The following is a 240,550-nucleotide window of genomic DNA, read 5'->3' as shown; positions in this document are numbered from 1 at the left end:
TGCTAACCTTTTCTGTAAAGGTATAGCCAATTCTGCAACTATGTCGCCATGATGATGTAATGCCATCAAACCCTAAACAACTGTAAAAATTACAATTTAAACAACTTTACAGCTCAAATAATACATTGCGTTTTAACAGAAAAATTATTAGCTTCATGTTTCTGCCTTTAAACCCTCCAAAAATTAGCCCCATTAACTTCCATTGTAAGTGCATCACTGTAACCTTGATTTTTTGCTTTTTTCAAAGAAAAAGAGGGACGAGTCAAAATGATCTTAAGCTTAACTTGCATTGAACCCAGAAAATTCCTTTAAGATTCATGATTAAATGCTTCTAATTAGTTTATTAATCACAGATAAATTGTGTCTGTGTATGAATTTCTTTACAAAACTACTTTTTCAATGGAGGACTTGAACCAGATAGTGAAGGAAATGCAGCCAACACATGCTAAGCATATGGGAACTTCTTAAATACTGTTTGAGGGTACGTTTACATGACAATGATGTACTAAAAACAGTAAAGATTTTCCTTTGCATTTTTGAAAAGTTTTGCGTACAGACCACAGCATTGTCAAAACAATCCCTGTTCAAATGGATCCTCGAAAACAACAAAAATTGCTGTATTATGCATTCCAGGCCAGTAGATGGCGACGTCACTTTGTAATGAAACACTACGTGCCTGCGTTCTTCCACAGAGTGGTGAATACAACCAACGAAGATGGCGAAAGCATCGAGCAATTTTGTCTGGATGGACGATAATGTTATCCTCATGAAGTTAGTTGAGAGAATGCCCAGAGGTTACAGGTCACGCCGCAGGCAAGAGCCACGCATGAATCCCTCTGTCTGCCCGTCTATCGACTTGGCAGCAGCTGTAGGGCATTTTGGACTAGGTACTTCGAACAATACAGTATGGTTATGTAATTCAATTCAGATGGGCTCCGCCGGTGTTAAATGGGGTTGTTCCGACAGATGTTTCTGTTCGAGAAGCCCCGTTTTTGATTTAGGAAATTTAGTCTCTCTTAGAAAAAGGGGCAATAGAGGAGATCCCCCTTCTCAGTGAGAGTGTGGCTTTTACAGCTGTTATTTTCTGGTCCCGAAAAAAAGACAGCGGCTTGCGTCCTATTCTGGATTTGAGGCATTTGAATTCCAAACTAATGAATTCAGAATTCAGTGTGCTGACAAATAAGCAAATATAGTGCAGCCGGGGAACTGGTTTGTGACAGTAGATTTGAAGGATGCTTATTTCCATATTCAGATTGCACCGAAGCACAGGTGCTTTCTCAGATTTGCTTTCAGGGAAGAAGTAAATTTTTGTCCTTCCGTTCGGATTTCCACTGGCATCACGCACATTCACAAAATGCATGGATATGCTGTATTGAAGCTTCAGGGCATCCGTGTTTTGAATGATCTCGATGATTCGTTGGTGCAAGCCCACTCGGAGACTTTGGCTGCCCAACATCTAAAGGTCATTCTCAGCCATCTGAGCAATCTAGGGCTGCGTGTGAACCTAGACAATAGTGTCCTGTTGCCAAGGGAACAGACTCCGTTTCTAGGGGTGGAGCTAGATTCACAGGCGATGCAGGTGTGTCTGTCTCCAGCTCACATTCTGTCATTCTGCCAGTGTCAAGCAATGTTCAGAGTGGGACACGCTCTCCCTGCGAGAACATTTCACAGGCTTTTGGGGCTCATAATCATGGCCTCCACTGTCATTCCCTGGGCGTGTTGCATGTGAGACCTTTTCAGTACTGGATGATCTCCAAAAAGGGACTTCAATCACTGACGCATGTGTTTCTTCTCTTCAAAGTGACGTGTGGGTGCTACCAAACACTTGTTACCATGGAAACAGAACTGCCTTCTGTTTTCAGGTGTTCTGTTGGGACAGGTGTGTCACCGCAAAGTTATAACGACAGACATCTCCTCCACGAGTTGGGGCACTGTATACGAGGGTCATCCATCCTACGAGGTTTGAACGGGCCAGCGGCAATATTGGCATATAAACTGTCTGGAGATGTCAGAGCAGAAGGGGATCTGTTCACCTCGAGCGAGACGTCATACTTTTCCCTCTGGTTATCCCTCTTGCCCCCGGAACCACTGGGCATCGATGCATCATCGGCCGACATTGCATCTTCACATGTTTCCACCTATCAGTTTGCAGCACGCAGTTCTGCAGAGAGTTCAGGAGGATCGGGTTCGGCTTCTGTTTGTGGCCACATTTTGGCCATCTCAAGTATGGTTTTCGACTCCGGTCTCTTTCCTGGAAAAGTGCCTTGGGAGATTCCTGTCAGAACAGACATGTTGTCTCAGGCTCGGGGCAGCATTTGGCACCCCCATCCAGTTATGGTATGACCCCTCAACGGGGCACTCTTTTCAATGCTAGGTTATCTCCCACAGTGGCTGATACCATTCAAGTGCTCCATCAACTAGGAAGCTTATACGTTCAAGTGGCATATTTTTGCTAATTGGTGTACAGCGCGAGGTGAATATCCAGTTCACTGCCCTGTCGGTATAGTGCTGTAATTGTTTTGCAAGAGCGTTTTGGGGGCGCTAAAATTCTTTTTTGCCACTATAACGGCTGATCATGCACTAATCAATGGAGTCTCTATTGGTAGACATTCTCTTATTTCCTGTTTTATGCGTGGGGTCCGCATTCCTTTATGGGATTTATCTGTTCTTTTAGGGCTGCTCTCGGGTGCTCCGTTTGAGCCCTTGGCAACAGTTTTGACTCTTAAAACAGCCCTGCTGGTGACATTGGGATCATTTTAAAAAGGGTAGTTATTTGCATGCCCCTTCGGTCAATCCCTTATGTATGGATTTTGTGCCAGGGTGTTCAAGACTGGTGTTAAGACCTAGTTTGGGCTATTTGACCAAGGTCGTTTCTACATAATTTGGCTCGTAGACTATTAGATTTCAGGCTTTCTATCCTCCCCCATTTGAGTCGGAGGAGCATGAAAGATTGTATATGTTTTGCGCAGTTTGGGTGCTGGGATCGTATGTTGATCGTACAAGCCAGTGGCGTAAGTCAGAACAGTTTTTAAATTGCTTTGGTGGCCGCAACAGGGATGTTTCAGGAAAGCATATCTTATTGGATAACTGATGCAATTTCAAGTGCTTGCGAAGCATGTTGTTTACCTTCGCTTCAGGTATTCAAGCCAATTCTACGAGGAGCATGGCATCCTCATGAGCTTTGGCTAAAGGTGTGTCCTTGTAGGACATTTGTAAGGCAGCAGGGTGGTCCTCTCCACATGCATTTGTGAGGGTTTGACTCATGCTTCCTAGGTTCTCACTGTTGGAACAGGAGTACTTATCATTTTGTCTGTTTTATTCAGACGCTTTAGCTCACTTGTGCTTGCTATATGCTTGCCACATGTGCGTAGATGGTTGGCAGCTACTGTTCGCATGGCGTGAATGTATATATTTCCCAATGTGATTACGCAGCTTGAGATCCTACAAAAGAGCAAGTCTCAGTTCGTGAAACATAACCCTGGTTCCCTGAGTGGGAACGAGATGCTACATAAGCTGGCCATACTCTCTAGCAGCTATATAGGCTTGTGCCTTCCTGCAGAAAATCTGACCCGATGGCTCCAAAGCGAGCGCTTATATGGAGCCTATGACATCACTTAAGCACCACCAGCTAATACATTTCCATTATTGTACAAGTGCTTCAGACTACGTGACACTTAGGGCGTGTCCCAATGCAATTACGCAGCATCTCGTCCTCACTCAGGAGCCCCAAACACCTCAGAAAAGGCCAATAGGAATTGGCGAGTGGAATTTGCATGAAACTCCCCCAGACATACAGGTATTAAAGGAGCTGGCTCGCAACCACTCAGCGGGACATTTCAGCGGGTAGTTCAGTGTTGTAGCAAGAGGGACACTACATCTCATTCCCTCGTTCAGTGGAATATATGTGGAAATTGCAAATGCTCAAATATAGGAACTGTGTGTGTTTGTGTGCGTGCGTGCGTGCGAGCGAGCATGCGCGCGGGCGCTAAATGCTATTAGTTGTAATGTTATAACCTTGTCTTAAAGTGTAACCAATCACAAAATCATTATCCCCATAACAAAATTCCATCAAAATGAATTGAGTAATCTTTAGTAAAATAAATGAATCAAGTTTTGTTAATTTAATTTAGTTGAAAATTACACATTTCAATGTAATGGAATTTTTATAATAAATTGAAATGCGTACATTAAAGTAGGATAGGATATAGTTTGGGTGTAAGGAAAGTGGAGATGACACTTTAGAAGCCTAAAATTATGATTTGTGTGTCTTCCTACTTGATTGTCTTTTACATTTTAGCTTTGTTGCTATGAGAGTCTGGTAGATAGGCTTTACAATAATGTGCAAGTACAGTGATCCATCCACCAGGTGCTCAGAAGTGTGATGCTGCAGGTCCCCATCATCCAGGAAGTCGGCCACCTCCTCTTTGCTTTGGTGAAAGCTGCATGTCGCACCACGAGTTTGCCCTGCTGCTTTGTCGAGATGAGTACAGTCTTTTGGAAGCTCACGCCTGCAAAATCTACACTGGAAGTAGCAGGCGTTATGATAATACGAGGGTGGCCAACGCCACTTCCTCCGTCTGGTCGTGGTGGCTGCATGGCACCCTGCTCGGTGTACAAGGGCCGCAGGCTGAGTGGGAGCCAACAGGGTGAGAACAGGGCATTCCAAGTAGCCCGTTACCTTGAGTCAAAACCGCTGGGACCCAGCTGGGTCTAGGAAATGGTGCTGTGGTCATCCCTTGCTGGGTTGCTAATGATCCATTGAGACCCCCACATGGGCGAGAGGTAGTTGCTGGTACAAATAGGCTGCAGTTCACATCGAAGAACTTGGCCAGCTGAAGGGGCGAAGCCGAGCGGAACTGGTACGACATGTAGAGTAGATCACATTCATTGCAGGCGAAAGAGTTCGTGCGGAGGGATCATAGCGTAGCGTACCAGGCGAAGGGCGTTCTCGGCTGTCAGGCTTTCCGGGTTATTCTGGGTGAGCCAGATTTCAAGAGCCTCGAAAAGCTCCAGCTCACACTTCAGTACTAGGTCAGAGCGCTGCAACAGGGTCATTAGTAGTTCCACACTAGCAGATGGCCATTCAGCACTCTGAAGCACAGATGACAGATTCCATGACAAAAACTGAAGGCAGTTGTCTCTCAGCACCATGTCTTCAACCATTGTCGCATAATGGTACCAACCCACCATATGACCAGCACCCAGAGAAAAGCTGGCCAGGTTGTGGCTCATGTACTGGGTTAGTCCTTGTTGGAGGCTAGAAATGCCATACTTGGTGGCGATGTTTTGCAGTGGTGTTGCCTGGTCCAACTGCAGGGAGACCTCACCACAATACAGATATCTACGAAAGAGAAAAGCAATGCCTTTATACAATGCATCTTGTGTGCTATTCAGAATTGAATTAAGAATGCCTTAAAATTCTGGTTTAATTACTACATTTGAACTGCGGTAGCAAACGAGTTGCAGGATTGTGAGTAGAATTAAAATTACTGCAGTATCAAATTTATTTGATGTATTACTTAAACATGCTAACATACCAGTGTTGGGTAAATTACTTAAAATTGTAATCAGATTGCTTTACCTATCACTTCATTGAAAAACTGAATCACATTTCTAATTACTTTTACTATTAAGTTAACTTCCAAAACACTTTTAAGAGAAATATTTTTACTTTGCCGCTCAACAAATTCAAAATAATGTCATACACCCTCCAATCACAAAAACACAATGAATATGAATTCATATTTTAAACTTTGTCTGCTGTATTATACATATAATTTTAGAAATATGTCTAACCCAAGTAATGTCCTTAAAAGTAATTATCTTAGTTATTTAGTAACTTTAATTTGATTACTAGAATTTAAAATGTAATGCATTACTCTGCTTTTTGTAATTGGATTACATTAGCTAATTACTTTGTAATCAGATAACACCCAACAATTTTATCATACACACAACATATGGAGTATTTCCAGACTCACTAGATGATATTAATAATTAATGTTTAAAATGGCCCTTACATACAGTATATTTCAATAGACTATTAATAAATAGGCATACTTTGTCAAAAATGTATGTAATTTTGTATGTTTTATTGCAAAATTTCTGTTGGATTAATTAAATTTTTATGTTGTGTAACTTGAATTTTTATTTATTTAGTAAATTCCTCTTCCTGTTATTCCAAATCAAATTCCAACCCAACATCCTGTGTGGCGTGTCCCATTCAAATCAAATTTGTAATCATGACAATACATGAAGGTTTTTTCTCTCTTTTAAAATCTAAATCACTTCTATAATCTCTCTGAATTAAGGGAGCTTTTTGTGGTATAAATGTATCTTGTTTTCCATATTTAAAATCCTGATTGTATCTTTGTTGTCTTATCCTTTGGATCAATATAAAGGAAATAAAACCCTAAACAAAATGTTCGGCTCATTCTCAATAAGCGAGTAGGCGGTAGGCCTATGTGCTCTTGTATCCAAATCACCTTCTCACGCTAGCCACACGTCACCACTGAAACATTGCCCTGTTCAGTCCTTCTCATTACAAAGCTGGCTTACATAATAGCAGAGAGCTAATTTTTTTAAATCATTGCTTTTTTGTCTCATTGATCTTATCTCATGTTGAGGTGAAAGCAGGAAGGTTGCAGTTCCACCTGTGGCCTTTAGAGGAAGTCTTCTTAGCCACATGTGAGATGGGAATGTTCTCATAACTCATCATGTCCCAACATGTTTGAGGCTATCACATGTGGGGATGGTACATCACTGTAGGTTTTTCCTCATACAGTATGCACAATTAATAGAGATTAAAATGTTTTATAAACTGCATCAGCAACATCCCACCCATCTTGCAACTTACAACACTGGGTTTGACATAAATATTTAAAAATAAATCTACATAATTGTGGTTAGCAGATCACTAGTGGTCACATTGTGCTTACATGATTCTGGAGGACCCTTAGGTTTCACAGGTTTTAAATATTTTTACTTATGTTGTTCAAAACATAATAATTTTTTTCCTTCAGTAAAACACAAAGGGAGACATTTTGAATCTTTACATAGCTAATTTTCAGGGGTCAGTTAAAAGGAAATATGCACTATATTCAAAGTCTTTTGAAGCTTTTTGTTAGAAGCATAGCGAAAATTAAATCATTATTCACTGATAATCTTCCATTCTCTGAAATCTCATTCACATTTGCGTTCAAATTGTAAACTATTCTGAAAGAAGAATTAGAATAGAGAGCTACAGATGAGAGGGATATTTTCTGTCAATAACAACCTTAATTTCAGTCTGTTCCTCACAAAAAGATATGTAATGGCTTTAGAAGACTTGAAGTATATTGTACAATTCATATGGACTACTTTTATGAATCATTATTTTTTATTTATTATTTAGTCATTTTGGAGCTTGGAAGCTGTGTTCACTTTGAACTTTATATGGAAAAGAGCTGTGTGAGATTCTTCAAAAATTATCCATTTATGTTTCAAAGAAAATACAGTCGATTATGGATTTGGAATGATGTTGGGGACAGTAAATGATAGAATGTTTATTTTAGGTAGAACTATTTCTTTTACACTAAATATTGCCATTATGGATTTATGAAAACTCAAGCTGATGGTGCTACCATAAGGTCTACCATAAAATATGAAACAAACAAAATACTTTAAAATGAGAATTGTAAATCCAATGACCTTGCAAAAACACCACCATAGAGTTGTGCTTCTTTCATCTAGTAATCTAGTTCCCTCACCTAGTAGTCTTCTGATAAATGTATCAAACACAGCAGTGCATTCTGCCATCTCGCGCAGCACTAGCGTGCTGCCAATACGCTTTCTCAGCATCTCATCAAACACTGCTCTGCGGCGACAGAACCAGTGTGTGGGCCTGGATCATCTTGTCCTCATCTGCATCCACTGTTTCCACACATAGGGAAATGTCACTGTTATATCCCAGCATCAGAAGACCCATCTTGAATGGCCATCAGCCCATGTGAGTGACTTATCACTTCTGTGGTACACTCTGACAGTCCCTCTGCCCTCAAGCCTGCAGAGAGAGACATAAGAAGTCTAATAGATGCCATGCTTTATGTCTAGTGCTGGTAAGTCTCAGGGGATGTTCACACAGGTTGCATTTTTGCATCTATCTGCAATGTTTTTCAGTTCTTGTTTTTTTTTTTTTAAATGTAAATCGTGCTAGACAAACAACTTTGACCGTTGCATCACATCACTGTGTTTTCAACGTCTTGCACATGAGCACCACCTTTTTTAAGACACCATGTCAACTTAAAAATGAGTAGCATTCATAGAAATCCAACTTTTTTTCAAGTTTTGGATGCATAAATATTTTAAATTTGTGTGGCCACATCAAAGAAAGACTGCCCCATTCTCAAATCTCGTAGCAGTGCAGCAGTGATAATACACGTAAGAACCAATGATGTTTGTATGCAATTTCTTCTCCTTTGCCTTTTTCTTCAGGTGCCCTGTGCTTAACAAAGATGAGAACAAACTTGAAATATAGTGCATGCATGACATGGACAGATTTTATGTGCTTTTGGAACTGTCACAATTACAATCCTTTCATATAATAATTTGTTAACACAGACAGTATACAGAAAATAACAATCAATAATCAATTGTTTTTTTATTTTTCGATCATATTATGGGGAGTGTAAAATGTTTCCTATATTCCAATGGGGGTGTGACCAAAAAAATATTAAGTACGACAGTAATACACAGAGTTCAGTGTGCAATAAATATACTCAACAAAATGCTATTTGCAGCTACACTTCTGCTACGCAGCACAGGGCTGCTAACGCAGACAGTATGAATACTGTAATCTGTTAATATGGGTGCTGAAATAAATACGCAGTGCTTACACACTTTCGGTTTTGCTTATGATATGAAACTGGCCTGATACTCCGAATGGTATTGATATTTGTCTGTTAGGATTATAGACATTTTGCTATTGAAAACTTCTCAGTTCTATGTGGTACCAAGGCCTAACCTTGTTCCAGATATATCAGATACTCAGATAATCAAACTCGGCAAACTTTTTTCTTTCAAAGAGAGTTTCATTTAAAAGAGATATTAAGGAGCATTACTGTTATTGTACAACACTAAATGCAGGAGTAAACAATCACTTTTTTATGTTTGATTATATATATATTTAAAATTTGTAGTGTTTCCTATTTTCTATTGTTAAAATTACACCTAGAAATGTTTTGACCACAAAACCTTCCTGTTTACTGAGAAGGGAACAAGTCTGTTTAAACAAACTGTGTTTAAACAGACTCTGGGCAAGTGGATCTGCACCCTCAAAATGATCATCCAACTCATAAACATCTACTTGTGCATTTCCTTGAATGCTGGTATCATTCAGAGTTCTCGGAAATGCCATTATCCGTTTGTGTGCATGTATTTGTTTACATTGGTGTTGTGTGTGCGTGTGAACAACCTGCTTATAGCGCTCTAGTTTCTTATTAGTTTTCACCACAAAATGTATGACCCATTGTGAATCATAAAACAGGTCATTAGTAACATAATACATAAAAATATGAACCAAAGGAAAGGCTTGATTGTAGATAACTTTTTCATTCAGTTAGACATGTTAGCTGTGTTCCATTTAATTTCTTCATTTATGCAGATGAGGTTATCCAAAGAAACTTACAATGCATTTAAAGAAAAATTTGTCTCAGTATGTTTGTTTTCTCTGAGTATTTACATTTATGCATTTGGCAGACACTTTTATCCAAAGCGACTTACAGTGCACTTATTACAGCGACAATCCCCCCCGGAGCAACCAGGAGTTAAGTGCCTTACTCAAGGACACAATGGTGGTGGCTGTGGGGATCAAACCAGTGACCTTTTGATTACAAATTATGTGCGTTAGACCACTACACCACCACCACTCTCTCGATCACATCTATGATGAAACACATCACATCTGTTGAACACAAAAGGTGATGTAATGCAGCCAGTTAGTCTCAGTTACCAATTACTTCCATTTAGTATTTTTTCAAACAATGAAAGTGAATGTTGAGCCTTTAATTCTGCTTAACATGTAATTTTGTCTTTAATCTAAAACAGAAAGTCATACAGATTTGGAACTACAAGAATTTTGAACTCTGGGTGAACTATCCCTTCCCTTTAAATAAAGTTTTGATCATTAACAACTGGTGGTGGCGAAGTGGGCTAAAGCACAGGGCTGTTAATCAGAAGGTCGCTGGTTCGAACCCCACGGCCACCACCATTGTGTCCTTTAGCAAGGCACTTAACTCCAGGTTGCTCTGGGGGGATTGTCCCTGTAATAAGTGCACTGTAAGTCGCTTTGGATAAAAGTGTCTGCCGAATGCATAAATGTACATGCAACTTTACCCCACTCCAGGCTTGCTTTGAATCCACACTCCTTAATTCCTAATATAAGGGACTTTATGTACTGTTGCCTCTGTTAGAGTTTGAGCATCTCCATGCACCACCCCTCTACTTCTGACACTATGCCCAAACATTGTCTTAGTGTTTGGGCATAGAGGTCCACTTACCTCCATGGACAGGATACACATGGGAACAGCAATAACGGAAGGTAGACCTGAGCAAGCAGCCCATTCTCCAACAAATAAGCCATCTTTCCTTGTCTGATAGTCTGATAGTGGACTCTTCTCTGTATTTTCCTCTTTTGATCTCCTTCTACCCTCTAATCTTCCTTAACTGAATTGTCTTTCTTCTGTTTCCTGCTCCTCCTCCTCTTCAGAGGATGATGGATGCTCTGCTGGATCACTTTATGTGGCATATAGCCTATGGTACATGACTGGTATGTAGGTTAGTGGTTGTTTTGGGTTAGTTCCACCCTCACAATATCCTATCGATCAATGGAAGCTATGCGGGGTAGGGAATTTGTTTGTGTGGGCAGGAACATCAGTTGCCATGACAACGGATTTGATTTTGACTTTTCTCTTTTTCAATGTTGCATGGCATAGATACAGAGAAGGCCTCAGCTTTTGAGTGGAGTGAGCTATGGAATTCTAATCATGAACAGTAATTGTTCTGGAATGGAATTTTAACTGAGATCTGCAATTGTGTTTCGGCATGTGTGTTTATGCAAATGCATTTGCATGCATGAATGGACGCATGACTTCATGAATAGTTTATTAGTCTTAGTGGATTTAAAAATGTTCTAAAGAAAATGTGAGAGGAGCTTGCAAAATTAAAACAAAAGAAAACTCTGTGCCACGATGCTGGGATGTTGTGGATGGCTTTTGGGTGTTGTTATGCAGTTGCTTGGGTATTCTGCATGGCTGCTTTGTGGTTGTACTCTGCCACGTCTCTATGATATATGGCTTGGGTTCCTCTATCAATGCAAGTTTGAAGATGCACTCAGTTTAACTCCTTAAGACATGAATTGTAGTTTTGCAATACACCATATGTGGGAATCATGAGCACTCACTTTAAAATGAAGACTTCAGTCTTATCAGTAACCTTATAAAAGATGTTTTATTCTACATGGAGAGGGTCCGCACATGGGGGCTGCCATGTTAGAATCACATGACCAGCCTAACACTACTTGCTTAATCTCAGTAACCATCCTGTTAATTGACACTTTCATTCATTGATTAAAGTAATCATGGCTTACTGTGAATACTACATTTCTACAATGGCATTGTAAATTATGTTGCATCCAAACCGCTAGGTGTCAGTGTAAGTCCAAGATGACACAAAGACAAAAGTTACTGAGTGCACCTTTAAGGGATTTTTGTGCCAGTTTTCTTGTCCACCAGGTCTAATCACTTAGATAAGAAACAATAAACTTATTTTTAATAAGCCACACAATTTGAGATATCATTCAGATCATTAGCGCAACTTGTACCCTAAGTAAGCAATAGTCATGATGATGCTTACCTTAGTAACCATCACTAATTAGATGTAATGAGTTGAAATGAACTCATGAGTATCTGCTTATTGGCTCTCTGGATCATTTTATAGCATGTCACCATGCTGTAAATAATCAGTGTGTAATTCTACTAAAAGGAATGTCAAAACACGCCACCCAACAGTTTTTGGGACCCTCGTACATTGTATTTATTTGTTAAGTAGTCACTCAGCCAGACTGACAGCCTGCACATTTGGATCATATTACATGCAGTCCACACCAAGGATTGGAGAGTCTATTTCTCTCCTTGAATGTAAGGACATCCACTCCTGCTGGAGAGACATTAGTTAGGGGTTATGTCACTTGTTTACTGCCAAGGAGCGGCAAAAATGTGCTGAGAGAGACTGAACCTTGGCTGCATGACAAGGCAAGAGAGGGAAAATATATATATGTACTGTAAGTGTGTGAATGTCTATGAGTGTGTGTTGTGTGCATGCGTGAGAGGGAAAGAAACTTCTGAGTAATATTTGCGTAAATAATTTACTTTGAGAAACCCTAAGGCTCTTATCAGGCTAATTGTGAGATTGATCTAAACTGATAGCTGTGAATAGATTCCTCTTAGGTCTACATCCTAAAACATTTTTTGTGTATAAAAATTTATTGGATTTTTAATTGGGACAAAGCATGTTCAAAGTTTACCAGAACTGATGAAAAGGCTGAAGTCTATTCAGGGACAATCAAGATAGCATTTATCCATGTGCTTCTAAACTATTCCACAGTTAATGTTTAATAATAATAATTGTATTACTGTTGTTATTACTATTAATACTATATTATTATTATTACTACTACTATTATTATTTAATAAGTACTAAGTATTTACTTAAATACTTACTAAGCAATATTTACTTAGTATATAATAGTATATATTAATAAAAAACATTTTGATAAAAAATATTAATGTAGTCATTATTATTACAAGTAATTTTATTATTATTCAATTAATTTCTTTGTTTAGCACCTTTCTATAAAGCTATGAAGAAATATAACAGTAGTTAATTAATAGGTCAAATATAGAAAACTATTCAAAAAGTAATTAATTGTAAATGTTACCATTTCGACATTGGAATTTTTTTTATTTAAAATGCAATTAAATAAAACATAAAATTATTGTACAATACGATAATTAAATGAAATCAAATCTATATGTAAATTGAAATAAATGAAACAAAATCACATTTAATCTTAAAGAAAACAGATTATATAAAGAGTTTATCAACAACTTCTCCATTATTGGTAAATGTCAGTCTGTAGACATAGATACTACACTTAAAAATGTCTTTAAAACATGTTTGTATTGTTTCATTGGTGACTTGTTCTGGGAACGGTGAACATTACTGTAGGGTGTTAGCACAGTAATGAGTGATTAATGTAATTCATCTTCAGGCAAAGTAACAACAGCCATTGACAAGTATGATATTGTTAATGTCCACACTGTGGTTATATATATTTACCTTTAAAAATCAAACCTTTAATCTTTATCTTTTCTTTTTTAAATAAAGATATAATTCAGCTCATTTAAGAGGTAGCCAGTCTGGTTGACCTACAGTTTTATTTGATCATTGCTGATGAGGATGTCACAGTGAGTGAAATAGTGACCATGTAGGGCTCATTTGACCTCTCTCTCTCTCTCTCTCTCTCTCTCTCTCTCTCTCTCTCTCTCTCTCTCTCTCTCTCTCTCTCTCTCTCTCTCTCTCTCTCTCTCTCTCTCTCTCTCTCTCTCTCTCTCTCTCTCTAATTCAATTCAATTCAATGGGCTTTATTGGCAAGAAAGTTTCAAAAACAATGTTGCCAAAGCATCATATAGAATAAATAAAATAAAAACAAAATACATTTTGTCCAATAACTTGGACAGTATATAATATAATTATTAGTAATATATAAACAACAACAATATATAAATTATCATTATTATTTATTTTACCATATCACTTAACATTTTTGTGTGTGTGTGTGTGTGTGTGTGTGTGTGTGTTTGTCCAGATCTTTCACTGTCCCTCAGGTTGTGGCATGTTGCCACATATTGGGTAGCAAGATGTGCCCTGTCTCTTTCTCATAGGAGTATTTTTAATTTTGAGGTCTTTTAGGTCTTTAAAGTCTGAAGTTTTCATAGGTAAACATTCCTTATTTCACTAAAGGTCTCTCTCTCTCTCTCTCTCTCTCTCTCTCTCTCTCTCTCTCTCTCTCTCTCTCTCTCTCTCTCTCTCTCTCTCTGCATAGGACTATATATTTAACCCACTTGGCACCTCATAATGCAGTACCGTATGTATCTACTGCCTTTGAATTGGAGCACAGACTATATCTACAAGTCTTTTATAAGCATTTTAATTAATCACAATGACAGCATATTGGAAGGGTTTCCCAATACAAATTTATAGACAATGTCTTTTAATATGTGTATTAAGAGTCAGTTGATTTGATTTCTAACTTATTTTATGCTGGTATTGTATTAAAGTATATCTGTTTTACTTTATATTCTTGTGCACGTGTCTTTGAAAATTATCATCAAAACAAACAATATGAATAATGTGTACTTATATCAAGTAAAACTGAAACACAATTCTCACTAGAGGGCAGTCTTGTCATTAGTGCATCAATTAAATTGCAATTATAATGCAGAAAATTACATCGCAAACCCCATTTTCTGCTAAAACAAAGACAGCATTAAGAATCCATTATTCCTTAGAAAAGGGGACTTTTGTTCCTCTATCCATTACTCATTTGCATCAGATCTGTCTATTTTCCCTTTTATATTTCTTTCTCTGCCTTCATCTCCCACACATGCCTCAGAAATTGCAGATAATTAAATTTACATTAATAGTGTATTACTTAGTGTATCCTGCTGAAAGTAATCACATTATGTGATGTTATGAATGAATCTGTTTAGACGGAACAAAAGAACCCCTCATGTAAGAGCTTCAACTAAGAGTTTGTGATGCCAATTTTTCTTCCTCATTGTGTGATGTGTACAGATAAAAGCAAAGTGAAGCATGCAGAGTGGATGTAGTGGTAATAACCTGTTTTTAAATCACAAGAGTAGCTCTTGTGTAAAGTGGAACTACATTTTTTCTTTTTTTTCCAGGAACTAAAAAAATAGGCCTCTGTTGAATACTCCCCAAAACTCCCACATGGATGCTGAGTACACACATCTAAACATGGATTCCAAGTTAAGACCAAACAAAACTGCTTGACACCCTGCATTCATTTTTAAAAAATATGTGAAATTCATTAATGGAGTGTCTTTGGAATCTTAAATGTTAGGATAAGGCTAGTGTGACAACATTAGGCAGATAGTGGAGCTCTGCGGTCAGAACAAGCCCTTTGATGCATAAAGTATAATCATAAAATGCTCTTGCACTAGGGGACATTGTTTCAGGGTCAATTGAATAAAAAGGGAAATAAATAAATTAATATTTTAAAAAAATATTCTGTTCTATTCTATATTTTTCTATAAGAGAAATCCCCAAATCAAAATAGTCAATGAAATAGTCTGTGGTAATCAAACTGGTTAATATTGAGATGATATTGGTTATAAAGTAGGAAATAATTCTGTTAGTGAATCATCATGTCTACTCTAAATTTAATACATTTAAAATCGCACAACACCACTGCTGACACAACCAATGACAGAGAGTGTTTACACAGTTCATTTTCTGCTTGGCCAATCCTCTGCTGTGGTGCAAGGCCAGTTGAGAGATCATTCATCAGAAGGAACACTCAGTGATCACTCTTCAAGTACCTTGCTCACTTTCTTTCCTCCTGTGTCCAGATGGTGCGCATGTACTTTTTGTTCCATCCATCTGGAGATGTGATATTGTGCTCCATTGAAGAGATGCATGGTCAGAGGGGGATGAAGGTTCAGCCAGAATGTGCTGTATTTAGATCTATAAGTTTTGTACAATCACATTATTAATTATTTGGTAGTAAATTGTAAATATTGAGCCATAGAGAGTGCATTTTTACCATCAACCATTTACACACCTCAGGTCTTTAGAGACCCCAGACCTCATTTCACCCCTTGTACCTCATCCATGTTTTTGGAGTTTCTCTTTAGTATTCCTCAATCTATCTCTTATAAATAGTGTAACACAACAATAACAACAATAACAACAAAAGCCATAAAAAAATAAGTAAGTATATATATATATATATATATATATATAATGGTTAAAGTACCAAAAGTGTATAGGGTCATTAGAGTCCCTAAGTCAGTACTGTTTTTTATTTATTTATTTTTATTGTACTTCCATAAATTTGAATTTGTCTTATTATTTAATATCTATACAAGTTTACAATCACATTATATCTATTTCTTTGTTTATTACAAGATAAATTAGTACTATATTCATGCAAATAAATTCTAAATTATGTTATTCCTGATTTTCTATTTGATATATGAAAAATAAAGCATCAAATTAAATCAAGATATATTTTATTTTATTATTTTCAAATTGTCTTGAAAACATTTAGAACATTTTACACTATCTGGGCAGGGGCGAAAATTTCATAAAAATGTTGGGGGGGACAATAAACATAACAATTCTCAAGAGCAATTTTTGAAGGGGACACCAAGGGTTTTTTTTTTTGTTGTTGCCCCGTTTGCATTTGTATTATTTTATTTCTTAAACAATTATTTTAAGAATATATCATTATATTATTTACAATACACATATTTTAATGATATTTTAGGGGGGGACAACAGATAGTGGGGGTCCTGACCGTCCTGACCCCCCCGCGATTTCCGCCTATGTATCTGGGCATTTTGTAGACCCATTTTTGATAGATTTAAGTGCCGGGTCTCTGAAGGCCCGAATATCTAAGAGTGTTTGGTGAAATTCCTATGCAGTTAATGAAACCTGCCTTAATCATAACCATATTGCTCATACTTGAATAAACCCCTAAACACATTTTGCACACTAGTATTGCACACACTTGTATTACACATAGCTAACTAATATTGGCATTATGTTTAACTGGCTCCCCCAGCTGAGCATGGTTTCTCCCAAGGTTTTTTCTCCTCTAACTAAATTCTTATGGAGTTTTTGTTCCTTAAAGGCAAAAACATTAATGCATGATTCTTATTGAAGCTGTTTACTGGGGACTCTAAGACATTTAATACATTACAGACAATATAGTATGCATTTCTGTAAAGCTGCTTTAAAATGATATCGATTTATTGTGAAAAGCGCTATACAAATAAACATTATTGGCTTGACTAAATGCAACCTAGTCTCATAGAATCATCAACTGATGCAAAACTTGATAGCACATTAAAAATAAAAACATACATTTAGATCATTTAACTCACTTTTAGCTCTACTCACATTTTTACATTTGAATTGCTGCAATACGTGTAAACAGTCAAATAATTTTGTGAAAGTGTCATCGCAGTCACATTTATTTTTCCAAGAGATCTGGCATCCTTTACTTCAGTGCGTAACTCATCCTACACCATTTGTGCTGCAGAGAAAAATGATACCTACAGTTGTGCAATTTGCTGAGGAAAAGTGTAATATTTCTTATATTTCGAAGGGGTGCACAACACAACAAAATGAGCAAAGCAAATAAAAGCTGAAAAAACACAGATATCAAGCCACAACACAATGAAAAAGCCACAACATAACACAACATAAACACTATCAAAAAGAAAAAGGCTTAATTTCATTATGTTGTTGCTTATTGTGGGGTGGCTGTGGCTCAGGTGTTAGAGTGGGTCGGCCGCTAATCGCAGGGTTGGCGGTTTGATTTCCGGCCCACATGACTCCACATGCCGAAGTGTCATTGGGCAAGACACTGAACCCCAAGTTGCTCCCAATGGTAGGCTAGTGCCTTGCATGGCAGCTCTGCCGCCATTGGTGTGTGATTGGGTGAATGGGACACAGTGTAAAGCGCTTTGGTAACCTCTAAGGTTAAAAAAGGTGCTATATAAGTGCACACCATTTACCATTTCCATTGTGCTGTGGCCTTTCCATTGCGTTGTGGCTTAATTGTTTCTTTGTTGTTGTGTTGTGGATGTTTCATTGTGTTGAGGCTTAATTTTGTTGTATTGTGGTTTAATGTCATTGTGCTTTGGCTCTTCTTTTATGTTGTGGGTTAATTTTGTTGTGTTGTGGTTTACATTTGTAGTGCTTTGGGTTTTCCGTAATGTTGTGGCTCAATTTAGCTGTGCTGTGGTTTACCTCTGGGCCACCGTATTATGCAGATGCGTGAAAAACATGATTAAAAATCCCAGAAACAATTAACCTGTGGCATAGTTGGGTGGACTTTTTTTTTAACTAGGTAACCACCTATTACACTGAACCCCAGTGTAACCACCTAGCAATGACATAGCAATGCACTGAAGACCACTAAAAAGACCTTAACAACCACATAGCAACACTCTAGCAACCACCCACAACACAGGTTTTGCACAGAGAAGCACAACTCTTATTTTCTGCAGGAAATGTAAAAATAGTAATTGATCATAATGGTTTAAGCTTGAAAGGACCATAGAGGCTATATTTCAGTTTTAGATCACAGCCAGAATGAAGAGTTCTACAAAGGACACACACAGCAGATAAGAGGTCCCCTGGGTCTGAAGGTATCGCTGTGTGAAATTATACACCACCTTCCTCGTGTGTCTTTGCGCTATACTGACCTCCCAGTGAAAGAAACACCTCCATATCCCTCATTTCGACTTTCTCTCATGTGCTTCACTCATTTACTAAAATCCTCCTTATGAAATGGAAATAATTCTCACTCTTTGCTTTACCCCTCCCTTCCTCTCTCCCTTCTCCTCTCTCTCTCTCTCTCTCTCTCTCTCTCTCCTTCCATAACTTCCTCCAGAATCCACTCTGGTTGCAGTGATGTGTCTGATATTCAAAGACATCTACTCTTCCTCCCTGTCCTGCTCAAGGGCTCAGTGGCTGGCATCGGTGGTTTGGACTACCGAATCTGTGTTTAGAATCCACGGATGGGGACCTGCAGCGATCTGTGAGGGTAAGGAAACCTCTTTCAACTCAATCTATCAGTCTACCTGTGTCATTGTGACTGTTTGGCTATACCTTGATGGATAATTTGTATTTTTATAAGTGACCATCAATTGCAGTTATGAATATAACAAAAAGCTATAAATATTGTACTTTCATTTAAGTGCATTCAATACTTGTTTGACAAAAGATGCACTGAAACTTTTAGAATCACAAATAATATAACGTCTGTTACACCTTTTGATCTTGAATAAGTACAAATATTCCATTAAGTCTCACAATTACTGTAATGTGAGATCCTGTTTAAAATAGTTTTAGATGGAGTATAGCATGTCACACCACAGGACATTTAAACTTCCAAAAAGTGTTTTATGTCAGTCACCCTTAGAATGTAGGATGTAGCTCTCTCCATTTTTTATTTGACCAAACAGCTTTAAAAAAATGCAGTTAACCAGGGTAATTTGTTTTGAACACAAGCCAGTAACTTGAAGTTTTGGGTCTGTCCTCTGCATTATATCATCTGAACATTTGCTCAAAGAACTACAGGATATCCAGAGGTCAGATCTGGAAGTCAAGAAATCCAATATACTTGTGTTCTAAAAAGGCTGTACTAACGTTTTTGGAAATGCATAGTCTGTTCCTCCACTTCTCTCTCTCTCCATTGCATCTTATTTTTCTCTTTATAAACAACAACTAACTGTACACTATTTCCTCTGCGAGTCCTGATATGTATTACTATCCTGTTGTCCTTGAGCTCATAATATTGTCTCAGGTGTACCGGCCCAATATGAATAATTGAGAGTGTTCATTAGAGAACAGCATTTAGGGAGAAAGAGTTGAAACCCTACACACTGACACCAAACTGCAAAACAAAGGCCATTTTTGGTTTTAAAGACACCAATTGTTTGCGGTGCTTGTGAAGGCAAGCATCACTATTAGTAGGCTATTGCTCACTTGGGGTTAGAAAATTTAACAAACCTCTGACCTTAAGTATTATATTTGTACATGGACATGAATGATACCTCAAATCACGCATGTTGAGAAGAGGTGTGTGATTGGATTTTCGTCTGAGGGGCGATTAAATGGGTGAGAAACTCCCATTGATTTACATAGATGCATCAACCGCAGCCATTTCTATCATCTATCATTTCTAGAGGGGTTTTTCGGTTGTGCAATGGACTAGACGTGTGTTGTGGATGCCCCGCTGCCTGTTATAATTAAACTTTACCTTTACACTTAATTTTATAAACCCAGACATTTTTTATCTTAAAATCCATTAGTAATATGATGAAGACAGGGAAAGGAAAACTAAATGAAAAGGGCCCTGGAGTAGGTGACAAAATTGAATGTTCGACAAACACAATGGACACGGGAGAAGATAATGGCGGCCAAGCAAGTCAACATACAGCGAGTTCAGCAACTATAGATGACATTTTGGTGTCTATTAGCGCTCTGAATCACATGGTGGATTAAAGGTTTGCCGAACTTAATGTGTCCATATCAAGCTTGAAAGCTGAACTGTCTGACATTAACACCTGTGTAGTGACAACTGAGGAAGCCTCGAAATCACATGAAAGTCACATCAAGGAACTGGATAGATTGTGCCACAGTTTGGCAACTAATTAAAAAAATCAGCAAGCTAAAACCAATGATTTTGAGGCACGTTCTTGCAGGCAGAATTTGAGAATTGTTGACATCAAGGATAAAATGGAACGTGGTAGACCAATCGACTTCATTGCCAATCTACTTCCATAGATACTGGGAAAAGAGCACTTTGACAAACCCATACAGATTGATAGAGCTCACTGAAGTTCTAAACCGATTAAGGATGGTAAACCCAGGCCCATCATAGTTTGACTACATCACAGGAAAACAAAAGAACAAATACAATGGCTGGCAAGGGAGAAGTGGCCACGACATTATGATGGCTGCCGGGTTTTTATCTTCGCTGACTTAACGTCGGCAGTGATGAGGCAAAGGCAGCTCTTCAATGGCATGGAAAATTACAAAAAAAGGAACATAAGATACGGATTTCGGTACCCAGCCAGGTTTATTGTCACTGTTGGCGATCACACCATTACCTTCAACACACCAACCAAAGCAAATGACTTTCTCAACCAAAGAGGGAAGGATTGGGTATCGGATCGGATCACTGAGCAAGGTGAGGATTCGGTGTAGTTGTCGTGGAGTATGCCCTGGATTCATGTGTGTCAGATCTGATAGAACACTATGAAACTTAGTGGGACTTCAATAATTTTTTGGCGAGTACTGTTCTAATTATTTTGTCACTAATTCAAGCGGAGCATTGATGGATATTTCAGTTGGAGGAAAGCACACAAGCTTATGCAATGTTTTTTTGTTTCTAGCATTAACATTAGGTTCTTGGTTCTGTGGTGGATATGGGGTGTTAATAGTGGGACCAGGGGAGGGTTTTATATGTCTGTTTTTTGGGGTGTGGGGGGGGCTGATGGAATAGTAAGATTAGTCAGCTTGAATGTATATTTAAATAGCCCTTAAGATCACTAAAGGAGGATACAATTTTTCTTCAAGAGACAAATATTAAGAAAACCTTAGAAAACTGCAGTCAAACTGCTCCGCACACCTTGGGATTCGCAGGTGTATCAATCAAATTTCATTGTTAAAGCAAGCGGGATTGCCATTCTAATTCTTAATAATATGCCATTCGTAGAAACACATCCAGGCGATTTCTGATCAGACTAGAAGAAATGTAATGGTGCATGGGAAATTTGCAAAATGGTGATGCTTGTAAACTTATATGGCACAAACTTTCATGATCCTGTGTTTTTCCAAACAGTATATAAAGCCATTCCCGATCTGTCTGAATCTAAATTTATCATTGGTGGTGATTATCAGTGGGTGTCCCAGATTGAGTGTTAGACTCAAATTAATGTATTTAGAAGTACCTCAGTTATCAATAATCTTATGGAATTTTTCAATATAAAAGATATCTGGAGATTATTATCAAGACTAAAAAGATTTCTCGTTTTTCTCCCCAGTACAGAAGACCTACACTACGATTGACTACTTTTTACTGGATTCAAATTTATTGTCCTCACTTTTGGGATGCAATTATCACAATATTATTATATCAGATCATGCGCCTGTCTGGCTTGATCTTAAGGTGAATATAGAAAAAGGAGGCTACAACTGGCAGTTGAATACCTCCCTTCTAACGGATCCAAACTTTTGTGAGATCCGTAAGGACAAAGTAAAATCATTTTCTGACACTAATGATAAGGGAGATGTACAGGAATCTACACTCTGGGAAACCCTGAAATCTGTGCTCAGAGGACATATAATCTCATACGAAGTAGCAAGCCTTAAGCAGGCAGGGAGATGATTGGGCGAAATAGAAAATCAGCTAACAATTTTGGAAAATAAATACAATTAAAATCAAATGGTTGATTAAATGGTGGAATTGTTAAAGAAGAGTATCACTTTGAAATACAAATATAATTTCATAACTTTAAAAAATGTCATAAACAGTCTCACAGATTGGACAAAAACAATTTGAATTAGGTGAAAAACCCCACAAGTTATTGTCACGATCCTGTCACTCTGTCAGTCTGAGTTTTTGTATGACAGGACCGTGGTATTATCGTCCCATGTCTGTCTTGTGTCTGTGTCTTGTGTCTTTGTGCGAGAGCACGGTTTCAGATGTATTCCCTGCCATGCGCTTCAGTCTGTCATGTTTCATGTCGGGAGCATGGTGTCTGGATCCTGACTTCCTGTCTGGTTCGGTTTCGGTCTGTGTCAGGATCTGGACACTCGTGCTCCATGTCTGTCTGTTATTGACGTGGGTGCTTCGCACTTATGTCATCTTGGCAGCATGCACTCGCGTCAATAGTTTGTCTGTCCCTCGTGAAAATAGGTGTGCGTTGTGCGCCCGGGTCACGAGCTGTCTTGATGTTGTGCTGAGGTTTGGTCACTTTGGTCTAAGGTGTTGGGTGCGTCCTGTCTTGTTTTTGTCGCCTGTTTTTTGCATCACGTGGCGTTTGCTTCGCAGTGTATACTTAGGTTTCGTTTAGTGTGAGAATGCATGGCATCACTTTGTTTGACGTTGCTACGTATTCTCTCGTCTTGTTTGTCGGTTGGCAGGGTCTCTCTCTCCCGCACAATCCTCCGCAGTCGACATTTATCCCTCTTGGAGGCTTGATTAGCCTGATAAGGGCCCGGGTGTGTATGATCACGCCCCGCCCTCCGCCCTGCCACAGTATGCAAAAAATTTTACCACTGAAAGAAATTCATGAAATAAATAAGTGTCCTGAGATATCTCACTGGTGTCTGTGACAGCTCTAGACTCAGCAAACGGCAATCAAAAACGTGTCCGCAGGTCACGGACAATGACATTTTCTGCCTGTCAATCATTTTGCATGTTCTTTTAGTATTGTAATTGCAGCGAAAATATTGAGGTATAATGGCATATTTATGCCATGTTGCTCATAACAGTTGTCAGTTGAGGGAGCTCTGTTGCTGCTGATATTTTTGACAACACTCAAAAATATATTTGAGCCTATTTTCAAGATGTATCCATTTCAATTGAATTGCCTAATCTTTAACTAAATAAAATTTATAAATCTTACAAAATGCAAGTTTTATTTATTACATTTTCTTAAAGACTATTCAATTCAATTAGATTGAAATTTGTTATTCAATTAAAATGGGTCAATCTTAAAAATAGGCTAAAATATTTTTTAAGTGAACCGTATATGCTCGTGTCGGTGTCAAAAAAGCTAATTTGGTATCTGTTGAATGCAGGGTTTTGGAAAAAGGGGCCTGGCAAGTCCAACAGTTCAGTTTGTCGAAATTTTAGAACTGCTAAATTTGATTACAGCACATTTAAGTATTAGTAACTCAAGATGTCATATTAGAAATTTAGTATTCACAGTCAGCCTTCAATGAATGAAAGTGTCAAATAACAGGATGGTTACTTGAGAATAGTAGTATTCGGTTGGTCATGTGATTCTAACATGGCAGCCCCCATCTGCAGACCCTCTCCATGTAGAATAAAACAGCTTTTATAAGGTTACTGATATGACTCTTCATTTTAATGTGAGTGCTCCTTATTTCCTACATATATTGCAAAATTACAAATTGCAAAACTATCTTTAGGAGTTAAACTTTTTTAATGAGGTAAAAATGAATGAGTACACCTTTTAAGTTTATTTTACGATTCACCTACAATCAGTTATAATCTTCTTTGTTTGGTCTGTGTTAATGTATACAGTATGATCTAAATTTGAGCCAATTCAATTAAAATTCTTAAGTACAATCAACAATATTTAAATAAAAAATCTGAGTTTATACTACTTGCATCTTGTTGTCTTTACTCAAATAGGTAATTTCATTATATAAGAACACCGAGTTAAGTGAACTTACAGTTAAGCAAGTTTTGGAGTTGCCATTACTTAATCAATTGTATAAAGTCAACTTATTAGGTTTTTCCTTGGCAAGCACAAGCATCATTCACATTTTCTTGGGTGATTTAAAAATCTAGTTTTAAAATGTTCTTATTGCACGCAGAGCATGTATGGTGAGGCAGCAGGGCTATATAGACCAGACCACACAGTCAAACCAGCTGATATTTCTGTTTTCAGTGGTGACAGTATAGATGTTTTACTTCACTGTGAGTGCACAGTTGGGGATTAATGATACATGTGAATCACTAATACAGCACGGGGTAATTTCCCACTGGATTGTTTAAACAGAGCCATAGTGCATATACCAGCTGATATTTCTTATTCTAAGTGCATCATTCAGTGAAAACATCCTTTCTTACTGGCCATACTTGTGCTTTAATGCTCGAGGCGCTGATTCTCTGTTTAAACAGATGTAGGCCGCTTGCGTGGTTCACATGTGAACTAGGGCAGTAATGGAAAACATTGCTGTTTGGTATTCATATACTAATTTAAGCCATGCTATAAGCTAAAAAAAAAAAAAAGAAAGAAAGAACAAAAGTAATGCTTTGATCTTAAAGAGATTGTATGAGTTATTCCAAATCAATCCTTTTGAGACCCTGATTCTAGATGTTAGCCTATAGATGGGAACTCTTTAATTTCTTAGCCTTGGATTTAAGCTCTGATTGCATATGAGGACTATATAAGTGCATAGCCAGTTGTTTCACCCACTAATTAAAATTGCATTGTCTTGTATCCAACATATCCATGTAAAATGTTATTTTAGATGAAGAAAAAGTTGTTTGCCACTGAGAAAGAAGATTTCCCCAGGAAATGTGGATATATTAAAGGCTTTGCTACAACAGGCATGTCTAATGCATGGGAACAAGTTCTCTTTTGAAAGATCTACACCCCTGGAGAACATACTGTATACACATTGAAATCAGTCTCTTGGTATGGAGAGGAAATTGCAATATACAATGTTTACAAGGCAGCATTTTATTGATATCCCTCAAACGTTCTGCTCAAATTCAGAAAACAAGTGCCACATCAACACTCACAAGACCTTTATATACACATACAAGCTCCTCCCTATTGTAAATCTCCTAAATGAGCGATGGTTTGTTTGTCAACAGAAATGTTTTCAGAGGAAAAACAACATCAGAAGTGAAGTACTGAATAGCCTCTCTTCTGTAGCCTAGCACACATTCACCTGTGGTTAAATATTCATCTTTTATCAGCTATAAAGCGATACTATAAGTCACAAAGAGAAATAAAAGTTTTATTACAACCTTTATTACCATGGTAAATAAACAGTCTGTGTTAATGACATTATGCTTCGCTGGAAGTGCAAATTATCAAAGATGCTTCTTGTATCCTTGCAATGAGACAAACAGCTTGCAAAAAGAAGTCTAGACGCATTGTGAACAGATTTTTGTAATTTAGAGGATTTTACTTTTTGCCACTTTCCACAGTATTGTACTAATTGGTGTCCCATCATTTTATTTTGAAGCAATAAATGCACAAATCCAAAAAAAAAATAAATAAACTGTGTTGGATAATCTTTTTTCATATAATAGTCATAATTTGCTTATATAAGATTAAATATAATTGCATGGAAAACAAAGTTTAAAAAGCATAAGTGTATGTCATCATATTTTTTTTTTAATGCCAACAAATAAATTAAATCACTAAAATCAGATTATGAAACTGTTTTCAGACAGGTCTTCATACAAAAAGAGAAAATAAAACAAAGCATATGATAATTAATTTGACCTCCTGAGGGGGACAAACAACATTTTCTGAATCTTAAGCACCTCGCTTCACTGACTCTTTGCTGAAACTGTTTCAAACCCTATTTTGTACATGCACATTGGAAAGTGCCATTTATGCACAGTTGTTGTTATCCCTATTCTGCATTATTATAGGTGTTAAATTACATCAGAACCACAGCAGTACAAAAATGTATTTGTTTGTCATTTAATGAAATGAATGAATGAATGACAAACAAATGTGGTTTCATTTAATGAAACCACATTTTCTTTTATATATAAACAAAATTATGATAAAAACACACAAATAAAATGCAAATATGGGAAAAGAAGAGCTTCATAATTGATCTTAGCCTGTGTTCCCCACTGAACTCCCTAGTATGGCAAAGATGAAGTCATTATAATGTGACAGCAGACCAATCATTCCTGCCTTTTCCAGTTTTCAACCACAGAGTGACTTTGTCCACCTAAGCAAGATTCTTGATGATGCAGCCCATCATAGGAGGCAATCATGTTCCACAACATAAACCTTCTCATATTGTCTGTTTGCCAGGAGGAAAGAATGAATGGCTTTTAAACATACCAGTTCAATTTCAATGGCTCCAGAGCACACTGTTGAGGTCACAAACAACAAATGCAGACTGCATATTCAAAATGTACAATTAAACCTTTTGTATTCAGTATTAAAAATGTAACAACCTCCGATCAACTCCAAAACACATTAGCAAGAGAAGTTGTTCATAAAACCAGATGATGTCATGAGCTTAAAGGAAAAACACGGAGCAACTCTGGGTCAGGTGTTAAAAGCAAATAAACATGTTTGGCAGGGGTGTAAGCAGAGGTGACATCACGATTAAACAGAAAGTAAGCTAGAGAGAGGAAAGATAAGAGTAAACCAGGATGTTTTGATCTTGTTCCATCTGTTCAAACAATCTAACAATTGTTGTTAACCTGCCTCTGTCATTAACACAATGACCTCTTTAGAAGACCATAGCATAGTAAAAGTCAGTGCTGAAAACATTACAGCTTCCATGCTTCATGCTGTACTGCAGACTTGGGCTGAATTCACACATCAGCAGAATGCAGTTGCAGTCCTGTTTGGGCTTAATACGGCTCTGTTCTAGTGGTCGACGGATATGTTATTTTTGTTTGTTTCTTTTTTGTATCATTTTACAAGAAGGTCCTATTTGTTAACATTAGTTAACAAAATTAGACAATGACAATGAATAATACTTATTAAAGAAATATTCTGTGTTCAATTCAAGTTAAGCTCATTGTAAGTGCTTCACTGTAACCCAGATTTTGAAAAAGAATGCAAATCCAAATGATTTATTTTATTTATTTTTATATGTTTTTTTTTTTCTTCATAATTTCTTTATTAAAATTTTTTTTTAATATATAATTCATTATACCTATAGCATTAACTAATATTAATGAATGAAATCTTTTTGTAAAATGTTACTGTTTTTTTAATGGTTTATGCTGTTGCTGATTTTTGGAGAGAAAGGGGACCGATGGCCAATGCTCAAACATTTTTACAATTTATCTATTTCAATCATATGGAGTATTTCCATCAAACTAAATTGAGTAAAACATTTTCAATAATACATTATTATAAATTAAGAAAGTTTAATTTAATCAAATCAGTTTCATTGACATTTTTCATACAATTGAAATTTGCAAATCTTCAAAGTAGGCTGAAATATTTTGAGTGAATGTGAGTGTGTAAATGGAACAAACACAACATTTCTGAAATCAAACTAAAGCTTATTTTACATACTACATTTGAAAACATAAAAACAGAAAATGTTTATTATCCATTAACAATGATGAACCATGCCAGCATGATTTTTGACCAATGCCCGAATGCCGATAATCTAAACAATAATAATAATAATAAAAAGGCCAATTAATCGGGCTGGGTGACATTTCGCTCTATCATTTGTTCATGCGCAGTTCGGATATGTAAGACAATAAAAACTGCATCTATAAACTAAATTAATTCCAGACGGAATGTGTGGGCATACAAAAGGCTTATTTTACCTTGATTTCAGTTACTGTTCAGAGTGACATAAGTTTTATGTCATACTATTTGGACACAAGTGAGAAGTTTAAATATTTCCTTCCTGTTCTCTTTCTTGTAAAAAAAGAGGAACTCAGAGGCCATGATTGACTGGCACAATGGCACAGCGCCCGGCCACCAGGAAGATGAACGGAGCGCTGAGGAGAGGTCAGAGTGTGTGCTGGCTTACATCCCTGTCATCTACTACAGTGCTCTCTTGTGTGTAGGAGTGCCAGGTATGAGATGTGTACAAGATTCTAATTTTAATACCTATAAACATGGTTCAGTTAGGATATATTGAGGAGCTTTCATGGGTATTAAAAGCTGTGTAACACAAGATAAGAAAAAGTCCAGATGCAACTACAGTTTCACAGGAATGACTGCACTTTAACCCTCATATAGTGCTGGGGTCAAAAATGACCCCTTCTAAATTTTGCTTCTTTAATATACATGGTTTCCTTCATCTCAGTGGCATGAGGTATGGTGAATTTCCCCACATTTGATATCTACATACACAAAAAAATAAATAAAAAAAAATGTAAAAATTGGACTGGATTGTGGTGGTGTGACAAAAATACTCACACTCATCGTGTTCAGGGTCAAATTTGACCCCACATATTAAATTAATGGATGAGATGATAAAACCGAAGATTGCTAAACTTTCTAAAATCTAAATATATATGCAAAAACATAATTTTAATAATAATTAGTAATAATAATAAAAATAATCATCCAGTAAGATGGCTGCAGTTTGCCCCTAATTGCAGTAATCCTTGAAAAAAAAAAACGATTTTACTGTAAAATTGGCCATGGATCATAAATTATTCCATATTTGAAATGCAGATTCTTGGCACAAGGGAAATTAGGTCTTCCTTACCGTTTGTCCTTTGATGGAAGAAGGTGGTGTTACTGTAGAATTATTTAGTAAGACACATATCAGACCAGACTAGAAATCAATAAGTCAACAAACATTTAAAAACACTCATCTCAGGAGAGGCTGGCATGTAAGCTGCTCGAGGAGAAGAAAGTCAATCAATAAATCAATTCCTACATAAACTAACAATTAATTAGAGATTTGTTTGAAGGCCACCGTTGCACTGCTACTATAAACAAGTTCAGACTGACAGGCAGATGCTTGCCATTCACAACAGCCAATTTAAATAAATGTTCTAGCTTTCAAAGTGAATAATGAGATTAGCTAAATATATCACCATAGTAACAAATCTTAAGCTTCAAGGAATAACTGTCATTATTTACTTAACCCATGTCATTTTAAACCCATATGGTGTGTTTGCAGAATCTTCACTCAACTCTTTCAAGAGTCACCATGGTGACAAGCTCCAAAAACATGACGGGGAGTAAATTACAACAAAATTTTCATTTTTGGGTGAACTATTCATTTATATATTTTCTTCCCCCCAGTGTCATTCCACCATCCTCTCTGCAATGGAGATGTATGTCTAGGCCATATTTTCCCTAAATAGTTATACATCTTTTTTTTTTTTTTTTAACTCTTAATATATACAGTACTTATCTCCTCTCTTGTCAACAAGCAAAATAGTCATACATTTAGCTTGAGTTTATTATTTTCTTTATGGAAAATGAGGGCAAATGTCCCAGGACCTGGCATTTTATCTAAATTTGACCCATAATATTTCACTTCCCATCAATCCTGCTGTTTCTACTCCCTCCCTGCCCTCAATGTCTCTTTTCTTTTCTCTGTTCCTCCCTTCTCTGGCCTCACTCCAGCTCTGTTTATAACATCCCTTTTTATAACATCAGGATATGTTGTGTTTTGGATGCTGGCCACCAACATTGGATGCTGGTGTCCCCAACAGGTTTCCTTACAAGGTTAATCAGCAAGACTTTCTTGGTCAACCAGGTTCACACTCTCAAATATATATATATATTTATATATATATATATATATATATATATAGTCTACTAAAAATGTCCAACAGTGTATTAACATGCGTTACAGGAGATTTGAGTAATTTTTGTCATTTGCACCACAATGTAATTTCCACCACACCTCAGATTCTGTGTGATATTGTGTTTAATAGACAAATTAATGGAAAATTATGGTAACTGATATTATATATGTATATATATATATATATATATATATATATATATATATATATATATATACACAGTATGTACACACACACACACACACACACACACACACACACATATACATACTATTCTCCTATTCTATCTAATTCCAGTTCTCTCTTTTCCAGTGAACATCCTGACATTGGTTGCTCTTTCCCGGCTGGCTGCTCGTACTCAGAAGGCTCTGTATGTCTATCTTCTTGCTTTAACTGGCTCGGACATTCTCAGCCAGCTCTTTATCATATTTGTGGGCTTCCTGCTCGAAACAGCCGTGTTTCACCGAGATGTCCCTGTGCTACTGCTCCGCTCGGTCAGCATGCTAGAGTTTGCAGCTAACCACGCCTCTATCTGGGCCACGGTACCACTCACGGTCGACCGCTACGTTGCTTTGTGCCACCCACTCCTTCACAGACAAATCAGCTACCCAGCACGGGCCTGGCGAATCATTGCGATGGTAATCACATTAGCACTTGCATCTGGCGTGCCATTCTTCTGGTGGTCAGACATGTGGAGGGTCAGCCGTCCGCCAAACAACTTGGATACTGCTTTGATCTGGACACATGTGACTATTATCTACTTTCTTCCATGCAGCATCTTCTTGGTGCTAAACTCCTTGATCATCCTAAGGCTTCGGAAGAGACAGCAGAATCAAATGTGCCATGAAAAGAGAGGGCAGCATCTGGCAGTGCCAGGCAAGCTGGGCAAAACCACAGCTATGCTGTTGGCAGTGAGTTCGGTGTTTGCCATACTGTGGGCACCTCGTACCGGAGTGGTGCTCTACCATCTCTATGTTACATCAGTGTACCAAGATTGGCGTGTGCATCTAGCGTACGACCTAGCCAACATGCTAGCCTTGCTAAACACTGCTGTGAATTTCTTTCTGTACTGTTTTGTCAGTAAGCCCTTCAGAGCAGCAGTTAGTGACGTCTTGCTGTTTCGGGAGGGCCCGTTGCACCCCCGCCGGTCCCTACATCACCAGCGCACCCCCGCCAATGCCTCCACATCCTCTATTTCCAGTGGCAACAAACGTTCTCAGAGAGAGGTCACCCCTCTCTCATTCAAAAGTGCACACATCACCATGTAATCCTGCTCACCTCAGACCTCTGATTTAAAGGGAGAGTTTGCCCAAAATTGAAAATTCTGTCATTCTGTTGATCCAAACCTGTACAGTATGACTTTCTTTATTCCACTGAACACAAAAGGTGTTAGGCAGAATGTTAGCCTCAGTGAGTGACAGGCTTTTTAGTTTGAAAATGCATGTGGCGGCCAATGTTGTAGCTGCGTTGTTCTGCCAGCTTCAACCTTCACATTGCATTCCTTAAAAGGCGATGGGATGTTCATTTGGAATTGCTGTTCGGTGACGGAACACGAAGACAATTGCATTTCAGAACAATTTTGTGCAGCAATGTGCAGTAAAAGGGATTTAAGCATTTAAGAAACTTTTGGAGAATGCTTGAAAATGGCAATGTGGACGGAAAACGTTTCGAAAACGATAACGGCATTTTCAAATGTATCCGGATAAATGTAAATGTACCTTAGTCCCTAACATTCTGCCTTACATCTCCTTTTGTGTTCAACAGAAGAAAGAACTCATATGGTTTGGAACAATGTGAAGGTGAGTTAATAATGACATCATTTAAATTTTTAGGGTGAACTATCCCTTTTTAAAATGTGTCATTTCTGTACAACTAGTGGCATCAAACGGAATTACAAAAAAAAAAAAAAACAGTTTCAAAACTGCGATTGGTCAGACTTGCTCATAAGGCAAAAGTCATTTTTCAGTACATCATGGACATCTTCCAATTAACTGTTCCACCATCTCAAGGACATAACTATTCCATTCCAGTAAAACTGTGTTTTTATACGGGTGTGAATATCTGTGTTATTTATTGTCTGTCTTTTGCAGGGTAAAGAAAACAGAACGTATTCATGAAACAAAGATATTTGGCTCATCAAATTAGTACTGTTATTTTATTTTCCATAAATGGCTAACCTTTAAAGAAATAGTACACCCAAAATAAAAATTCTGTCATCATCAAATGATCTACTAACTCTCATGTTGTTCCAAACCTCCATGCCTTTCTTTATTCTGTGGAACACAAAAGGTGAAATTAAATATAAATCATATAGAGTGAATCTGGAAAAGTGCTGTCAGCCTCACAAATGACAAAAAAGTGGTCCATTTGACTTATGACTATATTCCAAGTCTTCTAAAGCCATTTGATAGCTTTGTGTGATAAATGGACTGAATTTTAAGTCAATATTAACTGAAAATTCATTCAAACATCAAACCTTTTGTGTTCCATAGAAGAAAGAAACTCACATTGGTTTAGAACAACCCAATCTAATTTGTACAAAATTTATGAGTTGGCTATTTCGTAGGGTCTTGCACGATGTTGTTCGCATAAACTAGTACGACTTCATCACGTACAAATTACGATGTGAGTTCTGTACACAAGGAGAATACTTATTAATATTATGCCCTTACCCACACCCCTTATCTAAACTTAATGAATCAGTAAAGTGTGTAAACATGATCGGAAGATGTTGTGTGTGACAGAAGCAAGAAATTGTCAATTATTAGATCTTAAATTGTCCAGCGATGTCATTGGCTCTAGTGAAAGTCCTAAGAATTCAAAAGAGTGCAGTCGCACAATATCATACGAATTAGCCAAATATAGAATAGTCTTACGAAACCTGACAATTACACCGTGAGAATGTTTTGGTTTGGAACGACGTGAGGGTGAGTAAATCATGACAGAATTTCCATTTCGGGAAGTATCCCTTTAAAATTTGATATTTTGATATTGTAAGAAAATGTGTCATGCATTTAGTGTTTTTATAAATGTTATTCATGCTGCAGGTAAATCTTTTACAGTGTACATTTACAGTGTTGTTAAATTAATGGTCTTTTATTCTGTTATCATTGATTAATTTACGATCTTAAATATTTCTGAATTATTCTTGCATCATTCCTCCCTTTTTTAGATGGCATATGTCTTCAGTAATATTCCATATGAGAAAACACATGTAATTACTCAAGAATTTCATGTTCTCATCAAACAAGAGAAAGGCATGGTTACATAATGTTCTGGTCAAGACCCTTCTCGCAGCTGTAGGTTATTTTGCATGACTAAATTAAACCTGTTCAAAGCCAGTTCAATGAAGCAGAGCGAGATGGTCAAGCTTTTTAACCCTGGTGAGCAAAGTGCAGTCGCTGGCTTAGCTGTCTACTGAATGGGGCTTTAAAAGGGGATTGGATGTGGGAACACATGGACTGAAGACACCACTGTACAAACAGACTGATCCCAAGAGCTCAAGGTCTGCTGTGCAAAGCACACTCACACTCACTCGTGCAAACAACAAAAATGTCCATGCGTTAAAATCTACCAGAATCACCAGAATTTTTCTGCCCCACTAAAGTCAATTGTATGACTCAGTTAAATGATCAGATATCACACAGAACTTGCCAGTATACACTTAAAGAGAATCAATAACATCTTTAACTACAAGAGCTCAATCTAAATGGAAAGGAACATTTTAGGGTTTTCACCAACACACTTGCCAACATATACGGTCTGTTCACTTTTAAAGTATGTGCATCCGTTTTCCATTAAATAATTAGTTTAATTTAAGTAAATCTGATGGGAAAGGGGAAATGAAGGGAATACGATTGCAAAAATCAATTAAATCAGTACTTGTCTTTTTCTATGATAACATTGCTTTAACTAAATGTGTTTTGATGGCATTTTTATGACTAATTATTTAATGAAGCATACTTTTAGCTAAAAGGTACATTAAAAGCAAGCTTTAATTTAATAATGCTGGTAAATTACAAACAAGAGTCAGAACAACTAACATGGTCTTGCTTTACTGCAGTTTGTTCTCCAAAAACACATGCACTCAGTTTGCTTGCGTTCAGAAGCAGCTTGAGCTTCGGTTATGAACTCTTCTCATCTCTTGTCCTTTTAGCGCACTTGTGTTTCTCAGCACCCAATTATGCATCCTCTCTCTCTATCCTTTTTTTCTTTCTAGTTCTCTTTCTCTTGCCCTCTCTCTCCCCCTTCTCTATGGTGAGAGGGAGTCTCTGGCCCTGTATGTGTTATCAGATGTAGTCGCTTTGAAAAAGTCCCCTGCTGCCTCACAAACACAGATGCCTGAGAAGAAAGCACATCTATCATTTAAACCTTTATGTGCATGGGCAAAAGACTGTAAGCATAAGAGAGAGAGTCTATATAATTAAGACAATAAAGAACCTGCTCTGTTTGAGGCCAGCTTTATCCGAAGAGCTGATAATTGCCTGCTAGTACAGAGGAGTCAGACATCCATTTTCCAACATTATCTGTTAAAGTCAGTGTGAAATGACACATGCAACCAAAGGTGAAATCATGCCCAAAATAATTATACATTTGATCTGGTTTTGAACATTTATATCTTTCCCATTGCATGCTAAATGAAGACTGTACCACCCAATTAATACATCTCACACTTAAATAAAGAACTAATATTTTTTTTACTTCCGTAAAGTTACATATTTCCTATGTGAATCAGGAGATTACTTGATTTTATCCATTTGGAATTGATTGGATCACTAAAACTGGGTGTTCCTATACTGAAACATCAGTGGCTCCCTTTGGTTGAAAGTTACGTTTTTTGGGTACCATCAGTCAAAAATTAATGTCATTTGACAGGCAGGATTTTTGATGGAAGATTATGAAGACAACTTTTTTTCTTTAGAATAATATGCACTAAGGATTCATGCACAGTAGGACCAGGAACATGTATTAAGTAAATATGGCAAGTTTTTATTTTTATGCTGACCAATGATTTTAAAGCTGTTTTAAATGTTCTATGGCAGATTAATGGATTAAATAAAAATGTTTTCCGAATGCAAAACAGTCGTAAATCAAAACTTGTGATGCTTCCCTAAAGAGTACAGAATTTGTCTGTGATACTTGTGATACATTTTGCCTTGTAGTCATACAGTATTTCACATGTATAATAAGGCATCCACTTCATCTCATTGCACTAGTTTAAAGTTGCATCTCTAATAATGTTTCTCTGCAATGTTGTGTAACAGTGTTAAACTTTACAAATATCCCAAAAACAAAATAGCATGTGGCACTTGCATGATGCTTCACCTTTAAGGAGTTGAGCTGTAATTCATGGTTATGCAGTGGTGCGACATGCAAGCTTTTCTTCATTTTGTGTAACTGAACATGCGCACTGATAACTGTTGTGGTATTTTGATCATACTGATCGGAAATTAAATGTCTATGAGAATCTATTTGTGTCTTGAGTTCTTTGGAAATAAAAGCACTTGAAACATTCAGAATGCATGCTTTTAGTTGCAGTTATCAGGTTTAAAGGTAATTCTAGGACACAATCACTTTCTCTCACTTTCTTTCTTTGTCTCTTGCTGTCATACACACACTCTGCAGCATCAAGACTTGCAGCTACAGTATCCTGTTATTTCAGGAGAATAAGTTCACACCCCAACAATGAACGGAATCAGCTAACTCTCTTCCTCGAGCATATGTTAATCAGACAGTTTGCCAAAAGGTATAAATTATACACAATAGCACCAGAGTAAGGCCTGTTTCAAATTGCACGCATTAGCAGCACATAAGCCAAGCAGCAGTAAAACCGCGACAGCAAGCTCACACTTTCACGCTGGATTTTGCAGCATAACACAATTGCAATGCACAGAACATTGAGTTTCTGCATGGGTAACCATGTTGAATATTTCTTATATTATAAAATAGTTATTAGGAGTGGGCCATAAAGAACTATTACATACATGATCATCACGAAATCTAATTTATATTAGGAGGGAGAACACATACTGTACATCCAAATGGTAATTAATTTACACAGAACCCAAACCCCAAAAAGTAGATGAGTTACCCACCAAAGTGTAATACTTAGGGTCAGAGGTTTGATAAAATCCCTAACCCTAAGTATGAGCAATAGAATGCTTGTCTAAAAGGAAGTTCAACCAAAAAGAAAATCCTTTCAAAATTGACTCACACTCATCCATATGTGTACGACTTTCTTCCTTCTGCAGAGCACAAACAAAGATTTTTAGAAGAAAATCTCAGCTCTGTAGGTGCATACAGTACAATGCTAGTGAATGGTGATCAGAACTTTAAAACTCTAAAAAGCACATAAAGGCAGCATAAAAGTAATCCATGAGACGCCAGTGGTTTAATCCATGTTTTTTTAAGGGATTCACTTGTTTTTGGGGTGAAAACAGACCAAAATGTAATTTTTATACTCGCCATTGCAGTCTCTTGCATGATTATGATTTAAAACTTGATTACACTTCCTAGTGATTTACGCTTGCGCAGAGCGCTAGATGGTGCTAGGAAGCGTAACTGAGTTTTAAATCATTATCACCAGGGAGACTGCAGATGTCAAGATTTATAGTGGAAATGTAGTAACTGTTCTCACCCAAAACCTATCGGATCACTTCAGAAGACATGGATTAAACAACTGGAGTCTTATGGATTACTTTTATGCTGCCTTTATGGTCTTTTTGGAGCTTAATTTTTTTTTTTCACCAGTCACTTGCATTGCAGCCTATGATCTGAGATGTTCTTTTAAAAAACTTTGTTTGTGTTCAGCAGAAGAAAGAAAGTCATACACATCAGGGATGGTAAGAGTGTGAGTAAATGATGAGAGAGTTTTTAGTAAATGATGAGAGAACTTTCATTTTTGGGTGAACAATACCTTTAACAAAGACTACTACTACTACTACTACAGGGTGGATAGCAGTCACTTTCAATAATGATTTGCCACTAGATGGCAATGTAGACACACAAAGTCATGTTTCTCACAAAGTGAGAAGTGTTTAACTTTTTCTTACTAAAATACTTGTTGTATACATGGAATGTTGATGACACTTTTACATCAAAACAATGAAGTGGTAAAGATATGTAAAATTATAGAAATGGAAACGTGTTTCAAGTATATTATATGAGAGGGAGCATACTTTAAAAGAGACCATCAAAGCATGGAAAGACTTGATTGCATTTGGTCAGCTATTCTGCCTGCTTTCTTTCAAAAGTCCAGATTGTCTTCTCATTTATATTCAGGCTGTGAACCATATAGAAGAACAAGAAACAAGGCAGTTGTCAGATTTACCTGTGTAGGCTGGAGTTATGCAGCCTTGTGGCCTCACATTACTACTTTGTAATATGGATGTATGGATGGATGGATGGATGGATGGATGGATGGATGGATGGATGGATGGATGGATGGATGGATGGATGGATGGATAGATAGATAGATAGATAGATAGATAGATAGATAGATAGATAGATAGATAGATACTATATTCATCCCTTGTGGCAAATTGTGTCTCTACTGATGTCTCTAACATGCTTACAATTTGCTTTAGTTAAATAGCTAGAAAATGGAAAGTGAAAACACGCACACACAATTTCAAGCCATGTTTTTAGAATGTTTATTCATGTTTTAGCCATGTCCGATTCACAATTCTGATGACAAAGCACTTACTCTCCACCATTAACACTGAGGTGCTACTCTGCTACTTTTTTCCTCCGTCTGTTTTTCCAGATAGGCCTATTGAAAGCAGGCGCGTTCGCGACAGTGACAGCAGGCGCGATCCAGAAGGACGTGCAGGCTGGCGTGTGAGCGTGCACGCGCGCAAGAAACTGAGAGTTTGAGTCACATCAGTGAAGGCTGAGAGCAATCAAAACTCGCAGAGTGTTTGTCCTCGACTATCCTTGAAGCTTTTCGAAGGTCTGTTTGGCTGGAAAACAAAGGGAACATTGTTATTTTTTCAGGGTTTAATACCTCACCTCTCTGGCACGTTTGGCGTCGCGATGTCTATCTAATATGTTATCATACACTTGTTGGAACGGGTAAATTGTGCTCATATACCAAAGATTGACATAGAAACGACACCATATCTTCACCGCATTGCAAAACGTGAGTATATTCTCTCTCTTTTTTTTATTTTTTTTATCGGGTTTCCACTTTAAATTAGCTTAAAATCAGAAATGGTTTGGTTTCGTGATTTATCTTACTGTACCTTTGGTTTACGGCTCACCGGGATACAAATTACATGTTAATTTGTATTCGGAACCAAAAGCAGAGTGCAAGCCTATCAAATATTCCATTGTGTTTTGTTGGTACATGTAAGTGGTGACAATGTCAGAACTGGTTAGTGACCTTTTTATTTTGAGGTTTGTGTTGACCAAGAGCAAACGTCTGTATGTAAAATAATATTATTATAGGTACATTTCTGCGTTATCTGTCAAATAATCCCGTTATTTTTATAGCCTAATGAAGGAAATCTTTGTTCACCTGCTCAGGTGAGTCGCCCTGTCTGTCACAGAGACACGAAGGTCCGCCTCTGCTGCGATCTGATTGGTGCGTCGTAACGGATTCGATTATGTGATTGGCTCAAACGACTGTATGTCAAAGTTTGTTTGTTAAACTTGTGGGTTTACATGAGAACTTAAATGTTTACGTTATTATAAAATGTCTTATTTAATACTTTTATTGTGTATAGTACATCTCCATCTTGATTGATTGATTGTATGTGTTTTGTATTTGTTTTCAAGTAAATATGCAGTGTAATCTAGATTGTCAATTTATTATTAAAGATTGTGTTTAAAGGAAATTTCCAAAGACAGATGGAGAATAATGTGGAGAATTAGGTGCAAGTTTAGACCTACACTTTACAGTGTAGAACTGGTTTCAACACAGACTCATTTGAATTTCAGGTGCCAAATTGTACAAATTGTTCAGTTTATCTTCTACATGCTAAATACTTCAACATAATTATTTTTTTCAATATTCATACATTTATTTTTGTTGTTAAGTCTGCAACACATTTATAGGCCTACCCAGAGAAGTGGAAATTTTTGGCCACTTTGCAATAGCTCCTTCCAAATTAACATGTTACTTTTTACATTTGTCTCTTTTTTACTTGTTTATTGATTTTATTTAGATTAGTCAAAAAAAAAAAAAAAAACACACACACATTGGTTGTATAGGCTATATTTAAACTTTCTCCCCAGCATAAATATAAATGCAACAAAATCCTTTTTCCATCACACTAAATATAATTATGTAATTATATTGCCACCAGTTGTGACTTTAAACAGATATTGATGTACCCTTGATAAGATAACATGCTGGGAAGCCCTGCCTTATCTGTTGCATTTGCTTATTTTCACCTTAGTCTTATTAAAAATGGCGCATCAATCATACTGGTTGATAATGCTTAGGTTTTAAATACTGTTTAACTGTATACATCTCTTTTATCTCTTGTAATTATGGATTATAAATGATGAATTTCCCGAACTAAGTGTTAAAAACAAATACAAACAGTCCTCACTGGCAGTATTGCAGAAAGTGCATTACTATCTTGGCTTGAAAACAATGAATGATGAATTGAAAGCGACGATTAACATTCAGCTGGATTTGCACAGATATTCAGTCTGCTCGTGAATGTTTTATTAATTCACATTTAATGATTAGAGACACTTTATAGTGTAAACTCACAGACTTCACAGAAATTCCCCCAAAACTATGCTGGACATTTGCCGAAGCAATATAACATTAAGAGAAACTCCTTGAGAGTGTTAGTTCCAACAATCCTTCAGGTACACAACACAGACCATGACATTGTTTATTTAAAGGCCTTGGTGCCCAGAAATCCAGCAAGCTTTTTCAGCTTCTGTGTGCCTCCTCTAATGTGTTGATATACAAAGAACGCCAATGTTCTTTCAGTGCAGGAAGTCTCATTAGATTAAAACATTCAAGTTCTGCTTTGTGAATATTATGTTGAAATCTCTTTAATTGCAGCCACCATTTGAGTGGAATTTATATATCTTTTATACCTCTGAAATGAAAACAACTAGCTTCAGTCAAGAGCAAACTGTCCTATAGTTTTTTCTGAAAGAGTATACTCTGATAAGTAAGGGAAAGTATTGATTAAGTAATGAAATCAGTGTAATGTGATCAAACAGGTATAACCAGTTAAAAAGGAACAGGGACATCACCAGGTAACGGTCTTATTTCCTGTTGCTATGAGAGTTGTATTTACATTCAGTCCTTTTAGTCAGTGGAATCAGATTCAGTGTGGTTATCTTTGAAGGCGTTGTTCATTTATATATATATATATATACACACACACACACACACCCCTTTCTTACTAACAGGGCTATCGGAAATGACATATTGGGCAATAAACCAGATACTGAGGAGAATGACGTGTGTTTATTTTAGGTAATCATACTTCTATACTGGATACAGAGATTTTCCAGATTGGACCAGATCCCTTAAAGAAAAGCAAGCTCTAACTATTGTAAATTGAAGTGTGTAATTGTTTCAGTGTTAAAGCACTTCTCCTGTCCCAGCTTCTAGGGTTCAATACAAGATCAGTCAACAGCATTTGTGGCATAACGTTGATTACCACAAACGAAAATTGTGGTTACAGGAAGGCCAGTCCATAAATGTTAAATTACAGAATTTTATATAATATAGCCACAAGCCGTAATCATTATACGTGTTAACATTATTTTATTGTGATAAAATCGCTTGCTTACCATATCAGTTTAAAGTTTTATCCAATATTACAATATTACGCTGCCATGACAATGCAATGCATGGAAACACTATAAGAGATTTTATAAAGAGAAAATCATGTAGAACATGGATTTTAACACACTAAAATCATTTTAACATATTTATGTTTACGTCGTGTGGCTATGCTTTTGAAACAGTGTGTATTTGAATGTTTATAGACTGGCCCCATTCACATCCATTGTGTACTCACTGCAAAGTTCTTGTTCTTCACTCAAAGCCAAAAAGAAGTTCAAAACAGCTGAGCAATGGTATACTGTTTGCGAACATTCAGCCACGCCGCTAGGGGAGGCGTTTAGAGGAGCATTTAAATATGAGGACGCTCCAGACTACATGTAAAACCTTAACCAATGTTACATTAAAATGTGTTATCAATTTTTTCATGCCTCATTTTCTGAGTAGAATTTACATGATATCAGTAGAAGCAGCTGTTTTAACCACTCTATGATGATTTAATGTAATATATGTAGTTTATAATGTGTAATTTGTCATGTTTACATTCATACATGTCACTAATGGGCTAACATGATATAGCGGCCATAAAGTGCACCATGGTAATACATAATGACATTGATACTACTGCAAAGGTGGGTGTATAAAAAGTGTTAATGAGCAGAATACAGACAAAAGTATGATGATTAGAGGCATTTGTAATGTAAATTTGTCAATAGCTTTCTGCTGCAGATGGCACATCAGTGAACCAACATATCAAAAAAACAGAGTAAATGGGCACTCAAGAGTATTTGAGTAGATTTGATTCCTTTTTTTGACTTAATTAAACAAAAAATAACATGAAATGTTCTTGGAAAATGTCTCTACTCAAATAATCGGACAGAAGTGTGCAAGTTCACCCCAGCTGACTAATAACCCTGCATGCTGGTGTGTTCATGTTGACTAATCTGAACAGGTCACACCTACCAATGACATGGACCAATGGCTGTATGATGGCATCTTTTGTTTAGCATCCAGTACAAAATTTTCACTGGCGAGCTGTTAAGAACCACCGAAACAAACTCGCACCTTTTTGTTCTTTGATTTCTTATAAAGTATACTAGGGGTTTTGCTGTTTTGATTTATTCATTTTTTCAATTAAATAAATGAAGAGCGAGTTGACAGTCTTGAATGCTTTCAACTGAGCTTCTATTGAACCCGGAAACTTCCTTTAATATGCAAAGACAACTATAAGTAATCCATTGGTTGGGTGATTCTCCCAAAACCTATCCCGGATGATATGTCACCCAAAAATTCGGTCATCATTTACTCCATTTCATGTGGTTTTTACTTTTTTTCTGTGGGACAAAAAAGGAGATTTTTAGCTAAATCTTAGCCTCAGTAACTAGTTATCTTTATTGCATGTTTTTGTCCATTCAGCTAACAGCTCCTTTTGTGTTCAACGGAAGAAAGTCTGGTTGGAACGACTTGAGCTTGATTAAATTACTCTTATTTTTTTTATTATTTATTTTTTTACTTTCCTGTCTGTCTGTCACTTTTAGAGTAAATTTGATTATTTGGTGTTAAAATTTAATTTGCCTCCAAGATGCTTCAAATTGTTCATCCACTCTAAAGAGATGTATTTTACATTTATTTTTACTACCTAATAACTCTAGTTATCTCAAGGTTTTGAAGCTGGAACTAGAAAATATCTATATTCTTTAAAAGTTTTGTTAATTATTAACAAACAGAATTGGATAAGCTTCCAAGTTTAGAAATTCCTTTTGAAAATGACTAATCTCTGCTCTCAGAGAGCAAACGTAACGGCCAGGGCTGGCCACCCTGGTATTGCCTGAACTACTGTGACGTTTTGACATTGCCACTCCCTCACTGGGTGTGTAAGGGGAGGATGTGGAGTCAGAGTCATGAAGAGCGGTAAAAAGTTTCTTGGTGTAACTCTTTATCGTGCTCATTCTTCCTTTTCTATCTTGATTCTTAGGAGCAGGAAACCATGGATGATCTCATCTCCAAATCCCATCTTTATCTTTCACTTTTAATTGCCATTTGCTTCTTGCCTGGATCACAGGCACAGACATCGATACCCAGGGGCTGTGGCACTAATGTTGACTCGCTGTATTTCAACCTCTGTGACCTGAGCGCAGTCTGGGGTGTTGTAGTAGAGGCGTTTGCAGCTGCTGGTTTGGTAGCCACTCTCATTCTTATGATTGTTCTGCTGGCCAGCCTTCCCTTCGTCACTGATAGGAAATGGCTCAGTTCAATGGGACTGCATGTAGGATTCCTGATCTTCACGTTTGGACTGTTTGCCCTCACGTTTGCCTTCATTGTGGGGAAGAACTTTGCCACATGTGCGACCCGACGCTTTCTGTTTGGCGTATTGTTTGCCGGATGCTTCTCCTGCCTCCTAATGCAAGCTGTGAGGTTGAACATACTGGCCAGGAGAAACTCGGGGCCCCGAGGTTGGGTGTGGTGCTTGGGGGCCCTGGGCCTCTGGCTGGTGGAAGTTATCATCAACACTGAATGGCTTATCATTACAATTGTACGGTACCCCACAAACACGGATGCTAATGGAAACCTGATTCCTACAAATACTATTTCTTGTAACATTGACAATCAGGATTTCGTTATGGCTCTCATATATGTGCTGAATCTACTCTTAGCTTTTGTGATCGCATCCATACCAATATTGACTGGTAAGCACAAGCGTTGGCACAAGGATGGAGCCTTCATCCTGGCCACAGGACTGTTTTCAGTGGGCATCTGGGTGGCGTGGATTGTCATGTATGTGTACGGGAACCCAAAGCATGGAGGGCCAACATGGGATGACCCCACCTTGGCAATTGCACTGGTGTCAAACGCGTGGGTTTTTGTACTGCTACAAACGATACCAGTGGTGTGCAGCCTGAGTGATGAAGATAAAGATTCAGCTCTTGAGGAAAATCTGTACCCCAGTAGAGGGTACGAGAACATTCTGAAGGAGCAAAGCATATACGTGGAAAATAAGGCCTTCTCTATGGATGAGCCAAATGCAGGTAACTACTTAAAAAAGCTTATGTGTTTTTTTTATTTTCCTCAAATGAGTAGCATATTTGATTTGAAGGTATCAAACTGCAAACTACTATTTATTTTTACTATTTGTTTTGTCTAAATTATCAGTATAAATCTAAGTTGGACAGTATTGAAGGCAGAAACTATAAGAGCTTATTTTAGTATGTGGGAAAAAAACACAAGTTGCATATACCATGAAAATCCTTTTTTTTTTTTTTTTAACTGTGGGAAAAATTTGAGTGCATTTACATGCACATCATTACTTTGATAACTACTGAAAATCAGCTTATAAAAAAAAAACGACAATGCAAGGAATTTGTATGGGATTTGAACGCATTGGATTGTGGTCTGCTTTTGACGTCAAAACAAAGGCTTGCGCACATTGGATAAGCCGGTAAGAACGCCAGTAAAGGTGTTTACATGCAGTGCGAAAACAGGGTAATAAAATATTTAAAGGAATATTCTGGGTTCAAAACAAGGCAGACTCAATTGATAGATTTTGTGGCATAATGTTGATTACCACATGAATGTATTTGGACTCACCCCTCTTTTTCTTAAAAAACAAAAAAAAGCACAGTTACAGTAAGGGGCTTACAGTGGAAGTGAATGGGGCCGATCTGTAAACATTACATGAATAAAAAACAATGTGTGTGTGTTGAAGGAGACCTATTATACCCATTTTACAAGATGTAATATAAGTCTCAGGTGTCCCCAGAATGTGTCTGTGAAGTTTCAGCTCAAAATACCCAACAAATCATTTATTATACCATGTTGTATATGCCTCTTTTTGGGTGGAATCAAAAACACACTGTTTTCGTGTGTGTCTCTTTAAATGCGAATGAGCTGCTGCTCCCCGCTCTTGACATAGCTCTGGTCTCCATGAATACAATCAGAGACAATGGTAACTTTAGCTCCATTAGCCATAGAATCAGTTAACAAGCACATTCGGAAAGGCTATTTGCAAACATTCACAAAATATAAAGTGCGACAACAAAGCAGTGCGGTGTAAAATGATTTGCACAAACATACACAAATTATTGTATGTTTTGGGGCACATTTCCTTCAAAAACTAAACTTGTCCATTGCGTCTTCAGTGGCTCTGATGCTGGGAGTACATGAAGACTCTTATGTTCAATTTTACAGCCAACAACAGAACACTTATGACGCTTGCGATGCTGAGACATTATTCTTCTCACTGTATCTGCTCCAGCATGGAAAAAATTTACAGACTATGTGTAGATCTCTCGGGAATATGTATGATAATAGGGTGGAGTCTGTCACCAGTCGTGGAAGTCACGCTAGAGCAGAAATGAAAACCATTCATTTGACACACTGTATTTGATTAATAGAAATAAAAGAAAAAGGATTAGGGTGGACTTTTAACATTGTTGGGTGGTTGTGTACACACACTGCTGACTCACATTTATGTACAAACACCATGTAAAAGTGAATCATGCATAATAGGTCCCCTTTAATGTGATTTTAGTTTGATAAAATCACTTCCTAACCTTTTCTGTGTAAAGTTATTTACAATTTTACAACTTTGTTGCCATGATGAGGTAATTCCATAAAACCTAAAAATGACCGTAAAAACAACAATTTAAACAACTTAACAGCTCAAGTAATACACAAGTTTTCACAGAAGAATAAATATTAGTGCTTTATAAAATAATAAGCTTCACATTTCTGCCTAATAAATCGTCTAAAAATTGTCCCCATTCACTTACCTTGTTAGTGACTCACTGTAACCCTGATTTTTGCTGCTGCTTTTTTTTTAAAGGAGGGGTGAGTCGAGTGCTGTTATGCAGTACAGTTACGTAACCTTGCATCTTTATTGTAGTTCATGCCATGACTTGCCTCTTCAGAAACAACTAAAACTAATAAAGTGCAATTAGTATACAATATATTAATACAAAGTGATAGAGGGAATAAAAAGTACAATATTTTTTTTTTTTTAAATATTGCCCCAGAATTTACAGATTGAAAATAAATGTGGGTAATAGATCTGAAACACAATATGTCTGCATGTATTAACATACTCTCAGAATAGAGGATCCGTGTGACTTTGAGAGAGGACAAAGCAACTGGACCATGCTGGAAATGGGGCCGAATTTCACCAATAACTGCTGCTTACACTCCTGAATTTGATATGCTGATGTTTGAATCCGCTCCAGTCATATATATCTGACTGTAACACATAGTGCACAATGTTCCTCTGTCCTCTCTTCCGCTTTTCATTGTTTCTCCTTTCTCTCACTCTATCTCTCCCTCCCGCCATCTTTTTAACTTTTTTTGTATCTATCCATCCCTGCTCTCTCTCTCTCTCTCTCTCTCTCTCTCTCTCTCTGCACCTGCTTGCTTATGTTTCCTCCACACAAACATGCAAATATCTTTGCTGCCTTTTGATTCCCATGAATTTAACCTGGGTATCCACTATTTTATATAACTGTATATACTCTGTAATATTGGTTCAAAACTTTTCCATTGTAAATCAACAATATCCAACCATATTTACTCAACCAATAGCTGACTCAAAGAGCTGTTACATGTATTGAATCGTCTTTCAATAGCATACCGTAGTGTCTGACATTTTACTCATGTCCATCAATATTTGCATAGCTATTGTGGTTTTGTTCAGTAAAAGGAATGTTTTGAAGACTTGGACTGTCTTCCTCATCTCAGCACTCATTGTATTAAAAAGGGTGTGTGTGAATTTACAGAACCCATACTTCATGAGTAAATACCCAGAGCGAAATTTAACTTTCCCAACCTGGCATGAATATGATTACATACTACACCTTTCTGGCTCTCAGTAGAGATCCTGGAGCATGTGTTAACATTAGCATGTATCCACGGAGACCGAGGTGTGGCAACAGTTTAAACAGTGTTTCTGGGCATTTCTATCTGACTGCATTAGTCCTACCTTATCAAATCTAAATGATGAAACAACAACTTGTCATATGGTTTATGGGCTTGCATATCTGGTGTTCAAGATAATTGGAGGTGATTTTTAAGACATTATGATAAACAAAGTGCATATCTTACATTATCATTATGACAGATGACACTATTATTGAGATCCATCTTGGCCTTAACAATATTTGGAATTTTATTGTTGCTCTTTGCCTTCAATATGTTATTAGCAGATTTTTGTAGGTCTGGAATTATCTGCTAGAATACATTTAAAAAAAAATGTCCTGGTCCCTTTGTTTGACTATAAATATCTCTACTACTAACAATCACACTATGTTTTTATGTAATTATCATATCTAGTTTTATAGTGTTTAAGAGAGTTATTTTAATTCCCAACCTGCCCTGTGTCATGTCCCGATCCCATTTGCCCCCTCTCTTTCTATAATTGTCTGTTCCTTCTATCGATCGTGAAGTTATAAGTGTCTCACCTCTAAAAAAAACTGAAGAAACATTCATATATATAAAACTTTAATACAATTATTTTATAACATGTTATGTTCTCAGGTAATAAGCCTGTGTCGCCATACAGTGGCTATAATGGCCAGTTCCGAAGTGGTGTGTACCAGCCAACAGAGCTAGCCATCATGACCAAAGGAGTGGGGAATGTGAGTGCACATACTGTATTTTACTACTGTTTTGACTATGCATACAACCACCAAGTTTTCTGGTCACTGGCCACAAACAAATATAAAGTAAAACTCACACATTTTCCAAGTTCCACAGAAACAAACCTACTGCATGTACATCTTGCTTTCAATGTTGTGAACATTGTTCATGCTTTTGTGTGTTCACCTGTGGACATTGCCACATTTATTTTGACTTGTGTTTTTGGCTTTAGCAACAGGCGGAATCACATGGCATTATAATTCCACGAGCGTCCACAGGCACTCCCCCCACAGCCCAGAGCGGTCGCACCAGCCCCTCATCACAACTTGATGATATGAGAGAAATATATTCAAATGTATGTGGAGAGCATTATAGTGTTTCTCTGCTTTGGGTCTCTCCGGTCTGTCTATGGTCTGCCTTTTCACTTTTATATGTGGTTAATCCTCTCTTTCAGTGTGCATGCAGGGCTTTGGTCTATTTCTTTGTGACCGCTGTTCATCATGATATATGTGGAACATGTTTTATTTCACCCCAAATAAATTTGGAAATAATATATAGCATAAAAATATGCATTTGCATTGTGACAATATTTCCATTTCAAGCATGAAAATAAAGATGCATTAAAATGAAGAGAATTTGAGTGTGGAATGTCAGTGTAAAATCTTCACAGTCCTAAATACACTGATCAGCCACAACAATAAAACCACCTGCCTAATATTGTGTAGGTCCCCCTCATGCCGCCAACCCTCATCTCAGAATATAATTCTTCTCACCACAATTGTTCAGAGTGGTTATCTGAGTTTCCATAGACTTTGCCAGTTTGAACCATTCTGGCCATTCTCTGTTGACCTCTCTCATCAACAAGGCCAAAAACAAAAAACATCCTGTGAGGGGCAGTTCTGCGAATGGAAATGCCTTATTGATGAGAGAGGTCAACAGAGAATGGCCAGACTGGATTGAACTGACAAAGTCTATGGTAACTCAGATAACCACTCTGGACAGTTGTGGTGAGAAGAATGCTATTCTGAGGCGGCACAAGGGGGATCTATACAATATTAGGCAGGTGGTTTCAATGTTGTGGGTGATTGGTGTATAATTATATATTATAATTATATTAATTATCATTATTATTTTGCATAACCTAACCATAGGACTGTGAAATATTACCTGCACAATGTTTGTAAGATTCACCCACAAGCACATTTGTCAAGCTGTTCATACAATTTACATTGACAATGAAAATTTGGCTTGTTGTATAATCCCACAAACAATATTTCCCTTTGTCATCATTCTGTTTCAAGAGTAAGTACCTGACCCTGAAATTTCTTCTCGAATGCCTCTGTCTTCTGGTGCCTCTCGCTTTATTGGCTCTCTCTATTACAAATTGCTGTGGGAAATTCTTTGCCTTGCCATTCACTCTCACAAGATTTGCTTTCATTTCTAGAATGCTCTTGGTGACACTGTATCCTTCTGTCTGGGATGGTGGAACTTAAAGGCCACACTAAGTGTTGTGTCTTTGTTTGATTTTGATTGATGTTCATTAATCATTATTGTGTACTTGATTTTTTTGGAAGGTGTGAGGGGTGGAAGAAGAAATCAGATCTAATAAATTGAACTGTATGTTTTCTGTCTTTTTCAAAAATTATTTAATTTTTGTTTTACCTTTCTGTCACAGAACACACATATGTCCTCTTATTCCCACTAATTTCCTCATGGCATGTTTTGATGTGTCACTGTTGGAAAAAATGCATTTTTAAAACATTAATTTTGTAAAGGAATAATCCACCCCAAAATGAATATTGTCATAATTTAATCCCCCTCAATTCATTTCAAACCCAAATGATTTTCTATCTTCCATCAGGAGATGTTAGGCAGAATGTTTGTGCTGCTCTTTTCCATATATTGAAAGGCTGTCAAACTCGAAAAAGTACAAAAAGCACCTTAAAAGTATCTTAGTAGTAGTCCATACAATTTATGCAGTATATTTCTAGACATCTGAAGCCAAACAATAGCTTTGTGAGAGAAACGGACTGAAATTGAAATTGGACTATATTAGCATTGTGATTTTTGTTATTTTTTTGGAGCTTGACAGACCCTCACCCTCATTCTTCAACACTGCTTTTGTGTTCTACTGTAGAAAGTAAGTCATAGAGGTTTGGAATGACATGAGAGTAAATGATGACAGAATTTAAATTTTTGGGTGAATTATTCCTTTAAAACATGGTTTGTCCTGATATTTGAGACAGATGTAAACTGATTTGTCTTCTTTTCTCACCATAGGGAAATTTCCACAGAAGACCCCAGTGATCAGCTGACGCCAGCTTTTTTTTCTTCTCGTGTTTCTAATTAAGATTTTGTGATTTATTTCCATTGCCGTGCTCGGCTGCGTGAGCCAACTGGCGCGAACTCAAGTAGCTGGCAAACGATTTGTCAGTTTGCTCCATTGACAGACAATGTGTCGAGTTATCTCACGATGACCGTGTTGAACAGTTAAAGCCATCACAATGTGTGGCTTCTTTATTCATGGGACACCATAAAAAATTGTTGTTCAGACACCAGTGATTGTATAGTCTACTACAGCAATGCTACCGCTGTGTTTACCAAGACAAAATAAAAAAAGCACAGATCATCAAAAAAACTGTACAATTAATTGGCTCTTATTTACTGTTTCTCAACGTGTAGAAGGAGAAATGCTGCTTCTATCACTTGTATAAACAATCAAGTTGGGTGTAGTGACACCATACATATAAATAAGCCTTAATTTAAATATATAAAATGTTAATAATGTTGTGCAATCACAATCAATTAGTGCAACATCAGTTTAAAAAAAAGAAACAATGATTATTCCATTGTTTTTTTGACCTTGTATTTATTTTCAATGTGAAATGTACTCTTGCACCATGAAATGCGCTTTGTTTCATTGCTACATTTTTTCAAACTGTTTGCAAATCGAATGTTCTGCCTATTAACGTACATGTTGAAATTTCAGCAAATTAATTAAACTCAAATTAATTACAATCAATATAAAAGGAAATGTATTCATTTTATATCTGACCTGGTCAAAGGGACATCATGAGGACAACTTCCCTAAGGGAAGTTTGTTGGATGGAAAATTCCTTCCTCCGTAACCAGTGATGAGATTTACATATACCACTGATAAGTTTTTCAATATGTAATACTGAGCTACAAAGTTCCTTGTGGAGCGTTATTGAAGGTGCCCATTACGTCAACAAATGACCAAAGCACAGGAGATACCTAACATAAAATTAGTTAAATAAACCTACACCCTACAAAGAAGACCATTGTGTTAGGGCTGTGAAAATGTATTGGGCTATTGTAAATTATTGGAACAGCACTGTTCAATTACTGGGCAAAAGCCAGTTTGTAGTACATGCAAGTGTGTTACATAATATTGGAATAGCTGTGACACCCTTAGAAAATAATACAGGCTTTTCAAGAAATTATGTTGCACAACATTTTTAATCATGTTTCACATGATATATGTAAGCCTTCTTCAGGGAAGTTTCTTGCATGACTGGCAGTTGTAACAAGATACAGAGCCGTGCATGCAGGCCTCAACACTTGGTGCACAAAACACAATGACGGTATTAACAGATATTTTTCTCTGATAAAGAATGGTTAGAGTAGAAAATAACACCAAAATCAACCATAAAAACTGTGTAAATATATTTACAAACAGTGAAACCATGAATGCTCATTAATTATTCAAGCCCGGTGCATGCAGGGAACATCAACTTAGAAAAAGTTTCTTAGTGAAATTTACTGAAATTAGCAAATAAATCTGACATGGTTTTCTACAGTGGTATTGGAACATGATAACCCATTGTAAAAATAACACACAATCATGAAAAATATTTACCCATAATCTAGAGCATTTGTTTTTACATGCTTGAATTGAAGACCAATGTAGAATTTATTTAACAATTTCAAGTTCACCTTTTAACTAATTCAGTGTAGAAAGTCCTTAAGATGTTCTGTTATATTTACTTCACCACAAAAAAACAAATTCAGTTCACTTTATATTAGCTGTCTTTAACTACTATGTTTTAACATTAAAATACAAACAATATCATGTATTTACTGTGTAACTCTCACAAGATTCACATTTGCGGTTGGGGTTAGGGTTAGGGGTTAGAGTTAGGTTTTAGGGTAAGGGTTAGGTTAGGGTTACCAATGGTTAGAGATAAGATTAACAGTGAAACTGCAAATGTAATTAATTGCATGTACTTTAAATGTAAATACAATGCAACATAATAACAAAAGTGAACATAATAAGTACATTGTATCAAATGCTTAATTGCATAGTAGTTAAAGACACCTAATGTAAAGTGGAACCAGAATTCAGTTCACTACTTACATTCACCTACCTGCTTTGTAGACATTTTACTCAAGGAAGCTTTGGAGACTATTTAAATGAACTTTAGCCTGTGAATCATAGTGTCATGTTAAGTGTCATCTTCTGAGACAACAGATTTTGTTTTTTAATAATTATAATTATTGATTTGATCAAAATAATTCTTCATTTAACCAGATTCCTATCTTCTATTCAACACTATGGACATACTAAGGCTATATTTCCATACTACGACCCAAACTGAATGATGTTATTAATTGAGGCATATCAAGAATGTTGATAATGATAAAAATAAACACCTTCTTCATCATGAAATTCCAGATGTACTTGCATTTTCTTGTGTCTTATTATAAGTTGTAATAATAGTTCATACAAAATGCTGATAGCATATGAGCTGGCTTTTACAAAAATGTTTAACCCCTTACTAAAACCTAAACCTAACCACAAAGTCCAATTCTTAACCAAGACCCAAACCTCAACTGAAGGTTTTGACCGAGGTTTTTACAGAGTTTCCCCCCAAACCCCAATAACCATTTAAACCATATCTTATGATATTATCTTTACAATGAGACTGGGGCTGTGTGTCACAGCATCATCGGACTGAGCTTGTTGTCATTGCAGGCAATCTCAACACTGTGTGCTATAGGGAAGACATCCTCCTCCCTCATGTGGTACCCTTCCTGCAGGCTTATCCTGACATGACCCTCTAGCATGAAAATGCCACCAGCCATACTGCTCGTTCTGAGCATGATTTCCTGCAAGACAGGAATGTCAGTGTTCTGCCAAGGCCAGCGAAGAGCCTGGATCTCAATCCCATTGAGCACGTCTGGGACCTGTTGAATCAGAGGCTGAGGGCTTGGGTCATTCCCCCCAGAAATGTCTGGGAACTTGCAAGTGCCTTGGTGGAAGAGTGGGGTAACATCTCACAGCAAGAACTGGCAAATCTGGTGCAGTCCATGAGGAGGAGATGCACCCCCCCCCCCCCCAACATTTATTATTCAATTTTTGTTAGTCACATGTCTGTGAAACTTGTTCAGTTTATGTCTTAGTTGTTTTGCACATCTTAAATTTGCTGAAAATAAAAGCAGTTGAAAATGAGAGGATGTTTCTTTTTTTGCTTAGTTTATTTAATAGCATTTTAAGTCAACAGCCCATCTTAAAAAAATCCCTTAAACTTCCTTTCCTTCCTTGCCATTAGTATTCTGGTCATTTCTCATATTCACACAACTCAAGAACATACATATACAGTATATCTTATACTTTACACTGCTGTAATTGCAAGAGCCCATCCTATGATAGTCACAATAAACTACCTCCTTCGAGTGCGTTACCGTGGAGACATAGTGCACGTGGAGGCTTCACGCTATTCTCCGCGGCATCTACGCACAACTCACCACGCACCCCACCGAGAGCGAGAACCACATTATAGCGACCATTATAGAGTCTCTGGGACAGAACATGATTTAGGATGCGTCTGCATTTTCTAGACTGTCTCTGATCACAGATACAAGTTCAACTATTGGCTGCCTGTCCCGACCATGTATCAAATTTTAAACTCTGCCGGTAAAATCTAGATGCTGAATCTATAGGTAATATGATCATATTGAGAACAAAGTGTCCTGGGTGTTTACAGTATAAGGGTAAAGCTTATTGACCCGTCCTTGGGACATGATATCTTTTCTACATCAAGATTTTAAATTATGTTTTGCACTGATTGGTATTCTGTTTTAAGAGGACATTTGGTGCATGAAACGAATGAGTAGGTGTAATGGACGTACTGTATTACTTTTCCTCATTTCCGCCCACTAAACAGAGCTGAATTATGTAACATATATTTCTTATGTAAATTACCACATTCTGGCAGCCTGCACTGATTGAAAGGAGATAAAAAATACTCACTATAACAACTTAAAACCAAGATTTCAATGCTCACCTGTCAGTGGTCAAAACACCTTCACTGTCAATGATGCATAATTTTTATATTAGGCTAATCCGCAGAGACCCAAGCACTGATATTGATGATATGTAAACTTTTTCCTCCTTGAAAGTGATTTATATAAAGCCAATGATTTTAAAAACCTTGATTTTTTTTTAAGCAGAATTTGTTTGGGTGACTTTAGCAAGCTGTGACATTCAATATGCAATTTTTCCCCCTCCAAAACTGTTTTTGTGATACAGTTCAGAGTGTCGGCTACTGATATGTGTCTTTTATTCTACCATTTTATGAAATAGGTGTCATTTTAAACAAACATTGCAATTCTGCTAAAGGGTCTCTGGGTCTCTGCTTGCTATATTCTGGTTAAGCCATTATTTTAAAAAGGTTTACGCAAGCCATACTCATTCTTTTCCTGCTATTCTTTTCTGGAAATGTTGGAGATGTGCTCTATTCATGGGCGTCATTTATGGGTGGGACGGGTGGGCCATGTCCCTACCACTTTTAGCCTTGGCCAAATTTGTCCCTACCAATTTTCTTTTTAAAATCTTTCATCAGGTAAGTGTCTACTACAGAAGAAACACTGGCAGTTCTTGATCAGGAGTTTTTATTTGGTTTGCGTGTGTTATAAGCAGAGGTGGGGGACTCAGTTACATGACAGAATAAATATCGTATTCCCAAAATAATTTATTTTGGGAACACGATATTTATCTGTCACCACCACAACCTCGAATTTCAAAAGGCAAGTAAATAATTTTGTTATTTCATTATCCAGAAAGATTAATATGTAAAATGAAATTGTTTGAGGTTTGTCAAAATGATTCACAATTAATCTCATGTTTTATAGCACGACAAGTTTGAAATGACCCGACAATTAACCTCTAAATGTGTGTGCCTTTTCTAAACCTTCTCTCAACAGTCAACAATATACCATAACCATTTGTTGGCAGTATAAAAACATAACAGGCATATTTGCAGTCACAACACTTTATTTAAAACATGACAAGTAGTATAAAATATACAGAATGACTCGTGACGAAATCCAAGTGCTCTCGAAGTGATTATGACTTCTGAAGACTTTAACTAAAGCCCTTGAATGCAATGCCTTTATGACTATTTTATATAAATGTATCTCTGAAGGGTACTGACTGTCTTCAGAAAAGTTTCGATGTCATTTTCTTTTCATCTTACCTCCGTATAATGCAGGTGTCGGGAACCTGTATTCACTTAGATGCACAACTTCAATCCTTCGCTATCATAGGTCATGAAGAGCTAACAAAACTTATCGAAACATCAAAAGCCACAACTTGTTTGTTAGATCCTATACCAACTAAGCTCTTCAAAGAGGTATCTCCTGTAATATCAGAACCTCTTCTTAATATCATTAACTATGCTTAGGACATGTCCCAAGAAACTTTAAAATGGCAATTATCAAACCGCTAATTAAGAAGCCACAACTTAATCCTGGAGAACTTGCTAATTATAGACCGATTTCAAATCTCCCGTTTATGTCAAAAATACTAGAAAAGGTAGTATCCTCCCAAATATGTTCATTTCTACAGAGAAATAGTATATATGAAGAATTTCAATCAGGATTTAGGCCTCATCACAGTACAGAGACTGCACTTATCAGAGTTACAAATGACTTGCTCTTATCATCTGATCGCGGCTGCATTTCTCTTCTAGTGCTTTTAGATCTTAGTGTTGCATTCGACACGATAGATCACGACATTCTCTTGAATAGGCTAGAGAATTATGTTGGAATTTGTGGAGTGGCATTAGCATGGTTTAGGTCATATTTAGCAGACCGCTACCACTTTGTCTATGTAAATGAGGAATTGTCAAACCAAACAAAAGTAAAATATGGAGTGCCACAGGGATCAGTTTTAGGGCCTCTGCTTTTCTCCATGTATATGCTTCCCCTGGGAGATATTATCAGGAATCATGGAATAAGTTTCCACTGCTATGCTGACGATACACAACTTTATATTTCTTCAAAACCTGATGAGATTTCACAATTCTCAAAATTAGCAGAGTGTATTAATGAAATAAAAGATTGGATGGCCAGAAATTTCCTTCTACTCAATTCTGACAAAACAGAGGTTCTAATTATTGGACCAAAAACCTCTAAAAATAAGCCGCTAAAATATAATTTGACTCTAGATGGATGTACTGTTACATCATCTTCAACAGCGAAGAACTTAGGTGTTATATTTGATACCAATCTGTCCTTTGAAAATCAAATTACAAATGTTTGTAGAACAGCATTCTTCCACCTAAGAAATATTGCTAAATTAAGGCATATGCTCTCGGTTGCTGATGCCGAAAAACTAATTCATGCGTTCATGACCTCAAGACTAGATTTTTGTAATGCATTACTGGGAGGATGTCCAGCAAGATCAATAAATAAACTTCAATTGGTTCAAAATGCAGCAGCCAGAGTGCTGACGAGAACCAAGAAATATGATCATATTAGCCCCATTTTATCATCGTTACATTGGCTACCTGTTAAATTCCGTATTGATTTTAAAATTCTGTTAACTACACTGTAAAACAATCCTGTAAAAATACAGGAAATTTTGAACAGTAATTTACCGTTATTCATAAATACAGTTGAATACTGTAAATGACGCTGAATTTTACAAGCAAAATAATAATGGCAAGCTACTGTTCAGTCTTACGGGATAATACAGTATTTTTTTCAGTCTAGTCACGTACTTGAGCCCGCTCACAGTCACAACTCGCAGGAAAATCACAACTCATCGATTTACATCACCATGTGCACAGTAAAAAATAATTAACATTAGGCTACATTAAAGGTTTAACTACATTACTTCAATATTTTATTACGTGAGAAGAACGAGTAAGAAGACGATTCAATTCAGAAAGACGATTTGAACTCCGACTGTGACCCTGCCAGCACAGATCGTGGACGGAGCTTTCACCTGCATTCATCTACTCTTCATCAATTTATCAAGGTAAGTCACAAACTGATAAAAGTGTTATCCTGTGATATTTACTTGATTACCAAATCTACGTCAGGGATTGTGCTTTATTTTACCATTTGTTGTAGGGTTTATTGAAATGTGCACTAAATCAATGAGGCTAACAGTTGCCTCAGTTTTACGCAACACTTTTACTATTCCTAGAGAGAGCTTAAAGATTGTCTGAGTTAAAATATAAGATTATTTTTCACTGGAGGTCTGTGGATTGTAGTGTAAAAATGATAACTTGCAACATTTGTGCTAAAACATGCAGCAACACATTTGCGTATGTCAGGCACATGCGAGCTCATAGTTTTTTTGCCGAATGCATCATTTAAGTGTGGTTTCCCTGAATGCGCACAAACATTTTCTAAGTTTTCAGCCTTCAAGTGTCACACTTATGGGCCATAAATATGGAAAGAATAGGACTAAACCAGATAGTCTAGGTGATTTAACATGCCATATTGACTTGTGCAGCTGTAAGTGTGAGGATATCCGTGGTCTTCTTTTACATCTGAAAAGTCATTTTACCGAAGGCAAGACAGTTACATGCCCTTTCAAACAATGTGACAAAAAATTTACTGTGAAGTATAGAACCTACTGTGTAATTGCTCTCTTTCTGTATTAATCTCATTAAATGGTTAGTTCACCCAAAAATTTTAATTATCCCATATAACTCACCCCTCAAGCCATCCTAGATCTATATTACTTTCTTCTCTCAGCCAAACACAATCAGAATAAAAAAAAAGATCTATATTTTTTTAACATAGATTGTGTTTGGCTGAAAGAAGAAAGTCATATAGATCTAGGATGGCTTGAGGGTGAGTTATATGGGATAATTTAAATTTGTGGGTGAACTAACCCTTTAACTTATGTTTTGTTATGCTCTTAAGTGTAACTTATTGTTGTTTTAGCCTTCAAAGGTCATTGGGAAAGTATTGATTTGCAGCAGTATAACTTATGATACTCAGTGTACATAGAGAAAAAATATACTGCTCAATTTAATTGTGTGTGTTTTAGCCAGTAATAGGGCACTCATACCCATATTTGATACTGATTCGGGACATTAACTATATTTGTTGTCTGAATCAGTTGCTGGGGATGAAGTCACTGTAGGAGGTTGGATGATCAGTGTGGAAAACAACGTAATCTGTGAAGGCATCCAACAGACCTTCATCACTGGCCTGGCTGCAGTTTTTGCCACCTACTATGTCTTTAATTTGCAGTACCAAGAAGAAGCTGCAAGGACATTGGAGTTTGTTCAAAGGTAAATCCTCTGCTAGACATTTAGTCCCTCTTATCATCTCTGTTCAGGAATGTTAAATTGGTGACTTTCTCTTGTTCCTATATTGACTTTATGATTACAGTAGTTTCTTTTGATAGTGACTTGAAGTTTATGTTTGCACGTGCATTCAAACGTAGCACTGGGTTCAGGCCAAATGTATTGTCATGCTGCATGTTTTGAATAGAGAGAGTAATTCTCTCTCATTTCTATGCCGACAAATGGTGGACAAAACAGCACAAGCGCATAAACACAGCACACAACTGAATTACATCAATTTGAGCACCCTGACACAGCTTGCACGTAAAATGTAAACATGCCACACTCAAATCCCACACTCGAGGACAAACCTTCCTGTTAACAAATGCTGTTGGCTGTTGGCCTCTTATTTTGATTCGCAGCGATTGGCTGTTGTTGGCCCTCAAATTAGAAAGCGGGATCCTGGATGACAGACTGTAAGAAGGTAAGTTTTCTTTCCAACTTCATACGTCTGTTTATCTATGGTGTTTATATGTAAAGGGTACAAAAATTGTACTGTTAAATTTATGTATAATTTGGGTAGAATTAACACAAAATTGATCTGATGTATTTTTTACAATTTCTTTTCCATCGATACAATGATATCTTTTGACCTGATTCTTCTAAAATGGCTGACCCAAGTTTGCATGTATTGATTTAAATATTTAGGACATTTTTACATAATTGACTTGTGTAACATAGATAAAGTAACACGACACCTCTTGATGTTAACTAAAAATAGCTAGTCAAAAGACATCATTGTATCGACGGAATTATATATATATTTTTAATACGTCAGGCATATGTAAATGAACAATTTTGTGTTAATTCTACCCAAATGATACATAAATTTAACAGTATAATTGTTATACCCGTTACATATAAACACCATAGATAAACACATGAAATTGGAAAGAAAACTTACCTTCTTACAGTCTGTCATCCCAGATCCCGCTTTCTGTTTTGAGGGCCAAAACAGCCAATCGCAACAGGAGGACCGCATTCACGGCATACAAGCAGCCAATCAAAATAAGAGGAGCTGCGATTTGGCCAGCAGCCAATAGCATTTGTTAACAGGAAGGTTTGGGCCCCGGCCCTGAGTGTCAAACCTGACTTGTGTGCAAAGATTTCAGCTGCATGTAAAATAAGAACTCGTGTGTGTGGAACCTGTCAGGACTCACGGCTTTGTTATTTGTTAATATGTGCGCACAATCATATTTTTTGTCCTTTGAGTGTTCTGCATGTTTACATTTTACATGCCAGCTTTGTCACGGTGCTCACACTGTTGTAATTCACTTGCGTGCTGTGTTTATGCACTTGCACTGTTGGTCCACCATTTGATGCCATACATTACCTATCGTTGCACCAGCCGTTTGTAGAAATCCATGACCAGTCTGAACAATCCAGTCGACTAACATAATTAGTTGCTTTAAGGGACTTGCGTGTTTAGGAGAAATAAAGAAATAATTTTATTTTACATTTAAAATACAGTTCTGAACTCATTTAGGGGTAGCATTGTAACATTTATTTTTATCTTAATATTTTCAGACCAAAGTCCTAAAAATCCATCTGCTTAAAGGGATTTCACCCAAAAATGACAATTGGGTAATTTACTCACCCTCATGTTGTTCCAAACCTGTATGAGGTTCTTTCTTCTGTTAAAGAATGTTGGTAACCAGACAGTTGACCCATTGACTTCCACAGTATTTTTTGATTCTACTATGGTCAACTGCCAACTGTCTGGTTACCAACATTCTTTAACATATCATCTTTGTGTTCAACAGAAGAAAGAAACTCTTTCTCTTTCTTTTTGATGACAACATTTTCATTTTGGGGTAAACTATCCCTTTAACACCACTGACAAAGATATATAGCCTAATGCTGTCTTCATTACTCTAAAATACTTAGGTCTCCAAATGCCTCAGATCAAACTTAAACTAAACATGATGCAAATACTGCCATAATGGCAACAACCTAGAATATTTATATTCTGAATGCATTGTGTTTTGTATGTCTAAAGTGCAATTAATCTTTACTTGCCTCACCTAATATATTATATTTCTCTGTAATTACATTGTAGACACTTTGTTGGTGTGAACCCCGAGAGAGGAACAAAAGCTTGCCAGGCAAAGGTGGTGTCCAAGAAGACGGGGAAGCTTGTCCAGAGAAAGGCAACCACTGTGAATTTGCATGTGGCCACCCTCTTAAAAAACCTCATAGACTTCGAGTGGGGCTTTATTTAATCAGGTGAAGTCGGAGCATTGTGCTGTCCAACTATGTTTACATGAAGTTCTATAACTAGATGTTTGTGACGGTATTGAGTTAAGTAACCAGATGTTTGTGACAGTACAGTATTGAGTTCTGTAACAAGATGTTTACATAGTGACAGCATTGAGTTCTGCAACCAAATGTTTGTGACATCACAGCATTCTGTTCTGGTCGCAGATGTTTATGTGAAATCAAAGTATTGAGTTACCCAGTTTCTCTGGTGAAGCAGAAATAATGTAATTCATTGAAGATGTTATTAGCTTTAATAAAAGCATGTTTTAAGGTCATCTTTTGTTTGAGCCATTTGTTTGCTAGCAATTTTCAGCGTGTTTTTTATTTTAGAATGCACATTTTAAATTGTCAGATTTTAGTAGTTGTAAATGTAAAGATCACATGTTAGAGTACTAAAATGTTTCATAGTTTGTGAAGATTACAGCAGGAACAGTAATATAACAATATAATGGCAGCCGAAAACCTGACAGTATTATACTGTGCAGCCTATATTTTCTACAGCACAGTACTGTAGTATTTTTTACAGTAATAAACTGTTGTTTCAGATTACAGCAATCTACAGGTAAATCTAGCTGCCAGTAGTTTACTGTAAATTAACGGGGAAATTTTTACAGTAATAAACTGTTGTTTCAGATTACAGCAGGTCCACTGTAAAATTACAGCATTCTACAGGTAAATCTAGCTGCCTGTAATTTACTGTAAATTAACGGGGAAATTTTTTACAGTGTACGTACAAAGCTTTGAATGGTCTAGCTCCAAAGTACTTAAGCGATCTTCTACCACGCTATATTCCAACACGTTCATTAAGATCGCAAAATTCTGGCCTATTAATAGTTCCTAGAATATCAAAATCCACTAAAGGAGGAAGATCCTTTTCATATTTGGCTCCTAAACTATGGAATAGTCTCCCAAACACTGTTCGAGATGCAGACACACTCTCTCAGTTTAAGTCTAGACTAAAGACTCATCTATTTAGCCAGGCATACACCTAATTTATCCTCCAACCCACAATTAGGCTGCTTTAGTTGGGTCTGCGGAACCAGAAACCAGAAACATTGAGCATGATCTCTTACTCTGCAATAAATTAAATGGCATCTACGCTTACATCTTTTTATTTGTTTCCCTGTCTCAACCTCAGGACTCCTATCCTGAGGTCACCAGAACCGGCTGGATCCAGCACCATTCCTGCTTCATGTTGGACTCCACTGCTACATGTCGCAGAATGATGATGACTAAATGCAGCCGGTGCCAGCCAAACATCACTTCAATCTATTATGACGGACTTCAGAGGATGAAATGATGCCAACTCCAACCTGCATCACCTCGGTCTATTTATGGACTACGATCCTGAAATGAAATGCTTAGACTAACTATTGCCAACAAAAGCCTTCATCAGCCAATTAACAAGGACAATTGCATCTATGTGAACTTCTGCAATTAATCAAGATGGACTTCAAAGACTTTGGTCATTAATCTTACAGTTCAAACACAATCGATGTTTAATCACTGACCCTTAACACTTAGTTTAATAATTTTAAACCATGATTTTACCTATACATAATTAATATTTACATTACATTCATAATGTTAGCCAGAGGGGAACTGGCCCCCACATTGAGTCTGGTTTCTCCCAAGGTTATTTTTATCCATTAATCAACATCTTATGGAGTTTTGTGTTCCTTGCCACAGTCGCCTACAGCTTGCTCACTGGGGTTATTAATACAATTATCATTTAATTATTTTTAAACACTATTAAAAATCGTATTTTATCGAAATTACACAATGATGATTAGTCGACTTTATAGACATTACAGTTTTATCGTCTGTTAATGCTGATATTCTGTAAAGCTGCTTTGAAACGATGTGTGTTGTGAAAGGCGCTATACAAATAAAATTGACTTGACTTGACTTAGAGCCTATTTAAAAATGTTTGGTTGATGCATTTTTTCGAAAAGGCCATACCACAAATTAATCATTTGCTATTTTTAAAAACAAAATTTTTCAATAAAATAAAATGTTTATATTGCCCATAGACTACTCAAAAACAAAACAACATGCAAACATTAATAGGTAACATGTTGCAATATGGAAGAAAAATTTAACTTCGCTTTTGGGCTGGGCGATATGTAGAAAATATTTTAATGATAATTGCATTCAGAATATCGTGAAATCTGATTATTTGGTGAATATTTTTGCATGATTGATTTTGCTTTAAAAATTAAATAAATTGATTTACACACGAAAAACTTAAATAAAAGACATTTCTAAATTGAAATTGCACTTTAAACTAAATGAAAAAAGCAATTAAAATAATGGCGTGATTAAAGAATCTTATATACAACCACCTCCCCAAATCCAAACAAATTATCAGTATGCGGTATCAGGTGCAAATTAAGAACTAAAGACAATTATAAATGTAAAGATAATTATAATAATCATCATAATAAATAAGTCAAATAAGTTCCCTTTCGTTAATAAAGTGTGTGTCTTACAGGTCACCCACCTGTTGTGGGTAGATGAGCAAAATTACTCACGCATGAAATACATTTGAACGAGGAGCTCGCAAACTGGAGTCTCGTTGCATTTTGCGGGTGGCGGGTGCTATATCACACCTTGTCCCTGGGTGCACATAAAAAATAAAGTACATTCATAAAATCGCTCTGAGAAAATGCTCTTAACAGCTAAGATAGTTATTGGGAAATGAGGCCCAGAACTCAATGAATGTGCATGTCTTGGAGAAGATCTTTTGTTGCGCACACATTAAATCAGACGCGCATCGGCAGCTTTTCTTTCCTCTTGTCTTCAAAATATAATCACGTTTTGTCAAATGCGCATCTTTGTGTCAAATTTCTTGTAATATATCAGTCTGAGAAGTCTTAGAGGTCACCTTCCACAGTGGCTGGTGCATCAGCAAAAAAATCTGCATTTGGTGGGTGTTCATTTCAAACCTTGTTCACTAGGAGTAGGCTGTATGACAAATTCGGAATAAAGGAAACCAAAACTGTCATTGACTTCAAGCTTTGCAATCGCACCCACACCCATCTGTATCTCTATAAAGTTTTAAATGTTCATCTGTTTGTGAATGGTGAGACAGCCAGCAAGCCACTTGATTTTTAACAAAGAGCTGCTTATGACTAATAGGTTCCTGACCCCTGGTATAATGCCTAATAAAGTATTGTTTATAAGCACAGGGATGCTTTGTGTACAGGCGTTACCAGGGTAACAGCTATATTTCTCCTGCATAAGCGCCACCTACTGTCAGAGAGCGAATTAGAATTTTCATTCAGCCCATCTGCCATTTTTGTCAGATCAATGTGAAAATCTGACTGCATTTTTTCACAGCATACACGTAGTGTTATACATTTTAAATGGTTAATTCTAAAAATTGAAACAATTTGGATAATAAGGTATTAGAAGTATTCAAGTACCCACGATAAATATAACATGCATGTTCATTAAAGCAATTTACAAATATATATAAATATATATATTCACATAAAAACAATTATGTAAAGATATGTATAAGTTCATCTTTTCAGATTTTTTATTTAAAAAATTAACCTCTGACTTGACTTGCTTGATTTTTCTGCACTTGAGACTTGACTCGAGACTTGATGGATAAGACTTGAGACTTGCTTGTGACTTGAGCATGTGTGACTTGCTCCCATCTCTGTTTATAAGGGGCAACTGGGGCATACTATCCCCACCACTTTTTTAAACAAAGTGATGCACATGGACCTCTTGCCATTTATTTCTATGCATTTGACTAATTCTTACATGCACAGTAATTTTATTAACTTATTCATACATAGTCAGCATGAGTTGAATATGTGTGTTGACTGCACAAACATGTTGCAAAAAGACTTCAATATTGTTAACTGTATTCAAGTATCGTGGTCGGAATTTATTCATTGCCCTTAAAAAAAATTACTTTAAACAGCATTGCAAGGAAGTTTAAGGATCACCAATATACTATTCGAGTAGGCTACTATATTCCAATAGTACAGCCAATCATATCTTAGGCAAATATAGGCAAATCATCCAGTGAAGGTCAAGCAATGTTGTTTGCACAGGGCACGGTCTATACAATCCCTCCTTTGTTGTAAATGACTTTCTAAATATTGTGCTAAACTTTTATTCTCACAATTGCAAATGCTCATAGGACACTGCACACATAAGGTACAGATTGGTATCAGATTGCTTTATTTTAAGCAATAAAGGCACATATTAGAATTATAAAATGTTATATAAACAACAACTATTATTTAAAGTAACACACACATTTTGTTGTAAATACATCAAATGTCTGCCATTAATGTTATTGTACATTAACATATAAATTGTGCTTCACATGGTCACAACTAAATTAACTGTTTTTTTGTTTTGTTTTTCAAATAAAAAATATTGAACTATACATAACTGCATTGAATATAACCTGAATACAATAGGTTACACCAGCAAAACTAATTTTAATAGATAAAGTAGATTAGATAACACATTTTAATAGATAAGGTCATTTTTAGATAAGGTAGAAATAGCTAACGATAAGCTACTAGAAATAAAAATATTGAACTATTATAATTCTATGTAATTATAATATGAATTATAACAAAATTATCATTATAATTATTATAGTTATAATTATAATAAATATAATTCAAATAAATATTGTGATGTTATAGTTATGTTTATAAAAATTTATAATTATATTTATTATATAGATGTTATCTATATATACTTATAATAAAGTATAGCCGATTATAACACAAATAATTAAAATGTTATTTTTAATATAAACATTTTAGGATTAATAAAAATATTTTAAATAACAAATATGCAAAAAATAAAATAAAACTACTTATCAAAAACTACTTAGTATTTATAATTATTGAATCATTATATACTGAATTATTGTTATTTGAGGGGCTTTCTCAGCAAATATTGACATATATGTTTAATTGCGATTAAGTTTATTAATATCATACCAAGTTATTAATTTTATTAAAACATTTTAATCAACAGCCATACTGTTAATCCTTAACCAACATTTGGAGCCAAACTACCTTGCCACTACTGAACTACTGAACAATTTTTGCAACCCTGTAAACCAAATAATGAACATCATAAAAAATCAATCTAAAAAAACAACAGTGCGCCGAACTTAGACTGCTCTTCTGAGGTGAACAAAGAACTAAAGACTGAGCACCTCTATTCACTGATTTGTCTTTGGCTTCCAGAATTTCAAGCCCTATTTTGCGTCATATTTGCATTAAGTGTCATAGATTTATCTTTCAATCTCTTAGAATCTAAAAGGAAGGCATCCCAAACTGTTTTAAGGGGAATATTGATATTCCTGCAAGGCCTGACTGGCTCTTCATTTGGTCTTAATTGGACCGTTCTCATGACTCCAAGGCCTTGTTTGCCTGGTTGCCTGTGCAGTAACCCTGCTGGGATTCAATTTGTTGTACCTTGTGACTTTTCATTACACACAACAGCCTCATGACACAGGAAGCTGTTGCGCAATTATTATTACTGGCTGTGACTTCATCTGAATATGATTCATGCACTAAACAGGCTATACAACAAATTAGATGCAATACATCCAATATTTTACAGTATGTTTAAAGGTGGCGTGTGTGATTTTGTGTTCAAATATATAAGAAAGCCATTTATAGGCACTTTTATGTACTGTGGCACTAGCAAAACATTACTATGTTTGATTGAGTATCCCAACCAGCCCGACACAGCAACTTTGGCTTAACCTGTGGTGTGTGTTTGAGGTGGTACTATATGTTTGTCCCACCAATGAAAGAAGAGGGGATTGTTCAGAAAACCTTTTTGAAAACAATTATTTTTGCAATTCTGTTTGGTGACACTATGGGTTCGTAATTACACACTTCACCTATAAAAAAAAACTTTCCAGAGTTGAAAGTCTGTAAAATTTGTATATGTTTGCATGAGAGATCAATCACATAATTTTTTTTCCATTAGACCCAATACATTCAACATTTCCAATTCATCATGAGCAGCTGTCCTCCACTCCTGGACAAGATAGAAGAGTAGCTCAACCTGTCACAAAGGTGTCATTCTGTGACTGTCTCAGCCAGCCTGATGGTGAGGGATGGGAACAGTGCTGTCTTTGTGTGAGCTGGACAAAGCTGGACCTGTGTGAAACCAGGTTAATGTTTCTCCACAGATTTGACAGGATGGAAGCCAAGGACATCTGAAGGACCCTCACACTTGCAAACACATCAAACTCACCTCTGGTTTCTGAGAGTGAGTGACAAAACATAATTAGAATGCTCAACAAAGCTGTTTACAATGCAAATGTTCACTTGTATAAAACAGTGGAGCCATTTGTTCATTATTTACTCACCCTCAGGTAAATAGTCAGATGAACCATTCCTTTGACATAAAGTCAATACAGAGAAATACAATTCATTAAGTTTTTTGCTATGAAGAACCCTTTCAAGAGTACATTTATGAGATCTATAAATAAAGCATTTACAGTGCAGACAATCTTCAACTTCTCAGAACTGCTGAACAACAGTTGACACATGGAGAAGTGTGTGTGTGTGTGTGTGTGTGTGTGTGTGTGTGTGTGTGTGTGTGTGTGTGTGTGTGTGTGTGTGTGTAGTGTGGCATCAAGTGTAATGACTAAGCATAGTAACAGGATGCTACTCCGCAGGAAGTGAACCCCAGAGAGTTCCAGGTGTTTGTCCAGTGTGTTGGCTCAATTCAGCAGGTGTTATAGAGTGAGTCACGCTGTATTAGTCCAGAAAAAGTAATCTGCTTCTCACTGGAAACTAGAACATTATTTACATAGATTACAGTACAAGAAACATTCTCTTAAAGGAATATTCTGGGTTCATTATACAAGTTAAGCCCAATTGACAGGATTTGTGACAATATTGATTGCCACAAATTTCACGAGTTCATTTGCCCATATAATCGTTAAGCTATTAAGATTCAACTTTTTTGGCTTGCTGTCCACGGTGGAGGGGCTCAAGGAAGCAGCTTCAACTCGAGCTCTGAAGTACCCCCCAAAAAATGCAGAAGGAGTTTAGGAAAGCAAGTTGAAAGTAAAGGGATTGAATGCTAAGAGGTTGAATTGATTATTTGGCTTGGTAGTATGGAAGAACCCCCCAAAAGGAGAGAATGGAAAGGGACGAAGATATATGGCAAGGGATGGTGGTTGGCTAGTTTCTGTGGGAGCTGTGAGTGGGGCACTGTTGCGCTTTGGTGTTGGAGATAGCTATTGTGGGAGCTGGAATTTGCAGGGGAGCTGGATGGAGTTTAATTCTGGGATGCACTACTCTGCGTTTTTCTTTTTGTATACAGGAGCAAGTACTGCAGTAGCAGTGTCAACTGGGGTTGCGTAAAACTCTAAAGTCTAATACATCTTGCTGCTGTGTTTATCGACCTGGAGTCGTGAGCAGGCGCTGCTGCTGATTAGGCTGGACCGACATCTCCCTACTATGTCCACCATGTGGAGCTATGAGTGGGGTACTGCTGCGGCAGTATAATTTTTTAAAGGGGCTCTGGCGGGAACTGCGTTTGGAAAGTGTGTCCCAATGATGCGTTTGCAACGAAGCTGTGATTAAGGTACTGCTGTGGCAGTGTGAAAGGCGGGAAGCTTGTGGGAGCTGCATTAGGATTTCAGCAGCTTAGCGCTGGGATGCATCTCAATGCTGCTTTTATCGACCAAGAGTCGTGAGTGAGCACTGCCGCAGCAGTGACACACTGAAATTGCTCCTACGGGAGCAGCATTTGAAATGGAGGGTTTAAGCTGGTGTACGTCCCCAGTGGAAAGGGCCGAACGATATCCGAAGCAAAACCTCCCAGCATCAGAAAGGTGGAGCCTATGGTATATTGATAAGACACAAATCTACGATCCTTCTGACATGAGGACCTGGATCACATAAGGAGAACGAGGGCCCGCTGCTCTCAGGGGACAAACAAATCCTGCTTCCTCCAATCTGCTGTTCAGATAGGAGGCTCCACACTGCGATCCGAGTGGGAGATCCTCCATGGTCAAGAACACGAAGGATCACACTGCAATTCGGAAGGGGAGAGCACCCATGGTGCCTGAACGAAGGGCACACACTGTGATTCGAATGGGAGAGCTCCAAATGTGCTTTGAAAGGGAGAGCAAATTATATATAAATTTGAAAGTGTCAAGTGTCAGCTCCATATAAAGGATTAGAATTAAATGGAGAAACAGAAGGAAGAAGAGTAGAATGTGTTGATAGTGCTGGTTCTTGCCTGGAAATTGGAGAGGTTGATGGGGGCTGGATTAGCAGCGGAACTATTTTGAACGGCCACTGTGAGGAAAAGCAGGGGACGAGGAAGTGCGTGCAGCTATGTCTGGATTAGCGCACGGTGAAAAAGAGCATCCTGAGTGCTGAGATGGGAGGGAGATAGTAGTGGATAAGAGCTGAGTTTTGCTCTTAGGAGGAATGTTTGAATGGTTATGAGAGCTCACAAGAATGAATTTTTGAAGATCTGCAGGAGAAATGGATTCCGGAACTGGAGAGGGCTTGACGTAGGCGATTGACAGACCATTTTTAAAATGGAGTAATGGCAAGAGAATGAGGAGATGAAGTCTGGAAAGATGGGGATTGAGATGCGATTAAAGATGGCTGCTTTGAATGACAAAGGGAGAGCAGTCTTTTAGAGCGTGGTTTGTAGGAATGCTGGAATTTGCGGCTTGAATATGTAGCTTCAGAAGTGCTATCCATGCTTGGAAAATTAGGATCCAATCTTGCATGAGAGGAGATTTCTGGCGTGTCGGGAACAAAAGAGAGTTTGTCGTCTGAAGGGAATATTCCGGGAGGTCGGACATGTTTCAGGGATGGAACGACTGGATGCTGGAAACAACTGAGGCCAATCAGAGGTAAACAGTTGCTTATATACTCAGGCTGTTAACTGAACGATTAGTCAACTTACTCCCAAACTTACATTTAGGAACTACATACTAATTTTGAATTTCCCCTACTTTTCTTTTTTTTTTGTTATTAAAATGTTTTATTGATTTCATTCGTAAGACAAACAAACACAACATAAAATACGGAATCAATTTTATACATTAAACCCCTCCTCCCGAACATACCCCTCGACACAAACACACACTACAGTGGTAACCAACAATTAGAAAAAATATTTAAAATAAATAAATAAATAAAAAATATATACACTTGAGTATATGGTTGAGTGACAATAAAGGGATTTGATTGAAAAGAAAAATGTGCGAATTAACCTTGTGCATGACAGCACCAACCGGTGTTCATCCCTCTAAACTCAAACAGTCCATGTATGCCTACGAGAGACCCCCTCCACACTACTTTGCCATTGGATTGCTCAAGTCCGGTGATTCTATAAAAATTTTGTAAGGTAGAATTACACAACTGAAGATAATCTGTAAAACAAACATCAGTCAATAGGTGGAATAAACACAAAGAACGTGTAGATTCATCCACATAACTCTCCTGAAGGTGTGTTCCTCCACAAAACAAACTCCAGCCTCTAGTGGAACCAGCACAAAAAAAAAAAAATAAAATAAAATAATTAATTAATAAACATTTTTAAAAAGGCCTTTCATTTTCCTCAGACAGTCAAATGAATGTTCAGTGAGCCAGCCCATTCAACTGCTACATGAGTGCAACAAATGATCCAATCACTCCAGTGTACTGCAAGAAATACTCCACAAAACAAACTCAAACCAATAGGAAGCATAAGCACAAAGAACATGCAAATTCTTCCACAACATTGTCCAGAAGGAGTGCTGCTACAAAAAAACACTCCAGCCACTAAGCAGAACCAGCACAAAAATAAACTAAAAAGGCACTCAGCTTCCTCAGACCATCAAGTGGATGTTCAGTGAGTCTGTTCACTTGGCTGCAACGTGAGAACCAAAAAAAACGTACTCAGTCCATTGACTTTATGAAGGACACTGCTTGATGGGGACATGTCAATACTTTACGGCCATCCTTAGTATCTATTCTCAATTTGGCTGGGAACATCAGTGCAAAAGAAACCTTATGTTGATGTAAGAGTTTCTAGCTTTCCTGGAATCAATCATGTTTCTCTCGTGTCGAATTCGCAACTCTGGAAACAAGAAAATTCTGTGGTTCTTCCAAGAAAGACTTCCTTTACTCCTCGCCTCGCGTAACACGAGATCTTTATCAGATGATCTCATAAATTTGGCTAGAATTGATCGGGGCCTTTCTCCCTCAGCGGATCGCCGAGCCGGGACCCTGTGAGCTTGCTTGATTTCCAGCTTATGGCCTGTTATGTCGAGCCAACATCCAGGAAAGAGCCCATCCAGGAATTTCACCATGTCCTGACCTTCTTTGTCCTTAGGAATTCCAAAAATTTGGATGTTCGGATGTTACGATTCTCCAAATCCTCCAACTTCTCCCAGATGTGCTCCAAATCCACCTTGGTCACTAGCGGATTAGCAGCTAATTCCCCCTTCGATGACTCAAGATAATCTATCCATTTCTCGACATCCCCCACTCTTGTAGCCAACTCAGTGAATTTCGTTTCCATGGCTGTGATCGATCAACATATTGCAGCAAGATCCTCCAAGTCTGCAACGACCTTATTCAGCATTGCTGACACGTTCAACAATTCTCGCCGAATTTCCTTCACTTCTTAAGCCAAATGGACTCCCTGGCTCGAGGCCTCTGGAGGGGCATCAACTTGATCACATAAGTGTCTTTTAATGCCTCGAGAGCCCGAGGATTTTAAGTTCTTTGTCTTCCTAGAACAGTTATGGTCAAGATGTATCAAATCTCACCGGTTTATGACATAAAATACCCCCTCCATTATTTATACCACAATCAGTGGAAACATCAATGTAACCCCCCAGTTTCAAGTCAAATCTACGCCCTTGAAAGGACCAAATCTGTAAATGTTAAAATACTCACTGATTCAAAAGTGAGTGTTTAGATGTGTTAAGATGATTTTAGTGTGATACAATTGCTTACTAAACTTTTCTGTGTAAAGAATTTCATTGCCATGATGATTTATAAAAACTAAAATACTAAAATGACTTTAGCTCTTTTGAGTATTATTGATGTTGTTTTATTGTAAGTTGTTTTGCGTGAGTCACCACTAGAGTGATCAGTGTTCCCTTTGGTTAAGTTGGACCCTGTACAGTACATCACTCATTCTTGAGATAAAACATGTCCTACATACTGTATAAAAGTCATCTTTTTGTTAAAAATCAAGAAATTCATAATAATAGAAATACTGAAAAAGTTCAATCTAAAGGAAATTTGTATACTCAGGGCATGTATAACAAATATTTTAAAATTATTTCATTAGAATGTTTTAAAATGCATGCTCTATATTTGGAAGCACATGTAACTTAACCTGTCCTCAGAGGTCACAATGTTAAACTGCCAAACAAAGTGTTTAAAAATGCAACAAATTCAAAAGGTATGGATCTGTAAGTTTTCAAACAAAAAATATATATATATATATATAAAAACTCAGATTTAAAAAATGTTTTGTCCCTTACCTCAAGAATCAGTGATAAGTAATTTCTCTTGACTGTAATTAGATTGGATGTGATTGTGCATATCAAGTGCAGTTTTATGCACGCTTCTGGGGCAATCAAATTTATTTACAGTAACTAATCATCTGGAATCAGTCTAAATTTCAGCCGTTCTGATATTTTAATAGCAAATCTGAGTTACATCTACTTGCACTTAGCTAGTTTTAATGGCTAAGTCCACTCTGTAAATATCACATTAGGTGAACTTGACAACACATGTTTTGAGAGATACCTTTATCGTATTATCATCATTACAGTTATATTGAGGGAACAAGTTTTCAAGTAAACCCAATTTATTAGGGTTTACAGGAGCTTTATTGGAATATGATTCTTTCACTGTCTGTGTAGTTGTTTATTTCCTAAAATGCTTTGAATTTATCTTTTTCCCTGCTCTTTCTGTTCAACCCTGTTATCTCGTGACATGTCCTTTCTGGCTTCTTTAAAGGGGTCATGACATGAGAAACCAAATTTGCCTTGATCTTTTGGTATATAAGAGGTCTTTGTATCATTAAAACGTCCTGCAAGTTTAATATTTTAAGACGTCCTCCCCATTCTAAATGAATCATTTATTTAATCAAGCTCAAAATACAGCTCGTTCTGGATTCATGGTTAGAAGTGACGTGACGGTTAGAAGTGACGTACCAGCGTTTGCATATGACCGCCTCCAGCACAAGATAACTACGCTTTAAGCGCAAGACAACTACGCTCATTTCAGTATCGCCGTGCGCCTCACAAGTGTTCAGTCGATGGACAGCGAGCTCTGACAGAGACTACTTGTGCACAGGAAAATTACGATGCCACACAGATGTGCTGTTCCTGGCTGTGGTCAAACAAAACCTCTGAATAAGCTGCCGAAAGATCCAGACGTCAGGGAAAAATGGATGCAGTTTATTTTTTGCGGACGTCCCAGTCACGCAGTGTTAACTTAAGCGTTTGTTCTGTACATTTTAAGGATGACTGTTTTGAGAACAAATCTCAATATGATGCTGGCTTTGCCAGAAAACTGTTGCTCAAAGATAAGTCCGTGCCGACTATTCTGGGAACAACGACGACGCAAACTGCAAGTAATCTATTTTAAACTTTAAACTACTTTTTAAAGCGCAATTTCATTCATTATGAATAATCACAGTGTTTTTACTTAGTTTACTTGCATATTGTTCTGGCTGGGGCGCCAATAATTGATACATAGGCACTGACGTTAGCCAATCATAACAGTGGGCGTTAACACTGAAGTCTTAAATGGAAAACGCCCCCAAAACAGACTGTTTGAATCAGAGGATGAGAAACAGGGTGGGAAAAGGTCATAAATCACTAGATTTTAAAAGATTTTCTTAAAAAAAAATATATTAATACTATAATTGCACCTAAGGGAACATAATAATACAATAAAAAACCCATGTCATGACCCCTTTAAGGAAGTGACATCAAGCATAAAACATTTTTGATCACATATTCTCTTACAGTCTTTGTTAGAATATCATTATGTTTACTTACACTTATATTGACCTTGTTAAGGTCAATACTTTAGCTCTGTTATGAGGAGCAATCATAGAGATTCTTTTTTTTTATTAAAAATATTAAAATTACAAGAATACATGTAAATGATGTGCTGTGGTGCAATGTTATTTCTCAGTTAAGGCAATTATTAGACGTTTGCGCAGCAATTTTAGACACCGTAACATTCAACCCCAATGCATTTTGAAAGTAATAATGTTAGCACAAAACATGTTCAAAAAGAGATATTTAATGGGTTATTCATATTTAATAAAAAGCACACTGACACAGTGATACTACCAGAATTTATTTACGAATCAAAAACATTGCTTTTATTTATTTATTTATTTTTAGGTCAAATTTTTTAGGTCTAATAGGCTGTTTCAATTACAGGCAGTTCAGTAGCAGAGCAGGGGGAAGCATTAAAGCATTTAGGGTCAGGAATGTGCAGACCTTGTCAGAAAGTATGCCAGAGCTTATTGTGATGTAAAGAGCATTTCAATCGATGGGATTAATGTATTTACAATGCCCCATTCCTCTTAGCCTGATTTGGGGCTGAATGAATGAGACGCTTATGTTTTTGTCCGCGTGACTCTCTGTTAACAAAACCTTCTAATGCCTTGTTTTTACATTAGTCATAGTTGGAAACATGCAACATATTTGTCCAAGGAAGACAGAGAATCCATGGCTGTCATGGCAACTCATTTGAAAGAAATCCAGCTGAATGTGTGTGTATGTGGGCATTTGCATGTGTCTATGCACTTGTGCATGTGGGTATGTGTATGTGGGTTTATGAAAGTGTGTTCAAGGACCTTTCCTCCTCTCAAACTGAGGACAGACTCACAAGCCATACATAGTTACTGATTCACACTCAAAAAGGTCTCTCAGTGGTATAGTCCAGGCAGAAACCAAGAGGGGTGGAAACCCATATTCACATTCAAAGCTCTCTGTTTATATACTTTATTGTGCACACTGATAACAAGGCATGAATAAATGTCATATGTAAACATACAGTAGTTCTGTTTAAAAACATTGTGTTCCTAACCATTAGGAAAAAACAGCTTACACCAGACTAAGGTCTCCCACCAGACCAAGCTGTTTAGGCTGGTCTATGATGCTGGTTTTACTGGGCAACTTTCAGGCTGGGAGACCAGTTACGTTAACCATCTGAAACCAGCTAAGATCAGCTCAGGCTGATTTTATTTGCTTGTTTTTTTTCCAGCATCGTGCCCATGAAAACATTTCCACAAGCTCAAACCACAAAGAATACACACAACCTTTCAAAGAACCAAGCCTCTAACAAATTCTTGCTCAAAATTGCATTTTACTCAAAATTGCATGTCATTCTGTTACTGTCTAAATGGAATGACTAAGCTCATACCGGGCAGATAGCTCTATCCACACCACACTAATCTCTAAACTGATAGTGTGTATCAGACACACCTGTGATTGACAAGACCCCAGACGTTTACATGACTGTCTCCATAATAATGATAAGGGTATCACTAAGGACAATGTAAACTTGGAAGCAGCATGTATTTTGATATGACATTTTTCAGGTTTGCTTGACAGGTTACAGTATAGCTGCCTTTTAACAATTACTTTTGATATCACATTGTGTTCACACCTTTTAAAACATGAGTAAACTTGTCCCAAGAATGTAAAAATACCTCCCTTTAACTAGGCCTACATTTAGTTATTCTTTGCTAATCATTTCAAAGGCATGCCTTGTTCCAGACTTAATCACTGGAAAACCAAGCCTTGTTTTCTCCCAGTAAAAATACAGGTTTGTTCATGGGAGCACTTGAAACTTCATCTGAGTCACCAGTATCGGTATCATGAATGATAATAAATATAACTTAAATTAACAAAGAAAAATACAGTATTCTGTTGCATTACCAAAATATATATATATATGAAAATTACTGTAAATAATTATAACCGTTATATATAAACTATAGATAGATAGATAGATAGATAGATAGATAGATAGATAGATAGATAGATAGATAGATAGATAGATAGATAGATAAGTTATTAAATTGATATAAAGTTTTATATTGAATATTATATCAATCATTATCAGTATAGGTATCATGAATGATAATATTTATAACTTAAATTAGCTGAGACAAAGTTTAAAATATTATGCTGCATTATAATAATACTAATCAAATATATACTGTATATTAAATAAATTAATAATAATTCATTCATTATAACTGTGATATATATATATTAAGCTAATATTATATTGAATATTATATATTCTAAAATATCACGTAGAGCATTATGAAGTTATACCTATAAGTTAAGTATATAGAATAAATAGGTGCATCAAAACTTTACTGGTAGTGTAAATACTAAAAATGAATGGTTTCCATGCCTACAGAATTTGTGTAGGTCTCAGTGTTGCTGTGTGTTTTGTTTCTATGGACGTGCCTCTAAAACACACAGTCTTGTGGGAATGATCTAATGATCAGATGCATCTGATATTTCACCTGGATGACCAACTGAGGCATCCTTGCTTAAAAAGTACAGCCACATCAAAAGAAACAGCAGTTTTTAAAAATTATAAACTTATATAATTTACTTCCTTGATGATAAAGAGTTTATGCTTAATGCTAATTTCCTATGAAAGCAATGTGGCTCATCATTAAATTAAGTATAATGTATTCACAACTGATCATCAAAAGATAAAAACAGCTAAATGAAACTTTAGAGTTGGGAATAGGGACAAAAGTATGGTAGACTTGTCACAATGTTGCCTGTTATTTAGGCTTCTGATTTCTACATTACAGTATTATTAATAGGCAGAATGATACAGAGTTTACAAGTCAAATTTCTAAATTTTGCATTAATACTATTCACATAATACATAACCTGTCTCGCTATAATATATACATTGTATTTATTTCATTATATGTTGTTTAAATCATTGCTGTTCATTTAAAACAGCCATTGATTTGTGAGTAAATGGACTATTTACATGGAAATGTCTTTTGTGAAGATATATCTTCAAATGTTGTGTGAGTTCATTCAGCAATGTTAAAACTACACTATGTAACTTTTGGCTCTCTAGTGGTTAAAAAATAAAACTGCATGCAGCTTGTGGAAGAACATTGTTTATGTTGTGGTTCGGCTCGGCTCCTCTGCGTGGATGAATGTGGTTTGAGTACACATGGATACAGGACATCTTATCAGAGCAAATGGACAAATAAAGAAAGAAAGAAAGAAAGAAAGAAAGAAAGAAAGAAAGAAAGAAAGAAAGAAAGAAAGGAAGGAAAAGTCGGATATCCAAAATCATCATCAGAGCAGATAAGTGCCATATATTTTGCTGTTGTTTTGACTTATTGGGAACATTGATGTTTTGAAATAAATGACTGTGGCAGGGCGGAGGACGGGGCCGGGTCGTGATTATACACACCCGGTCCCTTATCATGCTAATCAAGCCTCTGAGAGGGATAAAGGCTGACTGCGGAGGATTGTGCGTGAGAGAGAGATAGTTTACGGACATGTCCGTCATGTGTGTGTTTGTCTTTTGGTTTAAGTTATTCATTAAAATATTATTTATATTGAAAAGCCGGTTCTCGTCTCTCCTTTCCATTGAATCCTTTCCAATGACATTATAAAATGTAGGCAATGTTCATTAACATTAGACATAACGATTGCTAGTCTTATAAGGTCAAACACTGTAAAGTTTTTATAACTGCAGGATATTCTGGCCAAATAGACCACGGTAGTAACTAATTTATAGATTGTCATTGTTACCAACCTGTGGTCAACATCATTTCAAGACTCAAATGTCCTTGGCAAGCCTTAAAGATGTATTTATATAAATTATTGCCGTTATAAAGAAAAATACAAACGTTTGCTAGCAAGTGAAACTGATTACAGTACAATTATTGTATTTCACTACACACACTCAGACGTGTGTGTGTGTGTGTGTGTGATTACACAATTATACATAAACCATATCAATACAATTTCTTACATGTTGAGTAAGAAAAAAGCCAAAGCTGGATCTCTTTTAACTCCTTTCAGATTTCGGAGTTGTTTCCACCTCTGAAAATCCAAGCCGATGTTGATTCAGGTTTTATTACGGACTCTGTCGCTTTCCCTTTTTTCTTTTAAGGTTTTTTGTTTTTACAACTTGTGATTCCCTGGAGGTTAGCCATTTTGAATGATCCATGGTCAATTTTTCCCGTTCGTTGTGACTACAAACTTTCAGGTTCACGCTTCTCCCACACCATACATGTGCTACAGTAGCCAATTCTTATTTTCTCTGTGTACAGAGATGATGTCAACACACATGGACGAATGACATATGTATGAAATTTCCCGCAAAATCCGTCCCGACAGCTCTAAAATATAAATCATTATTATAGGTTTATCAAAGTGTATTTGGGTAAAGTTAAGACATTTACATTTATGCATTTGGCAGACGCTTTTATCCAAAGCGACTTACAGTGCAATTATTACAGGGACAATCCCCCTGGAACAACCTGGAGTTAATTGCCTTGCTCAAGGACACAATGGTGGTGGCCATGGGGTTAGAATCTGTGACCTTCTGATTAACAGCCCTGCGCTTTAGCCACTACACCACCACCACTCAATGGTTTGGAAGATGGATTTTTGTTGCACTCTATCATTGATAACATTCTGTTGTTTTTTAACAAAACAAAAAAGTTACATAGTGTAGCTTTAAATTAAGCTTTTTGCTATCAGATTTTCCATGACATGTGCAGCATTGAGGTCCATTACTGACATCTACTGGCGATATTCGGTAGTGCAGTCTGATTGCGCAATTCTTAATCCCTTCCCCCTGAGAGCTTTCAACTTCTAATTGGCTCACATTATTTTCTCTCTTTACTTTGATTGGTGGAATGGTCCGTCACTCACAAGAGAAGTCACACATGACTCAAATATGGACGCGCACAGTGTCGGTTATATATAAATAATAGATTTCTGTTGTTTTAGCAAATACGCTATTTAATATATGGAAAATATGCCGCTTGGCAAAGAATCCGTCTGAGCTGTGAGATACTCCGGTGATGCCTTCACGTTTGCAGAGGGTGGGTTTGTATTTTGTAAACGATAAATATAAACAGTAACCAAAATGCCAGCTTGTTATCTGAAGCAGAACATCGCTAAATATGGCGTGCTTACATATTAATATACGATATTAAAACGATGAAGTTATTTTAAGCGTAACTGGACAGTTCAGGTTACAAATTTAAATGGATTTATTAGATTTTAAAAGTGAAAGGATATTTAGGTGTTCAGCTAAAGTCATCTTTTCTTTGGCTAATTTGCCCGAATAGTTTAGTAAATTGTTCTTAATTTTCCTTCACTTGAAAGGGTTACTTTAAGCTTTAATGGTTTTTTTAAAAAAAAAAAAAAAAAAAAAAAAAACCTTTAAATAAAACAAACAAAAAAAAATAATGAAAATGTACATCTCTCACCTTTTTTTCTCGCATGAGTTTGCATGCCTTGTGTTGTGAAACCCGAGATACACTGGCAGGCAGAAGTGTGGAAAAATGTACAGATTTTGCTCTTATGATAAGAAATTGGTACTTTTAACCAAAGAGGCATTCAACTGTTCACAATGTATAGTCAGGGCATTAATAACATAAAAAATTACTTTTGCAATTACAAAAAAAAAAACACACAAACTACTTCAAAGAGTTCTCTTAAAAAAATCTTCCACATTCAGCAATGACAGCTTTGCTGATCTTGGCATTCTAGCTGCCAGTTTGTCCAGATACTCAGGTGACATTTCACCCCACACTTCCTGTAGCACTTGCCATAGATCTGGCAAGTCTTGTCGGGCACTTCTCACGCACCTTACAGTCTAGCTGATCCCACAAAAGGTCATTGGGGTGCAATTCTTCCCATTAGGCTTGCACCCCTGGGTCTTCTCTTTACTGTTGTACATGAAGCTGGTGTTGAGCTGGTAGAATTCAATGAAGCTGTCAGCTGAGGACATTTGAGGCATATATTTCTCAAACTAGAGACTCTGATGTACTTATCCTCTTGTTTAGTTGTACATGTGGCCTTCCACATCTCTTTCTGTCCTTGTTAGAGCCAGTTGTCCTTTGTCGTTGAAGACTGTAGTGTACATCTTTGTTTGAAATCTTCAGTGTTTTGGGTAATTTTAAGCACTGTATAGCATTCATTCCTCAAAACAATGATTGACTGACAAGTTTCTAGAGAAAGCTGTTTCTTTTTTTTCCATTTTTAAACTAATATTGACCTTAAGACATGCCAGTCTAGTGCATACTGTGGCAACTCAAAAACAAACACAAAGACAATGTTAAGCTTCATTTAACAAACCAAATATCTTTCAACTATGTTTGATATAATGGCAAGTGATTTTCTAGAACCAACTTAGCAATTTAGCTTGATTACTCAAGGATAAGGTGTTGGAGTGATACTTTTTCATATAGTGATGGTGCTGTTTTTTTACATCAGTGATCCTGACTATAATTTGTGATCAGTTGAATGACAATTTACTAAATTAAACTATCAATTTCCTTAATTTCCAGCTAAATCTATACATTATTCCAAACTTTTGGCTGCCAGTGTATATGTATATAGTATGATAATTGTGTCCACCAGAATGCCATTGTATATAAACCATATATTCATTGCACTTTCAAGCCAGTAGTCCACATTACATGTACACACATTAACTATAAATGTGTTTTTTACACAGCTTTGCACCTCCTACTTGGCCTTCATCAAGAGCAGACCCCATCATTTGACTGTACTTCCTCAGAGCAAGGCTTTGCACTACACTGCATATAGATTGCAATGTTCGACCCCAGAGTCTTCATCCCCATTCAGCTGTGTGGACCAGACACAGAATGTCTCAGAACCAGCAGAACAGGGTCCTCCATCTCCCCCCACCTGCTGTTGCATGAGCGGTTGTCATAACTGTGTGTGGATCGAATATGCTGAAAAGCTGTTGAAATATTACAGTGATGGTGGAGACAGAGCTCTGGCAGCCATTGAGGAGAATGTTCTCGATGACAACTTGAAGGCTTATCTTAAAATGGAGATCAAACTACTGAAGAAGTATTGATGATAGTGTACATAGTGAATTCTAAATGTAGCACATGGGTGAATTTTTTGGGTTGAAACTTGTGAAGCCTGTGAAAAAACAGGCTCATATTTTACCCCAAAATAAAAAAGAACAAAAAGAGAAAATAAATTATCTTTTGCCTAAAGACAATTCTGCCTATTTTTAGGATTTTTTTCATTGTGACGTTATTTTGGCAATTAAGCACACCGACTGCAAAATTCTAATTACCATAATGCTTTAGTACATTTCACTTTTTTAGTTTTTTCCTTATTATCAAATCTGAATACTAGAGTATACTTTTACTGTATTAAGGTAAAACTTTACTTAGATACAATTATTGTTCAATTAAAATCAGCATAAAGGCAGTACAACAATTACTACCATGATATATAAATACTGTATCATTTAAGATATTTTATTCATATTACAGTGAATTTGAGAACGCATCAGGTTTTTTTTTTTAGTTTGTCATTTCATTTTTAGTTTAGTTTTCATAATTTTTCACACTTTGTTAGTTTTAGTTCAGATTTTACTGGTTTAAGTGGTGGTGGCATAGTGGGCTAAAGCACTTAACTGTTAAGCAGAAGGTTGCTGGTTCGATGCCCAAAGCCACCACCATTGTGTCCTTGAGCAAGGCTCTTAACTCCAGGTTGCTCCGGGGGATTGTCCTGTAATAAGGCCTCTGTAAGTCGCTTTGGATAAAAGCGTTTGCCAAATGCATAAATTTAAAATGTCCAACGTCATTAAGTTTCTAGGAGCAGTCTTGTGTATCTAGTGGCATTTTCATTTTTAATTAAGTTAGACTGTAAATGTTTCAAATTTGATAATATATGCCTACTGTGTATGAAAAACTAAATTCAATGTCATATTTATTTTAGTTAGATTTGGAGTTGTGAAAATTTATTTAGTTTCCATTGAGTTTCTGAAATTAGTTGCCGTCATTTCATTTAAAAAAACATTTTTAAGTTAACAAAAAGAATTTCATTTTGTTTTAGTTTTATTTTCGTTAACAATAATAACACTGATCAAAATATGGGCTCAAGGTGACGGTCAGCAGACCTTGATTCATAAGATTGAATTTGATTTGCTGTTGCCTGAATGTAGAGTTTCATTTTATTTGTCTTTACAGAAAAGGTTATGAAAATAATAGTTTTATTATATGCTGTAAAAATGTAATTGTGCTGGCTATGTTTTAGCATGTTCACGTAATGTAACAGTTATTTTAATGGAAACAAATATGAAAGTTTGTTTAAACAGAATTGTACATTTTCAAGGACATGAATTGTTCTATATCACTTGACTACAGAAAAGACAAATGCCAGACTACTCCCATGATAAGACCTTGTTATATAGAGAATTATTATTATTTTTTAATTACTTAAAGAGTGAACCGAGATGTTACAATGATGCTAAAACATTGTTTTATTAAATGTTATAAGATGTAATGATAAATATGTTTGATACATTTGCAGATGAAGAGAAAGTGCTTATTTATTGTTGTATTTATAAAGACTGAGATGAGTTTTGGTGATGAAAATCATGGTTTGTATTAATTAAAATAAGGCTTAATGTAAAAGTTGTTCTTTTTGCATCTTTATAAATTTGGCTTTAAAAAAAGAGCAAACACCTTTCCAGATTTTAGTTACACAGTAATCACTAAAACAATATGTAAAACTGACATGGAAAGGCAACAATACCCATCCAGTTAATCTCCAATTCCTCTTAAATGCTTGTCACTTGTATAGAAGGATAAAATAAAAGTGTGGATCCATATGAGAGTGTTACTTTTACAAAAGTAAAAGTTTCAAAAGTCTGAGTCCACTAGTCAAAATCTTCCCTTTTCCAATTTAATGCAATGTTTTTTATTTGGACTACATCCAAAGATTTCCAACCCATAATGCCACAGTATGTACTGTAAGTCTTTTTGGCAATACCCAAATGCTGATTTGAATGGCATAGTAGTCGTCATCATTTTCCTGTTTGATCAGCTCTTGTGGCATTAGAGCCCACATTGGCTGGCTTTCTGAATAGCCACCAGGGTTGCCTAGCATAGATTGTTCATGGCATTGGCCAGCACTTGAATGGCTTCTTTGACGACAGTCATCCTGATCTGTGTACCCGTGAGTCAGCATATGAGGGCTTGATGCCGTGTACCGGGCTGAGGCCAGGGAGCAGGACTATGATCCAGCTGCTTGAAGGATTTGTGATGAATAATGTAACTCGTGGTTAGATATTATGTGGACAAGATGTACAGATGAGCCAGTATGTACAGATACATGGAGGTCATTGATGACAGTAAAGTTTGAGTTTTCTGTTTCTCTTTAAATAAATGTATGTGGGACACTTCCCATTCAATATTTAGATCAGTCGTCAATCAATATGGGCCTTTCAAGGGCCTTATCTTGAATGTTTCTTTGCATCCTTGTACTGTATATACATATACTTGTATATATAGATAGATAGATAGAAATATATTGCATATCCATATTACTCTCTTAAGTTTTATTTATACTATATATATATATATACACACACACAGTGCATCTGGAAAGTATTCACAGCGCTTCACTTTTTCCACATTTTGTTATGTTACAGCCTTATTCCAAAATTGATTAATTCATTATTTTCCTTAAGAATTCTACAAATTAAAAGAAGGTGAAAGAAGTTTGATTGAAATCTTTGCAAATTTATTTTCAGGTGATGAGTGGTTCCTGTTTACTCCAGACATGATGCTTGCCATTCAGGCCAAAGAGATCAATCTTTTTTTCATCAGACCAGAGAATTTTGTTTCTCGTGGTCTGAGAGTCCTTCAGGTGGGCTGTCATGTGGACAGCATGTGCATGTCAGAGCAAAACCCAAGCCATGAAGGCCAATTAATTGTCTGTAGACCTCCGAGACAGGATTGTATCGAGGCACAGATCTGGAGAAGGGTACAGAAAAGTTTCTGCAGCATTGAAGGTTCCAATGAGCACAGCAGCCTCCATTATCCATAAATGGAAGAAGTTTGGAACCATCAGGACTCTTCCTAGAGCTGGCAGCCCGGCCAAACTGAGCGATCAGGGGAGAAGGGCCTTAGTCAGGGAGGTGACCAAGAACCCAATGGTCACTCTGACAGAGCTTCAGCATTTCTCTGTGGAGAGAGGAGAACCTTCCAGAAGAACAACCATCTCTCCAGCACTCCACCAATCAGGCCTGTATGGTAGAGTGGCCAGACGGAAGCCACTCCTCAGTAAAAGGCACATGACAGCCCACCTGGAGTTTGCCAAAAGGCACCTGAAGGACTCTCAGACCATGAGAAACCATTCTCTGGTCTGATGAAACAAAGATTGAACTCTTTGGCCTGAATGGTAAGCGTCATGTCTGGAGGAAACCAGGCATCTCTCATCACCTGGCCAATACCATCCCTACAGTGAAGCATGGTGGTGGCAGCATCATGCTCTGGGGATGTTTTTCAGCGGCAGGAACTGGGAGACTAGTCAGGATTGAGGGAAAGATGAATGCAGCAATGTACAGAGACATCCTTGATGAAAACCTGCTCCAGAGCACTCTGGACCTCAGGCTGGGGCAAAGGTTCATCTTCCAACAGGACAACGACCCTAAGCACACCGCCAAGATAACAAAGGAGTGGCTACGGGACAACTCTGTGAATGTCCTTGAGTGGCCCAGCCAGAGACCAGACTTGAACCCGATTGAACATCTCTGGAGAGATCTGAAAATGGCTGTGCATCGATGCTCCCCATCCAACCTGATGGAGCTTGAGATGTCCTGCAAAGAAGAATGGGAGAAACTGCCCAAAAATAGGTGTGCCAAGCTTGTAGTATCATACACAAAAAGTCTTGAGGCTGTAATTGGTGCCAAAATGTCAAGAGTACATGTCTGCAAATTCTAGGCAAAGGGTGACTACTTATACTAAAATATAACACAGTTTTGATATATTTTGGATTTTGTTTAGTCACAACATAATTCCCATAGTTCCATTTATGTCATTCCATAGTTTTGATGACTTTACTATTATTCTAAAATGTGAAAAAAAAAAAATATATTATAATAAAGAATGAGTAAATGTTTCAAAACTTTTGACTGGTATGAGTGTGTATATATATATATATATATATATATATATATATATATATATATATATATATATATATGGATCCACGACCTTCTGATGTCAGGGGGGTAAATTCTGACCCACAGACAGCATTAGAATTATGAACCCCCAATGACCCCTAAATCAGATATTGACACTTTAATTCTTCCTGCTACAAAGATATTATACCATATATGATATAACAATTATGACAAACTGTCAATGTCAAATTATGCCAAATTGTATGATCTGTCGTCGAAAAAAAACTACTTCTACCCACCCACAATAATGCAAAACAAAGGAGTCATTAAACTCTTCTTAATCCTAATCAGATTATATCAGAATCATTTCATACATCACTGAACGCACAACAACATGTCAATAACAAAACATCTCATTACCAATAGAGCGATACAGATTGCCAGATACCCTAATGAAGCAAAGTAATCCTGACCACAGATCTAGACCTCTTAATCAGCTCATTTAAACCTCCAATCTTTAATCAAGGACCTTCAGAAGTAATACTTTTTGGGTTGATCTGAAGGCAGTCTCTGAAATATCCAAAGTGGAGCCTGAGCTGAAGTCGATCTCTAAGAATGCTAAAGTCTGAGGATGAGTCGATAATGAAGTCTACAGGGTAATGTAACAGACCCCCACAGATGTGGGTCTGTTGCATTACAATGATTGCAGAACAAACGAGCCCTAGAAGACTTCTCAACTCTCAAACATATGGTGCAATATAGGATTCTGGATATTTCCATTATGGTATTATGGTATAACATCAGCAAATCCTGTCAAGCATTATAAACAATTACAATATTATATCATTCTAGAAGCATTTCTTTGTTGTCTTTTGTTTACAGTAAATATATGATAACTGGTAAATACAAAGAAATTTCTTCAAGCGTTCTACATTATAAAGAGTAAAATTATAAACAACAATGATGATTTAAAAAAAAATATTAAATAGGAATATTTATGGCACTGTATGCATTAATGCTATGCATAATATGAGAGAAAGAAACATAAGATCTGATTGCATTATTAAGGCTACAGTTTTTTTAATTTATGAATAATTGTACAAATTACCCTTGAAAATATTCAAGTCCCATATATACAGTATATTTGCCTATTGCTGATAATTTTATGTTCCACAACAATAGGATATAAATATAGAACTAGGATATAATCAAAACAAGTTGTTACGTACACATGATGCTATAAAACACATGCCCCACTAAACATAGTCTGTAGTCAAGGGGATCAGGGGAGTGAGACGTCTTCCTTCTAATCTTCTGAGGGGGCCAGAATGTATAAAAGACCTATCATCCCAACATCACTCCTAAAGAAAGCCTAGCATTTATATCTACTCCTCCACAGGAGAGAGACTCATCGAACAGTTCAGAAACTGCACCCAGTCATCAGCCTGTCAATCAATAAATCGGTAAGTAAAAGAATGGAATCAAGCGATATGCAATGGGTTGCTCATATTTTTTGTAATAATTTAGTAATAATAATAAAAAGATAAAACATGTCATGTTTCTTAATGCTGTATAATGCTCAAATTCAACAGTGGGCTCTCAGTAGACAAGTTTCATTAAGTAAATGTGAAAGCAATAATGTGCAATGGGGTCTTGTAAAACCCTGAAGGGGTGTATGTTATTAATAACCAGCTGAATGTATATTATCTTGCTTATTACATGGCTCCTTACCAAATAAGTAAATGTAGAAGAAATTGTTATGAGTTGAATTTATTTAATTATGCGAGAAGAAAGAGACCAGAGTGATATGAGAGAAAAACTAGCATAAACATGTAGGAAATTGGTTTTCTGGGACAATGTTTAATTGTACAGTTTAGTGGTCATTAAACAAAGATATTTGACCACAGAATTCTGCTATTGACAAATCAGAATATAATTTCAGACAACTGTGCATAATTTCATATAATATTTCTCAAATTTTCATGATTTTTTACATTTATCATGTGTGTGTGTGTGTGAGACATTTTTAAGATTTCCATATACAGTATTATTATTAACTATTGTTATTAACATCCATTAATTAAAGGCTTTGAATATTCATTTTGAACTTCTATTATTACATACAACTGCATTATATGCATATGAAACATTTCAATTATTTTATTAATAAAATATAATAACATTTTGATAGAATTGTAACTCTCTTCCATATACCTGAAGGTCATATTTTATACCTTTTGTTGGTACAGCAAGTTTGGTGTTATCCTTGCTCTAATAAGATTAACCCATGCAGATTGCCACTATTATATCCAAGCCCAGGATTACACTAAATGGGTCACCCTACCCATTACCTGAGCTAATTTCTGGGAGCACAGCCATGTTAGACATTTAATTAGAACAGAAATGTATTTAGATTTGAGTATTACTCATCAGTAAGAGGATTATGGATACAGTTCTCTCAGTCTGAGGCGACTGGAAGATATGAAGCCCTGTGTTTCTTAGGGTGCAAGTTTAGCCCTGCAATTAACAACCTGGCCTCATGTGTAACTGAAAATGTATTAAATACATGTGCTTTTATGTGTTGTATATTAAATACCTGGTGGGAGACATTATTTCCAAAGGAAAAAGAATAAAACATTTACTGCAGTTCTCTTTAGCAGCACTCTATTGAGTGGTGCCAACTAATAATCAATATGTCATTGGTTGTGGGTCATAAACTCACTCCAGTCTTTCTTATTTACATCAGACTGAAGCACCAAATCACGGAGAGCAAATACAAAGAGAAGCGACTGATAGAAACGAACAGCCATGAATCTTGAGCCTCCCAAAACAGAGATCAAGTCAGCCACCCGTGTCACCGGTGGACCTGCAACACCACGCAAAGGACCGCCCAAGTTCAAGCAAAGGCAGACTCGTCAGTTCAAGAGCAAGCCACCAAAGAAGGGTGTGCAAGGGTAAGTTTCAAGTGCAGAAACGAAACACTGAACTGATCATAGATTGGTTAAGTGAAAGCTTGACATGTATAGTGCCGATACTTCAAGCTGACCGTTATGTATTGACAGTGTCTTTACCTGAGTGTGTAGACAACTTTGAGTTGTTATGACAGCCAACAATGGCACAAGTTGAGTCTGAAATTAATTTTACTAATTACACTTTATTTCAAAACAATTTAAATGGTGGTTATTCTCCGTCTAAATCGCTCGTTAAAGTAGTTTTTACATTGCGTCACGAGACCAGAAACAAAAAACAGGCAATTAGAATCATCATGGCGCCGCCCAGTGGTTGCTCAGGAATACTGTGTATAGAACCTTTTAAAGTTTTCTGTATACAGTAATACTGGTTACAATAGTGTTATAGAATTTGATTATACACTCTTAAAAGAAAAGGTTCTACATAGAACCTTTATAACGTTTTCTACAATAATACTGGTTACAATGATATTATAGAATTCTATCATACACTCTTAAAAGAAAATGTTCTATATAGAACATGTAAACATATTCTATGTACAATAATACTGGTTACAATAATATTCAATAGAATTATAGCATGCACACTTAAAAGCAAATGTTTTATATAGAACCCTTTTATGTTTTCTATATATAGCCTTTCTACAGAACCTCTCAATGTTTTCTACTTTTTAAAGGTTCTAAATAGAACCTTTTTGGGGGTTCCAAACATGGGATCATAGTTTTATTGCCACATAATTTCATAGTTATATGAATTAAAATATGCCATATCAATAGATACTTTATAATAGAAGAATTTGAAATAGCCATAATACATTAAAGTATTATTTAATAAAGCCTATAAAGTGTTATTCATTTAGTCACTTATTTAGTTTTGCCCCATAGAACTACTTTGTGCCAAAAAGGTTCTAAATTAGAACAAATATATATATATTTTCTTTTTTGGAACAAAAAGTAAAAAAATAAGTGAAGCATTCTTCTTAATTGAATAAAGAACTCCATAGTCTATATTTATTATTATTATTTTTATTATTATTATTTTACAGATTCGGAGATGATATCCCAGGCATGGAAGGTTTAGGCACTGGTAAGTTTTATCTGCATTTCTCCTACATGTTTTGCCATCCCAATTCTGCCAACGTGATCTATCACCTATTCTAGGCTGCCATTGTCTTAAACAATTAGACTGATCAGACAGTGTATGCCCCAAAAGCCTCTCACACTAGGCATCATCCAACATCTTATATGAGATGTATGACTTCACTAGGATTAGCCAGACATACTGTAACCTTCAAGCAGCTTGGGTTAACCCTTAGATTAATAGTTCATTTCATTTCACAGAACTCACATTGCGGTGCTTTTTCTTGCAGACATCACTGTCATCTGTCCCTGGGAGGCCTTCAACCATCTGGAGCTTCATGAGTTGGCTCAGTATGGTATCATCTGAGACCACCACTGTCCCATCATCCTCTGTGCAATTTAGACCTCTTCCTGTCATGTGCTACAAACCACCAGCCATTGGTTCCAAGAGGACCATTCCTACTTTTATAACAGAATAAACAAACAAACCAGCAACATTTATAAAAATGGAAAAAAAAAAAATTATTTGACTATACGTCCTTCCGATTTCTCTTTCTTGCAGTCAGAGTAAATTTTTCATGCCTGCTTTACACTATAAAAAAATCAACTGGGTTGATTGGGTTCAGTTTTCAGACACTCTGCAGCTCTATTCTTCTTTTTTCTACTCTTCCTCCCTCTTTTCTTTTGGAACACAAAACTTACCCAAGCAAGACTCAGAGTGAGTAAAAACAAGTGTCACACCCGTAAAATGCCTGGCTTCTCATTTCACGTGCCTCGGTGCCGCCTCCGTTCACCTACGCCGAGTTCATAAGAAAAGATTGAAGTCCTGTAGAGATGACACACCATGCTGGCTGACACTGAGAGTAATTTGGCAGAGAGCTACATTTAGAGCAATCCCCAAAACTGTAACTCAGGTGACTAAAAGATAACTGCAGATCCTTAAAGAAGTTTTAGCCTTTCTGCCATCTTCTACGTTTTTATTTCTGTGCATTTGGTGTAACTTTAATGATCTGTTTAGGGAAAAAAATGCTTGATTTACTGTAAAAAAATATATTGTCTTGTTAACACTATTTTTGGTCAAGCACGCTGTTGTTGTCCCTAATGCATGCAATTCAATATATGCAAACCCAACATCCAGGTTAGTGGATAGTTAACACTCACATACAGATAATAGGGTATAAATCACACCCTGAATTATGATTGTGACACTAGCATTCATTTTTGGTTTTAGTAATTCTCTAAGGTAAGAAGCAGTATTGGGCTGTCAATTTCTGCTATTTCATCCTTCATCATCATCGTCTTCATCATCATATCTTATTATCATTATGTCATCATCATGTCCCTGTTTTTCTAACTAATGCATTTCTTTCCATTTGTATATTTCATTGTTAATATTATTCATTATAATTTTATGTAATCTTATTTAGCTTCATTTAAATGTCCTGTATCTTATATAGATTAATTTTTTATTGAATTTAAAGCCAATAATTTGACTGTTTCTTCATTGTGTTGAGATTGTGAGTAATGTTTGTTGCATGCTCTTTCACCATGAATTTTGTGGCACTTGTGTTTGTTTAGTTGTGGTCAGTCATTCATTCATTCGTTTGTTCGTTCATTCATTCGTTCATCCATCCTTTAGTTACATTTCATGTTTTTAATCTAATTGAATGAATTGTAATTGAAAAAGCCACATTCCCAACACAGTCAAGAATGTATCCAAAATAAATAGATTAAATTAAATTCAACATTTTAAAAGAAACAGTCAAAGTACAGGTTTGCACAAGTATGAATATATATGTTCATTTTCGCTCAGATCCTTTACAAATATTACATTATATGCCCTAAAACCTCAAGCTCTGTGTGAAATTTTGCTGTGATGTTTGGACTGTATTTTGCAGTAAATGGTTTCAGGCTGCTCATGTATTGTGTCTCTGTGTTTGAGGGTTGACTCTTAAAAACATCAGTGACTGAAGAGATGTTTTCTCTCTAGGATGAGATCAAAATAAAGTTCGGAAAAAAAAAGAAAAAAGAAACTGTGTATTTACGTTAAAAATGATTATTGAAGATGTCAGGTAGGTTGATCCCAGTCACCATTTTCTTTTATTGTACAGGGAAAAGATACAATGAAAAGTGGATGGTGACTGAGGCTAACATTCTGCCGAACATACATTTGTGTTCCTCTGAAGAAATAAAGTTATAGACATAAGTTGTTTTGGAAAAACATAAGGGTGAGCAAACAAATGTAAATTTTAGGGTTAACAATCCCTTTAATGTGGTGTATAATTTTTGGGGGGGAGAAATTAGCGTTAGCATAACAGTGTGTCCATGTATGCAGTCCATTCAAAATATATATAAAATAGACAAGATTCATCATTGTTTTTTTATATTATTTTATAAATTAAAATAAATGATATTGATAAAATAAATTAAAATAAATTACATTGATTAATTTTAAATAAATAAACCACAAGAAAAAAAAATTGCTTAGTAACTACAAGAATCTAATTTAATGTCATGACATAAAATTAAAGGAATATTCCAGGTTCAATACAAGTTAAGCTCAATCGCATTTGTGGCATGATCATTACTACAAAAAGTAATTTATTTTTCTCATTTTCTTAAAATAAAATATATAAAAATATCGAGGTTACAGTGAGTCCCTTTCAATCGAAGTGAATGGGGCCAAGTTTTGGAGAGGCAGAAATGTGAAGCTTATAAATGTATAAAATCACTTGCATGAATTCTTCTGTTAAAACTCATGTACGTATCTCATATAATGTACGTATCCCAAGTTGTTTAAATAAGTTTTTTCCCCAGTCCTTTTAGGGTTTTATAGTTTGTTGACATTACATCGTCATGGCAACAAAGTTGTAAAATTAGCTATAACTTTACACAGACAAGGTTAGTAAGCGATTTCATCACACTAAAACCATGTTAACACGCATAATGTTTATGTCTTGTGGCTATACTTTTGAAACAGTGAGTATTTTAACGTTTACGGATTGGCCCATTCACTTCCATTGTAATTGCCTCACTGGAACCCAAATGTTTGCCTTTTTTAAAGAAAAAGAGTGGCAAGACAAAATTTATTTTTGTGGTAAACAATTTATCTCACAAATGCTGTCGATTGAACCCGGAATATTCCTTTAAGATATACAGGAACAGAACATGTAACTAACTTGTTTCTATCCGGTCACTTTAAACAGGATCCCGTCACAGCGCGGACTCATTTAGATGTAGCACCGGTTCTGTGAGTTTGGCTTCGCTGCACGGATCCGAACAGATCGCATAAACAGCGACATAAAAACACTTGAACTCTCATTTCAGCGACAACAGGAGGGACGGTTCACCCCATCAATATGGGAGAAAACATAGTAAGTGACTGTTTAGTGCGTTTATGAAGAGAGGTTTAGTTAAGTCTGTCATCCAGTGATGAGGCAGCAGAATTGTTAGCATGATGCTAATGACCAGACTCAGATAAAACCCTCCAGAAACACATTAAACACTCAAAACGACGTTTATATGTGCCTTTAACACTGATGTGGCTCATATATCTTGTGATTCACTGCTCTGCTTTATTAAGTTGGCTGAGATTGTCTTTATTTGGCATAGCACAGACAGTACTACATGAGTCAGTGTAAGTTAATGCCAGCTGCTGATTAAAGTAGATAGATGATGAATTTGACTTTCATTAATAGTTGGTATATGACGATTTTGCCTTATTTTTGAGATATGAAAATATACTGTGTTATATCTGGTAGGTGATTCTACAGCTTATAACAATACTCTTACTGTGTTAGTAACTGAATGGACCAGATTAATTGTTGTGCTCTCATATGTTGTTATCGGAAGTGTCAGAACTGGTTTGAAATTTTATTCTAGGTCAATATTTGTGTTACATCTGTAATCGGATTGTCAAGTAATTAAGTGCTGCACTAGATCTGTTTCAAGAAACAACATTCTTGTTGCATTAACCTTAAATGTCTCTTCCCTTATGTTTATTCATTGACAGATCATCCGTGTCCAGTCTCCAGATGGAATGAAAAAAATACCATCAACAAAGCGTGAGACAGCTGCAGCTTTCCTCAAGAAGGTAAAAAGAATAAACACGCACCAACCCTGCCCTTAGTGACTCTTTTGCACTACATTAACTTTTAGCTGCTTCCCTACACTGTTCCCTTATTTTCCTGTTCGCATCTAACTGAATAATTAGTCTATTATCACCTTTTACTCTTAATATGTTTCAGCCATTTGATGATTTTTGATATCTGTCTATTTATGTAATTTATTTGAAATTGTTTTTGTTTTTTTAATCGGAGAGACTATTACTTTAACCGAACAGCCATTGTTGCCAAGATGGTTATTAATGCAAAAAGTAAAATACAGTTAAAGTTAGGGCTGTGACTATACAATCAAATATTGATATATCATGATACTTTTTCGCACAATATTGTATAGACACTTGAGAACCATGTATTGATATTTAAATTGCACTATTGTGTATTCATGTCATGTAAAAACAACAAAATTGCCACACTGTTACTTCCAAATCAATTTAATGCGCTCACCAAGAGACAAAAACGTGATGTTTCGAGCTACATGCTCTTCATCAAACGTCAGTTTATAACTGAAATATACACAAACTAATTGGAATTGAAATTGAAATTGATTCTCATCTAATTAAATTATAATTTTGTGATGTACCGCAGTATATTGAGTCATGACATGTGTATTGCAATACATATCGTATCGTAAGGTGCCAGGTGATGCCCAGCCCTAGTTAAAGTCTGGTTTAAAATAATCAATGTTTTCCACACAGCCTTTCATTAAATGCACACAAGAAGTAATCATATATTTATCATCTTCACTGATGTCTATATGCACCACTATAGCAATATATAGTAATAAACTGACAAATTTACATATATCTTTTAATAAACATATTACATGAAAATATTTGAATATTCAGTTTTGATTTAATGCTCAGCCCTTCTGCCAATTAATTTGCTCACCCTCTACTATGAGAGAGGAGATGTTACTATTTTCACCATAAATAGCATCCAATGCCATTCATCTGCACTTATGCAACTGTTACATTCATAGCCTGACTATGAACCTGAGAATAACACTACACAACAAATGTGCAACCACAGATCTATGAGTCATTACATAGCGGCTGCTCAGACTCCTGCTGAGTGCTGAATGTTAATTTATTAATGAGGCAGCTCTGAAAGCGGAGACATGTTTACATACGCTGCACAATCTTGCAGGTGTGGGCTGTAGTGACACACATCACTGCTTTGGTGCAGCATTCGATTGGAAAAGTACTTGCTGTCTCCCGACAGAAGCTATAAATTGTGCACCACTGCACATGACAATAATGATTCAGAACTCTATGGATGAACCCTTAGATTATGATCATTTAAAGGCACAGTTAAATTCTGTTGTCATTTAGCCATCTTTGTGTTGTTTCACACTTGTCGGACTTTTTGTGCGCTAAGAAAGTCAAAAGGGAGCTAGTTACGCATGATGTTATTGACTGACAGCCTCAGTCGCCATTCACTTTTATTGGATTGATAAAAGAGCAGCGCCAATGTTATTTATGAGGAGGGCGAGTAAATGATGACAGAATTTGTATTTTTGGGTTAACAAATCCTTTTACTGTACATTACAAGAAAGGTATTTATGCAAGTCAATCTAAATAAACTCTTTAAAATAGTTTGTTTGGGGCAATTTAATTATTTCTTTCGTGATCTCAATAACTTTTAATAGTAGGTATCATTATTCTATAAATGTAGGGTTAGAAAATTATCATTTATGATTCTCAATGTTTGTATTAGATATTTCAAGATGCTGCAGGCTTTTTAGAGACAGGCAGAGGTTTTGTGTTTTCCTGGTGTAGACACGCTGGGCCCATTAAAGATTAATGTCTCACTGTGGGAGGGCAGAGATTAAGCTGCAGATCAATGGAGACTGTCTCCCCATATGATTCCAGCATTATAAGGCAAACAGAAATCAGTCAGAAGTTGAAGCTATTACCTCCAAGCGATCGTGCATCTTTTGTGGCAAATTCCTGATTTGGTGCTTGGAGGTGAATTATAGCCTATGTGCATCCATCTCCAGGCTGGTACATTACACCTTAAGGTTACATTTAGGACATGGCACCATAAGCAACCAGTAAAAGCTTTTGTTGATTGGATTAGCATTGATATTGTACTTCTACTGGGTGTCTGATTGCCTGATGTTTGTGTCTAATGGACTCCTCTCAATCGGAGCTGGTTCTGAGACTGCACTCAAAACCTTAAGTACTTCCCTCTATTATCTTATTAGTGGATCCACCTGATTATGAAAGAGTGTTGCTGAATTCAGCAATAAGTTAAGTGAGGCCATGCTTTATTGTGAGTATAGTCACAATATTGCATGGCATGTTACTTTTGTAAAATGTTCCAGGAACAGAAAGAAAGAAATTGTGTACTGTCGGAGTAGTTCTGCATTTGATGAACAATGCACGTATCAGCCAGTAAAAAAAGTACATTCTTTTGTTATGCAGGTGATTAGTATGAATTCTGCACATACTTCATCCGGAAATGTGGACATTGTCCCGTGACCCGATTATATGGCACAACTGCGAAAATCTACTCTGGTTTTGTTAAACAAGCACAATTTAAGAACAAGGAACAACGTTCTTGGTATAAATAGTATTTACCATCAGACTTGCGGTTCTCCACCGTTTTTTATTTCCTCTAATCTAGCATTTAATTTGATTATTTGAAGCTCCCCCATGGGAGTTTGGGATAGTAAAGTGTGAAGTCGATGCACACTTCAGAATTTAGCTGGAAATAGTTGGTCATCCGGGTAATTCTCGCTTACACTTACAATAATGAGGATTTGGACGTACCACTACATCGACAATCTGTTTTTGGCATTCTATATAGTTGGGAAGTCTGCATTTTTGGATGCAGCTTTGGTGATTTCTTGAACATTTTGCTTACCTTACATTTGTTGCCCATGTTGTCCTACAAAATCGAATAAACTGGAACAATGTCATGTACCTTTATCTTTCAACCAGGTTGCCAAGGAGTTTGGCTTCAGTTCAAATGGCTTCTCTATCTACCTGAACCGGAACAAGACTGGAGAGATTCTGTCACAGAATAAGGCCCTCAGTATACTGAAAATCAAGTAAGCGTGCAGTTGAGAGAGATCGGGTTTGTTTTTGTTTAATTGTGCGTTAAGTAAATGTGACCATTCTCACTGAGTTGTTTGTATTTTGTCTTTTAGGCATGGCGACATGCTTTTCCTCTACCCATCCTCAGCTGGACTCTCCAGTGAGAATATGGACACTGCTCAGCCTCACACTTCTTCTTCCTTCCCCTCCTTCCCTTCTTCCTCATCCTCATCCTCATCATCTTCCTTATCCCGCTCACACTCTGCACCACAGATCCCAGAAGACGACATTGACCAGTATTTGTCCAAACAGGAGGGAAAGATCTACAGAAACAGAGACCCACAGCTGTGAGACTATTTCAACACCTTCACTTTTCACACAGGAATAGCCTGTATTTTTTTGTATTTATAGCCTAGTGCTCCCAGAGCTAGTGGATTTTCAAAGTCTACCATGCTTTACAGCAGAGCCATTGCATTATTCAGCCTATTGAATAATTAATCTCTAAGAGAACTGCAGAGTCCTTATTGGAGACTTTAAGTGAACAGTTTAAAGGGAATGTGTTAAGTATTTCTGATACAAGGCATTCATTATCATTGTTTCTCAGGTGCCGGCATGGTCCCATGGGGAAATGTGTGCACTGCGTACCTTTGGAAGTAAGAACTTCTGATCCTGCCCTCGTAACGCATGCATCATCACTGTTAGGAATATGGGTCAAACCTAGATGTGCACCTTAGGGATTCTTCACAACACTGGTTAAAGGAATATCTCTCCTAAAAATTAGTATTCTTATGTACTCGAGTTTAAAACATGTATGTTGTTATTTTTTCCATGGAACACGAAAGGAGAAACTTTCCATACAATGACAGCTCATAGTGACCACATCAATCAAGCGCCATTAAGTCTTTCATGTGACTTGTATTGTGTTAGATATGTTCTAGGGCTGGGCGATATGTTTTATATTGTGGCGATAGAGATTTTGCCATATCATGGCAAAAATGGCGAGACAGCCCAATTTTTTTTTTTTTTTAAACTCCTTACTAATTCAGTTCGAATTATTTTAGATAATAGGATACAAACCAGCCATGTTTACTTTGGTTATTATTGTCTTATTATTGTTTAGTTTTTTTATATTTTACTTCAACAATTTTTTAAGTTCCAAATAAAGAGAAAATAATAGAGGATTTCGTTTAATTTATAAAGTATTTAATTTACTGACTGGACATTCCAGAAATATATTATTATGGTTATTTAATGAATAAACAATTTTTTTCTGTATCTTCATCGTGACAAAATTATTCAAATCGGGTTATACGATTTTGGTCATATCGCCCACCCCAAGTGACTTGAAGCCATATGATTGCTTTTTGCAAGAAACTGATTAGACTGTCATTATTCATTGATTATCCTCCCCTCTGCCGAAGCTCTGAAATCTCATTATAATAAAATAAATAAAGGCATAGAGGTTTGGAACGACACAGGGATGAGGAAATAATCACTTTCGTTTGGGTGAATTATTCTATTAAAACACTGTAAATAAATCTGATAGTACACTTTTGCTGTTTTATCTCCCTGTTCTAAATATATTAATTGTTTTAATAGCCTTTTGATGAAGACTATTTGAACCACCTTGACCCGCCAGTAAAGCACATGTCCTTTCATGCCAACATACGGAAACTCACTGGCGGCGCAGACAAGTAAGTGTTTCTTGAAACTCTCTGCTTTATCCTAAATAAGACCATGTGGACAATACCATTAATCATATTATATTCTTTGTTAGAGGGAAATTTGTGGCTCTTGAGAATATCAGCTGTAAGATTAAATCTGGCTGTGAGGGTCATCCGCCCTGGCCAGAGGGCATCTGTACCAAGTGCCAACCCAGTGCCATCACCCTGAACAGACAGGTACTCTCAGTCTGCATCTTAAACATCTTCTCTTTCACCTTGCTCTTACATTACATGCAGACAAACAGTCATAAAATCAATTTCTTGCCCTAAAAAGAAGCCGCCCTATTCCATTCCAGCTCAAGCGAGTAAATGAGAACTCCCTGAAGGCAGTATTGTATTTCTGTCTCTGTCTTTTTGTCTGTTGGATCTACAAAAATATCTGTGTTGCAGAAATACCGACATGTGGACAACATCATGTTCGAAAACCACACCATTGCTGACCGTTTTCTTGACTTTTGGAGAAAGACGGGTAACCAGCGGATGGGTTACCTGTATGGACGCTACACTGAGCACAAAGACATCCCTCTTGGTATCCGTGCAGAGGTGGCCGCCATTTATGAACCACCTCAGGTGAGAGACTTGGGTCTGGCTGCTAGCGTCTCAACATCATTTACATTACATCAAATACTGCAGTAGCATGGAATCTGTTTTCATGCTCACTGAGTGACTCTGAGCTGCACTGGTAACAAACAAACACAAGAGGACAGTAGTTTGCTAACTTCTAAAAAGTGTTTTAAGAAAAATTACTTTGGCTTTCTGTGAAGAACAGTGTGCCTTAAACCAATGATGGATGAATTGATCAATGATAGAAAGAATATCAGAATCCCCTGTCCATGTTTTATCTAAAATGTCTCTCAGTGATTAGTAAAGTCGTACTGTATTATATTATTTTTTCACTAATTTATAACTAAAGAGTGTATGGGACTGGAATGCACTGGCCATATCTATATTTTCTCCTCTTCCCTCCTTTGTGCTGTGACTCAGATTGGAACCCAGAACAGTCTTGAGATGATTGAGGATCCCAAGGCAGAAGCAGTTGAGGAGATCGCTGCCAAGTTGGGCCTACGGAAGGTGAGAGACCCTTTCCATGCCTCGTACAAATGGGGGCTTGTCCGGGATAAGTTAAAAAAAAAAATGCATGAAAGAAATTGAACTTTACATACATCTTAACAGAAAAGAGGATTTGAATGGTCTGCATAGGGGAGAGCACATGAGCACAACTCATTCACAGGTGTGTCTCATTAGCACCAACATCCTAAATGACTCCAATCTGATGCTGTCAATTTGCAATACCCCCAAAAAAAGCAGCTTGAGGCCATTTGAACTTGATTTTACCCACTGCACCATTAAAAGAAAAAGCTCAAATGACAAGCATGGATATCAAATACTCTTGAGATTTATTTATCTATGCAGTTAAAGCTGAGAGAGACTATACACTTTAAGTGTAGCTCTTCTGTCAGGGAAAATTATTTTTAGCCATCCATCCATAAGGATCTCTGATAGAGTTTCCCTCCCTTTACACCTCTATAGCTTCCTTATGTTACTCTATGGTGATGGTGATGGAAGTGGACTGATCTTATGTGTCCTATATTTCTGTATGGAAGTGTATCAGCTTCCAAATGTAGATTTGTCCCAAAGAAACTCTAAAGCTGTTTTTGGTCAGTAGAATTGGCTGTTGTTTTTTTCAGGTGGGGTGGATATTTACAGATCTGCTGTCAGAGGACACCAGGATAGGCACTGTCCGCTACAGCAGAAACAAGGTAAATTTTACCAACATTACCAGGGAGTTGCCCCTTTGACTGACTACATAGTGGACCCTAAGATCATGATTGATGGAAGGACATGTCTCCCCTGTTCAGGACACACACTACCTGAGTGCAGAGGAGTGCATTACAGCTGGACACTTCCAGAATCTACATGCCAACCCATGTCGGCTTTCCCCAGATGGCCATTTTGGATCCAAGTTTGTCACAGTGGTTGCAACAGGTACACGGCTTCCTCTTTGCACAAGATTTACTGCTGATGTGTCTTAATCCGGTGTGGTTATAAACTACATTTGGCTGTCAACCGACGGAAGTGCGGCAGTTGATTTTGGCTATGTCCACATTAATACAGATAAATTTGAAAGAAAAATTCTAAACAAATTTTCAAAATGCTTTCGAAATTAACATTTTACAAAAGTTCCTCGTCCACACTGAAACATCTGAAAATGCTTAAATCCACTTACTGCGCATTGGAGAAAAACTTAAGAAGCATGGCTCTGTGTCATTTCCATGTACAGTCTGAAACATAATTGCCCTCATGTTCCACCACCGAACTGCAATTCCAACTAAACATCTCGTCACTTTTGAAGGACTGCAATGTGAAGGTTGTACAAAAATAACATTTATCTAGAACAACGTTATCAAAGTGGATTGCAGGCACAAAAACACTGCTAACACATGGGCCACCATCTTGATTGTTTTGTGTTGAATGAATCAAATGACAACAAATGTGTCATTTTCGAATATATCTGTTTTTCTATCCACACTACTACGTGCCACTTGGGAGAGTGTTTCCGCAAAGCTCCGTTTTCGTGGGACAAAAATGCAGTCTTTGTGTTGACGGAAGGCCAAATCGTAGCAAAATTAATGCTTTCTCAAACAAAAGTTTGCATTTTAGTGTGAATGTGGCCTAAGTATTCTGTGTGTGTTGACAGGTGGTCCTGATAACCAGGTGCACTTTGAAGGGTACCAGGTGTCCAATCAGTGCATGGCTCTGGTAAGGGATGAGTGTCTACTGCCCTGCAGAGATGCTCCTGAACTGGGTTATGCCAAAGAGTCCAGCACAGAGCAATATGTCCCTGATGTCTTTTATAAGGTACAGAACTGACACTTACAACTAATCACTCGCAGAGCATGTTGAGCAATGCACAGGCTGCATGATATGCATATCTCTGTAATATATAATGCAGTCACACAGTTCCAGATGGCTCGTGTCTTTGTTGCGCCAAATCTTCTATTGCTGTTTCTTTGGGTGTAAACCGTCTTAAATCAACTGCTGTCGAATGAAAGTTCGCAAAAAGGTATAATGTTTTCACTTTTCAAATCTCTTTCTTCCAGGATAAAGACAAATTCGGCAATGACATCACATATTTAGCTCGACCTCTACCAGTGGAGTACTTGATCATTGACGTGAGTAATTGACTCCTTGTTACACACTCACTTTAGTGTGTGTATTTGTAAATGACCAAACTAAAACATACAAAAAAGTAGATTACAGTACATTTAGTTCAGTCCGGCCTCATTTTTCTCATTGCTGTTTGACCCTCTGCATTTCAGATCACAACAACTTTCCCAAAAGATCCAGTTTTCACATTTTCCTCCACTCTCCGCTTCCCCATTGAAAACAGAGATGCTCTGGGAGAGACTCAGGTACACGCATCTCACTTTTTCAATCCATCTCATATCTGCAGTTGGCTCTTTGCTTCTGTTTGAAACCATGAATCAGCTTTTCTTTGTTTATGGTCTTTAATAACATTCTAATATTTATCATGGTCAAAGTTGTGTTGCACCTCCAGAAATACACTATTGTCACATAATGTTCACATAAAGAGTTTTTTTTTGTATGTGCAGGACTTCCACAGTTTAGCAACATATCTTTCCCAGTGTACTTCCTCCTCAACCTTCCTGGACATCGTCTCAGACTTCCACCTGCTTCTCTTTCTTGTCACCAATGAGGTCATGCCCTTACAGGTCAGTTTTTCATTGTATATATTGACACATATCACACACCCTTATGAACCAGTCCCCAACATTTATTTGGTTCCTGAAATTTGTTCCATGTGTAACCCCCTTCAAATGTATTATGAATAGTATCAATAATATTAATAGGAATTGCAATATTTAATTATTGAACGTGCGCTTCTATCTCAAATCTATAATAGATATTGCACATGCTGTGGTACACTAGAACGTACCTAGAACACCTCATTTAAATATATATATTTTTTTCTGTTGATGAATGCTGGTTAGATTTTATATATGAGCAGTCAGCAAAGGAGATTGAAAAGGAGATCGCAATGAGAAATGGGGAAAATACAAAGATTATTTTGATAAAAAGGAGAAATTAAAAACTTTTTTTTCTTTTATGTATTTGAAGACTCCTGTTATGTTTTTATAACTATTTTGATGCTTGATTGAATCCACTGATTGAAACTGGAAGTAACAAGAAACAAATTTCAGGTATGCAACAAATACAATTTTCAACCTAAAAGTGAAAAGGATCCTTAAAAAAAAAAAAATAAATAATAAAAAATAAATAAATATATATATATATATATATATATATATTAACCTTGAAAGGGAAAAAGGAAACCAGGAGAAAGTTTATTTTTTTTATTTATTTGTAAAACTTTTTTTTTTTTTTTATAAACCATTGTTATTAATTTGAATATGTATTTATTTTTATTAGCTATTTATTCTATTTATTAATTATTCATTTGCTTATTGCACAACTAACCTAATTTGTATTGTATTGAAAACATGTGTGAGTTACTTCTTCAAAGAGAAGTCTTTGAATTAAAGCTGGCTGTTCCTGTTATAGTTTAAATCACTGGTCTGTATTATTTCTTAACCCTCCTTATTCAAACTTAGATTTATTGTGTAAAAGTTTCCTCGTCCAGGAGATAACATTTTTATTGCTGGTTTGAAACTGATTTTATCTTCTCACTATTAACACATGCCCCACACCCACATGTGTTACGGGTTACACATGCTAGTTTTTATTTGCGTTCGACCAGATTGCCTCTTCTGTACAGTTGTAAAACATGGCTACTGAAACCTTATTGCTTAATTGTACCTCTTTCATGCTAAATGTGTGCCCTCCATTTGTACATAAACAAAGTTAAAACGTGATGAATGGCCGGGCGATACGACGATATATCTCTGGCAACGATATAAAGTGTTAATTGATAGAGATTTAGCTATATCGTGTATATCGCAATATGTAAATATCCATGTGCAAAATTGCCGGCAGCCCAAGCAGATTCAAACAAGTCAAGAAAATGAAGTGGAGCTTGTTATTAAAATGGATGCAACACCTGTGGTGTAGGTTCACAAAAAGCCAACACCACAGAATAAATGTGATCTGCAAACTGTGTCTCATGACGACAATCACTAGTAATACCAGCATCATTCAACAATCTATTTTACCCCCTCAAATGAAGCACAAAAAGAATACTAATGAAGCCAGAAGATGTGCTCCACCTTAATTCTGTGTTTATTTAATATTTATTTTCTGCAAGAAGGGTTCACATAATTTTTAATATTTTCTGGAAGTGTTTTTTGTTTTTTTTTACTTTTGCATTATTTACTTGCAATTCTTTGGGAAGATCTTGAGGAAAGTTTTTAATAATAATAAAATTGGTCAACAACAATATGTGCAATAAAGAGAAAAATATATTAATTTTAATTCAATCTTTATATTAACCAATTTTTATTGATTCAACTGATCACAATCAGAGGTGTAGTGGTAAAAAAAGAGGTGGGTAAACTATAAATTCTGGTGGACCACGACGTGGTCACCCGGTAAGGTGGGCCACTGCCTACCGGTGTATGTGTATCCTGATGACATCGCTATAGGCTATCATTTGATGGTACTACCAAGGGTATCACTGGTTGTTCCCTCATCATAGGTCACACAATCACTATTCAATTCATACATTAATCTAAATTCTTGTTAAAGAGACCCAAGAAGGAATAATATGGTTGAAATCTATAAAGTTTACTAAATGACAAAACAGAGAGAACAAAAATATTTAAGAGAGATAGAGAGGGAGGCTTATATCCAGGGCTTCCAATGCAATGCACTTGTACATAATGATTAGGGATTTGGGATTATTTTCATAGTCGATTAATCTGTTGAATATTTTCTCGATTAATCAATTAGTTGTTTGGTCTATAAAATGTCAGAACAATGTGGATCAGTGTTTCCCAAAAGCCCAGGAGGATGACGTCCTCAAATGTCTCGTTTTGTCCACAACTCAAAGATATTCAGTTTACTGTCACAGAGGAGAGAAGACACTAGAACATATTCACATTTAACAAGCTGGAATCAAAGAATTTTTGCCAGCCACAATATCAACGCTGACCGCCACACATTGATTTTCGATTTATTTTTAATTTTTTACTAAGCCTATTTAAAATCGTATTTGATTGCAGAGAGCCGTAGCGCATTCGCGCAGCACTAGGCTACCTCTCGCTCGTCCCTCTCTCTCTCTCTCTCACCCGTACCTCTCGCGCTCTCTTTCCGACATGGAACACCGCTGCATAAATCTGTCCAACACAGCACTGTCAGTTATTACTTATTAGCCAGCATGCAAGGAGCCTAGCTAATAAGGAGAGCTAAGTTATTGTTCGAATACAGCTGGATTTTTGAGGTCAGCACGCTGTATATAGCTGGTAGTAGTCAATATCGATGCACGCGCATGGGAAACACTGGCAGCAGCGCATTATGAAAGACTTCATCTTAGGTTTAACAACCTATGAAACTAATAATGAACAATATGAAACTAAAACGACATAAGCTTAATTTAAAATGGCTTAGGAACTATCTATTTAGAGGTGGATAAACGCAATTTAGAGGTGGATAAACCCACTTTGGAGGTGGGTAAACGCTATTTCCGAATTTTGGGAGGTGCGTAAACGGCGATTACGTGCGTTTAGCCTCCACTACATCCCTGATCACAATGTATAGTCAGGACATTAATAACATAAAAAATTACTTTTGCAATTACAAAAAAAAAAAAAACACAAACTACTTCAGAGAGTTCTCTTAAAAAAAATCTTCCACATACAGCAATGACAGCTTTGCTGATCTTGGCATTCTAGCTGCCAGTTTGTCCAGATACTCAGGTGACATTTCACCCCACACTTCCTGTAGCACTTGCCATAGATGTGGCTGTCTTGTCGGGCACTTCTTACGCGTCTTATAGTCTAGCTGATCCCACAAAAGCTCAATGGGTTTAAGATCCATAACACTCTTTTCCAATTATCTGTTGTCCAATGTCTGTGTTTCTTTGCACAATCTAATCTTTTCTTTTTGTTTTTCTGTTTCAAAAGTGTATTTTTCTTTGCAATTCTTCCCATAAGGCCTGCCCCCCTGAGTCTTCTCTTTACTGTAGTACATGAAACTGGTGTTGAGCAGGTAGAATTCAATGAAGCTGTCAGCGGAGGACATGTGAGGCATCTATTTCTCAAACTAGAGTCTCTGATGTACTTATCCTCTTGTTTAGTTGTACATCTGACCATCCACATCTCTTTCTGTCCTTGTTAGAGCCAGTTGTCCTTTGTCTTTGAAGACTGTATTGTACACCTTTGTTTGAAATCTTCAGATTTTTTTTTTGTGACAATTTTAAGCATTGTATAGCCTTCATTCTTCAAAACAATGATTGACTGATGAGTTTCTAGAGAAAGCTGTCTCTTTTATTAGACATTTTTGACCTAATATTGACCTTAAGACATGCCGGTCTTGCATTCTGTGGAAACTAAAACACAAAGACAATGTTAATCGAACCAAATAGCTTTCAGCTGTGTTTGATATAATGGTAATTGATTTTCTAGATCCAAATGAGCAATTTAGCATGATTACTCAAGTATAAGGTGTAGGAGTGATGCTGCTGGAAATGGGGCCTGTCTAAATTTGATTAAAAAAAAGTACTTTTTTCAAATAGTGATGGTGCTGTTTTTTACATCAGTAATGTTCTGACTAATTTGTGATCAGTTGAATGCCACTTTTGTGAATCAAAGTACCGATTTCCTCCGAAACAGCAAAATCTGTACATTATTCCAAACTTTTGGCCGCCAGGGTATATCGTTATCGTACTAAAACATGACTCATATAGTGATATAAGGGTTTGGTCATATCGCCCACCCCTAGCTTGATAGTAGACTGTGTTTATTATAAAATGAGAGGCCTCTAATTCCTGTGAGGGCAGGTGCACAGTCAAAAAAGTTCATAAATCATAATAAAAGAAGAGAATGGAACACTGCTACATGTGCTCCCATGCAATTTAATATTTTAACCAACCTGCTTTTTCCCTCTTCCAGGAAAAACTTTGGTCTTGTATGAAACTGATAGTTACCCTCTTCTCTCTCTTGTCTGCAGGACAGCATTGGGCTACTGCTGGATGCAGTAAAGACATCCAATGAGGAACTGGCTCAGACCTGGAAGAAATCCGAGCAGTGGGCCACCATCGAGCAGCTCTGCAGTGAGTAGTTTAGGGTTCAAGGATTCATGCCTAGACTGATAAATTGAAAGTTGAAAGTGTTTAAAAGAGTTTTAGAGCTTGCAGATTGAAGTGGAGGAGAAACCCAGAAAAACGCTTGGTGACCGTCACCATGGAATATCATCGGCATTTGGGATATGTGACTGTGTGAAATGTTTGGATCAGATTTCAGAGGTCTAGTTGACAGTTCTTCAGTGTAAGAAGGTTATTGGTCACTTGATGAGACGACAAGAGCCTGTCCCAGTGACCAAAATGTTTTTTTTTTTTTTTTTTCAAACACAATAGCTCTCATCCAGTTGCTATAGCCATTATCTTTTCAAGGCATTAATACCATTTAGTTCTCAGTCTTACAGATCCACCAGTTTCTTTTTTTCTTTTCTTTTTATGTCCCTTTGAAAATGCAAAATTTTCTCTATTTAAAGGATTTTGTGGAGAACTTCTCCATTTCAATGCACTATGATCAAAGACTGATTTTTTTTATTTTTTTTTTATTTATCTCAGGCACAGTGGGCGGGCAGCAGTCTGGATCTCTGGATTACGCCATGGGCGGCCCAACTCTCCCACAATCCTCTTCAGCCGTGTGGTCCTGCCTCCACTGCACCTTCATGAACCAGCCCGGCACTGAGCACTGCGAGATGTGTAGTTTGCCCCGCAGCTAAAAACCCCACAGATTAGGGCTGCACCACACATCCCACCAGGAACAGCAGTGAGAGTGGGCGTGCTTCCCTGTATTCCTGCCATTTTAGTATGCCTAATCCTTAACTCCCCTCCCTCACTGACTATGTCGGATCTAAATGCAGTTTCCGGCACGTGCTCGAATATGTGCCCAATCAAATGCCGTGAGCTGCATCATTTCGATGATTGGTGGCCGAAGACGATGGGGTGTACCCATGTAGCGCACTCTGTGTGAGACCAGTGCATTCTGGGACTTTTATTTAGGTAAAGCACTTGGGCAAAGCTCCTCCCACCCCACTCATCTCCCTTTGAGGTCCAATGTAACGTTTCGGCGCCATTGGTAAAATATTATCAATTTCTTTTTTCCCTCCCAACTCTCACTGAGGATGTCGTGTAAATAATAAACAGAGATCTAATAATGCTGTTATTTAATTTCAAATTAAGTTTTTTCTTTTTTTTTTTTATGCTAGTTATATGTTGAGAGAGAGCCAGTTCAATCCCATTTTCCGGAAATACGTTTAGCGTGTTTTTTCGCATACACCAAAATAAAACAAAAAACATAAAGATGGTCCATTGCACTCATCCATTCACATCTTCCTGATTTCTTTGATCCTCAACAGTAGTGTTGCAAGTTCAGAACACTTTCTTAATGTCCATGCTATTTTCTATTTTCACTTTTTGGGTGGTGAGTGTTTTAGAGTTTGTTCTTAATTGAAGTCTGAATGTTTGGTTTTGGCACAGATCCAGAGAGTATTTCCTTATCATCAAAACTGACCTCAGAAGGCTTAAGAAGCTATGCTTTGAAAGTGGTTCGGTTTACGTTTGCTTTGCGAAAACTGTAGCTAATCATCTTTAGTGCTGGGACACTTTTCTGCACCATTTCACTGTCATCCCCCTTTCATGATTAATTTCCCCTTCCATTCCCCCTGGTGCAAGTCCAGATTTGGACTTTTTCCCACTCTTCAGCCCCAGAGATTTTCATAGGGTTCTGTCAGGACCATCTCTTAAAATTCACTTGTCGACCCAGTGAATCTCACACCTTGCCAAGAAATAGGTTGATTGATGGGGAATGAACATAATTGATATAGAAGGACCATTCAAAACTTGAGTCCTCTTGATTTACATATTTGCCTTGGAGTTTGTTTATTTCTGAATAAGAGATGACTGTTTTGTAAACCAGCTTCATAGATCTTGCTTGGTGAAGATTTGTGGTTTGTGGAGTGTAACGGATGCATTCTTCTTAAGACAAGAACTGTCACCTTTTGACAGTTTCATTTGGTCCAGATTTGAAGTGTTTTAAAAACCAGCCCAAAGACACACACTCTAAGTATGTATTTTGGAGAATTTCAGCCTTCTGAAATAAAGTGATCTAGATGTTTACATTGCAGTGATTTATTTATTTATTATTCATTTTTTTTAGGGTTTCCCATTTCTCTGACAATGTTAGCTCACTTAAATGTGTTCACGTTGATCTAAATTGTTCTCTTAATCTGGGTTTTGTTTTGAGAAGTTAATGACTAGGATTTTGGTGTGAGATTATACGATGATAATTTTTCTCTGAGCTACAGATGGCTGTGCTTACATCTCATTGCCGCACAAGATGCCATGACTTCTATGCTGCCAACAGGTTTTGGAGTTTTAAATACAAAGAGAATACTTAAACAAAAAAACGGATTCCTTTGGAATCCTTTGATTTTGTTTTCTATTACAAAAGGTAATGTGTGGTAATGTTTATCATTCAACATAAAAGAAGTAACTGTCTGCATGATTTATATCCATATTGGGAAAGACCAGATTGGGGCTGCACTGTGCAGCTTGGCGTATTACTGTAGACACATTTCAAGGGTTTTACATATCCCATACATAATGCAGATAGCACACATGGTTGTATTCAGGTTTTTGGAAGCGCTCATAAAATAGAGGTTCTTCTTGGTGGAGATGTATGTCTGTTGTAATACCTACAGCTTGTACTATAGGTAATTTATGAACAGTGCTCATCTACCTTATCATCAAGAAACCACTATACCACAAATCACTTTTGGCACAATTGTGATCAAAGACAATAACAACAGAAAAACCTCTAGGGAAGTTTCTGTCCAGAATAACATGTTGGTCCCTTTGTTTGACAAAAACAAAAAACATTTATTACACTGCTGTATGAAATACTTTATTCTAATTGGTCAGATGTGGCATTTTTGTTCAATGACCACTAAACTGCATAATGGATTGTTGATTTTTTTTTTTTTTTTTTTTTACCTCAACTGGTTTTTTACATAGTTGATCTAGTAAATTTTTTTCAAACCTCATGTTACTCTGTGGTCTCTTCTCCCATAATGAAATATTATACATTCACATGAAATGCTAATTTGAATATGATCTTTTCAATTTGGTAACCATGTGATAAGGTGCACAATAGCCAGTAATTATTGGAAAATTAACCTGTTTAGGCTGATACAAAACCCTAAACACTCTTGTGAGTCAGCCAGTCTTTAACCTTAACTGAATTTGGGAGATTTTACAAGCAATTTCATTTCATTTATTCAGATTGTCATTTTCATTGAGCCAACATAATTTAGTTACATTAGGTCAAATCAATGAACCATAGTATTTTTTAACTCAACTTTATTAAGTTAGTCAAATTCAATTAAATAATATCCCCAGGTAAGGAACTGACAGTGAAACCTTTGCACTGTCAATTTTGATACCAACTGCTTGTAGAGCTAAGCAATGCTCAAATTAATTGTCCATCCTCAACCTGTGCATTAGTGCCATTCTTCACCACAATGGTAACCCCCAAAACTCCAGCCTAACAGACACTCTTTTTAAATGCCAATATAACAGAACATTAACAAACCTGCTATTCTCATTTTGCTCAAACATTTACAAAATTACTTAATTTACACTGTTTACATGACACTTTTACATTTACATTTAGTCCCATGCAAAGTATACTTGGAAATGGAAATCTCCTGCCCAGTTTCATCAATGTTAAAAGTATTTATGTAGTCCCAACTCAAATGGATTAAGTAAAATTGTTTTTTACTAATTTATTAGAATGCAATGAAATCAAATTGTGACAATGTTCTAGAATTGTGTTGTAGTACATTTTATTTAAGTAAACCTGCAGAAATCCTTTTTTTTTTTTTGAGCGCAGCAAACTACATTCGGATGTTTTGTAGTTGTCGTTTGAGTGTTTCTGTTCAACTTTAAAAGCTAGGGTTTTAGAAAAGGACCTGAAGTTTCCCCTCCAGCCCCCAAATGTGTGGCCTATGAGTCCCTGGAACGATGAGGTAAGAGTGAACTGTCAACATCAAACACATCTTACCAGAACCTCTTAGGACTTCTATACTGAAGCTCAGTCCCATCTTCACCTTTAAATTTTACTCTTTCTCTGTGCCTCTTAGCAATTTTCTCCATCAGAAAAGCATTTTTTGGCATGTTTTTTGTTTGGTTTGTTTTTTTACTTTTGATCTCTTAGTTTTTTAAAGAAGTGACTGGCATGTTGTTGTCACTGTCAATATGGCTTAAAATGTGAACGTGTGTGGACGCCTACATCAGTGAAAATGAGCTAAATGTGAACTGAGCACATATTAGGAACACCTGTACACCTACTTATACATGTGATTATCAAATCAGCCAATCATGTGGCAGCAGTGCAATGCATACAATCATGCAGATACGGGTCAGTAAGCAGCAGATCTGCAGACACAAATACCTTGTTGATTAGAGAGGTCAACGGAGAATGGCCAGACTGGTTCAAGCTGACAGAATGTCTATGGTAACTCAGATAACCACTCAGTACAATTATAGTGAGCAGAATAGTATCTCAAAATGATGTTGAATCTTGGGTCAGATGGGCTACAACAGCAGAAGACCACATCAGGCACTTTATTAGGACCTGATTGTTCCTAATAAAGTGCTCAGTGAGTGTATGTTTGTAAAAGAATATATATATATAATTTTTTTATGAATACAATAATTAATAAATCTGACTATTTATTTTACATGGTAGTTTTAATTAATAATATTGCTGTAGTATTTTAAAAGCAATAAGACACTCAAGGCTGTGCATTTTTGGGAAAATATTTCAAAAAGTGGCATTTGCGGTGTTGATACTTGAATTCACGGGACTCTGAACAAAACACCAATCATTATCTTGTATTCAAACATTGTGATGATGTCATCGCTGTCAGTTACATTTTGAATACTGAATATTCTGTCAAGGTAAGTAAACCGTAGACATTCAAACAAAAAACTTAAATATCTTTAAAAGGATAGTTTTTATTAAAATCGAATATATATCGTATAAATAAGGATGACATTATCTATAAAGTAAAGTTTAGCAGTTGGTGCTGAATACGGTGCTGCTTTCATAGCACTGTAATATACTATTACAAAAGTACGAGCTGTATTGCTGTAGGTTTGGTATCTGATACTCTTAGAGGACTGTTTTAGTGGTCACTATTAGTGCTCTCTAGTGGCTCTATTGTCGAACTGCAGTCAAATGGAGAGCGAAAACCAACTACCGTATCAATTTATTGATTCTCACTACTATGCGGTTGCACTTATTTTGGTTTAAAAAAAAAAAGAGAGAACGCCTATCAAATACATAGTTATATACTATTCAGTACCATCCCACTTCGCAAAGACAGAATTGTATCATACACTGAACTGATTACGCTACTATGAAATATATTTGTTTACATCTGAATCACTTAAACGTCCTTACAAACGACTTCTGTTTGGTTTATAGTGTACAGCATTTTTAGTCTAAACCGTTCAATCAAACAATTTCATGATCATTTTCTGTTTCAAATACCTAAATAATTTGGTTTACTGATGTTTACTTGGACATTTTATTGCTGCTAGCACAGGGTTAAATATTGCAGGTTAAATCTAGCAAAAGTATTTTTCTATACTATTTTCCACATTTTAAAATAAAAGTAAGACTATGTGTAACGGATGTACATATGCAATAACATAATTAAATATGGGAGTAATAAAGTCACTAAAAATATTAAACAAATCAAAACTATCTTAAATATTAGCTTCTTTGAAGTTGCCACCCTTTGCCTATTATGCTTGCTGTTATTGAAGAAATTCACATAAGTGCAGAGTAGAAAACGTATTTCAAGCATTATTATGTAAGCATAAACCTTTTGATCAAAGGTTAATTAAGACCACGTGGAGCATCATTTATTTGAAAGTATACAACCTTTTGACTGGTTATGATTGACACCTTCTTCTCCCTCTGTTTTCATCTTCAGCATTCAAAATGGAGATTATGTACGTGTACACAAAAAAGTGCTGTGAGTTTGGCCACCCTTGTAACTTTTCAGAAAGTGCTGTGCTTCATGTGGACATTCCGCCTAACCCCTCATTGGAGGCCAACTTTATTGAGGAGGATCTATGTATTGTTGGCACCCAGTGCTCACAGAAAATGTCTGAGCATGAGGTGAGACAAACAACAAATTATGTGATCAGCAGTGAGCCATACACTGGTGGCCAAAAGTTTGGAATAATGGACAGATTTTGCTCTACGGAAAGAAATGGGTACTTTTATTTACCAAAGTGGCATTTAACTGATCACAATGTATAGTCAGGACTTTAATAACATGAAAAATTGCTATAATAATAATTAAAAAAAAGTGAATTACTTCTTAAACTACTTTAAAATGTGCACATAAAAAAATCCTCCACTTGCAGCAATGACAGCTTTGCAGATCCTTGGTATTCTAGCTGTCAGTTTGTCCAGATACTCAGGTGACTTTTCACCCAACGCTTCCTGTAGCACTTGCCATAGATGTGGCTGTCTTGTCGGGCACTTCTCACACACCTTACAGTCTAGCTGATCCCACAAAAGCTCAGTGGGGTTAAGATCTATAACACTCTTTTTCAATTATCTGTTGTCCAATGTCTGTATTACTTTACCCACTCTAACATTTTTTTTGTTTGTTTTTCTGTTTCAAAAGTGGCTTTTTCGTTGCAATTTTTCCCATTTGGCCTGCACCCCTGAGTCTTCTCTTTACTCTTTACTCTTTATGGTAAAATTCAATGAAGTTGTCAGTTGAGGACATGTGAGGCATCTATTTCTCAAACTAGAGACTCTGATGTACTTATCCTCTTGTTTAGTTGTACATCTGGCCATCCACATCTCTTTCTGTCCTTGTTAGAGCCAGTTGTCCTTTTGTCTTTGAAGACTGTATTGTGTACACCTTTGTATGAAATCTTCATTTATTTATTTTTTGGACAATTTCAAGCTTTGTATAGCCTTCCTTCCTCAAAACGATGATTGACTAATGAGTTACTACAGAAAGCTGTTTCTTTTTTGCCATTTTAGATATAATATTGACCTTAAGACATGCCAGTCTATTGCATACTGTGGCAACACAAGAACAAAGACAATGTTAAGCTTCATTTAATGAAACAAATAGCTTTCAGCTATTTTTGATATAATGGCAAGTGATTTTCTAGTACTTTAATCAATTTAGCTATATTTACTTGAGGATAAAGTGTTGGAGTGATGGCTGCTGGAAATGGGGCCTGTCTAGATTTGATAAAAAAAATATTTTTGGTGCTGTTGGTGCTGTTTTTTACATCAGTAATGTCCTGACTATACATTGTGATCAGTTTCATTTACATTTATGTATTTGGCAGACGCTTTTATCCAAAGCGACTTACAGTGCACTTATTACAGGGACAATCCCCCCGGAGCAACCTGGGGTTAAGTGCCTTGCTCAAGGACACAAAGGTGGTGGCTGTGGGGATCAAACCCACTACGTCACCAGCACCACTCCAGTTGAATGCCACTTTGGTGAATTAAAGTATCAATTTTCTTCTAAAACAGCAAAATCTGTACATTATTCCAAAATTTTGGCCGCCAGTGTATATGACTGTTTTGGCTTACCCCATGGCAGGGCTGGACTGGGAAGAGAAATTGGCTTGGGCTTTTACTTAGCAACTGGCCTAAAATTTGTCCGTCACACCGACCCCTCGTGTTCTCCCAATGGCCCACCTGGAAAATGCCCGGTATGCAAGATTACCAGTCCTGCCCTGCCCCATGGGTAACACTTTGTAATTATTGTGGTCATTAAATGTCATTAACCATATTAATTAAGATTTATCAATTTTAACTAATGTACATTCAAGTAGAGGTATATTTTCCTATAAATATTACAATTTACAGTATTGATCTATTAAGTATTATATAATGCCTATTAATGACTTAATAAGTAAATATTAATGTACAAACAGCCGGTTATTATCACAAAATAAACCCTGACATGAAGCATATTACACAGCTAATGACCTAATAAATAAATAAACTGCCATTAAATATTGAGCTATGTAGGAAATTGATTGCCAAGGACAACAATATATTATACAGTTTAGTGGTCATTTTACAAAAATATTTGACCGCAGAATGCTTAGATTGACCAATTACATTCAAGTATTCCATAGAGCTGTGTAATAATGAAAGTTGTTATATGTAATGTGGAAATGTAAAGAAACTTGACAGAAGTTGTGTCAGTCATTCTGTCTACTATTAAATACTTGACCTTTTCAGGTTAACACAAACAGCATGGAATCTGTGTCACAAGGAATAAACCATGTTGAGGGGGGGTGGCCGAAAAGTGTCAACGCAGAGAACCTGGATGTGACAAACCGCTACAAAAAGAAGGTGGAGAAGGATGAGCATTATCAGAACAGTATCCAGCATCTTGCAAGCGTAAGTTTCTTACACTTACTGTGAAATTAAATTGCCTCATAATATTTTTTTGTGTATTGAGAGAACTTTTCCCCCTAAAAGTTTGTCTAGTCTCAGTCTTGTCTTTCTGCCCACCGCAGCTCATCGATCACTGTATTAAGCAGAACAATGCCACTGACATCTACCAGGAGTATTTTGAGGATGAAGAGGTTGTTGAGGAAACAGAAGAACAGCAAACAGCTAAGTTCATCAATGTTTTCAGGTGAGCACACTCATTAGAGCACATTAGGACTACCATAGACATGATTTGGCGCAGGTGTTCACTTTCAAACAGAGTTTTGAGAATAATCTCAATACTCTAATCAGTTGTGCTGCAATTGATTACTGTAAGTAGTACTAAAATATGACCTGGAAATTTCCAATCTAATCGATCAGTTATTTTGAAATATTGAGTTGATAACTGCAATTTTGCCCAGCATGGTGTGTTCCAGAAGCAACATCTTTTGTTTGTCCTTGAACCATTTTCCTGTCCCTAACCTAAACTACACCTGATATTGAATATTTATTAAAGAAGAGGGGAGACAGTAAAGAGAACAACTATTTAATAGTTGTCCAAATTAAGTGAACGCATTTTAAAACAATCCATCAATGTTCTTAACATTCGGAAAAAACGAAACAGAACATTTTAATGGAACCTCTGGTGTCTTCCCCAGATAAGAATTGGTTCCTCCCAAGGTTTAGTCCTCATCTATTTAACATCTTAGGGAATTCTTCCACATCATGGTTGCTTTTAGCTTGCTTACTGAAGGATATATAAGGCACTATTAAAAAAAAATCTATTCTGTAAAGTAAAGCTGCTTTGGGACAGTTGCTATGTCTGAAATCACTTACTGTCAGAGTACACTCACTGAGAACTTTATTAGAAACACTGTAGTATTGCAATTTACTGGGTAATACTAATACTAATACTGGGTTCAAAAACATTCTTCATGGCATGAATTCTTCAAGATGTTGGAAACATTCCATTGCGATTCTGGTCCACGTTGACATGATTGCATCATGCAATTTATGCAGATTTTTCAGTTCTACCACATCCCAAAGGTCTTCTATTGGATTCAGATTCAGTGACTTGGAAGGCCACGGAAGAGCAATGAACTCATTCTCATGTTCATGAAACCAGTTTGAGATGACTTTTGCTTTGTGACATGGTGCATTATCATGCTGGAAGTAGCCATTAGAAGATGGGAAAATTGTGGACATGAAGGCATGCACGTGGTCGGCAACAATTTTCAAATTGGCTGTGGCATTCAAGTGATGATTGATTAATATTAACAGACCAAAGTGTGCTAAGGAAACATTCCCCTCACCATTACACCACCGCCATCAGCCAGGACTGTTGGCAGGTTGGGTCAATTGATTCATACTGTTGGTGCCAAATTCTGACCCTACGATCTATGTGCCTCAGAAGAAATTGAAGTTAATCAGACAAGGCTATGTTTTCCCAGTCTTCAACTGTCCAGTTTTGGTGAGCTGTGCCCACTGCAGCCTCAGCTTTCTGTTATTAGCTTACAGAAGTGGAACCGGACGTGGTCTTCTGCTGTTGTAGCCCATCTACCTCAAGATTCTACATGTGCATTCTGAGATGCTATTCTGCTCGCTAAAATTATACAGAGTGGTTTCCTGAGTTACCGTAGCCTTTCTGTCAGCTCGAACCAGTCTGGCTGTTCTCCATTAACCTCTCTCTCATCAACAAGGCTCACTAGATGTTTTTTTTTTGTTTGTTTTTTTTTTGGCACCATTCTGAGTAAACTCTTGAGACATGCATGAAATTCCCAGAAGATCAGGAGTTACAGAAATATTCAAACCAGCCTGTCTGGCACCAACAATCTTACCACAGTCAAAATCACAGAGATCATATTTTTTCCACATTCTGATGGTTGATGTGAACATTTACTGAAGCTCCTGACTTGTATCTGCATGATTTTATGCACCACGCTGCTGCCACATGATTGTCTGATTAGATAATTGCATGAATAAGTAGGTACCGGTTTTCCTAATAAACTGCTCAGTCAGCGTTTGAAATGCGCTTGATGAAAAACAAACTTCTATGCTGGTAAATAAAAGTATGTTCTTTAGGTATGCAGGTGAGTAGTATGAATACATTCCCAGACATACTTTATCTGGGAATGTGTGCATTGTCCTGTAACCTGAATTTCCAACTTATCTGTTCTACTCTTTGCACTTTGGTTTTCTCTAGAGACCCAAATAAAGTGAAGCGCACAGCCACCTGTTTGTCCTGGCACCCAAATAGTAACCATAAGCTTGCTGTTGCCTACTCTTGCCTGGAGTTTCAGAGAGCACCCAAAGACATGAGCTTCGACTCCTACATTTGGGACATTGGTACCCAGTCTATTTTATGATATGGGACTTTTACAAATCAAATCACTTTTTAACCACATTGCACACATGCAGCATGTGCCACTATTGACAAGAACAAAATTATTATATACAGATTTTATTTGTCCCTTTAGAAAACCCCTGTAAACCAGAGATGACTCTGAAACCTGTTTCTCCGCTTGTTTGTCTGGAGTACAACCCCAAAGATTCTCACATCCTTGTTGGGGGAAGCTACAATGGTCAAATTGGTGGGTTTAATATCCTGATGACCTCTGTGGTTAATGGAAAAGTACTTTCTTCCATGTTTGAACTGCATTGTTATACAGTATAAGACTGTATAACAGTGCCTCTTTAAATTCCTTTTGTTAAGCTCAGACTTTAAGTCTATGGGTCTAATGGCCGGACTAATAGCATTTGGTATGGAATATGGTATAGAGACTTTTGAAATTATGATTAAGCAAGTGTTTGTAAACTTGTAAATTACCACTTTGTCTTTTGCCCAATTTCCAGTCTATTGGGACACTCGGAGCGGCAGCCATCCAGTAGAGATGTCCGCCATTGAGCACAGCCATAGAAACCCTGTGTACAAAGTCATCTGGCTGCATTCGACAGGGGACACTTTCTCAGCTTCTACAGATGGACAGGTTTGTATGCAGTTACACAACAGTCCAAAACTATCAAATAGACACAGCAAACTTTAAACTAGATTAGAGTTTTGCCTTGCACCCTATGCAAATGAACCATTATTAAACCTTTATAAAGTATAAAATATTGTAATTTTAAAGAAGCACTCATGCATTTGATACCAGGTACTGTGGTGGGACATTCGTAAGATGAGTGAGCCCATCGATAGACTCGTGCTGGATCCTAATAAGAAGGGGAATCTTGAAGATGCCCTTGGTGCAATCTCAATGGATTTTGAGACAACTATGGTAAGATTGATTCAAAGTCCATTTAAGACATGTCAGTTCACTGGGTAGACATATCGGAAACACCCCAGGGCAGCAATGTTCTACGTAGGCAAAAGTAATACAAGTACAGCTTCTATCTACTTGAATGGGGAAAGACCAAAATCTCCAGATCTGGTTGTCAATATTTATGTTTTAATAATATATTTCAAATCAGCAATACAATCTGACATAGCTAGCAGGCTACAAACACTGACTCACTTCCTGTTCCTGTTTATGCTGGCACCTAGCTTGAGTTTGTGTTTTTTAGCCTGCTAGCTTTTTTAGCATCCCTTATCTATGTTTTCAGCTTTTAATCTTTAATATCTGCCATTTTTCATCGCGCATCGGGTTTCCCCTCTGCCTTATTCTCTTATCGCGATTCACATGCGTGCATTTTCCGCTTGCATCTGCTTTCTATTTTTATCGTGATTAAACAGTTTGCATTTTACAGCGCTCACCCATTTTCTCCTCCGTTTTACACAAATTATTGCATCGATCTCAAAGCACCACTGGAACAGTTTTAATAACAAACAATTGCGTGAGGGATTCACATTGATCTCAAACCCTCGCCGCTCAGGAACAACCAACAACAAACAACAAACAATTGTGGTAAGTCATGGTACCCGCTCATGTTATTGCTTCCTGCATTGCATGTCACATGTTTACTATAGCTTCTTCCATCAGCAGTGAGGAATTCACATGTGATAAATGTAAGGAATTAGTTAGGCTGATGGAGAAGGTTAATGAGTTAGAGACACGCATCTGAACGCTAGTGGAGGTAATTGAGAAAGAGAAGCCAGTAGATACTGTTTTGGATGCGGGTATTACAGAAAGCAACACATACACTTTGGTTCCGGCTGAAGAGCTCCTGCAGCAGCGCATTTGGGTGACATCTCGGTGGCAGACTCGCTCAGCAAAGCGACACCACTCTCCTGTTCCTGGTAGGGTTTCTAATTGATTCTCCCCACTCAGTGATGCACCCACTGAGAATCCTGTTGAAAGAGACCTTGTTATTGGTGACTATTGTAAGGAACATGGAAATAGAGACTACAGCCACCATTGTTAAAGGGGGCTCGGGCGTCTGACATCAAATCAAATTTACAAGTTTTCACACACAAACAGGTGTGTGAAAAGAACAAAAGCAATGTCAGACACTGTAATATGCTCGGGCCCCCTCCCAGTTCATCGTGGTGATGAGGTTTATAGTAGATTATTGTCACTGAATGGCTAGATATCTGAGTGGTGTCTGGAGAATAGCATTGGATTCATAGACAATTGGAAGAGTTTTGGGGGTAAACCTGACCTGCTAAAGAGAGACGGACACATCCCTCCAGGGAAGGTGCCGCTCTTCTTTCTAGTAATTTGGCTCATAGCCTTAATAGTGATAGTATTTGACTAACTGGGGCCCAGGTCAGGAAGCAGACACACTCGCTAATCCAAACATCTGCTAGCTGCCTTGAGACGTTACACAGGTCACATAAACTACAACACATAGCGACTGTATCACCTAGATATCATATAGAGACTGCGTTTGTTCCCCGAACTACCAAACACATACCCCCAACAAAATATCTAGAAAACATTTGATTAAGGTTAAACTTGAAAAAATACAAATAATTTGAAGATAAACATCATATAAAGGTAGGGCTACAAAACATTAGATCTCTTTCAACCAAAACACTAATTGTAAATGAAATAATTACAGATCATATTTTGGATGTGGTCTGTTTGACTTAAACCTGGCTTAAACTGGATGAATATATTAGTTTAATTGCATCTACTCCTCCAGGTTATTGTTATAAACATGAGCCTCTATGAAAGGGCTGAGGAGGAGGGGTTGCTAGAATTTGCATTGAAGTTTTTGTTATTACTCAGAGGACAGGATATAAGTTTAAGTCTTTTGAACTAATAATGCTTAATGTGAAACTGTCAGATATAAATAAAAAAAAACTCTGTCATCTTTGGCCCTTGCTACATTATATACAGTGGGTACGGAAAGTATTCAGACCCCCTTAAATTTTTCACTCTTTGTTATATTGCAGCCATTTGCTAAAATCATTTAAGTTAATTTTTTTCCCTCATTATTGCACACAGCACCCCATATTGACAGAAATACACAGAATTGTTGACATTTTTGCACATTTATTAAAAAAGAAAAACTGAAATATCACATGGTCCTAAGTATTCAGACCCTTTGCTGTGACACTCATATATTTAACTCAGGTGTTGTCCATTTCTTCTGATCATCCTTGAGATGGTTCTACACCTTCAATTGAGTCCAGCTGTGTTTGATTATACTGATTGGACTTGATTAGGAAAGCCACACACCTGTCTATATAAGACCTTACACCTCACAGTGCATGTCAGAGCAAATGAGAATCATGAGGTCAAAGGAACTGCCTGAAGAGCTCAGAGACAGAATTGTGGCAAGGCACAGATCTGGCCAAGGTTAGAAAACAATTTCTGCTGCCCTTAAGGTTCATAAGAGCACAGTGGCCTCCATAATCCTTAAATGGAAGACGTTTGGGACGACCAGAACCCTTCCTAGAGCTGGCCGTCCGGCCAAACTGAGCTATCAAGGGAGAAGAGCCTTGGTGAGAGAGGTAAAGAAGAACCCAAATATCACTGTGGCTGAGCTCCAGAGATGCAGTCGGGAAATGGGAGAAAGTTGTAGTAAGTCAACCATCACTGCAGCCATCCACCAGTCGGGGCTTTATGGCAGAGTGGCCCGACGGAAGCCTCTCCTCAGTGCAAGACACATGAAAGCCCGCATGGAGTTTGCTAAAAAACACCTGAAGGACTCCAAGATGGTGATAAATAAGATTCTCTGGTCGGATGAGACCAAGATAGAACTTTTTGGCCTTAATTCTAAGCGGTATGTGTGGAGAAAACCAGGCACTGCTCATCACCTGTCCAATACAGTCTCAACAGTGAAGCATGGTGGTGGCAGCATCATGCTGTGGGGGTGTTTTTCAGCTGCAGGGACAGGACGACTGGTTGCAATCGAGGGAAAGATGAATGCGGCCAAGTACAGGGATATCCTGGACGAAAACCTTCTTCAGAGTGCTCTGGACCTCAGACTGGGCCGAAGGTTCACCTTCCAACAAGACAATGACCCTAAGTACACCGCTAAAATAACGAAGGAGTGGCTTCACAACAACTCCGTGACTGTTCTTGAATGGCCCAGCCAGAGCCCTGACTTAAACCCAATTGAGCATCTCTGGAGAGACCTGAAAATGGCTGTCCACCAACGTTTACCATCCAACCTGACAGAACTGGAGAGGATCTGCAAGGAGGAATGGCAGAGGATACCCAAATCCAGATGTGAAAAACTTGTTGCATCTTTCCCAAAAAGACTCATGGCTGTATTAGATCAAAAGGGTGCTTCTACTAAATACTGAACAAAGGGTCTGAATACTTAGGACCATGTGATATTTCAGTTTTTCTTTTTTAATAAAAGTGCAAAAATGTCAACAATTCTGTGTTTTTCTGTCAATATGGGTTGATGTGTGTACAATAATGAGGGAAAAAAATGAACTTAAATGATTTTAGCAAATGGCTGCAATATAACAAAGAGTGAAAACTTTAAGGGGGTCTGAATATTTTCCGTACCCACTGATCACCTGGGCCTTATTCTGATTTTCTTGGAGAATTTGCAGATTTTCTATCTGATCTAATAGTTACTGTAGATAGGGCTTTAATTGTTGGTGACTTCAACATTCAAATTGATAATGAAAATGACACATTGGGATTAGCATTTATCGATATTCTCAACTCTCTTGGAGTTAGACAAAATATGACAGGACCAATTCATCGTAATCATACTCTAGATTTAATTCTGTCATATGGAGTTGATGTTAATACTATAGAAATTCTACCGCAGAGCAATGACATCTCAGGGGCCGTTTACACAACAACGTTTTCAACAAAAAATTGAGAAATTTCTTTGGCTGTTCTTTTACATGACAACAGCGTTTTGGGGCCTGAAAACACAAACGTTTGAAAATGGGTTTCAAAGTGCAAGTTTTTGAAAACGATGCTGTTATCGTCTCTGTGTAAATATACAAAAACGTGAATTTGTGAAAACGATGACGTCATGCGCACGCGTATTACGTGTTCAGTCTATAGTCATGAATTTCGAGAACTTCGTCCTTACCTCCAGGGCGAACAGACCAACATGAGATCACCAGTTGGAGTCCTTAAAAAGGTGGCGTGCTTTATAGTCCAGGGTCACTTGTAGTAATAAAGCAACCTCCTCGTCCGTCCAGACAAAACTGCATGTAAAAAAACATGTATGTTAGATCCAATGCCAACTACGCTCTTAAAATAAGTGTTCCCTGTAATCTCAGAACCTCTTCTAAATATGATTAATTCCTCGCTATCCTTAAAACATGTCCCAAGAAACTTTAAAATGGCAGTTATCAAACCGCTTCTTAAGAACCCACAATTTGATTTCTGAGAATTTTCTCCTTTGTGTCGAAAATACTAGAAAAGGTAGTGTCCTCCCAGCTATGTTAATTTCTACAGAGAAATAGTATATATTAACAATTTAAATCAGGATTTATGCCCCACCACAGTACAGAGACTTCACTTATCAGAGTTACAAATTCCTCATTGACATGACATCATGAAATTCTCTTGAATAGGCTAGAAAAGGATGTTGGCATTTGTGAACTTGCATTAGCATAGCTTAGGTCCTATTTAGCAGACCGCTACCACTGTGTCTATGTACTGAGGAATTGTCAAATCAAACAAAAGTTAAGTATGAGTGCCACAGGCATCTGTTTTAGGGCCTCTGCTTTTCTCCTAATAGAAGCTTCCCCTGGGAGATATTATCAGGAATTGTGGAATAAGTTTCCACTGTTATGCCTACAATACCCAACTTTATATTTCATATAAACTTCAATTGGTTAAAAATGCAGAAGCCAGAGTGCTGACTAGAACCAAGAAATATGCCAATTTTATTGTTGTTACATTGGCTACCTGATAAATTTCGTATTCATTTTAAAATTCTGTTAACTACATAAAAGCTTTGAATGGTCTAGCTCCACAATACTTCAGTGACCTTCTACCACCCTATATTCCATCACATTCATTACGATCGCAAAATTCTGGACTGTTAATAGATCCTAGAATATCAAAATCCTCAAAAGGAAGTAGATCCTTTTCCTAGTTGGCTCCTAAACTATGGAATAGTCTCCCTAACACTGTCCAGGATGCAGACACACTCACTGAATTTAAGTCTAGACTGAAGACTCATCTATTTAGCCAGGCACACACCTAATTTTACCATCAACTCACAATTAGGCTGCTTTAGTTAGGTCTGCCAGAACCAGAAACATTGATCATGATCTATAACTCTGCAAAAAAAATTGAATGGCATCTATGCTAATATTATTGTATTTTTATCCATGTCTCAACCTCGGGACTCACCAGAGGTCACCAGAACTGGCCAGATACAGTGTCCTTCCTGCTTGGTGTCGGACACCACTGCTACATGTCTTTGAGTGATGATGACTAAATTAAGCCGGTGTCTTCCAACTTATGTCAAAATCTTTGTTTAACACTTACTTAGTTTAATCATTTTAAACAAAAACTTGCACTACACATAATTAAGTAATATTGGCATTATATTCATGCTGTTAGATAGAGGGGAACTGGCCCCACAGTGAGCCTTCGGCTTGCTCACTGAGATTCTAAATACAATTATTACTTAATTACTTATTTTTATACACAATTCACAATCATATTTAATCAAACTACACAATGATGACTTTATAGATATTACAGTTTAATTTTCTGTTAATGCAGGATTTTATTTAAAGCTGGCTAAGGTGCTATACAAATACAAATTACTTGACAACGGTATCATCATTGCCCAAATCAATCTAAAAACTGTATTTGTGGCTGGTCATCCTAACGTGCAAGCACATTTTAAACAAATAGTATTTCAGCCTCTATGAAAAAGGCGATTGGCTCTTTTAAGTCAGGACTTAAGGTAATCACAACAGTGCCTGCCCACTTTCTCTAGCTGCATTCACACCGGATTTTGATGTTGTAAATTGTCTGGAAAATTTGCAGAGGAGCTTTCTTTATAAATGCATGCCTGGGCCAGAATTCCAGATTCCCTGGATTACACTTTAGCAACATTGCCAGTATCAGATTTTCTCCCCTTAAATTCAAGTAAAGGAATTAATGTTTCCATCAGTTCAATTAAGAAACAATTGCCTACATTTACAACAAATAAATAAATTCCTCTTTCACTCTCAGAGCACTGCACAGTGATTGTCAGAGCTTGAACCTCTTATTTCCCCCACCTGAGAGATTATATTCGTAGTGTGGGAATTCTTTGGGTATTTAAAATGTTGGTGATGGTTACACAATTTGTAAGGTGTGTTGAAAACAAAATCATCTCACGCAGGGAGCATTTCAAACCTGATGTACCATCATCCCAGGGATTTTGTGGAGATGAATGTGAGTGAAATAATTGTTGGCTAATAAATGATAGACCCCTTTACATAAAAAACACAACCAGATGCAGTACACTTTTATACGTTTTTTGTAATGACTCATTAGGTTTATTGATAGAGTAATGTTATGTGTTTTCTGTCACACTCTCCACAAATGGATTTAAGTGCTTGTATGCAATGTTAAGACTGTTTGTTCATACATTTATTAACCCTTGAAAGGGCAAGAACATAACGATACCTCAGAAAATAACTTTACTCTTATTTTCCAACACATTATAGGTCCCAAATACTGTAATATATTTCTATGTTATTCTTGCAAAAAAAAAAAGTTATTTCCTCATGGTATGTCTGTCTTTTAAGATTTCTAAATTATTGTTAAAAATGAATTTGTCTATGGAAAAAAAAATCCATTGCATGAAAATGTTTGTGGTAACAATGAGAAGTAAAAATCTATTGTTTTTTATTTCACAAGCCCACAAAGTTCATGGTTGGCACAGAGCAGGGTCTTGTGGTCACATGCAATCTCAAGGCACAAACCCCAGCTGACAAGATTGCATGCACATACAGCAGCCACCATGGCCCCATTTACGCCCTGCAGAGGAACCCCTTCTATCCTAAGTGCTTCCTGACCGTGGCTGACTGGACTGCTCGCATCTGGTCAGAGGACATCAAGGGGTCATCCATCATGTCTACTAAGTAAGAACCTCTGAGTAGTTTTGGAATAATGATAGACCAACATTCACAGCACTCATATGGGTTTAACTTGACTATGTGCGTTTGCAATCTACATGATAAATTTAAATGGACACAGCCAAGATCTCTTTCAAGGCAAGTCAGTTTAATTGGCGACCAACTTTGGAGCACAAAGTTAAATTGGTAAAGTCTGAAATCTCCAAAATGGTTGGTCAAGGTTATTATCAAATAACATATTTAAAATCAGGAGTAAAATCTGACAACAATGGTATCGTAAATAGTTTATTTTTATTTTATTTTTTATCTTAGATCACACAAAAAAAACTCTAGTTTTAAGGCTGGTTCAGCTCATGTCCATGCACCTCCCTGAGTTGTCTGACAGGCGATGTCTATATCTAAAAGATGATTGGCTCTTTTAACTGTAAGGCGGGATATCCTTTTCCACACCCGTTGGGCATTCACATTTCTCCCATTCCTTTTAACAGAAGTGGTCTGTCTCAGACTAAATAGTCTCTGGCACAGCAAATTTTAAATCAGTAAATTAAAGCATGCAGACAAAGAAACACACAATTAAATTATGAATTTGGATAATCAGTTTTGGCTTTCTGCATTTGTGCCTTAAAGGTGATGTAATTTTTTCCATTTTAAAAACGTTCTCCTTCTTATTACGCAAAGTAATCCAACAAGTTGATTTAAAAAAATAAAAGTGCTTTTTGGCGCTATCAAAATATTGCTCTGTTTGTTTGAATATTCCTTACCAGCCTGACATGGCAACATTGGCTCAACCAATGGCACGAGTTTGGGGAGGGACAAGTATGAAGGTTAATCTGTTGCAAAACTCGAGAGCATGCTGATTTGAATTTGAGAACTTGGACAATAAATATTATACTTGTAAGATGAAATTTAAACTCACAGCCCTGATGGGAAAACTTGTAAAATCAAAATCTGAAGTTGATTGCTGCAATCTGCACTCAAAGACAATAATCCACAACCTGTGTTTTGAATTCGAAGTTGCAGACAAATAGTCACAAATGTGTAAAATTACGTTCATTATGTACAACAGACACAAACTTGTATTGCTTTTGTACATAATTTTTGCAGTACAACAACAAATCATCAGTTACAACCTCTCAAATCTGCCACTGCAACTTCAAATCTTCTCACCTTGACTTTTGCAACAACTTGTGAAAAATTCACTTGTGCAGTTGTAAATCAAGATTTGAGAACATACTACCAGTGCTGGGCGGGGTCAATGACGTAGTGACCAATCCAAAGAGCTGGAACGACTGATGCTGGACCAATCTAAATGGATCATCTCAGAATGCGATGATGTCACGCAACAGAACCAGTGCCGTTTGGTCCAGTGGTGGCAATGGCAGGCTGATGCAGTGGCAGTATATTTTAATTAATTGACAAATGATTAATAGTGAAGTGATCATGTAACAAATCAAATGAGGCTATTTGATCACATTGATCAATGCAGAACTTGGCACAGACAGACCGCACATGTATTGTCTAAGGGTGGCAATGAGAGAATTCTCTGAAGAAATGTTTCTGCCAGCTGTCATATACCACAAGTTCCATATTTCCATGCAAACATGAAATAGAGGTTAGGTATCAACAGGTTTAAGAGTGAAGTAAGACAATTTCAATTATCACTAGAGAACTGTTCCAACAGATAAAATACAGTGAATTATTGATAACACCAGAGACATGATAGCTGACAAATCCTTAAATTGTCAGAGTGCAGCGTTATGCTATTTTTCAGTCATTTATATCAGTCATATATCATACTGACATTTATCTTATGTATTATTTTATTTTTTTAAGTGTAAAATGCACTACAACTTGAGTGTTATTCTTTCCAAAAATTCTCCTCATTTTCACATGATTTTTTACTATATTAATCACGCTTGTTGACTATCTACAGAAGATTAAAAATCATGCCTTTATTATTTCAGTTAGTCATTTCCCTTATAGTTCTACTTTGATGTTGCAACTAATCTTGCACTGTTGCAAATTAGCAAGCTAAGGTTAAATCTAAAGAAGTCATAAAGTACTGAATTGCAATGCTACTGTAATTATTATAAGAAACCCACTTGTTAAATAAAGATAATATTGTCAATGGTGTGCATTCTTGTTTGAAATGAGACTGTTCGTATATTTATCCATTAAGACTCATGTTAAATATCTTTTACATGATAGTAATTAATTTCTTAGTTCTAGTTGAAGGTAAGTTTAAATCAAAAGAAAAATATATAACTGTAAATTCTTTTGTAAGTTTCTTTTTTATATACTTTTCAAATATAAACTTCTAAGAGAGTGTGCAGCTATATATTTTTCTTTTGAAAGTTTTTGTCCTAAATTGCACCTCCATACTTAAGGAGTACGTTTGCTCCAGTGTCTTTCCAAACTGTTTTATCAATCCGTCCATGCTGATCAATCCTTAAAATCAAGCACTAAGAAAGTACACCTTTACACCTTAAGAATAAGATATTTAATTTATAACTTAAGATATATAATTGCCTGACTGCGATGACTTGCTTTATTCAAGATTATTTGAGATTACCATGGTCCATGTGCACTTTCATTTAAATCATATATTGACATCTAAGTAAGGGAATTGAGAAAATACTAAAAACACCAGAAAATTAAAATTTCTATAAATCTAATTAACACAGGTTTTGGATTATTGTCTGTGAGTGCAGATCGCAGCAATCAACATCAGGGCTGTGAGTGTGAATTTCATTTTACAAGTCCAAATATTTATTGTAAAAGTACTCAATATCAAATCTGCAAGCTCTAAAGGAGGGGCAGTGTTTTGGGAAACCTGCTTGAAATCTTTGAAATTTTGTTTATATTTTATGTAGATGCTTGGTTTAACTGCTTGCACAAGTGTCAGAATTTCTAATATCTTACTACAGGTATCACAAGTCCTCTTTGTTAGATGGCTGTTGGAGCCCAGTCAGACCCTCAGTCTTCTTCACGGTGAAGATGGATGGCACACTGGATGCGTGGGACCTGCTGCTTAAACAGAAAAACCCCACACTCAGCCTCAAAGTTGGTCCTAAACACTGTCAATAGGTTTCTATTCGGAACCCAGTTCTCTGAAACATTGAGTGGACTTATCAACCTATGGGAAGAGCATCCGTACCTGAAGCATCCAATTGCACCAAATCTGGCTAGACAGACAGAAGCGCATGTCCTATGCCAGGTAGGGTCTGCCCCTTACCTGGGTGCATATAAGGACCTGCATGCGCTGCTGTTTCTCAGTAATTACATCCTCTTCTCGTGAAGCAAGTGGGGCAAGTTTGGAGGATCTCTCCACTCTATGTTTCAGAGAACCTGGGTTACTAATAGTAACCTATTGTTTTCTTTCATCATCTCATGTTCAAGATCCACCTATGGGAGATGTGGACAGCTCCCTGATTGCCCAATACACTCACAGTGAGGCACTGTAAGCCAGGGGGCATTCACCTCAGAGAGGTGGTGATTGACACATCCCATAATCATGTGCCTTATAACCCTGAAGCACAAAAGTGAGAATCAGAGCTTTCCATACAGTCATGAGCTCCAAATAATTTATGTGGGCTGAATGGAGTTTGCTCAGCCTCGAACCATTTACCATTCTACCCTCCTGAGTGAATCACATCCTGTTAAGGACGCATCTGTCATTACCACTTTTTGCAACATTGCATGTGATTAAAAATATGTGCTCCTTCAGTGGCACAGGGCTACTGTGCACAAGCACATCACCATAATGGAGTGACAGAAATGGGCTGAAATAGAGGGATGAAACTCACTTCATGAATGCCCTCATTCTCAGAAAGCCCAAAGGCAAAACCTGAATAGCTGCTGCCATAAGACCCTGTAATCTGAGACATGTGCGACATTGCACTTTTTCCCTCCTCCTTGAATTGTGAAAGGCTGGCCCCATCAAGAGAAGAAAAGCTGTTTTTTGAACAGGTAAACTTGGAGGACAGAACTGGAGTCCGGGGGCTGGCATCCCTAAAATGTGGACTCAAAGCCCCCTGTGGCCATGCATCAGGCCGGCCGTTTCCGCTTAGAGTCGGAGGGGGTAGGGTTGGGGGTTGCTTGGCCATGGCGAAAGACGTTCTCCAGCAGGGCATGGCAGAGGGTGGGTTACTCTGCTGAGGAGGCAGTTTGATGCAGGCTTTTCCCTTGCCTGAATGTTGGAAATGACGCCCCGTGGCAGGGGGGTTGGGTGGCTGCGTGGAGGGCACTTGGCGCGGCACCGCTGTCCCAGAAAGGCATAATTTGAAGACTTCGTCCTCCTTTTTCTCATCGTTGCAGGGTTGTTGCATCAAAGTGACAGCAGGGCCAAAAACCTTGTGTTTGTCAATCAAGGGCTCAATAGCGGGGAGGTCACCCATGTCGAGGGCTGCCATATCCTTAACTTCGAGGCCTGCAAGACCGTGTTTCGTGTCGAGCAGGTCTCCCCAACAATGCCTCATGTGCTTAGCACATGCAGGGAGGACAGGGAGGAGTTGCTTTCTCGGGCCAGGAGGGGGTCCCAGGAGTTTCCCATCATACACGTCCCTCTCTTGGTCAGAGGAGTTTTGTAGGGCTGAGCGGTCGTTCGCTCACAAAATGTGATGTGGACGGTTGGGGTGCTAGTCTGGGGTGTCAGGGAAGATGGGATGGCCTCCTCATCCTCCGAACCCTTGAGAAGGCCCGCTTCGTCCTAGTCACCAGAACCGGCCGGCTCCATGGCAAACGAGGGATTACCTGAGAAAATGTCCTCTGGGAACGCTGGTTCGCATTGTTCGGCCCATCTGAGAGAGGCCGCACCCCGGGAGTCATCATCAAAAATCTGTCGTCATCTTCACCAATTCCCCCGTCAGAGTAGGAAAGTTCGAGGTTGGTGCACTGGGTAGTGGCCACTTTGAGCCTCCAGCACCTGAGTTTTTTGGGGAGCGCCAGGCAGTGGCTACAATTTTCAGGGAATTCTAGAGCCTCCTCTGCATGTGAGTCCCATGCAAATGACACAGTAAGGAAGAGGGTCAATGGTACGGGGGTAGCTGTAGGTTTAGAAAGCACCATAGTATAGAAAAACTCAATAAAATCTGTGGCGGTACCACAGCACGTGTAGGTCCTTATATGCACCCAGATAAGTGACGGGCCCTACCTGGCTTAAGACATGTGCTTCTATCTGTCTAGCCAGACTTGGTGCAATGCGGATGCCCTTTCCATAGGTAGATCTCGAACACGAGATAATGAAAGAGAACTCTCCTCTCATCCTGAAACATCTCACATTCAAGCATCTAATTGTTATCTGTTTTAAGAAATATTCACATCTTCTATTTATGTTTGTGTGTTTTTCTAACAGGTTTGTTATGAAGCTCTGTACAGCATCCGGGTGCAAGATAAAGGGCGTTTTCTGGGCTGTGGCTCTCGGCTGGGAACCGTCACAATGCTGGAGATGACTCCAGGTCTGTGCACACTGCAGAGGAACGAGAAGGGCCTGGTCTCAGAGGTGAGACAAAAACACACATCACATGTGCAAAAACATTAAATTTTTTGTGTTCTCACATTCAAGTATACTGTAAAAAAAAAAAAATAATCAATGGCTGGAAAATTAAATGTTTCACTTTGATTGCAGCTGTTTGAACGTGAGACCAAGCGAGGGAAGATTCTGGAATCTAAGCAAAGGGAGATGTTTCTGAAGGAACGCAGCCTCTCTGAACAGAGCAAAGAAGTTGGGGGGAAATTGGGAGATGAGGAGGAGAGTGAAGAGGAACTGCTGGCCCTTGCAGAGAGGGAGTTCTTTGAGATTGTGGAATCCTGTAAAGGAAAAGATGAGGAGAACAAAAGAGAGAAGGTTGAGGATAGGGGATGTTAACTGTACACAAAGCTAAACAAATGTTTTGCTCAGTGTAAAAGGGATAGTTTCACTATCAGGCATGCCATGAGTGAGGTCTGGATCAATATGTCACTAGTAGTAAGTAGCATAGCTGGTCTCATAGTTATGTTTCTTTGTTTTAAAAGGTTATTAGTTTCTTGTCCCCTTTTAGGAGAATTGCGTGTGTGAAGGCCATATCCAAGTTGAAGGCTACTGGTGTCCCTGAAAAAAAAAAAAAGGTTCTGTACACAAAAGGAAAAACAGTTCATTTTGCTGGGGAGAGCAGGCTTTTTGAGGAGGGAGGGGCGGTGCCTTGGGAGGGGTTAATGTGTCTGTTGATCAAGAGCTCAATGGCAGGGGAGGTCACGATATCCTTAACTTCGAGGCCCACGAGACCGTGTTTCGGGTCGAGCAGGTCTCCCCAACAATGCCTCATGTGCTTAGGGAGGGAGGAGTTGCTTTCTCAGGCGGGAGGGGGTCCCAGGAGTTTCCCAGAGCCTTTTCTCTGTGCAAGTAAATATTTACAATTTTGTCTAAAGTAAATTGAAGCAAACATCCAGTCCAAGATGATAACCATTTCTGCCACTACCAATTTGTTAGGTAATGTCAGTCTTTATTTTTATTTTTTTTTTTTTTACTTAATGGAGAATTCTCTTTTTTTAAGCATCTTTAACATAAACAAATGTACACAAATTCTGTTGGTAACAGAGTAAGACCTTGAACATTAAATGTGAAATTTGAAAGCCTCCTTTAATGTCTCAGTATTTCTTTTTTAGGATACATTTTTAGCAATACATTTTTGTATTTTGAATGAATGTGCTTCCGTAAACGTATACATTATTGAAGAAAACATACTGTATGTTCTATTAACAAATAAAACCTTGCTCTAAAGTGTTAGCGACAACTTTATATTTAAGTGCTAAATAAATGCTTTTTTGAAATATTTTCTTACCCAGCTATCAAACGTCAGCATGGTATAATTAATATTAATGAACCAAGTCTGTTTTTGCACCACAAACACGTTAGTGAGGGAAGAGCCAGTCTTCAGAAACCAGCTGGTAAAACGAAACCGAAAGTAAACTGGCTAATGTTAATGAGCCAAAAGAGAGGTGGAACATATTTCCGTTTACGGAGAGCTGAGGATGACTGTCCAGCTGTCCAGAGAGTGATTCTCTTAAACAAATAGTCACCTTTTTGACAATGTGAAGAATCAATGCAGGTATGGCACGATACAGTATATATATTGATTGCAATATTTTAATAGTACCTGGTTTGTTGAACACCATTATGACTTAAGTTTATGATTCATTTAATATCCTTAAACATATAACGATGATGTATCTTGTAATTTTTTAGCAGTTTAATTTGCCATGCAAATATATTTGAGATACACTTTAAAATTCCCCCGAGTATCATTTCTGGAATAAGGAAACTTGCGAGAATCTACGAGGAAGTGAATTTGTTTACGGGTTGGTAAGAGATGGATAAGGAAGACGAATTGAGGTTTTGAGTTGTAATTTGGATTAAAAACGATTTCTATGAATATTGGTAGACTGTCATTTTTATTATTTAATCACATGACATTCTGATTTACCATAGTTATTGCTTGGAACCGAACTGTAGTATTTGCAGTAAAACCTTAACAGGTAAAATCATGGATGGCTCCTCATTACCATTGTTAGATCCACTATGCTTTGTATAAAACAAACTGTAATAGCTATTTCATCGTCAGGACAAATTGTATCCTTAAATGTGCAGCATGTAAGATTCATTAACCCTTGTTATGTACAAAACCTGTGGCCGTTAAGTGAAGTGCAGCCAGCTATATGTTGCTCGTGCTCGTGCACACACTCCATCTGAACCCGAGCATCAGCCAAATGACTTAAACATACAAAGAGACTGAACATGTTTCACCGGCATCATGCTGACAGATGATAAATATGTTGACACAATGTTTTATAATAATATAATGTATATATTTTCTGTATAACCAAGGTATGTTACACTACTAAATGGAGCTTTTTGCATTTCTTGAACATTGTCTAGCATTCATTTAATGTGTTATTGTGGTTTAACTTGCTGAATAATTACAAATTAACATTATTTATGACAGTTACTGTGCATGCAAGATCAAGTTAGCTAAAATTACACAGATCAATCCTTATGGCACTATATTTCACATGCTTTGCAGTTATGTAAGCTTACCTGTCCAATAAGAAGAATGGCAATTCAGGGTCCTTTTGATCCCCAAAAGTAAATGAAGGTTCCTCCAGGAATCAAATGTCCTACTGATGTTCACTGTAGTTTTCGCTCGACCATGATCACATTTCCACTTAGCCAGACTGGATTTAGTAGATAAATGGGGTTTTGTTTTGGCTTACTCTGAGTTTATGTAGGAGTCGGTGTTGTGCTGGGAGCCGGATGTTTGCTAGATTCCATCTCTAAGATTACCTAGTGTAATCTTACGTTCTATCTAATGTTACCTAGTGTTGCAGTTTGTTGTCGCTGTTGAATAGCAGAAGAGAAGTGCTGAGGCAAGGCTCTAGGTAGCGCACATAAACGTCACATCCTTTGGATTTTCCCAGCAAAAGCGACCCGCTCCCTTCGCACGAAAATCAGTCTACATGTTTAATAGGCAAACTAGGAATTCCAGGAAGTGTTACATTTTTAAGTTGCGTTACAAGCCGTTCACACATTGGCAAAAAAAAAGAAGGTAAATATTACATGAAAATTGTTACATATTGCACCTTTAACATATTTTGAGAATAAAGTCAAAATTACAAGAATAAAGTTGTATAATTATGAAATAATGTAATGAAATTTTTTTTTTTCTTACAAATGTGATATGGTGGTCAACAGCAAAATGGAGGGTCTGGGGCTTCACATACAGTAAACAACACTAACCAAGAAGATAAAATCAACTGTGCAACTTTGTTGTCAAGTTGTTGTCAGATTTTCTCTCTGGCTGGCTGTCTGGTTCTTTCTCCTGAATAAATTAAAATAAATTTACATTACCGCTGCAGGGCCCAAATACTATTAATAACTTTGCCAAAGAACCAAGGATATCTTTATTGCTAAATCCTATCCTAAAGTTGCTGTGATAACACGCTGACTAACATTGTATTTTTTCTCTCTCTAAATATTTATACTTTACACAATACTATGACTTTATTCTTGAAACTTTATGAGGATTAATTCGTTTTTATTCGTAATCTGTAATATCACACCACAATATTAATGAATAAACGTAATGATACAATAACACAATTGGCAACATTTTACAATAAGGTTATTTGTTAACGTTAGTTAACAACATTAGGTAACATGAATTAACAATGAACAGTACTTTTACAGCATTTATTAATCTAAGTTAATGTTAAATTCAACATACTAATTCAAAAGTTGTATATGTTAACACTTGTGTTGTCAGCATACTGGTACTTCGGTACTAAGTCAATACTAAAATAAAAAAAGATGTAACGATACCAGTGTTTCTGCAGTACCGGTAGTACCGTGCACCAACTCTATCCGGAACCAGTGCACAGTATGACACACACAACTGCTTTAAAATGCTCACTGGCTTATTTTGAATGCATACTCTGTTACTCATTGTACACTGAGATGGGGAATTAATCCAATTAAAATTGTGACATGTCCTAGTGTGATTTATTAAACCGCTAAAGGCTGCAATCTTACTGTGGAAGTGCTGCGTTCTTGAAATGAATGTATAAATCTGACTGCTTAAACACTGGAAACTCCACAGACATTGAGAATCATTCATGACATGTTGTATCAGATGACAGAGCTGAGCACTAATCTACTGTGAACCACGCAGCACATCTAAATATATTTATATAATGAAATCACAGCAATTGCCCTTTAATCTTTTATTATTAATTTTATACTCAACTTTATTTATATAGCATTTAAAACAACGAGTTGATCAAAGTGCTTCACAGTAATACAATTTAAAACATAACATATACAAATTATCACATACACAAACACCAGTTATCTAAAACACAAAATACAAACGCTCCAAAACTGTGTCCTACATTTTATTTGTCAGACTCAAAGGCCAGTGTAAAGAGATGAGATTTCAGACATGACTTATAAGTCTTTGTGTCACAAACTGTTTATCTGGAAAGTGAAGATTCAGGCAAAAAATACACATCATAATAAAAGCACATTGTGAATATTCACCCTCATTGTGATTGAAATATATTAGAATACACGTTGTTAAACCCCTTATTCATTTTACTGGATGGAGCAACAGCTCTGTGACTATATGTGCGATGGTTATTGTCCAATGTCATCCGTAGAAACTTGTGTAAATAACACGTGTGAAATTTAATTTTCCCCAGTCGTCTCGACAGCATTAATCAGCGTAGAAAGAAATTGTTTCGGAAGTAAGTGTGCTCGCTGAAGCAAAATGTGGAAGTGACCATGCATTGTTTTTTTTGTTTTATTTGCTAGCCATCTATTAGCATGTGGTTGCAACCTTGGCCACGAGGTGCCACTATCTGTAAGCATGAAATCTTATGCTTACAAGGTATAAGCTTAACACGTATGAAAAGTAATTTTCCCCAGTCGTCTCGACAGCATTAATCAGTGTAGAAAGAAATAGTTTCTGGCGCTGCGCCAGAACTGAGTGTGCCCCCTGAAGCAAAATGTGGAAGTGACCATGCATAGAGTCCATTGTTTTTCTTTTTCTTTTTTTTGCTAGCCATCTATTAGCATGTGGTTGCAACCTTGGCCACCAGGTGCCACTATCAGTAAGCATGAAATCTTATGCTTACAAGATGAATGAATGTCTGTGGTTTTTATCTATTGATTTATATTTATATTATATGGAAAACAATTGCAGATAAAAAAAATTCAGAGAGAGAAAAAAATGCAAAGAAAAATAATTTTGCCTTAAAAAAAAAAAGTTTCAGGAAGGCTCTAAGACACCAAAAAACTTTACACCAAGATAAAAATAAATTACATTTCTGTTCATAGCTTCCATAGTCCCTCACTTTTGTTAAGCGGTACTACCATGTTAACTTTTCATAAGAAGTCACATTAAATATTAGCATTTGTTGTAATTAAGAAATGGCTGTTTTATCATAAATGTTATTTTTGCTTTGTGAAACTCATTTGCGACTACCATGAAAGCCACAAGCTCCGAAAACATAGAAAATGACAAGAAAAAGAAAGCATGCAGAGAAAAGAAAGGCACAGAAGAAGGGAGATGGTAGCACATCTTCAGCCAAAGTGCCTTCGCAGAACCAACCGAAAGGCAAAAATGCTGGTGAAGAAGGCCCCGCCAGACCCAGAAGCCATGAGCAGCACAGCACTGACACAACAGAGTCTGAGCCTCTGAGCAATGAGGTTCAGACTCAAACAAGCTCAAGTAAAGTCAAAAACAAAGGGACTCAGACAGAACCTGTAAGTAAAGCAACACAGGAGACACAAACAGAGTTCAATGGCAACACAGAAACCACACAACTGTTACAACAAACAGAAAACAGTCCTGAAGAGGAAAAGAGGGAGGTGGAAACTGCATTGCCAAGAAATAGAGAAAATGAAAGTGATGGTGAAAAGGAGGAATGTACAGAGAAGAAGAAAAGAAAATGGAGTAAATCTAGGGAATTTACAAAGGAGACAAAAGAGGTGAGGACCAAATTGTCAGATGGTGATGGACAACAAGATAGAGATAAGCAGACAAAGCACAAACATTCACCAGGAGATTCACAGAAAGCCACTGATCTTAAGTCAGGAGCTGAAGGACCAAAATCATATGCAGCTGCAGCAGCAGGGAGTCAGAATAAAGACTCTAAGGAACAGAGGAATCAAACAGCAGCAAAGCAAGAAAGCCCAGTGGAAAGTAGAGAAACTCAAAGGTTAGCAACTTTTTATTTGTCAAATTGTTTAGCATAATTTTTGTTTCCATAATTTGTAATGCATCATGTTTAGCATAAATATATAATCTCTGATGCATCCTTTTAATATTTACAACCGTCTATGGACATGTTTATGGCTCAAGAAAGAACTGCCATTGGCTAAAGGCTAGTAAATATTATTTATATTTATTGTACAAGTTCTCAAATTCAAATCTACAGGCTTTTGAGTTTTGCAGCACTTTTACATTACAAAAGATTGATGTTATACTGTACAATATTTTGCTTACAGAAAACCTTCCCCAGTGAGAGGTCCAGCTAAACAGCAAATGTTCACTTTCTACATATATGCAGTTCTGGACAAAAGATTCAGATTTAACAAACAGTACAACTCCCTTTTGCTGCTTCATGAAAATGGGTTCATTGAACTAAAAACTACATGTTTTATGTAAGTTATTTTTTTTTTGGCTTTATATAGTAGATATTATTTTGACTGTTTTCTATAATGTAGAGCATTGCCTGTAAGTAGCTTTCTTGCATTGAAATTGACAACTGATGTGAAAGTTGTGAGATCCATTAAACAAACCTTATATGTTGTAATTTGCTTTCTTGCTGCTTAGAGCTCAAGATGTTGATTTGATTGAAGCAACATTTTCAGTGGAGGAAAGCAATATAAGGGGTTGTACATTACAATATATGTATGCAGTGAAGCAACGAAATGAGCAGATTGATGAAATAGCAGTGAGATATGTTCAGATCCCTACTGACAAAACCGTTAAAGGTATTGAAACATTTTATGTATATTCAGTCTTTGGTAATTTGTTATAGATTGCATGATAACCCATTACCTTTTTCTTGTATTTCCTGTTAAGAACTGCACCTTTATGAAGGCTATATTAGTTCAAGCTCAAGATCTTTTCAAGAAAAGTTGACAGACTTTTGGCTTCAGACAAGACAAAAAGAAATTTGCAAAGGCTGGGAGACCTCTGCCAATGTACTACTGGACAGACTGTTTCTGAAATGGGACCAAACCAACAATGAGGCCAAGAAGAGATTTATAGAACACCTAAACCATTACAAAACATGTTTTCTAGCGCAGCGGTTGCATTTCCCAGTATACTGGAATATTGCCCCTTTTCAGTTAAATGTAGGTGTGATCTTTTATGTAATTTAAATACATGTTAATAATGTTTATTTTATTTTTCAATATATTATTTGCCAGTATAAAAGTACTGTACTGTAGGTGGGTTCCTTTTTGTTTTAGGTGTCAGAGCTGATTTCTGCAAGACTAATTAACATTTTGAATGGAGAGTTAGAAAGGAAAACTTCACAGAGCTCTTCTGGCATCAAATCTCTGGATCTGGCACTTTCAGTGTTCCAGGTGTACTGTGGCTGTAACCTGGTTCTCGATGTAAAGGCCGGGGCCAAGCTATGCCGGGTTGCCTCAGAACGTTCTGCTCTTGAAGAAATATCAACATGTGAACCTATAATCAAAAAGTAAGCATTAATGGAATTGTTCCCCACAAAATTATTTTTATATATTTATTCGCCTTCATGCCATCCAGATGTGTATGACTTTCTTCTGTAGAACACAAACAAAGATTTTTAGAAGAATATCTCAGCTCTGTAGGTCCATACAATGCAGGTGAATGGTTACCAAAAGCCCCCAAAAGCACATAAAGGCAGCATAAAAGTAATCCATAAAACTTCAGTGGTTTAATCCATGTCTTCTGAAGCAATCCAATTGACTTTGGGTGAGAACAGATCAACTTTTGATACATGATGCATCTTGCCATTGCAGTCTCTTGGCACGATCATGACTTCAAGCTTGATTACACTTCCTAGTGCTTAACCCATGAGCAGAGCGCTAGATGGCGCTTGGAAGTGTAGGTGGTTTATTGAATAACCATGGTGAATCAAGGTGTTGCTTTAAAAATAATGTCTGAGTAAATTAAGCACACTTTAGAGAAAGCAAAAACTTTCCACCTGAACATTTGTTAAAGCAGTTTATAAAACAGTTGCATATAGATTGTATGGAATACCTATCTTGTTTCAATACACCATAGTAATAATTTGTATTTTTGTTTTCTCTGCAGCACTGTGTTGGGTTTGATGAACCTATGTGCAAAGAATTTGATTTCGGAAGTGGTGCTGCTGGTTCCTCTATTTCATGCATTAAGGAATCCAATGGCAAAGTCAGATAGTCTGTGCTCATCTATGGGTGAACAGGAATGGGCAGGACTTGAAAATGTGAGGTATTCATCGTTTAGAGAGCGTATTAGAGGACACCCTGACAAGAGGAGGTTTGCCACCATTTTAAATACTTTTAGAGGACCACTTCTAATTCTCAGATTATCAGATTGACTTGAAGCAAGATGGATTAGATTACCCACATTTTCCCTTAAATCTCTAGGATAATGCTTCAGCTGATCCAAGATCAATTATCATTGACGAAACTTAAGCCTACCTTGTTGACCAGCTGGCTTTCCATGATGGCTTTTGAGGACATCCCAAGGTTTGCCGAATTGTCAGGAACTGTTCCTGAATACCTGATCCAGAGCCTGATGTATAGATTGAAGGAGAAAGAACAAGTTACCGATCTTTTCCACACAAAGAACAACCTGGTGGTATAACGGCACATAACTTGTCATACAGGTTATGTATTTGTATTATATTTCATACCAACCAGTGTTTGTTTTTAAAATTGCAGATAACTGAAAAGACCCTGAACTTTTTGTTGAAGAGGGTTGATGAGGAAAGTGGAAGGTATCATGAATTTATTACACATGAGGTTCATTCTACTTAGCAGTCTTGTTGTTGTTGTTGTATAGGCCAGCCATTTATTAATGCACCGTTTTTTTTTATCACCAGAATCACAGAGTCTAAGTCGTTGGACTTAATTCTTGAGTGTTGCAGAAATGTTCACAAGAGCACTTGCAAGATTGTCCGACTTGTCCCACAATACAGAGTCACAGTGCTGTCATTCCAGCTTCTGCTTAAAATGATTGAAATCCAGCATGCTTTGCTTTCAAAGGTACTGTGTTCAGGTCTTCTTGTCATTCATTTTAAGGGATGCTATAGTGCTTTTGTAACCAAATCATTCCATCTTGCAGGGTGGAGAGGAAATAGAACAACAGCAAACTCAGCTTTTGTCCAAGCTTAATGACATGCAAAAGGATTTGAGTAAATGGAGAAATAGTCTGCTTTGCCTACCTCTGATGCAGAAGTCTGTGCTGTCTTTCCCTGCAGAAATAAAGGTTTAGTATATCAGCGCATTTACCCCTTGAGTGCATTTACAGGTCATTTTGACCCATTTACATTTTTAACACTGATTTACATATTCATCTTCATCTACAGCTGCAGCTTAACTTTTTGACGTGAAACTTCATGGCATCCACCACAGAGTTGATTTGGAGATGACAATGTTAAAAATATTAATTTAATGTATTTATAAAGGAGACTTTAACAAAAATAACAAATTACAATCACCTTGTTGTTTAGAGCATCCAGAGACCCCAGTTATTGAACTTATTTATATGCACCAAGAAAAATCTAAGAGCTTAAATGAATGGTTCACCCAAAAATCTAAATTCTCTGATTATTTACTCACCCTAATGCCATCCCAAATGTGTATAACATTCTATCTTCTGCAAACACAAATGAAGATGTCTAGAAGAATATCTCAGCTCTGTATGTCACAATAAGTGAATGTTGTTCAAAAACTTGAAGCTCCAAAAAGTACATAATGGCAGCATAAAAGTAATTAATACGACTCCAGTGGTTAAATCTATGTATTCTGAAGCGATCTAGTATGTTTTGGTGAGAAAAGACCAAAACATAACTGCTTTTTCACTGTACATCTTGACATCAGTCTCCTTGGCTATCAGGATTTCAAGCTCGATTACACTTCTTAGTGCCATCTTGCGCTCTGCACATACGTCAACCTCTAGGAAGTGTAATCGTGATTGTGCCTAGAGATTGCAATGGCAAGATGTTAATTGAAAAAGGAGTTAAGGAGTTAAGAATTTAAATGTCTTATTACGTTTTGCGATCAAATCCAATTCCATTTTTTTTCTCTTCCGAATACATATTTTGTAATGTTTATTGTGCATACCTCCTGCTTTCTTGCAAGTCTAACTCGTAAAATATCGCCCCTCCATACTATTTTCTTCAACACTTGTCACGTGGAGGGAAAAGCGGCGCCTAACTCTGGTGTTGAGCGGAGCGTTGGAGCCTCAACGCAAGTCACGTGAAAGCTGCTTTAAAATGACGAAAGAACATTATTGAAACTCATAAATATGATTATTAGGCTATTATTGTTGTCTTTTTTTATGAAAAGTAATGCTTAGCTGTTCACAAACTGAAGGAAAATTATAGATCTGCTTTGTTCACTCAGTATGTTTTTTGCTAATAAAAAAAGTTTTACACAAAGACATCAATAGTACTTTTGAGAAATACAGTATGTCTAAAATGATGTTATGATGTTATGAAGACGCCAGTCATCTCACTAACCCAATAAGAGCTGTTTAATTTTACACTGAGCATGTCGCCCCCTCGTGGGCGCTGCCATGTTGAAATCATATGACAACCTGTGTCATGCAGCTGACTTGAGAGTTACTACTACTACGGTACTTAAATATTAGCTTTCGGTCAATGCTTAAACATAAAAGTACAAACCAAACAATATACCAACAAACAAAAAATACATACTACAGACAACAACGGGTCCCAAGTCAATAGTATAGTCTAGAGGGGACCACCAGACTGCCCAAACAGAATGACTGCAACTGGAAAGATAAAATGTACAAACAACAGGTTGCTGCTAGAGTAAACAAACTGCAATGACCAGCAGCTCTCACACCGCAGATCACGGACATGCCACAACATCAAGCAATGAGCGGAGCGTGACTTCAAGGTGGTCATAGTCACCAGAGAGCTTGCGGTAGTCCGATCGCAGTGTGCAACAACAGGAAAACATTTCTTTGGATTGAATCCAAGAAGTTCTTTTATGCGTTGAAGTGGTCCGTTACAAGTGTAGTATGATATGGAGACAAACAAACAACTTCTGTGTGAAGCGGCAGCTTCTGTAAATCCATTGTAAACAACTCAAAATGATTCAATGACTCACTCATAGGACATAAGACACTCATTTGTCTCCACCTTGTGACTTTTCCAGAGATGATCTCCAAACTGATCAGTAAATGAAACTAAATTAATTTGTGAAACAGAAACAAGTAACCTTCTTTGAAAATACCTTTGATTTTTGCTGTTAATTCTGCACAATTGTGCAGTTAATTTTCTATACTTCAATCATTGAAATCGCTGGAGTTTGTGCTTTAGCTTGTTCTTAAAAATACAATAATAAATACCTGGAACACATGCTCATGGACTTATTATTGTCTCACCTATTTCTCCCCTCATGAGTTTGCGTCCCTGAAACATACAGAAGTTGTGATATTATTAGCTCTATTGCATTGTTGTATATATATTATATGTACAAACAATGCAAGTCTATGGAAACAAAAATGTGTGGATGTGTTTGGGCGGTTTACAAGGACATTTCTTTAGTTTACAAATTGGTAATTACAAGGGTATTATGCTATAAATGGGGTTATGAGGATATTTCTAGTTTAGAAATAAACTAGAAATAAACCCCATAATTCAAATCACTTAAAAAACATACTAAACAATGTTTTTTGACAATTTAGGTATAGGGGTAGGGTTAGGGGTAGAAGGTATAGTTCGTACAGTATACAAATAATTATGTCTATGGAGAGTCCTCATAAAGATAGCCGCAACAACACAAAACTTAGATAATCTTATGACAAAAAAGGAAATAATTTTTTTGGCAGTGTAGCTGGATGTGTATCTCCCCCCACTCGCCCCCTTTAACACTTTTTAACAAAGCAAGAAATGACATGCACCTAAGGACACATACACAAGCAATATATTAAGTAAAAAGTAATTTTTGGTTTTGTGTATTGCTCATTGTAGTTGTGGAATGATTTTTACCAAATTGAGAGCTCAATACCAGGCTTTTCTGTGGCCTGGAAGGCTTTATTAGACCAAGATCTGAGACATAGAGTGGCCCAGGTAGGTTATAAACCCTATTTTAAAAGCATGTACAGTATAGTGATATATGAATTGCACAAAACATGTGACCTGCCTCGTTTTGCTCCACAGATCACTGATTCTGAGAAGATCGTGGTGTGCTGTCTGGAGACGACAGCAAAGGCTATTTCAAGTAGTCATGCAAACATTCAGTCTTGTTTCTATGAGATGTGCCAGGATGCTATTATGAACAAATGTCAGGTAAGGAATAGACTTTAATGCTAAAAGCATGTTTAATTGTATTTATCACTCCCTCTCAACAGAATATTAGGTAGATTAGTAATGTTTTAATTTCTTATACATCTTGTCCTGGTACCCTTTTGTTATTTTTTGCCTTTTGCTTTCAGGCAAAGAAGGAAGGAGACCTTTTACGTTTACTCAAGCCCATTCCACCTCCTGTATTGTCCTCCATTATTGTGGGGTCAGCAACTCGCTTTGGAGAGGATTTTGAAGGTCGACTGCTAGACCCTCAATCAGCAATCAACTTCCTCTTGTCTCAAGGTACAGTGACTGGCTTTTAAAAAGTTTCATGATCCTAACTATTTATTCACACTTCACCCACAACAATATTTATTAACACTGTGAGTTACATTTCATTTCCACAGACAAATGGAATCAATGGGAGGTGAATGATGATGCTAGTCATTTAATAGCAGAAAATCAGTCATACTTGGGTTCTCTGATTCAGAATCTTTGCCAGGGAAGTTTACCCCTGGGCCACCTTAAGACCATCTTTAAAGATAAGAGTCGATTTGAGAAGCTGTACAACCAGTGTAAGTGTTATGCACTTATTATTTATAATTACTTAGTGTAACGTGATTATGTACCAACTATTAACTTTAATGTTTCTGTTTAAAAAAATTAGATAAGAAGAACAACAAAGAGAATATCTCCATCAATGTTGCAGAGTTACTCAGCCAAAGAGAAAATGACTTGAAAGTCTTTGAAGAACATAGGAAGTACATGACCAATCTCATTAACATGCTGGGAAAGATTTCCAATGTTATATATGGTAAGAAAGGTACCTTATGATTATGCAACATATGTCTTTTTTAAGCTTTCTAAATATTATTTAGGAGAGATGTTAAAGCAAGTTAATATTCATTAAGATAACTTGTATTGTTTTTTACTATGCTAATAGTAAAACACATATGGGTAATTCCTACTTTGATTGTGGACACAAATGTCTCAACAGTACCTGAGGTTTCTTCCCTGGAACAAATTTTCAAAACCGATCTGCAGGCAATAGCACTGGAAAAATTGGTTGAAGTGCAAACATATTTCACCAAAGAGGATCTCAACAAAACAAGCACAAGGCGGGTGTTATGTTACAGTGCTAATCAGCTGGTGCACGACATGGCAAGGGAGATGCATGAAGTGAATGCAAGTAACCTTCTTTTATATTCATGGATAGAAAAGGCAAAAGATCTTGAACATATGATGCCTGGTCCTCCACCATTTTCACTAGACTTTACAGAGGTCCATGACAGAATCTGGAGGCCTTGTCTCTCTGAATTTATCAACCTTGGTCAACGGATTGCCAGTGGAGTAGCTTGTTTTGAAGAGGTAGACCAGGCTTTGGCTTGGTGTGAAGACCAAGGTGAAGGAAATCGGATAAAGAAAGAGCTTACTTTAATGGCCACTATGTTAAAAAGCAATCAGTGTTTGGACGAGAACTGGCCAGAGTATCGCCTCAATCAGATTCAAGAATATAGACGCCTTCACCATGCTGCTAAATCTGCTGAGGTCATATTGAAAATAAAAGATAGGTTGGGATTGCAAGGAGACTTCAGCCATATACATAACCTGACTCAAGTGGTAAGAGATTAATCTTTATTGTAACACTAAATTAGTATGTAGATGTTTGTGTGTAGTTTGTGAAAGTTTTATTGTTCTATGTATAGAGAGATGAATCATTCAAACAAAACACTCTGGGATCACTGAGTGATGATCTCATCAATGCCAGGCAAAATCTGGCAGATATCAAACGCCAGCACACAGCCTGTTTGGAAGCATTTTTGGACAGTGATATTCTCATCAAATGGGTTCAAACCCAAATTCCAAGTAAGATTTTCAGTATTTGTCTGTTATAGTTTTGATGTGAAGACAAATATACTGTAAAGTCATCAAATTTAATGGTTTAATTTTTAATTTCATATTCATATACCTTTGATTTCCTCCAGGTTTAAAGGACCTGAAAGTCTTCATGGAACTAACAACAATTTCTGCTGGAGAAAATGATGCCGACATTGATAGGCTGGCCAGTTTTGAATCCGCTGTTGTGGGCTACAGCCCTTTGATTTACTCACTACTGAACAGTGCTGGATTTGAAGAGTTTATTGGCTGTGCAAAACAAGTATGGGTCACCGTTGACAAAGATGAGATACTCATGGATAAATTGGTTAGTTTGTGATGCTAAACTTTATAGTATTTATTGATGAAGACATTTTTTAAAAGAATCATTAATTGTTTTTTAGGAGTCTAATCTTCCAATGAAAAGTTGATCAATATCAATACATGTCTTGTTAATGCAAATGAAACCTTGTAAGTCACAATCATGAAACATTTCCATACATGCCTTGTATACAGAGGGACTCGAGTCGATGGCTGGACTGGCTAAAAGGTTTAAGAGAAACCCATGGATCTGTTGAGCAGTCCTCTCTTTCCCTGGCCTCAGCAATCAACGATGGAGGTGTATATCATGTAGGCTGGCCAGTGGATTGCACTGGTAAAGTGAGTAGACACTAGTTTAAAAATGTCAATGTTGAGAAGACAAATGCTTTGTGGCTCTGACTATTTCCACATTATTTATTTTAAAAACAATTAAAATATATTAAACAGACATTCTATAGAAAAGTGTGTTTGTGAGCATCCAATTAAAACTGTCTTGTGATATGTTTGTAGATAGGTTTGGACAATGTCTTTTGTGTGAAGGTGATGAAGGACAAACAAGAAAAGACATACAGTCTTAATGAACTCTTAGAGCTGCAGAATAAGCTCATGCTGATGTCATCTAAAGGGGAGCATGGAAGGGAGCAAGTTAACAGGTTCACTCAAGTGGGTCCATTGTCACAATTTTACACCAGCCTTAACATTACATATAATTATAAATATATAATTAATATATATATATATATATATATATATATATATATATGATGTCTTATAATATAAGTTCCCAATAAAAGACCATCACCATCTCACATGCATGTCTAGATTTACAACACTTTATTAAGGAAATGGAGGTGAGTTTTGTAGAAAGTTACCATGTTTTCATCCTGTAGGTTTTTGAAGGAGTCCAGAGGGTGGGTCAGATCCTCCTGCAGTTGCGCACAGCAGGTAATATGCTCTTCCGAGACTGGGAAGCAGAGATAACGTGCAGCCCTGAAGAGCAACCCTGCATTCTTGTTAGCTTTTCCCTGTTAAGGAAGTATGTTGTGTATAAGGGTGAAGTTGTAGAGGAGCTTCAAAAGATGTGTCGCTCCCTAGAGGACTTCCATAAAGACTGGTGTACCTTCTTGTCTAAGATGCGCTCACAGTATTATGCACTGAACTATTACACTTCTGAGCAAATGGTGTATCTTTGCGAATGGCTCAACAGTGTCAGTGTCAAAAGAAAACCTGTGCCACAACAAATGTGGCATCTTTTGGCCCTTGTTAAACCAGACTGCACCTTAATTGACATCATGGAGTCCTTTGAAAATTCAACCGAGACAATTGAAGATATGGTTGAAGGTGATGTGGCAGAGGAATTCGAACAGAACAGTGATATTGACATGGCTATGGGCTTCAGTTTACCAGATGTTGGCACAGAATGTTTGGAGGACCTCTGGATGCAATTTAAAGAGAAAATGTCCAGATTCCTCACCCACCATGTGGATGTTGAAACACTTGCTCGGTTCCTCTCCAGTCTGTCTGCGATGAATCAAACGTACGTCAAACGCAAGATTCCTGCTATTCTACAAGAGGGAAGGCCAAACCTCATCCAGTGTCCTGTATCGGAACTGATTATCGCTACACTGACATTATACACAGAGAGCCCAGAGCATCCTCTTCCTACAATTGATGAGGTATTGATGTGCCAAGAGGAGACAACTGAAGAAGAGGTGGAGATCTTCCTTCATAGATGTCTAGGATTCCAGGGTACTGCAAGCAATCATCAGAAGATTTATACACTGGTCAATCCAGGATCATTGAACTATGATGTGAGTGTGGCCCTGGTGGAATGCTTTGAGACACTAGAAAAGAGTGCTGGCCCTCATTACTGTCTAGTGATGGTCTGTCCTGTAAACCAGGATAGATATGCTCCTTCCTTCTTCAGCAACTATAAGGTGCAGACAGGTCTGTGTATATCTGCAGAAAGATGCAATGACTACCTTCGTCATCATTTCCATATCCCATCTGAGCTTGACAACCACTCACATGTCTATCCAAGCAAACTCTCAGTCTGGATGATTTCATCTGAACGTCCAGCCGTGGGTATGTGTTGGATTTTTATATCTTAAATAGAAGGTTTTAGTAACAGGCAAGATATTCACTTCTGATACTCTACTTTCTTCACAATTTCTTCCTATTCTTGATGCAGGGAAGTCACTGTATGTCAAGCGTCTTTTTGAGCAGTTCAAAAGTGAGTTTCCAACAGCAACCTGTCTAAGAATCAGACTCATAGAGCCCTGTGTCGACGTGGATGGATTTGTCCAAACTCTGTCCCAAAGACTGACTCCACTGAGAGAACAGGACCCTGTGCTGTTGCACATTGATACTGCAGCAGTATGTATCTATAATTTTTGTTATATTATAGAATGTATTCATATAAACTATAACATTGACTGAATGTTTGACATTTTAGATATTTTGAATCAATTAATTGTTTCTACAGGTACGTTGTGGTTTGGAGGATTTCCTCTTCAAATTGCTTGTTCTAGGATGTCTTAGTGACAGGATGGGAAATATATGGAGGAGAAATGCAGCTCACTTGGTGGCAGTTGAATCTCTTCAACGGGGTCCCAGTCTCAACAGTAAGACCAAAATTGAGGTACAATTCTTGTTTTGCCTTTTCCATTTTGTAAACTTATTTCATATTTAAATCTGTTTAATACTGGCACTAACCTGTATGTACATTGTTCTGTATACAGGCACACCATGGGCTTATGCATGCACTACCTACTATCTTCTGCAGACCCCCTAATGAAGTCAAAGCTTGGGAGATCAAGAGAAAAAGAGAGGAGTATTCATCCTTAGATCCCCTGATGGATATGGGAGAGTTTAAGAGTGAAGACATTCAGAGACCTTACCAATACTTGCAGAGATTCAACAGGAATTTTAACTTGGATCATTTCAAATATCAAGCTCAATCAGTTGAAGGTGATCCAGTTGACTGTCTCCATCATCTTTTGTCAAACTGTGGCTTAAAGGACCCATCATGGGCAGAATTGAAGCACTTTACTTGCTTTCTTAACCTTCAGCTGAAAGACTGTGAGGATTCCATGTTTTGTGATCCAGACTTCCTTGTTGACAATTTAAGTGGCTTCAAAGACTTCCTTGTAAAATTCATGATTCATATGGCTCGAGACTTTGCATCTCCTTCCGTTGACATCTCTGACCAAAGCCCCTCCTTATTCTCTGAGAATGAAGATGAGGCAGATATCCTAGCTAAACTAACTATTCGGAAGCGATGGGAAAATGAATCTCACCCATACATCTTTTTCAATGCAGACCATTTGACAATGTCTTTCTTAGGATTTCATGTGAAGAAATGTGGAAGTATTCTCAATGCAGTTGATCCACGAAGTGGAAAAGTTTTAATGGGAAATGTGATGTCACAAGAGCTCTATTCAGGCATTGAACGTCAAAGAATTGACCTTTCTGAGGACTTTGACAAACTAGAGAGAGAAGACAAAATACAAAGAATTTCCTTTGTTGTTGGAGCTCAAAAAGGCTGGAAAAAGGGGCAGTTTGATCCAGACCGTACGTATGAACTCACTGCCGACAATGTCATGAAGATGTTGGCAATTCATATGCGATTCAGATGTGAGATTCCAGTGATCATCATCGGAGAAACTGGCTGTGGGAAGACACGGCTTGTGCGCTTTCTCTGTGATCTGCAACGTGAAGGTAGAGATGTTGAAAACATGAAACTAGTCAAAGTTCATGGAGGTACTACTTCTGAGACTATCTATACAAAGGTGAGAGAGGCAGAAAAACTTGCTCTGGACAATCGGCAAAAATATGAACTTGACACAGTTCTGTTTTTTGATGAAGCCAACACATCTGAAGCAATCTTTGCAATCAAGGAGATTCTATGTGACAAAACTGTACAGGGTTACCCTTTGAAGGAAAATTCTGGTCTGAAAATAATTGCTGCCTGCAATCCCTACCGAAGACACAGCTCTGAAATGGTTGATCGCTTGGAGCGAGCTGGGCTTGGATACAGAGTTAAAGCTGAGGAAACTGAGGATCTCCTTGGTAAAGTTCCCATGAGACAGCTTGTGTATCGTGTGCACCCTTTACCCCCAAGCATGGTGCCTCTCGTATGGGATTTTGGACAGTTAAGTGATTCAACTGAACTGTCTTATATTCGACAGATTGTGCAAAAACAGGTTAGAGATCATGGATTGCCCCTTACATGTCAGAAAGTGATCACAGAAGTTCTGGCTGCCTCTCAAAGATACATGCGAAGCCAAAAAGTTGAATGCAGCTTTGTAAGTCTTAGGGATGTGGAGAGATCAATGTCTGTCCTGGTCTGGTTCTACAACCACAGAGATCATCTTTTTCCAAATAGATGCGTGATCGAAATGGAACAGATGGCCTTAAAATGCTTGGTGCTTGCCGTGGGTGTTTGCTATTATCCGTCACTTGAAAACAAAGGTCCATACCTCTCCGCTGTAAGTACATGCTTTCCTCATTCATTCAACACTAAAGAATCACTGGAGCAGGAAATATCTTCTTGCCAAGACTTTTTTCTTGAGAACATTATAACAAGAGAAACAATTGCGAAAAATCTGGCTTTAAAAGAGAATGTTTTCCTCATGGTGGTCTGTATCGAGTTGAGAATTCCCCTCTTTCTGGTTGGCAAGCCAGGGAGTTCAAAATCTCTTGCTAAGACTGTTGTAGCAGATGCCATGCAGCGTCAGGCCTCTCACTGTGATTTATTCAGGAAACTCAAAGAGGTTCACATGGTGTCTTTCCAATGCAGCCCTCACTCAAGTCCTGAAGGCATCATTGGAACCTTTCGGAACTGTGCACGTTTCCAAAAGGATAAGAACTTTGATGAGTATGTTTCGGTAGTTGTGCTTGATGAAATAGGACTTGCAGAGGACTCTCCTCAGATGCCACTGAAGACATTGCATCCTCTTCTAGAGGATGGATGCATAGACAGTGAGATGCCACAGCCACACATGAAGGTTGGATTCATTGGAATCTCAAACTGGGCTCTTGACCCAGCAAAAATGAACAGAGGCATTTTTGTGTCCCGTTGGGACCCAAGTGAGAAAGACTTAGTAGAGACAGCTGAAGGAATCTGCTCATCCTCCAGAGCTGTTCTTCTCAAAATCAAGCACCTCCTGCCAAAATTGGCTAAGGGCTTCCTAAACATCTGTAAAAGTGACAGTGAACAGTTCTTTGGACTCCGAGATTATTATAGCTTGGTAAAAATGATTTTTGCAACAGTCAAAAGATCTGGTTCAGATCAAGAACCATGTGACCGTGAGTTGGCAGAAGCCGTGTTGAGAAACTTCAGTGGACAAAGGGATGGTTTTGATCCACTTGATAACTTCAGCGACCTCTTCCAAAATGTTCAAGAAGTTCAAATTCCAAGTACATTGAAAATGATTGAACAAAACATAGACCGCCACAATGACGAAGAGTGCCGCTACCTTCTTTTGCTCACAACTAACAATGCTGCCTTATATATAATCCAACACCATATTTTCTCAAAGCAGAAATACACATGCCCTGAAATTGTGTTTGGTTCAGGATTTCCAAAAGACCAGGAATATGCCCAGATATGTCGCAATGTTAGTCGAATAAAGGCATGCATGGAAACCGGCCGAACTGTCATCCTATTGAATCTCCTCAATCTGTATGAGAGCCTGTATGATGCTTTGAATCAATATTATGTCTACTTCAGTGGACATCAGTATGTCGACTTGGGGCTTGGTTCACACAGAGTAAAGTGTCGAGTTCACAGAGACTTCAGACTGGTTGTGGTGGAGGACCAGGAAAAAGTCTACAAAAGGTTCCCTGTTCCTCTAAAAAACAGGCTTGAGAAACACAAAGTTGATAGGAGTACAGATTTGGCTCCTTGGCAGCACGGAGTTTTGGAAAAACTCAAAAAATGGACGCAAGAGTTCTCAAGACTTCAGCAATCTGAATCTACTGGAGCAAATTTTAGCACATCAGATGCCTTTGTTGGCTTTCATGGTGATGCTTGTGCCAGTGCACTCCTTCAGGCTTTAGAGAAAATTCGAAAACAGGGCCATAATAAAGCTATTAAAAACTTTGAACCCATGTATGAGAATGATATCGTCAGTGAACCAAGTGAAGAGGTCTCTAACACTTCCATGGAAAAGGACATAGACAGGAATAGAGAGGAAAGTGAAGCTTGTCACTCAGTAATTGGTAAAGATGAAGATTTGACTGGTACCGAGTCACATAAGGAAATGGGAAAATTCTCTGAAGTGGTGGAAGGAGACTGTGCTTCAATGGAGGTAGACAGCAAGGTAGACTATACAGAAGTTGAAAACACTGGCACTCTTGGAGATGGTTCTGAGCTTGTGAAAATGGATGAAAATCCTCATGACCAAGGGACAGGAGAGCACATGGAGTACATTGAAACCATGGATGAGGAAGAGGAAGCCTTTGAAACTGCCAAAAGCTTTCTCTTGAACTGTGCCACACCAGACTCTATACTGAGGTTGAAGTATTCAGAATTTGGAAATCAAGAAAAAGACAAACTTCAGAAAACATATTTTCATCAGCAAAGCCATAAATCTCTCAGAGACCTGATAGACAGCCATTTGAACAAGACCGATCATTACAAGAGCAGATTCTTAGAGGTAATGTTAACTTTTGTAGTCGGTGTATGTACTGTATGTATCCTTTTTCAAATGTTTGGTGATTGATGATTTTCACTTGTAATGAATTTGATTTAATGTCTTATCCTGAAAGTTTACTACCAATTTAATAAAAGGGAATACTTTTATTTATGTTAGATAACAACATTCTCCAGTCTTCTCACTGGAGCTGATGTGAGAAGGCTTGCCCCAGCCTTGGGTTTGTCCACTGAAAGGCTTCTTCTGCTCTCTTTACACCAATTTGACACGGAAGCCTCTTTTTGCAGCAAAATACGGTACAATTCAGACATCATTTATAAGCACAGCCAGCAAAGTTTATATTATTGATGTTATCTGTAGATTTCAATTAGTAATTTGTACCTTACACTTTAGCCATAAAATGGTCCACAATTTGAAATATGTTTTACCTCTTTTTTCGCCCCCAACAGATCCTTCCTGAGAGATTCTGGGCTCTCTCTACATATTCTCCTGGTTCAGATGGACATGGAAGAGTCCATGTGCAAAAATGAACTTATTGCTTCAGCAAAGTAAGTAATTTGATGCCGTAAGCTTGAAAACAATAAGCAATCTGTAAGAACTACTTTCAGAAAAAAAGTGTTGTTATATTGCAAAAAATTTTAAGAATAAACTTGCATTAAAATGTGTGGATTTCAATTGGTGTCAAGCCATATTAAAGTACTGTATGCATGTATGACCATTCATGTGTCACTCCTCTGCCCTCAGATACTGTACCATGAATGAAATGTTGTCCCTTAAGTCAGATGAGTACAACTTATATACTGTGTTCATCACAAAGCTTTCCAGAATTGGGGAGCATTGTACAACAAGTGGCAACAAGTACACTGGCTTTCAAGGAGGTAAGTGTATATATGTTGGCAGGTGAAATATTTGCAGGATATTGTCAAATAAACATTCTTAACAAATATTTATTTGCTTAAGGAGTTTGGCTGTCTGCACATATTGATGACCTCAGAGATTCCGATGACTTGAGCTTAGATCTACAGGCTATTTGTGCAATACCCATAAGTAAACTCATCTCACAGACTGTGAAATCAGGTATTACAATGCAATAATAAAAACAACCACTCAGAACACCCTTGATCAGTGAGACCACTCAGAACACCCATGATTGTTACAGCAAGTTTTGTTCAGGCAAGCATCCCACTTTCTTCAAAATATGAAAACATCTGCAATAAAAATATTTTGTTTTTACAGATGTCAAAGATTTTGAAGAAATGGATATGGAAAGACCAGAAAGTCAGAAGGTAAATGCCTTTGAAGCTTACAGATGCATGGAGAGGTTTAAACATGCAGAGATGGGCCATATTAGATACATACAACCTTTTGACAGAAACACTATGTGTATTTGGTTGGCAGGGAGATTCAGCATGTCTACACAGTTTGTCCCTCATTAGATCTTGCACCCAGAAAGCTGTGTCATTGCTGAGAGACACGGGTAAAAAAAACTCCAGGAGTATGGAGCGCATGAACATACTGTTTGGCCTTCTGGGAGATGACCCTGGGAAAACAGGAGGTTGGTTGGTTTTATTACCTTTTTTGATGCAATTGACCATATTAAATTTGTGTAATTGTAAAGTATTACTTAATCTAGAAATTGTGAAAATATATAATGTTTAAAAGCTACAAATGTGGTCTTAATTTGTGTGTTTTCAGTACGGTTCCAAAATGTGTTGCAAATGAGGCTAGTGATTGCAATGATACGAAGGGAGGAGCTGATTCCTAATGCAAAAGACTGGGCTTATAAACAGGCAAAGAACCGTGAAGCCTTACAAGAAGGCGGAACACTTCGGTACTGCAACACTGCAATGCCACTTCAAACTCCATAAAACATAAAAAACAACCCAACAAAAAGACAAACAATACAAAAAAATCTATCTATCAATCTGGCTTACTGGTTGTTATCTCTAATCTGTCTATCATTATCAAAAATAAAATGTGTATTTGTCTTTAGGCACACTTTGTGGCGTAGTCTACAAGGTGTTTTGAGCCCAGTGCTAGCCAGAGTGTTAGAGGTGTTGGACAGAGACCATAATTTGTACCTATTGTATGGGGAAGGGCTGAGCGAGGGTCTGGTCCAGTTCTGGCTGGATATCTTTGAAGATCGACAACTCCTTGATCTAACCCTCTCACAAAATGCAAGGTATTTTTAAATGCATTACAACCTTAGTAAACACTGTGCAATTATTTAGTGTTGAATACCAAATGAGAAACATGTTCTAACACTCACATTATTGAAATAAAGACACTTCCAGTTAATACTGTTGTGTGATAGCTGTAACTGCCATTTTAACAATTCTTTTGCACTATTCATTGATTTTTGTTAGAGGCAAAAGGGTAAAAAGCTTTCAAATGTCTTAACTGCAACTGATTAGGCTTTTTCTCCATTAGTGCTCCAGAGCAGGAGATTAACATGCAGTGTAACCTGTTTATTGGAGAAGAGGAACGCCCTTGTGCTGCTCCTTTTAGCTGGCTGATAAAACAAATCTGCCAAGGTTTGTGGGAGGAATCAGAGTTTATACGAGGTAAATTTTTATGGGATTAACTACAATTGGTCAGTTAGCTAAACAGAAACGACTCGTACACATTTCGGGTAAAACACCTGCAGCTTTAAGATGCAAAATCATGCAAAACAATATTCTCCATGGTTTCCCTTTTAAAAGCGTCTGAAATGTTTAAAGAGAGAGTTCACAAAAAAATGAAAATTCTGCCATCATTTTCTTACCCTCATGTTGTTTCAATCCCAAATTACTTTCTTCCTTTGAAGAAAAAGAAAATGTTAGGCAGAATGACAGACTCCGTACCATTCACTTTCATTGCATCTTCTAACCAAACAATTAATTTAGCAAAAAATTAAACATATCCTTTTGTGTTCCATGGAAGAAAGTAATACAGTACTGGAACAATAAGAGGGTGAGAAAATGATGATAGAATTTTAACTTTTTGGTGAAATGTCCCTGTTTTTCTCTAAGGCACTGAGCAAGGCAACAAAGTGAGGATTCAACAGTTTGTTAGTGCTGTTTCAAGCAGTGGACTGGGCAACTATATCAGAAAACTTTCAGAGGGAGAGAGACTTGAGTTGGGTCAGTGCTATCTTACTGACTATGTACTTCTGTCATTCAAAATCCAGTCTGAGGAAGAGCTAAGGGTGAGATACACAAACATTTTTTATCTGTTATGTTTGTTCAACAAATATAAAGTATTTGTTCTAATTTTCTAATGTGGGTGTGTGTGCATTTGCTCACAGGTCTTCTCTAGTGCAGTGTGGGGTTGTGTGTATGCTCTGCAGAAAGATATGTCCATTATCCCTGAGCTTTCCCCATCATGGATCCTTGCAGCAGCCCAAATCTATGCACCACGCTTGGACACATTATCACATGTCTTTCAGCTCAATCCCCAGCTGGTACACACCGTCCAGCAGGCGAGACAAAAGAAAGAAGCTCCTGATATGGTGAGAACTGGGAGATGGTAGTTTATTAGCCTTGCTGAGAAAACCAAATAAAACCAGCATGAGTTAGCTTGCTAAGAAGCCTTGTGGTGTGATGCCAGCATCCCATGCTGGGGACCAGCATACAAATCGTAACATACAATAGTGACTTAGATCCCATTTCAACTACTTTTATATTGTAATATAACAGACCAAATATAACTGTGAGTATAATAAAACAACTATATGTACTGTAAATGAAATCATGTTCTGCGGTATAAAGAGAGCTTTATTTTGTGTTGTTTTATTACAGTGTGAGGACATTCTAGCGGTTGGTATCTGTGTTGAGGAAACAAAGCTCCTACCTGTAACATCTAAATCTGAGTGCCGGACCTTCTTGAATAGAGTTGAGCAGCTGCAGCCATGTTTAGAGAGAGTGTTCAGTCCAAGCTATTGTGCCCTTTGCAGCCCTGGTTGTCTGAGCCAGCTGGACACTATAAAGTGAGTTATGAAGATTATGTTGCAGGAATTAGAAAATAGAAGATGTCATGATTACACATTCTATGCTAAATACACAGTAACATAATGGTGCATTAATATGTAATGAGAAATTTTGATACACTTTATTTTACTTGCTTAGGTCAGTGTGGCATGGGATGCTGCTAGTGGCTGCCTTCATTGAGCAGGTGATAGTTAAGATGAAAGTAGCAGATGAGAGGATAGAAACACTGACTCTGAAACACTGCAGCCAGTTACATGGGGTGAGTCCTAACCTTCTTGTCTTGTCAGTTTATTAGGTTTTCAATGTTTTTCAATGAGAATTCAATGTTTACATGCCATCCCATATGTGTATGACTTTCTTTATTCTGCTGAACACAAACAAAGATATTTAGAAGTATATTTCAGTTCTGTAGGTCCTCACAATGCAAGTGAATGGGTACCAAAATTTTGAATCTATGAAAGGCCATATAGTAAAGGCAGCATAAACGTTATCCTTACAACTCCAGTGGTTGAATCCATATCTTCAGAAGCGATATGATAGGTGTGGTTGAGAAACAGATCAATATTTAAGCCCTTTTTTACTATCAATCTTCACTTTCACTTTCACATTCTTCTTTTATTTTTGGTGATTCACGTTTTTCATACATATAGCCACCTACTGGGCAAGGAGGAGAATTTATAGTAAAAAGGACTGAAATATGAATCTGTTTCTCAACCACACCTGTCATATCATTTCTGAAGATATAGGTTTAACCACTGGAGTCTTACGGATTACTTTTATGCTGCCTTTATTTGCATTTTGGAGCTTCAAAATTGGACCTACAGAGCAGAAATATTCTCCTAAATGTCTTTGCTTATGCTTTTTCTTCTCTCACAGCTGATGGAAGGGTATCCTGATTTGAGAAGCAAAGGCAATCTTCAGCAAATCATCCGCATACTCAATGGTTTTCATGAGGAGTCCATCAGCAGAGAACTACGGTACACTTGAATTTCTTGAGCTGTACTACTGTTGATAATAGTATTATGCTTTATATTATTGAAAACTATTGCTATTCCAATTACTTATTTTATTTTAGAATTTGTATTACATTTGACTAGATACAACTAATGACTTTGTAAACTGCTTTTTGCAACTATTTTAATACACCATGTATTTATGTAATGTATTTCTTTTACACAGATTTCTGGGTTACTTGATTCTGATTGGTCAGTTGTGACACTCAGTAGTCAAAAAGTTTTGTATAATGATAGCTAAACTATATATTTCTCCATTGTCCATAGCAACGGTGCTCTCTTTGCATAATTTCGTGGTCTTGCAAATCAAACTGTTCTGAAATGGCCTCTTAGGACTTTAGTGTACATTTTAGGTTGAGCATAGCCCTTTTGATAGATGGACAGAAGTTTAGCAGGGCTCAGTTAAAGGAAGAAAATGAAAACATTGCTCAGAACAAATGTTGATAATAATAATGTCCGTCTGACTGTACATTAATGTATGCCATACATTTAATTCCTTTTCAGCACTAATAATTCCTTTTGATTATTGACTCTGTTTGCTTGTTATACACAGGTTTGGTGTGAAGTGTTCAGTGTGCCTATCAGAGCTGTCAAATCCCACTGCTCTTCCCTGTGATCATGTGTTCTGTCTGACCTGTTTGAAGAGATCCATAGAGAGAGAAGGATCTGAGTACTGTCCCGTGTGCAGAGCATCTCTGCCCAACAACTACCAGCCCACTGTCTCCAGAAACGTAGAGTGAGTTTAACTCCTGCTCTGTGTAATCTCTGGTACCCATTGAATGAAACAAGGAAATTGTTTCTTATAATTTTCGTAATTTAAATGGGACAATTCACGTCATTACTGTAGTTCATTTTAAGTTGAATGTTTGATTCTGTGTCTTTTACAGTTTAGCCCTGATACAGCATAATGAGATAAGGAAATGTTGTAACAGCTTTTTCCTGGAGGTGGTCTCTCGCTTTTGTCTGACTGATGAACAAGACCCCCCAGAGGACCTGGTTGAACTGCTTTTCTCTCTGCTCATCTCAGCACAAGGTGAGGGGATATCAGTGTGGTTATAAAAGGGACAGTTCACCCCAAATGAAATGTCAGTAGAACATAAAGGGGGATGTTTTGAAGAGTGTATTTGGTCGCTCTATTCCATGCAATTACAACGAATGGGAACTGCATTTTTCAAGCTTTCAACTCTTATTTTGTGTTCCAGTCATTTTGATCTGGATGACTTTTTCTTTCTAACTATTTTGTTTGCACAAACAAAGTCCTCATACATGTGTGCACACACACACACACACAATATGAGTTGAGCGCCCTTTTATGTATCGTCTTTCCATGTACAATCTTTAAGGAATATTTAAGATCTAATTATCATAATCAAATCAAAATCAAATCAAATCAAATCACTTTATTGTCACACTACCATGTACACAAGTGCAACAGTAGGTGAAATTCTTGTGTGCAGTTCCGAGCAACATAGCAGTCATGACAGTGATGAGACATATACCAATTACAATAAACAACATACTTACACAACACAATTTACATATCAAATGTACACATACTTACACAACACAATAATTATATACAATACACACAATATAGAATACACAATATACAATACAATAAGTAAGGAGTATATGAAATATATATATATATATATATATATATATATATATATATATATATATATATATATATATGAAGTAGTATATTGAGGAGAATATGTTGACAGTCCAGTGTGAGATTATAGATTAATAAAGTGCAGTGCTAATTATTGATCCTGATAGATCAAGTGTTCAACAGTCTGATTGCTTGGGGGAAAAAGCTGTCATGTAGTCGGCTGGTGCGTGTCCTGATGCTGCGATACCGCCTGCCTGATGGTAGCAGTGAGAACAGCCCATGACTCGGGAGGCTGGAGTCTCTCATGATCCTCCGAGCTTTTTTCACACACCGCCTGGTATATATGTCCTGGAGGGAGGGAAGCTCACCTCCGATGATGTTCCTGGCAGTTCGCACCACCCTTTGCAGGGCTTTGCAGTTGTGCGCGGTGCTATTGCCGTACCAGGCGGTGATACAGCCAGGCAGGATGCGCTCTACAGTGCTGGTGTAGAGCCGTGTGAGGATGTGGTGGTTCATTCCAAACTTCCTCAGCCGTCTCAGGAAGAAGAGGTGCTGGTGAGCCTTCTTCACAACGGCCTCAGTGTGGACGGACCATGTGAGTTCCTCAGTAATGTGGACACTTTCTTCCTGAAGTCCACAACAAGCTCCTTGGTTTTACTGACGTTGAGGGAGAGGTTGTGCTCTTGACTCCAGCGTGTCAGAGTGTGCACCTCCTCTCTGTAGGCTCTTTCATCATTGTCAGTGATCAGACCTACCACCGTCGTATCGTCAGCAAACTTAATGATGGCATTGGAGCTATGTGTTGCCACACAGTCATGTGTGTTTAGGGAATACAGGAGTGGGCTGAGAACACTGCCCTGCGGGGCTCCAGTGTTGAGGGTCAGTGATGAGGAGGTGTTGCTGCCCATTCTAACCACCTGATGTCTGCCTGACAGGAAATCCAGGATCCAGCTGCACAGCGAGCTGTTTAAGCCCAGAGCCCGGAGTTTCTCATCAAGCTTGGAGGGCACTATGGTGTTGAATGCTGAGCTGTAGTCTACAAACAGCATTCTCACATATGTGTTCCTTTTTTCCAGATGGGAGAGAGCAGTGTGTATTGTAGATGCAATGGCATCATCGGTGGAGCGGTTGTTGCGGTAGGCAAACTGCAATGGGTCCAAAGAGGGGGGCAGAACAGAGCAGATGTGTCATATTATGTTTGGGCTCGTTTGAATCGGGATAGTCTGCTGTAAGTTGCGATATGTCATTGTCTATGTTATACCGTATATATGTTTCAGGGCGTATTAAGGAAAACATCACAAAAATACACTCCTGTTTATTATATTTATGTGTGTATGTAGGAATTTCATAGACTAAAACTCACTCCAGTTTGGCCTCTGGTTCTCACTCTTTCTTAGTTTCAGTCTTCTGAACGTTTTTTGCTAGAATAGTATCAACTAGGAGAATGTTGCAGATGACCCTCTCCGCTCGGGAGTTGCTTTGAGTTCGTTTCGCTGTATTTCCACAGAGCAGTTCATTGTGGGTACAACTCTGCAGGGTCACTTTTTATACAGCTTATACATCTGTGATTAAATCATAAAATAATACAAAAACATATTCACCTCGAACCATGATTTATATTTCTGTGATTATTATCATCATTATAATTATTATTTTTACATTTATAATTGTTTTTATATCTTAATTTGTCTTAGTAATTTTCCACCTGTTGTCATAGACGGATACTTGCATGACTGTAAATGGAAAGGTGGTTATATATGTTGTTTTTTTTCACCACTTTTTTTAATTGCTTTTTTGTTTCATTTGAAGTGAAATTTGAATTTAGAAATTACTTTGGTTTAAGTTTTTTGTTTTTTAAATAAGTGAATTTAATTTTCAGTGCAAAATCATTAAAGTAAGAATATTCACCGACCCATCAGTTGGTGATATAATTGGATACTGTGATTTTCTTTTTTTTTATATATATCATGAACATATTTCTTGCATATCGCCCAGCTCTAGTTGGGAACAAAATATATTTATTCACACATATTCAAAGTAATTACCCTTCCGAAGCAGCTAAACTGGGTCCTGGGATGAACTGTAATAAAACATTAAACCCGCAACAACCTACAAAAAGACAATGAAATACCCGACCGGTAACCCATGATGGAGAGAATGCACCTATGAAGTAGGTTCATTGCCAAAGAAATGTTGCCTTTCACAACTGTTGAAAAGCGATCTTTCAAAAAGTTGAACAACACACATTTTAATTGCACTTCATTATTTTCAGTTTCATTTGAATTATAAAATAAAGTTCAAAGTTTTAAATCAATGAACATTACCCCATAGAACCACTTAGCATCCAACCAGTGGTAATACAGGTAGTCGGTTTGAACGTGAACACCGCACCAGTGTGAAAATTATGATATCGTGGCAAGTCTAGTAGGATTCCAGATTCTAAGCTTTAAAATTACAAATGATGTTCAGATCAAGCAATTGGTTATTAATTTATTATGTAATTATTATATATATATATATATATATATATATATATATATATATATATATATATATATATATATATATATATTGTTTTCCACAGAGATTGCATCCACTAGCCTGGTATGAGCTCAGTTAAATGAATCCTATCAATATATATATTTTTAAATATGTTCAAAAATGGAGTACAAATACAAAAAAAAAGGTTGATAAAAAGATCTAATACAATATCTTGTTATAATATATCAAATATGAGAGATTCATAAACAATTTAAGTGGGCTGAACACATAATGTGTAAGCACAAAACGAACACAGCACAAGGGCTAAAATGACCATACCAATATAATAAAGTGGTCCAAACAGCTTCTGGCTACATTCTAAGTCTTCTGAATAGCTTTGGGTGAGACATAGACTGAAATGTTATCATTATTCACTGATAATCCTCCCCTCCAGTGAGTAGTTTAACCATTGCGACTGGATCATTGAGTCTTTTATGTATTTCACTCGAGAACTGGATCAACCCATTTTATGAACAAATCATTCACACTGGTGTTGTAAACCAGATTGAATAATTCTTTGAAAAGATCAAACACAAACTAATTATGTACTCTTTATATGTGCATATGTTACAGGAGATGTTTATAAGACCAGAGATCTCACACCTTTCCTGGAGTGTGTTGACCAAAGCCCTGTAGTGCGCTCTGTGCTGCCCAAACTCCTTCTGCAATACAGGTACCTACTGTTATACTGCAATAACAATCACACATACTGTACATACACATGCATTCATATGTGTCTTCACTTACTGTATTTAACTTTAAAGATGCAGTATTGCCTTTGTGTACTGAACTTTCGACTTCACGACCTCACAGTCGTTTTGAGAGTTTTGCTTAACACTCATCAAGATTTGATACAGTTTGATATAAGGCGATCTCTCCAGCTTCAAACAGGCAAAGAAGCATATTCAAAGCTACTTAGAAAACTTGGAGAGCAAGCTTCTGCAACCGGAGGACAGAACTGAACTCTATCGGCTCTTTGTCAACTGTTTCCAGGTGTGTGATAATCCCAACCTTTTGTAGTTCTACCAGTCCCAGGTGTATTTGCAAGACATATTTACTCATTATTGAAGGCAGTCACCGCTGTTGCTTCCATTTACAGTTGCAGCCAGTTTAATTATTGTTAAAGCTCTGCATGTTTGTGTCTAAAAGCAGATGTGTGTTTATTCAGGATTCTTTGCTCTGTTCTGGATTAAATGGAGCTGTTGATGTGGAAGAGAATCATAGATGTCTGCAGGAGAATGTGAACTTCCTCAGCCGAATGGCTCGTAAACAGACAACTTCCAGACAGCATGACCCAGCTGAGTTTCTGCTGTCTATGGCTCGTCTCAGAATGTGTCTGGACTCAGCTGCCCATATCCTGCACAAAGCTGTTGACCAAAAAAATGGTGAGGGGTCCTCAGTTCCCTCTGCAAGTATGCTTGGATATTAGAAGTATTTTAAAATAAAAAATGACACCTTCACCTTCAAGGTAGATTAAAGGCAAAAGCATAACAAGAATTAAGACAGTTTATCACATTAAATTGCATCATTAATTTGTGAAAGGGTGTCCCTTAAACTTTTCTTCAAATGCATAAGCAAACTGAACACAGAAAGATGCAGTGCCTGTTCTAGTCCATTTTAACTGGGGGGGCCAGGCTGGGGCCAAGTGTTTTTGTAGGGGGGCAACTGCATTATACCTAAAATGTCCTCTGTAAAAGTAACAAAATTTGCCATTTTATATTTGCTAACATAGTAAAAAATTTTGATGACAACCAAGATTTACCAACCCAAATTTTTTAAACATTATGAATAAAAAGGCTCATGACACATGTTTGAGTCAATACACCATAACATTCTGGTTTTCCCCACAAACTCTACGGCATTTTGCTATGTTGTTGTAAAATGGTATTCCATGTAAAATAGTACTCCATGTAGAACCATCTGCCATGGGACCACCTGAAAATTCTCCACATAGCACTAAAACACTGGTGTCCAAGCATTCATTCAATTGACGTTATACATAAATATAACTCAGTGGTACAGATGCTGGTTACCACACCTGGAGTTCACTAGTTTGAATCCAAGGGTGTGCTGAGTGACTCCAGGCAGGTCTCCAGGCAGGTCTCCTAAGTGACCACAAGGATTTAAAAGCCCATTGGGAATTGGGCATTCCAAATTGGGAGAAAACAGGGGAAAATCCAAAAAAAAAAAAAAAAAGTAACTTCATCCCCTTCCCTCGTATCCAAATTTACAGGGGTCTCTGGGGGGGACCAGTCTTATTGACACAGGGGCATAGACACCCCCCCCCCCCCACCCCAAAGAACCGTCCCTGATTAGAAGAGATTGCAAATTGTCTTAAATGCAAAATGTTTGTTTTGACCTTATGTATGTTTCAGGTAATTGTGATATTGTGGAGCTAAAGCTTTTGGATCAGGTAAAGGCTGTGTGTGAGTACTGTGACCATGACTGGTACAGAGTTTATCTGCTCCGAGCGCTCAACAGGCATGCTGGGATGGACTGTCTACAAGTGCTGATCAACAGTGCTGATTATGAATGGATCTTCCCTGCTGAGATACTACGCCTTCAAGTACGACCAATACAAATGATCTTTGACAAGTTCTCATTGGTTCTAGTATTCTAAAGAAATACAGTAATGTTTGTTTGTAAATGTTGTATTTTGTAAAGATTTAGGGCTTTTTTGTTAGGTGTTAGTTATTTCATTTCTGCACAGTTATCACAGTGCTTTCTCCTTTCTACAGAGGTTGATTCCTGCAGAGGTGGATCGGTTTTTGTGTTGTGGTCAGTCATACCGGATTCTTAGAGATGGAGTCGGACAAGCACTGCAGGAAGGCAGGACAGATGGGCTGAAAGATGCCCTACAGGTCAGAGTCTATTGCTATAATAAACATACGACACATACAAAAACATATTGTGTGATCAAAAAAGCCTCCTTAGGGCTAAGACTTGACACTAAAATTTGAAATGTAAAGCATATGATACTGTACAAGTCTTAAAGATAATGGGTAATTATAGGTAGCAGCTAATGATAAGAGAGCTTCATAGCAGAGGTCTGATTAAGAACACGTTTGACAATGGCATGTGTTTTGACATGATGTTATATTTTCCTTGGAAATTGACTACAAGTATTTTTTTCAGGCAATGGGCGGTTCAGGCTCTTTGAAAAGCGTCTTGCTGACTCTAGCTGTGTTCAGACAGGTCACCTGTCGTCTCATGTCATCTGAAAGAGCAATAAATCCTCAAGCACAGGTAAAAGTGTGTTAGACAAAGAGAGAATTCATAGTGAAGTGTGTCATTTTTTCAAAAGGGACAGGAGGAGTGTTTGGGAGAAATGTTTGAAACAATCATTATTATTGCAATTCCATTTGGTGCCACAAGAGGCAGAAATTACTCACTGTAACTTTTAGGGGACAGTGTGCAAAACTCTCCGCATTGGCAGACCAAGACTTTGTGTTTTTAAAGTTCTGTCAGCCAGTGCAATTCATTAATGTATTAATTTCCTATCTCAACAGGAGATAAACTTGTTGAAGGACTTTATTAGAGGGAATGTATCAGGACATGTCAGAGAGCTCTGCACCGCTCTCTTAGCCAATCAGATTGGAGGACCAGGATCTCACCTGAGTCTCAAAGCAGGTGTACCTTCTCAACGTCGCCCTCTTCTGGAGCTCCTGTTACATGCCAGTGTAGTGTTTCACAGTGGCAACAGACTGCTCAGTCCACTCCAGTCGATTTCCTCTCAACCTCAGAACATGACAGTAAGGACTCAGTTACAGTAATGAATAAGCCACATTTAGGAGGTATAATTCAAGTGATTTGCATTTGATTGGCAATCTGCCAATTTTATATTCTGCTCTAAGTAATTACAAATATTTGTTTAGAATACAATAATATACAATAAATAAAATACAATTTGATGCAGTTTACTACTAATGACACACAGCTACTCTGTATGAAGTGTTTTAAGTTTTTTAATGCTACTAGCAATACCAAAGTCATGGTCTGATTCCCAGGGAACATACAAGCTGATAAAGTGTAAACCTTGAATGCACTGGAAGTCACTTTGGAAAAAAGCATCTTAAGTGTTAATGTAAAACGAGCCATCGGCCACCCTGTGTTCTATATTTTTTGGTATCGGCATCTGCCATTAAAACACCTATGTGGTCAACCACTAATAATCATGTTTTTTCACATTCACTCAGGGAGCCTTTTTACCCACTATGCCAGACGACCACACCAGTGAGGTCCAGAAGTGGCTCAAAGAGAAAACACTAAAGATGTATTGTGAGTGGATCTTGCCATGGCGAGATTAAATATCTTAAATCCTTTTTTTTCATCTTTTTTCTTTCTAAATATTGACCACAATAATTTTTCTTTGCTGCCTTACAGATTGTGCTAATGGTCATGCATGCTTTGTGGGAGAGGTAAGAATTCTTTATTGTTTTTCTGTCATTTTAATATATATATAAAATTATACAATGTTCAAGGAATAATTGAGTGTGCTCTTCTATTTATATCAATTTATTTAGTGTGGTAAACCAGTGGCTTTGTCAAATTGTGCCACATGTGGAGTGTGTATAGGAGGCCACAACCATAACCCAGTGGCAGGATTTACTGCAGTCCATGAAATCACAGACCAGACAAAACCAGGACATATATTGGGGGAAGCTGATAACCGGTCTGAAGCCCCACACAGGAACCTGTCTTTAGCACAGTCTTGTGTCCTCCGCCTATGTCTTCACCTGGCCATGTTGCAAGGGGCCATAAACCACCAGCAGGTAAAATGGTTTGAATGAGCCATCTCTGCTGAAAGTTAACTTCTTACTCGTGCAATTTGTGCATTACTTTTCAGTTCCTCAATTGCTAAGTAAGACCTAAGTATTACTAACTAAGGTCTTGACTCTTCACAGGGCATCAGATCTATGATCCACCCAACTGTTAAGGATGTCTATGAGTTCCTCTGGCAACATCTTGAAAAGGACATGAAGGTTCTTGGGAAGACTTTAAATCTTAATATGGATGACACTGCCATCATAGTGCATCTAATTCTCAACCTGGTTTTACAAACAACCACAGGTCTGAATATTTATTAATATTTGACTAATGTTAAACATTCTCCTATGTCACATACATTTCAGTTATAACATTTAAATAATATGGATGGAAGTAGTTGTCCACAAGTGTTAACAAATTATCTTAACAGAAAACCTAAGTTGATGTTAAAAACGTTCCGTTTTAAAAAAAAAAATTGTATAGATGATAAAGCCAGTTAAAAGTTGCAGCCTTTAAAAGGCAAGCCAAATGTGTAGTCATAAATTACTGCAACTGAAGAATAACCACAGAAAAAACTTCCCCTATAATGATTTCTATGGTGGCCTTCTATGCAATATAAAAACATTGACACCTTTTTCTATGTGCCAGGTGGTGTCCAGGATCTGTCATCACGCAGGTCCAGAGAGCAGTGGGAGAGTACAGTCTGTAATTCAGCCATCAGTCCTGTTTTACAGGTCAGTCTTGATACTGCATAATCCATACAGTGAACCATTTGAAAAAATGGGGGATATATTCAATCATGAGTCTTTGAAAAGGACTGATTCTCTTCTAAAAATTGGAGGAGGCAAATTTATAAATATAGATTGTATTGGTTGTTACACCTCTTGTGAATATAAAGTGGCTCAAAGTAATGCATAAAAATGTTGGAATGTCTTTGCATTAAATAAAGAGTTTTTACATGGACACTGAAGAGGTAGATTCCCAATGCGCTAACGTCCTCATGGTGGCATAGTGACTTGCCTTAATCCGGGTGGTGGAGGACGAATCTCATTTGCTTCCGTGTCTGAGACCGTCAATCCACGCATCTAATCACGTGGGTTGTTGAGTGCTTTACTGCGGAGACATAGTGCGTGTGGAGGCTTCACGCTATTCTCCACAGCATTCACGCACAACTCACCACACACCCCACTGAGAGCGAGAACCACATAGAGACCATGAGGAAGTTACCCCATGTGACTCTACCCTCCCTAGCAACCGGGCCAATTTGGTTGCTTAGGAGACCTGACTGAAGTCACTCAGCACGCCCTGGATTCGAACTCGCAACTCCAGGGGTCGTAGTCTGCGTCTTTACTCGCTGAGCTACACAGGCCCCCCACTTGTTTATAAATAAATGCTCCTTGGTAGGATATTGTGTGATCAAGGCAATGCCATTACTACATTTTTAAGTGTTTAACTTCTTTTTTTTCAGTTTGAATATTCAATTAAAGAACATAACTGTGAATGCGTGTACTTTGCTTGGGTTAAATTGAGCCTTTGCCTGTTTTCAGGATTTGAACAGGAAATTAGGTAGTGCACAGGATCTGATTGCAGCTGATAACAGACTCTCTGACAGCCCCTTGATGATGGTGCTCAGGGGAGACCCTAAAACAATCCTTCATCTCCCCACTAACTGCCCCACCATGCACTCTGCTTTCTGGAGCCCTTCACCTGTGCTAACGGTGGAAAGTTTCTCCCAGCAAATAGATCACAGTCAAACACCACTGCTAAGCCTTTTTCTCAATAAGGTAAGTTTTTAGTGGCATATTATTTATTATTAGCAGAAGTAACATTATTTTGAGCTGATATTGTCCATTTGCTTAACTGAAGTGTAATTTCTACGGCACTTAAATATTCCCCAAGTCTCGTCCAAGATTATTCGGACAAACAGGTAGTTGTGCCCTAAAACTCTCAACATTGAGTAATGTATTGAGTAGGCTGGGAAATTTAACATTAGCAAAGTTTCAGGAAATGGAAAAAAATGGATACTGCATTAATTGCTTCAACTGTTTTTAATGTGTTAAACAGTCAACTGTTAATCGAATAAATGAAAAAATGCGTTAAAAAATGTACGCAATTAATAAAGTATCCTTTTTTTTGATTTCCTGAAACTTTACTAATGTTTTTCCCCAATTTCCGTGAGGGAACACGGTCAACTCGACTGCACATCCTAGCACAGAAACTGATTGTTTTTGAGCAGTACACGCTTATTCGTTATGCGCTATTTACTGTGTGGACAATTTACACTTCAGCTGCAAGTGGTGAGCCAGGTGTGGGAGAAATACAGGCAAGCTGCCGTATCTCTTCGCATCTCCCGAAAATGCTCACTCACTGTCCGAGAGAGACCCAGTGTGTGCATGATAAAGACTGAACAACAGCCAAAGAAAATAATAGTTTTGAGATTTTAAACTTCCGCAAATTAAACTTCAGCTTTCAATTAGTTTTATATCTGTATGTATATTGTCTAATAATGCATTGACAATGTGCACTTAAGTTTGTCTTGCCAATAAAGCTTGATATGAGTTGAATCTGCCCATTTGATCCTATTATTAAACAAATCTGCTATATTCGCCAAATGATTTTGCTCAACTTTTAATTACAGAATGTCCAATGATTTTATGGCATTCATACATATACTTATATCAGAGATTTAAATCTGAAAAAATTTGTTTAACCTTATCCGTAAAAACTGAACATTTTAACAACTACATATTTAAAAAAATGTAAATAATGATGACTAACCAATTTCTTGCAAGTTCTTTGAAATGAAGTATAAAGTAAATATATTTATGATTATACTGTATTTTTATGTTTGTTCAAATCTACTGTATGTCATGAAAACTGTTCTATTAATTAGTTAAAAAATTGTAATCGATTAATAGACCTAGTTTTGAGTAATGCTTTGAGCAATGTTTTAATAATGCCACAGTGTTTACACTTTTTGAGGAGATCATCCTAGGAATAGTATACTCGTAGTTGTTTTATATTTTTCTAGATGAATGTCCTGATTCACTTGGTGATATGTCACCATATGGAATAAAATGTTTGTCAATGTTTCATGTTAACTAAAAATGTTCCTAAACTTGCATCTCCATGTGTTTGTTTATGATTATCAGGTGCACTGCATAAGACAGCTGGTCCATTTGCCTGCTCTTGCTGCCCTGTTGTCTGATCTAGTGAAAGTAGTGCCTCCAGTCTCTGAAACCCAGACTCAAACCATCACAACATTGCTTCATAGTATTCCTGCTGGTCTGTCATACTTTTTCATACAACATGACTGTCATTGCTTCTACTCACTGGTGGACATAACCAGTAGAATGTGTTATGCATTTTATGTATGGATGTGTGGAATGACTAATTTCACTGATGCTTAAACGAAACCTTTGGAGTAGACTAGTCTAAAACTAAACCAACCTTCAGAAAACAGTAAAAATATTGTGTTTATGCAACCCATTTCAAATACTTAATCTTTTCCAAATCCGACGCAAAATTCTGCTGAAAAGTGTCATTTATCTGCAACCTGCTTGCCTGCATTATCATCATTGTACATTAAATATAGAACAGGACATGCATTCACCTTTAACGAATGCAGGTTTATTTATTGAAAACAATTGAATGAATAGTGCAGGACCAATAGAGCAACCCAAATAGCCTATTCTAAATGGAATTCACCAAGTAAAAGTTACTTAATTTATTAAAACAGTCAGGACATTGTTGAATATAATATACATATAGGCTAAGCCAAATCTACGAGAGAGAAAAAATGTGCCGAAAAGTTGTTCGTATTTCATGACGTGCAGTCATGCATTAGCCACTGATCTAATATGATAGCTGTTTGGTACATGAACTAATAACACTTACGATGTAAAAACAAAAAAATGCCATAGGATACAAGAAATAGCCTACAATAAACCTAATGTATTCAAAACATGACATGCACACTGAAGAAAAGATCATTTATATCGTTAAGCAGTCGGCATCTCGCTGAAAAAAGCCTTCTTAATCAACCAGTGGCGGAGCTAGTGGGTGGCCGGGGTGGCCGTGGCCACCATGGACCGAAGCCTGGCCACCCCATTGGCCACCCCACTCGCGATTGCTGTTTTAGTCATTTTTTTTTGACATTTTTTGGCACAATTTAGGTCTTCAGAGGTGAAATCATCTCTGTACAAACTTAACATGTACGCACACCAAGGTCGCCAAACCTCTCCGTCCCGGGTGTCATTGTATCCCCCCATCGCTCATCGTTTACCCCTGCCTGGCCACCCTTTTGAAAAACTCCTGGCTCCGCCCCTGTCAACAGATTTAATCAGTTGTAATCAACAGATTAAAATTTTTTAATTCTTAGCCTAAAACAGTACTTTTCTGACTACCTAATCAAAGGCATACATTTTTTGATGAGCAAAGTTAACACGTCAACATGGTCCGGTGAAAGACAGGACTTGACTCACCTGAGGCGGCTATCCTGTGCTTGAGAAAGCCCGATTCAATGGGGAATTAACTTATAAGCACGCATAGATTTAAAGAAGACTCTAATGTGAATTCTTCTGACTTTCAAGCCATTGGTTTCCCACACCATCACCGAAGTGATTTCACAGCTTCTTAACTTTGCTGAGTTTGCTCATCTAGCGAGAGGGCATTTTCTTGCACGCACCGTAAGTGAGAGAGATAAGAAGCACGCGCAGCCCGAGATGAAATACAACTTTTTATCTGCTCCAGTTATCCTCTTTTTTTCAATAATAATTGTATTATTAATTATATTTAAAATGCGTAACATTAATATGACAGTAATATAAGTGCAACCTCTATAAAAATATAATGCCAAACGTAAATGTGTAAAAATGTTGAACAGTTTAATGTGGAAAAATATTAACTTACTAGTAATTCCAGTGTCGACTAGCAGCATCAGAACCGTTTATTCGACTAGTCGACTAGTCTCACACATCCCTAATTTTATGGAGATATATGACATTGTTGTATTCTGATTTATAATTGAAAATAGGTCATCAGAAGAAAATACTGTCAGAAAGAGTTAAGATCTTCATGAAGGTGTGGAACCACCTCAGAATTGAAATAGTTAATAATGGTAAGCTGCGCGAGATGTACATTATTTATTTGGTAGATGCTTGTATCCAAAGCAACTTGCTGTGCATTAAAGGCATACATTTATCAGTATATAATTTTAAGTACTAATTGACATTAAAAAGTTTAACTTTTTTGAAAACAGAATTGATGTCATTTTGAATTATAATTCAACCATTTCAGTAATGCACCAAAATTAAATTCACAGTCTATGTTTGCTGCATGTCTTTTGTTGCAGATAATTCAAGGTTGATGTAGTAAAAAATAACTGAAAACATAAACCTCAATCTTGAATCTATTTTATTGCTTCATCATTTCAGCTTCAGTGGGTATAGATCGTGCAGTATGTGAAAAACCAATCACTAAGGACAGTTCTGGGCAGTTTCTCTCCCTCAGTCATCGTGGACCAGGCTCATGTCTCCACGCGATCATAGATCTCCTATCTGCAACTCACAACAGTCTTGTTCTTGAGGCCAGGAAACTCTGTCATCAGGAAGACAGGTGGGGGTTTATACATTTTTGTATTGCAACAATGTTCCTGGAAGAGTGTGATTTTGTATGATAAAGCCTAAATTTATTTTTATTGATGCTTTTGAATTGGTTGCATTTCTTCTTTTAGTGACTATAGAGTACCATTGGTGGCACTGTCTGAGAGTCAACTAGCCTTGTGTCACCCAGAAAGGGAGCTGCTCCCTCTGGTGTTAGCTAACTGCCATTACACACTAGAAAAGGGCACGCAAACAGTGAGTTCCTGTGATCATCAGGCTGTTGAGAAAGAGCTCAGTAGACGATTTTTTGCAGGAAAACCACGCATTCAAACAGTGAGTCATTGTAAACCTTTCTATCGAACTAGTGTGCAGTAATTTATTAGTTTCCAAATACTCATAAAAATCGCAATGAAAACTCTCACTTACAGGACACTGATAAGTATCTGAGAAGACACCATCAGAATTTTTCAGAAGTCCTTAATGAAGTTAGAGTCAAAATCCCTCAGGTAATATTTGTAGCCTCTTTTGTGTCAATTCGCTTAACGGTTTCTTAAAAATGGTAGGACTCAGTAGACATTCTGGGTTATTTGAAAGTGTTAAATGTCAAACAAACCAAAAAATTTCACATACTTTAATATTCCTGAGTGTATGTAAATGTTCCTGGGAGAAAATATCACTGTTTTCTGTTTAAGGAAGCCTCGTTTTTCCCATCTGTTTGACAGCAATCACTAAAGGGCTCTGTGCTGAGCTCCATGAGGTCCACGCTGCGCTCGTTCACTGATGTGTGTGATGCAGTTTATGCTGTGGAGATTGGGCTTCGTTTTCTGGGTAAAACCGGAGGAGACCCACAGGTTCTGCTGCTATCCTATCTTCTGGACTCACTAAAAATGGACCAACACATCTCAAGCAGCATAACTGAAGTAAGACACTCAAACATTAGAGTTAACTGAGTGGACTTTTACTGGGTTTGTCCCTTTATTCTCTGTTCTGAGATGATCTTTTGGTCATATTAGAAGAATATTCTCTCATCATTTACTCACCCTCATGCCTTCCTAGATGTGTATGACTTTCTTTCATCTGCAGAATAGAAACAAAGATTTTTAGAATAATATCTCAGCTCTGTAGGTCTATACAGTACAATGCAAATGAATTGTGGCCAAACTTTTGAAGCTTCAAAAAATGTGGCATAAAAGTAATCCATACGACTCCAGTGGTTTAATCCATGTATTCTGAAGTGATCAGAAGTGATCAGTTTTGGGTGAGAACAGACCAAAAATGTAACTAATTTTCACTTTAAATCTTGACATCAGCATGATTTATATTCTTGATTAGACTTCCTAGCGATTGACACATGCGTAAAATGCTAGATGGCGTTAGGAAGTGTAATCGAATTTGAAATCATGATCATTCCTAGAGACTGCAATGGCGAGATGTACAGTGAAAAAGGAATTATATTTTGGTCTGTTCTCTCCCAAAACAGATCGCTTCAAAAAAAAAAAAGGATTAAACCACTGGAGTCTTTTGGATTATCTTTTTGCAGCCTTTATTTGCTTTTTGTAACTTAAAAAGTTTGGTCACCATTCACTTGCATTGTGCTGTATGGACCTACAGAGCTGAGATATTCTTCTAAAAATCTTTGTTTGTGTTCAGCAGAAGAAAGTAAGTCATGCACATGTGGGGTGGCATAAGTGTGAGTAAATGATGAGACAATTTTCATTTTTGGGTGAACTATTCCTTCAACTTTGTCTTCACTGCTTTACAAAGCAACTTTTACCAAGCAGGTACTTGCCACTTTTATCATATTACCTATCTACTTCTGTAATTTGATTCTACCCTTCGGTGTTTCAGGCTTTGAAGGAGAACCGGCTGAGTCAGTGCACAGCCACATGGCAGCTCCTTACCTGCTGGAAGAGTGAACAGATGATGAGGAGAGGACAGGTAAACTGAGCCAAGATGTGATGAAACATACAAGAAGGTCGTTATGAAACACAATTACTGCTGTCACAGAGTATATTTGCGTAAACTACCTAGTATTAACATTCCATATACATTCAAATTTTAATTTCTAGCATTTGTTTCTTTGTGGTCCCTAAACACTTTTCTAAATTCAAGCCACTTGACTAGAATTTTACAGATGCATTAGGAACCAATAGAAAGTAGCCTACGCTTCAAAAAAGCTATATACACAAATAACATAATATAACAAAATAAGTCTACAATAAATATTAGTTTAACAAAATAAGTCCCTTGCACAGGCAGGGACTATTGCTTGTGTATAAAAAAGCCCCCTTCTGCTCAGCTATTTAGCAGGTCACTAATCTGACCCCATTACCACTAACCTCTGACCTCTTTGATTGACCTTAAACAGGGTAGAGAGAGTGGACATATGATAGTTGTAAATCCAAGGGAAACTGTTGGTCAAAGTGTGCCAAGTTTAATTACTGTGTATGTGTCAGTGCACAGTTCAAAGACTGCTTAAGACAGTATATTCTAAATAACTTTGCATGATATTCGATTGTCTTATTAAATGTTGCATTATGTTGCATTATGATGGAAAGCATTTCACTATTTCTGTAAATACTTTCAAAATTTCAATATACAATTCACAGGATCCATTCCAGCGGCTGTCTAAAGAGTTTAGAGACAAACTAACTTCAGAGGAGAGAAAGGAGGTGAAGGTTTTCCTTGGAGTCACAGATATTGATATTCTCTCTCTGGAACTGCATGAGATCCTTCTACTCAAGACCAACAGCACTGTGGAAGATGGCTTCGCTCCACACTGGGAGTAAGAACTGATTTTTATGTATCATTTACCCTGCAGTCCAGCCTTCTGTGTTCACCATTTGAATTCCAGAAAGCCATGTTATTATCAATTTCAGAACATGGTACTGAAGCATATAATTTTTTTATATCTAGCTTGTGGAACATCAAGCCAGTCCGGAATATCAAACTCTTAAATGTCATTATTCAGGGTAATTATTCTCAAAATATAAGTCAGTAAATGTTTTTTGCCTCCTTAGAAAATACACTAAAAGTACCCTATAATATTTAGTGTCAAGCCCTACACAAACACAAAGAGACTTAAGGGTCTTTTAAGTTTGTACCCAGAATGGCCATTTTCAGTCACAACAATGCAGACCAACCAAACTTATCACACTGGTCCCTCAGGGACCTGTGGGCTTTAGACCTACTGGAGGCACACTTTGACCCCTCCAGGCTCCCATCTGTCAGTGTGCCCCACTATGGTTACCTACTGAGCAGGCAGCTGGTCGGAGAGAGAAAAGGAATGCGTGTGCTTAGAACAATAGATTCCAATGCTAACTGTTGATCCTAATGCCCACCAAACACTGAAACCCCCCTCTTTCTGTTTCCCACCACATAGCATCAAGTCCACCATGGAACTCCATTTGGAGGAAAAGGACATCACATCTTTTCCTGGTCTAGACATTCTTCCAGAGGAAATTACCCTGGCTAAAGCAGCTGAAATCTGGAAACTTGCAGTGGAATTCAAACAATAAAATGTTCCTCTGTTTGAGCCAAACCAATAAAACTTTTAAGGGATTTGTAGGGACCAAGAATTAATTGAACAAATATTGTTATAGCACCTTGCCTCTTTGTTTGTTTTTTAAGGGCCTTGCTCAAGGGCCCAACAGTGGTATATTGGCAGTGTTGGGGCTTGAACCCCCAACCTTTCTGTCAGTAACCCAGAGCCTTAACCACTGAGCCACACTTTAAATGTTATAAATTATATATACTGTTTTTTTTCTTTTTCTCTTTTCAGATAATTAAAATGCATTACATTCTTGTGGCAGAAAAGTTAATCATAAGGCAAAACAATAAACGGCTTTAGAATACAATGTTTTGTTTACTACCATATTATTGATCATAAGCCAATCATTGGCATACAGTTCACAGCAATCCATTTCACAAGTGAATTTGTCAATCAGTTCGAGATTTATTATGAGGGCTTGTTTAAGGACCCGTCAATTTACACCTGCATCAGACTTGTTGGGTGAATTGCGTCATAAACATAAAAGGTTTAGGTCACTGTGTCAAGTTAAATATAGTTTAATACTTAGAACACATCTTGAGATCACTTAGTTAGAATTTGAGCTCCATCAAGTGTTTTGAATGCAAGAACATAATGCATGTTTGTGTTGTGCTGCCTACTGAAGTGTTGTTTTGGTCTCTGTATAAACTGGGCATTGCCCCAAGTTTCACTTACTGCCCTCTGGAGTAAACTACTACAAGCTTGCATTTCTCAGGATTTCTCCTTATTACGGTCCGGGGGCATTGTGATTAATTGCGTACATTTTTTGCATTAAATCGACAGCCCTAATGTATTTATTGTATATATAATAATTACACATATTAACAACTGCATCTCTATCTCCACTGCCTCTCACCGAGAGCCCACCAAAAATGCCAGATATCTGCCCCATTTCCCAACAAACGAGTCCAATTTCCCCAGTTTTCTAGATGACCCTTCTTCAAACCACCCTTCCCATCTCAAAGCACTACTGCTGAAATGGGGGCGCTCCAGCCGACCTCATCCCCTTAATAACTATCTGTCTGGCGATCATGACACTGGTTAGGACCCAAATCTTTATGTGTCTATTATCTACATCGATGACCGCCCCATCACCCAAAATATTTAGCCTGGGGCAAAATGAAACCCGAGTGCCCAATACGTCACACACCTTCAACCAAAATTCTTGGATCTTAACACACCACCAAAAGACATGGGTTGTGTCCTCTGATTGGTGTCTTTAAGACTATACATATATACTAAGCCTATACATTCTAGAGGGGGCCCAATGGAATCGATGTAAAATCTCGAAGTCCATAAGGTACACCCTAGCTTCTCTAGATGCAGACTTGACATTTTTTTAGAATCCTAACCCACACCCTCCTCAATTATGTTTGTTTTTAATTAGTGCAGTTTACTCTAATTACACTTGGCCAACATGAGATGGTACCAAGTCAGGACAAAGACTTGATGGCTCAAACAACATCTCGTTACTCATGCCTGTATGCTTTGGTGAGATGAAAACACAGTGATTGCTGTCTTTGCATGTGCAATTAGTTCTTATGTACAATTATTGTGTTTGTTTTGTTTAGCAAGCTTTTGGACACTTGGAGATGTTTTTGGACACTAGAATAGTTTTTTTATTTTTTAAATGCTATAACTTTTGATTGCTTTGTTGTAACAACACCAATTTTTACATAACAAAAACAGAGCTACCTTATTTACACCTAGAGATGTATATAATGTCAAATCAGAAAAATAAGAAAAAAAGTAGATTTTTGTCTCAAGTTTTTTTGAATGACTTTTCAGCATTTTCTTAGGCTGAGAGTCTCATAATTTATCATAGTCTATATCATTAAAACATTTGAAATGTTCTCTTTAATATGGTATTAGATATTATATGATTTTAATATGAGATTATATATATATATATATATATATATTTTTTTTTTTTTTTTTTTTTTGGAGAGTTATAAGCCTTTAATTTTGGGCATGCCACTGAAACAGGAAATCTTTAAAAACACCTTCAAAGTGTTATAGTCCCTCATAAAATTAACTACAATTATTTGACGAGCTCTTTTTTCAATGCCATACAATGAGTATTTAAAAAAGATATATAACATTCTTATTTTTATGACATTTAAATAATTCTATTTATTAGCATAATTACTGTGTTAGCACATGGCATCTATTTAAAGTCCCTCACTATAAGTAAACTGAATAATTTATCTCGCTGACTCAAATTGACGCCACATCTGCCACCAGTTCTACACGCCTACCAACCTAAAAATTGAGTCACGCCTCTTCGCCCTGCATGTTTAAAACACACAACCGATAAGCCAATCAGATCACTGATTCTCACCGATTTCCACCAATCGTAAAAGTCAACAGGAGGAGCTTCGGAGTTTCTTTCTGGTTGCCAATGAGAAGATGTTGTGCTGAGAAGTTGGAGACAGATGAGAAATCACTGTCAGACGCTGCAAACGGGAATTATCACGCTCTTATTTGAATAAAGACAGTTTCTTTATCCGATGTGGACAATTTAGAGAAGGTAAGCATTGGATTGACCGTTTATAGCGGCAGATTTCATCGTGTTTATCAAATGAAGCTAGCCAGAATTGTGTAAGAAAAGACTCATGACTTCGACATAGCTGAACCAAAGTCAATGTAATCAATCTTATTTTAACGGACAGAAACTATTAAACTACACATCCTATTTGTACATTTACGAGTATTTGTATAGCAATGTATTGTGTATTGACACTCATCTCGTTTTAGCTTATACAGAAGGAGGTCTTTTGTTGAAATGTCATTGTTGTTATGTCTGAACTGTAGATAATCATGATATTAAGACTTGATCTATTTGGTTTTATTTATACATAGTTTATTTGAAAGCTCTTTTTTTTAGTGAAATCTGGTCCTTTTCTGACAGCGTTTTTCATCTGATATGTTGCTGCAGATATATAGACTCATTTTGTTTTATGTGAACAGCATACGTCAAGGAATATTGATTTTACATGTTCAACATATTTAGTATTGCATCTAATAACTTTCGGATCTGTTTTGTTAGTTCTTGTGCTGTTTCTTAACACAAACCATTCAGTGTGGAGATAAATGTTGATGTGTGATGGACAGTGTTGATGTTTTTGATCTGTTGCCATCGAAACAAACCACCTGTGGATGATTTTGCGTTTGCATTCCATTATTAATGTAGACATAACATACTGAATTGCCATTATTTAGTGTATTTCACCTGCTTTTAATCTATAGGATACGTAGTATTCAGCTCTACCTGTTGTGTATTTTAATGACATCCATTTTACACCCTTAAGTATTGTGTGACCTAATCATATTTATGTCCATCTGTATGTAAAGAAGAATGCATACAACTCGCAGTCCATCCGCATCCATCCAGGCAGGACCGGTAGGAGACGTACTGGACCTCAGCTTGACCAGCTCTCAGCTTTTGATGGCTCACAGACCCAACAGTGCTTCCCCTGGAAAGCACTTCTCTCGGTCCATATCTGTGTCCGTGGCCAGTGAGGGACGGGGAAAACGGAACACGTTTGTATGTCTGATTGACTGTAATGATTGACAAGTTAATTAGATCTCACATTGTTTTGTATTATCATGTGTTATAGGTGCCCCTTGAGAAAATAGAGGTTAAATGTGCCTTTACATAGCACCTCAGAGTGATAAGAACAAGCAAGTTATGGTGTGTAAACACAGGATTTATTCCTGCTACCATGTTGCATTTTGTTGCCAGCACCATTCGTAATATAATATATCCATATTTCATAGTGTAAAAAGTGGTCTCCAGCAATTATTACCTTAAGGATCCATTTCTATTTGATCTAATAAATAATATTTCTTTTGCGAATAAAACCAGTTAATTAAGGTCTTAGGATATTTGTAGGTAACCTAAAAATATGCTTCATGTGGTAACATCTAAATTAACTTATATGTTTTATTCTAGTCAAATATATTATTTAATATGACTGAATCAACCTGAATACATGGTTGCTCCTGCAAAAGTAATTTTTATGGGTCAGGAAGAAATAGCTCATTAAAGAATGAACAGCTCATTTAATAGTGTTTTTACACCTGTTTAATTGTCTGTAGTAGGTCTAGTATGCCATTATAACATTTTATCACTCTCTTTTGTTGACAGACTGATGCTGGATTGGGAAGCTCACGAGCAATTAAAAACCTGCGTCGGTCCAACAGCACCACACAGGTGAACCAGCAGGCCAACACAAGCTCCAGGTACTGAACCATCTGTCATTCCTGGTCATGCCATTTATGTTTTCCTGGAGCTGCAAATGTCACAGAGTATAAGAGTGTCGATCTTATAAACATCTTAAGAACTGGGTCAAGAAATAATTAATTATATTTGCTTAGAATATTGAGCCTATTTTAGGACTATTTCTTTTTTTTGTATTTTAACATTTTCATTAAAATTAAAAACATTTCCCCATTCATTACTGTAATGCAAAAAACTCTTATTGTCGTTTTTTAAATGCGAAAAAAAAAAAAAAAAAAAAAAAATATATATATATATATTGTTTAAAGGATTCAAGTATTTATTATCATAGCAGTGCTATGCTGATTTAACTATAAAAGTGTTGTATTACGGTAATTATTTGCTGTAATAAGGTAAAGAAATGTATAGTAGTTGGATCACCATTAAGAATAATTCAATTAAAATAGAATTTGAATTTGATTTGAGTAGATCCATTTACACTCACTGAGCACTTTTAGGAACACTATGGACCTAATAAAGTGTCCAACGTGGTCCGCTTTTGTGGCCCATCTGCATCAAGTTTCGACGTGTTGTGCATTCTGAGAAACTATTCTGCTCACTACCATTGTACAGAGTGGTTATTTGAGTTTGAAGTTCTGTCAGTTCAAACCAGTCTGGCCATTCTCTGTTGACCTCTCTCATCAACAAGGCATTTCTGTCTGCAAAACTGCCACTCACTGGATGTTTTTGGTACCATTCTGAGGAAACTAGAGACTGTTGTGCGTGAAAATCCCAGGAGATCAGCAGTTAAAGAAATACTCAAACCAGCCCATCTGGCACCAACAATCATGCATGCTTGAAATCACTGAGACATATTTTTTCCACATTCTGATGGTTGATGTGAACATTAGCTGAAGCTCCTGACCCTATATATGCTTGATTTTATTCAAAGCACTGCTGCCATACGATTGGCTGATTAGATTACTGCATGAATAAGTAGGTGTACAGGTGTTCCTAATAAAGTGCTATGTGAGTGTTTGCTAGCTTTTCTTTGCAGTCCTAAATAAACTTTTGAAATGGCCTCTACTCCAGGGATGTGAGTGTGAGCAATAATGTATTTGCAGTCATACTGTATGCCGGTTAACTGAAGCATATTTAACATGTATGATGTTTTTGCAACGATGGCATGTTCATGCAAGCTCGGGTCTACTACACATGCATGCACTCTCTTCACCCAAGCTGTGGAATGCTTGGATGATCACCCCCTAGACTTAAAGGTTTGAGGGTTTATACCCTTTAAGCAGCAACAGCTGGGGGTTGAGTGATTGCGGTTTTACCCAGACAATAGCTATTGTGGCCTGACGGCTGCAGCACAAGTCAAGAAAGAAGAGGGTGGGCTCAGCTTTGTCAAGAGAGAACCTGGGGTCTCTGGTTTCACTCAAATGTGAGGACTCAGTGAAAGGCGAAGTGTGTGCATACTGAATTCTTTTGTCCGGCAGCTGCCAGTCCTTCCCTCCCCTCCCGTAGCATCCTGGGATAGCACAGGGGTTTTAAATGAAGCACGACCTAATACCCTTCCCCCTTTTCCTTCTGGTGTTTAATAACTATCATTCCATGACCTCTCTTCCCTCTGAATTGCTTGAACAGTGGAGGAACGCAGTTCTTGAATTTATTTTCATTGAACCAGCTGATGGTGTGCACCCCATCCACCCCCAAACCACTCACATATGCACACTGAAGTCGCTAGCACAGATGCCGATGGGGCAAGTCAGACTGCATGTTGAACGTTTGGTGGAATTTGAATGCAAAGGGAGATGTGATTGCCATATGCTTGTGGACATCTGCCCCTTTAAAAACAGCCTTTGCTGTAGCAGGCCTCTGGTGTTGGCCCAATGCAGCTGTTGTCTGCCTTTTTTTTTTTTTTTTTTTTTGTTAATCTGATATGTTAACCTAGATAGTCTGGTTGTTTTTAATAGGGCAGAGTTTAAGATAAATATCTCTTCTCTGGGCTGGTTTTGACCCTATATTTGTACTAAAGAAGTAAAAACTGAGACTACGTTTTCCTAATATTAATTAGAGGCATTGGCTTGAACCTTAAGGCCTAAACATACTCTACGCAAGTATGTGAATGCAGATGTGAGTGCTTGGCCACCACATTACCAACGCGCAGTCCGGTTGCACATGCTTGATGTGCGTTCTTGCATACCTGTGATGGTATGGGAAAAAACCTATGTACTCAAGGGGGTGAGAGAGTTACCTTCAAACGTCGATGCCATTAAACTAAATGTTTTGATATTCTTGTAAGTTGCTATAAACGTATTGACTATCTTACCTGCTCAGCAATATTCTCTTCAACTGTTGCTCAACCATGAAAGTAGTTGAGTTGAAAGAGAAAATTCACAGTAGAAGTGGACCGTTCACACTTACTAAAGCGCCCCTTGTGGCAACATTTAGAATGCAATGTGTTGTGTAGAGTTGTGAATTGCAGTTTGCCACATTTCAGAATGCAACAATGTGAAATCGAGCTTGCGTTGCGAGATACATCTTTACGTACTTGCATAGAGTATGTTTCAGCCATTTTGCTACAGTTCCTCATGCAAGTATTTTTAGTGGTGTTTGCTCTATGGCTATTTACTATTGCTCATATTTGCTTAAAGGGATAAGGATTTGAACAAACATGTAAGACTTAACAAAGTACAGTCAGCTTGTCATTATCGTAAAATAAACCCCAACATAGTGGTCTTGTACCATCTTGAAGGGGTTTATTTTTGCAATACAGATTGGCTGACTACATTATCCTGTTTATTACATGTCTACCAACCAAATAAATAAATGAACATATTGATTTGCATTGAAGTTATTATGTGAGAAGGAGATGGTGGAGTCTACAGAAACAGCTGAATTCAACCTCTAAGTTCTGTTGGTGTTTTTATTGTGAAAATGACAGTTTGACTGCTCAATAGGCTGCTTATTATTTACATTTATGCATTTGGCAGACGCTTTTATACAAAGAGACTTGCAGTGCACTTATTACAGGGACAATCCTCCCGGAGCAACCTGGAGTTACGTGTCTTGCTCAAGGACACAATGGTGGTGGCTGTGGGGATCGAACCAGCGACCTTCTGATTACTAGTTATGTGCTTTAGCCCACTACGCCACCACCACTCTATATGACTTGTTGCCAAAGTAAATGAAAATTTGAAATTATTTTATTAGTGGAGTGAGACGAGAAGTAAGATGACAGGCATAACATCATCTATAGTTGAAATATCACATTATTTCTGGAAGTGCAGTCATTATTCAGAAAAATCAGAGCATTGGATTGCATGATTGACCAGTCAGAATCAAGGATTACAGAGAGCAGTGTAATAATTGCACAACTCGTCTCACATTCACGCTAATGATATGTACCTTAATTTGTGTTGTTTGCTCAGGAAATGTTTGCTTTACCTTTCAATTACTGGATTTACAATTTACACCTGGCAGATAATACAATGGGCGAAAAATTATTATTATAAATATATTTATATCATGCGCATGAGTAGCATTATGTGAATTATGTGCAGAGCCGCTGCCTTTGTAGAGTGATCTCTTATGAGGCTCTATTTTAGTTAGGATGCTACCATAGAAGACAGCTGCCAATTTAGGCAGGAGACCGCGATGCAGTTCACTTAGTTTTGGAACAGACCCAGACAATTTGGGTTGGGCTATATTGATTTGGGCTAGCATGCAACTACATAGCAACACCCTTGCAATGAGAAAACTTACAGTAACAAATGAAAAGCAATATTTTAGGAACCACACACAAAACCCTAGCATAATGGTGGAGATTTCCTGTCAACTCTAATCTTCAGTATCAGTTTAGTGTGTTATAATTCCCTCTCTCCTTCCTTTCTGTCTTGCTCTCTTTGCGTCTGATTGAAGTGAAGGCCACACAGAAGACTTCCTGGCTCTGTTCAACAGCAGCACTGATGGACGCAGGAAACTGGCCAGCCTCACCAAGTCCTCCAAAGACCATACTACCTGGAACATCCTGGTACTGACCAAACAATAAGCAACTGCTCTCTAATGTGTCCCCCATAACACCCCTTATAAAATGAGTAATTTTGGTTATCATTAGTGTGTGTGTCCATGATTTGATACTGGTGGACTTTAGAGGGAGGTACATTCTCATTCTAGAGAACATTTAATTGGAAATAAATATGGTTAGTGCAAGATGAGTCATTCATATTTTAGTTCAACAGTAACAATACATTTAGAAACTATAGTATTTTTGTGGAAACCATGGTTATAATGGTAGATCTTTGTAAATGTAATATTGGCCCTTCTGATAGTTTGTATAATGATTATGTCATTAAACAGAGGTAAAAATATGTCCTTGTTTTAGCATTGGTTTAAAATGACCTCTTGCTCTCAGGATGACCAGCCAAGAGTGTTTCCTGTGCCCAGCAGCTCTCATAGTACCTGCAGTATGGATTCTTCTACAGGACTGAAGAAGAGGGAAGCCGGGGTCTATCTTGCTGCCAACTTCACTGCTAACAACAGGTGGGAGGCCATTTTTCTGCACCATTTAGACACTGGCTGTTTCTCAGTATGCTCTTAGGTTCTTATGGACTTTTTCAGCGGCATTATATTTACTGCTGAAGTTTAATTCCAATACTTAAGAAGGCAAGTACAGAGACTGCATAAAATTACCCCGATGTGTTTTTGATCAGGCTGAAAATTGATGATGCTGTTGGATGTTGACTTGACCATGAACCTATTTGATGTCCCAGTAGCCATTGCGGCACTACGGTGCAGCCAAAGGACATTTATTGTGTTTTCCCTCAAACACATTTCCTTGTGAAATCTTGCGAAGTCGGACCTGTGAGATTTGTCATACTCCGTAAACATTTGTTGTTTTGATTTCTTTCAATGTGTTGCAAAATCTCACTGGTGTGATGATAATAATTCTGTCACTGGTGTGTGGTAATGCCAGTAGTTCTCTCACTGACTACAAATGTAGTTGCGCAACAGAAATATTGCAACACCTTCCAAAGCTCACATTACATGCATTCTATATCCTCCTGTCCTTCCGAGTTCATTCTTCCAAGGTAACTTGGCAAAACTGGTCTTCATAAGAACGCAAATCTGTTTTCTGCACTCTTAGCATTGAGAAACACCCACTGTGTCCTTATGGGTTGCGTTTATATTTATGGTTGCCATAACAACTGAGTCACAGACACCAAATTCACTTTACACCTTTTTTCGTGCTTGTCAATCAAAGCATAAGCTCGCATCGTGGAAAAAGAGTGCTGAAATTCTTTTGATTGTATGCATTTTAAATATAGGTGAATAAAATAAAACCAGGCTGATAGTTTGGTAAAAAAAAAAATCCTATTTTAAAATGTCTTTGTTCAGTTTATATCTGTCCATGTTTGGGTCTGTTTGTCCTTTTTGTGTTGTGTGTGTATATATTATTTTGTTGCAACATTGTAAATATTTGGTGTAAAACATGTGCCAATGTTTGCATGTTTAATGCCTGATTTTCAGGAGCAATAAAGCAGCTGTGGGGAACTCTGTGACCCCCATACTTCATAACAACCACTCAGAGAAGCCCCTTACTCCCAAGAGCTCCAATCAGAAGCCCTCCTTCAAGTAGGTTCATTATGAGTGTAAAATTATTGCACAACTGTGTGAACTGCTCTACATCATTGTCCATTGAGCTTCAGTTGTGCTTAAGTATGCTTTTTCTAATTTGGTTTACACATTTACACTATTTGCTCTCTCTTCATCTTTTTCTCCCTCTGTTTTAAATAGTAACATCATCAAAGCCACGGTAAATGATGATGTGACACTAGACATGAACGGTTCTCTCACTAAGTCCCAGAAGAACTTCTCCTCGGCATCATCAGGCTCCAATAACAATGCTTCCCCTAGCCCCCGAAGCCCAAGTCAGCTGCGCAGACGAGAGGTGACTGAAGAAGAGGCAGAGAGGTCATCATTAACTTATAATAATCATAATCAAGTCTTTCTTTGTTGTTCTGTGATCTGTTCATCTTCTTAAATGCATATTTGTCTTTTGAAATGTTTCAATCTCTCTACAAATGACTTTGATACATTTAGAAACACTGAAACTCTCTTATTACAGGTTTGTTCAACAAGTGAACCATGCTGCTATTACCATCCAGCGTTGGTATCGTCGCCATGCCAACAGAAAGCAAGCCAATGAGGATAAAATCAAACTACTCCCATCCAAAAAGAAGGTAATGTATTTGATCTTGTCAATTATGATGAATTCATCCTCCACTTCAGTTAAAATGTAGAACTGCAGTGGGCACCAGTCAAACCTAGGGTTAAACTAGCTTGCCTATTTTACATTCTTGTGAGTGATTTGGTATATTTTTCATAGGAAAGAGGGCAAAGAGCAGAGGATAAGAATGACAATCGTAGACGAATCAGAGAGGAGAAAGCTCGTCTAGCTCGACTTACAGCAATACAGGTACAACAGTAATTGTTGTTCTTCTTGGCACAGTTATTCACTGCCTGGCCAAAAAAAAAAAAAGAGTTCACATACTCTAATATTTTGTTTAACCGCTTTTAGTTTTGATTACGGTGCAAATTCCTCATGATGTTGTTTTGACAACCTTATGCAACACCAAAACATTTATTTCCATCCAGAGTTGCATTAATGTTTGGCCGAGATCTTGTATAGATGACAGGAGAGTTGAAATACTCCATAAAGTGTTCTCCAGCACATCCCGGAGATTTTCAATATGGTTAAGTTCAGGACTCTGTGGTGGCCAGTTCATGTGTGAAAATGATTCGTCTTGCTCCCTGAACCACTTTTTTTTATTTTTTATTTTTGTATTTTTTTTATTTGAGTCAGATGAATCTTGGCATTGTCATCCTGGAATATGCCCGTGCTATAATTGATATCAAAATTAATTGATGGGATAGCCTGGTCATTCAGAACATTCAGGTAGTCAGCTGACTTCATTTTATTGCTGCATAACGTTGCTGAGCCTAGACCTGACCAACTGAAGCAACCCCAGATCATAACACTGCCTCCAGAGGCTTGTACAGTGGGCACTATACATGACAGGGGCAATGCTTCATGCACTTCCCTTATTAACCTGACGCACTCCGACATGGTTGTTTAAGAAATAAGAAGCTACACACTACATCAGTTACAGTTAAAAGAATTGTTGCCAGCTGAAACGTATTAATCACTGCAAAAATGACCCAATCATAGGCTCTTAAAGATCTGCTTATTTAAATCCAAATGGCTATTTTTTTTATTTAATTTTTTTGGCCAGGCAATGTAGTTTTCTCACTGTTTACTGAGCAATTTATGTGAATTTGTGTTCAAAACAGGAGCTTCAGCAGAAAAGAGCACAACGTGCTACAGAGGTACAGCAGATTGCAGAGGATGAGATAGAGACACTGAGGCATGCTAAGAAAGTAGAGCGTAAAAAACCCACCAAGAGTTCACCCACTTCTCCCACTGACGTCAAGGCGAAGAACACAGGTGTGCATTGCTCTGGTTCAACTGTATGTACCTAATTCCTAGTAGTATACAGAAGTGTGATACCTCACTTTGTGGGTGAATCCCATGAAAACATGTCCACGTCACATTTTAACTCAAAATAAAAATGTGGCGTACTCCATCAAAATGAGTAGCAATATTCAAAACAAAATCTAACTATAAATATTATTCTTTTGTTTGCTGTCAATTTAAACAGGAATGCTTCACGTCTTTTGATAAGTGCTTCTCATTTACCTTAGGAAATAAAGCCATTTTTTCCTTCTTAGGATAGAAAACAAAACAATATGGAACAATTAGTGCTGTCAGTCAATTAAATTAGATTTTTAAATTAGATAAAAAAACGAGTTACCAAAATGGTACAAAATATCATTGGCACACAGTGACCATCAGTAGAGGACATTTATTTGTCCAGATGTCGGCGCAGAACCTCCAAAATAATTAGGGATCCCACTCACCCTGAATACTACCTCTTTGGTCTCCTCCCTTCAGTATGGAAAGACAATCTACTCTCGTACCACAAGATTGAATAATAGCTATTTTGCTAGAGCCGTACAACTTTTGAACACTTCACGACTGGTTTCCATCTGTAAATTTATATTTGTAATTGCACTACACGTTTTAAATGGATTTAATTATTATTATTTTTTTATCCTTTTAATCTATATTAATCTGCATGCAATTGTTATATTTATTGTTAATGCTGTTTCTTATGTAAATGTTTGAGAACGTGGGATAGCAACAAAATTTCATTGTTCTGCAATGCAGTACAATGAAAATAAATTATTTAACTCTTAACTAAAGTGCTGAAATTTGACATCTTTCCATCTTAGGAAAGAAAAAAAACAGCACAATGTAACAATATAATGATTTATTAACATTTTCCAAACCAAGCCTTCCACAGTATAAAGATAGATATGCACTAAAATAGCACCAATACAAGTAACATTAAACGATTCCCAAAATCTAACAATCGAGTAGTTACATTTCATGTCTGGGTGTCAATGCCAGCGTCAAGCACCACTTTGAACTCTACATGAAAAGCACTTGTAGACAAAAATGTCTTATTCTGCATGTTGGTGATAGTTAAGACTTGACTTCCTTTATTATTTTGGGATAAAATATGACTCAGACCCTTGACATGTTTTGTTAGATTCACCCATTTCAAAATGTGTGGAATTACAGAGTTCTACTCATAAGTGTCTCAGAAATATATCAACAAAGTGACTTAAGTACATTTCTCTGAGCAACAAGGTGTGTATTTCTTTAGATTCTAATGTGAACATTGTGTCTGATCTGGATGATGTGACAAATCTGAGGGCTGCATCACCAGCTGACTCTGTAAGCAGAGGCTCTCAGTGTTCTCAGGTAATCCCTCAATCCAAAGCACTTCCAATCCCACCAGCTGTGAACCAAAAGTTAAAGTTTTGTTCAACACATTCTCACAGGAGATCCTACAGAGGTCTGTGAGTGTGGAGGACCAGCGACAGGGGGCGCCATCGAGCAGGGCTCAGTCGAAAACCACAATGAATGACTTGCTGGACACGCTGAAGCTCTTAGAAGAAGATCCGGACAGACTCTTGGAGCCCAAGAGCTACAGGAAGGATAAGTACGCGTGGATTGATGAGGTGAGTCCGGGCTCAACTGGATCTAGGTGTGTTGCTATTAAAATTAGGAGAAGCACTAAATTTAGTGAGTTTTAGCAATTACAGTGGTTCAATTTAATTCAGCTTTTAGAAGTGGCAAGATTTACATGCTCTATTCTAAGTATATAGCTTTGAGTAAATGGTTTTGTTGTGTATTAGTGTGAACAGTTTAAATCTCCCCATCTGTATACTCAGGACGGAGACTCCATCTCCCTGACGACTGATAACGTGGAACGGCACAGGCAGTTGAGTCAGACTCCTGCACTTCCAGATGGCCCCGCCTTGCTGTCAGAGGCCAAACTGCAGAGCATCATGAGCTTCCTGGATGAGATGGAGCAATCAGAGCAGGATAGACCACGCTCGGTCACCTCTGGCTCACACAGAGAGGTAAATCCAACTCACTCGAGCATTTAAAGTTAAGAAGTTTTGTGTTGGGTCAGTGTATTTAGTGTGCGTGTGCGTGCGCGTGTGCATATTTATCACTTTGTGGGGACCAAATGTCCCCATAAGGATAGTAAAACTCGAAATTTTTGACCTTGTGGGGACGTTTTGTCGGTCCCCATGAGGAAAACAGCTTATAAATCATACTAAATTATGTTTTTTGAAAATGTAAAAATGCAGAAAGTTTTCTGTGAGGGTTAGGTTTAGGGGTAGGGTTAGGTTTAGGGGATAGAATGTAAAGTTTGTACAGTATAAAAACCATTATGTCTATGAAAGGTCCCCATAAAACATGGAAACACTGTGTGTGTGTGTGTGTGTGTGTGTGTGTGTGTGTGTGTGTGTGTGTGTGTGTGTGTGTGTGTGTGTGTGTGTGTGTGTGTGTGTGTGTGTGTGTGTGTGTGTGTGTGTGTGTGTGTGTGTGTGTGTGTGTGTGTGTGTAGGTGGTGTTATCAGAGGACGATCTTGCAGTTGTAGAACAAGCGTCAGCCACGGCAGCTGAGGTTACTGGTTCCATGATGAGACTCAAACTGGAGCTGGAAGAGAAGAAACGCACCGTCAATATGCTACAGACATCACTGGTAAATCAATCGCACACATGCATTAGTATGTAAGGGATTATGTATGTTCAGTCAGTCATTATTGCAAAATAAACCCAGAACAGTTGATCTGGCTATTGAAAATGTAATGTATGCATTAGGCCTTGTTTACACCATGTGTTAAGATATGTTTTGGCCATTCCATTTGAAACAGGACAATGTTAAAGACAGGTGTAAACGGGTCCAAAATATTTTAAGCCTTGCCCACTTCAAGTTTTAAAAGAATGTTTCAGGTTCAACACAAGTTGAGCTCAATCGACAGCATTTGTGGTATAATATTGATTACCACAAAAATTATTTTTGACGTGGCCCTCCATTTCTTTAAAAAAAAAAAAATAAATAAATCTGGGTTATAGTGAGGCACTGGTAAGGAATTTGGGCCAATCCATAAAATACTATAAAAAAAATAAAATAAAATCAAACAGCTGAAAGCTATTTGGTTTGTTAAATGAAGCTTAACATTGTCTTTGTGTTTTTGTTTTAGAGATGTCACAGTATGCAATAGACTGGCATGTCTTAAGGTCAATATTATGTCAAAAATGGAAAAAAAAAACCGCTTTCTCTAGAAACTCGTCAGTCAATCATTGTTTTGAGGAATGAAGGCTGTACAATTCTTAAAATTGCCCAAAACACTGAAGATTTCGTACAAAGGTGTACATCTATTGCAAGTGCTACAGGAAGTGTGGGGTAAAATGTCACCTGAGTATCTGGACAATCTGGCAGCTAGAATGGCAAGGATTTGCAAAACTGTCATTGCTGCTCTCGAGAACTCTTTGAAGTTAATATCAAATAGTAATTTTTCATGTTATTAATGTCCTGACTTATCATTGTGATCAGTTGAATGCCTCTTTGGTGAATACAAGTTCCAAATTATTTCCATAAGAGCAAAATCTGTACATTATTCCAAACTTTTGGCTGCCAGTGTACTTCAATTGTAAATGCCTCACTGTTTTTTTTATTTTTAAGAAAAGGATGGACGAGTCGAAATAATTTTTGTCAATTATAAATGATGTCAATTGAACTTACCTAGTATTTAACCCGGATTATTCCTTTAACTTTGCTGGTTATGTGTGATTTTAGAAAGGAAATCCCTTTCAGATCATACAATTTTAACAAGCACATACATATAATTGCACAAGAACTTCACAAAAATATCTTAAGAATAACCGATATACTGTATATTGCCGTCATGAAATCAGTCACCCTCACCTCGAAACCCAAACACAAGTGGTCAAAAGAGAAACTTATTACGACCAGGTGTAAACTTATTTGTCACGCATCCACTTGTGGTTAGATTGCCCAAAATGCATGTTAATACCAAGTGTAAGCAAGGCCTAATATAGCCCAGGCTGAATTTAACATTACACGTGTGTCTTCAGGCCCAGCAGAGGGAGCTAACAATTCGGCATGTGAAGGAGACCGAGAAGGATCTCAATTATAATTTCCAGCTACAGAAACAGCAGTATGAAGCTACGATACAAAGACATCTGACATTTATTGACCAGGTGATAACCTTAAACACCCTGTATACATCTAAATGTATATTATATTCTATTTTCATTAAAATAATGGCACATGGAATGAGAATTTAATTATTTTTTAAGACATTAAAAATGTAGCTCCACATTTCTTTCCTTTTGATTTTAAGATAAAATTATAAACCTAATCATGTTTTTGTGAGAGTTGCCCAAATAACAAACAATTGGTTTTGTGTGACCATTAAATCAAGACTGCTTTTCTCTCTCTCTTTCAGCTGATTGATGATAAAAAAGCCTTGACTGAAAGCTGTGAGGAGGTGGTTGGACAACTGAAGCAGGTGGATCAAAAGTACACTAAGAAGATCACACAGATGCAGGAGCAACATGAATTGGTGAGTTCAGTTTTGAGATTTCGGTGCAGAAAGTTGTCACTGAAACGTTTGCAGAGGAGATGCTTCTTACATTGAGCTCAAGCAGTTTTTCCCTAATAATTTGTTTTACCATTTTCTCCACCTGGAAAGATACTATCCTAAAATTACAGATACCATTAACTGATCATTAAAAATCACAGCTTTGATTGGTCTGCTTTGTAACCAGAGACCGTCTGCCAGGATAAAAAAAAAATGGAAAAAATAAAGATACCTGAGGTAGCGTCACATTTTCTCAAAGATATTTTTAAGATCTATGACTCATTGGAGCATTGTTTTAATCAGGAACATTTCGTTTTTTCCTCAAAGTTACAAGCAAAAACATGACAAAAAGAAACATCGTTTTACAGCGTTTCTCAGGGATTTTAGGGCTGAAACGATTAGTCAACATTATTGACAACGTCGACAATAATAAAAAAAATGTGTTGTCCAATAGTCATTTAATCTCATTTAATGTAACATGAGATCACATTAAACTCTAATAATGATGCTTGAGAACAGATCACAGTCCAGATGCACTCCAAACTTTCCAAAGAGCTTCAGATGATGTAGATCGCAAAGTATGAGGGAATTATAACACAAAAATACAGAACAAGTAAATACAGATGCACTCTCATTGTGAAATAAGAGTCTTTAATGGAAACACCCCGGTATTATATTTAATACGTTATAGCTTTATTAAAGTTTTAATAATTCGTAAGTAGATCATGTAAATAACTACAAACTCCGAAACTGCCATTTCTCTTTGAGGTTTGTGCCTCTTCTATGAGTTGCGCGAATGTCCCGATCTGAGGGGGAGAGATAGAAACTGCACCTGGCTGAGGTACACTCTGTCACGGGGACACTCATCCCTCAAGCACACACGCTTAATGCAGCTAGATTATAACATGATGGCTAGTGACTTATTGAGTCATAATACATATGTCACTGTGTGTTTATCATGATGAAAATTGGCAATATGCAGCTTTATTAATACAAGGGTTTTTGTTTTTCAGAAAGGTGAGAGAGGGTAGTCTTCACCCCATTATACACTGCAACAAAATACATTTTTGATTTGTTTTTATTTTGGCTTTATTTCCAATATAAATATGTAAAACTCCTTTAAAGCAACGTACATTTTCTTTAGCAGCTATACTGCATTCACCTGAGAAGCAGCAAATAAGATATTTAGACTCTCTTTTAGAGAATAGATCTTGAATTTATTTTGTCTTAACTGCACACAGAAGTATAACCAAGTGAAAAATACACTTATATTTAAGATGCATTCTCTTAAAGCAAGTCTAAATATCTTATATGTTGCTTCACAAGTATTCTTGTTTTAAGGATTTGTTCTCTATTTTAAATGGAAAACAAGAGAAAAAACTTGATAACAATATTAATTTTTGTGGTGAATTTTTGAATTACCGAATTAAGTTTAATTCAATTTATTAATTTTAATACGTATTTTTCCCTTTTATTCAGTGAATGTCATTTAGAGGTATTTTTAAAACATGATTTCGTCCTCTTCATTGTTAGCAAGCATGTTTAATACAACCTTTTAAGTCAGGGCACAAGCTGAATAATCCGTTAAGAGTTAACGATTAATCGCCAAATATTCGAATAATTGCTAGATGAATCATTCGTTGCAGCCCTATTACTCAATTTATATTTGATATGTGAGTGACACAATATTTGCTGTATTCTAATCGAGAACTTTCTGATCTATATGAAGGTTTGACAGTATGATGTACTGTAAATAATCATATTTCATAAGTTATCAACGGAACACTTTGAATTTTTCAGCAAATTAAAATGCACCAGTTTAGAGGTGGTTATATTGCAAATATGCATTGTAAAGTCCAGCTTTTTAGCTTTAAAATGGCATGCATTATGTGCTGGGGTAAGAGAGTAGTTATTAATTAATTTGATGGGGGATTTGTTCTACAAAAAACTATGCCAAAATATTTATTTATTATTATTCAAGTGACTCGAGCAAACAGTAAATGCTTAATTATTTTCTCTCTGCATGTATGATAACATGGATAATAAATGTGCTTAATATATATCTAAATCATGTTTACATATGATGAACTCATTTTTAATGGTACAGTAATTTTAAGAAAAACTTTTGAATCCTTGAATTGGATAGCTTTAGTTGATTTATTACATTTATATTTATTTCAGAAATAAAGGCATATCTCAATACACTAGCACTTTACTGTACTCTCAGAATGACGTAGACACATCAACTCAGAACTATAAATGCAAACCACTGCATTGGCCATCACGCAGAAGAATAAATCTGCCTTAAGACTCAAAACCATGACTGAGTTTATGCATTAGCATGCATTAGACACAAGGGGGTGATCGAGTGTTAAATATCAGCTCTAGTTCATGTTAGTTTCTACAGCTCTTGTTTTTGCTGTGGTTCTCTCTGCTGCTGTGTCTTAACATGCGTATACTGTCGCATGCATATTTTCTTGCTGTGTTTCTTTTGCCACTGCTAACTCAGATTCTCTCTCTCTTCCTCTTTCTGCTTGTGTTGTGCATTTCTCTCTGTATCTGTCCTTCCGTCTGCCTGTAGGTGTGGCAAATTCTGGGTCCCATGTGCGAGGTAACGCTTGTTTTTCTATGTAACCCTTTGTTACTCCATTGTTCTGTCAATTTTCCATCCTTTTTAACTGGTAATCCAACACAGGCCTGCAGTTTTTGTTTGGTGGGAGCAGGGCCTATACTTAAATTTGATCTTTGGGGCACTATGTTGATCTTTAAGGGAGCAAGTGTTTGTCTCTTCATCTGACCGGGTTGGGGGTTGTCAGAAGTTTCTAGGGGGGCACAATGAAAATGTAAGGGGTAAAGTTTCCCCAGCCCCCCCTTAGACCCGGCCATGGTTGGGAGCCATTAATCTTATATGCCTTTTATACACTTTTTATGAAGCATAACCTTTAATGAAGCACTATGCATGCATATTCTGACTCTGTATACAGATAAACAGGTGAATCTCAGAAAAACAATTCCGGTCACATTACACTCCATAATCAAGAGGGATAAAAGTCATTATAAAATAATTGTATATTAAAAGAAAATAAAGCCTGTTCTTTTAACTACTAAGACTTATTTTTTTCTCATTGTGACATTATTTTCATGACAATGAATCACATTTTACCCCAAAATTCTCTTTACATAATGTGTTATGATTAATTCCCAATTTGAATAATATTTTTCTCAACTGAGAGAACAATTTTCTCAATCGTCTTCTCATTATATTTTCATCACTGTTATAGTTTGTTTTTATGTCTTCACTATTAATATTTTCTTCAATACTACTTATAATAATAATAAATACAAAATAAAATAAAGGTTTAAAAATAACCATGGTTTTACTATAGTAATATTTTAGTAACAATGTATTTTGGGGGAAACCACATTTCATGCTGTAAAGCCTAACCATGGTGCTACTACAGTAATATGGTATTCAAATAGTTGCCATGTTTAATATTGTGGTAACTATGATTTTATCACAATGAGTGGTGGCGGCGGCGGCGTAGTGGCTAAAGCACAGGGCTGTTAATCAGAAAGTCGCTGGTTCGATCCCCAAAGCCACCACCATTGTGTCCTTGAGCAAGGCACTTAACTCCAGGTTGTTCCGGGGGGATTGTCCCTGTAATAAACCACTGTAAGTCGCTTTGGATAAAAGCGTCTGCCAAATGCATAAAAAAAATAAAAAATCACAAAATACCATGGTGATGCTATGGTTACTGTAGGAAAACCATGGTTAAAGGGTTTGTGTAGGGTGTCAGAGGGACTCCATATAAACATGCTGCAGTGATGCTATTATACTGCATGTTAGTTAAGTGAGTAAAAAGCATGAACACTATTTGCACTGTGCAAATGGCCTTTGCCAATAATGAAAGCCAGTGCAAGACATGCGGTACTACTAGAATGTAAAATACTTAATTTATACTATAATGTATAAATAATATCTGTATAATTTTCATTATTGTACTTGTGTTTTTTTATGGTAATTATGCTTTGACATATAAATGCATTGCAAACATATAAAATAACATTTATTTATTTTGATATTGTGATTAATATGAACCAGACATGTACTTGGCAAGTTTTGCCACCCAAGCGTTTACTCTTACATTCAGTAGTTGCCAGTAATATGAAGTTTTTTTTGTATATTTGCTCATTTTTATTGCTGTACACATGATGTGGTGCTTAGTCAGATACAGCTTCACCTTTCTTGATTTAACAGGTGGAACATGTACTGTATGAGTCCTTAAACAAGTACTGTTTGGAGAGAGTCCTTCATTATTTCTTTCAGTGTATGCTCAACAGCATGCAAATACACAGAACAAATGATGTTGAGATGTTTGTTGTTACACTGACCTGTTCAGTAACCTTTTGAGGTTATGGTAGATTGGCTATGTCAATCAAAACATCCTCCATAGTTGGCACTTTGCATGTATATATATATATATATATGCATGCATGCATACATATACAGCACTGTGTGAAAGTTGTAGGAACATATCAATAGGAACATTTGAAACATCCCCAACATTCCCAAGCATTCCTTTTGAAAATAAAATCAAAGTAAAACATGGAGTCTTGCAATAGATGGTATGGCCCCCACAGAACCCGGATCTCAACAACATTGAGCCAGTCTGGGATTACATGAAGAGACAGAAGCAATTGAGACAGCCTTAATATATAGAACTGTGGCAAGGTCTCCGAGATGAAGAACCTTGAAACACAGTGTGCAAGTTGGTGCTATTAGTGGTTTTATTTTTACTGTACTTTGTATTTAATTCAATATAAACAATTATTAATGACATTATTTATAATTGGTATTATTTGTAATACTTATAATAATAAAAATGAAAAGAAATAAAAAAAAAATTAAATTCTGTTTTAAATTTGATTTCATTTTTAGGTTTATTTAATGTGCATTCAGACAGGTGCTGAATTCGGTTACAGGATTGTAAAAATTGTGAACCTTATATAAAATAAACAGCTCATATACTTAAAATTGACCTACCAAGGTGGACAAACAACAAACACACCTCTTTTCACTGATACTTGGTTGAAAAATGCCAGTTATCATTTCACCCCTGACTTACCACTAGGAATGCTAGGGTGGCCTTGGTCTCTCTAAACTGATATTCTGATGTTTTCCCCTCCAAACAGGAGATAAAGAAGCTGAAAGAGTTGATGAGTGCCACAGAGAAGATCCGCAGGGAGAAATGGATCGATGAGAAGTCCAAAAAGATCAAGGAGATCACAGTCAAAGGTCAGTTGAGGCCAACAAAAAGCATCTGTCCGCACCAGTGCCGCAATTTCTCTGATCTGAACCAGGCCACTGCACCCTTCAACAATATCCAGTTCAGCCCAGCATGTCTGCTTCATCCACTGAAATGTGGCCAATTTGTGATTTCTCTCTGTGCCCTAGCTATAAGACTAAAATAAATCTGATGAATCCCACACCTTTGAAACTTTGACTGTAGTCGCTGATGGTCTTTTTTTTTTTTTTTTTTTTTTAAACCATGGATTACAGATGGAGAACTTGTTTTTGTTGACTTGCCATAATACAAAGAAATCTGTCAAAACCTGGGATTTTTAGGACTGGTCAAACCAAATCACTGCCTTAACTCTTTATTTTGCATGAGTTTACATTGCTCATATTTTTCTGGACACTACATCCATTTTGCAAAATGTAAAATATATTGTCTTCTCTTAAATGTACTCAGGTCTGGAGCCAGAGATTCAGAAGCTGATCTCCAAACACAAATTAGAGCTGAAGAAACTTCGAGTTCTTCATGAGGCAGAACTTCTTCAGGCAGACGAGAGGGCTGCCCAACGCTACGTCAGGCAGAGTGAGGAACTACGACAGCAGTTGGAGAAAGAAAGTGATGAACAGTGCCAGAAGGAGAGAGAACTGGCCAAGCAGAGGTATATACACTTGCATATCTGATATACATCTGTGAATCAGACACTAAGCCAATGAGATTTATGTCTTGTATGTCATTTATATGTCTATACTGTCAGTTGCTTCCCTCTTTTACATCAGCAAGGGGGAGGTTATCAATCTTACAAACATGTATTGTGTTCCTTATAAAGTTACCATCCAACTAGTGTGTCATGTTTATTTACTCAAATGCAAATTGTAGTTTTCATTTGGTCAATTTTGGACCCTGCATTTACGTATCCTTGGCTACTGATGTTGGAAAACACACCCACACACACACACACATACACATACATACCCAAAGAGAATGAAAACAAGAGTGGAACAGCATGACACAGGAAAATGGCTAGACATGAGCTCAAACCTTAATGCAGCTGTTAAGCATACTTTACACAATTATACCCACACACAACTATAAGGGCTACTGAGTGAATCTAGTCAAAACCACAGCCACACAGTGGTTAGTTTAGTGTTCATAAAGGCAATTAGTGGGCAAGCGCTATGTATTACATAAGATGTTAATGGTAGTGTGTTTATTGCAAAACTTGCACCTAAATGAGGGAAAGCGGTGTTCTATACCTGCCATTATAATTAAGCAGACTTTAATTCACGTTTTGTAGGTTTGGCTTTATTGAGAGAGGGTTAATGAAAAGGTGTATTTTTCCCCAGTCACCTCTGGAATTCCACCACTCTTATATGAACAGACGTTTCACTCAGACAGGCTGATTATTCATAGCAGATAATAAAATCAGCTTGAGAGTGTTTTTTATTTGTGTGTTTGTGTGTGTGTGAGAGGCAGATGGGAAAGTGTGTTTATGCTTTTGTGTGTGATAGAAATAAAGGAATAACATAAACAGTCCATTTGCTATAATAATAAATTGCACCTGATTCATTAAAGAAATTAAGAAAATTAGGTACTGTAACACACATGCCCACAAAATTAGTGATTCTAGATAAACATACATATTGACATATTACAATTACTTTATCTGAAACTGAATATTTAATCTGAAAAATTTACATTTTGTCATTTACTTACCCTCATGTTGTTCTGACTTACTTCTGTGGAACTCAAAAGATGTTAAGCAGAATATAATCTTCAGTCACCATTTACTTTCATTGCATCTTTTTTTCCCGTACAATGAAAATTAATGGTGAATGAGGCTAATATTCTGCCTGACATCTCCTTTTGTTCCATGGTAGAAAAAAGTAATCCATATGCTATTGGAACATCATGAGGGTGAATAACTGATGTCAGAATTTTCATTTTGGGTGAATCTTCCCTATGAATGGACTGCAGGTTATACGTAAATAAAATGTAGGGTGTTCTGCTGAAACACAATGCTCTAAAGTGGGGAAACTTAATTCGCCCCACAAATGTAAAAAAAAAAAAAAAAGAAAAAATGAAACTGAAGCCAATAATTTCCCATTTGCAAAATGTTTGAGACTTATAAGTTTAGTAAATTAATGTATATGTGTTTTAGGTATGAGAAACAGCTGCAGGAAGAGGAGAACACACTGCAGCAGCAGAGGAGACGACTCTATAAGGACGTTTTGGAGGAGAAAGAACGACTTGCACAGATAGCAGCAAGGTCAGACTCAAGTTCAACTAAAGGCACATGAGCAGATCATTGTTCATCTATCTGCACAATAATAATAGTTTTAATAATAATAATAATAATAATAATAATAATAATTATTATTATTTCTTATGGAAACTGTGTTCTCAATTGTTAGTAAACCGCCATCGAAAGAGGCACAGTGGGGTTTTTTTTTTTTTTTTTTAACATCGGTTTCCCCGGAACTGCAGGGAAGGTGGGAGCAACTACAGAGGAGAGAGACATGAGTCAAGTCACATGCCTCACATATCTCTATGATTTGCTTGCACTACACCTGGAGAAAAGAGACTCATCTCAAACAAGACTTCAGTGTCCAAAAGAGAGTGATGTCACTGCATTAAAGGGATAGTTCATCCAAAAATGAAAATTCTCTCATTTACTCTTTCATTCCATCCCAGATGTGGGACTTTCTTTCTTCGGGTGAACGCAAAAAGATTTTTAGAAGAACATCTGAGCTCTGTAGATCCTTTCAATGAAAGTGAATGGTGGCCAGACTTTTCAAGCTCCAAAAATCACAAAGTCAGCATAAAAGTAATTCATAAGACTCCAGATGTTAAATCTATGTCTTCTGAAGTAATGCAATCACTTTGGGTGAGAAACAGGTCAATATTTCAATCCTTTTGTACTATAAATCTCCACTTTCAGAATGTGAAAATGGAGATTTATTGTGAAAAAAGAACTTAAAAAGCTTAAAGTTCTCTCACCTACACCTATCATATCACTTCTGAAGATACGGATGTAACCACTGGAGTTATATTGATTACTGAAATGCTGCCTTTTATGTGATTTTATCACATAAAAGGCAAAAGTACTTTATTGAAATTTCTGGCCACCATTCACTTGCATTGTGTGGACCTACAGAGCTGAAATATTCTTCTAAAAATCTTCATTTGTGTTCAGCAGTAGAAAGAAAGCCATACACATCTGGGTTATTAAATGATGAGAGAATCTTCATTTTTGGGTGAACTATCCCTTTAAAGATGTAGTTCAGCCAAAAATAAAACTAATTCTGTCATCTTTTACTTACCCTAGTGTTGTTCCAAATTAATTTGAATTAAATTAATGAATTTCTTTGATGGAACACAAAAAGGAGATGTTTGGAAAAATATTCGCCTCAGTCACCGTTCTCTTTCATTTAATGGAAATAAGATGCAAAGAAAGTCCAAGTATAAAAGACAAAATATTGTGTGTTTGTGCTTTACAGGCAGCGTGCTGAGTTGGAGGACTTAAGAAAGCAGCTGGAGGAGAACAGCTCTCTAGCTGGAAGAGCACTTCGAGAAGAGCTGGAGAAGGGCAGAGAAGAGCAGGAGAGGCGACACCATGTAATACATGCACATCTCTAGTCAAATGATTCATAACTTTTAATGTGACACAATATAAGGAATAGTTCACCTAAAAATGAATTTTATTCAAGACTATATTCCTTTCATTCCAAACCCATATGTCTTTATTATGTGGATCACAAAAAGTGAATTTTTGGCCAGATTAATCAGAAACACTATGCTGGTTGACCAGCATTCTGTGGTTTAAGCTAGTCTTTTCAGCATTTTCATGATTATATACACCAACATTTTTAAATGAATATTTCTCGACAACAGTTCAGAATAGAAACAGTAATTAAAGCTTTGAAAGATTTAGGCTTTCCTTCTTACTATATGGCATAAAATTCAAAATGCGTTTTTGTGACAAAATGAGCTTGTTTTTGCAGAAGTTTTTGTTTAAATGCGAAATGTTGGCTCATCTAATTTGTTTGGTTATTCTAATTGTGTGTTTGTGTATGCATGTTTGATTAGGTTGAAGTAAAGGCCCTCAAGGAAAGACTTGAGATTGAGAAACAGACATGGGAAGAAAACTATATGAAAAAAGAGGTAACCTTTTATTTTCATGTGTTTGTGTGTATCTGTCTGCCCAAAAATGTGTTTTGTGTTAAATTTAGATACTCTTTTTCCTGTTGAAGTCAGAAGTTTACATACACTTAAGGTTGAAATCATTCAAACTCATTTTTGGACCACTCCACAGATATAATATTAGGAAACTATATTTTTGGCAAGTCGTTTAGGACATCTACTTTGTGCATGACACAAGTAATTTTTCCAAAATTTGTTTACACACAGATTGTTTCACTTTTAATTGACTATCATAATTTCAGTGGGTCAGAAGTTTGCAAGTTAACTGTGCCTTTTAAGCAGCTTGGAAAATTCCAGAAAATGTCAAGCCTTTTAGACAATTAACATATTAGCTTATGATAGGAGGTGTACCTGTGGATGTATTTTAAGGCCTACCTACAAGCTCAGTCCCTATTTGCTTGACTTCATTAGAAAATCAAAAGAAATCAGCCAAGATTTCAGAAAAAAAAAAAAACTGTAGACCTCCACAAGCCTGGTTCATCATTGGGAGTAATTTCCAAATGCCTAAAGGTACCACGTTCATCCTCATAGAGATGAACGTAGTTTGGTGCGAAAAGTGCAAATAAATCCCAGAACTACAGCAAAGGACTTCTGGATTCTGGAGGAAACAGGTAGACAAGTATCTATATCCACAGTAAAATTAGTCCTATGTCGACATAACCTGAAAGGCTTCTCAGCAAGGAAGAAGTCACTGCTCCAAAACTGCCATAAAAAAGCCAGAATACAGTTTTAAAGTGCACATGGGGCAAAGATCATAATTTTGGAGAACTGTCCTCTGGGCTGATGAAAGAAAAATTTAACTTTACACCCATAATGACCATCGTTATGTTTGGAGGAGAAAGCTTGAGGCTTGCAAGCCGAAGAACACCATTCCAACCGTGAAGCATGAGAGTGGTAGTATGATGTTGTGGGGGTGCTTTGCTGCAGGAGGGACTGGTGCACTTCACAAAATAGATGGCATCATAAAGAAGGAAAATGATGTGGATATATTGAAGCATCATCTCACAACATCAGCCAGGAAGTTAAAGCTCAGTTGCAAATGGCTCCTCTAAATGGACAATGGCCCCAAGCATACCTCAAGTTGTGGAAAATGGCTTAAGGACAACAAAGTTAAGGTATTTGAGTGGCCATCAGAAAGCTCTGACCTCAATCCAATAGAAAATTTGTGAGCAGAACTGAAAAACGTGTGTGAGCAAGGAGGCCTTGTGAAAGGCTATCCAAAACATTTGACCCAAGTTAAACAATTTAAAGGCAATGCTACCAAATACTAACAAAGTGTATGTAAACTTCTGACCCACTGGGAATGTGATGAAAGATAAAAAAGCTGAAATAAATCAATCATTGTGCGAGAAGCAATCACCTGTAAATGTCTTTAGGCATTTTTTAATATTTAACAGCCAAATGTATGTTTACTTTTTAGTTTGGTGTTCTCGGAATAATGTCAGGTGATAGGCACATTGAGGTACATAAAGCTCAGGTGATCCAGAGATAAGATCTTTTAGAAGAATATCATTGTTTGTTAACTGGGAGTTACCGCTGACATTGTCACAGGGTCTACACTATCATGCTCTTTCTAAAAATCTCAGACAAGAATACTACCTCAGTTAACTTTACTAGAAAATAAATAAACTTTAATCCCCAAGAACCATATGAATAAGGAATTTCCGGTCACACTTTACTTGAGCAATATCACACAAGGGCTGTTATGTGTGGAACTACTTTCTTACACCACTTTTAGCACTGCTGAACTAAAAGAAAGCAAAAATTCATATTTGGACCATTGGGAAAATGAAAGTAAAAAACCAAAGCAAATTGGAATGTTATCGAGCCCTAAACAGAATTTATAATCTGGCAGAATATCTGCACACTGTAAGAGATCCAAAACTGAGACGGATCTTCACCAAATACAGTGATCACAGTCTGAACATAGAAAAAGGCAGACACAGACAAACATGGCTTCCAAAGGAAGAACGAGTCTGTGCTCACTGTGACACGGGTGAGGTCGAGACAGAGACACACTTTCTCCTTCACTGTGAGAAATTTACAGAGGTGAGAGAGAAATACCTCCACAAACTCTCAAACCTCATGCCACAGTTTTCCAGTTCAGCAGAAACAGATCAGATGCTGGTGTTACTGGGGGAGGACCATCATGCATCAGTTGCAGCAAAATTCATTTTTGAGCTGCACACCCTCAGAAACCAATTACTGCTTTAATGTACTTCAGTCACAGTACTTTTATTTTCTTATGTTCATAATGTCCTGTTAAATGCGTATTTTATTTTATATTGTATAGTGTATATTGTTATTCTAGTTTTTATTTTATTTGATTCATTACCTGGCATCTTATTTTAATTCTATCTTTTATTGTTATTTGTTACTATTTTATCATTATTATTTGTCTTCTCATTATCTGTTTTGTGTATTAATTCTTTGGCAATATTGTATGTAAACACAATCATGCCAATAAAGTACTTTTAAATTGAAATTGAATTGAGAGAGAGAGACTGAGCGTGTGATTACCTGCGTCTGTTGCAGTGATGAACCGTAATTCTGCGTCTGTTAGTTTAACTCTTATTTATTTGTTTTTTTACTGTAGTGTGGTAGTAATCCGCTCTGATCGTGGAGTTATGCTGCCATATTACTATCTGAATTATCCTACGAGTATTTTGCTCATGTTCAAGTGTTTTGTTGTCGGAGAGCAATCATGGAGGACGCCATTTTCATTCTTGTATATTTCTTGGGGAATTTTCTTATTTTTACACAGACACGAAACGTTTTCTCTCCATGTTAAAAGTTTACATCTTCTCCCAACTCTGAAACTGGGTATCAGATTTCTCCGTCTGGCACGACTCTCAGCTGTGATTGGCAGTAATGCTGTTAGGTTAACTCTTTCTTAGCTATAGTTTAGTAGTAATCCAAGCAATCATTGAGTGAAAGACAATTCTGGATGACTGAAACTTGCGCACTTAAAAATGCATTATGTGTTGAATTTAACATTAACCAAGATGAATAAGTCATGTAGAATGTTGTTTTTCTGTCATTTTAAATTTCTGTACGTGTTCACAGGTCCCTTTGTCTAAATGTGTTTCCTCTCACAGGAAGCATGGCTGCTGAGCAGAGAGAGGGAGCTGAAAGAGGAAGTGCGTAGAGGGAGAGACAAAGAGATCGAGCTGGCCATTCAGAGACTAGAGGAGGAGACCAGAGGGGTGAGAGAGGAGTGTGAGAGAGCAGCAGACAACCGGTGCGTTTCCACTTCCTGTTTGCCTGAACATATGTGTCTATAGAGAGTTGGATGGCACAGGATGTTTAACAAGATTGAAATAAATGCCTAAAGCAACGTGAAGGCAGTTTTGACACTTTTTTTTTTTTTTAACCAACTATTGAAATGTTTATAATATCATGAATGACCGGAAAATAACTAATATGATTTGCATCTAAAGTAAAAAAAAAAACAATCTTGAATTGTGTCATATTTTATCTAATATATGGACCCACTTTATATTAGTTGTTCAAAGTTCAAAGTTCAAAGTACCTTTATTGTCCCACAAGGGGAAATTGAATTTGCAGCAAAGCTCAACATAAAACACATAACATACAACAACACTCACCAACAAAACCAACCAGCAAAGAAGGAATTCACATTAGCGCCCAATATACATAATGTATAATAAATAAATAAATAAGTAAAATACAGGACACCGTCAAGTGCAAAAATGCAACTTGTGCAAGTTAATATGAAGTGCTAATTGCCATTAAGGTGCCTCACAGCTGCCTAAATGAAAGATATGTGCATCCTCTTTGTTCTGCATCTAGGAACTCGATAACGCCGCTCAGAGGGCAAAAGCTCAAACTCTGTTCTAAGGGGATGATCCTGTGAATGAGCTATAGCTCTAACTTTCCTCTGTACCTGTTTTATGTATAACTCCCCTGGTTGAGCCTGACTTCCCCTTATATTAGTTGTCTTTAACTACTATGTACTACGCATTTGATACAATGTCCTTATTATGTGCATACATGTTGTTCCATCATACTTGTATATAAAGTACCTGAATTTAATTATGTCTGTAGTTACACTGTTAACCTTACCCCTACTCCTAAACGGGAGTTACTTCAACCTCAGTAGCAGCAAATGTGAGTCTTGTAAACATTTTGCAGAACAATATACTGTTGTATGGATTTAAATGTATTTTCATAGTACATTGTAGTTACAGACACCTAATATAAAGTGGAACCCTGTAGATTAAGGCATATTGCATTTACATTTATTAATTTAGCAGACACTTTTATCCCAAGTGACTTACAAAATGAGGAAGGATAACATAATAAGCGATTCATCTTAAGGAGGTAGCAGTTCAAAAAGTGCTGCATTACAAAGTTTCAATTGCATTAGAAAAGTATTCGCCAAGAATAGGGTGTTTTTATAATTAGAGGTATTGCTATTGTATGGGCAATGTTGTGTCGTTTTTTGAAGACAGAGAGGGAGTCTGCTTCACGGATTGAGTTGGGATGGTTGTTCCACCACAGTAAAGTGAAGCCAAAAGTCTGGGAAAGTGATTTGATTTCTATATGTTGGTACCACAAGTTGCAGCTCATTTGCAGACCGCCACCTTCTGGTGGGAACAAAGCTTTGCATTAATATTTTAGGTAAGGTGGCGCAGGACCATTGACTATTCTGTATGCCAGCATCAGAACCTTGAACCTGATACGTGCAGCAACTGGCAGCCAGTGTAGAAAGACAAGGGGTGTAAGATGCTCTCTTGGTTTAGTTGAAAACCAGCCATGCTGCTGCATTCTGGATCAATTGAGGGGGCCTAATTGCGCATACAGGAAGGCCGGCTAAAAGAGCATTACAGTAGTTCAGTCTAGATATGACAAGAGACTGAACAAGGATTTGTGTGGCATGAACAGAGAGGAAGGGTCTGATCTTTCTAATGTTGTAGTGTGCAAATATACATGATCGGGCTGTTGGTTGTCGACGTTTACCCTAAGGTTTCTGACCGTTTTGGATGGTGTTATTGTGGATGAACATATTTGACGGGGACTTGAAAATGTAATGCAACAGCATCTCATGCAGGAGACCAGCATCCAAAACACATAATATGCTAGGTAACAGACGTCCTGGTCATTTCAGCAGGGTTTTGAATAAAATGAAAGCCTTGTGGGCCCAAAATATTGAGCTCTTCACGCATATTTTGGGGTCATTGTATGTGCAATATGGTCCATCTACATTTAAATTATTGAAATCTCTCCAGGTATTTGGCAGAAGGACTGTGTTTTGTTTTTTTAAGCCAAATGTTTATTCACAAGTTGTGTGTGTGTGTGTGTGTGTGTGTGTGTGTGTGTGTGTGTGTGTGTGTGTGTGTGTGTGTGTGTGTGTGTGTGTGTGTGTGTGTGTGTGTGTGTGTGTGTGTGTGTGTGTGTGTGTGTGTGTGTGTGTGTGTGTGTGTGTGTGTGTGTGTGTGTGTGTGTGTGTACAGGATAAATCGCTTGAGGGAGAAATATGAGACTGAGCTCCGAGATCTGGAGCGTTCAGAGCGGGCGATGCTGCAGAAACAGCAGGAAATGAGAGCGAAACAGAGTGAGATGGAGGGTGAACTCCTTCGCATACGGTCACTCCTACGACAGAGAGAGCATGAAATAAGCGACCTCACCCAGGTAACCATCGTCATGGGGACCGTGCCTTGTTTATCCATGCTCATTAAAAGTGGATAACTGCCACATAAATCTACGGAATCCATTGTAGGTCACAAGCTACTACATAGAAAAACCTTCAAGGCCCTCGGTTTGGATGGTTTAGGCTGGGGCTATATATCGAATATTCACAATATGTCGCTGAGATGTATATGGGGCTTTTTATTATGCCCTTAAGTTTCATAAAGAATGTGTCATTAGACTAGTTTCACAATCCCTCCTTGAAAATATGTTAAGTCTCTTTTAAACTTCAGTAGCAAAAACTAGGAGTTCAAATCATGTCCGTGAATCCGTTCAAACCATCCCTTTCAGAAAATTGGTTCAAAACTCTGATTCAATCATTTGTTTGTGTCGTCACTCAAAAGGGTTGCATTTTGCATGTTGCATTTTAAATGTAGATAAATATAGCTGTTTTCTAATATATTGTTGCATTGACACATGTAACTGAAAATGATAAAATATCATTCTTCCTTGTGTTGGATAACTTAACACTCTCGATCCTGACTCCTGAGGTGACTCCTCAGGCAACACACACTTATTCTTGCAATTTCATCAGAAACATGTAAAGATTTCTATTAGGCTGCCATGTGACTTTGCGTAAGTAAGACAATAGAGTTATATTATATGCCAGCTCATTCGTCTAGAGGTGTGGAAAACTGGTTGACCTTCAGCCGAATTTGTTTACCTGAACACCTGACTTTAAATATCAGTGTGTAAACTAGTAAAACAGATAACATGCTCTCAGTGATAAATCTAAGCAAATAGACTTAGCTGATTCAAACACACAGGCACAGTTGCTTTGGATAGTAATTACACTTCGTTTAAATTCAGAAGGAAACTGCGTTCACAACCCATTGTGCATCTTCATTGAGAGGGATTTTTGAGTTAAACAGGATAACAAGAAAATAAGAAGCAGGACTTGATTTTATCTGTCGGGAATTGATTGAATTGTGATAAGTAGGTTTGCAAACCAAAATGCATCCTTGTGGATGAAAGTGAGGCATTGAAAAAAGGGATTGGTGATGTCTGACAAAAACTAAATTATATTCAGAAGTGGAGACCGCTATTACCAGGGTTGCCACGCATCCTGGAAAACCTGGAATGTTGCAATCCAGTTTTCCAGTCATGGAAAAGTCATGGAAAATTAGAAAAATACCTAAATGTCTTGGAAAATGATTTGTATTAGTATTAACTTATTAAATTATTAACTATTTATATTAACTGTTTGACTGTGTTTACAAGTTACATGGTAACGGCCGTGGTTTGGAATAGAAGTCAAATTGGATTGGTGGTGGCGTAGTGTGCTAAAGCACATAACTGTTAATCAGAAGGTTGCTGGTTCAATCCCCAAAGCCACCACCATTGTGTCCTTGAGCAAGGCACTTAACTCCAGGTTGCTCTGTTGGGATTGTCCCTGTAATAAGTGCACTGTAAGTCACTTTGGATCAGTGTCTGCCAAAGGCATAATTGTAAATGCTGCGCATTATGAAACAAGGTCAACTGTCATCAACGAACCCCTGTCAGATACTTTCTCTGCTCATCTGCTGATATGGTACAAATAAGTTTTTTTTTCATTCCAACATTGCTGTTATGTTAACCACAAAAACAATTGGTGGTCGGACCACTGATATTTGTTTTTAAACGAGTTCACACCTTGAGTTAGTAGGGTGGTAATTCGGCCTTCACACCTCGAGATGTGGATGAAAGTGAGGAATAAATGTTCAATAATTCGACAATCTTAGTCTGCTTGTAAAGCCAGCCACTTTTAGAATAAAAACACCTCATCATGATCATCACGTGCACTCTTGTGTGTGTGAGATGGCAGAGAGCAGAGCACACTGAAGTGCACAGCACATGCAGACTACGTCAAAATAAAAGCATGATTTAAATGGACGCATGTGTTTTTTGCCTAAATATTGCACTTGTTTGGCATATAAAATGTCTTGGACAATTGTCCCTTGAAAAGAGGGAAACCCTGTATTACATTTTCATGAATGATAACTAAGACATGCATGCTTTTCTTTGGAATATCATGCAACAGAAATTTTTATTTGAATGTTGCCTTTGGTAAAAGTACCAATTAAGGCCTGTTTTTCCTCATGCTTCGTCCCTGACTTTTCTCACCGTGTGGGTCACAGTCACGTGACAAGTTGTCAGAGGAGCGCCGCAGCCTTGCTGAGGTGATCCGGCAGGAGTTTGCTGAGCGAATGGTTGAGATGGAGGAAGAAAACAGGAGGATTAAGATGGAGGTCTCGGAAGCCAAGGCACGACTTCGCTTGGAGGTGGAGGGAGTGACCAGGGAGAAAGAAGAGGAGCTTACAGAGGTGCACCAGAGGTGAGCGTTCAGGAGGAGGAGGAGGAGGAGGAGGAGGAGGAGGAGGAGGAGGAGGAGGAGGAGGAGGAGGAGGAGGAGGAGGAAGAAGAAGAAGAAGAGGATTAATATGAAATAGGAATGGAAATCCTTAAAAAAAAATTATTGTGAGGAATAGCGTACCTTGGCTACAGCGTGTTTATTACACAAAAACCCTTGCAGCAATGAAAGTTATAGACATATAATCATTTCGAGAATGCATTTTGGCTGAATGGAAATAATTGAGTTGTGAATTCAACATCTGCATCACTTTTGTGAACAGTATTTTGGCGCAAAAATGAATCGGGTGCTAAAGCAGTGAAGATAAATCCAAATAAATGATGCTTTTAGTGGATGCAATTTATTCTTATTTTCCCCTGAGTGTTCATTGGCCTAATGCAACAGAATTTTTTTTTTCTCATTAGCAAATGCATTAGGTTTCATGTACCTATGAAAATGTATTAAAAACAAGTTCATTTGAAATTAACATTAGCCAAAATTTATAACTGCTCTTAAAAGTATTGTTCATTAGAGATTTAAAATATAAGTATTAAAATATAAATATTTTGTGATATTGATTCAAAGATGAATATTGAGGTGAAATACTCTATTTTTCTTTTAGTTCCTTGATTGAATGATGCAACAAAGTATTTTATTGCAAATTTGAAATGTTTGTTCTCAACCACAATAACAGTCTCTGTTTTTCTAGAGTGAAGTCCGCTATTTTGAAGAAGGAAGAAACTGTTAATAACCTGCGGAAGCAACATGAGGTATGGTCTATTGCGAGAAATCTGATTCAATGACTTTTTCAGTTATGTCACAATAAATGCAATATTTGCACTGACAAACAGCTGTAAGAGACAATCATTGCCAGGTGATGATCCTTACCGTTCTCATCTCCTGATCTCGCTCTCCATTCACAAGCCGGCACTCAACCATGCCCCCACCACCACAGTGTGTTGTGAAATATATTTTGATTTCCAAATAACTTCTCTCTTTCTCTTCTGTCTTTCAGGCTGCATTGAAGAGAGCAGATCATCTTGAGTCTTTGTTGGAACAGCAGAGAAAACAGCTGCTAGGGAAATGATTGGCATGTTCGTGGCACCGGCCCCCGAGAGCTCCTCCCCCCACCACCCCTTCCCCTCTATCATACCGTCCTCCTGCACAAAAATCATTCTCTTATCTATATTCTTGTCTGGTTTCTTTTTTCTCCTTTTGGTCATTTGGATGATTTGATGGATTCTGGATGGATTCTTGAAAGAAGGGTGGATTGTTCCTCCAGATATCTCATCCAGGATGGCAAACTTTGGCATTCCCAGGGGAACGGTGCAAGAAATGAGGCAGGAATTGCATCTTCTGTTTGGATTCCTGGAGAGACTTTTGTGCATCTCTCTTGCCTGAATATGACCAAATTACAGGCTCCTCTTAACATTATACACAGGCAAACAAACACTAGTGTGTGTGTGGACGAATCTCACAAAACCTGTCAAGAATATCTTTGGGTCTCCCCAAAATAAAAATACATAAGAAATAAAAAATGACATTTCGCATAAGAAAAAGAAGCCTAAGTTTAGGAGCATTAAGATTTTCTGCATTCTGGCATTATTTTTATGACAGTTAAGCAGTTACTGTGATGAGAAAAAAATATTTTTTTTAAATGTAAAGTATTTATATGTGAATTTACCTTTTTAATTTATTTTCAAAAAAAAAAAACATACTCATTTATTTTGTACCGTAATGACATTTTGAAGGGGAAATGTGCTTAATTGTCATTTTAACATTTTGTCAATTATGTTGGAATGGAACTTTTAATGGTCCTAAATATAAGCTTCATTTTCTTTTGGCAAAATGGAAATTGTTTATTTTTTCTTGTTTTTTTTTTTTTTTGGATGTGTTTTGGGGGGGGGGTGGAAAACCTCTTTGCTGGGAACAAAGGCATCCATAGAAAGCTCTTCCAGATGTTTATGTGACTACATCCCCACTTCCCTTTTCTCTCTTGAGCTTAAGAGGAAAAAGGGTGGAGATTCCAGTGGACAAGAGAAGTAGAAATCTCATTCCCGATAAGATAACCCTTTAAAGAGGAGAGCTCTTACCATCTACAAACACGCATGCAATTACACACACACTCCCCTCGCCTTTTGTGTGCTGCATACAGATGCCTTTTGTCCTGATGCCCCTCAGGTCTATCTCTAAACTACAGGAGATGTCCTAGAAGCCCCCAGGACTCCTAAACATGCTCACACACAGCCCATAGTGAAGCCCATCTCTTTCAGATGTCACAGAATGATGGTAGCATATGTATCGGATGGACGTTTTAGAATGTTTGTTGACAGAATGTAGATGGAAAAGATAAGTTTGGAAGGCCTTTGTAGAGTGATGGGGACCGACAATAGATTGAGCAGCTGTCGCGGTAAATGTTTGCTCGTACCAAAATGAGAGTCCTGATTGAGGTTCAGTTGAGATGGACGTAGAAAGTTGGATAGTGATAATTTTATGTGGATGGATAATGAGAGAAAAATAGTAATGTTTGTGCTCATGACAACTCTGAATAATTCATACGATGGAAAAAATCGTAAGATATCAAACGACTTGGCTCGCACAAAAAGGTGCAACTTGTATTCCCAAACAGACCAACCGATCAACAAACATAATTTCAATTGTATGCAATTGTATTTTTGTATGCAATTCAAATGACTTCTGTCAATAACCTGTAATATGTGTCCTCTGTTTTGTTGCAAACATGTTTTTTCTGTGGTACACCGTTATTTTCCGATTAAAATCATGATTAGTTTAGGTGAGAAGTTATACTTCATTGTTAGATTTAAGTTTGGGTTAGGGGTTAAACTTAGGAAAAATTGTGAAAACCATTCGTTGCTTCTGGGTTTTTTTTCTCATTGGAATTATAAGTCGCAAGTTTTTCTACAAGCCAACTTGTAAGATTTCGCCATCTTTAAATGAATATTACGACTTTTCATGAGACCTAGTTGGCTGGACTGGGAACGATGGGGCATACTTTGACTTTGAGAATAGGTCAAAATCCTAGTTGGTCATGTAACAACATTCTTAACTACCAGTCAGATTTTAGGGATATGGAAAAGGGTGGGGTTAGGCTTACAATGTGTCCTAACCAGGAACGACATGGTATTGCAACAACTGATAAAAGCTATTGCTTCCTTTTGTGAAATCTGAGTTTTTGTTCTAACCGGCTGTGGCCGTAGGACATTTTTGTTGATTTTATTGGTTAGCCTGTGATTTGTGTCTCATTGCACATTTTCACGTTCAGTGTGGACAAACTCTTGTCTCTTGACCATTTGGTGCATTGTGCCTATTTAGGACACAGTGTTTGGGGATGACTTAACATTGTTAACTCATATTTAGGGGTAGTTCATGGTTAGATTAGGGATTGGACCGATTATTTGACGGGAATTTTGTTCGAGGACAAACACGTTTTTTTATACAGAACTAAAAACCTGTTCATCTGGGGGAGACATAGTATGGCTGGTATTCATGCTGTGGTTTAAGACAACCAAAAGCCTTCCAATTTCTCTCCCTCTCTTTGCAATGTATACCAAGCGGACTACCCTAGAGAGCCGAGACAAATGCAATAGAGCAGAATTTGGGGAGGAGTTTCAAAACACTCACTGGTCTTCATTGTTTCTTGTTATAAAGTCCCTTCTGTTTCAACTTCCCCATTTCTCATTTAACATGACTTTTGGGTCAACAAGTATGTATCACACAAAAACATACAAAAGACCATTAATATGATAAGAAATTGTAGAACACATTTTACAGTGTAGCTCCAGTTTGCTTTAAGGTTCAGGTCATTTCTGTGCCACTAGTGGCAGCAACAATAATGACTGTTTCTAAACAGGCCTCCTCAGCCAGAGTTTTTAAAAGCTAATTTATAAGACCGGAAAATACCATTTGTTTCTCTTGTAATGGGCCTTTCTGAACAGAGCAATTTCAAGAAATTTCTTTTGAGTGAATGATTAAAGAGCAACATATTAAAGAAAAGCATTTTATCTTGCCCTGTTATCACTTCAGGTCTTGTGTCCATGGATACCTTCTTAAATACTTTTATTAAAAAAATTAAATCTGATTTCAAGAAGATCAGGTTTCTCATTTTAGGGCAAAGAGGGGAAGCCTGTGAAGCCAAAAGCTTGCTGCCTACAAAGCCCTTGAATTCACAGGAGACCAATTTCAGTATCAGGCTGTTATGTGGCTCAAGTAATAAGATATATTATTGTCACGGTGTCAGTAAAGCATAATAAACGTAATTTCATGACTCCGCTATTGATATCACACTTGCATGTGTGTACTTTATGTGCATCCAAGGTCAGTTGGATACCTTTTATTAGGACCCCAGTGTGAGGTTCATGATGTTTAAAACATTCTGAGAATGTTTCAAATGCATTGTGAGAAGGTTAGAAGTCAGTTTTGGCAGCATATGCTGCTCCTTGGCTGTCTTTCTCACTTTGGATGACAGCATGGTTGGCATGGCCTGTGCGTCATTCCTGCCAATGAACCCTTCTTTCTGTGTGTGGCCAAGCGCCGGTCGCCATTTTGCTCTGGCCTTTTGTAAATGATCTTAAAAACACTACTTTTATTATCTTCATTAATGTCACTTAAGTTTGAGGATCATTTAGCCTTCAAACCACTCTCCCTTTTCCTCCTATTTTTATTTGATTTTAAGTTGCTTGTTTTTGCACGTAGCTCTTAATTCACCTCTTTTACCCACTTCCTGTACTTTGTTTGTTTAGATTAATAGCTGTGTTTTCCAAAAATGAAGAACTGTTGAATTTCTGTAAGAAAATAAAATTTTAAAATTGATTATTTGGCTCTTGACCTTGTTTTTTCCACCTAACTATTACTTAATCACTTCCTCTCCTACATGCTCCACCCACCAACAGTGACCAAGTTTGACTTGAGACACCATTCAGATAAATTGCCACTCCACAGCATTACATCTCCAACATCTGGTGCATTTTTTAAAGTTTGGCTTTTTTATTTTTGCCTGCAGAAAATATGAAGCAAATCTTTCTTTTATCTCTTTTCAATGTATTTAAAGCATTTTCAAAGTTAACTTCCAAGCTTAACCCAAACAGCAGACTACACTGTAATCTTCATTAAAAGTGGCTGAAGCACCAGGAAGATGAGTTACATTATTAGGTATTAACTGTTAATTATTAAAAAGCCTATCTTGTGGTGTCACTGGTGTGACATATAATTCATCTAAATTACTTGATACTAAAACTACTGAAATACTATCTAAACAAAATGTTTAATTCTTCCTTAATTATTAACATGCAAGCAGTTTTTTTAGATACTACATGGAATATTTGTGCTTTTAAAATTAAATTGTCGCACTACAGGACTATTTAAAATGAACTAGTGCAGGCAAAAAGGTGATTAAAAATGCTTTAAAAAAATTTCACGTTTTAATACAAGTTAAGCTTAATTGACCAAATGTTGATTACCAAAAAAAATATAAATAATTTTGGCATCCCTTATTTATATAAAAAAATAAAGAAGTGACATTAAAACACATTTATTCGAATTAAATGTAGTAATTCCATAAACATTAAAGGGATCGCACCTTCATGTCATCCTAGATGTGTATGATTTATCTGCAGAACACAAATGAAGATGTATAGAAAAATATCTCTGATCTGGTTCATCCAATGCAAGTGAATGGTGACCAGAACTTGGAATCTCCAAAAATCACATAAATCAGCATAAATGTAATCCATACAACTCCAGTGGTTAAATCCATGTCTTCTGAAGCAATATGCTTTGAGAAAGCACATATGTTTGAGAAACAGCTCAATATTTAAAGAGTACCTACTAGGGTTTTTCAAATATTACCTTTCATGTAGTGTGTTATATAACTGTTCGTGAATGTAAAAAAAAGTCTGCAAAGTGCACAACAAATGGAGTTATTGACTCCCAAAAGAAAGAACTGATTCTGAACAACTGAAACGAGTCGTTGGTAATTCCAGACTTACTCCTGTACTAACCTACTTAATTTTGTAACAAAAAAAAAACACCTCTGGTATTCATTGGCTGCTCGTGAACAGCTCTGACCCGCCCTCAAACACTACAGTAAGCGGTAGACCAATCACAACAGACAGGGAACGTCTAACCAATCAGAGAAGAGCAGGCTCTCTGAAAGAAGGAGTTTAGAATGAATGCTTTAGAACGGATCATTGAACGAGTCATTTTTTAACACTGGGGAATAAAGTTAATGCTGCAATTTAAAGTATTTTTTTTACCTTGTATGCATGTAAATGTATTGTATGAGACCTTTAAAACAAAATTAGGCATGTTAAAAAACCATAATAGGTGCTCTTTAATTTCTTTATTACTATAGATCTCCACTTTCACTTTCACATTCTTCTTTTATTTATTGGCAATTCACATTCTTCATGCACCATCTACTGTTCAGGGCTGGTCGAAGGTGGAGATCTATAGAAAAAGGACTTAAATATTTTTCTGTTTCTCAACCACATCTATTAAATCGTAGATTTAAAAAGGTTAGATTTAACCACTGGAGTCTTATGGATTACTTATTTTTTGATTTTTTAATATTCAAAGTTCTGATCACCAACAGAGCTGAGATATTCTTCTAATAATCTAATGTTCTGCTGAAGAAAGAAAGCCATACACATCTGGGATGGCATGAGGGAGAAAAATGATGAGACATTTAAAATTTTTGGGTGAACTATCCCTTTAAAATACACTTTTAAAAGTATATCCACAAGATTGAAACATTATATTTGTTAATATGTAAAACTTTTGTTCTACATCATTAAAGTGTGATAAAAGTGTAACAGCAATTTGCTTTTATATATATATATATATATATATATATATATATATATATATATATATATATATATATATATATATATCTAAACGAGGAACAACTTGAAAATAGCTTTTGTAGTTATCAAAATTATGCCACAAATGCTGTCGTTTGAGCTTAACTTGTATTGAACAAGGAACATCCCTTTAAAATTATTGATTCCAGTTCCAGTAACTAAGATTTACATGTGTAAAGTTTAACCTAATATAAAGGTCATGGAAATGTAAAATGCTCACTTTCAGTTCTGATCTAGCATTGTACTACAATACTCCATTGAAATGTAACGAGGTGGCACTATTTACAATGTTTTTCCTTGGATTGGTTGCTTTTGCTTCATGTACATGTTGTTTTGAATAAAAGCAACTCCCTCATAAATACATTTAAATACGTTTTTACCCCCTTTTTCCCCTCTTGCTCTCTTAATCACTCACGCGCACACAAACACACACTCGCACTTTGCTCTGCATTTGGGTTTCTGCAGCATTTTACAACCTTGAAACCAAACCACAAGTACTATATTCAAACGATTTACTTCTCACTGTGTGAGAGCACCCATGTGACCGCTATGGCCCCCCTGATCTTGGCCAGGAAGAGGGGCTGGCTTGTGTGTGTGTCAGAAAGTGTGAAGATAACTGCCTTGAATGGAAATGAGGCAGCTGTAACTTTTGAGATAACAAAGCAGACTTGCATGTTTTTGAACCTGGGGTCTTTGTGCATGCTGCTGCATGTCATTTTGGGTATTCCTTGTACATGTGCATCTGTTTGTCTGTTCTTTGATGCCTGAATATGAACATTTCCGGGGGTTGCCTCCAGTGTTGGGGTAACGTGTTAAAAGTAAAGCGTGTTACGTAATCAGATTACTTTTCTCAAGTAATGAGTAAAGTAACGCAATAGTTTATTTTAGACCATAATATCAGAGTTACTTTTTAAATAAAGTAACGTGTTTCTTTTCTACACCTCTGGCATTGTACTGTAGTTCTATAGAGTGTGTGCATTAGGTATACATGCCAGGAAAATTGCGTTTTAGCATAATATGAGGTCAACATTCGGTTGAGTGAAACGAAATTGATTCATGTGTTAATACACACTGCATTAAAAATAAAAAATCAGTAAACGCTTTTAGGCAGAAGGATTATAAGACTAGTCTTCCATTGGCTACGACATGATACACATGTTGAAATACTCAATTCACTGACTTGTGCAGCTGAACTGCTCCATGATACAGCTCCCTGTAACTTGGAGAATGGGATGAGAAAAGCTGACTCTGGATCAGTGGCTCAGATCAAGGTTCTACATCGATTGTGTATGCAGAGAAAATGTCTCTAAAATGTCTCTAGAATAAGGGCGGCTGTGGCTCAGTTGGTAGACCGAGTTGGCCACTAATCGCCTTTGGTGTATAAATGTGTGTGTGAATGGGTGAATGTGTCACAGTGTAAAGCGCTTTGAATACCATTAAGGTTAAAAAGGTGCTATATAAGTGCACACCATTTATAAGTGTGCACTGAGATGACTTGAAAAATGAAAGTGAAAAATCAGACACATACCTTGAACGTGTTGATTGAAAATAAAATCGTGCATATTCATGTTATTGATTCTTTATTTTAAATATGACGTGATGACCTACTTTCTAAATATCAGTTTGTTTACTGTTGTTTTGACATGAGTGTTGTACAGTAGCTAGCATGACCTGTAATGTGTCTTGTATGCAATGCATGGCTTATTTGTATGGAATGCATAGCATAGCAGAAGAGAAAGTGGCTGTGAGAAAAAAGTAATGTAAATGTAACGTAACACTTTACTTTCCATACATTTAAAAAAAAAAGTTACTTTTTTAAGGAGTAACGCAATATTCTTAAGAGTTGCTTTTAAGAGTAACGTTACTCCACAATGGTCATCTCAGAGAGTCAGCTGATCTGGCATATATATATATATATATATATATATATATATATATATATATATATATATATATATCTTTATAGTTGCTCTGGTTTGGTCTGTTGTCAGCTTTTAAAGATCCTGCCTTACTGTTCTGTGGTACCTAACCATCTCTCTTTCTCTCTTTTATTTTCTGTCTTCCTTAAGGGGAGGGGTCAGGGAAGTTGACCAATTACTAGCAGCTGTTACTCATTTCACAATAGGGCTGTCTCTCTAGCCCTGTGAGTGTGAGAGAGAGAGAGAGAGAGAGAGAGAGAGAGAGAGAGAGAGGGGGCGCGTGAGTGTGACTGTGAGTTGCGTTGTTAAACTGGGCACACTGCTGCTCCAGTCTAAATCTCAGGAGTTAGGGGTTTCCTATCAGGTATGAGGCATTTTTGTACTCTTTTTCAATTCTTTCTTATGTCTGTGCGTGTGTTGTGGCTGTTTTGCTTAAGTTACAGGACTGTGGGCATGTTAGCTGTTTTTGAACATATGGTGACAGTTACTTTGTCTGATAGTTGTACGAAGTTGTTTCTTTTGGGTTATACCGTTTCTTTGTGTGTACAGTTATGGGAATGTTCTTTTCTCGGCTTGATTGACCTTTTAAGGCACTTTGAAAAAGATTTTGTACTTTCTGATTCAACTTTTCAAGACATGGAAAGATATTGTAGGCAGTTCAAAGACTTCTTGAAGAGAATTGACTTTGGCGTGTAGTTTAATCTTCTTCAGATATTGCTAGGCTACAGGAAGTGCAGCAAAAGAAACATCCAGAGCCTAGATAACAGATTTGGACAAAATGCATTCTTGTCATTCCACATATGACAGAAAAAAAATAGCAGTAATTCTTGTAATACAAGGTGTTGTGTCTCTCGATTTAGCTTTGTCTTCCAGTCTTGGAAACACAAAAGTGATAGTATTTTAGCTGGTAGCTGGTAACACTTTACAATAAGGTTGTATTTGTTAACTTTAGTTAACAGAAACATTTACATAATTTCTTTATGTTGGTTAATGTTAAATTCTATATAATCGAATGCATTATTTTTTACATTAAAAGTTACATTTAATGAAATTGATGCATTATAAACTAACATGAATAAACAATTAACAATAGTATTTAAAAAAATTAAGTTTAATTAAGTCTATGAAATGGCATTGTTCATTGTAAGTTTATGACCTAATGATTTTTCTAATGTTACCAAATAAAACCTTATTTTTAAATGTTACCATTAAAACAAGTAAAACTTTTTGGGGGCATTTCATTTCCATTTTACACTTGTAGTTTGTAAAACATGTTGATATGTTAATGACTAGGTCATGAATGTTTTATAGTGTACTTAAGTCCTTTTTAAAAACATGCAAATGTCGTATTTTAGGTTCTGCTTAAATGGTTGACAGTCTAATAGCTGTTAATATTGTTCTATTCAGATTAATGACTGTGCTGCCAATTTAGGGGCACCCAAAGTGTGATCCTTCACAATATCGGGCATTTTAAAGATTTGAAATTTTTTAAGTTGTATTTACACAGTAATAAAAACTTGGTAAATACCTAGTTACAACATACTTTTATTTCTAACACATCTACCAGTCTGAGATCCACAAGCTTAGTGAATTTGACAATTGCGCACGTACCATAATTAATTGTGAGTTGCTTAAAAAGCTTCGTGTTTCCAGACACATCATCATGAGATGTGGTAAGAGGGAAATATTTCCTGAAACCTGAGGGAGTAATGCTGTTTTATTTTTAGGTAACATTCTTTTTCTTTTTGTCTTGAAATCAGGATCTCATCTTCCTGGTCTTTGGGCCCTTTAATTAAAACAGGATTACTGTGTAGTAACTGTCTTGTGGAGTTTTACTCTTGTGTTGTTTTCCACCCCTTCAGAGAAGTCCTTGGTGGTGCTGGAGACTCCCCAGTGTGAGAAGCAGGACAAACTAATTAACTGTCACAACCCCTTGAGAAGCACTTTCAAACTCCAATTTCATCTAAAGAGTGCCCATAACCCTCCTCAGTGGAACGCTAATGTCATTACAAGGTGAACAAACATTCTGGGGCACTTTTGGTGACTTGGGACCGAGAAAAGTACCACGATGACAGGCCAACTACACCAGAGACTATTGTTTTGGTTCATTGCGTTGGTGGGCATCGGATTGTTGGCGTTAATTGTGGTATGTGTGGCTCTGCAGATTCAGGTGCCATGGCAAGTGATGACCTTCCAAAGCTTCACTCTAAAAAGGTAAGTTTCATAAAGACTTAATTACAACGTTTGCATGCAAGTCAGCACTGTATTGATATACAGATATAAAGATTCTGGTTAGGGTGTATTTTAAATCCCAAATCCTAAGTATTAAAGGTCTGCAATTAATTCAGGCTGAACCACTTAACCAATGTCCCTTTCAAGGCAAGTCCATCTTGGGAACGCTCCCTGTTAGCTATTTTCTTTAAATGCAAGATGCATGAAAGTACAGCTCCTAAGACTGGAATCTCAAAATCATATAACATATTTAAAATCAGAAGTAAAACATGATAACAAAAGTGATAAATTGTGCATTTTAACCTCATGAGACCTCTAGTGATTTTGGTTTCGCTATTGGCTATGCATAATTTAACTAAACTTAAACCGACTGATCTCAGTTTAGGAGACTCATTAAAGGGTTAAACTTTTGACACATCGAGTCATGTGATGAAACAACATGGTGCCGACCACAGCAGATTTTGTCTTTTGGAGGAATGCCAGCAAAACTACATCTGGTAATAAATCTAACTACGATTTTACATTAAAACCAGTTTTGTCAAAAGATAAGAGTCTCTAGTTTTACCTGATATGCCATTTAAAAAAAAATAATTTATCGCAAAATACCGTTTTATCATGAAACGGCACGCTGTTTAGCACTATGTCCACGTACGTGGACTATAGGCTAATTTTCCTTAAAATATCCTATATTTACTGTGCATTATCACATTGAAAATCAATGAATGCATCCAAAAGCTGGAAAATTTTGCTTTCAGAGGATATAAATGGAGTCAAGATGAAAATAAGGTGCACATTTTTGAAAAAAATCAAAAGTTCAGTTTCAAGCTGCAGATGATGTTTGGACCACTCAACATGTTTGGCAGACATGGGACAATGGCAATCAGTACATAGATTCTGAATTTATAATGTATCATTAGATTTTAACGTGTTGGCAGTGATTACATGATGCTGGCCATTACTTTGAATCAGTTATTTATGCTAATTTCAGATGAAATATCTGTAACATCTCATAACCATGGATAACCAACACTCCTGGAAACATAATAAACATTTTGATTTAAAAAAATCAGACTTTCTATAGTTCGGTATTATTTAAAATATCACATATTAGTCCCGTCGTCCAAAAATGTGGACATTCATTTTTAGGAAAAGTATTTGTTCTAAAAAAATTATTTTTTTGCATGTTTCTTATGGGCTACTAGTTACAAATCAGAATTGAATGGAAATGCCCACAGCAGTCACTTTTGGGTCTCAGGAGGTTACGCTCAGATCATGCTACAAAATGCTTTATGTCAGACTGGTCCAGCTGCATGCATGATCTCAAGTTAACTGGCAGGTGTGTCTGTATCTGAAAAGTGTTAAGCTCTTTTAGCTGTACGGCAAGACTTCCTTTTCTACATCCGCCATATTAATTCAAGTGCTCCATCTCGACTAAATAGTCTTTATCCTTAACGTACAGACTCCATTCAAACATTGTTTGTAGATAAATTCAAGCCTGGGTGTGCTATCTGTTTTTGTTTACACTTTTATAAAAAATGTAAGACTCAACGGCATTTCTTGAGTCAACTTCTTAGTTGTCTTCCTATGACTGTTATTTGGCAGTCAGCAGTGTTTATTAGTGAGTGTTGTGTTGTCTTTAGAGAGCAGAGATCACAGCCATGCTCTTTGTCACAATGGAGACAAGCGTCAGAAGCTGAGACAGCATTGATATTCATGTTTGATTGTTCTTGTTTACTTAGTGACCAGTTGTGTGCAGGTTTTAGATTTCGATTTGTATTGTGCTTTTAACAAAAACATATTGTTCCTGTGCTGTTTTAAAATGAATAGTACTTAATAAACTCCCTAGTGAGCAAGCCAAGGGTGTCAGTGGCAAGATAAAGGGTTTCCACTTTAGGGTGGACTGTCCCTTTAAAAGCTGCTGAACTCATAAAAAGGCTTGAGTTGTATGACTTCAGTTGTGCTCCTTCAGGATATGTGCTCTGTCAGGCATACAATCATTCTGGTTTGGCTTTAGTCCTGTGAAGTGCATTTGTAATGCTAGTGAGCTCTAGAGAAGTGCACAATCATTGCACTCAAAGTAGGGTCTGTTATGTGAAATGTAGCCCAGATGCTTTTAAAAGGGCAAAGCTCTAATTTTAACACAGGCGTACTTGGAAAAAAACCCTGAAGTTTAGGAAAAAGCATGTTCTTGTGATTAAAAGACATTTAGAGTAATTCAAAGTTACTCTATGTGTTACATCTTATGTGGGTGGCATGTTCAATTAAGATGTCATCATAACATTTTAAAGAAAGTAAATATTGGTATTTCATTATCTCATTATATGTGTACCTCAGAGTTTTGATGACATTTCTAAGCAGCCTATTTGAATGCACATTAACTAATTATCTGTTGTTAAAAGTTAATATGCAAAGACAACTGGAATGGCTCTGCGATGCTATCAAAACATTGCTCTGTTTGTTTGAGCCTACTTACCAGTCAGTCACAGCTACATTGGCTCAACCAATGGTGTGAATTTGGGGCTTAACTATCTATTTGTCCAATCAATTGCAGATGGGGGGAGTGTTTTAGGAAACCTGTTAATCAACAGTCATTATTTGTGCAGTAAATGAATGCTTCACTTTTAAGCATTTTACAATTTGATAATGTCCCAAGATAAAGTGTTACCATTGCTCATATTTATCCATACAGTGTTTTAAGGATGTCACATATTTTGTTTAGAGTTTTGGGTGTAATCTGATTACAAAGTAAATAGTTATTGTAATCTAACAACGTTTTAGTAAAAATGTAGCATTACATCTTTACATTTGTCAACAGATTACAGTGACTGGCTTTTAATTAAGTGAATGACTTTTAGGTACATTACTTGGGTTACACGTTTGTTATGATAAAGTAATAACATGGACTACATATTAAACATGAATTATGATGATATGTATTAGGGATGTGCCAGAGTGGTCAGCTAATCGACTAGTTGCCCAACAACCAACTAGTCGATTAGTGGGGTCAAATATTAACATAATTATTTATAGTGGTGGTGGTTTTAATGGGAGATGCTATTCCTAAATTAATTGATAGATGCCACTTTTCATTACAGTGAATAACAGTCAGTATAATTCAAATATTTTACATATAATACTTAGGGCTTATAACAAATATTTAATATGGATTTAAATTAAGTTTTGAATAAATTGCATTATTTAGTCAGTACATTGTTCAATACAATACATTAGACAAAAGTGGCTTAAGAACTCAATATGTTGTTTGGTTTATTCTCATATCATTGAACAAGACTACACTTGACACGATTGTAAAAACAGTTGTACTTCCTGCTTGAATTGCTCATATGCAAAGGCGCGATAACATCAAAAACAACATTTTTGGCAAGGGGTGCTGCAGTTTTGGTGGAAGATTTACATATCATGCACGCGCAACGAGGGCATCAGAGACCACATGACTTCCTATCACTCTACACCCATTGTACAAAGGGAACTCAGTTTGTTCCTGGGAGGCAGCAGATGTCCTAACGCCACCCCCACCGTAATCCTAACCATATGGAGCCTGTAAGGCTGAGAACCCTGCAAAGAACAACCAGAGGCACCTTTTTTCCCATTGCGATGACTGCACACACACACAAAATGCAATGGAGAGTTTTCAGCATCAAGAAAGCCATTCAATAAGCCAGCCAATGCATTAGTTCCATTCTACCACGTACAAAACTGTTGTCGTGTCAGTGTGAAGGAGAAATAACCATGAAACATAATATAATTGTTCAGACAAAACAGATATTAAAACAAACCCATATTCTAAAATATTAAGCTATTAAGAAATGTCGTAACTGCTACTTGAATACCACAAATGTGGTCTTGTGCTTTGTGTTAAGCACAAACATACACCTGAAGAGGAAGTTTTTGCTCAGCAGAGGTTTCAGCGACTTCCGCAAATCGATGAATGACGAGAACACAGAAGCTCTAAACTGTATTTTCTTTGTTTGTTTGTTTGTTTTTTGTGTAATTATTATATTTTAAAGGGTGAGCTTATACGTAAGTAAAGCATAATATTCTTCTGAAGAAAAACACATAATATTGAGGATTGATTAATTTGTTTTATTTGTATTCATAAACTGTAATATTACACTACAGTATATATTATTAAATAACATTAATGATAAGATAACACAATTTATTTGTAATTTATGCGACGGGGGATAACATTGGGATAACGGGACAATATGGTGATGGATCCCGTGAATGAGGTCCCCCTGGGAGTTAGGACACCCTGGGCTTCAGCATGTGTAAGCCTGTGCATTAATACGCCCCCTGCCTTTCAGTTATCTTGATTACTATTTTTGCTTCCTCTAAGACAGGGGTGTCAAACTCATTTTAGTTTGAGGGCCAGATTGGACTAATGGGACTTTTCCACTGCACGGTACAACTCGACTCAACTCGACTCTGCTCGCTATTTTGTGGTTTTCCACTGTGGATAGTACCTTGTACCTGATACTTTTTTTAGTACCACCTCGTCGAGGTTCCAATCGAGCTGAGCCGATACTAAATGTGACGTAAAAATCCTGCAGATCACTGAATGGTCAGGTAGAATAGTCACATCACTGGATTTCCGACACGGGACATCAACCCGCAAGTTTTAAAGTTAACAACAGCGATAACGGTATAATTTGTTCACGTGACTTTCGAATTGTGAAAAAAGAAATGGCTGTGCGCTAAACCACGCTGTGGTCAATAAACGAGGTGCAGATGGTCCACTCGTTAGCGATGAGCGAAACAAAAATGTGTCGCAGGAAGTGTATCAGCTGTTGGCTGCACATGGCTACCACCGGACCTACCAAAAGTTTATCACCATCAAGGAAAAGTGGAAGTGGTTCGACCAAATGGACGCTATCTAAACCGGCGAACAATGGGAGGGAGAGTCCCCTGGAATCAGCCACGATGGAGGATGATACATTTTATTACGTTAACTCTATACTCTGCTTGAAAGCTTCACTTTATTTAGTTGACCAGCGACTGGAAAGCTTGCTTCTAAAACAACCATGCCAATTTAACTGTTACACTTGTGTAAAATCACCATGCAACAACTGTTTTATGCAGCACAATGAGCTAGTAGCTAACAGCTAGCGGTCCTGATATTGTTTTGTTCAGTTTGTGTCATGTTTAAGATGATGTCACGGCAGTAGAGGCTGTGCAACTATGATGATCATCCTATAATCCCACCCACGTTGAGATGGCACTAAACTGCAATGGAAATGCAAGCTGTCACATTCTATATATATATATATATATACACACACAGTATATATAATCATGTATTAAAATGATAAAACAGTTTATTATCTTAATATTAACATTTGAACAACAGTGTAGGTTTATTAAGTGAATCAGACATTAGTCAGCTGCTGTTTCATTCATTGAAGGATTCATCAGACTGATTCAAACCAAGAACTCGAGAGTTGACGAGTCATTTGGAGTAATTAATTGTAAGTGCCAGCTCATAAGCTCATAATTATTTATTGGTTTTGAGCTCAGCAAACACAACGCAATAGAAAGGTGTGCTGTTTTGTAATTTTTTCACTGCCTCATTCTAACAGCAAAATCAAAACTTAGGTAAAATATAATTTGTTTAGTTATGACGCCCTGTGATGATTCAGCAGAGGGGACATCGGATCAGCTGAGCAAGAAACACTGTGAGTCCGGAATAAACTAACCAGTCAGCAAATTTCCATTGGCACAGTTTTGGCCCAAATAAACAGCTGAAATGTGGCCCAGCTCAGAAACTGAATGACGGCCCAAATATAGTACAGATGTTTTTTTTTTTTTACCAGAACTGAACCAAAACAGTGCCATAACTCCACCAATAGAAAGCCAAATTAGTAAAGCTTGTGTGGCCCATACATGGGCCTTATATGTCATTCTTGTTTGGCTGAGTTCTCTTAAGGCATGACGGCCCTTATTTGGCCCATATGTGGCTGATAGACTAAATGCCAGTATTCTCCCAAAATTTAACCAGAAGAACAACAAGCTTACTCAATACTTGAATTTACTACACAATAAATCAAACATAAAACACAAAATTAAATCACAATCTTTTTTATTTGAAGTAAAATTAACATGTTAAACACTACAGAAGTGTGTTGATATTGATAGTAACATTGGAAGTGGTTAGAATTGTCTAACGTATGATGTGAGCATACTTACAATCATTTTTATTTTTCATTTAAGATAATGTTAAACACAACACATGAAAATTTTATTAAAGTTGGTATTCATATTAGAAAAATCTCACCCATGGACAATATCTTTTTCACTCCCAACCTATTAGGAATAAAATAAAATAGAATTAGATGCAATTAATAGAATTAATCATATGAGACACTTTTTATAACCTGAAAAACTCTACGCATATCATCTACCCCTAACACCTTTGGTCCTAAGCTAAAAAACATTTTTGATAATTTTCTTATTATATCAGTAAAAGGGTTTTAAAATCACAAAACTTCACTTACTTAAGGGTGTGTCAGGATACGGCAGTTCTGAGGAGAGAAAAGTTTGGGACAAATGGCCACTGTCCAGTATTTGCTGCAGTGAAAGTGTCACTCCTCCACCAATCGGAATTGAAAGAAGATGCTACAACAACGAGACCAACCAATGGCATTGTTAAACAGGCTGAGGTGTGGACTCACACACCCGCTGACATGTGTTTTCCCAAGTATAAACCAAATCTTAACCACAAGTTAATGTTTACCATGGTTTCCATGGCTCTCTGCAATGTGATGTCATTTTGGCCATATACCTCAATGTCAGTTGTGACCCAAGAGAAAGCTTTAGCAACACATATTTGGTGAAAGTTTGGCCCACGTGTGTTTAGACATGCCAGATCTAGGCCAGATGTGACAGCTAATTTCCACATTTGGCCCAAAGGTTCTTGCTCTCTGGGTATATGCTGCTTTAATTACTACTGGTGTAATATAAAAGGGAGAATATGGAATTTATTCTTTTCATTAACTGGAGGTTTCATCTATTAGTAGTACAGAATGAAGCAATTATACTGACAGAAAAAGAGAACTGCTCACTGCTCTGGGCTGGATAACTTTAGCAAATCATCTTAAATCAAACATTAACACAAAGAAACTGTTTGTCCTTTAAATTACAAACCCACTTCATAAAAACAATAATTCTGGAAATAATAGAAAAATTGTTACCTCTAATATTTATCCTTGTACGGGCATTGTTGTCATTATTGCGGAGAGAGACTTGAACAAACGCCAAAGTGGGATGGGTTGTCATGGGACTGTTGTGAGGGGCATTCACTGATGGACGTAGTGTGTAATTAAAATGCAGTTATAACATCCATGCAACACTGGAAATTAAAATGTTTATCTGCCCTGCTTTACCTAAAAAATCTCATCATATCGATGCAATAGGCTAAATCAATGTGAATGTTTTTAAATATTTTTGTTCCTCTCAAATCATCCCACGGGCCACACTGCACATTTTATGTACGTAGGAGTGGTGGTGGCATAGTGGGCTAAAGCACTAAACTGGTCATCAGAGGGTTGCTGGTTCAATCCCCACAGCCACCACCATTGTGTCCTTGAGCAAGGCACTTAACTCCAGGTTGCTCCGGGGGGATTGTCCCTGTAATAAGTGCACTGTAAGTTGCTTTGGATAAAAGCGTCTGCCAAATGCATGAATGTAAATTTTATACCCATGGAAGTAGCACATCAGTTGCCCTAATTGTAAAGCCAGAAACAAACATTCACTTCCTGTTTTCAAACTAGATGTGTTTGCAGATGTATCAGATGGCAGGGCAGTTGATAAAAGCTCTATTGTATTGTTTTCATTGGCAAACAATGAAATACTGACAGAAAATGTAGTGTTCATCCTATATTTCTTGATTGCCTCTTGAATTGATGCTCCTTAGCTTCAACCTTAAAGTTGAAGTGTGTCTTTTCTGCAGCAATAGCAACATCAAACTGAATTGCAATAATAATGACTTCTCAGTCACCTCTACCATCTTCCATTGGTTGGAAAAACAGATGGTCCTGCCCCAAAATCATGCCATTGGTTGAGCCAGTGTTTCTGTGTCGGGCTGGTCAGAATGCTAAATCAAACGTAGAATTATTTTTTAAAAGCACCACAGTGCCACAGTTTTTAAACATTTTAGTTAATTAGCCTAGCATTGGCTTACTTATGGTTGTCTCTGCAAATTCACTGTAAAAAGTATGTGTTTTTTTTGTTATGTATTTTACATAATGTTAGGCTAAAGAATGTGACATAACACATTGCCTACTTTTCTGCCTTCCTTGCCCACAGGTATACCGGGTATGACATCAATAACACTTTGGACTACCACCCATCTGCTGAGAATGAACTGTACATTGCTCAAGAACTAAAGCACAAATCTGCCCAGCAATCAGATCTTCAGGATTTTCCATTATCAGACAACTCAAAGCCTGATCATGCAAATTCAAACTCCTTAAAACCAGTGCCAAATAATGAGACAAAATCATACAAATCAGCAAAACCCACCGAACCAGACTTTTTTGGTGACCAGTATGCCATAGATGATGTTCCTTCACAAACAGTAAGTGTTCCGCTATGGATTATTATATATGCTTATAGTGGTTTTTGGCCGTGCACTATCTGTGTTAGTTTAGTGAGTGTGTGCAATTTCCATTTCATTCAGTGTTGGGTTCGTACTATTGTAGTGTTCATTCAAATGTTGTGTGCCAACAAGTCAAATGCATTCAAATTTAGCAACTAGCCCACACAAGTTCTGAAAGAAAGGAAATTGTAGCATTGAGTGAGTTATTGTTAACAGACATGCCCATGTCCAAGACCAACTCCTCAGAAAAGTCCACAGATTTACACAGAATTGGCATGTTGCTTCCAATAAGTTATGTACCCTGAAATACACCCCATTCTGCCGAATTATTTACAAGCGCCATCAGAAATCTTTGCATTAATTCAACCAGTGGCGTAACTTGGATCTTACAGGCCTCAGTGCAAAGAACCTGTCGGGCCCACTCCTTGGGGAACCTGGGACTTTAATCATCACCCCTCTCACCCCGGCCCCTAGGGTGGCTCCACACCCTGCCCTCCCTATAGTTACACCCTGAATTCAGCCATGATAACCATTTCCTCTTGTGCTACTGATAGTGAGTACGAAAGCAGCTTTGGAGAGGAACCAGAAAGTTATTGCGTACACATAAACAACCATGGTTGCGTTTTCGCTCTAAAATGAAGTGGTACAGAACGATTTTAGCTGAAGAACATTTGACCTACTGTCACCAAATATACAGTGTGATCAATCTGGTTGCTCTAGGCATATTGTCCCTGACTCCTTTAACAAGTGTCCTTTAATCACTTTGGATAATAGCATCTGTTTCTGCCAGCTTCTTCTTTTTATTTTTTTTTGAGGGGTCAAATGTCAATGTGTTTTCGACTGCCCAAATACATTCTAACCTAACTTAATTATCTCTTTTTTTTTTTTTTGCAGAACTGTCCGAGCAGTATTAAAAAACATGTATCTCAGACTGCATTTGCTGAAATATTCCTCCAAAGCATTCCAGTCCTTCAGTGGGCAAAGCATTTCACTCCAGAACAGTACCGACGGTTGAGTCGCTACGGAGGAGCGCATGGCTGGGGAAGTGTTGATGTCGAAGGTGTGTGTGTGTGTTTTTGGCATTTGCTAGATTTGTTGAAAATAATTCATTTAGGAATTACATTTAGATTTACTAGCCAATTGTGTTTTTATTGTCTTATGTTTTTGTATGATGCTTCTATTGATGTAATACTAAGACTTTAGAGAGAGATTGGATTGTAGGTGGATTTGGTTGTAGGATGTGGTTGTCATTCCCATAAATTCTGCATGGGTTTTTGACAAATAAGGTTGTTCAAGGTGATAAAATGAGAATGTTTAAAAAAATATATATAAATATGTTTATGACACAGACAATGTTGCTATGTGAGGCTGGTTGGGAGGTTCAAACAAAGAAAGCATTGATTTAAATAAAAAACTAATTTAAAACCTTTTTTAAATTATGAATGATCAAGTTATGTAATGTATATAAGGTACAAGGAAAGTATTTTAACATCTTTTACTTGATTGTTACAACACTTTACATTATTTCATTATTGCCAAACTTTATTACATACTCGGGTCTTTAGCGATCCTGCAAGCATATCTATCAATGGTTCTACAAATATTCTGATATATTTTGATGTTTAATTTTTAATATATCAAAGAGATGATGCAATAAATCTAGAACAGGATTCATTATTTCCACACTAAAATTTCATGAGACTTTTTTGAGCTACACATATGTATTTTCTCATGCACTTATTGAGTCTAAATAGATGCACAAATTTCAGTAGTACACAAAGATGAAAATAGTCATATCATACTGTTTATGTGTTACACTTGCTATAGTTTACTTCCACGTTGCTTTTTCATCAAATATAAATCAAGTCAATCACTGAAACATCAATGCCACATGGATTAAGAAATAGCTTGTAAAATATGTATGTGTACATGCATGTGGAATACTGATAATTCACCATTGTTGCACAGAAAATTAAGGTGTAGTAATTATTTGTATAAACATAGTATTTATTTGTCTTGTAATAAACTATAGAAATAGATATCCTGTGATCGTCACATGGGGTAACCTCCTCGTGATTGCTATAATGTGGTTCGCTCTCGGTGGGGCGCGTGGTGAGTTGTGCGTGGATGCCGCAGTTGATGGCGTGAAGCCTCTACATGCGCTATATCTCCACGGTAACGTGCTCAACAAGCCACGTGATAAGATGCGCGGATTGCCGGTCTCAGACGTGGAGGCAGCTGAGAATCGTCCACCGCCACCTGGATTGAGGCGAGTCACTACGCCATCACAAGGACTTTGAGCACATTCGGAATTGGGCATTCCAAATTGGGAGGAAAAGGGGGAAAAAATCCACATAAAAAAAAAAAAATTGGATTATGGAAGTGCAAAAAACAAACAAACAAAAGAACTACACTATTACATTTGAAGTCAGAAGTTTACATACACCCAAATAGCCAAATACATTTTAACTCAGTTTTTCACAATTCCTGACATTTAATTGAGAAAACATTCCCTATCTTAGGTCAGTTAGGATCACTACTTTATTTTAAGAATGTGAAATGTCAGAATAATATTAGAGAGAATTATATATTTCAGATTTTCATTCCTTTCATCACATTCCCAGCTGGTCTGAAGGTTACATACGCTTAGTTAGTAGTTGGTAGCATTTCCTTTAAATTGTTTAACTTGGGTCAAATGTTTTGGATAGCCTTCCACAACACATGTGTTCCTTGCTAACACATGTTTTTTTTAGTTCTGCCCACAAATTTTCAGATTGAGGTAAGGGCTTTGTGATGGCCACTCCAATACCTTGACTTTGTTTTCCTTAAGCAATTTTGCCACAACTTTGGAGGTATGCTTGTGGTCATTGTCCATTTGGAAGACCCATTTGCGACCGAGCTTTAACTTCCTGGCGGATGTCTTGAGATGTTGCTTTAATATATCCACATAATATTCCTTCCAGATGATGCCATCTATTTTGTGAAGTGCACCAGTCCCTCCTCCACCCCCAAAACATGATGCTTCCACCCCAATGCTTTACGATTAGGATGTTGTTCTTCGGCTTGCAAGCCTCACCCTTTTTCCTCCGAACATAATGATGGTCATTATGTCCAAAAAGTTGCATTTTTGTTTCATTAGACCAGAGGACAATTCTCCGAATAGTAAGATCTTTGTCCCCATGGGCACTTGCAAACTGTAGTCTGGATTTTTTATGGTGGTTTTGGAGCATTGGCTTCTTCCTTGCTGAGCAGCCTTTCAGGTTATGTTGATATAGGTCTCGTTTTTACTGTGGATATAGATACTTGTCTACTTGTTTCCTCCAGCATCTACACAAGGTCCTTTGCTGTTGCTCTGGGATTGATTTGCACTTTTCACACCAAACTACGTTCATATCTAGGAGACAGAATGCGTCTCCTTCCTGTGCGGTATGATGGCAGCGTGGTCCCATGGTGTTTATACTTGCATACTATTGTTTGTTCAGATGAACGTGATAACTTCAGGTGTTTTGAAATTGCTCCCAAGGATGAACCAGACTTGTGGAGTTCCACAATTAGTTTTCTGAGGTCTTGGCTGATTTCATTACGAGGCACTGAGTTTGAAGGTTGGCCTTAAAATACATCCACAGGTTCACCTCCAATTCAGTACACCTCCTATCAGAATCTGTTGACTAATTGTGTAGGCTTGACATCATTTTCTGGAATTTTCCAAGCTTCTTAAAGGCACGGTTAACTTAGTGTAGCGGTGTAAACTGTAGTAAACTTCTGACCCACTGGAATTGTCATCAAGTGATCTGTCTGTAAACAATTGTTGGAAAAATTACTCATGTCATGTAGATTTAGATGTCCTAAACAACTTAACAAAACTATAGTTTGCTAATATTAAATATGTGGAGTGGTTACATTTTTTTTTTTCAATTACTTCAACGTAAGTGTATGTAAACTTCTGACTTCAACTGTACATACCTTGGTCTCTAATAACCCTATACAATTTGGTACTTAAGGAGTTATAAAAATATATATTTTTGCAAAAACAAATTTGTGTTTGTGTGTTCCACAATTAATAAGAAAAAAGTTTATGAAAACGAGGGGGTGGAATGATGTCCCGGGTCACTAAAGAACCGCGGTATACATGTTTAAGGGTTAATCAATTTGTGTGGTAGAAAAGGATTTTTTTGTTTTGTTATTATGATGAAACCAACATGAACATGGCCACCTGTCTTTGATTCGGTGGACAAAAGTTTATCAAATAATAATAATAATAAAAAGGGTCAGGGCTGGCTGTAGACAGATAACAACAATATCCAGATAGACAAAACAAGGTCAGAAGGCAGGCAATGACAGTGGGGAAAACGCTCAGTAATGTAGCTGTGGCAAAACAAGACTGCAATGACTCAAGCTTGCCTAGTGCTTAAATATTGTGTAAGTGCAATCAGACCAGGTATGTGTCCAGAAAAAAATCTGTGATTTTGTATCTTTTATTGTTCACAGTGTTGAAGAGCTCGCTGGGAATTTTAAATACAACCGCAAATCGGTTAATGTTTGACGACTGGGAGCAGAGAAAGAACAGATCACAGTGCGTCCGCTGTGCCGTGGTGGGAAACGGCGGCATTCTGAATGGTTCAAGGAAAGGCAAGGAGATCGATGAACATGACTACGTCTTCAGGTGTGGGACAAATTATGAATTGTTCTAACCCATGAAGAAACCTATGCTTTTAGGTTTCAAAAGGGCTCAGAAAAAAGAGGATTTGTTGGGATATAGTTGCACACTTCTAAATTGATAAAAATAGAATATTTTAACTGAATAAATTATATGATTTTAAAATGTGGCCTGCTTACAGATTTATTTTTAGACTCATGTTTATTTTGTGCATATTTTTTCACAATGCTTCTCTCCTTGTCTCTCGGAACTGTAGGGTGAATGGTGCGATTATTAAGGGGTTTGAGAAGGATGTGGGATCAAGGACATCATTTTATACATTTTCCACTAACACCATGCGAAACTCCATGCGTAGCTATGCTGGCCTAGGCTACAGGGGACCACCCGTAACTGAGGTAACTGCTGGTTCTGGCTTTACCGTTTTTGTGTATATTTCACTATGAGCAGTGGAATGTTTGTGGAATTTTCTAACAGCTCATTAGCTCAGTTATGACTCGGTTTGTTGCTAATTCTCTCTCTATCTCTTTATCTCCCTCTGAACAGGAAACTAGATACATTTTCCTGCCAGATCATGACAGAGATTACATACTTATGAAGGCAGCTTCCACACACACAATAATTGAGAAAGGCCCTGAGCGCAGCAAAACGTAAATATCATTCAGTTTTCATACATAAATGAACACATTCAATGTCCTCTACACGGATCCATGAGTCCAATCCTCACTGTTCTCAGTTTTTTCCAATGACATTGTTATGCTCTTTAATGTGACGATCAACAGATTAATTGTATGGTATAAACACTCAATTTACTTGTAATTATATCTTCCAGACCACCTACATACTTCGGGGAAGATGTGACAGTAGAAAAATTCAAAATATACCACCCAGACTTTATCCGTTACCTTAGAAACAGGTAAGATTATTGTGCATGTTATATATCATTATTACGTCTATGTTATATATTCATACTGATCAGAATTTCTTTTAATAATGAGCACCTTACTATAGATTAATTTGCTTACATTTTACCTGAACACAGAAGCGTTTCTTGATTCATTACTGTAGCCTGTTTTTGTTTTCCGGTCTCCGTGTTTTCAAATGTTTCCTGAATTAAATGTAATGGCCCTATGTTAGTTATGTTGATAATGTTGACAGCCAACAACTGCACAAGTTGAGCTTTAACTCATGTGTAGCCTACTCCAACTACGCCTAACTTTCCGGTCCTTAATTCCACTTAAAACTGTTATTATTCTCAGTCTGAATGCTCAGATGAATAGTTTTACATTGCTTCTTAAGGAGACCGACACTAGAAAACAGTCCAGCAGCAATTACAATTATTATGGTGGCACCTAATCATGAAAACTGTAGATTACATGGCCACTTGACAAATAAATAAATAGATTTGAAATACTGATTTAATTTGAAATCAATGTATTTTATTATGTGATAAAAAAGAGACTATAGAGTGATATGAGAGACATGTAGCTAGCGCAGTTACTGTATGTTGGAAAACAGTTGTCAGGATGACAGTCAATTAGTTTCGTGGTGATTAAACACAAATATTTGACCGCTGAATGTTGTGGTTGACCAACTGGAATCGAGTATTCCAGAAATAAGTTTAATAAACAGCTGTTAAATGTTGTAGTCTATGGTTTGTATTTAGTTTAGTCTCTTATTTGTATGTAAAGTAACAAGATGACTTCATTCCTGCAGGGAAATGTAATTTTGTTATATCACTTTTCTTCATCTAGATTTCTGCATTCGCATATTTTGAAAACGGGTGCGAGAAGGATTTACAGGCCGTCCACAGGAGCAGTAATGCTTCTGGCAGCTATTCATACATGTGACCAGGTGTGTTTGTTTATTTTATTATATTAATATTACCACAGTTAAGAGTGTTGCGTAAGATTTTGCCCTCTGCTAAAATATGTGATAAGAATACTCCTCTCTGAACCTGTCATGATTATTACATGATTGCCTAACTGCTGTTATCTATATAAAGACATTTTAAAACATTAAAAAAATGCACACAGGAGTTTTGCTTCATGCTAAATGAATTTGCTTGTGGGATCGGATTGTATTAATATGACATAATATGAATATGACATTAATATGAATAATATTATAGAACAATAAAAACAATTACTATTGTAATATTAATATAATATTCTAGTAAAAAAGCAAGACACAGCTTTTAAAGGTAAAGTTATTTGAACTTGATATGCATCTAAAAATGCGGTGCTCCTGTGTGTATAATATTTGAACTTTTAGTAGAATATCTCAGTCCTGTAGGTCCTCACAATGCAATTGAATGAGTACCAATATTTTGAAGTTCCAAAAAGCACATAAAAGCAGCATAAAAGTAATCTATGAAACTCCAGTGGTTAAATCCATCTTCAGAAGAGATATGATAGGTGTGGGTAAAAAAAGAGATCGATATTTAAGTCCATTTTATTATAAATTCTCCTTCCTGCCCAGAAGGTGGCGATATGCACAAAAAATGCGAATCACCAAAAACGGAAGAAGAAGAAGAATGTGAAAGTGCCATACAACCTTAAAGGAATAGTTCACCCTAAAATGATTCTCTCATCATTTACTCACCCTCATGTCGTCTCAAACTCAAATGACTTTCTGTCTTCTGTGGAACACAAATCAAGATATTTTAATGGAGATATATGTTTGTTCATTCAATGCAAGTACTGTGTATGGTGACAGAATCTTCAAGTATGTGTATTTACCTTACACTGTAAGCATAAAGAGACAGTTTAATCTGCATAAGAATTAAGTATGAGGCCACAATTCTGAAAGTCACAGATGCAAACAAACATCCTACATACCTAAAATCCTTATGCGAACACCAAGCAAAGTTTTGTGTTTGCAAACGTTGGAAGACACCCTTTTTACACAGAAGTAAATTAGACGTGCAGTGTAAACATACTAAAGACCTACCTGATTTCCTTTTTTGCACTCATAAAACTAACAGTTGTTTGTTTTAATATTTAACTGACTCAACTGAACAGGAACTGATTATACTTCAAGAAAAGATCATAACATTTTTATTTTATTAATTTACAGGTAGATGCTTATGGGTTCATGACTCCTGACTACAATTTTTACTCAGACCATTACTATGACAAACAACAACATCCAGTGCGTTTCTATGCCAATCATGACATGAAAATGGAAATGAAGGTGTGGCAACAGCTGCATCAAGCCGGACTGATGAATCTCTACATGCGCCACTCAGCGCAAAAGGATGGACGCTAGTCTTTGTACAAGATGTTATTCGCCCATCTGTATTTGCTATTTTTACTATTGACGATGAATATCAGTTTTAATGTTTTTTTATATTGTTTAAAGGGGTCATGACATGAGAAACCAAATTTGCCTTGATCTTTTGGTATATAAGAGGTCTTTGTATCATTAAAACGTCCTGCAAGTTTAATATTTTAAGACGTCCTCCCCATTCTAAACGAATCATTTATTTAATCAAACTCAAAATACAGCTCGTTCTGGATTCATGGTTAGAAGTGACGTGTCGGTTAGAAGTGACGTACCAGCGTTTGCATATGACCGCCTCCAGCACAAGATAACTACGCTTTAAGCGCAAGACAACTACGCTCATTTCAGTATCGCCGTCGCCTCACAAGTGTTCAGTCGATGGACAGCGAGCTCTGACAGAGACTACTTGTGCACAGGAAAATTACGATGCCACACAGATGTGCTGTTCCTGGCTGTGGTCAAACAAAACCTCTGAATAAGCTGCCGAAAGATCCAGGCGTCAGGGAAAAATGGATGCAGTTTATTTTTTGCGGACGTCCCAGTCACGGCAGTGTTAACTTAAGCGTTTGTTCTGTACATTTTAAGGATGACTGTTTTGAGAACAAATCTCAATATGATGCTGGCTTTGCCAGAAAACTGTTGCTCAAAGATAAGTCCGTGCCGACTATTCTGGGAACAACGATGACGCAAACTGTAAGTAATCTATTTTAAACTTTAAACTACTTTTTAAAGCGCAATTTCATTCATTATGAATAATCACAGTGTTTTTACTTAGTTTACTTGCATATTGTTCTGGCTGGAGGCGTCAATAATTGATACATAGGCACTGACGTTAGCCAATCATAACAGTGGGCGTTAACACTGAAGTCTTAAATGGAAAACGCCCCAAAACAGACTGTTTGAATCAGAGGATGAGAAACAGGGTGGGAAAAGGTCATAAATCACTAGATTTTAAAAGTTTTTCTTAAAAAAATATATATTAATACTATAATTGCACCTAAGGGCACATAATAATACAATAAAAAAAACCATGTCATGACCCCTTTAAAGTGTACTGCATACAGAAGCTACAAATGAGTGTCTTGTGCTTACACTCTGAATTGGTTTTCTTTTAACTAAATTACAAAGACTTCATTATATATACTGTAGCCTTGAAAACATTATCTGAATTTGCAATAACTGACCTGAACTGAACCCGGTGTACTTGGCGTCTATTTATTCTCACATTGTGAGTCATTCCAGATCAAGGCAGGGCAGCTTGGACTGGGGTGCCGCTCTGGACAACATGCTACGTAAAACGTTTCTGTAATATTTTGACGTGCCTTAGGACTTCTTAGATGATGCACTGGCAAGGTGTGTGTGTGTGTGTGTGTGTGTGTGTGTGTGTGTGTGTGTGTGAGAGAGAGAGTGTTCTTAAAAAACCTACATCTTCAAAGCATCTCACTGAGTCCAAAATAATCAACCAAAGAGATTATGTTTAAATTGTTTTTTCATTAAATTCCTAATCATACCACTTTTACATGGTATGTGAATATAAACGATTGTAAATGGCCCGTCCAAAGTGCACTTCATGTTGCATTACGTGAAAATCAAGAAAGGGGTTTTTAAGACTTTTTATGCCTTAGGCTATTAAGTTTAAAGCCTCAATTTTCCTTAAAGCTTTAAAGTGCAATATCATATGTACAGCACACTAGCTGTTGGTACTGAAATGTAAATTTCTTTCATGATTTGGCTGATCTTTCTAAGGTCTGTTTGGTCACATGAAACTATCTGTTGAAGTTTATTACCAGATATTTTAACTGTTTTATTATGTCGGGTTGACTTATCAGGTTTAGGGATTTGTCACACTCCTGATTTGAGTTTAAAAATCACACAAAATTTTGGTTACAGATGCAAAGTCACAAATGAATACTGAAAATTGAAAGTTGATCCAAGTAGTGGCTGAATGGTGTATTTTTCTTCTCAGAATAAATCGTTTGAAACTGTTGTTGATTATAAGTTATGTCCATGTTTGTATGGAATTTTCACAATATGGAAAATCTGTAAATCTATACAAAATCTATGATTTATAAAATATATTTGTTTATATATACAGAATCATATGACTTTCACCGTATAACTTTAAAGGAATTGTTCAAAGAAGAGTCTACATATTTATATGTATCATCTTTATAAGATGATGGAAACTAATGGTTTTGCAAAATTATTTTAACTTCTGTACTTTATTTCAATCATGTTAATTTGTTATATATGACAGTTATCTAATTACTCACCCTTCACGGTTTGATTTAAGCAAATTATTTGATAATATATTAGATACCATGCATTAATAAATCGTATATGTCCTGTATTAGTGATGCAGGTTTATTCATTTGTTTATTCAGTGGTGCAACAGAAAAAGAGCTTTTGCCATCATTCAATGTGTATTTTGTTTCCCACTTAAATGCATGACATGCTGTGGTAATGAATGCTCAACTCAGAGGTACAAGCTTCCCATGTTCACTTGAAGGCAGCATATGAATAAGATCTATTGCCAACTCAACCACAAACAGAAATGTTCCTCCAAAATAAAGGCCCGTACAGTTTAACTGGTTTTACCATGCATTAATATTAGACAAAAATATATTTCTGTAAAAAGTTCTTAACTTAAAGGGTGTAGTTCACCCAAAATTAAAATGATCCCATAATTTACTCACCCTCATTCATCACTTCTCAACGGATTTTACGCTACGCCTACGTCATATGCCGGAAACGTGCAGACAGCTGTTACCGGAAGCCAGTGATTATAGTTTTTAAAGTTATAAATATGGATATTTTTCTTACAAAAATGCACGCTTTGCTTCAGAAGGCCTTTATTAACCCCTTGGAGCCATATGGATTACTTTTGTGATGGATGGATGTGCATTTTTGGGCTTCAAAATCTAAGGTACCATTCACTCCCATTATAAAGCTTGGAAGAGCCAGGATATATTTTTAATGTAACTGATTGTGTTTGGCTGGAAAAAGAAAGTCATATAAACCTAGGATGGCTTGAGGGTGAGTAAATTATGGGATCATTTTAATTTTTAGGTGAACTAACCCTTTAATAATTATTATTAATAATAATTATTTTGTTCCAAAAAAATAAAGATGAAAAGTGGGCTAAGACTATCCTGAAGTTTACTAATAGTGAACAGATACATTGTGAAGTTGATTCTCTCTCTCTCTCTCTCACTCTCTTTTATTTATTTAGTCAGGTGTGAACACCCTTTCACGACATACACAATATTTGATTGGCAGTAGAGCATGCTTGCTCATGACTTAATTTTGGTCAAAAGTATACACTTACTAGTGTTTTTTAATTTTTGATTATGCAATCATATCGCAGTTCAATTCGCAATTGCAATATTTTTCAAAATAATCGCAATTAAATGTTTTGTCCAAATCGTTCAGCCATGTAACAACACCATTGATACATACAGTATATATGTAGATCAGTGGACGGCACCCTTATTGTTTGTTCTGCCTTCTGGATCTGCAGGGTAAGAGCAGCCTACTGCTCATGAGTGCGACATGAAATATCATAATACCACTCATCAAACCATCAAACCTCATTTGAACATTTTGTGTCTGTTTGTCAAGAGATTTCAATGTGAGATCGTGAGAAACATTTTCCTACCCTCTGCAGGCTGGCTGTTTAGAGTATTATTGAGGATAACAACAGTTTTTCATCCTTCTCTACTTTTAGTAGAAGGTACACTGGACAACAGATCTGTGACAAGTGTTTTTCCGTCTTTCTTCAGATGTTTCAGCTCAGGAATTCAGTAAGGGTTGGCTGGTTCCAGTTCAGTTAGCAATGGAACTTAGCATCTGTTTGAAGTTCCATTATTTATCATGCTAAGACAGAGCCCTTGACAACTAGCCCCTGTCTCCCATACATATGAAAAAATGTATATATTTGCATTTTTCAATTATTAAATAATCGTATAGTGGTGTGCACTTGGCATTTGCCAAACTTTTATTTCCTTAAGTGGCTTTCAGCTGATCACAATCTATAGTCAGGACATTAATAATGTGTAAAATAACTATTTCAGTTTGAATTTGTATTTTTTTTTCTTAAGAACTTCTTAAACTACTTCAAAGAGTTCATAAAAAATCCTTTGCGTGCAGCAATGACAGCTTTGCTGATCTTGGCATTCTAGCTGTCAATTTGTCCAGGTACTCAGGTAACATTTCACCCCACACTTCCTGTAGCACTTGCCATAGATGTGGCTGTATTGTCGGGCACTTCTCACTCACCTTACAGTCTAGCTGATCCCACAAAAGCGCAGTGGGGTTAAGATCCATAACACTCTTTTCCAATGATCTGTTGTCAAATGTGTTTCTTTGCCCACTCTAATCTTTTCTTTTTGTTTTTCTGTTTCAAAAGTGACTTTTTCTTTGCAATTCTTCCCATTAGGCCTTAGTCTCTTTACTGTTGAACATGAAACTGGTGTTGAGCGAGTAGAATTAAATGAAGCT

The 240,550-nt window shown here is 37.2% G+C and overlaps 9 protein-coding genes and 1 pseudogene across 14 annotated transcripts; 9 read left to right on the top strand and 1 right to left on the bottom strand.

Annotated features, from left to right (window-relative positions):
• Positions 1 to 3,742: 3,742 nt before the first annotated feature.
• LOC127626705 (BTB/POZ domain-containing protein 17-like) lies at positions 3,743 to 7,966 on the bottom strand (annotated as a pseudogene).
• A 10,820-nt stretch (positions 7,967 to 18,786) lies between these two features.
• Positions 18,787 to 31,341, top strand: LOC127626703 (probable G-protein coupled receptor 142). Its single transcript, XM_052102677.1, has 3 exons — positions 18,787 to 18,898; positions 28,228 to 28,375; positions 30,386 to 31,341. Exons 2-3 carry the CDS (start codon positions 28,243 to 28,245, stop codon positions 31,339 to 31,341), a joined length of 1,089 nt encoding a protein of 362 aa, XP_051958637.1. The 5' UTR covers positions 18,787 to 18,898; positions 28,228 to 28,242.
• Positions 31,342 to 37,913: 6,572 nt separating this feature from the next.
• Positions 37,914 to 52,803, top strand: LOC127626961 (G-protein coupled receptor family C group 5 member C-like). 4 transcript variants are annotated; one of them, XM_052103127.1, is made up of 6 exons: positions 37,914 to 38,213; positions 42,811 to 43,861; positions 47,355 to 47,455; positions 47,689 to 47,811; positions 49,031 to 49,073; positions 49,737 to 52,803. In XM_052103127.1, the coding sequence occupies exons 2-5, from the start codon at positions 42,823 to 42,825 to the stop codon at positions 49,034 to 49,036; spliced, it is 1,269 nt and encodes a 422-aa protein (XP_051959087.1). In that variant the 5' UTR covers positions 37,914 to 38,213; positions 42,811 to 42,822; the 3' UTR covers positions 49,037 to 49,073; positions 49,737 to 52,803. The 4 variants fall into 4 exon arrangements, with proteins under 4 accessions (XP_051959087.1, XP_051959085.1, XP_051959084.1 ...); XM_052103125.1 differs by lacking the exon at positions 49,031 to 49,073 and having other exon boundaries at positions 47,695 to 47,811; positions 49,737 to 52,802; XM_052103124.1 differs by lacking the exon at positions 49,031 to 49,073 and having other exon boundaries at positions 49,737 to 52,799.
• A 25,503-nt stretch (positions 52,804 to 78,306) lies between these two features.
• Positions 78,307 to 82,061, top strand: LOC127626493 (oxidoreductase-like domain-containing protein 1). The gene is made up of 2 exons (XM_052102301.1): positions 78,307 to 78,460; positions 80,104 to 82,061. Exons 1-2 carry the CDS (start codon positions 78,440 to 78,442, stop codon positions 80,470 to 80,472), a joined length of 390 nt encoding a protein of 129 aa, XP_051958261.1. The 5' UTR covers positions 78,307 to 78,439; the 3' UTR covers positions 80,473 to 82,061.
• Positions 82,062 to 85,862: 3,801 nt separating this feature from the next.
• Positions 85,863 to 90,602, top strand: LOC127626494 (retinal rod rhodopsin-sensitive cGMP 3',5'-cyclic phosphodiesterase subunit gamma). The gene is made up of 4 exons (XM_052102302.1): positions 85,863 to 86,006; positions 87,290 to 87,497; positions 88,559 to 88,599; positions 88,883 to 90,602. The coding sequence occupies exons 2-4, from the start codon at positions 87,352 to 87,354 to the stop codon at positions 88,957 to 88,959; spliced, it is 264 nt and encodes an 87-aa protein (XP_051958262.1). The 5' UTR covers positions 85,863 to 86,006; positions 87,290 to 87,351; the 3' UTR covers positions 88,960 to 90,602.
• Positions 90,603 to 91,817: 1,215 nt separating this feature from the next.
• On the top strand, positions 91,818 to 107,791 carry LOC127626490 (nuclear protein localization protein 4 homolog). The gene is made up of 17 exons (XM_052102298.1): positions 91,818 to 91,966; positions 92,605 to 92,685; positions 95,662 to 95,771; positions 95,871 to 96,104; positions 96,362 to 96,410; positions 97,357 to 97,451; positions 97,535 to 97,658; positions 97,872 to 98,051; positions 98,466 to 98,552; positions 99,170 to 99,241; positions 99,341 to 99,467; positions 100,180 to 100,340; positions 100,583 to 100,654; positions 100,802 to 100,894; positions 101,096 to 101,215; positions 105,627 to 105,729; positions 106,249 to 107,791. The coding sequence occupies exons 1-17, from the start codon at positions 91,952 to 91,954 to the stop codon at positions 106,404 to 106,406; spliced, it is 1,881 nt and encodes a 626-aa protein (XP_051958258.1). The 5' UTR covers positions 91,818 to 91,951; the 3' UTR covers positions 106,407 to 107,791.
• A 3,906-nt stretch (positions 107,792 to 111,697) lies between these two features.
• Positions 111,698 to 130,503, top strand: LOC127626702 (dynein axonemal intermediate chain 2-like). Its single transcript, XM_052102676.1, has 11 exons — positions 111,698 to 111,877; positions 113,990 to 114,151; positions 114,271 to 114,392; positions 116,388 to 116,530; positions 116,662 to 116,775; positions 117,038 to 117,171; positions 117,337 to 117,459; positions 124,420 to 124,643; positions 127,565 to 127,700; positions 129,991 to 130,137; positions 130,264 to 130,503. Exons 1-11 carry the CDS (start codon positions 111,698 to 111,700, stop codon positions 130,501 to 130,503), a joined length of 1,725 nt encoding a protein of 574 aa, XP_051958636.1.
• A 5,181-nt stretch (positions 130,504 to 135,684) lies between these two features.
• LOC127626701 (E3 ubiquitin-protein ligase rnf213-beta-like) lies at positions 135,685 to 175,688 on the top strand. Its single transcript, XM_052102675.1, is given in 63 exon segments — positions 135,685 to 136,388; positions 136,678 to 136,833; positions 137,006 to 137,166; positions 137,258 to 137,532; positions 137,650 to 137,882; positions 138,482 to 138,688; positions 138,799 to 139,012; positions 139,096 to 139,151; positions 139,257 to 139,419; positions 139,499 to 139,642; positions 142,380 to 142,478; positions 142,569 to 142,697; positions 142,844 to 142,997; positions 143,102 to 143,269; positions 143,362 to 143,508; positions 143,692 to 144,314; positions 144,401 to 144,560; positions 144,680 to 144,897; positions 145,086 to 145,229; positions 145,401 to 145,553; positions 145,781 to 146,975; positions 147,082 to 147,266; positions 147,376 to 147,531; positions 147,632 to 150,985; positions 151,076 to 151,552; positions 151,709 to 151,845; positions 151,999 to 152,097; positions 152,294 to 152,427; positions 152,510 to 152,626; positions 152,786 to 152,835; positions 152,948 to 153,104; positions 153,245 to 153,380; positions 153,543 to 153,731; positions 153,980 to 154,113; positions 154,561 to 154,736; positions 154,836 to 155,039; positions 155,329 to 155,516; positions 155,656 to 155,776; positions 156,394 to 156,494; positions 157,084 to 157,261; positions 157,389 to 157,563; positions 161,260 to 161,359; positions 161,568 to 161,679; positions 161,855 to 162,071; positions 163,062 to 163,252; positions 163,425 to 163,547; positions 163,822 to 163,932; positions 164,196 to 164,438; positions 164,883 to 164,964; positions 165,070 to 165,104; positions 165,210 to 165,458; positions 165,591 to 165,756; positions 166,102 to 166,187; positions 167,001 to 167,237; positions 168,606 to 168,738; positions 170,489 to 170,572; positions 170,889 to 171,069; positions 171,188 to 171,389; positions 171,485 to 171,562; positions 171,779 to 171,976; positions 172,905 to 172,994; positions 173,666 to 173,841; positions 174,439 to 175,688. Coding segments are annotated over 63 exon segments (15,201 nt in total). The 3' UTR covers positions 174,575 to 175,688.
• A 1,320-nt stretch (positions 175,689 to 177,008) lies between these two features.
• On the top strand, positions 177,009 to 213,261 carry LOC127626489 (centrosomal protein of 131 kDa-like). 2 transcript variants are annotated; one of them, XM_052102296.1, is made up of 27 exons: positions 177,009 to 177,136; positions 177,961 to 178,153; positions 178,757 to 178,851; positions 182,753 to 182,864; positions 183,246 to 183,373; positions 184,361 to 184,465; positions 184,628 to 184,804; positions 184,959 to 185,073; positions 185,220 to 185,309; positions 186,185 to 186,338; positions 187,624 to 187,721; positions 187,802 to 187,981; positions 188,195 to 188,386; positions 188,881 to 189,018; positions 190,416 to 190,541; positions 190,790 to 190,906; positions 193,506 to 193,535; positions 196,118 to 196,220; positions 196,678 to 196,879; positions 198,380 to 198,487; positions 199,719 to 199,836; positions 200,308 to 200,382; positions 203,520 to 203,662; positions 205,899 to 206,076; positions 208,251 to 208,447; positions 209,172 to 209,232; positions 209,478 to 213,261. In XM_052102296.1, the coding sequence occupies exons 2-27, from the start codon at positions 177,965 to 177,967 to the stop codon at positions 209,547 to 209,549; spliced, it is 3,303 nt and encodes a 1,100-aa protein (XP_051958256.1). In that variant the 5' UTR covers positions 177,009 to 177,136; positions 177,961 to 177,964; the 3' UTR covers positions 209,550 to 213,261. The 2 variants fall into 2 exon arrangements, with proteins under 2 accessions (XP_051958256.1, XP_051958257.1); XM_052102297.1 differs by lacking the exon at positions 193,506 to 193,535.
• Positions 213,262 to 217,534: 4,273 nt separating this feature from the next.
• st6galnac (ST6 (alpha-N-acetyl-neuraminyl-2,3-beta-galactosyl-1,3)-N-acetylgalactosaminide alpha-2,6-sialyltransferase) lies at positions 217,535 to 236,400 on the top strand. 2 transcript variants are annotated; one of them, XM_052102300.1, is made up of 11 exons: positions 217,535 to 217,626; positions 219,125 to 219,275; positions 219,427 to 219,476; positions 227,820 to 228,090; positions 229,006 to 229,171; positions 232,600 to 232,774; positions 233,025 to 233,163; positions 233,312 to 233,415; positions 233,598 to 233,681; positions 234,520 to 234,619; positions 235,844 to 236,400. In XM_052102300.1, exons 3-11 carry the CDS (start codon positions 219,448 to 219,450, stop codon positions 236,033 to 236,035), a joined length of 1,260 nt encoding a protein of 419 aa, XP_051958260.1. In that variant the 5' UTR covers positions 217,535 to 217,626; positions 219,125 to 219,275; positions 219,427 to 219,447; the 3' UTR covers positions 236,036 to 236,400. The 2 variants fall into 2 exon arrangements, with proteins under 2 accessions (XP_051958260.1, XP_051958259.1); XM_052102299.1 differs by having other exon boundaries at positions 219,125 to 219,476.
• The last annotated feature ends 4,150 nt before the right edge of the window (positions 236,401 to 240,550 follow it).

Source organism: Xyrauchen texanus, chromosome 33 (assembly GCF_025860055.1).
Source record: "Xyrauchen texanus isolate HMW12.3.18 chromosome 33, RBS_HiC_50CHRs, whole genome shotgun sequence".
NCBI classification, from domain to species: domain Eukaryota; kingdom Metazoa; phylum Chordata; class Actinopteri; order Cypriniformes; family Catostomidae; genus Xyrauchen; species Xyrauchen texanus.
The sequence above is the reverse complement of the archived record's forward strand: the minus strand, read 5'-3'. Positions and strand labels throughout refer to the sequence as shown.

Excerpts from the sequence above, each read along its gene's own strand:
- LOC127626703 (XM_052102677.1), top strand. The coding sequence starts at position 28,243 with ATGATTGACTGGCACAATGGCACAGCGCCCGGCCACCAGGAAGATGAA. Across the intron at positions 28,376-30,385 it reads CTTGTGTGTAGGAGTGCCAG|TGAACATCCTGACATTGGTT; the intron begins GTATGAGATGTG and ends TCTCTTTTCCAG.
- LOC127626489 (XM_052102296.1), top strand. The coding sequence starts at position 177,965 with ATGCATACAACTCGCAGTCCATCCGCATCCATCCAGGCAGGACCGGTA. Across the intron at positions 196,880-198,379 it reads AGAGAACTGGCCAAGCAGAG|GTATGAGAAACAGCTGCAGG; the intron begins GTATATACACTT and ends TATGTGTTTTAG. Across the intron at positions 208,448-209,171 it reads CTTACAGAGGTGCACCAGAG|AGTGAAGTCCGCTATTTTGA; the intron begins GTGAGCGTTCAG and ends CTGTTTTTCTAG.
- LOC127626702 (XM_052102676.1), top strand. The coding sequence starts at position 111,698 with ATGGAGATTATGTACGTGTACACAAAAAAGTGCTGTGAGTTTGGCCAC. Across the intron at positions 114,152-114,270 it reads GTATCCAGCATCTTGCAAGC|CTCATCGATCACTGTATTAA; the intron begins GTAAGTTTCTTA and ends TGCCCACCGCAG. Across the intron at positions 114,393-116,387 it reads AAGTTCATCAATGTTTTCAG|AGACCCAAATAAAGTGAAGC; the intron begins GTGAGCACACTC and ends GGTTTTCTCTAG.
- LOC127626493 (XM_052102301.1), top strand. The coding sequence starts at position 78,440 with ATGCCTTCACGTTTGCAGAGG. Across the intron at positions 78,461-80,103 it reads TGCCTTCACGTTTGCAGAGG|CTTTGCACCTCCTACTTGGC; the intron begins GTGGGTTTGTAT and ends TTTTTTACACAG.
- LOC127626494 (XM_052102302.1), top strand. The coding sequence starts at position 87,352 with ATGAATCTTGAGCCTCCCAAAACAGAGATCAAGTCAGCCACCCGTGTC. Across the intron at positions 87,498-88,558 it reads CCAAAGAAGGGTGTGCAAGG|ATTCGGAGATGATATCCCAG; the intron begins GTAAGTTTCAAG and ends ATTATTTTACAG. Across the intron at positions 88,600-88,882 it reads CATGGAAGGTTTAGGCACTG|ACATCACTGTCATCTGTCCC; the intron begins GTAAGTTTTATC and ends TTTTTCTTGCAG.
- LOC127626490 (XM_052102298.1), top strand. Across the intron at positions 92,686-95,661 it reads CTGCAGCTTTCCTCAAGAAG|GTTGCCAAGGAGTTTGGCTT; the intron begins GTAAAAAGAATA and ends TCTTTCAACCAG. Across the intron at positions 100,895-101,095 it reads ATGCTCTGGGAGAGACTCAG|GACTTCCACAGTTTAGCAAC; the intron begins GTACACGCATCT and ends TTGTATGTGCAG.
- LOC127626961 (XM_052103124.1), top strand. The coding sequence starts at position 42,823 with ATGGATGATCTCATCTCCAAATCCCATCTTTATCTTTCACTTTTAATT. Across the intron at positions 43,862-47,354 it reads TATGGATGAGCCAAATGCAG|GTAATAAGCCTGTGTCGCCA; the intron begins GTAACTACTTAA and ends TTATGTTCTCAG. Across the intron at positions 47,812-49,736 it reads TGAGAGAAATATATTCAAAT|GGAAATTTCCACAGAAGACC; the intron begins GTATGTGGAGAG and ends TTCTCACCATAG.
- st6galnac (XM_052102299.1), top strand. The coding sequence starts at position 219,331 with ATGACAGGCCAACTACACCAGAGACTATTGTTTTGGTTCATTGCGTTG. Across the intron at positions 232,775-233,024 it reads GAACATGACTACGTCTTCAG|GGTGAATGGTGCGATTATTA; the intron begins GTGTGGGACAAA and ends TCGGAACTGTAG. Across the intron at positions 234,620-235,843 it reads CTATTCATACATGTGACCAG|GTAGATGCTTATGGGTTCAT; the intron begins GTGTGTTTGTTT and ends ATTAATTTACAG.